The sequence below is a fragment of the Rhopalosiphum maidis genome, chromosome 3 (assembly GCF_003676215.2).
Source record: "Rhopalosiphum maidis isolate BTI-1 chromosome 3, ASM367621v3, whole genome shotgun sequence".
Lineage (NCBI taxonomy): Eukaryota > Metazoa > Arthropoda > Insecta > Hemiptera > Aphididae > Rhopalosiphum > Rhopalosiphum maidis.
Window position 1 is genome coordinate 53,000,584 of NC_040879.1, and position 288,358 is coordinate 53,288,941.

Here is a 288,358-nt window from a genome sequence, read left to right on the forward strand (position 1 = left end):
GACTTCGTACTTACCTACAAAATACATTGAAAAGGGTAAAAAAAATGTATATTAGTCGACTAGCTATATTTTAGAAAAGAGGAAAGATTTTTATTTTTAAGTAGATTAGTAGATAATATACCTAATAGTATATTAACTATATTATTCGTAATATTGGTTCTTATGTTATTAATATATATACATATATTACACAATATTATTATTAGTTCTTAATTAATAATAGGTACAAATTTATTTACTACTAAAAACGTATATAATTTAAAATTAGGATTAATTAACAATACCTATATTAGTATGTTTTAATTCATAATAAAACGGTTGTAGATACAAGCCATTAGGAACCTATTCTTAAACTTTATAAGTACAATTCCAGAATTATTTCCTATGAAACTGCTATTTTTTATATTTTTAAATAAAACATGAATTTTATTATATAATAGGTATATATTAATATGTATTGAATAATATAGTACGATTTTCGAGACCTACAGTAAATTCACATAAATAGATAACGATATTTTATTTATATATCATAATATTATAAAGTAGATATAAACAGTGGCGGATTTTCAAAAGTTTATTTTTTTTTTTTTGGGGGGGGTCCTAAAAAATAACATGTATTTCAAATGTATTATTTTTATTTTTACAAAAACAAATTATTATATTATATTGTGTTTATGTTTATTTACTCGTATATAAGTACCATATTGTATGTGGACTTAAAGGCTAAAATGCAAAATTAACAAAATAAAATCTAGTCTTCTTATATGTATATATCAGTGTCCGGGGGTGTCCAGACCCCTTGGACCCCCCCCCCCCGTAAATCTGCGACTGGCATATAAATTAATGATCAAGGTACCGGTGCGTATATCATTATTGGAATTCATAATAGAATATTGTGTATAAACTTCATCTCTATTGACTATTCTAAAATAATTAACAGGTAATATTGAATACCTTCATATTATATAATTGGTAATAATAATAACAACTTATCATAAATTCAATAATCATGTTATATTACATTATACTCCTAACTTGGAAAATAAATAAATTTATTCTATGTTTATAGTAGGGGGATGTATTATAAATTGACTCAAATAAAATACTGAATTGTAAATAAACGGTATATCCTGCATTGGGATATACATAGGTATATTATACATATTATATGCTACATAATTTTACGACGTGAGAAAATGCCATCTGCAATACTTTCTTACAAAACAATTAACTATAACTATATAGGTATTGTAGTTGTAGCTATAGCTATATGTTTAATTATTTTTAGAGGAAAAACTAAACATTTTGAAAATAAAGTTTGTGCTTATTAATTTATAGTTAAATTATTAATACATTTTATTTCATAATTTAGTAATTAAAATTAGGTATTCAACTTTATTTTTTGTATAATATTTTGATACACACTCTATTCCCGAATCATGAGCAACACGGAAATAACCAATGCAAGAAATAAAGTGATAGATTTTTTAGCGATTAGTTTGAAAAAAATAATGACACTATAGCAACTAGAGCCCGGCCAACTGGAAATATAGTTAAAAATATATAGATTATAGAGTCTATAATATAGACAATTAAAAAGTTAATACTATGGTAGTGGTAAGACCACTCACAATCTTGTAAATAAATAATTAATAAATAACTTTTAATTAACGAATATCACTATGCATGGAATGAGGTGAATTGGGTGTTACTTTCGAAGCCTGAATGTTCACTATAGGACAATAATCTCTGTGCAGTTCCCTATATATGCTCAACTTGGTTCGAAAATTATTTGAGAAGATACTGTCATGTGAAAAAATTGCACACATTTTCGGAATTAGCATAGGTTTTGATTAAAAGCCAATTGGTACGGGTTCAGAATGGGCACATTCACAATGAACACACTGAGTAGACTAAAAGTAAATAGTAATATTATCAACAGAAAACGAATGGGCTCGGTACGTAACAGAACAGTCGGATTTATGAATGCGATTAATTTAGCGACGTGGAGCAAAATAATTCTAGCAGGTGTTGAATTTTGGTATTCTAAGATTGTATAAGCTTATTTTTTTTTCAAGCAAATAATAATAGTTTAAGTTCATGAAATGGAACGTCTAGAGTAATCTATGTAAATTCCAAAAAAAGTTCTACAAGTTAACCTAGCTATTATCTACAGCGGGCTACGTCGGCTACGAATTGGTGGTAGTTTCAACTACAAGGATAACTTAGATAACTGCATAGTGCATACTAGAATAGTATAGAAGTGGCTTTTACAATAGTAACTTGTAAGAGACTGGATAGTTGACCAATAGGCAACAAGGCAACTATGCGGGTACACAGTTTAAAATTTGCAATTCACTAGATTATGTTAGGTCGTACTTAAGCAATATTAATATATTATTATTGCTAAACGTAAAGTACCTTGAAGTCTAAAACGACGTAGAAATGAAAATTGCATGTCCTACTTAGATTTGGAGGAAACAAAATCGTTTAGCAATATCATTATATATATATAAAAAATCCAGATTCAGATCTGAATAAATCAGAACCGGGATTGTAAATTATAGCGTACTATAAGTTATAATGAATGTACTAGATTACTATAGAGTGTATCAAGTTAACAAATGACAAACACATTTTTTTAAGGGGGGGGGGGCTTTTCTCAACACCTAACTTGACAATTGTTTTGGATTAGGTATATTAGGTATTCCGATAGTTGCAGCTTGAATTTTCGACCCAAGCACGTAGTCAGTACAGTATTACGGTAGTACCCGACTTCGCAGTTCTGCAATTGCCTAGAACAGAGAAGCCTTCCATAAGTTTTTTTTAAAGGAAAACAACTATGGAAAATTTTTGGCTAGGTACGTGTCTGTTTCGATCGTTGCAATGGTAGTGGTGCGCACAGTACCTATACACTTAAAATACCTACACATTATTTTATTTTACTCATAATTTGATGATACCTATAGTAACAAGATCTAAAAATAAATATGATCAAATGATAAATTATAACTATAAGTTAGGTCAAGTATAGGTATTGTAGCCTGTAGGTCGATGTATGACCGCAGAGGCGTAGACTGCAGTATTATTTGAGTATCAAACTTGAGTTTTCTTTTTCTTTTGAGTGTCAGTGTATTTAGAAAACAATTACTAATCAGTACCTAATCATATCTAATTAATAACTATAATAACTATCTGATTAAAATGTAGGTATCGTGTTAGATGTCAAGTGCCTACCATATATACCTATAGATGTGGAACTAGGTATATAATAACGTATAACTCGTATAAGATTAAAAAAATATCAATAATTATGTGCGGTCGTTTCGACCGTAGCGATGGGTTAAAAATAAACGTTCGGTTATACCTGCACTATTGTGTAACGATTTCAGCTAGACCGTCTTACGACCGGCTACCGGTGACCGGTCACGAAAACGGAAGCGCCCGGCCGTACATCAACGACACGGCGTCGACGCCCGGCTACCGGTCACGGGCGCGCAGTGACGGTATAAATACTACAGTAGCACCGACATGACATCAGCAAAATGTTGTACGGCAGATAGCAAGTTGCCGACTGTGCCGCCGTCGCAAAACGTTAACGGTTTTTTATCTGCCGTGTTGGACCACATTGCCGCTATCAGGCGATAGGCATGAGCCACGCGCGCTAATCCGACTGATAACAGCTCGCGCCCCGCCGGCCGACAATGCGCCATCTCGGCCGCCCGCCGTGGGGGCGATGACAACAGCTGCTGCCGGTCGCCGCCGCCGCCGATTCAGTTCGGTCGCCCGTGCTCCCGCCACGCCGCGCACTCGTCGCAACATCGCCGCGCGCAATCGACGTCCACTGCCACTGCTGCATCGGCCCAGCGCGCGCGTTTCCAGTTTCCAGGCGGCCGCCGGTTTTATTTCCCTCGTCGTTTTTCCATCGCGGTTTAGTCCCGAACGACGAGCAGTCGCGCGCCGTTCGCAGTCCGCGTTCCACCGTTCCCACCTCCCGGCGCGTGCGTTTCGTTACGATACGATACGATTTGAATTTTCCATTCCGAGCGACATTCGGGTGTTTGGCTAACGCTGACGCTGAAATTGCATACGAGAAAAATTTCATTGAACACTTTTCACTACCACTTCTTCGACCTTCGTCGTCGCGTTCGATTCGTAACCGCAATGTACGTTGCACCACCGCCCGAGCTCACTGTCCGCACACACAGTTAAACCCTTAGTTCGTACCTATACGTTCGTTCGTTTTAACATTTATTTTTTTTTTACTCTAATCGTCGAATAGCCCTTAGCGCTTGTCCGAACCGTCAGATAGCAACGATAGCAATGATGGCTGCGTGCAGCCCGAAAAGAACGTTAGCGTTTATTGTGTTGTTGGTGTTGTGCGAAGGATTAGTCGTGTCGGCATCGTACGGTGGTTCGTTTGTAAGTTTAGTGGAAGTTGTCAATCACACTAAGTTCACCCAAGATGAAACCAACGATTTGTACGTCAATTTGACGGTTGGCATGTTTGGACAAGGACTCAACGAAAACATTAAAATCAGACCCACCTCTAGAGTTGCGTTACGTGGTTCTGAATGTTACAAAAACCATCCGATGAAAAACATTGATTCTGAAAATCATATTTTTAAGCAGGTAAGCTTACTTGTATATACATCAATCACTTGTGGCTATGTACTTTAGTTTGCAGAATATTATTTATATAATAGATATATTAACTTTACTAATTCTGCATAGACTTAAAATTTTTAATATGTACCCATATTTTAAGTTAAAAGTATTGCCTTATAACATTTGAAAAATTGATGCAGGTGTTATATATTTAAGTAAAGTCTTCACAGGTTGTTAAATACTTGAATAATTTGTTAGGTATTGAATTCTTGGTTTGTTGATTAGCTAAGTAGTAGTTATTGTAAATTTATAATTAAAAATTATTAGAAATGTTAATATTATAGTATGTCAGTATAAATATAAAATTGAACTAAACACTGTTAGACAGATACCTGCAATTATTATGCAGATATTCATAATCTATTTGTGAAATGAAATAAACTTATTATTTTTAGTTATCTTATATTTCTATGCAACACTAATAATTTGATAATTGAATGTAGGTAGGTAACCTTACTTGATTTAATACAGTAACTCATTAGCTGCCAATTTGTTTACATATTCTCAAACTACAGTTAATATTTACTTGATATGTACCTATCACTGTTCAATATAAAATATGAACCTAAATGTACACTTAGTTAATTTTTATTTATTTTAGGTCATAGAGGAAAAATTCTATTTTATATTGAAAAAAAACCATAGGTATTTTTTGAAATTATAATTAGTATGTAGTACTTATGTTTATAGTGTGGTAGATGCAATTGTATGAGACAGTTATTAGCGTTGGGTATAAGTTTATATTAGTTGCATTGTGTGTATCCAACTATAATTCTACTATAAATATGAAACAATTAATTTCAAAATTCACTATAACATGCATTTTCATATTTATACATCAGTTACTGGTTATAAAAATTGCACCTACATTTTAATTAAACATATTCATAAAATTTACTTTTAAGTTTTTAACCACTAAAAAAAAAAAAATGTATATTCCTAAAATAAACCAGAATTCAGTTAGAAAGTAAATGATTATGAAATAATTATATATATTTAAAATTAAATTAAAATAAAAAAATAATATTTTGGTATGTATTGTCATTTAATATGGTGCAGATAGTTATCTAATTGTGTTTTATGTAATGTAAGCAATAATTATAGTTAGTGGTTACTAGATAAAAATACCTCATTTAAAATTTATTTTATGGATATTTTCCTTATGTTGTGAGTACTTAAATGGTTTCATTAAACGTTGCATATAGGTATTTTGACAAGTAAAAACATTTAGTAGGGTATACTTTATACATTATAATGTAATAAAATTATATAATAACTTATAACTTGTGTTATACCAAATTAAATAATTAAATATATGGTACTTTTATGTTATACGAGACTACCATGATTTTTGACAACATCACAATCCTGTTATTTAAGATTACCAAAATGGTACTTTCCTGTTATACGAGACTACGGCTATTTTTGTGACTACCACCCAAGACTACTTCCTTTATCGGGACCACCACAATTAGCTGTACGATATCCATGTGCTGCGTTCTAGCGTAACAATTCACAATTGTTATATTATCTATTATATTATTATATATATATATATACAGGGTGATTCAAAATTTATGATACAAAAGTTTTTTATGTAGAAACATCTAAAATGATTATACGACACTAATGTTATTACATTTTTTTTTATACATAATTCGTAAATGTGGCCATCATTATTAATTATTTTATTTGTGGATTTACCATTTTTTACCACTATTATTTTTGTATTTATTATAATTTTTATTTTCTTATTTTTAGTGACCATACGCCATATATGTAGAGCATGTGTTGTGTAAAATACATTACAAATGATTACTGGGTATTTAAATCCTTTTTTTATACATATAATTTGAATATAGCCATCCCAACAATACTTACTGATTAAAAAAATATCAAAGAATTAAATATGCAGGTGCATTATACAAATATAAATATTAAATAAAACTAAGGTAGTCTATGATAATAGGAAAGTGTGCAAATTTTGGTAGTCTTAGATAACAGGATTGTGGTGTTTCACAAAACAACTGCGGTAGTTTTATATAATGGAGATAGTCTTGAGAGGTAGTCGCGAAAATAGTCGTAGTCTTGTATAACAAGAAAGTACCAAATATATTTTTTAATGTAATTTACTATGATCGTAAAAAACACTTTTTTTTAAATTTCGGAACATAACTATATACTATATTCACAGATTAAAATTAGGTATATTGATTTTGAATAGAATAGGTTTGATAAAATTACTAAGGATTAAATTATAGTTTTTTTTTTTAAATGGGTGTATATTATGTTTATTAAATTAAATATTTAAATTTTTTAATAGGTACTTATGCGTTTATATTTTGGTGTATGTAGTTATTCATACTGGGATGTGCTCGAGGATATATTGATACCTACTTAGGAAAATATTAAATTCTGGTGATGTAGACGTGCACTTACATACCCTGTGGAATAAGTCAAATACATGTGAAATGGTATGTGAACAGTCATCAGAGGTTCAAAATAATACATTTTTTGGGGGAAAAAACAAAATATGTAGGAATACAATCAATGTTCATGGCTTAATTATGTGACAAGAATTATTAAATTATATCCTTTACATAAAATACATTATTATAATAATTAATGATTTTATTTTTCCATAGGTATAACCTATTTTTTTTTATAAGAAATGCTAATTATTATATTGGTAGTAATACTTTAAGGTATTTATTATATGAGCATTTATTTAGTGTCATTTAGATTTTTATGAAACAGATTTCATCAGCTGTAAACCCTCCAACAAAAGTTTGAGCATGCATGCGGCATGCCCTATTGCAGACAATGAAAGTTGAAAAACAGTAAATTTTGTTATTTGTTCAATTTTACTTTTAATAATCTTTGAATATGTTTTATTATCATTGTAAAACTTATTATTTTTTCGCTTCATTCATTGTTTATTTTTTAGAAGAATATTAAATTTTTACTATTAATACTGTACACATTTAACATTTTTACACATATTTAATACTATAGTAAGCATATACATTTATTTTTAATTATTAAGTAAAAATAAATAAGTAAATTAGTAATGATTTGATTGCTATAAACTTTTAACAAACAAATCATATTATAAATTGATACTTTTCAATCTGTACAGTATATGTACAAATCATGGAATGTGTATTACTTTGACAATAATAATACGTATCAGGGAACAACAATTATTAACTAATATTTAAGTTTTTTTTGGTCCTCAAAATGTTTTTCCATATTATCTGAACTGCCATAGAATTGAATTGTCGACTCCGGCTATATACTATACAGGAATGTTATACTATAAGTAAGCTTTTTGAGTGTTAGTATACATCAAAGTATACATTTTATGCAATTTTCAACATAATATATTTTACCTTAAATTTTACATAGTGAAGAATAAGATAAAGAAGGAGTAGAAGATACTGAGTTAATTTTAGATGTTGTTGACTAACATAATTGTTCAAAATGATTATGTAAACATGTTAATTTAATTAAAAGTAATACTGTTATTATTACCAAATAATACTATAAAAATGTCAAGTCTTATGACTATTTGATACTTATTATATTTTAGATAAGTGTAAAAATTGTTTATATTATTAGCTAAGTTGCTGAGTTGATGGAAAAACAATTAAATAGACAGAAATATAGAGAAGATACCAGTAATTTAAGAATAATACCTTATTATCAGTAATATATAATTATTAATATAATTATTTAGACATTTTTTTGTTGGAAATTATATGTGCCTCACAAATTATATCACTGTTTTACCTTTTGTTATTGCTATGGACTATAGTTATAACAATATAGGTATATACTATAAAATATAACTTTTAGGTATAATTATATAAGTATATTATGAATACTATATGAATTAAAAATTCTATCATTAGAACTCAGGAGTATGTAAGTCGTATGACAACGATTACAATATATAGGATTTGTTTGTGTATCATTGGTTATTTCAGGTATTATAGTAGTGATGGTTTGTTGTCATTAATTATGGTAGTACATGAAACTTGTAATTTGCTATTTGCTACTAAGAATATTGATGTTATATATGCTCTTCTGCCCCCACTCAAAGCTTAACAATGTTCCTGATTGTAATTGTTAAACAAACACATTCCTAGATTTGCTAGAAATATATAGAATTTAATTCTCAATAAAGGTAGATATGAGATGATATAATGTAGTTATAAGATATAATAACAGATCAGTTTTTAAAGAGTTTTCAAATTAGTCTCTATTGGTTTTATTTTTAATTGTTGAAAAGTTTATTCTTTAGTACTTTTTAAAAATTGCAATTTAACAATTTAGTTAGTTTTATATATTTTATTAAATACATAAATATAATAAATTATACATTTAATAAACACAAATATTTATGTGGTAAACATAGTAGTATAGTAGTAGTAGTTGTTTTTATATAAATTTCTCTATTAAAATATGTATTTATTTAGATCTTAATGATTTGTTTTATGAAATTTAATGTTTTATTTTAGTTGAAAAATAAATAAATTAGGTTTATTTAGGTTTATCCAATAACTACCTAATAAATAACTAATTAACAACTAATTTACTTGAGATACTTTTAATAGTTGTTTTAAATTAAAATAATAGTAGGCACTTTCCTACTCACTGTATTATGTCGTAAATTATTTTTAAAGAACGACATATTACATAATATATATATTTAAATTTTTATTGTATAGTATAATAGTATTAATAGTATTATAGATACTTTTGTTGGTCTAAAATACTAAATATCTATTTAAATATTCCAAATTTTATTAAACGTTACAATTCATTTTAAATATTGACAGTATTTAGTCTAACTATTTAGGTAATAATTTTTCAATTTTACAAGTCTGATAATTTTGGTACCGCGATATAAATAATAATTATAAAAAAGATTCTTTTTAAATAAAATCGTTGTTATTAATTTTTAGGGTTAGTTATGTTAGTCAAATAATGTATTACTTTTCTCTTAAAAAATGATCAACGAAAGACTGAAGTGTCATAGTATTGTTTGCCTCTTGAAAATATAGGCATACTGGATTAAATATATTAGAGAGTATCATCTCGTCCTTAGAATCGGATCTAATCCTTTACAAGTATAATACACTCATATTGGTACTAATGTATATTAAACTTCTATTATTGAAACACCTGACAAGATAAGTTACTTTTTGAAACTAAAGTATATTTTTTTTACCTACCAATGATTTGTACATAATAAAAATCTTCATGTAATTTGTTGGATGCATATTGATTTATTGTACATTGTACATTGTGTATTCATATTACTTTGTATTGACTATTTATTTATGCTTTTAACGAATCGCTATTGTTTAATTTTCAATAATTTTATGTTACTAAATCATGTATACTTTACTTTTTCCTTTTTCCTAATTTATTCACTTACCTGTTAATTTTTATAATAATTTATTACTTGTATATCGTCATTTTTATCAGTAAATAATAAATATATACAAACAACATACTATCATCTTTAATTATGTTGTTATTAAATAAGCATTCGATTTTAGTTATACCTAATATTGTAATTTCTGTACAAAATTTAATGAGATTTCAAATATTTGTTTATTATTTTTATTTATTTATACACGATGTAAAGTAATTTGTACATAATATGCAATTTGTAGAAATATCTTTTTTATTTTCTACGGCTAATAGATAATACCTACGTGGCGTTTTCAACCATAAAATTACTTTATGTTAATTTACTCGTTGCCGTGATTTAGTCATAGCAGATACTATAATCTTAGCGCCACTACTCTGAAAATATATAATATACCTGCAATCTTATTATACTCTCTAGTTTTGTAGAATTCATAATACGTGACATGAAAAAAAAACTAATCATATTATATATAGTCTAATATTAAATTCGCTGGACTAGTGTTATAGTTCTATTTCACTATTGTATAAGAATACATATACATATAAAATAGCATACTAGTTGGCGTCAGCTAATAGTATCATTTAATTTGTCAAAAATTGGAAAATAGATTAAGAGCATGTTAGCGCACTACTTTATGCTCTTTATCTCTCTAATCTACGTACAACAAATTTGCGTTATCTGCAGGATCAATCTTATGTTGATTTATTTAGTATTGGAATGAATTAAATTATTATTCAACTTAAATATAAGAATATAATTTGTCTGTGTGTGAGCTTTATTATTATTTTTGTTTTGCGAGGTTAGAAAGAGAGAGAGCGAAAGCAAATAGTGCGCTGATATATTTATTTAAAATAGTATGATATCTTATTAAAAACTATATAAATTAGGTACTGTTTAGTAATTTTTTTACTATAAAAAAATCTAAATACCAACACCTAAATATTAGTAAGATTCACTAGTAATATAAATTATTATACCACTAAATATTTGATATATACTTTGGCGACTGTCAATGGCACCATCTAAAAATAACAGAGAAAATTGTTAAATGCCAAAATATATGGAATAGTGATATTATATTATAAATTACTTTTAGAAACTTGTTTACTAAAAAAATGTACTATGTAGGAACCAAATAATATATTGTATCTATTTCAAAATAAGTGGCAACTATTTTTGTTATAAACAATTACTGTGTTCGGTGATAATTTATAGTAAATTTGTGCAATATATTTAACAATATTTAAATGAAAAGTTTAAAATCGTTGTTTTAAATTTGTTACAAATTAAACTAAGTTTTTGAAAGTAGAAAGTACCTATTGAGATAAAGTACTTAAAATACTGTATTGATTGATTTCTAATTATAAACTTTAAAATAGGCGCTTTGTATGATTTAATGAAATATGAATGATGAAAAGATTGTCGTTTAGTGTTATGTATACACACTATATAAGTTTATTCCACGCCATTGCTTATTTATATCATATTTATATTTTAAAATTGTATTATAATTCATGACATTTTATTTAAATAAAATATCTGATTTTGAATCAGTCCCGTATCTATTATCTATTTATTCAAACCATGACTATTAATAATATATTTTCTTAAACAATATTATATTATATGTATTACTTTTTCGTTTATTAATAATAATAATTATTAATTATTTTCATTTATTTTATCGACTCTTTATTATTTAAATATTGTATCTTAAAATAAGATAAACCAGATTATGTGTTTTGTGATACACATTTAAGTAATTATTACTTAGTTTTATAAAATTTAAGTTAATGGACCATCTGAATAAATATATTTTTTTAATAGTTTATTTCTCCAGCCTATAACAAATTTGTGTATTATTATGTGTTTGGGGGTTTTGTGTAGCTCAAGTATTTTTACGTATGATGTTTATTGCTATTTTTCTTTAGTACTCATGCAGTTATTTGATTTATACGTATAATCGAAGAAATATTGTGATATCAATACCAGAAATTGTCATAAATAATTTATTATATTTGTATCAATATTGGTGTCACAGTATATATCTTATTATATTGGTGATTAGTCATAGTGGTAATGTTGTAATCTGATTGGTTTGACTTGTGTATGTGAATTCGTCCATTAAGACGTCAATATATACTTTACCGTGTGCCCGTATTAACTAACATACCAATAACGAGTTTCTTGTCAGGATACTTGGACGCAGCCGGGTGGAAAATATTGTTAGTGAGCTCCCGTGTTACAAATCAATACTTGTCAACGCATCTATGGCAACATTATCGTAGTCTGTATTATTCCCATTGCCTTTTTTTCTGGGCCTATGTTTTCCTATCCTATCAAGGCCGTAAATGGAAATTAATTTCTGGGGGGGGTAAGCTAAAAAAATTGTGTTTTTATTAAAACAGATCGAAATAGTTATTTTGCTACTATATAATACAACACGAAAAAATTTCGGGGGGATTTGATTGAACCCCCAAACCCTCCCCCCTCCTAGGTACGGCCTTGTATCCTATTTTACTGTTAATAATTAACAAATCATTATTAGGGAGGGAAATTAATTCGAAATTAGAATCTATAGTATTGTCTTAACAACAAAAATATTACCACAATTATTACTATTAATTTTTTGCTATAGTACCTAATTGTTAAACACAGAATAATTGATATTTATCAGCCATTAGCTTTTTATTTATATTTAATCAATATAATATGAAGTATGAACTAATTGTATTCAATTGTAATAAACACAATTTATTGAAAACAAAACGTATTTAATGTCTTAATACGTTATTTAAATTAAAATTTTCAATTGTTTTTAATGAGTATTAAGTTTCAATTAATATAGTAATAAAAGCCAAAATTGGTTAGGTATGGTAATATATTAAAATTGCTTTTATCTTATTAGCTACTTTCCGTCTTCATAATCGATCATAGGGAAACAGTAATTTAATATTAATTTAGAGTTATGATGACTTTTAATAATTTATTGTAAATATATATTTATTCCCTTAATAATAATAATAAAAAAACGTTTAGTAAAATATGCTCATTTATAACCACTACATTAAATTATTTAATTAGAATACTTAATCGTATATTTATAAAATTTAGTAAAAATATACTATAAACCAATTTTTTCCAACTTTTTTTACTCGTGGAACCTTTGCAGGAGCTTGAACGTTTTGTGGAACCCCGTATAATTTTTTTAGCTTTTCTATGTTCAAATCATAATTCAAATCAAAATTATTATTAACTAATATATTTTCTCAAATTTCTCACGGAACCCTTGGTATCGGCTGACGGAATCCTTAGGTTCCGCGGAACACCAGTTGGGATACACTGCTATAAATTATTATTCTTTGTAGTCTTTTACTACAGTTTAATATTACCTTTTATGATTTTCATTATTCATTTTTGAAATTAATGTATAAATAAGTTATTTTTCTTATCATATTAATTAAAAATCATTCTATATTTATCAAATAAAATCCCTAATAAAAATTATTTCGTGAGTTTTGTTTAACAAATTACATACTTAAGGTCAAACTTGTTTAAATACAGATGTAAAATGTATCTCAAACTATTATAGTGCTAGTAAACCTTCCTTTAAAAAATATAGTTTAAAAACCCATCATTCGTTAACAATAGATTAAAATCTAATAAAAATATTTGTTAGTTCAGTTATTTGGTATAAATATGATTTATATTCATACAGACAATATTATATTCGTTTAGTCTGGGCACTCTAAAAATGCGTATTTTTATTTTTAATTAAATGTTCTAGTATAAAATGAATAAAAAATAAAATAAGATTATGCTTATGTATTTTGTATAAGAAATTAAAATGTTATCAAGATTCATCTAAGAATAAATTTCAACTTATACAGTTTAAAAAAATGTATATTACGTAGTGTAAACTTGTAATAAAAATATTGTGAAGTTAAATTTATTTAAATACATTTAAAACGAAATAAGATTTTAAAATAACGGTACCTAGCTATTATATTAGTTCATTATATACAAATCTAATTTAATGAAATTGGTTTTTTATTTATTTATTTTTTAGAAAAATTAGTAATTAGAAATTAGATTATGTATATCTGTTAAATATTTGTCTTATACAAACATACAACATTTTTTTAAGTTTCATTATATTATAGTACACCAGTCTGATGATTAAGTTCATTATTTGAATCTTACTTAAAATTTATTTACCCATCAAGTTTTATATACAAATTAATTAGAAATATTTTATTTGTATAGTATATCATGTATTGCTATTTAATTAAAGTAATAACATAGCATGAAAATGTAATTTACTCTTACAATTGATATTTACCTATAGTTATTGATAAGAACTTTGAAGATATTTTAATAAACCTATTTTATTTTTTATTAGCGCATACCAATTAAGTCTCATACTTGAACGAGGAAAAAATAATATACTTATTCAGTCCTTCAGTATATAAAAAAAAAATGTCAACTGATGTTTTTAATTTTTTGGGTTATATTAAATTGTTAAATATTGAATTACTATATTAATTGAATCTTATCGAATACAATTTTATCATAACTGAGGCAAACATAATTGGGGAGAATTTTTACTAAAAATATCTCAAGTTAGGAAAACGGAAAAAAATTTAAAGTTTAACTATGGGACTTAGATAGTTTTAAAACCTGATGTGTACACAATATTTTTTTTTTTTTTTTAAGGGGGGTTAAGGTTGTATATTTTCATACTTACGTATCAGAAATCACTTTTACTCACTTTTACTTTATAAAAACATAGGTACTTTTAATTTTTTTGAAATTTGTGGAGGGGGATTGATTCCTAAGCTTCTTTTTCTATTGAAGATATGCCTGGTTAAAATATATGGTCTCAATTAGTACCTGTTATATTTTAAGTTGAACGAGACTCAATTAGTATATTGCACCTAAAAAAATACACGATTCAATTAGTTATAAATGTTTTTTTTTTTTTGACTCAATTCGCTTGTCAGTTTTATTAGGTACCAGTAATTTTAAAGACTGTACATTTTTGGTTACATTTTGAAGTTTAACTTTTTATTTTAGAGTAAAATGTAAAATGTCGACATAAATTAAATAATAATCTATTTATTCTTAGAAATGTTTTATACATGATATGTATTAAAACTTGGATATTTAGTTTAGTTTTATGAGCACTAGAAAATTAGTTAAATAATAAATGAACTCCAGTGCTACAGTCATACAGTGTAATACAATCATTGTGTAAACTGAATCTTACGTAATTTATAAATTCTTGTAAATTACATGTGTTTATCTGTTTTAAGTAGTGACTATAGGATTTTGTTTAAAATTCATATCTATAGTTAAAAAAAGGGTTTGCGTATTTTATTAAGAGTTTTAATTTATGTTTTAAAGTATTAATTTTTTATAAAAATATAATTTATCTTTTGTAACTTAATACTTTTTTGTTACAATGAATTATTTAAAAATATTTTTCAAGTTTATTCATATAATTAATAATAAAAATCAATCAACACGACACATAGTGTACTAATATATCTAATTATTATACAAGTTACAAGTAGATACATTTAATATTACTGATGTATGATAAAATATATTCAAGAAAAATACTGCAAATTAAATGGTTAATACAAAGAGTAAATAAATGATAAAATTCAGTAATACAAAGTTTATGTATCATTATATTATATTTTATCACCGAGTTTTATTCCTATTAAGAATTCAAGTAGTTTAAGTTATTTATGGGTTCTGGGTATAGAGCGCAAACTAAAGCGCTTGGAGATTCTCAATTCATACCTCTCCCTTTTACACGCCTTACAACATTAGATTTGTATGGATTTGTTTTGTAGAATTGATACAGTAAATAATGAAATGCTTAATGTTTTTATAAAGAATATTAAATGTTTTTTTTAAGAAATTTATATTTTTATTTTAATTAGTATATAATTATGTTAAGTTTTTTAAGTATTAAGAAATAAATTTTCTATGTATTTGGAAAATTTCTACTACAATCTATTATAAACACGTTGTCTATCTCATTCATAATTTTGTGTGTGTAGGATGTAAGTATACGCGTCTATTTGTTAAACAATTTTTTATCTTATTAGTCATTATTACATACATTACGCTCATACATACTACATACATAATATATATATATATATATATAGTATCGCATCTTATTTGTACTAGTTAGTTACGTATTCTAACTCATTTTTACCATCTATTTTTTCTTATTCCTATTGTATCTATGTATACTTAAAAAAATAAAAATCATTATATTACCATATTAATAATAATTTGCAAAATAAATTGGAAAAAGTTATTAATTACTGTTTTACTACTATTGTTTTGTCACTGTCTTGAATGAGTACAATATTATACTATTATACTAAACTTACATTTGGGTTCGATTTGATAAATATAAAATGTTGTTGTTGTTACTATTACTATTTTTAATCTTGAAAATAAAATTACTACCCATGTTCTATCGTTAACTTTTTTTTCTGATACTTGTATCGCAACGTGAGGTTCATTTTTAATCTGTACCTATATTATAGTATTTAATAAAATGTAAAATATACTTCAGCTTGGTTTATAATCAAAGATATCTTTCACATTTATTAGATAATTTTTAAAATATTGGAATACCTGTTTATTGGTTTCTGATAATACAAACAATATTATCTATATTTATGGCATATTGTTTCTTAAAACTATCAGTTAATTTACGTTAATTTTTATATACAAATAGGAGAATGTTTTGCATCTATTACCCTTATTTCATCAATAATTCTTTTTTATACTTTCATGTATTAACCCACAAGCCATTACGGTGATTATATTCGTTGTTAAACAAGGTGTGCTTTCCGAATTAACAGGCCTTTAATTTCTTGTTACGAGTGAAATCAAACTTCCAGTATTTTAAAATTATGTTTTGTTTTTCAGTTGTGGACAAACGGTACATACTTGTTGATGAGTATCACGTTTAAGTTTGATCGAGACTTGACCACACGGAATGTATACTTGTGCACATATGAACCGCGAAAACCACCTAATGGACTTGCCTCGTCGCTATGGAGCGTATTCAGTGGTTCGGACGACGACAGTGATGGTCGATGGGTGAACCAGGGTGATTCGGTAGCGATCAGATCCGATGAAATGGCACAGTCTACGGAAAATTCATTGGATTTGTCACCAAGCAGGTAAGAAACTTTGAAATACTGAGAGAATTTAACTTAAAAATTCAGTTAGTGAAGTTATACTTATGGTTATTTTTGTTTTGGTTGGGTAGTTAACTTAAATGAGTATTGTGTTTGGCTTTTAGTAAATATTACGTCTTGCTTTCAACCGCTTCTAATATAGTACTGTCTGGCTTCTCAAAACAATATATTTTCAGTTCATAAATTATACGAAATGTTTAATCGAATGATGATTTAATACCTTGCGAGAAGAAATTTAAAATATTGATATGTTATCGTTCAAAAAATGTATCTTGCCCGTGGTAACAGTTAAGACAGTGTAGGACAGTCGTTGCGGTGCCTGCACTTTGTACTGGCGGCCGTTGTGTACCGTGTTAACTTCATCAATTATTCGAACAAAAATTACTCAACAATTTCTGCAAGCCTTGAAGTTCAAAGTATTTACGTTTAAAAAAAAAAAAAATATTTTTCTCATAACATACCGAAATAATAAATATACAGTCGGAAATCTGAAAAACAACTAGGCACCTCTTATAGTTTTGTATACTTAATAAATTTGAATATTAATATAACTTAATTTTTAATTTATTATTTATATCAGTTTTTTTCATATATTGTCATATTGTATAAGAGTATGATTACCTTCATTTTGTATATTTACTGTATGATTATTTTAATAAATCAATTGTCAAAATCTACCTTTTATTAATATTTTAGACAATTATTTTTGTTTTGCGTATTATAAATATACAATTTTTTTTTTTTAAATACTTAATCTCTAATAATAAGTTTTGAAGCATTAAGTATTATCGTTCCATTTGTATAATTTAGTAGTAATTTAAACCGCCATTGTTAGTCTCAAATTCATAGAATGAATATTTTATAATTTTGGCATGTTATTTTTTTATAATGGGCTGTCAGATTTTTGAGAATCGTTTTATGATTATATGTCTATAAAATGCTCTTATTAAAAATATTATCAATTTTAACAAACTAACAATATTTTAAATTATTTTATTTAAAAATTAATGTCAATTAGTTAATTATTTTTCTATATTCTGTACAGTATTTTACGTTTTTAAACTTACAGTATGGTAAATAACGGTTAATATTAGTTAAAATTACATAAATTACATACTTACCGGTAAGTCAAGCGGCCGCTTGAATAAAATGCCTTTCGTGTGTTTTATATGAAGCTGTAAGTTAAAATGTTTAAGATTTAAAACAATTTTTTGACTTTCAAAGGATAAATAGAAATAAATGATCAGTGAATTATATATACTTTGATATAGTTACTACTTATATTTGATTTTATATTGAAATTTCAGCTGTCTAACTGATTTAATATTCGTTAATTACATTCTTTACTTGATTTTAAATATTATAATATATAAAATACTATTAATATCTAATTTATACGATCTATTTTAATTATTAGTCTTGGTATTAATTAACACAATGTCATCAAAAATAAAACTATTTTGAGTATTCACTTTTATACTAGTAAGCTCTTTCTTCATTGATTTAAAATGTAATTTATTAATAAAACATGAAATACTTAGGTACCTAATAGTCATAGTTAACTATTTCATTATCAATAACATAAAATAATTCTTTTAATTGCACAGAATATACATTTTTAACAAAAACTGTTTTATTGATAAGAGTTGCTATAATTGCCTTATTTGTGGAATAAATTCGAAGGGATAACATTTTGTTTAATAATAGTAATTTGGTTGCATTCAATCATTGCATTTAGTATCAACTAAGTTTTTTCATTAATATTTAGCATTAATGGCAAATTAATTGTCTCATCAGTTTCAATCATCATCTTTGAACCATTATGAGTGTCTTAAGCAATTGGTTTGTCTTTGACTATCTTACACTTCTATTTTCATTATCTCGTTGAATCGCATTTAAAGCAGGATCCTGGAAATTTTATTAGTTTTGGATAATTACTAATTAAATGTGAGACCAAAGGGCCTTAACAGTTGAAATAACTTATTTTTTTTTTTTTTTTAAATACCAGCACGTTTTACCTATGTAGTATTGTACAGTTCATACGTTATATAATTAATTGTTTAAAATTTTTTAATCAATTTACTTACTAAACAGTGGAGTTAATTAGTTCAAATAACTAAATCCATGGTTAGGTGATAAACTGATAATGATGTATTATTAACATTTTAAATTGTTGTTAGTTTAGTATCTAACCATGGTTTAACAATGAGTTTATTAAAAATCTTTGGGCGGTCGTGAATTTTATCTATAGGTACAGTTATTGTCAACGTTAGTGCATATTATTTAATTTTTTCTGCTCAGTTTCTGCTATCAAATTTTCTTTTTGTTTATCTGTCCATACTTTAAAATGTCTTCAAATATATTATAATCTATAATTATAGTTATGTAGTGTTATAAAATAAATAAGTAATTATGCCTTGTGAATAAAAACCTTTGAGTGATTTTATTTGAATTTCTTCAAATGATGAATCTAAATCGTTACATAATCATAACTTATCATAAAATCAATTAGTATTGTAGTCTGTTTTTAATAGTAAGTTTTCTATATTTTAATAGTGTCTAATATATGATACAAATTTAGTGCAGTTTGTGACACCTGTTTATTGCATAAGTTGTTACTACAAAATATCTTTTAAGATTTAAATTGATGATTTTTAAACTTAGTTGATAGATTACTTAAATTTCCTTAAACCGACTAAATTTTAATTGAATTAGATATAATTTTGGTGCTTTATATGATGAAAGTGGAATCTCAAAAATTATAGAATTGTAATTATTATTGATTTATAGTTACAGTAATATTTTACTATTATTTGTATAAATGCATATTGGTACAATAGTTTTTAATTTTAATTTTTTTTTGTTTATATAATGTTTTGATTATTTTAAATTTTATTAAGAGGATATCTGCACACTATTTGTTTTATTTCTAATAACGTAGACAATTTGCATTCAGTAGAACCAATTTTATTTGTTGTTAGTTTTAGTATTATAATGTCTTACTGGTTTATAGTGTATATGTAGTTAATTTTATACTTAGAATAATCCGTTTTACTCTATATTAATTTAATGTTAGAGTGGATTAGCTTTAAATTAAATTAAATGATAGCTACGTTATTTATTTATCCACGTTTTTATATTTTATTAATTGAACTATTTATGATAATTTTAAAATTGTAAATTTTAATGTCGTTATCGTAATGCAGTTAAGAAAACGGGAATCATGTAGTTTATGTAGTGATTCAGTATATCTATTACACATTCAATAATGGAATTTATTTGTTGTATGATATATTTTAACGTACGATTTTTTACGTACCTATCAATAAATCTAGTGACGCGTTTAGAATTCTGAAATTAGATTTAAATTACTTGTAGTGTATATTTTATAAAAATGTTATTATATTTATATTAAATATAACAAGAATTTTGATAAGTCCATTCTAATTATTTTGTTTGAAATGTACTTTAATTTTTAACTAAATTTTGCAGATTTTATATGATTTGAATTTTTTTCTTACAGACAGAGAAGACAACAAGGGTCAACATTAAAAAATGTTACCCCATTAGCCACAGCTTACATATCTCCAGTAAACTTTTATGGTTTACGAGTGGAATACTCAGATGCAGCGATAGACTACGATCATCGAGGAGTACCACAGTTACTGGTTCAACGAAATGCGTCATTTCGGTTGTTTGGTAGTGACTGGACTGACAAAACAATATTTGTTCTTACGGAAAAAGTTGGCGATAAAGGTGGTCCGTGTGAATTTCCCGTTGGAGAAGTTCAAGAAGTATGTATTATAATTTTTTTTTAACTTCACTATTTTACTTTCTTAAAACCAGTTTTTAATAAAATACTTATACATTTTTTATTGGAATTTTTAGATAACTCTTTTACCAAACGACCCAAATACAGCTATTATAAATATAATTTTACCGCAAGCCAGTAAAGCAGGTACGATATTTTACTTTTGTTCAAAAGAGAGCGATAAGACCGGCGCAGTTTGGACGCACATGGGTAAAGAATATTACAAACAAATGGGAGTGTACGAAAAAATGCTACCTTTCTGGCTACAGGTCGCTATAATTCTCACGTGTCTGTCATTCTCATCTCTTTTCTCTGGTCTAAATTTGGGTCTGATGTCGTTGAATCGAATGGACTTGAAGATCATTTGCAATACGGGTACAGAGGCAGAGCGAAAATACTGCCAAAGCTATCTTGCCTGTGCGTATTCACGGTAACTACTTGTTATGTAGTATTCTGTTGGGTAACGTCATGGTCAACTCAATATTTACCATTCTGTTGGATGACTTGACGTCTGGTTTGGTGGCCGTCATTACTTCTACATTGGCCATTGTAATATTCGGTGAAATTACTCCGCAAGCTGTTTGTTCACGTCACGGATTAGCTATTGGTGCCAAAACCATTTATGTCACGAAAACCGTAATGGTGCTTACTACTCCGCTGTCTTGGCCCATCAGTAAGGCTTTAGATTGGGCTCTCGGTGAGGAAATTGGTAGCACTTATAACAGGGAACGTCTCAAAGAATTAGTCAAGGTTAGTGATACTTTTACTATAATACGTTTAAATCGCGCATATAGTTTTAAATCTCAATTTTATAAAGATTTAGGTAGTTACACAAACTAACTTTATGTGCAGAAATAAGATAAAAATAACTTGCCCGGTATTTTTTTTTTCATCTCAGTTTATAAGTATACTTACAGATCAATAAAATATCTATCGTACTTTTTTTAATTAGTTTTTAATTTAAAATATTTAATTCAATTTCTAAAAAAAAACACAAGTATATATATATATATATGAATTTTAGTTGTTTATGCTTTAGAAAAATAGTCATATAATTACGTTATTTTTCATTGTTTAAATTTTGATTTATTTCATTGGTAAGACTAAACAATGAAATCAATTGTCTTAAAGAATTTACTCCAGCTGTCTTATTCAGTTCAATTTTAATTATTATTTAATTAATGGTGATACATTTTACAGTTTATGTACTATATATTGAAAAAGGTAAACTTAAATTATTCGTTATAATGGTTTTTATCATTCAAAAAAGGATATCGAATAAAAACTAAAATTATTTCGATAAAGAATGTTAAACCTACTAATCGGTTTATTTTATTATTTTAAGTTGTTGATTAAATACAATAGTTTATACCTCTACCTAGTATATTACTTCATGAACATTTTATCAAAATGTTAATAAAATTTTGTTCTGTAAGTGTGATATTATAGGTAAGTGTTAGTACGGTAATGTAAATACATTTCATTTTCCCATATTATTATATATAAATATATAATAGGTATATATTTAATACAAATACAGTAGGTATGTGGAAAATTAGAACACAAAACAACAATTTTATTATTATACTTTGATTTTTCTTTCATCAATATAAAATTAACATGATATTAATTAACTTTTTTTCAAATAAAGTTTTAAACACTCGTATATACAAAACAAATTTTTAATAATTAACTACTGACCTTTTTAAATTATCAATAATTGCTTAATCATCTTTTTACTGGTAATCAACAATATTTAAAGATGAAGCTTGAAAAGCATTTTAGAAAATACGTACGAGGTTTTAATTGTTAATTATTTGAAACATGCATGCTAATAGCTTATGTGATACTAACTTAATTGTACGTCAAACGAAATTTATTGTGACATAATATACATCAACAAAAAATATACACGAACTGAAAATTCATAATACATGGCATTTTGTATGGATTTCAGTTTTGATAACATTAATTTATTTAACAATCAGATTATTATTGAAGATAAAGTATTAATTAAAAAAAAATATTTCAGCTTATAATACTACTTAATACAAAAAATGAATTAATAATGCATGAACAATTATAAACTTAATACCTTTATATAACTATACAAGTATATATACTTATAATCGTTGTAATGAAAAATGTTAGTTTGGAGTTTACTGTCCGGTTTGCATTTATAGAAATCATAAAGTAAAGTACATGAACTAAACTAAAGAATATTTCATTTTTAATAGCTAATACCTATCTAAGGTGTTTATTCGTTTCAAATTGTTATTTATATTTAAATGCTTATTATGTGAATAATAATAATAATATTAAAACAGTTGAATTTGCATCTGTTGTGTAGTAAGTTTATAATAAAATTCGTCATTGAGTAGGTTACTGTAATATAGCTGTGCTACATTTGTATTCCGCGATAAATCACTGTACCTATAGGAAATAGGTATATAATTATCGCGATAAAAATGATGATGTAGAGAGGAAAAAATCTGGTAAATCAGTATCTATAAAAACATCGCGTAACTGATATAACTTAAAACCTATTAAATATTTTGAAAAATTCAAAACTACACGATACAATTTTTCTAGTATTTTGTATTGTTGCAGCTTACTAGCTTACTAGCTGCAACTTAATAATTTATAAATTATAAATTATAATGTTGAAGTTTTTATAAAGTATTAATAAAAATTAGGTAAGTCATACCTTAAAAATTTAGTACAAGGTATCTTGTAAGCTATTTTTAAAGGAGTAAAAAGTAAGAAAATATTAAAAATCAACAGTCATAATATTTTTATGAGCGGGGTTGAAGCTCAAATAATGTTGAAATTATTTATTTTAATGTAAAATCATGGTTTTCCTCAATCTATGTTTTTATTTTGTTAATGTCACTTTTGACTGCCCAATAAAGTATGTACAAATTAGGATGAAAATTTCATTCAGTAATCACCATCGATGATAAAGATTAAGTTAAATTGTCAACTGTAAAACGTAATAGTAGAAATACACATAAATAAATATGAATCAAGAAAAAAAAATACATTATGAAATATTTTTATTGCTTATTCCGCTAAAGCCATGGATATTAGGTCTAGTTGAAAGGATTATAATACCTATCTCTTTAGAACGATCCTAGTAGCTTTTAAAATAATAAATTAAAATGTATTTAAACGAATGTCAATCAAACAATATGTTTTGAACAAATATATATCATAAGTATCGGTAAAATTATCTTATTCCATACACAGTGGATAAACTTTAAATTATATCATAAAATCTTATGAAGTTATGAACAATGTTTACCTATTTACCTGATTTTAAATATGTATGTAATTTAAAATGTTAATAATTAACATCGTTAAATTTAATATAAATTAAGGAAATCGCTCCGGTATATATAAAGAGACAATTTAAAATGTTAGAGTTTGTTTTTTAGTTTAAAATGCAAATCAATTTGAAATTAAGTATTATAATAATATAACCTGTGAAAATAATGATCATAAATGCACTATTATATTATTTTTTTTGTTACGCTTTGAGATGTATAACCGTTACTTGTAAATAAAGAAATATCTTACTAATAGTTCAGCAGCGCTTCTTACGCCAATAACTTTTTATTTCGTAGTAAAAATTGTGAATGATCTCAAGGATCTATAATTATTTTATGTATGTTTTTACTTGAATATACCATTTCATGATTTTTTTATTGTCAGGTCATTTGTAACGTATTAATAAGTATAATATATTATATTATTATTATTTCATACACATATAAGGGTAAAGTGACATATTACATGTGTAAAATAATAAAATGTTAATGAGTTAACAGAAAGGCTTCTTATATATCAACAGTATCGTGTATGGTTAAAAGTTTTATTTCATAAATAGTTGGCTTCGTTTGATGAGTATATCTAAATATTATCGTTTATACTTTCATTTACTGTTATATAATTATTTGATTACAAGTTGCTATCCATTTGTTTCATTTTTATGTATATAGTTATTTTGTTTTACTTTTAGTTTTTGGTGGGATTAACTTTTATATTATTTAATGTAAACCAAGTTGGAAAAATTTTAATGTCAACATTTATTCGAATCATAAAACATCTTGTTATAATATTGGATTAAAAAATGTTTTATTACTATATTTTAAAAACATAAGCTTTGTTGTAGAATAGAGAAAAGAATAATTTAAAAATATTCAAATTAAAATAATGTCATTTTTATTGACTTTGGATAATTTCTGATGTATTATTACGTAGGTAATTGTTAGTTCAAAAATCATATTTTAGGTGCGTCTTTATAACAGAAAATATCTGAACATAACTGTATTTCTGGTTGGTTTACGTTTTCTTAATTCTACGTGTGTTGAATTATTGAATGTATACAATTAAATGTATGTTGTAAAAAACCTCAATATGATCTTAATGCCTTAATATATATTATATTAGGCACTTTAATATGTTTAAAAATATAAAACTCCGAACTTTTTAACTTAAAATTTTAAGTAAAAATCATTATATTCGAAGAATGACAAATCATATTAAGGTCTTATAAAGTAAATAGTAGATTATAGAACATAACTTATTTTTATTTAATGAACAATATTATATTAAATTAAATTAATTTTTGTAAAAAATAATAATCAATATATTTAATTTAAAGATTAAACTTATTTAAATAATATTCAGCTTTTAAATTATTATAATTGAAAAAAACATTTGGTAATAAATAAAGTATATTATATTATATTTTGGTAAATTAATTTTTATTATGAATTTATATTTATTTAATTTACTAATTGGCTAATATCTTATGAACTGAGTTATGTATTCTTAGTAGTTCAATTTTCCAATTCATAACCTAGCTATAGAACAATACAGTTTATATAACTAATTGTGTAATGTAATTTTTTGTTATCCGGGCATAGACCAGATGCGTCTATAAAAACATTTGCATTTTAGGTTCTGCAGTGTATCAATAAATTACTTTCTTTATATCACGCGGTCAGTAAACCAATTTTTAGTTTTAACTTCAGTTATAAAAAATATCTTTTTATCTAATCCTATTCCAATTATTCCATCAAAATTGTACCTATTATTAAACATTATACATAAACTATTTGTACTTAAATAGTTGAAAATTAAAAACATATATTATATTGGTTAATTTATTAGTAAGTGACTGGTTAAGTACATTTTGTTTTTTAAAAAAAAAGTTGATTCAGAGTGAATATTATACAGTATTGTAAGATCGACAATTTTATGAAAGATTATATTGCAATCGACGTACACATGGTTGAAATCAAATTTTTACTTTCTTAAATTATTTACCGGCCTAAATGGTTCATTGTATTACATAATACTTTTTAATATGAGGTTACCTAATGATAATACTATTAGAATATTAGATAGGTACTTTTAAATATAAAATTGTCATTTATTTTTATTATATTTATTATACCTATGAGTGTAAATTATAGTATGTTTTTATTATTTAAGTAAATATTTTAAGTAAAGTAACTTAAATTGTATTGAATATAATAAATACTATGTTTACATATAATTTTAAATCTAAATTACCAATATTTATCATATCTATCGTAATTGGTCTAACAATCCTGAAAATTATCGAGTGCAATTGGTATATTAAAAGGTCATTTTAAGCGCAATTGATAAAACTCCCCCTATTATTATTTAATTTAAAATCTTTAGAAAAAAAAATATATTTTATAAACATTTTTAGAATATTAAAATAATTTAAACCTAGTTTTATTAATTTAAATAGGTATTACTACAATCACTAGAAAATAATTCTATTCTTTTATTTATAGGAATTTATTACATACAATATACATACTTGTATGTTTATTCTAATATTTTCAAAAAAAAAAATAATTTTGGTTTAAAATTTGTGTCAAAAAAAATCGTTAACCTATAAGTTATTTTAAAATATTTGTTATTTTTATTTAAAAATAAAAATAATTTACAGGTGGCTTAGAATATGCTCGCATTTATTTGCCTGCATTATTTGTCTTTGATAATATTTCTAATCAAGTGAACGTTCTTTACAGTTGACTTCGTTCACTATTGTATACTTAATTAAAATATTTTTAATAAAATATCACTACATGTTTCAACAGAAAAATGTACTTAATATAATCATAATCATTTATTGTTTTATATATAATTATATCCGAAATTATGTTAGGTATAATAATAGTACTTATATGTTACGCTTACAATAGAAGTTAAATCTTTAAGTACCTAATTATGATAATAATCTATATTAATTGTTCAACATAAAATATATAAATTAATAATTTTTATTAATATGTATTAATTAATAACATTTTCAAATTATCATAGGTATTTAGAATACCTATACCTTATTCTTCATCTACACTTAAGTAAAATAATATATGGCGTTAACTTTTAAGTATGTATATATTATATACAGTGTTTCGTACATTTTTTGATTAAACAATATATTTACATCAATTATATATATATAACTTTTTAATTGTATTTATGATCGTAAGGGACTTGTATTTTTAATTTGTTAGTTAAATTGAAAATGTTCTGCAACGTATACGAATTACAAATGAATACATATATAGTCATTTTAATGTTTATTATTCTGATTTAACCTTAATAAAAAATTGACATTTATAAACAATACTGTGAAATTATTAAATTAAATTTTTTTATATATTTTTTAGCCTTTTCTTTATTACCAATGTATTTTTACAATTTTAATATAATTCTAAATTAATTATTAAAAAAAAAATATATATAAGACCAATAGATCATTTATTTCTTACAGTTAGTATCTGATTGATAAAAATTAATATAATTTTATAGTAAAATATATTTTATGCTTTTTCTCAATATTTTTCTATCAATATCCTCTGTTTATCTGTAAAAATAATTTTATAATTTATTTATCGATTATTCAATATTAAAAATAAAAAGTTTATTTTATTCTGTATTAAACTTTTTCCTATCTATAAATATTTATAATATAAATAAATCTGTATATTTTTAAAGCGATGATGAATCCAAGCTATTTAACAATGAAACTACGTTCGCACTTGATGATTGCAAAACCAATCGTATGTGGATTTGTAGCTAGTTGAGCGTACACCGAGTGGCAGTTGTTTTTAAAGACGATTGAAACAAACGCGCGCGCATACACATACATACATACAGCGTACAAGATCAATGAATCGTCATTGCATGCACCACTATGTTGTTTCAAGGTCGCATAACTTATCGGTTTACGGTACAAAGATACCTACTACAGTCGGACTGCTAAATTTTCCTTTCAGATTTTAGTAATTTTTTAGTACTTGGTCGCTAGAAGTATAATAATTATTGCTTATCAAGTACTTTACTAATGAATTATTTTTGTTATTATTCTGTTGACCATTTCAACAATATCAACATCAAAAAGTTAGAATATCAAATTTTATTGCTATTTTTTATAGATTTCATTATTAATATAATAGAATATTATAATTAAAGATTAGATCGTTTAATTTTAACTAAGAAATACTTTTAACAACAATCATTGTTTTCAATGATGACATTAGGTCGGAATTTTTTAATAAAAATTATTTATAATAATGGAATGCCACAATACTAATGATTATTTTAAACTGATGTTGAATTTAATTATGATTGAAACCTTTCAAGATCCAATTCCATCATACAATTTGAATAATATATAAATCTGTAAAATTGATAGTTATTATTTATTATTTTAAATTACAAATTGTAATCAACATAGATTAGATTTTAAAATGATTTTTCTTGGAAACATAAATACTTTATTAAATCAACTATTTTCATTATTTAAATATTTTATGGTAAAATATTAACTACGTATTTAATAAATTTATGTATTCTGGATTAAATAAAAATTATAAAAACCAAATACCTTTTATAAAATATAAAAGTCCAGATTATTGGTTTTTGTTATAATTTTTAATTATAACAATTTTCGAGTTCAAATTAGAATTATTTTTAAATTAAAACATTTTAGTCATCGTTTGAAATGTTATAATAGTTTCTTATTTTGTTTTAAGATATTTAAGTTATTGAATAACAGTTCTTAAAGTTTTTTAATCTTAAATCTCTTTTTAAGTAAACACTAAACCTCATCAAACATTTTTTAATAAACTGCTAAAATAGTTATTATTTGATATATTAATACAGTTACTTTGATTTATTTGGCTAAGTCATGATTTTCACATTTATGACTCACAAATTACTGATATTTTGATGTATAATTATCATTTCTGAAATAAAGTTAATTAAGATTCTTGTTTTCCTCGTAAAAATGAATTACTTTTATTTGCTTTGTATAACTGAAGTTATTAATTTATTGCAGGGATTCTTAACCTTTTATAAACACTGTACCCCTTTTTATCAATATTTTTTTTGGGGTACCCCTTCTTAGTTACTAAACTAAAATATACATAAAAAAATTTAAAGACTTACATACATGTTGGCCAGACTTGTACCCTTTAAAAAATTTCGAGTACACCCAAGGGGTACGCATACCACAGTTTGGGAAACACTGATTTATTGGGTTATAATTATCAATTAAATTATGCTGTCATTTTTTAAAAATTTTGAACTGTATATCTATACCTAAAATATAATTATTTAATAAATTAATAAGTATTAAAATTTTGATATTCTTAACAAATTAATACGTTTTACAGTTATGAGTTATTTTGTGTCTAACCTTTAAGAACAGTAAATATGCGTAATATCAATAAAATTGAAAGTGATTTATTGGTAGAAAATTGGATTTTGGTGTTACTTTATGGGACCAAAATCAAAACATGTTCAATACTGTTCTACATAATCTTAAAATTATCTTTTATTGACATTTCGGCTATTGGTGTGATTTTTATATAGACTTTTGTATAATTATATATTTTCGATGATTCACAATTATCGTTTGTAAGTTAAAAACTTCATAAGTTACTCTTACAGCAATTTAAAAATATAAAAAATTAAATAGATATTTAATAATCCATTTTTTTTAACAAAATTGGATATTTAAATGATAAAATATTCTTAGAAAAAGATACTGTCACATCATCTGTGCTTAGAAACTTCAATGATTTATCTTTGTATATTTAAATTTAACTTATCCATTACAGTGATTTAGTCAATGACGAAATATATTTAAAACCTATACTGTATCGCAGAGCAGTTATTTCGTTAATATTTTTATAATTTAAGAAATAATTTTAATAGATACAGGATATTTATACTTATACATATACTTATAACTATACATTTTAGTTTATTAAAAGAAAATCATTGTCATTTTATATAATGTACGTATATCTTTTTTTCATATGGTCTAATGAAATTTCAAAATAGCCTGCTTGAAACCTTGCACACCCCTGTTTTTACAAAATAAACCTGAAATTATACCCCTTATTGTATTCCAAAGATAATCTTGTTATAGTAAAAAAAGCTTTATTCCCTAATAAAATTCAATAGAGTTATTATTAATAAAATCGTAACATTTTATCTAACTAATTGAGCTAATGGGCTTATACGATTATAAATAAAATCATTTAATAACTCGTATATTTATTTTACTTCAATAATTGTAAAATTATTATAAATACAATTGCAGAAAAAAAGTTTAGCTGGGATCAGTAATTATCTTCCCACTTTGTCATTCATGTTCATTATTTTATTCAGTCGTTACATTTATTACCCGTACTTAATACTGTATTAAATGTTAAACTAAGTGGGTTTTAAGAATAATCGTTGCAATGCTCAATAATTATAAATAAAAAAAGGTGGGCAAATGGGCACCGCTTTGCTGCACCGTAGGTGTCGAGCGAGTCACTGTTATGGATCCGTTAAATTTGAATTCAATTATATATCATTGTATACAAAAAATATTTCTTAGTAAAACAAGTTTGTCAGCTTGTATCACTAAACGTATATTTCATGCTATAATTTTTTTATATTGTTATTAAAATAATTTATGATGTATTTTAGTATTGATATTACGGTTTAATTTTTTTCTAAAAACATTGCATTTATAATATTATTTATAATTAGCTACTAAAATTATTTATTTTTTATACCATATTATTAATATAATAATATGATGTTAAATATTATTGTTATTAGCCTTTAAGTTAATACCACTTTACCGTATCTTCACCTTACTCAAATTTGTTATCCAAAACCACTTTCAAATTTAAAAATCGAAGCATTTTTTTAACTACTTATCGTGTATAATATATATCCATACATATAAAAAACACTCATTATTGTAAAATTAATACATTATAGTGACCTTAACTACTCGTACTACGCTTATAAAAACTTCTGAGAACGTTTGTCAGTCTTATTGTTGGATTTGCGGATGTTGATTGAACAAAAACAGAGTGAACAATAATTGTTGAATAAATATTTAATTATTTTATGAATATGTATAATATGATAAAATACTTTTGCAAAATTTATGGACAGAGTGAAATTACTCTGCCCGAGGAATTAGTTAATTGAAATACTAGTAGACTTTGCCATGTAAGTAATAAGTGGCAATGTTAGGATGCGGCCCAACAACTTATTTAAGTTCAGTTATCTGGAATGTTAAATCAATTATAATTCTATAGCGTATCAAGATCTGTAGATGATACTATAGTTGAGTTTCGGCTATACGGATACATGGTAGAGACTTAAAATGGTAGATCAAAGAAGCCAGTAATTTGTCGTTGTAAAATACCTTTTGGTTCCTCTATTATTTACTGTACATATACTATTAAAAATATTATGATATGCGATCTTCCTTGCTTTGAAAATAGTATGATATAAATAAAATGATATAACGACGTCTATGTTCACCAAAAACACATTGGTGATAAATAATAGTAAAATATAGTTATACAGTATATAGTAAAGTAGCTGTGGTTTACTACAACATACATTGCTCCTTTTAAATTCTAAAAAGTGTGAAAAGATATAAGTTAGGCTTATATTTCCTAACCTAATCATTACAAATTAGACAATAAAAATTTATCGAACGTAACTACTTATAATAACGGTAATGATATGCAAGTAGTATTATATTTTTAAGGCACTGAAACACCATAAACGTTTATAAAATTTAAAAATATATAAGTACTAAAAAATGTAATTAAAATAAAAACCATCATTACAAAATCAAGACAAAAAAATTCGTTGCCTTACGAGTACTTGGTACCTATAATATGAATTGGTTGATAATACCGATTGGAATAAATCGCTTTATGACTCCATTTTGAAATACATTTTAATATGATTACAATTTCCATTTTAAATGCCTTGGTAGGTACATCTTAATAACGTACAAATTTCAATACGGAAATATTTACTACATTTCTAATTTTTTGTTTTTTTTTTCTTTAATGAATACAGAATACCGTTATAAATAACATTTAACATGTTTAATTTATAAAATTAGAATATCATAAAGAATGATATACAAATTTTATATCTGATAATATACAATATAGGTATCCGTTAAATGCATTTTTAAGAAGCATAATAAAACAATTTATGATCCTCTTTTATAGCATTGTTTTTTAGTTCATATACTTATGCACATATCATAGTGGTTATGAAATATGTGTATTTCTATTGATAAAATTAATGTAATGCATTAATATACATATTATATTGTATAAATGTAACTTTCAATAATCTAAGATTGCATAATTCTCCAAATATTCTATACTTACTGTATTTTATAGTAATATTTATTTAATCAATGAAAATATTTAATGTAATATAATTCAATGTTTGTCGTTACTATTCGTAATCAGTTTCTTTGATTTTTGAATAATAAACTGCAGATAAAAAAGGTCGTCATCGTTTAGTCTACTTGGTATAATCAGAGTTTAGTATAACATCCAACTATTAAGTATTATAATTTATACTCATAATTTAAATACTAAACGCGTTCAACTCTACAAAGTACAAACAAAAAAAAACCACCATTCAATGTTTATTGAGATTTAAAATTCTTGAATTTAAAGTAAGATAACTATCATACGTCTTACCAGTTATGATACATCAAAATGTAAACTATTCTTACACTATTAATTTCCATTATACTCTTTTAATAGACTTTTTGGATACTACTGCAGGCAACACACTTTAAATGTATTATAAAAACGTCTTATATTATTTAATGTTTTATTAATTACACATAGATAAGTAAGAATAGCAACCATATATAATTGAGTGGCTATAAGTAAGCCTCTTGAAATACGGATAATACCTACCTAAAAACACACTTCCAATTACCACTCCGAAGAGTATATGCAAAGAAAAGTTTACGTTAAATCTTGTGCATAATTGCCATATAAGATATACTCGTATGTTATATACATAAACCATAAAGAATATATATATATATGTGGGTTTATTACGTGGTATTACGATAAGCGTCCGTGGGCTTGTATATGTTATATATAGTATTATATAGTATATAGATTGTAAATTTGTAACGCTGTGAACTAGTCGAATAAGCTTAAAGATATGAGTATAAGTATTGTAAAATTGTATCGAATACGTTAGTTAATATTTCGTTTTAATCTAAAAATAATGTTTTTGATTTATCAATCCATTTTTTTTTCAAAAACTGTGTTAAAATGTTTACCGCAACAAATATAGGGCTTTCATGGGTAAAATCAATAGGAAGAAACAATGCCGATATACCTATGTATTTCCTCAACAATCTATAGCTTAAGTATATGCCAATGACCAAACATTACGAAATTTATGGATTTAAGTGTGCGCAGACATTTAACATGTAGTAGTTAATTGTTATAGATAATAATATATAAGTATTAAAGTTTAAATTTAAGTCTTGTTCTGATCAACTGCAGTTTTTAAACTTAACCTATAAACGCTGTAAAATATTACATAAAAAAATGACCATATTTACAATTATGTTTTATGGATTTTATAATACTACGTTTAACTATTAGTATCTAGTTTTACTTCCGTACCAATATAATATAATACGATATATTATTATTTATAAGTGGTATATTTTTTCATAACAAATTGTTTTATATATCGTACAACTACTAACCTAACCGTATAACATTTGTATTATTTATTATACGTTAGATATACGCCTTATTGACGTCTAATATATATTATCTATTTAATAATGTGTACTAATATAAAAAAAATCATAGAGTAGTCGAAAATCTTCACTGACTACACATTTTGAGAAAGATTAAAACAATATATATTGTAGTATTTATTATTATTTTTCTGTTATACCACCTGCAGATGACTAATTGATTTTATGTTCGCACTGAGTATTTGTGGTTTCTATGTTATTTTATACAAATTATGTATGTTTATATAGAGATTTTTGCACTTATAATGAGTAAATTCACCAACTATCACATTTAAAAAGAAAATATTTTAAGCATAATTTAACTTAACGTGATACTGCAATACTAGTTGTACTCCACATACAGCGTTAGACATATTCATAAGAGGTTGTAGTCTATAGTTTAGATGACATTATATAATATAATAATGATATAATAATAATACATATGCGTGTAGATAAATTAGGTATGTATATATAATATGTAGGTAAACGAGTAGAATTATCAATGTTATTTGTATTAAACTTAAATAATTTATTTTTTATCTATAGCGATGCTTTTTTTAAGACATTTGGATGTTAAATTAAAATTAAAAATTATGTTATACTCGTAAAATCATTTTCGTATTACAATAGTATAATTATATTTAGGTGTATCGTGTATGATAATAATAGTAGTCAGCATATCAATAGTTTATATGATTCGTGTGTTAACAATAAAGAATCTGACTGCAAATTGTACCGACACTGATATCCAAAAAAATGGCTATCACAAAATATCATTGAAAATATTTTAATGTTTCCTTATCCTCATCAATAATATTTCTTATAGGTATTTATATAATAATAACATAAATCTTAACTTAACTTACTATAATATTATCAAACCATTATATTATTATGATAAAAATTAAATTACAGTTAAAAACGAGGTTTATTTTGAGAGAGAGTGATACCTTCTCTTTGCTATTGAGTACCAATATATTAAAAATTATAATTATTTAATTATAGAAATGAGTTGATAACTGATAAGAGAATAAAAGTAAAGTAATCAAATAAAAACGTATATTTTTTATTCAATTAATTAACTGAAAATAACTTCACTTTAATTTCGATATGCTGCCATTTTGGCCTCACATATGTAATGATACAGTTCCCTATCAAATAATTTTTGACATAAAATAGTTTTTTTATTTAAACATTTTCAAAATATAATATATATATTATCATTCGTTTTTTATTACATAATCTATAAAAAATATTTTTACAATAAGTGTAGTTGTAGACTGTATGTGTATCTTAGTATATACTCGAATAAAAAGACCTTCCAATGAAAGCACTTCGGTGTGAAATAAATATTAATTTATTATTTAAAATTTAAAATTTAAAATGATTTTCACTTAGCATATTCATTTGTATATACACGAAAGTAAAATATATGTATTGAGTATTCATATATTTTTAAATATCTTAATGTACTTACTCTTTATTTTTACTTTATACCTTTATAGAAATGTATTTTTCAACGTATTGTTTAAATTCTCTAGAAAAGTATAGTCCGATTCCTGTTATATTGTCACTTCGATTTTGCCACTTGAATGGCTATGTTCTTTTAACGATGATGCTGAAAATATGTCATTTAACTATACTTGTGATTCGCCGTGCTATTTCCTTCAAACGACCAAAATGTGATAATCGATATGTTTATTTTTTTATTTTTATTAATTGTTTAAAATATTCTTTTAGTTTATTATTTAATAATTAAACATTTAAACCTAATAATTTTATTATTAATTTATATACCTTTAATTAAAGATAATAAAATAATACGTGATAAACTATTAAATAATATTATCGATTACATATTATTTTTTGTATAATGTGTACATATTTACAATATGATAAACTTTTGGTACTTTCATACATTATTGTGTTAGACAATCTGGACTCTGTCCATTTATTTTCTAGAAATCAATATAAAGGCGTGTTCCTGTTAGGTGTATTAAAACACAATAAACTGTACAGTTTAAAACTATACATTACATAATAAGAGGTCGAGATATTCTCCGACCAACTCTTTTATGATTTCATCGCCAATTCTATAATAATTATAAAATCATGTTAATAAACATGTTCACAAATTTAAAATCTAGTTGTGTATTTATATATGGTACTAAAACCATAACTTGGTTTTTTGTTATCATCTTCTCGTATTTTCTTTATCACTTAAACACTGTAGACTGAGTTGAATAAATACAAAACTATTTGGATATTTATTAAATTGAACAGCTAAATGTAAGATTTTGCTTGTTTTTTTTAAAAATATTTATAATAAAGAAAGCTATATATTAAATTAGGTACTTTAATTTTAATTGTAAAAATTACTTTCTAAATTAATTGATTAAAATAGCTTCCGAGCATTAACGTTCTCTGATCGTTTTGAAATAAATTTATGGGATCGTGTATTGATGATTAATACCATTATTTACTCGCACGACTTGCCATTTCTAAAAGAATTATTTTGGCTATAAATTTTAAAGATGTCCTATGCTAAGTTGGCACTTGTCCTTCAATGAAATGTAGTTTTACTATTGTTAATTATTATTTTCACTAATATCATATACAAATTTAACTAGAAAACAATTCAATTCAATGTTAAAAAAATGGTGAACTTTTTATTTACAAATATATTAGATTCTTAATAGAAAAACTGATAATATTATAATGTGAACTTATAAAATATAAAGGACATTATTTGTATAGTTTTTTTTTCAAAAATCTATTTATGTCTGTAAAAAAACTTCAGTAAAATTAGAAATTGAAAGAAAATGGTATTGTAATATAACATTTTGAAACATTGCTAAATAGTTTTTAAGGAAATCATTAAAAAAAAACAGCTTGTAATATTAAAGAAATATGTGAGTGAATTCGTTTTTGTACCAATCTTAAAAACAAATATAAAAAAACTAAACAAATTCTGCTCAGCATTGTTACCCTTTATATAATAGATTTTTTTTTTCACAATTATTGTTTATTTTTACGATTTAAAGTATTATATACAGGCATGAAATAAAATGGAGTTTTGCTAAATGTATTATTATTTATAAATTTAAAAATAATCCAATTTATATTTTGAACTAAAAATAATTTTATTAAAATTTAAAAAATGTTTTATTTATCCTACATGAAATAATAATAATAATAATAATAATACAATATATTTACTTAAAAATTAATATTTAAATCGTTGATATTGAACTATGAAAATGAATATGTATTGTATATGCATATAATAATATTATATTTAACCAAGACATTTTATATTTTTTAAATGGTATAATTGTATAATTACAATCTTCATAAAATACTAATATGAGTATGTTTTATATTTTTTGGTATTTTTCTTTTTTTTAGTTATGTTTTGTTCTGGGTTTATAATTGTTTATTAGCAGTCATTATATTACTTGTTTCTTAAAATATAATATTTTAATTATAATCAAATAAAACAAAGTAGATATCTACAATAATATGTCTGCCTTGATGACTGCAGAAGTTATTATATTATTGTATCCATAGATTAAATTAATATTTACGGTTAAAAAAAATTTCTACGATTTCATTGTTAATGATTATTGATATAATTTTGTTAAATTCTAATTCCGTATCAGTTTAACTATAAACGAAAATAAAACCGTTTTTATATTTCGTGTTTTTTTTTTAATACTTCAAAGCGCCATTTATAATATTCAACAATAGTACCTTTAGTACACTTTTTTTAGAACTACATAGTTATTTGATGTGTAATAGTGAATCGGTTCTTACTTATTTATTTTTACAGCCGTTTTATGTCGAACAAAAAAAAAACCACTAAATACAATAAACATAAAAATCAAACTATATATTTGTACGATTTTTAAAATAAGTCTAGTGAATTACCTAGTTATAAATAAACCAAGTACAATAATATCAATACAAATATATTTTTTGTAAATCTATTATACTAATATGCTTATTTGTATTCAAAAACCATAATTTATTACTATATATGCATGTAATATATATTCTACTATATGACTAAATATAGTATGTGTGAATATCTAAAGTAAATTATGTTTTTCACAATTCTCGTAAAAATGAACTCTAGTGACATATGCAGTAATATTTTATTTTACTCTATATTTATTATTACCTATATAAAGTTATGTACTTATATAAACGAATTGAATTCGATTTGGTTGTCGGTTAAATTATTCAATGTGTTCGGTGTAGTATCTTTATGTAGTATCTAAATAAAAATCATTGGTCGCGATTTAGATCACTAATCACCAACAGTCAACGGCGTATAATACATAATACGATACGTTATTATGATACGTATCACGTGTACATACTACATACTACATACTCTTTTTTGCGCTTGTTATTGACTTATTGTAAACACAGATTTTCTTATCTCCGTTGAATTCGTGTGTGTTTATATCCACTATATATTATATAAACTTATGTGACAATGGAACGTACTGTCTTGTATGGCTGCATGTTACTATCCCAGTATCCCACGCTAGGCCGGTGAGAGCAGAAAAAAATGCCCGGTCAACAAAACGTTGATAATCAGTATGTGACATTTCATTATATTCTTAGAGTGTCATAATTTATTGTTTTTGTGTAAGGTATTAAAATGTGGCTTTCCTAAATATACTGTTTATATTGACAGGTCTTATTAGTTTTTTGTGCGCATGTTACACAATTTATCGTTTAATTTTATTAAGTATAAATTATTTTTGTCCACTTATATGTGGTCGTTTTTTATTTTTTTTTATTTTACTTGTATTTTAAGAACTACAACAATTATCATTGGCATCACTTTATAGATTCGGTCTGTTGTGTCATCTTCTAATCTTGAGCATATAATTTGTTTGAAAAAATGAAATATATTATTACATAAAATGTTCCAGTCTGTGTGTGTTTTTGTATAATTTACTTCTTTATTTTGATACATGTTCAAATAAGTTATGGTTGCGCCACTAGTTGACATAGGTTATATTACTGCCATATATATATATATATATATATATGATAACTTACATTTTTTCAAGAACCATTTATCGAAACAAATGTGATATATACAATAGAAACTTTATGGTATTATCATTAATGACTAATTAACAATTAGTCATGCATTGATGCATTTCATTCAATGGCTATAGGATTAGAAAGATATTATACAAAATCTGCGGTTAATTATTAGATTACCTCGTCTGTCTCATCCATCACACATAACAATATTATTATGTGTACCTTAGTGTAAATCGCGATCTGTAGCACTCTGATTGTGACCGCTGGCTCTGACTTAAAATTAAAATATTACATATATATATATAGACTTCAACTAGATGAATTTGTACTTGTATATCTTCATTCTTATTCGACAAATAAATTATTTTTTTGTCTTGAGTGTTTAGAAAAATGTCTCGTGCTTTGGGAAATTTGTTTGTCCCGTTCTTCTGATTATCTAATTGTATAATAATAATATTATGTATAGCTCCGTCGTGTGTATCACATTGATCGGTCCTATTCCGATATTGTACACATCATCTACTATTATAATATATACATTATACATATTACATCGTAATTTTGATTGACAAGCTAGTCGCGTCGCAATTAAGCAACAATCCGGGTGTGTAAATCCGTCGCGGTCTACCGGTTATATATTTCTGCGGCAGCGTAGGTATTATAATATATTTATACGATCCATTATATTTAGGTATATAACCATCATCGTCACCGCTGTCTCGGTATTTGTCCTCTTCCGCTCGTTTCGTTCACCGCTGCGTAACGAGTATTGCTAATATTATATGGTAATTATTCCGGTCGCGCGCGATACCGTTCCCGCTCAACTACGTAGTACGTACCTATAATATTATACACAACGCGTGCACGTCATATAGGAATATTATACTCCCACTGACATATAGTGACGTCCGAATAAACGGTTGGAGAGTATATATATAGGTATAACCGTCATGATTACGCCGTGGACCGAAAGATTTGTCGCGGTGAACATTATATATTGTAGTGTGACTCAGGTATAAATAATTATCGTGTTGGTTATTTGCGTCTACCGCTTGTTGTATTATTATGATCGACGTGGTGTGCAGCTATACTATGTTATGTTATACAGTTTACTAAATTATAATATAGTAACAAAATTCATCGATGCTGTACGCACGGCAGACGCGATACGTTTGCTGCATTGCAAGAAGAAGAGATCTTCTTCAAATTCCAGATAGAATTTTAAAACTGATAATATTATTTTTATCATTAGAATATTTCTTGAATCACGATTATTTACAAATGCGTCTGTGATGTTGATCCGCACGGTGGAAACCAATAACGCGACTCGTTTGTGCGTGACAAAAATGCTAATGCTATTTCTCGTTTATTGCACGCATTAATATCAACTTGGATAAAGTCTAATCGATGAAAACTACACGTTTATAATATACCGGTAATGACGCGTTCTGGTTTTGCTTTATACAGCTAAAATTCAGTCATCAAACAGCGCAACTTGTAGTTGTATTTAATCGCAATAATAATGTTCAAGCTTCGGCAGTTTTTTGAAAAGTGCCTGGAAATCGTTTTTATATTATATAACAATATTGTTGGTTTAACGTAATGTATAAGTGCAAAATGTATGTAAAATAATATGTTGTGTGCATTTAAATTATGTACACTAGTTGGTTTTTTCACGCAAACGAGTCACAGAAAAGTCATATATATGTATGCAAACGGGGAAAGAATAGGTGGTATGTCACAAGTTGGACAATATATTATTATCCATCTTAGTTCGAGGGTTGTGCGTGTTTGTTTGTTTGGGCGTCGCGCGTGAGAATGGTACGTGCAGTCATTTTGATTTTTATCGATACCCTAACCGGGTAGTGGGTCTAAATCTTTGTTGACTTTTTATTTTGTTATTTTTCTTGTTGTAATTAACTATAGTTGATTAGATTATGCCGTCGTAAATCCAATTCCAAATCGTCTCTTTTTCTGTTTATGTTATGATTTTTTTTTCGTGGATCTTACACAATAACGATATTAAACATATTCAAATGACAAAACTATAATTATCCAAGTGTTTTTTAGTGTCTAAAGAGTATGGACAACAGATAGCAAATTCGTGGCACGCGTGACGTAACGTTGGAAAAATTTGCCACCTCTATAGTATACGTAAACTATAAAAATAGTGACTAATTTTCTGAATTATAAATAGTCTTAACACAAACACCGTATTGATATGGTAACAATTAACTGATTATATCAAATTGTATCATATCTATTATCTGAAGCATATACATATAATGCGTGTATATATATACATATTTATATTAATGCAGCGTAGACTCGTAGTTTATAAAGTTATTTGCTACAGTACTTAGGGGGTAAGTTTTCAATAAAAGTCTACAAATTGCTTATGTCGATCAATAAATAACTGTAAGATCTAACCAAAATTGATTGCTAATTGAAGAAAATAAATTATTTATTTCAAAATGTCAACTTGTGATTATATCCCAATACTACGTACCTATGTTACTTTAAAAATAAAATAATAAATATGCATATTATTCTCGCATTGAATTCGTTTCGACATAAGCTATAACATGAAAAATATAAATTGTTTTCAACTAATATATTACGAATCTACCGTAGAGACGCGTATTAGCATAAGTGCAAACAACATTAGACATAAGTTTCAATTTCAGTTAAATGCGAAATCTAAATTGACATTTTCTTATGTAACCATGGCAATGTCAATGTCACAGCTGTAGCTTTAGATTTAAACATAATAATATATTCCTGCTATAAAAGTATTGGAAAGGACTAAGGAGTTATTATTTAAAGAGCACTGACTAAATTGGTCGAGTACACAGACGCTCCATACCAATAATATTATATCATTTAACTATTGCTCCATACTTAATCTTTTCGGTATACCTATCAAATACCTAACGAATTACGTTCATTGTTGGTTGTTATTTTATAACGCACTTACTTATTCATAATTTTGCTTAGTTATCTAAAATTTCTTAACACCTTCAACAACCTATTCTCTATAGTCAACATTACATCTACAAAGGTCATCAAATAGATGACTAATTCTGTAATGGAAGCGGGTTTCGTTATTGAATATTATATTTGTGATTTTGTTTTCTTTATTTGTATTAATAAAATAATTGTCGAGCTTTCATAGTCACTGACTAAACGACTAAACGCTAATATTAAAAAAAAACGCACTAATGACTTATAAATGTTTGTCAATATATAGAATAACGTGTCATATAATTACGATATTTATTAAAACGATCGAGTGATTAACTTTATTCGATTATTCAAACTAATTTAGATATTTTGAAGACTCGTAAACAGGTACCAACAAACCCATTTTCGTTAACCTCAAATGCTTAAAATTATACAACTATAAAGGTAATCAAATTTCATGACATTTTCAAGTATCGGTATTTGACGTTTTGTTTGTTTCAAAAACTTTTGGAAACTAATTTAACAACTTATTGTTATTTCAAGACGTCAAGTAAAATGTATTAAACAAAACTAAGTTAAGTACCTATATCATGATTCATTAAATTTCTCTATTATTAATTATTAATTTAAACCGTCTGTATCAGATATTATGAAATATTACCATAATTATGTACAAAGTAAACTTGTTAAAAAAAATTGAATTCTTCAAAATAAATATAAAGACAATTTAAAATTTAAGATGCTTATAGTTATAGTTATACTTATAAGTAGTATAAGTATACTCGTTAGTACATAAAGTTTTTTAATTTCATGTGTGAAATTTACAAATTTAATTATTTATTAAAAATAAGCTGTGCTTAAATAGTCTATTGAAAACAGCTCAAGTGCTCACATTAATATAATAATTTATTAAATTATGGGAATTTAAAATGAAGGGTATAGGTACTTATACATTCATGTTAATAATATTATACTTATTTGTGATCGCTAGGGTGTGCAGACAATGATATTGCTTATACAATGTAATTTATGTGGTGGAACACGAAGTACTGAAAAACAAAAAAAAATCCACCATGGGCCATTAAAGTTATTTTTGTACAACAAAAAATAAATCAATTTAGTTTTTCTATGTTATAATTTGATACTTTTGAAATATGATTTGAAACCTTCGTGTAATAACGTTAAATAATATAAAGTGAACATCTTTTTTTCACATTTAATTTTTCGATGTGATTTAAGGTGAAAAAAATACCAACAAAGACCAAAACGTATAATATTATAAGCTATGTTTACAAACTGGCCTTATTCCATTACAAAGGACAAAATACTTACATTGTACAAGGTTTTAAAATCAATCACCGTTTCTTTGAAGTTTTGACTTAAAAATAACACCATAGGTTTAACCTACGGTCTACCTTTTAATGACAATCCGCAATTATTATGCTTAGATATATTCGTAGCCGGTACCCAAATACGAAACAATTCCTATCATTTATCAGTAGCAGCTCACTGTTTTTTATGTCATTATTTTGATACCTAACAACTATTTATATAAGTATTATATCTACAGTCATGGGTATTGGGCTTGCGTTGTGTATAAACAAAACAAATTATCAATTGATGTAATCATCAATCCAAGTTTCGTTTACCTGTGAATGTACACAGCTGATAGTCAACGCCTTTGGGATAACTATGCAAAAGGACGAGCTTAGTATGAAAGATGTTATTTATATGAAAAAAAAAAATCATTTCTATACGAGACAAAATGTGTTTCTATACTGCCTTACACCCCTTTTTAATATATATTAACCACATTTGACGATCTTGACTTATTTTAATATTATTATAATATAACTACAATTGTGCTTTACGTATACATTTATAAAATATAATACATTATTTTTAATGGGTTTAATCGCCCTTCCACCATTATTATTATGCATGCAAAATCTATTTAAATATAATATTTTGCGGTAAGCATTAACTGTTGTATGAATTTCAAAGCTATTTAAATATACAACACAGACGCGCGTTCCATTATATATTATTATTGTACGTGAGTCGTGAATTACAAATTGTCTTCACATTTCGCATTCGCATTATTTGTATTATACGCATAATAATAATAAAATGTAACGTGATGGATTGGTTGTAATACAACATCATCCGTTAAAGTGCTTACTTATCGTAGCTATTTATTTTGCTGTGTTTTGTCTAGAGAAAATTTATATCGTAATAATAATGTTTTCGGTCCTTTTTTATATTTTTCTAATCGATTCCGTGGAACTGACTGCTTGAAATACGAGAACACCACTTAATTCGAGCACATTATTTTGACCTGAAAAATTAATTTCGTCCTCATGACCTTCAGTTGTTCAACGAGATTGATCGGTAGATCGTCATGAATCAACGCCGAATATAATATTAAATGTGATTCGTAGTAATAGTAGTAGTAGTAGTAGTATAGTTTATTTTGATTTTTATAAATATTAAATATTATACATATTATTAAATAAAATTATTTGAATCTAAAAAGGTAAGAACCAAGAGTCTAACACATCTAATAAGTAATACCTTTATAAAGTAATTATGTTATAATGTAAAAATAATAGAACAATTAAAAATACATATTCATTAATTACACCTAAGCATACCTAATACATAATTAAATCGTATATTATATAACATATTTTTTTTAGTTGTTATCACCATTATGCATCCGATATTATTCTTAATATATAAATTAAAACTAAGAAAATGGTTTTTATTAATTCATAGGTAAAATAAGATAATATATATTAAGTAATTAATATCGATATTGAACGGGTTTCGTTTACTTAATTCTATTTTTTACATTAAATAATTTTAATAATATTTTTGTTGGTTTCTCGAGTATTATACTTGTTATTAAAGTCGGGTCATTGAATTTAATGTCAAATATCGGTCAATTCGTGGTTATTCAAATTGTATTTTGATTTCGATTGTTACCACTAGTGTTATTAATGACGTACATATTTTTTTATGGTATTTCACGATATAATCCCCACCGGATTTAGTAATAAGTTCGATACAGACTACACTGTATGCACACAAAATACATCACCAGCTATTAATATACCTACACAGATCACGGCGGCGGTGAAAAATGTGTTTTTACATCGAGTGGCGCAGCACGTACGTAGTAGTTAGTGACGACTACGACAACAACGATAAGTAACTATCGTAACATTAGTGTGTGTATGTGTAAGTTAAGCGAATTGTCGATGGCAAAAAATGTGTCGAAAAGAAAATCTAATCGAGATTTCGAAACTTACATGATATAAGATGTACCCGTTACAATCACCTAAAATAATTTCGACTGTGTGACATTGGCTTATGGCTAGCGAGATATCTCCTCTTCTTCTGACTTAAATGAATGCGTTTAACCACCCTTCCAATTGACATTTAAATAACCAAGCCTTTCTAAAAAAAAAAAACTTGTCATGTTTTTAACGTGTATTATAATAATTATATAAATGATGTATAAAATATAATTTTTATTTAATTAATAGTTTTTATATATATTTGGTTATTGACTATTTATGTTTGATAGCGATCCATGATAATCTAAAATATGATTAGGTAATTCTTTATGTTATAAAAAAAGAGTTAAAAATGTACATATAATGTAATTTTTCTTCAGTATTTACTTCTAATATACAATTATATACAATTATATACAATTATTGAATATAAAATGTGCTTACTACTTCTGTGGAATAGAAAATATGTACGATGTACATACTGTACATATTAACTATTTTAATGTTTAAATTTGATTTTCGAGAATAATTTTTCAATGACGTCAGAGACTCAGAGGTGGGGGCTTTTGACTTAACTGCTTATTTTAAACTTTGTTTTCTAGTACTCTAGCTCATTTATAACTACTAAATCCTAGTTACGCTCATGCTTTATAATAGTCGTGATACGTATATACAATAATGTGCTTGCAGTTCCGAATCTTGTGCTTGACAGTGATCAAAAGAGGGGTTTTGTTCTGTACAGGAATCCCTCGTTATCCGCGGAGTTTAGGTTACAGAAAAATTGCATTGATAACGAAACCATAAATTAAAGTAAAAAAAAGAAGGTTATAAGTTTTATTTTTAATAAATGAGTTAATCTTTGTTTATTATATATTTATTAATTATTTATAATGTATACAATAATTATACACAATATACACATTCATGCATATTAAGAAAGATGAAAAAACTTGTAATTTGACTTAAGTGGAAAGTTGTTAGCTGCTAAGTGGTCTGCAGAGGCAGACTCGGCAATAATCTTGACTTTGTGAAGGTTACACCAATTTTTGAATTTCTCAAGCCAGCCCTTATTTACGAGGAACGGCGTGTACTGGTCTCCTATTTAAATATTTATACTTAATCATATAGCAAAAATTATCTTAATATATCGATAAAATTTAGGGATTATTAATTTAAGGATATTTCTGACTCAACTGCTGATAAAAAAAATCCACGGATAACGAGGAATGATGACTGAATATTAGTATATTATATCACTAATAACTACAGATATCAGTCGCTGGTTTACGATATTACCATTTAATAATTAACTCATCAATAGTCAATACCACCACCGCCGCCGTCACCGTACCTTAAATCGTATATAGGCTTGCGCAGGTCATATACATACGCAGTGCTTTTCTTCCAGAAATAGCAAAGATCAAATGATAGAAAATCATTGTCCTCAAATTTAAAAAAAAAAAAGATTGAAGGAGAATAAACGTACATAATATGATCAATAGAGCGGAGAGAAAGCTTGGTGGTGTGAAAAAAGCTGCAGTGTTTCATTTTGAAATCAAACATTTTGTAAAACATTTGGGTGTAGAAATATTTTTTACCAAAAGTTCAAAACTCTTAAAATAACGTTTAGGGGTGGCGTTGTGGTTGCGTTCTGCATACCATGAAAAGAGTGGTGTGCGCACGCCTGTATGCGCCTTGAATGCAGTTGATTTATTATAAATCCATATAGGTATGAATAACTCGACGGCGTGCGCTTGCGATCTATCGACGGCGACGGTTGAGTGAGGACGACAATAATATAAAGATATATAATAGTTATAGACGGAACAACTCCCCTTTCTTTTTGGATCACTTTTCGGGTTTCCCTCGACTCCTCCCGCCCGCTGCTATTTGATACATCACACATGTTGTTATTATATAACGACTACATGACGGCGCATATATGATGATAAGTAAGTAGGTAGGTTTGGCGCGCGTCTCCCCTCTATAAAAGCCCACGTCCCTTCACACGTCCACGCCTGTGGGACTACCCGAACACAATAAATGTCGTTAAACTTTTCAACTGCTGTACACACCATATTATAATAGATAGTGTCCCGTTTACAATACATATTAGGTATACGCGAATGAAACGTTATCCAATATAGTCTGATAGCGTTACCAATAATACATTATTATAATTTATAGTGTTGTCGGTCGGTTAGAGTCGCACAGACCTACAAATAATAAGCAAACTCAAAATCCAAAATTTATGTGGGATTCATGGGTCTTTTCATAGAATATTCTGCCGCGCGATTAGGTTTGGTTCTTATATGGCCTATATTAGCATTTATTATTTTTTTTAAATATGTGTACACTCGTCGGTGTACGTATTGATAATATTATACTCTAATTCCACAAAGATGGCGGCAAATTAAATTGCATGTTTCGATAGTACATCTCAGTTGTCAATATTCTATCTATGTCCGTGATCATTCGGAACTATATACCTATCGACGATGTGACGATCGTACAATAGGGGAAGCACGGTTTTGTGATCAATTTATATCTATAGGGTCGACAACGATGGTGATGATTATGACGTAGATAATAATTATATTATTTCGACACGGCTAAAATAGAAAAACATAAATATGTAACGGAAACGGTGCCCTCGCGGTCGGCGAGCTTGTATGACGTCGTCGGTCGTTGAAGACGGCGAAAAAAAGGGCACCCACCACAGCCGTGTGTCTAGTGCACGCGTGTATTGTGTGTGTGTGTGTGTGTTATGTATAATATTATTGTTATGCCGTTGTGCCGTAATGTCGGCCTCTTCGGGCGCGCTCGTTTAGATGGGCCGAGGGGGAGGAAATCGGACTCTGTGGCGGCGGCGGCGGCGGCGGCGGTGGCGGTGCATGCGACGCCGCCTACGACGGCACCGAGCCGCGGCGGAACGCGCGCCGAAATAACCTTCGATATAGGTCAATACCGCGCGGCGCGTGCGCGCTGTCACTTTTTACGCCGTCGCCGCCGATGCGCCACCCTCCCCGCCGTCGCCTACTGTATATACGTATAACATAATACCTCACCGATCGTCGTCGTGCACACACGCGCACGCGCGGGCGATTTGCTCTCGTGTCCGACAGTCGTCCGTACGCGTGTGTGCGTATGCCGATTTTCGCGGTCGTTGTCGTTATATTGTAATATTAAATTATACCTAGGTATATACCTACGCCAGAAGGAAGGTCTTATATGATATACCTTTGCCGTGTCACCCCCATTCTACCCCGTCACAACGGTCCTTGGTCGCGGCGTCTCCACGTGCCCGCCGCCGCCGCCGCCGTCGTTGCGGTCGTCGCCCGACAGGCCCATTAGGTCAACCCGTATAGTACACAATATTATATAGTCTCCGTACTCTTCTTGCGAAGCATATTTTTAAATTTAATACTAACCATTTCCAAGTTATTATGGGGCTTATGTTATGACTTATTTACCGTGTTTAAAGGGATCCATGTACAGTTTATTGCATTATTCCGCACCTATATTCGTTGCAATAAATATCAAAATGGTTTTATTATTTTAAATACTTTCAATATACATTGATTGCGCCTTTAACATAATCAATACATACATGCATACGCAGTCAATAATATTATATTGATAAGATAAAATTGACCATAATATGTAGTTGTGTTTGGGTCCTTTATAGTGAGCGTTGTGCTTTATGCACGATAGCCAAATTAAAGTGGTCAATACGGTGGAATAATCTGAATACTAAAACATCTAAGTATATATTGTATACAGAACAAATTTGGTGGTCAAACAAGTAGGTATTAAACCTGATTCCTAAAAACTAAAACTAATTTAAAATACTAACGAAATTACCAGAAACTAGTAGGAGGTACTTTGCATTTAAACTAACAGCTTAGATGTACATATGATTATTATTATTTTACATTTCGAACACCAACTTCAAAATAACTAAGACTTTTCCAGCTGATAAACATTAATAATAAATACGTTGAACCTGATAATGTTTAACCATTCAATATAACTCACATATAGTCATATTTTCTTTTGGGTTCTTGACATCGTATACCAGGACAATGTATTTATGAATAACTGGAGCTAATTATCATTTTACATTACATACTCAAAATATTCGGGAGTATATTCTTCTATCGTGTAATAGTTATGAATCTATTTATGTGATTTTTCCACTACACAATCTAACGCCCGACTATAATGCAGAGACATTACTATTTATAGTGTCTGCGTATTATTGTGCTTATAGAATTAAATGAAATTCTACAACTCAATTATTATCTGTACATGCATTTTATATTACACCAAATAATGCTAAGGAACACAGAATTCTCATCATATTTTGAATTTTTCTTAATAAATGATGTGCTTTACTTAATTTTAAACACATGTACTTATGTATATTTTTAAAATTAAATTACAGAATTTAAATTTATTCAAACCATTCGCGTTAAATCTCAAATCATGTTTAAATGTTTTTATTTTCATATTTATTTAAAATATTAACCTTTAACAATAAATATAGTTTATTTTATATAATTTATTCGTGCAATACACAACATTTGACTTGCTATCATATGAAAAGTAGTCGTCGTTATTGCTATTTTACGATCCGTCGACTGATACTGATTATGTTAAGGTAAGCGAAATGTATGAGTGTGTGTAAAACGTGAATGTCTTTTTTAGCAGTTTTTCGTATACACCTACATATTACGGAACATCGAAACTTGATTAGATTTAAAATTGTTTTTTTTCGTCTCATAGTTAAATTTCCCTATAATTTTAGAAAAGATAGCGAGTTGTTCCGCATGCCCTACTATATTTAATATAATATACATACATATACATAAACCTGCAGCAGCCACAATATAATCGTATACAATATAAATATTTAAACAATATGTATTACGTTCGTCTTTGACTTCCCAAGTGTATACCTATTACATCTATAACATTACGTATATTAATGAAGTGCATATATTCTAATCTTTATTCGACTTTCATAAAGGTAATTATATGGTGTACTCAACGCGCCAATTGCCGAATTGTTTTCCTTGTACAACGTATGCGCCAGCTTACGTTTACCGTGTAAAAATATAATACAAACGTACACCGACCGCGTTATACAACATAATATTTTTATGTGTATTATTATAGTAGTTCCGTGTACTACGTATATACCGTACTTAAATATTATTGTCCGTGTGTGTAAATGTATAAAGTATTGCTATGTGTATCGATTTAAAAGGCTGCGAGCTATAACGAAGAGAATGAGTGTGCGTATTCTTACTTATTTATATATAAAAATATATAACAATAACTGCAACTCTGCTTAGGTACGAAACAGCAGGCGTTACTACTTCTATAAAGACTGTTTAACGGATGATTTCATCATATTAATATACAGCGTCGTGGGTGTTAATATATATATACTTATGAATAAATCCGTTTTAGATTACAATACAATATATATACGGGCTTGTTTATTATTTACCAAAATTCCAATTGATCCGTGCCGGTTTATAGTTTGAAATTATACAATATAAATCTATAGGTACCATCTTATTCATATTTCTATTAATTTTATATTATTTAGGTACCTGTATCCTAAAACGACCGAACTTGCTATAAATATTCAGATGTGTGGGTTAGTCTGCGTTTTGCTTGATGGCCGATCTTTTTGATTATATGAGTATTTGTTAACATTGAGATACGAAGTCTATACTCATTGCGTATTTATTTATTTTTCAATTTAGTGATCCAAATTTCCATTAATAAAAAATAGTGATAGTTATAAATATAAAAATTGATAAATATTAAATTAAAATATTATGTTTGAAATTTTAAAGTTTAAGATTATTGGTATCATAATTGAAATATCAATATCAAAGATTAAATTATTATTCATTTCTTCGGTAATAAATGTAATAACTGTATTACGAATGATTTTATGACAATAGTATTATATTATATTTCACTAGTAAATCGATTAAATACAACATGAAAAAAACGTTCATAATAATATGTTTGTTCGTTTTTCACTTGTATAAATTATGTCTTCAACGTAATAAAAATGCTAGTAAAATGACCTAATACCACGATAGAAGGATATGTAATTTTATAGAAAACACTATATATTTATAATATAATACTGGTATCGCCTATTTCTTACACCTAAAATTTAACCACTATATAGTTTTAGGTATGAATCATAATATTTTGTTTTCACCGTAAGTGCCTTTCGTTGTATTGATTTATTACGATTTGAATAAATTCAATAAAATATAACTGCGTGCGTATAAATAGCCAACTGTTTCGAACGCGTTAGGTTAGGTTTATTAAAATTCAGTAATATAAAATTATTGTATTACTTAACGGACGAATTTATAACATTTATTTGATTCTAAACAGTCGTATAATTCATTAGGCATATTATACCATATTATATAATAAGATTCATCAATTATTAACATAGCGTCGCTCTGCATTATCATTATTTAATTCCTCTTGCATTTATTAATTATTCTTTTCTGGTCTCGATTGGTAAATTGCGTTTCTACTGTTTCGAGAACCCTATTTGCTTTATATAGTATCCAAAACTTATACCTAGATAAAGTAATACAATTTACAATAAGAGTTTGTTAATTATATATGGGACGCACAGCTATAAGAAAAAATTCTGCAGTATATTTATTATATAGTTACCTACCTAATCTAGTTACTCGAGTTGACACCCGAACCTATACGGTTTTTCTCTCGTTAATCCGAATAATCCGAGCTTTGGTGTATACGGCAGACAGATTAAATTTCACAAAACAATACAAATAAATAAACATACTTTTTACTTTAGCACTTTTTCATTTCATTTTTTTTATATATATATATTTCACTATGTTGTTTCGGTTTTAGCTTATGCTATTACTACGATTTCGTATTTAAATTTTTTGAAATCAAGTGCGTGATTCATTCACTACTTAAACATAACATAGCATAACATGTATAGAAATAAAATGTATACTATATTTGTGTACCAGATATTAACTTATATATTATATATGTTTTAATTATTGAAAAATAGGGCTTTTGTGTTTTTGTCAAAGAAATAATTTATAAGCGTAGTTGTTTGGCTTTTTTTTAAAAATATTTTCTTTTAACGGTGTATTGTAGTAACGTTATTTTTACACATATTTTAAAGTTAATAATTTCCTTTGTTATTTCTTTTTTATCAATTTTCCATTTTGTTTGAAAATCAAATATATCTGAGTTTTTCTCTTGGTCGTTTTTTGTCAAGTTATTATGAAAAGACTTTAAATAGTTTTACATTATCATAACAATAATAACAATATTATTGTTAGGTACTTGCTAGCATGCTAGCTGTTAGAATTAGAAAAAAATGCTTTATAATATTTGTTGACAATTATAGAATTCCAAATTCAACACTAACAAATAGATTGCTTTTTAACATACAATATACACGTTTAACGTATATATTAAAATTACTTAAATTTTTATATACTATTTATTAATTAACTATTAAGTATTTAAGTACATATATAAATCATATAATTAAGTCAGCGAGAATAATATGGTCCATTGGATTAATGATGTGTTTAAAATCTATATTACGACTGTTTTAGTGCGCAATCACACTTATAGTAGTTTATGATTTATAATTAAGTTATGCGTAAAGTAACTAACTAAGATTTTTTTAGTCAGAATTTCTGAAAACGAAATTCATTCATCCGTCAATCAATTATTTTAAACAAAAACGCATTCTTTCTTGATATAGCATATTAGTATTTTCCGTAAAAACTAATCAATAACCGTATATTTAGAATTTTGTATCAAAATACTAAACTTATCAATTACCAATCATTATACTAACACAGAATCATTTTGTGATACTAAGAACAAATTTTGTTTTAAAAAAAAACTTCATTTTATTTTATTACCGTACAGAAACTGTACAGCATTTATATGTAAATGTGTTAGCGAGTAACATATATTTATTATAGCTATGCATACAGAGTACGTCACGTTATTGTGTCCATAGCAATAGACGTATTAAATCAATAATGAAAGTTTTTACGTTTTTTTTCTATTAAATAATAATTGTATTTATTTATTTATTTATTAATTTATTAATTTATTAATTTATTAATTAATCGATTCATTTATTTATGGCCTGATGATGCCTTGTTAAAGAAAACTTAATTGAATATTTTAAAATGTTAATCTCTATCTCTATCACATACAATTTAATATAATAGTTCTCAAACACGTACAAAATTTAAAACAGTTTTTGATTTTTTATGATTGGCTTTTATATTTAAAGTTTTATATAAATGTAGCAAATTTTTATTATTTCTGTTGTTATTTTTCTTTCTTAATGTCATAAAATAATATGCTCTTTATTTAATTATTTTCTACAATTTGTTTTAATTTGTGATAACTTGGTTTCCCTGCAGTTAAAATATAGTTTTTCGAATGTAAATATTTTTAACAATGATTTATTACGTTGCTATATAGGACCATTTTTGACCTATGTAGAATGACTAAAGGTTACATCGCCCTTGTTAATTTATAACGATAACAAAAATGATCCCTATATCATCCATCCCTTGTGAATTTATGAAACCCAAATTTGTACGCAATTGTATACAAATCAATATATTAATGTCGACTTTTTGTTTATAAAAAAATATGATACATTTAAAATAGCTTGACATAGTTGTATTTATTATCTATAAATTAATTACTATAACTAATTTATAATGATCTATATTCTGTACGCTATGGTATCAAATTAACTACCTCATTAATACGTCTATCACGTGATATTTTTGTATGTAAAAATGTGACTATTATTCTAATATACTATAGGTAGTTAATAAATTTGAAATTTAAAATATTAATATTATGATTTATACAGTAGAAATGTGTATATTTTCGTATATTTAAAAGTTAATATCTTAAAGCAATCTATACACACATATGCGTAATAATAAACATATGCTAAACATGATATATTTTTTTTTCCGTGTTTTTGTTATTTTTTCAGTCAATAGAAAAACAAAATAAATCATAAACTTCAACTAATTAATATCTGATTTTACACCAAATAGTGACACACTAATTACGTACTCTCTAGTAGGTATATCGACTCATTATATACTCGTTGGTTATTGACCATATTTCCTTAGTATTACAATATTATTACAAATAACGATAATTTTTAAATGATTATTTTTTTTTGTTACCTAACTAATTAACTATCATTAAAATAATATAATATGTGATTATGTATTCACTTAGTGTGTTTTTAATATTCACTATTATAAAATTACTCGTGTGTTCTTACGAAGTTTGAACCTTGTAGTAGTAGAACGTAAAGTTTAAAAATAATGGCGCTTAATTTAAACGAGAAAAGTGGCCAAAAGATCGATTTTCAAACTTATAAATAATTTAGGTTAAAACTTAATGGCCAATGAAATTGAGGTAAACGTTATTACTTATTACAAATAATATACGTACTACACCTATAATTATACTCTATAGTGATATAAAATGTAATTAACTTTCTTTCTTTTTGAATAAATAAAAATAAAAATATATTATGAGTAATTTTGAGAAACCATTCAAGTTGTATTACTTGATTGATTGCCTTTCAAGTAGTCAGGTTCAGTTATACAATATATATAGTTTATTTTTATTTTTAAAAATAGCAATTATTTTGATTAATTTATGTAAATAATTTAAAATTTATAAAGTATTTTTGTTCACCGAGTCCATTGAAGTAATAGTATATTTTACTTGTAAAATATAAACTAACAGTTATTTATCAAATAAGGTTTTGATATATATTTAAATTATTGTAATTTATCATCGTATAAATTCATAATATAATAATTATTGTTATAGACCATTTTCAACTTTAAAAGTAAGTTGCTATTCATATATATATACTGTAAAATTTAGTCATGTATTTAATATTTGTGTTTTTAAACATTTTATTTTTGATACACACGATGTATTACTTAAGTTTAATTTATTGAATTAAGTTTAATTTTCTACAAATATAAAGAATATAATTATTTCATGTTTTCATTTTCATTTTTATTATTTATATTCAAATAAAACTATTTTTATCGTTTGACCTACTTAAATACTTAAATGTGTTTTTGGATATAAGAGATGTCCGTATATTTTTATACCTTGTCCAGCGTAAAATAGGCGTGAATATAGTATAGTGAATAATTTAAGTTGAAAATTAAACCTGACTTATAGTTAAATTCACAAAACACTAATTTTTATGAATTTTATCATATTTTATAAATCTTAAGATAATGATTTTATTTTCACAAATAAAAATGGTCAGTAGATTAAGAATAATATTTTTGATAAATTATTTGAGTAAACTATGTAGGTATCAATTTTAATTTTGTAATTTGATATATTTTTAATACAAGCTATAATATGCGCGGTTATCTACCTGAGTAGATAATATAGGCTATTTTTATAAAAATATTTACCTACTAAATGAAATGACACAAGCAGTTTAAAATTAAGCTTTAGTAGTTAATTATTTTGGGATAAACATTTGCAAGAAATAATCGATAATTTTTTTCAAATAATAAGCAAGTAAACATATTCATATATTACTTAATTTTTATAAAAACTATTTTAACTTAATTTTTACATATTAATGTTAAAAAAGCTTTGGAATTTACTATTGGAGTGTTTTGATAATACATTTAAAAATATAGATACATTTTTGAGTTCCGTCAATAGTCTTTAGCGAAACCAGTATAACCTGACTTCTTTCAATATCTCTATTTCTCCACATCATGTGCTTGAGCTTGATAAAAAAAAAAAAACTGTAGAAATCGATTACTTTTTTCTTCTCAAACTCCTATTCACAGAAAAATATATCTAATCATTTATCTAAAACATTTTTGAAAAACTATTTCTTTTTTTCAATATCTAAAATGAATATGTGCTATCTGTACAACAATAAAAAGGTTTTTCTTATTCTATATTCAAGGATAAAAATCAAAATCAATGTTTTTAAAGCTACCATAAAAAAAATTTCTGTATATACCTCTACTTGACTTTTGATGTAATTTTACGGAATTAGTTTTTCTCCCTTGTAATCTTTTCATGGTATCAGAAACCCATAATATGTTTTCATTCAGACGTTTTAAAAAATAAAAATAAATTAAATATCCTACGCATACATTCTTTATACTAATTCGATTTTCCAACATATTTTGGTATATTGATTTATATAAATTTCCCGTCTTGAAATATGTTACGAAAATCGCACCTACAGTCTTCTATTGATAGATGACACCGAATAGCTGATGGATAAATAGTGATAAAAGCCTTTGGGCTTTTGAATTAAATCAATTTTACTTTTCTCAATGTGTCGTGTAAAATTGTGTCAAGTAAATAATAAGTACCAATGTAACGATCTTGAAGAAAATAACAACTATTATTTGTCGTTTGTATTATTATAGATGGCGTGTACGTTATACGATTAAAATACAAATTATTGATTAAAATATGCCATATTTAATGCTAACTACGTAATTTTAACTATAAATTATTATTTCAATCATTTTTCCACTTTAAAAAGGGCATATAATCACTATAATGTCTTGTTTGCTTTGAACATTTTGAACAGTAACAGTAACTGTTACTAGTTATAATTAAACTGAAACATTTTGAATTAATATTTATACTCGTGTCTAATATATATCAATACAATGCACGTTATTTAGTGCATTCGTGGATAATTTTATAATTTTTATTTTAACAGAAAATTTGAATATTAAATTTTTTATTTATAGCTCATAGAATAAGGAAAATAATTTATTGAGAAGTTAATATGTGAGTAGGTACTCAAATAAATATAATAATTGCTCTTATTCAGATAGTGAATTCCTTTAGGGATTCTGTTGTAATGAAAACAAAATATATACTAAAAACAGTAAAAACATCATATACACCATATCTGTATAATAATATTGAAACTATACTAAATAAATATATAATTGGGATGTATTTTATACTCTAAGAATGGCAAAACGTGCTTAAACTCAACATAACACTGCACTAAGTATACATGTTGAATTTTTAAAACATTAAATTTCATACGACTTCTATGCAATTCAGTTGTATTATTGTTCTCTTAGATTTTATGAAATTGAATAATATTTTGTTTCGCGTTGCAGCATAATTACATTCCGTACAATGCTTTATAACTGGCTATACCAAGCGCGTACTTGCAATATATATTATTTACAGTTTTGTCATACACATATGTTTTACAACTTTCCGATAGCATATCTTATCTTAAGTTTCTCCGTATACGGCCATATGTAAGTCTTATATAACAATAACATCACTTTGACTAAATTCTTAAAACCGTCAAAATCTTCAACAAAAAAGTTTACCATTGATAAAATTCTGTTATAAATACATATCTATATAAAACGCTCTCCTCCATATAATTTATCAAATCCATAAGTATAGGTAAAAATAAAGAAAACTGGACAGGACACAGCAGTTACCCGAGCCAATCATCTTGGTTCGCTTAACTTAGAGCAGTATGTGTGTTATGATATATAATATATAAACTTAAAAGTAATAATAAATCATCCCATTTGAGAACGGTTCTTGACGTTTGTTGACATTTCTTCAATATTTTTCAACTTTTGTCGATAGTATTTCCTAACACTTGTTTAAAGTATTGAAAAAAATTGAAAAATATCCTTTTAAAAGTACTATTTATATAAATACGATTCTCCTCCCAAAATGTACTTAGAGAAAAATGTAATAAAATAATTTTAGTAAAACTAATTATGCCTTACTAAACTTTGACTCTAAAAAAATATAACTACGTTTTTTTTAACACTATCCTTCTTTCTTCAGACTCCTACAATCTCCAAAATATATTTTTACTTTTAAAGATTATACATTTTCATTAAATAATAATAATAATATTTAATAAAAAAATATATAAATTTACTTATAATGTTCTATAGATCAGATTTCAATCATCAACTGATAGATATCGAGGTAATTTAATCAATAAACATCGAGTACATTTATTATTTTTTGGTTCCCTAAAATATATTCCTATGGTTAAGAAATTGAATAAAAATTGAAACAAATAAATGTTTTTAAAATATATGTACTTATAGAAAATGGATTTTTTATTTCACTAGAAAAACACTTTAAATTATAAATCATTCTACAAATAAGAATATTATATATTTTACGTAGGAAAAATATTGGGGAGAATATATGTGAATACTGGTTGCCTAAGTGAGAAATCAAATATTTCTAAAAATAATAATTTAATTAAGTCATTTTAGAATAATTGTAACTAAGATTCAAGTCCGTAAGAATACATACACTTTCATCCTTGCAATTTTGTTTAAATTTATATTTAAAAATTCAAATAAAATGTAAATGGTCGTACAATTTATTAATATATTTATTATGACTTGTTTTATTCATTTAAATGGTTATTTTAAATTAGTAATTTTATCATGTTATACCTATAGGTACTACGATTTGTATTTTATTATAATAAAAAATAATAATAAGTCTACAATAAACAGCTCTAAACATTGGCTCACTACCAATTTTTTGGCTTTGGTTTATGTGTTTATACTTTTCTTAATATGTTCGATCTTTGTAATTACTAGGTATTGCGTTATTACAGTATACGTTGTATACATCCCTACCTGCAGCTTCCAATATATTTTTGGCAATATCTGTATGTGTATTACATTGTTTAACGAAAAAAAATTAACCATCCCTCTAGTTAATGATTTAAAATAACCTGACCCGCTTATAATAAACGGTTTCATTACTTTTTCCATTTAAAATGTCTAAAACATGCATTTTTACAAATATAAAATGCACGCGTTAACAAAAAATAGTGGCGGTATCAAGGTCATGGAAATATATATTATAATTAATATAGGAGTACAGATGAAATTAAAATTTTACACGACTAATACTGAAGTAAAATTATAATCAAAGTTTTTAAAAGAAAAATGTATCTAAAAGTATTAACATATTGCTCTTTGTTTTGCTTTATCAATTTCGTGGATATTTTTAATTAATAATTAATAATTAATTAGTAATTATATTGTTATATTTTAACTTAAACGTTTAGTAAATAAGCTTAATTATAAACATACAATCAATATTGAAATAAAAATAAAATAATAAAAATACCATACCTTAAATTCTTTTTCATATAAGTACAGTTTAATACTTAGTTTATTATTGTTATTAGATTTCTATCGTTTAATGCAATTTTATAATGGAAAAATAGTTTTTATTTGCGGTCTAGTACGATCCATTTATCCATACATTGAATTATTTTATTATATTATATAATATCGTGCTTTTGATGAATATTTTGTTTAATATTTTAATTAAGTTTGCTTAATTAACTAAAAATTAACTTTTTTTTATAAAGTAAATTGCAGAGTATCTAAATGTATTACTTTATTTGAGATCATTAATCATTCATTTTTAGGGTTAACATAAAAACTATTGTATATAGTTTGAAAAAAACTGCTTAAAAAAATTTGGTTTATTATAAGTTATAACTTATAACAGAATAGATAATGTAAATATTTTATTATCATAGTTATTTATCTTGGGCTTAAAAAAAAAATATTTGAGATGATTAATATGTGTGAAAAAATGTATAAAAAGATTAAAAATAAATCAATGCACTATGTTTGCGCAAAAAACCTAATAAGTATTAACATAATTTAATATTGTAATATATATTACATATTATATTTATATAGGTGTCCTTTAGTGTTTGCGTTTTATGAGTGATGAGAAATAAAAATTTCTGTATTACGCTTATATTAATATTATATCCTACCAGCTATCACTGAATAAAAACTCAAATTTTCTATGTATAAAATATGAAAAGTTTATTTCACCTTTATTATGTTTATATATAATATGTTAAAATATATAAAACACGCAACTGGATATACATTACACGAATACACACTTAGAGTGCTTAATGTACTAATTATTAGTTTAAATAGTAAATAGTAGTCATTATTTAAACTTATTAATAAATTGAAAAAAACTATTGTTGATATAAAACATCACGTGTGTAAAATAAATTATGTTTCACTTGAATGCATAAATTCGATGCATTTGGTGATTGATATAATATATATTGTGTACAAAAAATATATGACATTTTTACTGTAATTTATTTATTTAATCAATATTAATTAAAAGTGTATTATTATTGTTAATTTTTTTTTATGTAAATAAAACAGTAATGTACATTACCTAGAAATTAAAATACTCATACAATTTGACCTACTATCAATTATTGGTATTTCGTTGGTAACATTATATTGAGTATACAAGTATACAGTACTTGTAAGGTATTAAACTCATATTTAACTTTTATACACTGCGTATACTTATTCCATGAAAACTGAGTAATTTAAAATATTTAGTTTATAAAATTTGCATAACCAATATTAACACAACAATACTGTAGAATATTTTTTCAATATTTCAATCATTACTTTTATAAAGTGCTAAAAAAGTTTTTATATACATATGTCATAGTTTTATAATATTACGAATATCAATTTTAACATTATTCTAATTTCATGTTTATAATTATTGATTCTGGTTATTTAAATTTTTAAATTACTTTGATGATATATTATATAATATATCTATATATTTATGTGTCTGTTCAGTATGTATAATGATACTATATGTTACATATGTTTAGAGATAGCTTTTACACTATAAACTATTAATCAAAGTAATCATCGCCCACTTTAAAATGTATTAAACGCATGGAATTTTATCAATATATTATGTTTATTTTCAGCTTTTAAATTTAGCTGTACCCAATGCAATTTAGTTTTGTTTCTAGGCTTATAATATTACTGTTTGTTCAAAAATTGTATTATATACAATCTAAACATAAAATAAGTACCTATAAAATTTATTCTTTCTTGAACTCATATAATCATAAAGAATTATGATTTGTATATAGTTGACGAAAAATTGATTTTGTGACAGTTTTTGTCTTAGAGCAATTCTGTTTTCGTGCCAAAACATATATTTATATAAATTATTTAAATATAGAATTGCTCCCAACACATGTATTAATGAAATTATCCCGAAGAAAATGAAGGTTTTTCTCAATTTAGTTATTTGTATCTTGTATTTATTAACTCAAGTATATTTACCTTCTTTTTTAAAAATCAATAAAATCATATTAACAATAGTAATGTTAATGTTTAGAATATATAATTAGGTACAATATTTTTATTTACCAAAAATATTATGACTGATACATAGCATATCTATAAATTATACCCATACTGGTTAAATATAATAAAACAAAATATATTTATTTAATTATCTATTATTATACAGATACCAGAGATACCTACATAATAAAATTTGTTAAATTATTTGTACCTCTTTATAATTTATAAGTGGGTGGGTACCTATACGTCCTACCATTAAACTTAAAGTTTATTTGGATGGATTTTCATTATCGCTGAATGTGGACAACAAGTATTAAATGCGGTTACTAAAAGTCGACCCTGTAAATGGCTTCAGTATCATTATTTTCTATGACTAAACAGCAAATCCATTTAAAGATGAGTATCATGACAGATGGAAGCGAGAGTGCTAGGAGGGTAACCAAAGCTTTAACCAAAAAATACACATTAGATTATATTATGTAATATGTTATTGTATGCCAATGAAAATTGTATTTAGTTTATATTATCCTATTTATATTTAATTATATTGTAAGGTTTAACTGATCGATACCATGGAATTTATTGCTATGTAAATACAATATGTACCGCGATAAATTTTTTTTTTTAAACATTTTCGTATCAATTAGTTGAAATGCGTTGATATAAATCATTTCTGTACAAATATACGAACAATTTGTTTTAACAATGCATTGAAACTAACGAAGTTTTGGTACATAACGTTTACCGATATCGCTCATTAAATATTTGTTTAAATATCTTACATACCAAAAGTTCTAGAAATTTGCAGAGAAGTCAATATTATATTAGATAAAAATTATTATATTTCAAATTATATCTCTATTTGAAACAGATTTTTTTGAATTATAAAATAAAAAAAACCTTTCAATTTACTCAACTGAATCGAAACTGAAAAAAAATCGAAAATATTTGTTAATTATTATCATCTCTCCGCGTGACAACATATGATGTCTGCAAACACGTGTCGCCTTCACATGTTGAAAAAGGTGAAATGTGAAATTTGATTTTTATAATAATATCGTCTAAATCATACATCGTACTTACGTCATGATGTAATATTATATTCACGTTCGAGAGACTAAAATTCCTACCTATAGTACATTATAATTAGAAACTTAGTTTGCAGACGGATGGTTTATAGGTGGGGCGGTGTGTGTTGTGCAAAAAAACGGCTGAGCCCTTCCTACTTACTTCCATATAAACACTTTGTTTGTGCGATCTGATGCATATGTCTGACTTTTTATTTAGTTCACGGTGCACAAAAAAATAACAGAAAATATGTTATATATTATGTTTATATATATATATATATATAAACATAATATAGGTAGGCATATAAAAAGTAATTCACCATGCATGCTCACTCCCATATTCTCCTTTTTTATTGAACTTTTTAAATATACTTCTATAGTTCTATGCCATTTTATATTCAAATATTTAGATTTTTTATATCATTTAAAAATGACCGATATACCAGATCATTTTTTCAAATGATAATATTACCTACCCTTTTTCTTTACATTTTTTATCAGATATATATATTTTTTTTTAATTCTTATTGTACGAGTACTTATCTAAATCGATATTTGAAAGACATATGGAACTATAAAGGCTAGTATTTTTTTTCCTAATTATTTTGAAACATCTTGAACATTTTTTTTCTTTAGACTTTTACTTGAGTTTTAGCATACCAACTAAATCCAATTTACTACCAGAAACCACCCTCAAAGTTGAAGATTGAAGTATTTTTAATGCTGATTACAAACACATATACCATTATATTATGAAATATTATAAAATCAATAGAATTTATCGCTCCATTAAGATTAAAATTATATGAATACCAAAAAGTTGAAATTTTGTAGATTTAATAGTGTGGTTGTGTGAAAGAGTATGGAGTGTACTGTTAAAATACTTGTCTTAAAAAGATGATTCGGCACAACTGTTAAGATACAAAATCAGAATTAAACAGAATGCACGATAAAATTTGTAATTTAATTTATATTGTATAACTGTAAGTCAGTTGTATATCGAATTGTGAACTAGCGGGTTCTGCAATACGGGTATGCCCGTATAAAGAATAAAGGGGTCCGGAAATCTATTTTACTCACTGACCTTTCTTTTTACTCTCAAGATTTTAATTGCCTACTAGATATAATTAATTTTTAGTAAATAACCTGTTTTATAAACTTACGTGGTAATATATGTTTCGCAGTTTATATATGAATCGATAAATATTACTCACTGAGTTTATTTAGTGCCCAAAATGTTAAAAAATGCATAAGAAAATATAAAAAAAAACTAGTAGAAATAATTATGTTAAAAGTAATAATTCCTTAAAACTATTTTTAATCGATACCTAATAATATTTAGTACTTATAAATAAATTAAATAAAAAACCGGTATTTCTCACAAGCGATTTATGTCATGTAAGTTGTCTATAAAAGAAAAATGTACACATGATCATAGTTTAGTTAGCTGAGTCTCGCATTGCGCATGGCCACAAAGTTAAAGAAATACTAATTTGCTTAAAATAAAGGTAAATGTGTTACAGGTTGTCATACCATATTAATAGTTGGCTATTTTTCATTTTAATAAAACCTCAGATGTCCACGCCTTAGTAGTTTTTTTTAAACAATGACCTAACCACGTGTCAATCTAAGTTTTCCGATATTTTTAATCTGGATAAATATTTTAACCAAATTATGAGATTCAACCTTAATTATTTATAGTTAATTGTAAAATTGAATATAAAATATAACAATATGATAACTTTATTTTGAACTTTTAAAGTTTAGGTTTAATAAATGTATCATGTAGGTATATTACAATAATTTCTATGTACATATACAGAAACTTGAAATGTGAAAATTGAAATGAATAAATTTACGGAAAATATCTTTGTAAGCTTTCCAACTCATCCATCTTACCTTAATAATGACACAAAAACCACAATGTCGTAAAAATTCTCAAGAAAGGTTTAGTGACAAGATAATAAATTACCTTTGAAGTCTTAAAAACTTCTAAAGTTGTATAATAGGCGTGTAGCTGTGAAGGTAAATATTTTATATGCTATAGTTATTTATTATATTTTTGATGTTTACCTTTTAAATATTTAACTATAGAAATATAAAACACAATAGAATAAATATAAGTAATTTAAAATTAATTACCTTATTTACATGTAGGAGAGTAATAATTATAACTTATTTATAAAGTTGAAATATTTAAGATAGGCTCGAAAATACCCAATATCTTGTTTATGTCTGCAATGACGATACTTTTGAAACAGAAAAAATTCTTCAATCTTCAAAATAAATATAGTGGTTTCTGATAGAAAATTTAATCCATTTAGTACTTTGTGGATTCAAAATTATTCTCAGTTATTTTCTATGTATTTGGAAAAAATCAAAAACAACGGCAAATAGACATATTTACGCAACATCTGTTTCAACAAAATTAATTTAATTTTTTTTTTTTTGTAATTCAAAAAGGAATAACCTTTGCAGATACATGAAACATTTTACCAATACGTATATATTATAATTATATAAATACAATAGATTCATTTTTTAAATGTTCATACTAATTGTAAGTTATTTACTTAAACAAGTCAAATATAGTATATTAATACATATTTTATATAACATATTATTAAATTTAATTAAAAAATGTATGCTAATCGGACCCAGCATCTTCGGTGAACAGTGGTTCATCTTTGAATTTAAATTTAACACATCTATTACTGCAGTGACTTATTCAACGACGAATTACAATCAAAAACCTCACTACTTAGCATAATTTATACTATAATACTGTATAGTTTTTCAAAATCGTTTTACAATGTAAAAAAATGTATTACTCTAATAATTTATCAAATATTAAGTAATAAAGTATAAAAAGTATGTTATAGATAATACACTAATATCTGAGTTTATACCTATAATATATAATTTAATATTTTGAAAGTAAATATTCATCTGATAAATATTTGTATAAACATTTTATATATGTATTAATGATTTACTTAATTCACTGTACGTCTGTACTAATTAATAGTTTATAATCGAAATGATGTGCAATAAAAATAAAATAAAATGTATAATGTAAATAATATCACATGAATGAATTTGAATAAATATGTGTAGTGTATTAGTGTAATACTAACTAGGTAATCTGTACTAGTACCGATTAAAAAAAAACTGTGATGGATTCGTTACAGTAAAAATAAAATAAAACCTGATATATATATATATTTATAGCGTTGTTGTTGGTTTTTACTTGTTGGATATTTATTAGGTGAACAAACATCGAGTTACCACGAGGTATAACGGTGTGCGATGTATGGCCAAAACAAAAGAAGCTCTTTGTTGAATATACCATATTATGCACCTATCTTGATTGAAAAAAATAAGCCAAGTAAAATGAAACTCACAATCTCTTAAATTTAGATCAGAATGCACAAAAATGACTAATAATATTTTATAACAATTAATCTATTATTCACCCGGCCTGCAACTACTACTTTTTTTTATTTTGTGATGAGTAGGTATATAATTATCAATTCCATTACTTATTAAAAGAAATGTATTCGACACTGCTAATCATATAATATATAAGTTTTGCGCTATTAGTTATCATAATGCATCCGACAATCCGCGACATCGAAAGACTCCGGATCTCTTGTCCCGGTATCTCACGCGTACGTTCACATATCAAAGTGATGATTTTTTTTTTTTATTAAATAAAGATTTTTTGGTTCAATGATTTTACACATAAACAGTACGAAGAAACCACGAACATTGCAGTTTGTGACATCTTCTAGTTTATTTTTTCATTTTAAAATCTGTCAAGTTCGTTTTTACCGTTGTCCGAGCTCTGACCGTGTCTATCGCTCGCCGCACGTAGGCAGATCTGTGTCCGTTACCATCGGCAACGGACCCGCCAAACTAGCTGTATTCTATAGGTATGAGGTAATACCTTTGTACATTTAATTCATCGTGTTATTGTACGTGAATATTTTCCTACGGTAAATAGAATCAATACACCGCAAAATATATTATGTGCATCATATTATATACAAATCGTCGTGGTGCCGAATGTGTATAGGTTACTGATTTCTGGGAGCAAAAGGCAATCGTGTTGAATCGAATTGCTTTTTGAGCGATCTGCACACTCCGCCGATACTGCCCTGAGTGTTGAAAGCGAGGGAAGTAGCTGAAAACATATACATTTTTATAATATAGAAAATCCATAACGCACAACATATGATGGTGATCATGTTGGTGTTAATGAAAGTATACATTTTGCTACAGTTATAAATGCATAACTATAATTATATATAGTTAAATCTTTTTTTATTCGTTTGATTTCGTACGCATGTAGGCACTACACATAACTTATTTATATACTTAGCGCTATTTGTGGAATTTAAAAACTCACTATCTATGTATTCTTTACTGGCAACTGCTTTAAGTTGATTTGTTATGTAACTCAAGAAACAAGTTAATTTATATGACAATATAATACGACTACAGTAATATTATATAAACTTGATCTGCACAAAAATAATAAGGCCAAGGGTATACCGGTACATGTATACACAATATGTTCATAATAATATAATTTTTAATATTATTATACGTAGTATGCGTACCACACACACTTATTCACCTAGAAAGCTCATCCTTTTTTTTCAATAATGCAGTTATTCAACATTTTTTTTAAATATATTTAAATGTCATGTTTTAAAATTTTTGTTTTTATTTTTATAATGAAGGGCAATTCTATTTTTCTATTGAAAATAATTTGACGGAAATTTGTTTGAAAATGTTGACTGTCAGAATCAAATTTTAACGAGTAATTTTTGAGTTATTTAATTTTATGTACCTACTAAGGATAATAGGCCCATGATAATATGGGTTTAAAATATTAGGGCTATAGTGAGTAGAAAATTTTAATAATTAATATCTGCAATCTATCAATATTTATTATTTGTAAAAATGGTCTAAGTATAATGAATTGTGCATTGAATATTACAACTATTTTATATATTTTTTAAACCATTTTTAAGGACTATTATCCTGAGTATAAACATTTTATAATAACTGAAAAAACTACTCATTCAAATTTTAAATTATACGTATATCATCACTCTGTTTAATAGTAGTGTGCGTATTTAATACGGACATGTATATATTATCTTAATGTATAACTTAACATAATCATAATATACCACCCCTATAATACTACGCGCACAACGACTGGTCTTCTGGGACGAGCTTTTCCCGGCGCGTCAATATTGTTGTTGTATAGCTACAGCAGACAAGTGGCGTCTATAAATGACATTCTCAAGTGACACGCGTTCGTTTACAACGAAAAATTTTGCTCGTTATACGATAATAATATTATGATAGCCTCATTTAAGAATAATACATAAATATTTAACACCGACTGGCCATCTACGCGTATTATACATATTTATTATATAATATGGATAACGCCCTTATACTACGGGTGTTGTACGTCGACGCGCGCTCGACATAATTTTTGTAGCGTATAATATTTTAATATGATACTGAAAAGTAAAAAGTACAAATGTATAATTGAGTTTATATCGCATTATCCGTTGTCTACGTCGACTCAGGGACGACTGCGAGCAACTACTTCCCGCCATCCGTCATTAAAATAATAACGCGCAAGTTTTCATTCTTTTCCGCTCTGTTGTTCTCTATCAGCTCTTTTTTCCGTGACGAGTCGCCGCATCGTTTGCACGCTTTCCCATAGCCGCCCATAACCGCTCGGTGACGCACTTGCAAAACTCGAATCGCGTTCTAAAATGATAATGGCTAATAGTCGTGATGGCAGTAATAATCGTATATTCAGTAGCGGTAATGGTCGCGGGGTTAAACGGGCGACCCCCCCTCCCCCCGGGGGGTCGGCGTGTGTATGCGTTTTTTAGCGAGCACCCCTAATAGTCGGAGGCAGCACGCGAACGATATTATACACAAGACGAGACGGCCCTACGGTGAAATTATAAACGTTTCTCTGTATTTGCACGACAAAAGCAAATTCCTGCAGGGTGGGAGAAAACGAGGGAACCGTTTCGAGCCGATTATAATATTTTATCATGCGCCCGTTAGCCGCCGTGTTGTACATTATATAAGGTACGCGTTCAAATTATTATCAACTGCAGTTATTATACGATATTATCGTCCGCCGAACGTACCTATTCTCGTGTATTATTTCATTTGAATAACTCATTCATTAGTGCACTTTATATTTCTGTAAACGGGTCATCATTAATTACCAATTGTCGCCGTAGTGCGTTACACTTTTTTAAACTCTGTTGATGCTCCGGCAAGCCGAAGGTAAGCCGGTAATCATAATTATATTATGTTTTGTATGCGATTTTTGGTAAAAATCCTTTATTACAAACATAGACGTGCGCAGACTTGAATTTCGGGGAGTGCCTACAATATTTTTGGTACCTTTTCTTAATATTATTCTTTGAATCTAGTGTCTACTTGTAAAATAGTTTCAAATTATATTTATGATTTATGTATAATATATCTATAGCTGTAATGTCATAATAAGTTTTTCCATAAAAATTAAAATATTTTAGAATCTACCACATATTTCGAAAAAAAATATATTTTATTTTGGCAACGTCAGTTTTAATACGAGCCCCTTTGTCTGGGATTTCAATTTTAGTGCCTCAATTATAAAATGTCGGAGAAGAGAATGCCCTGAAACACCCAGCACTCCACCCCCACCACCATATATACACGCCTATGATAACAAATGTATGTGATCTATAACCTATGTGGTAACTTACCTCGTAATGTATGTTGTTTTTGAGGGTCGAAGACACTTCAACAAAAACATGATGATAACAGGCGTCAATTTTTCTCAAATCGTCGGGCTTGTTATGGGTCGTAGAATTCTACACTTTTTAAATTTAAATTTATAATATTATAGACATATTTGTATGAGAGTTTGTGGATCGACGAAATTTCGTTGGTAATATAGTTTACAATACATCGTACAAACGAACCATAACGGCCCGTTAATAGGTGGAAAGGTTTGTTCGGCTTGTATTGTATGCAAAAAAAATTGCACCAGGCGTAGTCATGCGTTTATTTTAGTCAATACAACATCACTATTCCTATTCTTTAAATATTATTTTTGTGTAATTGTTCTTTTAAAATTTCACTAAGAAACTGATTTTTTTTTAATTAAACAACACTGTTTTGTTTAAATAATATATTAATGTATTAATATACTATAGAGATTAATTTTTAAATATTTCACTGTATGTATTTTCCGCTAAATAATTAAATAATCGCAAAATCACGTTCTACCTATGATTTATATATTTTCTCGACAATATTAATTGATTTTAAAAATCCTATTATAATAGGATATTCGTATAAGGGTAAAATTCAACCTTAAATATTTTACCTCCTTCTTAATTTTTATTTATACATTCGTGATTTTGTTTGTGATTCTCCGATAAATTTTTTTCCAATAATTTATTAATTCACATTGAGTACACATAAAACGTACACCAGTTAAACCGCAATGGTCAATAACGGTTTGGTGTAAATAGCCATCAAGTACCGTCACGTGATTTAAGAAAAAATGTCACTATATCCCGCAAAAACTTATAGATATATTTATAATTGAATTACAAACTGTCTTAGAAGCAGCTATGTATAGGAATGTGTAGAGATTGATTAAAAGTTTGTGCAATTTAATGGTACCACTATACAGTTCACGTGATAACATCTCTACAGTTTTTTTCAAACTATACCACTGTCCGTGAACAATGGACATTGTGATGGTATTTTCGATTAGTTACCGAAATAATCTCATTCATCTTAATCTTTTGGAGTTTGATTCGATTTTACATTGAAACCTTTATCTATACTACTGGATGAATTTTTTGTCGTTTATCAATGATTACAAAACATCTACTGACATTTGAAATGCAAAGGTTTTGTACTGTGTGATTTTAATCTCACTCATAGTCGACAAAACATCAACTTGAATTGAACGTCGACTCCTGCAGGTGACCAGATACTTAACTTGTCGATCATCAGTTCCCGTAAACACTATGTATAATATTGCAATTGGTGATTTCGTATTCTTCAAAAGAAATAATAATAATATACATTTTTTTTATTTATAAAATCACTTTTAAGTATAATATACACATTTTTAACACGTATGTATAATAAGTATATTATTATATTGGAAATTATTTTTAAGCCAACGTACAAACTAAAATAAAAAAAAAATACCAAGTTTGTCGATTTATTAATATCATATTAATATTGTACAATAGAAATTGGTTTTTTATCATTAATAATACTGTTACACAAACGTAATGATAACCGTACGGTCGTTTATGTTATGTTACTTATTATGTCATTCGTCTGAGTTGAATTTTTTTTTTAAAACTCGACATCGCTTAATTAATACTGAATTATCATTGGCTAGAAAAGATAATGTTCACAAGAAAAATAATAACAATTTTAATTCGTTTTACCATGACTCGCTTTCGTGTCACCATTCTACAGTAGCCAGCAAGGATATAAAGCTGTCTATTTAAATTTTACTTTAAATTATTCCAATAGATTGAAACACATAGAACACGTATAGGATTTATTACAATTAATTTGTATAGTCGACTTATATATACAAAAAAAAAAATAATACAATAATGGAATTTATGAAAATACTTAACGAATTTGACAATCGAAATCCTGCGTATGTGTTTACAACACTTGAGGTCAACTGCAGAAGAAGTAAACCGACACTCCGCCGAGTTATTGATCTTGCTGTATTTTAACCGTTCAATGATTACTGCGTGTCGTACGCATGCTAAGAAACGTATACTTTCACGGTGATACAAAAAATCATTAACTAGACCTAACACACTTATTGTGTGTGTGTGTGTATTCTGCCAACCAATAAAAATCGTTTTGTTGAGAAAAATAAATAACTTTGTTTGCGGCCGTTTTTATTGTGTACACGGTTTAATGAATAATTATAGGTATCGCTGAAAGAATTAAAAATTATTTATGAATAATAACACAATATAAAATAAAGTGGTACTTATAAACTCAACAAGGAAAATTATTTCTTTAAAATTATAATAAATCATATAATATTATTATTATAATATATAAGTACACTCATACCTATATAGTTTCAAATACTTCTTTAAAAGTTTAGCTTGCAAAATATGTCTTTTTAGATACATTATTTAGATATACATTAAATAAGTAACAAAAATATATATTTATCAACGCGATATTCTGAATTAATTATTTTGTTATTCAATATTGTGATAAATTTTTTACTGATAGCTGTATTTATGTGTTGTGTGTTAATATCAAAATTATTTGTGCCTATACACCGTTTTTATAAATGTATTTTTTTATATTCTCTAGATGACCGGTGATGAATACAACGATTTGGAAAAAGACGAAGTTAATATTATTTCTGGAGCTCTCGAACTTCATCGTAAAAAAGTCGGTGATGTAATGACCAAATTGGAGGACGTATACATGCTGTCATATGATACAATATTGGACTTTGAAACTGTCTCAGAAATCATGAAATCTGGTATGTAAATATTTTATTATGAAACTAATTTTGTATATAATACGTACCTATGTATGGGCGCCCTTTGGAGGTGACATGACGGGGCACTTGCCCCTTAAAAGATAATAAAACTTATAATTTAATAAATACTACCATGGTATTACCTAATAACTTAAATAGCATAAAATACATTTTTTTCTTTATTTAATTTTATTTTTTAGGAATTTATTGACATTTTAATTAACTATATGACAAATACGTTATATAAAAACATGAATTATTAATTATATATTTATATGATGTTAACATTAAATTAAACCTTTATTTAGCTAATATTTTAGAATTTTTTTTTATTTTGCCCCTCCCCTAAAATTTTACTTTTGGGAGGCCGTGTATATATAATATTTATAATTTTTGTGTTCTTATTCTAACAAATTTGTACGTATCACTATAATTACTAATTCGGCATATATTCAGTATAAAATATTTGATTTTATATAATAAAACTAAATTTGTTTGATAAAAAAAAAAAATGTATATGATGCGCTGTTCCTCTAAAAAGTAGTATATCCATTTAAATTAATAGGAATCAATTTCGTTGTACATGATTAGTTTTTTTTATTATTGAATAAAATTGTATAATAAATAATAGTTAAAAGATAATAAAAACAAAACTTTTAGAGAAAATTATACACATATAGTTACCATTGAATAAATAATGATAATAACAATTAATTTTTAATTATTTGTTTATTAAATAATCACAATTAAACAATAACTTTTATTCATTTTAATATTATAACAGCATATATCCGTATAACTCGAATAAGCTGTTTAATATATTTGTACGCTGTAAGGTATATCCCGGAATAACTACTAAACTACTAAAACATTAAAAAAAAAAAAAAAAATACAACTATAATATACAAGTTAAAAAATAAAACAACTAACCGTAGCTATATGATATTATTTTATGTTTAAATTACGATTAAAAAGTTTGTAGAAAGGTTTAATGATGCATAATATAATACGCTGTCTACCAATTATGTAGAAAAAAATATACTGCAATGCAATACTCTTGTGTATTATTGTAATATGTTTTGTATAAACACTGCAGTAGTATATCAATATTAACTTATGTATTATGTTTAAATGAACAATTGTTTGAAAGTGTACAGGTCAAACGTTTTGATTTCAGAAATCTTTTGTACTTAATCTTATCAATAAATAACAATATTGTATTTTATTGTCAAACATAAAATTACTTAAATAATGTTATTGCTGTATCTAGCTGAATGCATACCACAAATGCTACAACAGACGTTCGTCATGAAAAAAATAAATGATAATAAAAACCATAGGAACCTACAAAATATATATAAATCGATTTTTGGCAATCGTGTAAATACGTATAACGTCCGCCATGCGGTTCACATATTATATGATCTATATTTATATTCTCCCCGAGCCATGGTGACTACTGCTGCTGTTGTTGCAGGTGCACAACATTTGAAAGATTTTTCGACTTTATACTCTCATATAAATATTTCTGGTATCAATGGTCCCGTCGTATTAAGTGGGTAGCGGATAACGAGTAAAAAGTTGAAAAAAAAAAAATTAAAATTAAATCCGTTTTGAGAAGTCCACGGGCATTGGGCCAACGGGGAACTGCCGCCACCGCCCAAGTCCCAACTATAAATATAACGCCGCCGCCGTATCGGCGACGTCGAGCATGTATAACTAATGTGAGATTTTTTTTATGGTTTTTTTTTTTTGCTAATTGACCGAAGGGTTGTGCTCGATTTTAAAACACTTTTATACTGTACAAAACATATAGTAATATACCGGTATACTGTATGTGAAATATCGAATTAAACACGTTTCTCATCAAATCACATTTTAGAAATGACCTTTAAAAAATATAGTCCCATAGGTATCCTAAAATCTTTCAGCTCACGTTTTTGCTTGGTCGCTCTATTTCACACACGCAAACAATAATAAAAGTGAAAACACACTTTTACCCCATTTTACGACTTAGATATTACGTGCTTTATTCGTGGACATTTTCAACTAACAATTCGGTCCCCTTTTAATAATTGGTTCTATTTTTTATTTTTATTTTTTTTACTACATTGTGTTGATTTTATTTTTATCAGGATACTCGAGGATACCCGTGTACGAGGGCAACCGTCAGAATATTGTCACCATGTTGTATATCAAGGACTTGGCGCTGGTCGATCCCGACGACAACACATTGCTTAAAACGCTGTGCCAATTCTACCAGAATCCGTGTTATTTTGTATTTGAAGACACCACACTCGACGTACTATTTAAGCAGTTCAAAGAAGGTAAATAATTGTGCATTGCCGCACTGGTAATTACGGTCATAAATGAATGGAAATTGAGGATGAACCAGTTTGATATATTTTAGCATAGAATTTCTAAATGAATTTCCAATGTACCTAATTACCCTATTTAAATTTGAGACAAAGTATAACAAATTAACTATTAGGTAGTTGGTTCGAAATTCTAAATGTACTTTCAACATTTTCAAAGAGATGCAAATTTTCTTTTTGAGGATACAATAATTAATTACCACTTGTAAATGAGGCTATTAAGTCTTAGAAAATAATGTAATAAATCAAAAATACAATAATAAAAATATATTAAAAGTATAAAGAATGTTTTTATAGAAGTAAAAATAACAGATATTTCACAAATTACGAAATTATTATAGTTTGGTTTTTTTTTTTAAATAATCACTTCGTAGATATTCCAACTGTGACAGACGTTGAGTTAATTTATAATTACCACTTATAAACACGCACAGCTGTTCCTTATCGTATAATGGTTTTGGCAAACTTATCAAGATTTGCATTTATATTATGGTTCCATATAGTAAATACTTTTTTTTAATTCGTGTCTAATTAAAATATATAGGACGATTAATGTAAATGTATATGCTAAAATAAAATAAAGATACTATATAAAACATAATTTTACTAAATACATACAAATATCGTACATAAAAAAAGTTTATAGAAACCAAATATTTTATACCAGTTTATTTCAAATTCCTCGTGTATGGTAGAGTATAAATTTTCATAAAGGAATAATATGATATAATATATACATAATTATTATTTAAACTATATAGTCTGTTATGGGATTATTTTTTACTGAGTATTAGGATATATATATATATATATATTAGCCTTAATGGGTCGTTGCCATGCACAATACAGCTTTAAATACTCGTAATATGATGAGGTAAAAAAAATTATGATACTATTTAGATACCTATTTTTTTTTTTTTTTAATTATTGCAAATTAACTATAGTTTATACTGAGCATAATAAATATTATTTTCACATATTTTAAATTTAAATAACCAACAGCTATTGTTTAACGCAATGAATTGGTCTATGAACTCTAAAAACAACCGAGCGCAACTGGTCTATCGATCTTAAATATTTTGCGCACACTTGGTATATGAAAAGGTTATTTTAAGCGTACGGTTTGGTTAACTCACAATCAAACAATAGTTCTCATCCACATGTGACAGTAATTGGTCGAAAATTCTGTACCCATTATTGTTTTGAATAATATGGTGAACCATCTTTAGTCAAAGATAATCCTAAGTGCTTATACTGTTGGTCTCTTTAGTACTCAGATTAATGAGGTACCTACCTCAAGTTAACATGTAGATACTTGAATGCCAAATGTACCGTACTCAATGCTTTATGAAACTTAAATACAAATGCTATAGTAATAACAATAGTAAATCCCAAACCCTTCAACATTCAAAAGGCATACCGCCTACATCTAAAAGAGTTTTATCTATTTTTTTATTTTTTGTAGAAAATACTATTCTATTTTATAAATTGTCATTAAATATTAAACTTTTCCAAGTTTTATACTACAGCGAGAAAAATCGTGCTCGTTACGCGTCTATAATATATTCATTTAAATGTATTTTTTATCAAATGTTTATTTTTTACCGTTTTTAAAATAATAATTTAACTTTTGACAGTAATGTATTTAAACTTATAAAAATTCTATCTTAACTTATTCCCTGAAATTCCCATATTTAACTATATTTACTGAAAATCAATATTAATAAAATGTCAATCTAACAGTAATATATTTTAACGTCAAAAAGTTTTGAATCTTTTGTTCTAAATGACATAATAATAGTTTCTGAATATATCAATAATATACTATTGAATTAAAATCTTGACAGTTTATAAGTCTACGTATAAAAATGAAAAGTAAATAATTTTATTTTAAATTGAATGAATAATTTAAATCACGTGTTTTCTGTTTATCTGAACAAGTAGTATAGCTTTAGTAGCTTTTTTAAGACATACATTTATTCACAATAATAATTAAAATAAGTGAAATAAAAAGCACAAGTAATATAGAAAAGTCAATAAGTTTTTTTTTTTTTGTCCACTTTATAAGGAGTTTATGAATATAATAAAACATTACATATTTTGTAATATTTTAATTTAAAAATAAAGTCGCTTAGAACTATTATACTAGTGTTTGAAATAAGATTAACATAATTTAGTTGATTCAATTTAAATAACATAATCTTTATTTTTGTTTTATACTTTCAAATGAACAGGTATTAAAGGTCATATGGCGTTTGTTCATCGTGTGAATAATGAAGGCGAAGGCGATCCGTTCTATGAAACCGTTGGCATAATAACACTGGAAGATGTAATTGAAGAATTGATTCAGGCTGAGATCATGGATGAAACTGATGTTTACAGTATGTAGCATGTCGGGTACCTCATTAATATAAAATATGTTACTAACACTAGTTTTTTGTTCGTATTAATTTCAGCCGATAACCGTTCGAAACAACGTCGACAACAGCGTTCACTTAGAGCTCAAGACTTTACAGCATTTGCCGAACGTAGTGAAAACCAGCGTATCCATATTTCTCCACAACTTACTTTGGCCACATTCCAATTTTTGTCATCAAGTATGTACATATAAACTTATATATACATAATTTGTGCTTAATTTTAATCTCAATATCTCACCATAGGTATTTGTCTCAGTTAATCACTTTTCTTTTAATAATTAGTGTTTTTCAAATATGATTTTGAATAATTATGATACTGCGCTAGAGAAATAAAATTATTATGGCAAGTATTCTAGTTTTGGGTTTAACAAAAAAAAAAATTTTTCTTGTTTTTCGTGTTTTTCATTTTACTTATAACTGTAAGAAAATATATATAGAATTAATTTATGTTAATATTTTAAAGTTGAATTACTTGTTTCCTTTGAATACTTATATTCAAATAGTTAGGCTAATTTTAAAATGTATTATATGTTGTTGACTTGGTCATATGAGAGAACAATTACGGCGAGCACTGTGTATAGTGTATGACGTCTGTAAATATCATAAAGCTGCTTTACAAGTATATTGAAATATAATTATTTTTCATTTTATGATTTTTCTCAAAAAGGTGTTGAAGCTTTCAAAACAGATGTTGTATCCGAAACTATTTTAATGCGCTTACTCAAACAGGACGTGATATTCCATATAAAAATGAAAGATAAAGAAAGATTTAAGTCTGATCCAGCCAGTATCATTTACCAGCAGGGCAAACCAGTTGATTACTTTGTGCTCATATTAGAAGGACGTGTCGAAGTCACTGTTGGCCGTGAAAATCTCGTGTTCGAGAGCGGTCCATTCACATACTTTGGATCTCAAGCTTTACACCAGAACATCGGAATCGGTGAGTTAGATTATACAAAGAGATTCATGAAGCATGCTAATTTTATTATTTAGTTATGTATGCATACATAAAAATTCTGATGCTTACATTTTTAACCATGCTTAAAACATATATATTACTATACATTTAAAAATAGTTAGGTTTTTATAATTACTTTAAATTATAAGCATACTATGATAATGTTTTTTTTTTTACTTCCCTTTGTACCTACTAAGATTGTTAAGCCTATGACTTTTACCTATTGATACTTATTAATTATTATGTACTGTCAACATTCGAATAAGCATTTTTTATTAGCTTGTCATATTTGATAATTAATCAAGGATCCTAGAATTTATAAAAAATGTAGCTTATTCAGTTTAGAATTTGTTTTAAAATTTCTTGAAAGTACTTGAATGAGTATTAAAAATTAATATTACGGATTAATTAAAATATATTTTATATTTTATGTATTTCTAACCATAAACCATCTTTATTACAGTTTTAAAAAATCTAAAGAATTCTTAATTGATTCGAATGTTTATTATGTAGGGCTAAAACCTAAGTATTTAAAAATATGATCTTTAGTTTAACTTACAAAATCTAAAAATTAGGATTGTATAAATTAATACAGCTAAAGGATAAAATGGAAATAAGTATGATGGTCGATGAATCGCAATCGTTTAGATGTATACTTAAAAACGTTCAACGGTCTTCTTCGACATAGGCACTTTTTTAATCATTACTGTATTACAGGTGAGTCACCACCATCTGGAGCCAATCCGACAATGGCCAATTCTACTGTGAACAACATGGGCAGTATACAGTCGGTCAACATTGATGCTATGTTACGTTACACTTTTGTGCCTGATTACTCGGTGCGTGCCGTTACTGAAGTGATGTATTTGCGCGTGAAACGTTCATTCTACATGGCAGCAAAACGCGCCACACTCATGGAACGTTCTAAGAAAATGTCAAACGCCGGTGAATTCGATGAAGAAGTAGACAAGGTGATTAAATTCAAAATCCATTACAATTATATGCGAAAATTTAGTCTAAAACTAGAGAGTGCTACAATTATTTACCCCTAGGCGGACTAGTTACCTCCAGACCAACTACTCAATATCTTAAGCACAATTTTATATTGTCTATCACTGTGTATTCGTTTAATTTGAAAAAAAAATTATTCGTTTTTTAAATTTTTCATTAATTATATTGAACATATTTTATTTAATTAAAATAAAAAAGTAGGTTGCCGCCAGTAATGATGTATACTAACACAAAGTCGCAAGACGTATTAACTAGGAACTTGACAGAGCTATAATATGGTAATCTCCACAGTTCACAATGTCAAACTAGTCGTTATTTCTTAGGTGCAAATAATTTTTGTCAGTTTTATCACGACTAATCGAGTTATTCTATTACTTATCAGTTATTACTACGGTAAAGAAATTATTTCTAAAAAATATAAACTGACATTTTCCCACAAATAAAAGAATATTTTTTCAAACAATAATTTTTAATATTATATTATATTATATTAAATTTATTTTAATTCAAAATAAACGAATAGCGGTGGTGCTAAATACCCCATAGCTCGTTATGAACCAATGTAATGATATTTCAAATAAATCTCTTTGGTATTAAGTATTTTAAGTAATCTGGGCTTAATATTATTAAGTTTATTAATTTGTAACAAATGCAATAAATTTAAAATATAATATGTACTTATAACAGTCTTATTATATTCTATGTATTTAATGTAAAAATAAAACTTAATATTATTTTCATAATGATAGTAAAAAATTGATTATTTTAAGTACTACACCAAAACATAAGTATAGATACTATTATTATTCAATAAATGTAAATTTTAGGATACTCACACTCCATTTTATTGGTATTTTAATTTTAATGTTTTAATTGTATAGAATTAATTTTATTAACTACTGAGATACCTATCCCATAAATTATTTTAATAAATTTTTTGTCATCTTATATTTTATTTAAAAATAGTCTCTTCCCTAATTAAATAGTTCAACTATTAGCATATATAATTTACTTAAAAATAACACTGATAATATGTTTTAATGTACTACATATTTGATTTCATAAAATTGCTTTACATATTATTACAATTAATAACACTGTATTTATTTTTTTTGTTAAAGCTGTTCCATACTTATGGAGACGAAGATCGGAAGAGTATTCAAGGTTCTCCTGACGTCACTAGGAATGCATCTCAGGTAAAGCGCAACGAGCTATTTTGAACTTCATATTTACAAAGAGTTCTCTATATACAATTTTACACAGAAAAAATTATTAAAATGCAGTTTCTGTAATTTTAATACTTATGGTGTAAACGCGTTTCAGCCCAACATCTCAGATTTCGCACTTCGTATTTAGGTGGATTTGTTCGCTGCCACAAGACCGCGAACACTAATACTGCTAGAAACTAGTCTGTAAACCAAAACATTATATTTTCCTTTCCTAATCCTTTGATGGTGAGTGGGAGACTGAAATGAAAAAAAAAAGTAAAATAATGTACTATGATATATGATTTTGCCGTCACTATACGAAAAGCACGCTTTGAAATATTATTCCACGTTGATATAATATTATCAAGTTCATTTTCAATCGGCTGCCATCGAAACGATTTTTTTCATTCATCACGAATAAATAGATAATATGCCTAGCTCATAGAGTTATTACGACTGATTTGTTTTTTAAAACTACCCTAGAGTGTCACATTAAAATATAATATGTATTTATACGTGTTAAACCATACTTATACCCGCATGGATAATGGGTATATTAGTACCGATTTATGTACATTTGTACATACATATATACATACATACATACATACATACATACATACATACATACATACATACATACATACATACATACATACATACATATAAACATACATACATTCATTTGTATAAACATATTTACGTACAGACATACTACTTACTTGCATAGTACATACTATACATACATGTATACGTACTTTACGATGATATTTTCTTCACAGATAAATCACCGTAAAAGTTCGCTCGCCCCCCTCAAGTCCGAAGGGCGTTCGAGTAATACAAAAAGAAACAGCAACGAGCTGTTTATATGAGGTAGTAGGAGTGAGCGAGTGTTACAAAATAATGCCCAAAGTTGTTCACTAACTGATTTTCGATTTTAACCTTGATTTTATTACTAGTTAGTTTCTAACATTGACTGACAGTAACTACCAATATAACTTGGTTCAATACATTACATGTTTATTTGAAGTTACTTTACATAAACAATACATAAATATTAATAATAATACATGCTTTTTAACATTTGTTTGCAAATTGTTCTTCAAGGATTTGTTTACATCAATACCAACACGTTAAATCCTTGTAGAACTACCTAATTTAGACTTTGAATTTTTACGCACACCTGCTACATTTACAAATAAAAAATTATTAACACCCATCAAACAAACACTCATATCCTTTGTGAAATTATTTGAAATACACAACATTACTGATTCATAAGCAAACTATATTTGTATGATAAAATTGTATCATGTCATAAAACAAGCATATATTATAATAATTACCTATAATAATTGATAAGTTGAAGATTTTAAAACAAATTGCCAATTAATAAAAATGCTATACAAATTCATAATATGACATTGTACAACAGTCTATGAGATGTATAATTTAATTTTGCTTCGAATTAATACTTCAAAAATAGGTTGTGCATATTTGTCAAGTGTGTTTTTAGTCGTTTTACTTTAAATATAACATATTATTATATTCAAATATAATACGATATTATAGCCTTGAAACTCCACAATTTTTCAATCAATATATATTGTTGATTTTCAAAAAAAAAATCTCGTTTATTTTCATACCCCATACACGCATTACACGATAATATATATTTACAGATATTATATGATGTATAACACACGCATTATTATTGTACTTTGAGCTTAAAAATATATAAGAATTATTAATTTTGAAATATATAATATAAATAATTCAAATACATACATATAATATAGTTGCTGATTGTTGTCTAATAAAATGTTTATGACTTTCAGACAACAGTACAGCCATCAACAATTTCGGCCAACGCAGCATCTCTTAACAACGGAGAACCTATTCAACCCGTAGCTGTAGCATTCTCACGAACACCTCAGGGTAACTCCGACGCATCGGCTGAAGAAAAAATCACACTTTTGGGCACAAACACGTTGTCCGCTGCTACAAAATCGGACGCTACTGATCCATCATCTTAGGTCTATCGATAATGATGTTAATTTTTAGTCTGTTCTTTTATAATTGTCATTTTTTTTTCTTTTTTTGCTTTACACAGTTTCAAATAGATTGGAACGACAGCGTTTAATTAGGGACATACATTACGCATAAGCACGTAGCAGATATTATTTAAATTTAAACATTTTTTTTCTATTGTTATGTGTTAAGTATAATTTTTGACTTAAGTAGTTCTAGTCCAGCATTATTGTGTTCAGTAAGTGTCCAAATAATCCCAGCAGAATCTATCTGAACAATATGTATACATTTTAATTTATCTACGCTCTCTTTATGCTCGTATTGGATAAACATAATGTTTAGCTGTCATAATGGCTGCACACTGAGGACTCGACTCCCATTTTATCGTTCTAGTGACTAACTACTTCAACCAGCTTTTATTTTATTGTACTTTTTTTTTTACGATTTATAATATAATTGCTTTATTTATTTCATATTATTATTTATAAATATATACATATTACACACACATACACACACACACACACACACACACACATATATATATATATATATATATATAGATTATACATAATATGTAATTAAGCTTTGTGTCCCGGTGACGCGGAAATCCGTTTTGTATATATGCAAAAGCGAATCTCCAAGGCTTTTCGTGTCTCTTAAAATTTCAACCGATTAACAAGCCGAGAGAGTGATCTCAGAGGTATGTGAGTCCTCGTATTTTTTGATATTAAGTTGTATTAAGAAATCGACGAATCTATACAATATCGGTATTGTTCTTTGTTTTCTCTCTTTTTTTCGATGAAATTAATAATATTTTCCTTCAATAATCGAATAAACAAAACAATCAAGTTTATATTAAAATATAAAATGAAATCTTATAAATAATTAACAATTTCCTCACACAAAACGACATCACTATTAAATCGTTTACCTTTAAAATACATTCTTCGACTATGTTGTTAATTTTTTTATTCATTTGAATATTACATTTTACATATTGCATATTGCTATATTCTACAAGTTTTTTAATTGACTTTAAAATTAACACAGTAACATGGCGTTTTATAATTCTTAGGAATGCGCTCAAATTAAAGTCTAAGTAATTATAGGTTATAATAATAATCGGAACAACGTTTGGTGATTCGTTACATAATATTTAGCTTCAGAGTTAACTAGTCCTTTTTTAAGCTTACGGTTCATGTTATATTATGATATGATATATTATAGTGATGTTCGTTAAAAAAAAAAATGAATAGTTGGAACAAAATAATTAGTTAATATGGAAGGGGAGAAATATAATGTTGAGAGTTTATATACATATATTTATATTTAATAATAATTATTGATAATATTATGATTATTAATGTTTGTATACTAAATTTTTCGTAATATTTATCTGTTGCGTGTAAGTAATTGTATAAGATTAGATACCCTATATGATATAATTAAGCTGAATAATAATTTTAGAGCTATTCGACAGTAATCGACTGATGGTCATCGAAATTCGCCTAACTGAAATACCTACTCAACAAGAGTCCGAACATATAATATCAATTATTTAATTATCATAGTACGGTTCTGCGCAATGCGCGCGACTAAAATAATGACAACATTATAATATTATTACATATTATATAATACAGTGCGTATTGGTACGAACGTACATTGAGGTGCAAGCCGTATATAATTTAAACGTGGTGCTCGATTATTATCAAACGTATTATATATGATATTATTATCATCATTTTTTTTTCGCCCGCCTAAAACGTCAACCGCAACGTATTTCAAACATAGCCTATACCAAAAAAAAAAAAAAACAATCTATATCCACCTGCGTCTTAAAGTGGTATGTTCAAGCAGCGTAGATATTATAATCATAAGACCATACCGAAGTGTCAACAAAATATCTATAACGATATATAAATCAAAAGATTTGAATAATTTTCCAACTAATTGTTTGTGAACGAGAATGATACGACCCCGTGGCGATTATTGGTCGATTTTAGGATTCCTCTTCGCGATATACATACTATTCACAATAAGTAAACGTACTTATTTGCGCTCGTTCAGTGAAAAAACTTTTCTGTTGTACACACAAAAAAAAAAATTGCCTACCATTATAATTTCACTGTTTCTACTTTAGTCGTACACGTTTTTCTTGTTTATTTATTTATTTATTTTTTTTTTTTTTGGTGCATTGTATATGTAAATTTATATACATGATAAATGTACAATTGCGTTATAAATTATATTATTTTACTGACACCAATAATTATCATTTCGCGTGGTCATCATTTATGATCAAAATTATAATATTATTATTATTATTTATAATTAAATATTATTATTTGTGTTTAAGTATTCGTTGTTAAATTGTTTAATTTACCGAAAAGTATATTCATACACATAAAACATTTTCGTGTAAACCGCCATTACTATTTTAATATTAAATATTTAAGTAGGTACCTGTCTTTACAATATATAACGATATAATTATATTTTAATTTAATTTCGAAGATATTATTGTTGAGCATATAACTATACATATATGTGCATAGCTTATAGTTTTTTAATAATCTAATTTTCTGTAATAAGAAAATATTGTTTTTATTTAGTTTATTTATACTATTTTTATCATTATTATTTTTTAGAATAGTTTTTCGCTATACTGTATCTACTAATAATGTGTACAATGTTTGTGCGATTGAATTATGGGAGAAATATGGATATTTCTATTATCGCGTTCAGTCTGTTAAAAAGCTATATTGCTGTTGGGTTTAGATTAGGCATTATTAAAATAAATATAAACTAATTTTAAGGTAAAAAAATTAACTAAATTATATAATAATAATAATAATAATAATAATAATAATCGTTTTTCAGCCAAGTGCTAGTTGTAATATTATTAGTGATAATCGAGTAAAAGTGTTTATTTGACATTGCCGAATCACAATAGTTGTATAGACTAATCTAGTAATAATTAAAATATTCAACACTTAATCTTCTATTTTATGTATAGGGTCATAATAAAAAAAAAACATGCCATTATAGCTGATGTTAATAAGCAAAAATATATTATTTTTAATTGATTTAGTTTAAAAAAATTCAAAATTATATTAACACTGGCTGTGCTGCTCTCGATGTTCAGATATACGTTCAATTCTAAATTACCTATTAAATTAAATTGTGTTTAATGGTTTCAGTTATAGCTAGGTATTGTTTATATAATCTGCACAGCCAGTTTCGATTTCGGGGACTATATATTATATACAAGTAGCTTTAATATATTAACATAAAACATGTATACACTAGCATGGAGATAAATCAAATTAGAGCAATCTTTGTATAGTACTTAAAAATATTATAGTATCCATACAGTTATACATTATTTTTAATATGTTAAAGATGATACAAATAACTTCTTTTTTTAATATTATTATTATAATTATTAAAAACCTATTCTGTTATCCAGTATATGTAATATTATGTTATACATTTATTATTATGATTATAGATAAATAGAAAATTGACTTTAATGTACATTTGTGGTATTTATTTTTCATATTTATTAATTATTTATTTCAAGAATTTTTGATTTACAGCTTTCCTTAAAAAAAAATCAAAATCTGTGTTGATCACAAAATACAGTTAGTAGATACATTTTAACTAGTGAATCAGTGAATGATTTCTGTATCTAATAATTTACTACATTATTATACCAATATCATAACATTTCATAACCTTATGTCTTATATTTTTAATGGTTGGTAGAGAGTTGTAATACTCTATGTAAAACATAATCAAAGTATTATATCTTATTTGTCAAGCACCTATGAACTTATTAGTACTTATTTCTCATAAGTTATTAGCTAATAAAAATGTACTTAATTTCTTTGTTTATACCATTGTCTATCTTACGTGTGCGTAACATATATAGGTAAAAAATCTAAAAACGAATTATTACTAAATTTTTTTTGAATTAATATTAAAACAAATTTTCATATTATCAAATATGTCTATTATTGATGATCTGTTTTCATAGATTTAGAAAATAGAATTATTTCAGTATGCAAAACATATTTTAAAATAAAAATATGTAAACTCTTCACCGCGCATAGTATACGTATTATATTTTTCTTAATAAATTCGATACTATGTAAATGTTCACTATATACTATACATAAACTGCATGTAATAAGAATCCGACAAGTATACCTACGTAATTTTTCCACGTTACGCCATATTGCGAAGGTAAGACAGAGATAATATATTATGTGAATGTTGGTGTATCGTCTCCTGTTAAACATGACAAACACTGTATGCAAACATATACCTATATACACGTAATTTTGGATCAACAGTTAAATTTTGAAGAATATTACAATTCTCATAATTGAAAATTGAAAATAAGAAATACAATTAATATATTGTTTCGAGAATAAGACTTCGCACCTTTATAAGCAATATAAAATTATAGCACCCTTACTCCTTAGTAGGTAATTAATCTCTAGCAGTGGTTATGCCAGAGAGTTATAGGATACTTTATTCCTACCTAGGAATCGTATTATATTATAATTAGTATAGTCACTAAATAATTAGCATAATAATATAAGCTGTGCTTGACTCAAGGGTGACGTAGGGAACTGAGTACTTATTAAAGTCAATTTTAGAACACCAGATGGTTATTATAGTAAAATATTCAAATTGTGGCAGTGCAGTTACAGCGGTCAAATGGCTATCTATTATGCTACTCGTACTCATGGGTGTCGCGAAAGGGGTGCACTTGCACCCCCTGTCATTTCAAAAATAAATAAATAAATAAATAATAAGAAAAAGTGAATGGTATTGAAAATATTTAATTTTGCATAATCATCTGTATTAAATCTATTATAATACTTATTTTCCATATTTTTCTATTCTAGCCTGCATTACTTTGTAGCTGTTGAAAATACTAAAATAACTTTTTATCGTCATATAATTTGAAAAAATATTTCTACGTATTTAACTTAAATAATTTAAGCATTATTTAAAAAAAAATAGCGTACATTATGCACGATGCACCTCTCTGACAAAATTCCTGGTGGCGCCTATGCTCGTACTATTGCTACTGACAGAATGTTTAAAAATATGATATGTTACATTAGCTTACTTATAATCAAGTTCTAAGTATTTCTACCTACATATCTAATTTGATTAAATAAAATACCTAGCACAACTAATTATACGTATGTATGAGTGTATAACACGATAGAGTGTAAAGATATATTGAGTATAAAATCATAACTAATCAGTAATCACGAAGACACGAACGATAAAACTATGAAAGACAAGAAAAAAATGTTTAATTACAATAAATCAATAAATGTATTTTGTTAATCCTGTTGAAATACATTTCTTACGATATCAGCATTATCAGCTTAGTTCTACATAGTTCTCGACTTTATTGCTATAGTTTTTAGGACTGTTTTTGGATATTTTATAATGTAAATGTACATAATTAAATTTATACTTATAACAGGTAAAAGATAAATTGCTGCAAAAAAAAACATTTGAATTACGTATACAAAAATGTATGAAATATTTTTAAATTTGTGGTAATATGTATGTTTAAGTGTACCTACATATTATACAGAATGTGACAAAGCCTCTGTGTCATCTATTAGAAAACTATTTATTAGGTAGCAAGAGAAGCAAATTTTTCTTGTATTTTAAGTAAGTATTCTTTATTTATTTTAATCGTTTGTAAATTGTATTTTACTCACTCAGTGTTGACACTTCTTACAGAACGATTTGTAATTTTTCATAGATGAAAGTGAAATAATTGTTCAATATTATACCTTTTTCTCTTGTGTAACGTGGCACATTTATACATTTTATTTATTAGATTATATCTAACTATATCTCACCTATTTAATTTTATTAATTATGCTAAAAGTTTCCTCCGATGAAAATTATTGACACCCGAATTTCCTTAACCCCCCCCCCCGACCAATAACTAAATGCACCACTTCGGCCACGCCTAAAATGTATACGTATAATTACTTAAATATTTTATATTTTGAGCAGAGTGATGATAATGTATTGCTATTAAAATGATTTGTGTTTTTTTCTTTTTTGTGTGTGTGTTTGTCATCGCCTTTTGGGACAGCAAAATGGCTTTGATTTTCAAGTTTAAGGGCATAAATAAAAATGTTTTTATTATTTCTATAATTTTAACAAATTTGCAAAAATTAACTAATTATTTTATGGTTAAAAATGCGTTAAGATTTGAAACTTTAATGAGTGCGTACAAGATTTGTTATAAATTTTCTATCTATAACAAAAAGATTACCGAAAAGTTTGATAAATTATTAATGATGATTTCAAGTTCAAATTTTTACAATGCGAAATCACAAATTGTCGAATAATAAATTACCTAATAACTATTTCTCTTCCTACTACTTTAAATTTGAATGACACAATGAATGTGTTGAATTTACAATGATTTGAACATATTTTTGGCGCAGAAAAAAATTGGGGTGGTTTTTGGTAGCAAATTAAATCTAATTGGTACTTTAGAGAGTCAAAAGAAAAAGTTTCTTAAAATAAATGTTATACTTGAAAAAACAAAAAATTAAACTAAAGAAAATCGGAGATTTTACATGTATCCAATTTTTGACAACATAATTTTATGTTTTTTTTTGTATAACTCAAAAACGAATAACTAAATTTTCAACAAATGTTACACCATCATACAACTCATATAATAAAATTTCCAATATTTTTTCGTTTGTTAAAAATGCTTAAAAATGTATTTTAAAGATAATTTTGCTTTTGCATTCAAAATGAAAATATATCCAAAATCTAATTGAACATTTTTTATAATCGTTTAAAGTTAGAATTTTAAGAAATTTCATAAACATGGCGAAAATTAACAAAAATGTTTGTAGCTAAAAATATATTAAGCGTTTTATATTTTTTTTAACTTATATTTAAATGAAGTTCTACCAGAAAACCAAATAAATTTTGTGTGACCATTTGAAATTCTAATTTTTACGACATTGGATATTCACCCCTAAAATAATTATTTCTCCTCAAATAATTTTGAATATTTTATTTAATTTTTTTCTATAGCAAATTGTTGATAAAAATTGTTGTTTGGTCGAAATTCTTGAAAATTCAATACAAGATCCCATAAAAGTTCTTCTTATATTTACACAAAATATTTATAATATGTATGGACACAATATTTTTATACATTCATTTGAAGTTAGAATTTTGAAAAACTTCGTCAAAAACAAAATAAAGTTCAAACAATCTTGTAATTAAAAATTCATAAAAAATTTTCGTTTTATATCAAAGTTTTGAAAATTTAATATATGATTCCCCATGAGTAATTTATACTGAAACCATAAAACCTAATAAATATAGTAAACTAAAAATCATATAAAATATACTTATAATGATATAGACTGGTAGAACGTATTATTGTCATTTAAAAATAAAAAACCTTATATAGATTGAAATTTTCTACTATTTTTTTAATTGTCAATAATTTTTTTTTATATTCATTTTAAGTTCAAATTTTGATAAAATTCGTCATAATCGTAAATATTTACAATTTATTTTGTAGTTAGAATAATTATTCTATTAATAACTAAAAAAATTACAAAATTAATTATTAATAAATGAATAACACGATGATAATATTATTTTGTTATTAATTAAAAACATTATTCGTGAATCGTGAATACCTACTATATCTTATACACATATTATGAATGTTACTATTCTCACTTTGGTTTATTTTAAGATATTACCTATTTATACCATGTATCCACACTGTTTATGGTAAGGTGGTATTCACTTAAAAACGTATAACAATAATATAATACATAGGTATAATGTATTATTAAAATAATTAAAACTATTAATAAATTATTTTCAATAATAAATGTGACATAAAAAAAAAAAAAAATTAATTTAACCTACCGTAATACTAATAAATAATAGGTAGTAAAATAAATTATTTTAATAGAAACATCAAAAAACATATCATGAAAATGTATTTATTGTGATCTAGGTTGATAAACCGTCTCCGCTCAGAATCGTTTTTCATATATAATGACTTATCATTGAATTCAAATTTAACACACACACACACATTACGCATTACAGTGGCCCACTCGACATATCCGACACTTACTGTACACTCCACATCACAGCGGTATTCACTTGTCTACCTATTTTTATATTCATGTCACAAGTTTAAAGTTTTAAATAAAACGATATAATATTTAAAATATTATGTTAGTTGTATAAACTATATTAATTTATATAATACCCACCTGCCACGACTTTTGGTGCTATGGTTACAGCTATTTCAATCACTTCAGCTGTCAAACTGGGTACGATAATATAAATATACATATATATTATTTTTTAAGGTCAAGAAGACACTAAAACCTTTCAGTAGTCAATCATCACCACTACAAGAACGCCTCTGCTATTTATATATTATTCATATAGAATTATAAAAACAGTAGTATTTAAGTACTCGCCTATAATTATATAAAACAAAACTAAAATACGAAAACCCACAGTGCTAGCCGTACTAAGTAACGTTTAGTATTTTTTACTTTATTTTTTTTTATTAACAACTTTAAAAAATATTGATTGAAAATTAACATTGAAATTAATTATTCAAGAACTGAAAATGCATCAATTATTTTTCAATAGGGAATTTATTGACATTTAATTATTTGAGTGTGGTTGACAACTATTTTTATGACACAATCATAGCGGTTTGATTCAATTTCTTGATATCTCATCACCATTACCGTTTTAAGTGCCAAAAAAAGTTTTCTATTTTGCTATCAGATATTGGGTACTTAGTCAGCGATTCGAATTCAATTATGATTATATTATAACGGTTACAAAATCGTTTTCACCAAGAATTTGAATGATCGTGTAATTTAAAATATTATATATTTAGGCGTGGCTTGTATATAGATACTGCAATAGATTCAAAATAGTCGGAATTGGAAAACTTGCCGCATTTAATGGTATTTAATATTTTCAATCATCCCCAGATGTTCTATAAAATCTAAAAATAAAAGTACACGCGAGAGTGCTATTTAAATGTGTATACTGTACATAGTGAGTGATTATTAGAGCGTATTGTGACTGTATGGATGAAAAAATAGCATAGCGTTCCCACACTTGTCAAAAATATGCCATGGAAATATTAATTATTCTATTTTTGTAAAATATCAATTTTTTTTAAATTATATTATTGAACCTACTTTCTAATAAAATTTCTGAAAATATATTTGAATTTTTCGTAAATTTTTCTTAAAAAGATTTGATTTTGATGGGTCCGAGTTTAATTTCAAAAAAGTAGAAAATGAATTTTCATGTCATCTTCTTATCCATTTCAAAAATGTTTCCGAAAAAAAAATTCGGTCCTCCGGAGTTCGTTGTAATGGGATTTTACTGTATATCGAAATATTGTACTTAATAGCACAGAAAAAGAGTTGTTGTCACCGATTAAACATTTTTATTATTACTATATTATCGTCGTTACTCATAACTTCTACTACTAGGTAAGTACAAATAATTACAAATTAAACTATACACTTATTTGTATGTATTATATTATATATTTTTGTGAATGGCATCAGTGCCCATGTAAAAGACCTTAGTACTGTCAAATGCAAAAAAACAAAATTAACATATTAGGTACGAACCATTTTAAGTACCCAAATAGCCTATCTAGAACGCCGTGTAATAATAATAGTTAAAAATATGATAATTTATTTAAAATACTAATAAAATAGTCGGTAAGTATACATAGCACTTCAGTAAATGGTATAATATTGTGTTCTTTAAAAAAATGTTACTCATGCTACTCATTATATTAATATAATGTATATCGTACATCCGTACATTTACAACACAAAACTATTATTTAATATTTGATTATAGAATGTGAATTTGAAGAGTAAAGTTACTTTAGCTTATTTCATGATAATGAGATTATAAGATTAAATGAAGAATTTGCTAAAACAATCAGACAACTCCTTTTTTTTTATTAATATTACAGAACATAAAAAAATATTTTTTATTATTAAAAATTTACGATACCTAAAGACTTTTTCTAAACCAATATAATCTATTTATGATATAATAAATGATAAAAAATAATGATACACCTTAATTTTGTTTCTAACTATACTCAAACTACAAATTTATAACTGCTTGGGGTTATCTAGTTATGAGGGCTGACGTTGGAGTTTTCAGGGTCATATAAAAATTAATATTGTAGGCCCTTTTATTTAATTCATCTAATACTCCTACCATATTTTAAAATTAAAGATTTTTTACTCAATAACAAGCATATTATTAATTAGTATAACCCATTCAGTTCATTTGTACGGTACGGCTACCGAATTCCAAGATGAATTGAATAAATAATAGAAACTTGAACTGTTTCAAAAATTGTTTCGTAGTCAACCTTTAAAATTTGAACCATTTTTAAATTAAAAAGTAATTTTATAAGTATGTGCATATAAATACATTTGCACAGAGCTTAAAATAGACTTTTTGAATTTAGGGTTTAAAATCTTAGACTTATATTTAATATAATATAATATTATATTATCGATAACTATGCATATAATTACGTAGATATTATTATATGTATCAACAAATTAATACTATTATAAAATATTTTATAATATTTTTAACTTATTTATAAACCTGTGTATACATTTTGTGATAATTAAAAATATATATTTGTGTTACATTGAACTATAAAAAAAAAGATCTAAAACAAAACCACATTTTTATAAAATCATAATAATCAATCGCTTCGTTGAGAATCTAATATTTTAAAATGTATCTCTCATCATTATGTACATTTCCATTTGAATATTTCATGTTATTAAATCAAACAAATTAAAAATACTCATGTAAAAACTAAAGCTAAATGTATGCCTCTGTTTGTTGATATATGATATAGTCGATATGTGATTAACAGTTCAGCTGGTGATGGGCTGTTAAGATAAGCGCAGTCACTGCCAAGAGGCAAGACGTATAAAATAAAACAATAATAACGACAAATTGGTAACAAAAATTGATTTTGACAAATAATAATAAGTATAATTTAAGGATCTCTCAATTTATTTGAGTAAAATTTGTAAGTAAGTGTCAGAATATGTGATTATAGGTTATACATGTTACATTAACAAAAAAAATTTATACGTAATTTGTATTTTTGATTCGTATTTAAAAAATTTAAATATTTATTATTAAAGTTTACAATACATTCATTTTAAGCTACGAAAATAATATTAGTCGGATATTCAACAATAACTCATACTAAAAAAGAAGTACCTAATTAGGAAAATGGAACATTTCAATTTTTTGAGAAGTTCAAAAAAAAAAACAAAAATGCGGGGAAATTAACTTCAAGTAAATTTGACAACAAATTCAAATCTGTTTTTAAAGTTCTTATTGGTTAACTAGATCCTTCGATTTAATCTGCATGTTGGGATGAAAACACGTCTAGATTCTTATACTTCACGTGAGTTAGACTAAGATAGAAAACCCTCGCTTTCAATTTTCTTAAGTAGTTAAGTATAACTGTATAAGACTTAACTATAGTTAATAACTAATAATATAATAACAAATGGTATTTAAGCATGAACATCTTTATATTGTATACAGTATACATTATATTATACTTTTATAAGGATTAAGACTAAATTGTTAAAACTAAAGAAACGATATAATGATTATTAAGTATAGGTACTGAAAATATAAAATGATTTTTTTCAATAGAATTCTAAATGAAAAATATTGTTTTATTATACTTTTTCCGAAACATTCAAAATTATTTATAAACACATTTTTTATTTTTTTTGAAATATTTAAAATTAAACTTTATCCTTATTATTATGATATTAAAATTCGATTTTTAATACATTCACGTATGTTCATGAATGTATGAATATATAATATTTTTATTCATTTCCTCATACATAAAAAATAATTAGTACACGTCAGACACGTAGTGTATTCAAGAATGGCCTTGAACCCACGTTGGGGAGCCAAGTCTTAAGTGAGTCTTGTGTTAACCTTTTTAGTTTTACACATAAGTATATGTATCGTAATGAAATCAAAATATAACTGATTTTCAATCAAATTAAACAAATAAATCAATAATTTCAGATAATTAATGTTTATTCATTATTTATTGTCCAATTTTATAATATTATAACACATTTGACCTATATATACTAATCTGTAGGTACTCAAAGCAATATATCTAAGTAACTTACTCTAATCTAAATAGTAAATAAAAACTTGAAACATGATGATAAAAAAAAATAAGATACATTTATGGTAAATATATAGTCGGTTGTTATTAAACAAGTATCTCGTGCATTTCAATATAGTTGTGAATACATTTTTTTAGCAATATAGTTAGATTTAATAGTATATAGTGCATGCGTTTTATATATATATATATATATATTAAATACATTTTACTCACTTGTAAAATTAATGAAGTTTTCATAGATAAAAACCAGCAAGGAACTCCCTATGCTGTATATGGCGGGTTTCGAGTGTATACTTATCGGATAACTCATCAGTCATCATTATGTACATAGTACATATCTGTAATGGATGTGTGTTAAATTTGAGCTCAATTTTCAATAATAAATCATTTTATACGAAAACCCATTTTGAGTTGATACTGCAGTGTTTCAGCCATTATTTATTATAAGTATTATAATTTATTTTGCTATTAGTGAGACTACGGCCGAGAATAAGGTTGATGAACTAATTTTTGGCTAAAAAATCGCATATAATATTATTATTATTATATTATATTTCCTAAAATTGTATGTCATACATTATAAACGAAGACAAGATCTAGGAATTAAAAAGTCTTTTCTTAATCACTGCCTAAATAATAATTACTAAATAAATCATTATTACACTTAGTAATATAGGCCGATAGACGTTTTCGCTCATATGTATAATGATTTATCAATGAATTAAACTTTTAACATACACTTATAACTTACTCAAGGAATAGATACATTCGAAATCTACTGTACATTAGAATATTTAACTATTTTCTCCTTTTGATTTTTAAATATCAACATTCATTTTTAATTTTATAATCTGAGGAAGAATCAAATGTCAAATATTAAACGAATAATATTGAACATTTTTTTATGAATAACCATTTAAATATTTTATGAATCTATGCATGCAATACATTATTTTATTTGGTGTTCCAGCGTCCATAAATATATTAAATAATATAGACGATGTATGCTCAGATAATCATATATAGTCACATGTTAATTTGGTATATCAAAATAACGATATACTTTACATATTATTTACTTTAAATTTTAGAACCGGGATAAATTAATTTATAAGCCATGAATTAAAACATCATATATACGATTTACCTTATTTTTATTAGCAATATTACTATTAGGTACTTAGATAGTAATAATAATGTGATGAACGATAAACCGCACGAATATAAATTTAGTTAAATACTGATCAATTTATATTTTATACAAGTAAAAATGAACTTTATATAAATTCTAGTGAAATTAAATTTAATAAATCTTGCAAACGTTTGGAGTTATATTAAACTTGGCCTATGATACCTAAACCTTATACATAAATCATACGATATCTTATCTAACTCAATAGGAAAATAATTTAGATATTTCATTTAGTCAACTATTTGATAGTTCAAAATATTAACAATATAAAGTCAATAATAATATTATGCTTGATTACATATACATAAAACACTCATTAAAATAGGAGCGTAGTATATTTTAGAAATAACTATAGTAGCAAAATAATAATGCAAGGTATAACCATCTTTAAATTGTTATATATTTCATATACTCATATCTCAGATAAAAATGTAAATACTATAAAATACTGATTTAGTTATGTCTTATTATTACATAGATGTGAATTCTCTCTAATGTGGGATCATTAGGATCGGATACTGACTGTTTTCATCTTTGTCATATACACACGAAACATAGAAATGTATAGACGTATTTTTTGACAAATTTACCAATTGTTCTAATGGAATGATAATAAATTTGAAAGCAGATTTGAATTTTTTATTAATTATATACTTGAGATCGATTTTTGATTTTATCGCTAAAAATCCAAAAAAAGTATAAACAAAAAAATTGTCATATTTCAATTTTTGAAGAAGTTATAAAAAAAAAATAATAATGTAGAGAAATCAGTCTCGAGTAGACTTAACAAAAAAAATTCAAATTTGTTTTAAGATTTCTTATCGTTTCATTGGATCAATCGAAAAACGTGTCTAGATTTCTATATTCGTGTGTGTTAAACAAAGACAAAAACGGTCGGTATCAAATCCCTTTCAAGCAAACAATACAAAATTAGTTCTGCTGAACGCAATTTTGCTATTATATACGTTGTAAGAATGAGATAATAATAACACATGCAATCGCTTAATAAAATATATAAATAAGAGCAATTAGTGATACAGGCCCTTTGTGCCCTCTTAAATATGCCCCTACACTAAAATATAATAAATTACATATTTCCGTTGTCTACATATTTTACTAAGTGTTCATAATTTCTTATCACTTTCTATTAAAAATAAATGTTATACCTACTACAAAGCGTGCTTACTGACCAAGCGTTAATATTTAATTTGGTGTAATAATAAAATCAATATATTGGTAGTCTACGTAGAAAGTTGTAATACAAAAACTGTAATAAATATTAATAGCATTTTGGAAAAATCGAAACAAAAAGGGCGTAGGTAGGATTAGTAATTTCATTATTTTTTATTTTCATTGTAAAGCATATTATAAATAAAAATGTCAAATGTGCATGTGTTCGACAAACATATATATTTATATATAATAGTTCATCGATGCATCATCAAAAAAAATAAAGTAAAAATTGTATAAAAACATATATTACTTATTATATTATTATACTATATATATATATATATATATTTATTGTATAAATTGTACCTTTAAAATTGTATTTTATTAATTATTTTAGACAATTTTGAATTCTGATTGCTATAATGAGTATTGCTAGTAGGAATACATTATATAGTTAGTATAGTTTGTGAATATTTTTGTGTAAGTTAAACTGATAATGTGCATGGACTATACATCGAATAAATATAATCAACATTTTAAGTATCAACTTATACAAATTATAAAGTTTAAAATAATTGAACAGTTTATAACTTTAAAGTATTTTAGACTTAAAAGTTAATTAAATGTTTGAAATAACTTAGTTAAGATAAATGTATTTCACATAATTTTACCTACTGGACAGCCGTGCCACTCAGTGACAAATTCTTCCGAAATGTCAACACTAAACAATGTTAAAATAAACAAGTATAGGTACACCAACAATAGTTAGCTGGAATTAAATTTGAAATAATTCGTATTGTATTAACATTTAAAAGTTTATGTATATACAAGATTAACTCGAGTTAATAAAAGAACAAAAATAACTATAAAGTTTAAAAATGTAATTATTTCGTTCATTCTCGGCCTGGTTACATTGTCAATTATCGTGAAGGGCGTCGACCCATATATGCCACTTAATAATTGTGTAATATGTTCGCTGTATTGACAATGACAATAATTCACGTACAACAAACATAATATAAATTCTAAAAATATGAATTTAAAAAGAAATTGGATGTAAACAATTTATACTTAAAACATTTAAAGTATATACCATCAACCCACCGAATTATTCAATAATAAATAATATATATATATTATATACTACTTACCATATATTATTTTTCATCAACCTTGTACATAGTATTATTTTATTACTACCGTCTACCATTCGTTTCCTTTCTGTTATATTAAACAATAAACAACCTAATCCCGAAAATCCTACCGGTATATTTAGGTATCATACGCGTTTATAATATATAAATATTTAATGCTCAGCAGTCAGTAAAATACTATAATACTATGCGTATGTATATTGTATATGTATCTATACGACTATAAATAATACAGCACGGTCGCACCACTCCGCGCGTATACCTAATATATATGGGTATGAAAATACATAAATATATGAAATAACAACCAGGTATCTACTTAAAACCCACCACTCTTCCATAAATTCAGCTATGTTGTATAATAGGTAAACAGTATTATTATAATACGAATAATATAATATAATGATTCCGATGATTATTCCACAACGTGCGCACACGCCGCATCGCAGCCGGTCACAGATTTCACACTCCTCGTCATCCACGCGCGGTTACCACACAACGAAACATCGTTATCATAACATTATATTTTTGTATAGCACAACAAACATTAGTTTTCTATTATTATGTAAAAACTAGTTTTTTTGTTCCACACTTCCACTTGTATAATGCATAGTAGGTATACCTCGTTCTGATATCGTATATCTAGGTGTATTATGCATCGGTTTTTCGTCTAAATTTGATTCTATGTTCACTATATGGTATATGGTATCAGTGGCGAGCGTCTACACGTTGAAGGGTCATATTAGCCCCAGTAAACTAAAAAAATTGAAAAAAATAGTTTTATTCTCCCCCCCCCTCATCATGAGGAAATCTTTAATTCACGGTGTATACCGAGCGTGATATATATCGGGTAATCCATTTAACGTAAGACATTCATTATTTCAAAAACTATCAACGGTTTGAGAAATATTTTTATTCATACTTAAGACTTTTAAAAAACAATTTTTTACTAAAAAAATTAGTTATATTACTTTATTGCTGTCGTTTTAAATTATTTTAAATTTATTTTTAATGAAAATATGCATCTTTAATTCCTTATTCCAAAGCAGAATATTTATTGGTTACATAGGTTTTGATACATACGTTTTGGACAAATAGTTTATGAGTTCAATTTATAAAGTTTAAATAACCGCGTGTGTTGTAGTGTTACAATTTACAACTTTACAAGGGTACCACGCAAAATGTTGATCCTCTACTCCATTTATCTACCTACTTACATATATGGTTAATAAACGCAGGGCTGGATCTAGCGTATTTTTTATACCCAGGGCAAAGTATAAAATTTAGCGCCCTCTTATAATTTACCCCCCTCTGTTATGCCACTGTTATACTTATGTTACTCTAGTTACTTTATCTAAAAAATGGGAAAAGAAAAAATCTTAGACACTTGATTAGGAAAAATGAATATTCAATAAAATAAAAATTGTTGCTTGACTACAAAATAATCCTTATAATAAACGGAGGTATTCATGGCCAAAGTAAAATGAAGATTTTAATTTGTATTATGATACTCATTATATAATGAATAAATACTGTTAATATATATATATATATATTCACTTATTATTTGGTAATTTGGCGCCCCCTTCCCGACCAAGACTTCCGGGGCAAGTGGTTCACCCCCTCCTTTATCCGCCCCTGTAATAAAGTAATAATCTACTTATCTTAAATTAATTTTTTTAACGACATATCATTAAGCGTGTAAAATAAATATTTTCAAAAATGTTAAGGTTTTCTTAAACAGTTATATAATACTGTATTATTACGTCAAAGGTCAAACGGATCATACCAAACACCCCCCGTATATATATATATATATATATATGATCGTATTATATTATATAATATCAAAATAAATATACGTTTAATGTACAACCCAAACACGTAGCGCAGTCGTACAACATATAACATCGTCGTACTTATAATATTACAATATATAGTGTATATTATTATTCGAGGACAGAGAAACGTAATACATATTAATATGATTATTGCAGGGTATTGTACACACACAAGACGTGGTCTTTCCGACTCCATCTCGATTAGGTATAGCCGGCTACCCATCAGCAGCAGTACCTACAACTCGTGTTACAACAATAATAATAATATAATGTCATACATTGCACACACCCATCCAATCCGCCGTATACACGACGTCGACGACGGTAGCGATGTGCATTCATTCATTCATGAATATTGTTATTATTATTATTATTATTACTGTTATTTGACGATTATATTCTTTGTCCGTTGTCGTCGTTGACGACGGCGGAAACCGCATACGCGCGCGCGCGCGCGTGTGTGTGTGTGTGTACTGTTGTAGCGTTCGGCTGTCGTATCCCCGGCAATCCTGTCGCCAGCCGGTCAGGCGGCGAGGTTAGCCGCGTACTCGCTTTTACCCACCCCCTCCCCCAAACGCTACCCGCCCCTTGTTGGAACACCCGGACACCCGTCATCGCCGCCGACACTGTTTCGGGATACGGGTAACGGTCAACGGACCCGACGGTCGGGAAGCAAAAACCAACAGGAGGCGCGGCGGCGGCGTCGTCGACGTCGGTTTTTGGAGTGGCGTGTGTGCGGCAGCGGCGGTGATGCAACAGCAAATGGTTCGGCGGCGGCAGCAGTACGTAGGCGGCGTGGCGGCGGTGTTCGTAGGCGGCGAGGGGAGTGAGAGGGTAGCGCTGCAACCGACCGGCCGGGCCGCCGCCGCCGCCCAAGATTAATAAAACGTTCACACTCGCGCTGGCTCGTGTGCGTGCGCCTGCTACTGCCGAACCGCCGCCGCCGCCGCCGTATTGTTGATAACGCGAGAGTCGCGGTCCGTGTTTATTATGTGTGCGGCGTGATTAGCTGTTGGTCTCCCGTCGTTTCCCGCAGCCGTCCGGCACACCACGCACAACAACAAAAATATAATAATACCCGTACCGTGCGTACACCGCGGTCTGTCGTCCGTCTCTTGTTCCGATTTTTCGCCCTCGCAGTGTCTGCGACCTTTACTGTTCGTCCAGAAGTCGAGAAAGTCTCGGCGTTTCTTCTTCTTCTTCTCGTTTTTTGTTTTTTTAAATTTTTCTTTTCGTAACAATTTTTTTTTTACTACTATCGTGTCCACCCCCTCACCCCTAGCCACTTGGACTCGCTGATGTACAGCCACAACGTCGGCCGCCCGCTGTAAGTACCCTCCTCGCACGTACGCCGTGTGTTCATATGCACTGTAACGTCGTGTAAAGACAGCGACCGACGAGACGACCGACAGCCGCCAGACAGGCGGTGTGCACACGGTTAGACTTCTCTGCCAGTAGGCCGTCGTTCGGACTATGGCCGAGAAATGTGTCAAGGCACCTGCCGCCGGCAACCGGCCGGTACCGATGAAACTGTTTGCCACCTGGGAAGTTGACCGCACACCGTCCAACTGTGTACCAAGGTAATCAAAGCACATATTCTATTTGAGGTATATTCTATAAGTATATATAATATTAACAATCTGCAATGTCTGCACACTCGTAGGTATAAAAATATCAATTAGTTTGGCTCTTATATGGAAAAAACATATTGTTGTATTGGTTGGTACTTTGCTGTTTTTGAATTGTTTTTTTATGTAACTGATTGTCTATCATATGATATGCTTTCTAAAGTGCAAAATGTTATTCATTTCTACTTTACATAGAATCTTTTGTTGAAATGTCAACAGTTAGAAGTATGATTTAAATGTATTACAACAATATCTACCTCAAATTTACCCATAACTATTTGTTAAAAATATACAAGATACCTTCTTTGCATAATATTATAAATTTATAACTTATACTTGTAAATTATTATTAAGTAACAGGTTTTTATCTGTTTTTTGCTGTTAATCCATTATGATAAGTTTATTATATTTTAAGATCCTTAGTGGTTCGTGTTGTAACTTATTATATTAGAATTTGATAGATAGATATAACTTGTTAATGATAATACAATTTTTAATAAATAATCTTTTGTGTTGAACCATTACACTAATGCTGGTGGTTGCATAAAAAATTAATTATGAATCAATAATGGATTTAAAGTCCCTTAAATATGATTTAATGGCTCGTAATCAATTCTTTAAATTTTAGTGAATTGTTTTATTTATCAAATTTTTTATACGATAAGTTATGAATTTAATTTTGACATAATCTAAATTATTATTAGTTAATTATTCAAAATAAATTCATCGCATATAATAAGTACTTAACATTTGATGATAAATTTGAATAGAATTTATAAGTATTAAATACTGTGATATACCTACCTAATAAAAGAATCATTATTTTAATGATATTATTGTTTTATTTTAATGTTAGTTAACTTCATTAATTTCAAATTACTTTTAGACTTAAATATTTTATCACAAAATTAGTTAGGTAGGTAATAAATAATATAAGACTAACTATTTGAGTACTTTGTTTTTGACTGGTCAATTAAGTTGTATATAACATTAATAATTTTATAAATGGGTAATTTATTTTCAATAAAAAATACATTACTAAAAATATTTCATTAATGTCTGTACATGTCTGAAATTATTGTGGTTTTTTTCAATGTATGGAATTAATAACAGTTATTATATTATAATATAGGTAATAAATATTATCTATTTTTCTGTGTTCAATAATGTAGGTAATTTCAAATAAATATATTATGTTTATTAATTGTCATTATCTAGTTCATTGTTGCATTACTCTATGAACTACAATATTTTATCCATTTAAACAATACCTTTAGAATTAATCACAAAAACAATGTTATTATTTTAAAACAAATTTAAAAAATTTAATTTAATGTGATAAAATGAGATCCCGTTGTATTTATTTTTATTCTATGTTTAATGGAAACATTTTATTTTAATTTATATTAGGTATTGTTTTAATATTTAAAATACATAAATTAAATTAATTTTAAAAAAAATTGATTGGTTTTATTTCTAAAATAGAAGAACCTATACCACTTAAGATAATAGATACTTCCGTAGACACCTAATTACTTATAATTTTGGTAATATTGTTTCACTGTTTTGTTAGTTTTATTTGTAAAATTTGTTGCATTAATAAAATTAAATAGTAAGTTTTGCACACTATTGATTTTATTTAATATTTTGTTTAGCTTAAATTTAAATTAATTACACTTTTGATACTATTTTAATAGATTAAATAAAAATATATGAACTATGATATTGATAATTAATTGTGTATTTAATTAACTATTTTGTACACATTTAATTAAAATATATTTATTAATTTTTTTTAAGGTAGTTATACCGTTAGGTATGATAAAAAAATATAAAACTATTAAAATACTAATTTTACTATCTATATTATAAAATATGTTAGATATATATTTATGTGAATTTATCATTGTTAGGGATGTGATAAATGATTATATTGTAAGTTATGCATATTATGTATGACCTTTCAATGAATAATTATAGAAACTGCTATTGATATAAAATGATGTATGGTATTAAAAATAAAAGTTAATGCTATTATAGTATCATGACACATAACCAATTGCCTATAAACCAATAATAATTTATGGTAATGCTCTACTTTTATCAAATTCAACGCATAGAAGTAATATAAAAATATAATCATGAAACATTTTCATTGGTATCTATAGTACCTATATATTTTATATAATACTGTATGGATTAATTTTTGGAATTTTCATAAAATTACTTAATATCTAGAAGCCCTTTTTTATAATTATGTTTGAAAAAATATATTATACAATCACAAAAAATAAATTAGACTTTTAAGTCAAAAAATGTATTTATTGGTTTTAAAATATTTTTAAATGTTTATAGTAATTTTAAAATCAGTTAAGATGGCATGTATGAATTTTTAAGTAAATGTTTATATTATTAATAGTTTCCCTTATGTAAACTTTTAAAAAATTATTTAAATTTATCATTATATAAGCACTACAATACTACAAGGTAAACAATGTAAGAAGTCTCTAACACTTTGTTACCGGTCTGATATTTTTATGTGTTTAAAAAGATTTGCATATTTGATATTTTAAATTTATAAATTGTTATTAAAATAATTTTATATCATTATATAACATTTTTTTTCTTGATAAAAAGAATTGGTGAATATTATTGTAAAATTAAAAAATGAATAGTGTTTTTCAGTTTTACTAAAAAACAAAAATGATTTTATTATTGTGTAATCCATCATTTGTTTATCAGGCATTGTAAATCTGTGTCTATTGAAATTAATATAAAATATCTTATTTGTATAGTAAAACTTTTCAATTGTTTTTTAAGCTTTTGAATTAATTGTATTGTATCTAAATCAATAAATAAATTATTAACAAACTAATATAATATATAATATATATATTATAAAATTAGTATAAAATGGAATTAAAGGAGATAATATAAATATAAAAAGTAATAATAAATAAATAAAAAAATATTAAAATATTATGTTGATGCCATAACATACATTAAACTGTAGGTAGAACATAATTTATATTTCTTTCAACCATGTAAAATTTTAAGTGTAGAAATATGGCTGAATGCCAGAAGAGGCATGTTTTTGTTTTTGTTATTGTAAATTTGTTTGATTTTGTTTTAATTTTATACACATTGTTTTATTTTTAGTTCAGTAACTTTTAGCTAAATGTTAATAGAAAGTCTAAAACGTTTTCACTCGTTTCAATAGTTGTTGATATTATTCTTGCTTTTATTGATGATTTGAAAAATATCAACAGCGTGGAAATATGTATTTCAGTATAATAATGCATACAAATCTTATGTAACTACATCAAAATAAAACTATTAAGTAAAACTAAATTCCAATTCTATTGACATATTCTAGAGATTTGGGTATACTTTTATATTGGACTAAAAATAATAGTTTTTTAATAGTGTTTGTATAAATAAACAACATATTTTTGTTTATAACTATAGGTATGTCTGTACAGTGTACATATCAATTTAAATATTTATCTATTTTTTCAAATATTTATGAAGGTAAACACTTTATTCCTGAAATTCGAATGCTACATTATAGAATATTTCTCTCTTTTACTCCGGAAGTCTGGGCATTTTCCCCCTAAGATAAAAAACGGGTGTATCACAGTTAGAGTGGATGTTTTTAAAGTTAATAGTAATGATAAACGATTCTAAAAAGAGTTTCTTATTTAAAAACGGTTAAGATATATTGTGTAAAATTATTATTAGAATAAAATTATTTTTTTAAATAAATGTCTGCAAGTATAAGAATATTATAAATTCTAAACAAATTTTAAATGATTATGATTTTGGTTTTATAATGACGTTTTGATTTTCAGTTGTCATTTTATCAGAAAAATGGAGCGCTCTATAAGTTTCAAGCACAGGTAACCCTATAACTATCGAGTTTAACGCTATCTCGAAAAGGTCATTTTCCCATGTTTTCGATATCTTATCTAAACGTAAAATAATGAATTATAAATTTAAAACTGTTTCGAATAATTGATAGCAGCTCAGAAATTGTTGTTTAAAGCTATTATTTCTATTTAAAATCGTATATTTTACTTTTAAGTATATAATAATATTAAACCGAGTTGTTTGAAAATTCAACAATATCAAAGGGAAATTCCGATTATCGCGCTCCATTTTTTTTTTTTGTGTTTAATCGTTTAATGTGTTTAAACTTAGATTTTCATTACTCATAACTATTAATTTATTCATAAATCATAATCTATATGATTATCATAAGTGATCATAACTCGATATTTACCTTAAAAATAAATTTAGTTGTTAAAAATGTAAAAAATATTATAGAAAATAGTATGTTAACAAGTACCTACCTAACATAAATAAAATTAATATTCCCTATAAACTAAATTATATCATGATATAATTTGTGTCAAATACAATGTTTCACAATTCGTTTTCCTTGTAACAACCTCCTACAAAACAATTGAATTAGGATACGTGGTTTGGGCACTATAGGAGTCTGTCCGTGACATTTTCATAACATTTCCCGCGGGAAAACCCTTTTAACACAACAATTGTTTATAGAACATGTACTTTGATAAAGACAAACTAAGGGTTAAAATTATAATCTATAGCTATGATAATGTTTTTAATATTTTAAATTGTAACAATTAGTTATAATTTTATAAATACAAAAACGGGATGTATTACATAAATTCACTTTAAATAATTTATATACAAGAAAAATGACTTCTTAATTCACAAATCAGAAAGTTAATTTTTATTTTATGTTAGTTGAAAAATGATACTTTTCAACTTTTGTCTTTATATGGCTTAGCATATGGTATGCATTAAACAAATTATTTTTAGGGTATCCCTTTATTATAAGTTAGATTCAAATGAATGAATTTTACTTTTATTACGAACCCATAAAACGGCATTCTTGATCCGTAGATAAAACAAAAAAATTGTACGGATTGATATCGTCGTATAGTCATTATACCTACATACTAACTATTAATTCATCGTAACATTGTCCTTGAACAATCAGTGTCGTCCGAGCTTTTTAGTTTTATCACCTTGTATTATCATTAGTCAATGAATTAGCACTGTTAACAACAAAATTGTTTTATTTTTATATACTTTAAATTAACTGGCCTTGTATCGATTTATGATGATCTAGCTATCTCTATTAAACACGTATTACAATATGCCGACATTCCGTGCATTTTTATCATATAATATTTTATTGTATATCAATCAAATATTGAAACAATGATTTTGTTCCTAAAATTCAAATATTTAGAATCAAACATTAATTACGTATTATTACAAGTTTTTATTATTTAAAAAGTATTATATTATATAATGACTACAAAAATTATTTTTCGTCCTATACTTCATCTCATTTGTTCAGTTTCTCATTAGTTTACCTTCTAAAAGTTTTGAAAAATGTGTACATCAATTCATTGCCTGAAACATGTGTGTATTTTACAATTTTCATTCCTTGTGTCGTATTGTATACAAATTATACTTTGTTAAAACATATTATACTAGAAAAATTACAGTGTTTAATTAATAAAAAAAACTGTTAACAATTGAAATTTTGAACGTTTTCTTTTAATTAGTTATTGCTTACAGTTTTAATTATAAATTATAAACTACTATCCTACATCAAGATAAGTTCCTAATGTTATTCTAATGTTATTGTATCATTGGCTATATACTGTTTTCAAATATTTCATTAATAATTTTCTTCTTAACAATTCGAATTATCAAACTTCTCTTAGTTGTTCAAATAGTACTTATACTATTTGTTTATTTCTCAAACGAAATAATAACATATTAATTGATCCTAAATAGACTTAGAATATGTAATACTTTTTAAAAATACATATAATATTTAGTCAGGTTGGCATGGTGTGATTGAAAAATGGACTTTTAGATTTATTTATATTTAGCACTGTACTACTGTAGTTAAGAGGGTGCCACACCCGCATGTGTAGTCATTACAAACGTACATTACAAATTTGCATTCATCAGTTAACGTTTTATGTTGTTAGACGTTAGTTGTTATTACTTATTAGAGTTATTTAAATAAATTGATCTATTATCAAACTTAAAGGTAAGAATATTGATTGTTACCGTTTTAAATTTGAAGTAAGATATTTTGTATGTATAAAATACTTGTTTCTCTTTAAAATAAAAATGTTCGAAATCAAAATTAATTATACGTCTAGTGACTAGTGTCAACACAGATTTGAGTCGTGGTCAGCGTGTCAATAGTCATCGACCACCGTACTGTTTCACGGTCTGACGTTTCAGGGAAAACATTGTACCTTCCTTTACCTTAAGATTGATAAACGGCCAATCAACTTAAATTTATTAGGCCCAACATCACAAAATTGGTATTACTGAACGTAACTTTGCTACGTTTTTAAGACTGAAACACGCTTTCGGCGGGACAAGATACGTCCTTTTAATAAAGTTGCAATAAAATGTTTTTATTTAATCTGTTTTAATATTTAACTCGTTAAATATTTCAAATTGCAATAAATAAAAATAAGAAGTAGTGTATAATAAAATTATGTATTAAAAAATAAAATAATAATGCGATGGTTCTTAATATGTAAATGCATAATATTAATGTCGATTTTGAATTTTTACTTTTCTATACAGTAATTTATATCATAAATTTGAAATTTCTAAAAATAAACAAAATTACGTATTCAAATTTTACCAGTTAAAATGTAAGCTCCTTACACATGTTGGTTTTTACCCACAAAAAATTGTACTTTTAAACTTTCCAAAATGACTGCTTCAAAGTAGATATTATTGACTTTTCAAAAATATATTTTTTACATCCTAAAGATTGATCCCCTATAGTCCAATAAGTGTAAAATTTATAGCTATACATACCTAACGTTTATTACTAAAAAAAAAACATTAATATGTCAACCAACAATAAATTATAATTTAATAATAACTTAAGCATAAACAATGTATTATAAAATTATAAAATATTTTTTTTTCTATTATATTAATTATGTATGTATGTATGTAAGCAAATATCGTGTATTATAGGCATACTGTTTTTGTATAACCATGTATATTTTATTATAATAGAATATATAATATTTATGGAAAAAAAATCCTTAAAAGTTTTAATCATACTATTCTATTGATCACGCGTATTAAGTTTACTTATTTACGTTAATTTTTTGGTAGTACTTTATTTGCTCATTTATTTGAATATAATTAGTGATTATTTACATTCTAATATATTTATAACCAAAGTTTATTTATTTTAATTATTCTAGGACTATTTATTCTTAAAGTGGACGTACCTACACTAAAAATAAATATATTAAGAAAAAAGAAAACATAAATTGTTTAGTTTGTATTATGAAGCAATATATTTTAACTCATATCTCAATAGATATACCAATATTATATATTATTATGCTTAATGTTTATATTTCCAATAGTATAGGTATATTATAATATATTTACAAGTTATAAAAGTTTGAAAATTAATTTTTATTTCTATAAAAAGCACTCAAGACAGCTTTTAATGATATGATAAAAAAAATCATTTCATTCGTTATTAGTTTAAAGTTCATTCATGAAAAGTTTCTGCTACATATAATTAAATTATATTTCGTGATTTCAATATGAAAATAATTTACGAGCGTTTGTATCATAATTTTATATATTTATATAAAAAATATAAAAATTATATCGGTTATTATGGTGTCTTTCTATAATAGAATTAAAATATATATTTATATCCATTTTATTTTATTTTTTAAAGATTTTACATCATCCATTCAATACGTTCGTTATAGGCCGGTTTACTGCATTGTTAGTTTCCGACCACAATCGATCTCGTATTAATCAATATCATCTAGTGGAAATTTGGTTGCGAACGATTTGTCACAGTATAGTGATACGGTTTAACTTAATTTCCCAATAGAACACTTTCACTATATTTCGTTCCTACTATTTCACATATAATATAACTATATATACTTCAGCGACACTGTAATAGTATTGTATGGTTCCGGGTACGATTTTTACACGTTATTGAATGAAAGTGTGTTTAACTATTTTTTCTTTTCGTTGTGTCATTCAAATGGGTTCATAAAAATTTAGAATTTCAGGCTGAACGATAGTTCATTCGATGGTTGCCATGGTATAATTTAATTCGTTTTAATATATCGACGCATATAATAGTTTTTAATACGTCGCTACACTAAAAATGCTGGTCAATTCCTTTAATAAATGAATGAGTACATAATAACATTGAAAATATAAAAACGAATGGTAAAAAAAAATAATATTGAGAAGTGTTAAACAATTTTGAATAAACATATTTTTAACAGAGTTTTCAAATAAATAATTTGTTAAATTATATAATTTATATATTATGTATAATAAGTTTAATGTTTATTGTTATTTTAAGCGGTACTCAAATGTTCAATACATATTTTAATTAATTTCTTAAAAATTAAATAAAGAAAAAATGCTTTATAAATACTAATATAGATGTACATTATTTATTAAATAATTTTGACTATACCTATATTACGTTTTAGTTTTACTTGATTTTTAAATTATCAATTCATCAAAGACAACATTGTATTTTATTTTACATAGATGTATTATTAACTTATTGAATTATCTAATTTAAAAATGATGGCAATATTTTTTTAGAAATGGCTTCTTTAAATAATGACACTATGTATTCTCATTAGTCATTTGTCACAAAATAAAAAAATTGATATTTAATTAAAGTTCTATTCTAGGATATGAAGGTTGCGTAAAATCATAAATTTGCTGAAAATCAACGTACAAATGGTTATTTTCTTTAATAACTATTAACAAAATGAAATCACTGCTCTTTGTAAGTTATATACCTTCTATTTTTTTACTGGTACACCTGTGTTAGGCACTAAACATTGGTCAGATTAATGTAGTTTTTATTGACTCGCATAGCTTTTTGTGGCTATGGCAACCTTTTTGAAACACAAGACAATGATACATAACTTTACATACGTACACGTGTTTTTTCTATTCTCGTCTTATTACGCAACATCACGTTATGAAAAAATAGGCAGACGACGTCAGAGTTAATATCGATATTGATTTTAGGATCAACAGGCTAAATACGGACTAAATATTATAGTAAACACGCACGTTCGATGTTATGTACTTATGCGATGTGTACTGTATACACGTAGTATAATATATTTTTATTCCAGATACTTTGTCCTCTATTATTGTGTCACACTATAAGTCCTTGGTTAGGCCGTGCACTCCTTAAATTATTACTCTATCCTTTTTTAGTATGCAGCTGTATAAATTAAATCATCTAATTAAGTTTTTCAACATTATATTTAAAAAAAACTGTTTGTTTCATATTAACAAATACAATGATCACTGATTAGTGTTTACTGACTTTTCATGAGATTTAAAATAGTGACTGTGTTGTTGTTGTTGTTGATGTTAATTAAGCAATATTTAGAGCGTATTAAAAAAAAAAATTGTTTTATTAATTTTTGTTTTTAGTATTAACTAGTAACAATGGCCCAAGCCCAAGTGCCCAACTCAAATTTTTTTATAAAATAATATATAAACTTCTATGGTATGTATTTCAATATTTGTAAATGATAAAAATTAGTTCTATCATTGCAATAATCATGGAACATCAAACATTTTACTGAATAATAGTTGAAACTATTTTAATTATTTCTATTGTACGAACATTATTCTTATAGGTACTGGGATTATTTTTATACCAATAGTTAACATGTAAAATAGATAATATAATATTCTAATAAACATTATATTATAAAAACAAATGGATAATATAAATAAATGTATATAGGTATAAAGCCATTCTTGATTATTTTTTGGATAAAAGCCAATGTTTAACTATCTTCACTTGTAATAAAACTAAAATAATTCGAGGTTGCTTTGTAATATATTTTCAATTTTAAGTAAAATATATAAAAATTGTTATCGATAAATAGGAATAAGGTCCAATATTTTTCGTGTATAATGATTTACCTATCATTGTTTTTTAATATATTTAAACCCCATTCCCCAAATAACTCCTGCATTACATATTTTTGGTGGTTTACTTATAGTTTAATCGTAATTCACGTTTAAAATATTTACAATATTGAGTGTATGCTTTTTGAATTTTAACCAAACTTCATGTTAAGTATGTTTGTTATTCTTAAGTAAATGTAGGTGTATTGAATTATTATTTAAAAAAAACATTTCACAACACTTCTGCGTATACGTCGTAGTTGTCGTACCTATATAATTTATTACACAAACAACTAAATCTGTTATCAAAACTATATTTGTTGTTTACTGTTCTTGAATAAGGTGTGGCTTGAAACCCGATTTGGATAACGGATACCTTAATACTTACATCATCCATATAATCGTCAATACGTCGCTTGTAGACTTAATATAATTAATTAATAACAAATAAATTACTATTTTTTTCATTTATAATAAGAGTATAAAACTGTGTAATTTGATTATGATCAATTATTTTCAAAATATTGGCATAAAATTATTGTAAAATAATAATTCTTATATTTTCTTTTAGTTATAACTTGTAAATAACTTTATATATACAATTTAAAATGATATTGAATCCTAATAAGGCGATAATTTAAATTCTTTACTATATCAAAAATTAAAATTATTCATAGTTTTGATTTTTTTCTACTATAGATACATTTTATGTATTTCCATTTCGATGTAATATATCATGATTTAAAATCATAATAAGTTTTGTTTTATGTATTTGTATCGATATAAATAATTAAGTATTTTACAACTTTTTAGTCACAAGAATAAAAATTTTCATTTATACATAGCTTATATTTTTTTTTAATAATATAATAAATAGTACCTAATAGTGCTTGCTCTATAATTATCTGATGTAGATATACTATACATTAATTTATATTGTCATACATAAATATTAAATATACCTAGTTAATTATAATATCTATACAATTTTACATACAAAATTATTACGGTATTTTTTAAAACAATATTTTACTAATGAATATAGTTTTTATTGTTTTTACTTAGGTGCCTAATTTTCAAAATCAATAAGTTTATATTCGTTATACTTTTCATTTGTAATTATAAAGGCATACATTTTAAAACATTCATTTACAAGGTTAACAAATTATTACGTATTATACTAATCGTCTTTTTCAATAGATATGTGGCTTTTGTTTTGAAATTATAAAACTTATAACTTATATAACTATTTTAAATTGAGGTTTTAGTGTAATATACTTACAATAGCTATCAGCAATGTGCTGACAAAAAATGTACCTTAACATATTGACTATATTTTATTGAATTGACTTGTAAAATTATTGTTTGAAATTATCTCTGCATCTTTTTTTTTTGTAAACCATTTAATAATCATTATTAAAGAATATGTACTAGGCACTTAAATATTATACTTCAGGATTTTTTTTATGATATAATGGTTATAATTTATGTATTAAACATTTATGCTTAGGTTACCTAAATTTGGTATATACATTATTTGTTCTAAATTTATACTTAAAGAATAAAATTTGGAAATATATATATATATATATATATTTTAACTTTACCGTGATTATTTTAGACGTTTAAAAAATAATATTATAACTTATAATTAACATTTGGGTTATGAATTATTATCCATTCCATGATGTAATTCAATTAAGTATATTTATTTATCTGTTGTAATTAATAATTGTAGAAATTGAAATTTACGATTAGTCGTAATAATTGGTATCCTATACAAATTATATTCTATATTTTTGTATAATAATTATATAAAGTAATTTTTCCTTCAAAAATGTTCTATATAGTTTAAAATATACTTTAGACTTTTAGATAATAAATAATTGGTTATATTAACCCTATAAATTTATAATTTACATAGTTGCAATAACGTATCTAAATAAAATATAAATATTAAATACTCAATGTACTGCCTATAGATTTAAAATAAGTTTCATTATCCGTTTTAGCTATATCATATATAATATCTACCGACTACCGTTGAAAATATTTATCTGAGAATTTTCATGAATACAAAAATCAAATTTTAAATAATTATAGTTAATTTGTTAAAATTATTTAAAATAATAATTTATGAGCTGAGTAATCAACCAATATTTGACCAACACTTACTAACAAGTTTCATTCCAGTCCGCTTATTATAAAATTGATTTTTATTTAGGTATTTCAATTTTTTGAAAAATTTAATTCTACTTTGATGTATAAATATTCAAAATATATGCTATCATTCAAAAAAGTAAAAACTCAAACATTTATAATGACAAATAATGTTTTATCTTTTAATAATACAATTTCAAATTATGTAAAAAATATTTTCAAGAAAAAAATAGTGTTTTAATTTTAATTTTAGCGAATAATTTATATTTTGTAAATATTTCTTAAAACAAATGCATCACAAATATATATATAGTTGAATCAGTTTAAAGTTAAGTAACGATTTTTTTTTTTAACTATAAATTAAAATGGATGCTATACGGTCATTAATAATTGTTGCTAATATTGATATTTTAAACACAATAATTACTATCAGTACATAATTAGTGAACAAATAATAATGGCTATTGATATATGAGTAATTGATACAAATTTTAAATAAATTGTTCACATGTTCAGCAATTTTTAATTTTAGTTATTGAAATTTCAGTGCACGTTAACTGTACATTGTATTTTTACATTATTAAATGTGTTATTGCAATAATTATATTTTAAGATTTTAAAGGATAATAAAATAAGTTGTATTGTTATTTAATACTCTTGGGTAATTAGGATTTTGGTTTAAAAGTTATTCCGTTTTGGGTAAAGATTTTTCTCCATTTTAATTTTTAATGCATAAATGTCGAGATTCGTGAATTAATTACTTGGTAATAGGTATAATTGGTAATAATTATTTATAATTGCTTTATCGAGTTGAAATATTCTTTTTTTACAACTTTTTCAGCCGTGATGATTGTTTACACTATTATTGCCCTTAAACGTACGTAAAATACCTTGGAGCTAAAAATACACTTTATAAATTAAATTATGAATCCCACTTTAATAGAATTCTCAAGACGAGTAGTATCTTAACACAGTCTATATACTTATTTAAGTTACTTAACAATTAGTCTTAGATAATATTCAAAAAACAATTTATATAAATCTAAAACAATAATAATTTTTTGAACGTATCTCATTGAGTTAACTACCTATTTAGCTATCTTTATTATTTATTTATTTATTTATATTGCTTTATTATTTTGATTTAAACGGGCCTTATAGTAATAAAGCTAACTGTAATGTGTTAGCTGCTCGTACTTATATGTGTATAAATGATTATCATCACTTTTCACGATGTTAATATCATGATGTTTACTATAAATAATATGATTAAATATTTTTTTGAATAAACATAATACATTTATTTATTATTATTATTTGTAATCAAAATTGCATCGGTACAGTTTTTGAGCATCTCGTTTATTTTTTAACATTTTAATTAATGAGTTTACGATAAAACAAAGTATGTTTAAATTTTATTACAATCAAGAAAATATAATCGATTTTCTCAATGTTTAAAATTATAATTTTATGGCATTTATCCCCGGCGACCTTTATTAATATGTAATAACTAATCCATCTTTTACTATTAACTCATTATGATTACCTACTCTCACATTACTACTGGACACATCAACTATATATTTATAAATGTTATAATAATTGGTTTAGGAGTAGTCTTATGTTGCTTATTAAATTTATTTTTACTTTTATTATGTCGAATATTGATAGATAATAAAAATTGAATTATTTATACAAATACTGCTGATTACTGTATGTCTAAATAGGATCGCATTTATGATTGGATAAGAAAGACGTTAAAAGGTCAGCCTAAAATATATAATATTATATTGATATGTCTATATCTATGTCTTCACTTTCTTAAAAGTACTATTACATAATACTTATATATCCACTTAATCCTCATTACACGATAAGCTCAAATGACCCATCTATTTATTAATATCTATGAAATAACATAACATACATTCTGTGCACACTTCAAAAGATTACATTCGTATTTGCTCATTGATTAACTTAAGAGGACGTCATACCCACGTGTGTTGTGTCCGTCTTTATAATACAACTTAGCAATTTTTGATCAAAATAATCAATTTTACTTTGTTATTTTTATTATTAACAAGTAATTATGTGCATTTTGGAATAGAGCCCAAGATACGAAACAATGATCATTTTAAAGCTATATTTTTTATGTACATTTTAAAATTATCATAACTTGTTTTTAAATTAAAATATCATTAAAAGCCTTCGAGATGTCCTAGATAATATGCTTATCTATAAATTTAATCATATGTTGATTAACTATACAGGGATAGGCAACTGGTGGCCCGCCTACCTTTTTTTATTTATTTCGTGTTACATTTTCAAATTATTTTATTCAATTTTAGCGCTCATCTGTATTTTATTTTATTATTTTTATTTTACATTAAAAAATGTCCTTGTAAAGTTGTAATTATAAAAAATAAATGTTAAATGCAAATGTATTGACTTTTTTTTTTGCTTTCTATACTTTCTGGCTCACTGGATTTTAAAGTTCCTAAAATTGGCCCTCTTGTAACTCTGAGTTGCCCATTCCTGAACAAGAATATTAAAACAACAGAGTTAAATATATTATTTTAAACAAAATTTTATCGTATGTTAAAGTTGTAACATTACAAGTTTGTAACGGAGACCAACGCAAGTATATTGCGTCCTCCAGAACGAATATTTTTAACGTAAGTAGTAAATTATTTAATAGACTTACTAATTACGTATTGTGTGAGACTTTCGAGTACTTTAAACCAATCAATTTCTATATGCAATTATTAATTTGTTTATTAAACAATTATGTTGTTAGAAATTATAAAAATATTATTATGATTGAAACGTTAAATTTTATTATTTTTTGTATTTATTTATTCTTACTAATAACACCGAAGTCATTATTTACGAAATTAGTCACTTATTTCAATTTTAAACGATAGGAACTATATATTTCCATGTCTGTCATTATTTATAATGACAAATTGACTGGACTTCTATTTTAGTTATCTTATTGACGATGAATGATGATTTTATGATTACATAAATCCTAAGTATTTAATACAATAAAACATTATTCATCTGTTATTTGAAGTATTGTTTTCCATTGTCTTGTATTTTTATATTACAAAGTCAGATAACATTGTATTAATAATTTATTTATTTATTATAGAAATCCGGGGACTTATAAGATATTATAATATGATATACATTACATAATAATAATTGCACGTTATAATTTTACAGAAAAAAATTGAATTAGAGACTTTAAAACATATATCTAAAAAAAATGTAATTTATATCATGTGCCTTATTATACATATTATCCACACTGATATCCTATTTTAATTTCTAATATTTCAAATTTATTGTCATTAGAAATAGGTTACAATTTACTTTAAATTTATCATTAAGTTAACAACAGTAAATATTTCGTCAGTAGTTCATTTTACAATTTATCAATATTGAACTTAAACTCACGTGCTATATATTATGTATAGTATATTAGTCATTGGGAATAACATAGAAGATAGTGGTATATTTTAAAATACATAAAATAATTATATGATTTGTATATTTTCAATTAATTTGCATTTTTATGTGCAATTCATTATTTTATTTGTGTCCAATAGATTGTATTATATGTTAGCCGTAGATTTTTAGCTTTAAGTTGTATACTTCAATCGTACTTTAAAACTATTAATAAGAATAGATATTCATTCAATTATTTATGTATAATGTATATATTTAAGTAATTCATATGTTAGTGATTATTGTTTATGTAATTATTTATTTATATCCCAATATACATAAGTCACTCAATATACCATTCTAAACAAATTCTTGATTTTGTTTAATTATTTATAGGTTTACATGGCTGGATCTAATATTTGTAACAAACGAAGATAACGCCCATTTCCATTGAAATAACTGAGGTTTAACTTAAAAATTGGATTACCTTTTATATAAAATACCCTTAAAAAAAATAAATTATTTCGCTCGATGTTACATTTCATAAATTCATACCTACTTTAATATTTATAAGTATTTAATTAATTTAAAATTATAATATATGTAGTTAGTTTGAGATATTTTTCGATGTTTTTTTTATTACTTAATTACCTAATACCTATACCTATACGTTAAAATATAATAAAACTAAATCCTTGATTTAATATTAAAAATTATCTATATTTAAATAAATATTGGTGTGGTGAAAATTATTAGGGCAATAAATTAGATTTTAAAAGCTTGTTGATTTTTGTTAAAGTTTTAGCTAGTATTATTATAAATTGCTAAGATTAATATCGAAAAATGTAACGAAAGTTATATTTTATAGTTATTTTTCGAAAATTGTATTTTGTCTTAACACTTAATTTATTTTCAATGATGAAAAAATGACTCTACATATTTTAATTTTATTTGGTTTGCTACTTATCAATCTATGTCTGAAAAATGTATCAATATGTAAAATTTACTCCCAAAAAATGAAAAAAATATTACACCCAAGTACGAACCTCAACCGTTTCTCCACCATAGATCCTATATTGATATAATACTGTTACTGTATACAATTATTTGAAACAAAAAATTCACAACAATTTAATTATGTTTTAGGGTATGTTCAATGAATTTAACAAAACTGGTACTAACCAAACCACTGGGATCGGATATGTCGTCTTCGTTAACTATAGCTGTAAAAATGCAAGTACGTATTATAAATTTAATAAACTATTTTAAATAAAAATACATAACTCAATAAATATTTATTTATTAAATCTAATTGTATAAAATTAAGGGATCAAAGAGAACCTTACGAACAAACGAACTGCCCCTGACTGTAAATGGATCTCTCGAAATAGAATTGCAGTTAAACTTCTGTCTTCAGGTATTTAATTACTGTTAGGTACTAAACATTAGGGAATCACTACAAGTCTTAATATGTATTTATTCCGCAGTATCCGCACTTTTTGAAACGAGACGTTAACAAATTACACGTAATGCTTCAACGGCGAAAGAAGTACAAAAACCGTACTATACTTGGCTTTAAAACATTGGCCGAAGGAGTTATTAATATGTCGCTTGTAATTATATCAATTAATAACATTTAGATGCACATTAATATGTGTACACTTCCTACATTTCTAACGTACTATTTTTATTCAGGTACTACAAAGACCTCTTGATCTCGAATTAGAACTTTTAAGTGATCCCAAAGATCCAAAGTCTCTTATCGGCCGTGTATATATCATGTGTTTAAATAGTCAACCTGTGGATCATGAAGATGCTACTAAACCTGTCATTGGTAATTAATTAAATAAAAATATTTGCAATAAAAAAATGTAATTGGTTCGATACAATAATAAAATGTACAGGTATAAATATTGAATGAGTTATTTCAAATTGTGTATAGGAAGGGGTCAAGATTATTCTGATGAAGACGAAGAGTTTAGCAGCGGAGAAGAAGCATCTGATTCTGAACCAACTTTGGAAGATAGACGAAGGAAAAAAAATATCGCGACTGGAAATGCAAGAGTAATTTAAATTATTATATTTTTTTTTTGTAATCGTGATTTTAATAATGAATTAAAATATTAAAATGCAATGTAATATTGTTCTATTTTATTAACAGCAAAGAAATCTGAAACAAAAATTTATTGCACTTTTAAAAAGGTTCAGAGTAAATGAAGATTTGCATTCATTAGAAAATGATAGGGAGACTATAAGTCAAAAACTGTCAGGTATATTTGATAAATAAATTGTTATCATTTATTTCTGTTAATGCAATGTGTGTGGATTACTATTGTCTTAGGCGGTGACATGGATCCAGCAGATATTGAAGATCTTTTTGAGGAACTAGAAGATTTGAGTGATTCTGGGCCCGACTTGGATACATTATCTATTTTATCTACACCAAAACCGTCACTTCGACCATTCTTTTCAAGCTCTCGTACAAATATGATACATGAAGGCATCTCAGGTTTGTAATATAAATTATAATACCAAAGAGTATCTCAAAACACGGTGTATCCATTGTACATGTTAATATATGTGCATTTTACATTATTATATTTTTAATTTTAAACTAAGAATAAGCCAATTTTTTTTTTTTTAATCGACAGTAATTGTATTTTTAAATATAAGAAAATATGAGCAATATTTATATTTTATTGTTTCAATCAAGTCTATTTGTTTTATTATTCATAGAAGTCTATTTACTATTTATATAGGGATGGCCCAAAACAAATATTTGTTAAGTTTATGGAGTAGAATGATTTATCTATTTACATAACATAATTTTATTTTGTATGTCTACATAATATAACTAAAATATTTAATATTTATCATATTAAATGTTTGTGTTTGTTGTTATAATATGTATAGACACTCAATGATATAAAATTTGTTATTTATAACTGTATTTAGTAAAACACAATTAAAAAATAATTACTTCTACAATTGATATGATATCTAGGTTTAAATCAGTTCAGTTGTCCTTATAATATGATAATACAAAATATGTTTTTCAAATATTTGATATTTATACATATTATTAAATAATTTACATTGTATATAAAGTTTTTCTAACATAGTCATATAATAATTTATTTTAAAAAAAAGGTATTGAATCTGCTATTAAATACAAAACATCGAGTTTTGAGGTACTTAAGTCATAAAGTTTTATCTAATATTTAAAACTAAGGCCTTTGGCTCCTTCTAAAATTTGAATAAAACATTTTTAGATGAGAAATTTATGATAATTAAATGATATTGCTTGAAAATCGGGTTTTGTAGATAACAAATTAAATATTTTAACAACACATAGTAAAGGAAATTTGGATCTGCCAAATTAACCATGTGTTTATAATATTTAATTATTATTCTGAAAAATTAGCATGTGAATGATTCTTCTGTTTGTTCGCTATGAACTCGATATATTTTAGCATATTTTGCTAATGACAATGTGTTAATAAACAACACTATGTCATTATATCTAATATTTTTATATATTGAATTAAGTATGTTGATGTGTCATATAATATACATATTCGATTAATTTGTTATTAATAAGACATTTAATATGACCGCAACATTTTGACGTGAAGCTCTAGCGGTATGCTTTGCCAAAAGTTTGAATGATTTGCGCTTGTTTATCGTTAGCGACTACGAAAACAACTTGTATTACAAATGTTGCCTTATATAACAAGCTTTCAGCTCTTTACGCGCGCTAAGGTATAACAAAAACACAATTTGTAGTAGTTTAGAAATAAAATGTGCTCTATATTACACTATTTACATTTTACACATCTTTAAACATCACAAGTTTAGGGAATACACCGGTATTACATTTTTCTTAATCTTTACATTATATATAATATTAATATATATATATATATATGTATAGTACATAGATATATTTATATATATTTAATACTGTATATAATACTTGTATAGTTGTTGTTTTTGTTGTTATATTATTATTTATTGCTATTACCTGTATTTTTTTTATAAATTATATATTAGATTTAATATGTGTATACAGTTCCGTTTATAGGTCAATATTACATAATATATTATATTTTTTTATATGGATATATAATAGTGATGGACCAATCTTACTTTCCATATTTATAATTTTCTTGAATTTGGCATTTATAGCTAGAATCATTTTGTAATAATAAAAATATGTCTTACAATTATTTATGATACAAAAATATTTTAATTACAATATTAGCTTAAGTGCGTTTAAATAATCTCAACTTTTCTACAAACATTTTTGATGATCTTCATTTCTAACTAATTATAACATTTAAAATTGAAATAAATAACTTGATTTAAAAAAATATGTATGTAAATCATAAAAAAAAAAAAAGAAAATAATGCAAAAAGTTTTGCATTAGGTTGTGTCCATCGCTGATTATTCTTATTTATTTATATTGTATCGTATTGTAACATAATTTTGTTTTTTTATCCATATATTGTTTAAAAATATTATTCACTATTTTTTATTTTTTCACCCTGTCACTAGGACGGCATTCCCATAAGAAAAGTCACACCACAAGTTTTCCGCCCTACAACAGAACCAAAGGTTAGCACTATGAAAATTCCCGATCAAAATGCAGTTATAAGCACAAAGTATCTTCTTTTGTTGTATTTTCTTTATATCCAATGCACTTAATATTACTAACAATTTCTATACTATTCTCTTAAAACAAAATTTTAACAATAAAATTCCCATTTTTAATAGTAATTTACACATTACAATAATTATTATATGATAAAATAAATATGTGTTGTTCTTTTTACTTTAAGTTTGTACATATTTAATGTCATTACTTATTAGTAATTAGTATTATTTGCATGTGCATGATAAATACATTTTAAGAGTGATTATTTTAACACAATATTCATAATCTCAGGTAATATTGTGTTTTTTATGAAGTAAGTAATATTTATTTTATGTTATGAGACTATATTTTTTTTATCTTGGTATTTTTGTTTTTTTTTTTAATTAAAATATTTATATTAATTTTCAGTTCAGTTAAAATGATAAAATATTTATAAATATAAAACACCCTTATATAACATTAGACCATTATTAGTCGTCTATTTAGATATATTTTTAGTAAAAAAATGTCTACTTTAAAAACGACTAAAAAAAATTAAACAACGCCTAACCATACATTTTTATTTGTAAATATTAGTTTAAAGTTTCTAATTATTATTAACATTATATATAAATTTGTGTTGCAATATTATAATACGTGTATTTCTAACCTTTCTATATAATAATTATAGTTTATTTTCAAAGTTAACCATTAATCTGAACCTCCCTATTTAAATTACTAGATGTCTAGAACTATTTCATGTAGTTTTATTACGTTTTCCTTTTGAAATCAAAAGTTCATCTGAACATTTCCATGTATCAAACTATTTTTCACAAATCATTTAAACAGAGGATATTATTATATTATGTTCAATGATACTTTACTTTTGCAAAAACTAAAATTACATAGATTTATAAGTATATTCACAATAATTTTGGTATAAAATCAATTGCTTTTGCCTTAATTCTATACGAGTTCTCCCCCTCCTTTACTACAGAACATAAAGCAACAAAGCTTTATCCACCCCTAATTCGTTTTATCATCTTATTATAATACATATTACAAACATAAATCAACCATATCTGCATGACTTAATCTATTATCTCTATTATCCTTTAATCATTGTGCCCTTCCATTCGTTTCACTTCTCTCGATGCTGAAACGCTGAATTCACCTCTTATTTACGCCCTAACCATCACAATGATGTTTTTCTCGCTAATACACCGCCAGACATTCAGTTCTATTCATTATTGCTATCATCAAGTGTATTTTAGTTTATATAATTCTTAAGCATATTTTCATCACATAAAACGCTATAGCTATCTTCCGCTTTACGCGACTAGACTTTATTTTTACATTTCTACTGAATATAAACATTCTCTAATAATGTATTGTCTTGTCACAGTGTTAAGCAAATGACAAAATTTGTTAATCCATTCACTGCGCGTTTTCATTATTTGCTACACGGTAATTTTGTGAAATTAAAGCTATCGGTGTCCCGATGACCAGGGAATATTAAATCTATATTCAAATAAAAATCCACTTTCGGAAATATAGTAAAATACTGTCCCTGATAAAGGATCCCTAATGGCTAATATACGAAGTACCTATCCTGTTGGCTGTGAGGTGTGAAGAAAGATTTTATTAAAATTTGTGGGATTTTTTACACCGTGCATGTTCATTTTTTTTTTAAATTAACGATAAATAGCTGATAAATAAATGTTCGTTTATTAATTGTATGCATTAAAAAAAAAAATTAAAAGCATATATATATTATAATATCAAAGTTTTAAATTATTTAATAGTTGTACCTTATGCATTACCACTATTTCTACTTTTCTGGGAACACGATTTTAATTCACATTGAAAATCGTAAATGAATGTGTTAATTGAATAATAAATGAATATTATATCGAACGCACACACAAACAGAAACAATTACCCGGACCTTGTAACAGTTCGAAATTCGGTCTATAGTTTTTTTTTCTTAGAACAGTTTGTCAGCGCGATAATAATAATAATAATATAAGCTATACGCACGAACAATAAATTCTAATTAAATCACACACATATTATTGTCGCGTATAAATGCGTTTATTTCGCACTTAATCTGTATGAATAAATTAAAATTGCATAACATGAACGTCAGAATTATTGTATAAATGAATTCCGATCATAAAAAATTTTAATTAACTCACGAGTGTCAAACACTTAAGTGCGGAAGACAAACTTTCGCAGGCATAGAACTTCATAACAATAATCACCAAAAAATTATGAAGGGAAATTTGCCGGGGCATCGATGCCAGTTTAAAATTAAATATCCCGCAAAAATACGAGTATGATGTCTATGAACCTAAATAAGTTTTAATTCCAACCGTTATTCTGCAATCGTTCGTCGTGTTTATTGCTTATGAAATTTTTATTCCATTTCGATTAATTGTATTGTTGTCTAAGAGTTGACACAAACACAATAATATTCGTATATTACCTAATATAATGTATATTATTAAAAACAAATAATAGACCTTTTTAATCTAAAGAAAGGAGTTAAACTGTTTTTGTACACTAAAAATGTAATTTAAATATAATATAATTCATAATATTCCTTTTTTAAAAAAAAAAATTTCACTAATTTTCGTAAAAATAAATAGGAAGATGTCGTTACAGTTCGTTTGTCAATCTTTTAACGCAACTTTATACGATAGGACGTTGATGTTAATCCGCAATGTATATAATATATAGGTATGTACTTTTGTTTATGTTTATTATATTTTTTTATTTATTCGACGGTAAAATAAACATTTATTATGGTAAAATAAAATTGTCAATTCTTCATAACATGCAGTGTCACAATAACCTACCCTATCCACCGTTGCATATAAGAATAATGTTACCATACTCGTTACATTATATTATATAACTACACTTGCAGTTAAAATACAACCCGGGAATTTTTCCATTTAAAATAATACCTATATTTTTAGTCTTAAAAACGGTAGTGGGTATAATACGAATTACTTTGTATTTAAAATTAGCTTTTATTTTTATTTAACTTATAACAATGTTTTTGATATTGTAATATGATAAATTTGTTTGTTATCTTTAACTGCTATAATTATTTTTAGTTTGCATGTTCAATTTTCTTCACGCTCAATTTATTTTTATCATGATTTAGCTAACAATTTGCCAAATTAATAAAAAAACATTGGCTGGGGAAAATATGTTATGTGTATGCTTACAAAACCCAAACGTATTAGAACAAACCGATTCTCAAAAAAAAAAAAAAATTATAATATACATATATATTTATATATATATATATATATTTAATGATATAGGTGTGCCAACCGTAGAGCGTAACATTGAAAGATTTAGTGACGAAAGTTCGAAAAAAGCGGATTCTGATTCATATTTGGACACTTGGACGGATAGTGACCCTACTCCGATGAATTCGTCACCTCCAAAAATTGGCAACAATGACGACAAAAAGGTATACTTGAGAACTGGCAATCACTACGTTTTAATGCTAACGGTAAACATGGTTTTATAGGAAACTTCTGGCACGGTGGAAAAGGAAAAAGAAAAGAAATCGAGAATTTTCACGAGGGACCGCACTTCGTCGTCGAACAAATACAAGAAGTCTCCAATGCCGAAGCAAACGAATGACAACGATCGCACAAACGCAACTTCCTGTGGTACTGGAGGTTCGGGAGACAATGTAGTCTCAATGGTTGAGGTATATGTCACTGTCTTCATAAATTTAATCAAATTTCTAGGCAAATAATTGAATGGTTCGGGTTTAATTTGTATATAAATTTACTATTTGTCCATGTATTTAACTAAACATCCATTTTAGTAGATTTTTGATTTGACAAATGGGAAATCTTCTAATTATGTTATGATAAAAATAAGTATATCACATATTATATCTAAGTACTATAATATTGTAACTATGTTTTGTTCGGAGAAGAAAATAACAATTGTGTTACACACTTTGTTCTAATTTTTATCAAACACCGAATATTTGATAACAAAATTTCACATAAAATATATAACTACAACTTTTATAATTTAAAAGACTGTATACTCTCCTAAAACAAATTTATATGCATATACAATTATTGTATTAAATTTATGTTCAATTATCAAGGTTTGGTGAAATGTCAATATCTCACAGTAAAGTGATAATTTCATGGGCATTATTTATGTTCTAAGAAATACCACTAGACCATTACTTACAGCAATAATCAATATGTAAATTAATTCATTATTAAAAAATTAATTTTAAAATAAATTGTTCTCCATATAATCCCAACAAAATATTACGATAAAATTATAGTAGTTATATTTATTCTAGAATTCTAGATTAATATTAAATGAAACTGAAATTGTTGTATAATATAAATTGTATGTATACTAACTTATTAAACAATGTATTTACACAAATAGCCTAGAAAAGCATTGATGGAACAACTGTCTAAAGTATTACCGCCGGAGGATAAAATGCCTGAAGTATTATGTTTAATACATTACGCAGATCCATTGGGTTGTCAGCTTGCATCTAAACTACAGAATTACCATTTCAAAGTTATCACACCTGCTGGATTAGCCGACGTGCGTGCTACTTTTGTGTGCATTGTTAACAAGATACAGAAATAGTAAGTAAAAAAAAAAAAAACACAAACATACAAAATAATGACTCCTTAGAACCACTGACATTTAGTTATGTATTAAATATTATTTTGTGATACATTGTTTAACTTTGTGTTTTAACAATAATAACTGTAATAATTATACATAAAATTATTTGTTTTATAATTATTTTAGCTGTAATTCAAACCCCAAACCTCCGAATCAAATGAAAATATTGCTTGCTGGTTCTGATAGTTTTATAAACTATGTATTACGGCAATATGTAGAACAGTTATCATTTAAACCACCCGACTGGATGAATTATATTAAATTCTTTATTATACCATTAGGTAATAATAATAAATAATAAACAAATTTGTGTGTATATATATATTATAAATAACATTAACAAAATTATAATATGCAGGAATTAACACTCTCTCAAGATACTTGGGTACAGTCGACAGTTATTATGGTACTACATTTCTGTTCAAAGAGGACTACTGGAAAGAACAATTGGAATGTGGTGATGGAACAGATATAATAGTCAAAATCCAAAATTATATCATGGAAGCATCTAATACAATTCAGTTGCAGATTGCTGAAGCAATGCTATCATATAAAGAAAAGAGGTATACTAATAAAAATGAAAATTAGACACAAACTATAGGCATGTATAATACATATTTAATTTTACAGTTCTGATGATGAAGCATTACAAACATTCATACCATTTGTCAATGTAAGTCTACATTCAATTTATTTTAGAAAATTGGATAAGATTAGTATAGTACTCTGATCTTATCAACCAATAATAATTTAAATAATATTTAAACTATTTGAAAGTACTTTATATATAAAAAAATATTATTATAAATAATTTATCTACCTTAATATTTATTAATTTATATTGAACTTCAAATTATGAAGTTCGATAAGTTTTATATTCTAATTATTTTCCTCTTTTATAAAAATAATTTTTGATTTTAACTTATTACATTTTGTTTTGCTTTGTAAACTTATTATAACCATACCATTTTGTAGGATGTGCGAATCTGCTCTGGGGATACAGCATCAGGATCTAATGATACAGATGATCAATGTTCAATCGTCATTGATCGTAAGTCCATTTTAGACAAGACAACACCACCCAATTCGCCCAATATTGGTATGCAATATTTGCCTCCGCCCACAAAGCAAGTCAATTGGTAAATACTATATAACCTTAAATATTTTTTGTACTCTAACAATTTTGTCTCCAATAGGGAATTATGCGAGCCTCTAGAATTACAACTTGACTATTGGTTAGTGCCTAACACTAACAAAGAAGTAACTACTCGAGGCAGTGAACCAAGCAGTAAGCGAGTGGATACCAAATTTACATTAAAGACTGGTTTTAAGAGCTTACATATCTCAAGACTGTTTTTGACCAATGAAGAACCTTTAGCATTTTTCACTGTGAGCTATATTAAGGAGAAAAAACAAAAAAGTAAGCTAGCATTATACCCACAGCTATGCAAATTTTTTCAGTATTAATAATATTGACATAATAATGTATCTGTATCATTTTAGCCTTAAGGATTAATTAATCGTTTGATTTAATAACTTTAGTTTTGTGAACTAGACTTATATTATTTACATTTTATTTCATGCATGAGAAATAAAATATTAAATCAAATTTTATGTCTACCAAACCATATCTTTTCTACAGCTATAATTGTTTGTATAAATTTAGTTATGCGACTGGGAAAAAAGAAAGAAAAGGAAAAAGACTTAGATCCCAAGAATCAAGTAATTGACAGTGTATTAAGATTAATCTGCTCACCAAAAACTCAACATTTTCCTCTCACAAGTAATTCACTTTTACAAGTTACTTACTTGTCTATGGTATCTATTTTATTTTTGAATTTCTAGTAACCATTGATGGATATGAATGGAGTGGTGTGAAGTTTTTCCAATTGTCATCACAATGGCAAACACACATCAAACATTTTCCAGTTGCAGTTTATTCATTGGATTATCAACCAGCAAGTCTACCGCACTTAAATCATGGACTTTAAACTACCACAAATATCTAAAACTGGTAATTATATTATTGTTTGTATTCAATATACAAACTAGTATTAGCTAGTATGAAATTTATTTTGTGTAATTTGGTAAATTAATTAATGTGTTAAAATGAAAATAAATCTGTACCCGTATGTGTTGTCTCTATCATTATATAACTAACTTAGTTAATCATGGTATATAGATTATAGATACTGTAGAGCCTCGATAGTTCGGACCCCTAATAATCCAATGAACGCAGTAATTTGGACAGCATATAAATCCATTTGTTCATAATACAATGAACTTATGTAGTTGAACAATTTTTATGAAAAGGGGCACAAGTCATTTTTTTTTTTTTACATTAATTTTGTATGAAATTTTTCACCCGATTGAATGGTAGCATTGTAGTGGTTGCACGAGGATTTGGTATCACAGTATTTTAAAATGCGATATGGCACCATTGAACTCTATATGATATAGAGTTCAATGTATGGCACAAGCATGAACATTAAATCTCTAATGTTCATGGGCACAAGTCAAAATTAACTATATTTTTTTTGTAATCAAAAGGGCACAAGTCAGTATATGAAAAAGGTCACAAGTCATATATTGTAGGTGGAATTGGTCACAAATCATTAATAACTGATTAATAATGTAATTCTTTAATAAAAGTAAGTTGAAAAAACGTAGAAAATTATAAATAAAACATAAACAAAAAAATAATTTAGATTAAGTAGAGAATAAACATTTTGGAATATTTTATGCCTCTCCTGACAACCAAGGAAAAATGACTTGTGTCCCTTCTCATAAAAACCATCCAGTTTATTCATAATTCCCGGAACCCAATTAATCTATAAAATATTCTTATCGACATAAAAATTTTTTGAATTTTTCCCAACTATTGAGGTTTTACTGTATATACATATATATATATATATCGTGTTCAAATGATCTTTAGTTTTATTGAACAGTCATCTGGGTTCTAAGAAATGTGCCATGTAATGTAGTCTTTATTTTTCAATTATATTAAACAATACATTAAAAAAAATAAAATATTAGTTCAAAAAAAATTACTTTATGGACCACTACAAACCAATACATAATATATAATTAATCTAATCAAAAATATGTTATTTTTTTTGTTTCAGTTTTCTTATACCTAACTATAAAATTTAAAAAAAAAACAAAACAACCTTACATAAAGTACAGTGGTAAAATATTATTATCTTTATCAATAGGTATTTTCATTTATTTTATAAAGTGAATTATATATTATTCTTAAATATATAAAGAACCATTAAACCCTCGTAATTATTGTAAACCCTATATCCAATGTTTTTATTATTGTAACCAAAGACTACACGTTTTATTATTATAATTATTGTACCTAATTATCTTACTACTATTTATGTGTGATTTTATAAGTTTAACTACCAAGACTTTTTTTATGAAAACAATTTTTATAATGTAATATTACTATTAAATCATTTAAAACGTTTGTAATAACGCTTGATAATTTAATTCAATATTATTATTGAAATATCAATATCAATAGACTTAAGGAATATAACTATAATTATTTTATTCTTATTATATTGCTATAGCTATTATAATTACTATCATATTACTATTATTATTATTAGCATTTTATTATTATTAGTATTAGATTTTTATTATTATTACCTGCCGAGTAGATATAAATACATCACAATAACCAATGCCAGTATCTTACATGACCAATGGTTGGGAGACACTTTTCCTCAGCATTATTATAGAGCCCCAACTACTACAATTTGGATCAAACAGATAGCAGAATTGTAAAGAACAATATTATCGAATCGAATCTCATGAACATATTAACTGCCTTATTTAACCAACGAGGCTTTGTTTTATTTCTTTTTTTCTTAGTTCGTAAACAATAATACACTACCATTTAAGGGTTAAAATCAAACTACAAAATAAATGTTATTATTGACTATTGTAATTAAAAATAAATGTGTGTGATACCATTCAATTAATTTCAATACTTTCTCTTGAAGCGCAATGACTAATGTATTGTGTTTATTTTTTAATACAATTATTTGTATGATTTGAACCCTAAAACAGTAATAATATCATAAATTTAAATATATTACAGGTATATAAGAGTAGTAAATTTACATAAGTGTCATCATTTATAACTGGACATTTTTGTCATACATTAAATGTATGTGTTGGTTAACTTATATTAATCATTAATGAATGATATGACATAATAGTACACAGAAGAGTAAAATATTTATTAGCTTCTCTAAACTTAAGGACTTTTTTGTACATAATTTCATAAAAATATGTTAGATGTTTAAACGCTTGTTTACATTGTTTATATTAGTTCTATATATTATAAAAGTAAGAAAAAACTATAGCAGCGTTTCCTACTATGCATTCAGAGCACCACGGTCTTCGGCTCATGATAAATAATTTATTGTTATCAATGAGTATTCTTTTGTTCTGTTTTTCATGGAATTTACAGCAGGGCACCGCGGCTGAATTTAGTCTATAAAAGGCACCTCGGAAAAAATAGTTTGGGAACCGCTGAATTATAGTAATAGATGATGGAATTATATTTTTTAATTAACTAAATAATTAAATAACAGTTACGCAGAAAAATATTTTTCACATTAGAGTGGCAAAAAATATAATAACCACAATTATTGGTGTATCATGATGTTTTTAAATTATGTTTAATAATCATTTTTTTTCTATAACCCTACAACTATTTATTTCTATATATTATATAAATCAATTATATAAATTTAATGCATAAAGTTGACATATTTTATTTAACTTCAACTAGAACAAACATTTTTTGTATATTTTTATGATAAAAATTGTATCAACCAACACTTACAACATTCAATATTTATTAATAACTGAAATACCCTAACTCTAAAAAATTACTATAAAAAAGTAAATAAATAAAACACATAACTGGAAGCTTAGGACATTATATTACTATTATTTATTAATACATTTAATTTGAACATGTGACTATTGTTTGGATTATTGACTAATATAGTGATATAGTACACATGCAGATTTTGCTGTCATCATCATAAAAAAAATGAAAAAATGTATATTAAAGAATGGCAACTTTACTGTTTTACTGTTATCAAAAGTGCTTACCTAGCCATACAATTAGTTTTATTCAATTCATAAGTCAAATTAAACTTTGAAATACCACACACTCATGACCAGCACTCTACAGTCTACATTGTCTACAACATACCTTTGTTATACCCTTGTAAAATTAAAACTCATGTTACAAATTGGAATGAATAACCAACAAAATTATTAATTAGCAATAACAAAAGTTTCTCAATATTAGTCAAAAACTCAAAACCAAGCTTGTATATTTTATAATTTATCAAAACAATACTGTTTTTATATCAAAAATATTTAATAAAAGACAACATGTATGTGAATATAAATATTAATAATTTTTTAAGTTTAATTCTGGTACAAACGGCAGTCCCAAAACACTTTATAAAAACACCGGAACAATATATTCAAAAACCAGTACAGTTGTGGCCAAACCGAGATGCATGGCAACCATAGATTAAATATTAGTTGAGAAAATTTTGTTAAAATTAATATTATTTTTAAATAAATAATAAATAACAAAAAAATATATGTACATGAAAACTTGACATAACCTAAGCTTTATCTCAACATGAATGGATTATAATATAGTTGATACTCGAGTCTAATTTTAAATACAATTATCTTAAGATTCTTCTACCTCAAAAGATGAAATTATTAAGCTAATACTACACCACAGGTACTCTTAAAGTACATTTAAACCAATTTAATTAATTGGGTATAATAACTAAATGATTAAAAATTTTTGAAATTTTTAAAATCAATATAGTATAAATATAAACCAACATCAAAAACGTATAATTATGAAGAATGAATAAGTAATTAAGTAAATAGAAACAACCAATGTATTTAAAAACACCAGTGTCAATAATTGGTAAGTTCTTTACTCTAATTAAATCAACAATAATTCAAATTAATTTATTAATAAAAATAAATGAATCATAAATTGTAATAGTTAAACATAAAATTGTAAAAAATAACTACTTTTTACCACTACCATTGAATGACACAGTTTGAGTATAATATAATAAATTTTAACCAATAATTTAGGTAATGTATTTTAGTTTATAACACAATATCAAGATTAAATGGTAAAATGGTAAAATGAATACAGTACAATAATTATTACAAATGTTTTATTTTAATAATAAGAAAAATTACAGAATACCTACTCTTAACTTTTAATATTGTTGATTATTATCAATTAATTAATTTTCTGATTTTTTCGATTTCATATAGTCAAGTATAATGTTTTCTTTAACTGTTTTGAAATGACTTTCGTAAATTTTAATGGTAGATTCATCGAAGTAAGTATTGTATTTCTTCCATAACTTTCTTTTAGTGGGATCCTTTTTACTATTGTCTGGAGCTAAATTACACATTAAACCTATAATCATTGTAAATAATAATAAATAAATATAAATGTAACAATAGAAGTTCATTATATACGCTGCATAATAGGTAATTTATATTAATTTGTACAGGTCAAACATAAATAAAGTCTACAATTTGTAATAAGACTCGATACTGTATTCAAGATTTTAATTGCATGCATTTTAAAATTAAAATAATTCAAATTCAAATTTATGCTAACATTTTTAATTACATGAAGGTGTTGCAAATATTTATAGCTATATTTGGTTCGGTTCAATCAAGGGAGAGTAGAACATAACTAACTAATAAATTACCTGCTTTATGCGCCATAGACACCAATTTAGACATTCTCTTTTGTTGAGTTTTGCAGAGACCAGTAATTCGTTGAGGCATCATACAACCGTCGGGTCGTACAAATTGGCTAAGAATCAATACATCCTACAACAAGATTAATAATCTAGAATCGTCTTTAACACTTAAATTATATAATAGTATACCGTGTGTTTGACGTTTAAACCAAGATTGCACAATGAACAGCATTCGCTGTTGTTCTGGATAACGTGATCTTTCCTAGGAGACGGTATATATGATCCTTCAATAATCAACTTGCTGCCAACTTTGTTTGCATGGACTAGACGTTTCAACAAGAGCAACACATTAAACACACAAACACCATTGGTACATTGGTTGTAACACTATTGTACTCACTCTCTTTCAGCTTCATTGGTGCCGTTACATGCAAACCACTGCTAGGCACGAACAATTTTGTGGATACTTTGCTCGCGCCAAATAAAATACCTGACATTGGTGTTTTGAACATTTTGTTGCTTATGAAATATATTTGAAACGTGAACAGTTTTCTAACGAAGTAATTGAAACTATCTAGATCCCTTCAGTCTCCACGGGAGTTCCGACAGCATAAAAACACGATTTTACTGATTAAGTTGGATTTTACACTGATAATAGAGTGATTAGAACTGATACCGCGAATCTCGGCGTGACAGATCGGATAGCAGCTGATAAAAGCTGTGGTAGAAGTGGTCAATAAGTCTGTTGAATTTTTGTTCTTATGAGTTATGAATTTTGTTGTTACTTAAACAATTAATATTTGTCTTGAATTTTTGGCAAAATTTTCGAGAAGAAAATTCAAAAAGTAATAATCATACCCGAGTCTTAAAACGAATCGAAACGTTTCGCTGGTTTTAAACCGATACACATCGTTACACTCAAATTTATTCCTTGAAATCTTGATAGCGTTTCTTCGGTAGCCGGCGATTTCGTTGGTAACGTCATGTACGTCCGTGTCCGTATATCAACTTTTGGGTTCTCACTTTCGTAACGTTTCTAAAAACAAATATAAACCCAACAGACAACACCAACATTGTGGACTACAAAAAGCGTACTCTTGTCTCCCGACGACATACGTCTGCGACGTATAATTCACTGGTTTTGTGACTCGTTGTTAATTTGAGTTTGGCTTAATATAATATATCAGTATCGTTCCTAATTGATATTAATTTTAGTCTACGATAGTCTTGAGAAAAACCATCATGAAATTGGTCAAGTAAGTAAAATAGTATTGAATAGGTAATAGGTAATCGATACATTTTTCTCTATTGTGTACCTAATCAGTTTGTTTATTGTTAATTTGCTCAAATCGTTAAATTGTATGTTTACTATTTTTACATTTTGCATTATTAAATATGCCAAGTTCATAATGATAAGTGAATAAACAAACTGGTTAGCTGAGCTAAAGCGCAAAACTGTATTATTTGAATAAAAATCTTAGTTGCCTTCATAAATTTGTTAAAGCGTAAATACTAAGACATTTAAAATTTTAAAAAATACAATTCTCAAAATATGTGACTGGATATTATTATTACTGTTTCTTTGATATGTACCTATAGTCTGTCCAGCGAGAGAACGCACCGATTCTGCACAACCTCTTTGCTATCAAAACTGGTTCGCTTATGGCTGGGTATCATTGGGAAATGCGCAGAAAAATGGATTTTGGTCGGTTTTGTGGCGCGTTCTCTCGATTGACAGAGTTTACATTATTAAAATTAGAAAAAATATTCTTAGTAAAAATAAATATACTTTTTCAAGATGTTCTTGGCTCTCAGTGTTGGGTAGTAATGTAATGCAAATTACAAATTACTGTAATGAAATTACTTTTTCAGTAACATGGTAGTAATTTCTGCGCAGAGTAATGCATTATTTACGTCATTAAAATGTAGTAGAATAATTTATAACAAACGTAAAGAGATTATAATATTTGAGAAAAATTACAAATCAATTAGTTAATTTATTTTTGATTCCAAAATAATATTATTTAACATTTCTATCTATATACAGGCATATGGCATATAATATATTATATTTTATACATCTTGTTTATTTATAAAATTAACAATGTATAACATCAATGTTATACCTATAATATTTGTATAGGTATATTATATATACCATTTTTTATGGTAAAAAAAATTGATACTTTTTATCAATATATAAGAAAAAAGTAATGTAACATGATAAAAATAATGTAAGGTAACGCTAATGTAATTTAATCAAAAATATTTAATGTAAGAAGTAACATAATTTTTTACATTACTTTTTAAAAGTAATTTATCCAATACTGTTGTCTCAACTGTAGAGTAAAAATCAATCATTAAAAATATTTTCTGTGATACTTTACTTATTAATGTTAAAGTACTAGATAGTATGCAGTGTTATTTAACTATTGAGGTATTTGATAACCTATATTCAATAATATTAGTAATTGCTTAGAATTTTAACAATGACTTGCTATTTCTGCACATAGTAGAACAAATTATTTGAGATTATACTATCTTCCACTTTATTATTAAAGTAACACCATAGGCACACAAGCACAATGCACATGAAGTATGCAGAATACATAACTTCGTGGTCTATAGAGAGACACTTCTTTTAAAGAATATAATATAAACAAAGTCCCAAAATAACACTTTTTAGAAAGAAAAAGTTTGATGGTACAATTTGTGTTCATGAATTCATTATGTAATAGGTTATGAAATTTTATCTATTTCAATAAACAAATGTTTATAAAATTATGGTCTTGTATGTTGAAAAAACTATTATTATTTTTAAAGAGCTTATTTTGTCATACCTATGTTACATACCCATAAATTGTTTACAAAAACTATTTAAAAAAGAAAACTGAAGATACTTATAGCTTTAAAAAAATCATGATATAGATAAGAATGCTTGCCATTTCATAGTATTTGAATGGATAAAATAATCGATAATATCAGATAAAATATTAAAAGCTATTTCCGAATTATTATTGGGTCAGGATGAAGCCTATAATAATACTTTTATTCGACATCAAACCTTTCAAAACACTCTTATTTGGGTCTCAATTAAAAAATACCTATAAATATTTAACCAAAAACCATTTAAAGAGTTAAATGTTTTGAATATTAAAAACCTATGTTTTAAAATAAGTATTAAATATATAAAAACATTATAATTTATCCATTATTTTTAAATTTAGTAAAAAAAAAAAAATGACAATCAAAAGATTTTTGATTTTATGAGGATTCAAGTTTGTAAGTCACACGATAGTTAAAGAGTATTATTATTATCTTAGTTTGGTCATCAAGTAGTTATTATTTCTACTTATTTTTTTTATTAGAAATGATTAACTTAGTAAATTTATTTGTGATAAAGATAGGATTTTACATAAGTTTATTTTAGTAAGGGATTTCACTGATTACTGAATAGTAATCTTAAGAGGACTTCCAATAATAACAAAAAATCTTAAAAAAATTTTATTAATGATATTGAAAAAAATAATGTTGATATAAAAATATAAATTTAAAATAGTTAACTTCATAGATTAAATAAAACAGTTAAGATTGGAGATAAAAGTTTATAAAAATTACTTATCTAAATTAATTATTCAACTTATTTAGTAAATTATTATAAATTAAATATATATATTATATATATTGAATATTTTTGAAAATGCATAGGATACTATGTATAGTTTAAATACTATTGTCTAATTCTTATACCAAAATAAAAGAATATATGTATATACAAGATTTATCATTAATTCATAAACATAAAACATTTTATAAACAATTATTTATCTTATATCTAATTAACAGGTTTTTGATGAAATTAAGTCATGAAACGGTAACATTAGAACTGAAAAATGGCACCAGTGTTCACGGAACCATTACAGGTAAACAATAAATTGATTAAAATACAATGAAATTATAATTTATATTTTTTTTTTTTTACTAATTAATCCGCAAAAGGTAGTTTGAAACATGTTTTTTGTATGTGTGGCAAGGATTTGTCACTAAAATCCCGGGAGCTAGCAACACCGGCCGATACGTACACTCAGAGCGTTTTCGCAATTGAATGTACTATTGCACCACACCAAGCCACAGTTTATATTTTATTTAATTGCTATAGTTAGAAAAAATTGAACTTATATGCATTTATGCCTATATCAAAAGAGAAATCACCAGAGGCAACTAAAAATACATAGATAACTGAGCATTGATTTTCTGATTAACTGAATTAAAGTATCCCTATATTAATATACATGAATGACAAAGTATGAGTTTAATATATTAATACATTTTAACCAGTAAATAAGGTCATTCTAAGGAAATGCATTTAGATCAATTTTAACACAATGTCGTAATTAAATAATAAATAGTAATAATTAATACAATAATGAAGTATAATGTATATTATTAATATTTTATTTTAATAATAAGAAGAAAACAAAACAATCAAGCTGAGTTTAACAGCCAGAAAGTAAAACTTCGATTATAAATTTATTGATGTTAAAATTTATTCGTTAAATTGGCAAAATATACCTTATAAAATGATTTTTATCAGTCAAAAAGTTCCTACTAGCATTATTAGGCCTAAAAACAATGTTATTTACATTATGCTTTACTGGTATCCATCCAAATGGAAAAGAGTTATTTTAACATAATTTATAAAATGTACATGTTTTTATTTTCTATGATGTAGAAATATATTTATAAAGACCTTATGGTTGTTTGAATCATAAACAAACTACTTTTATATTAATCTATTTTATTTTTATATTTTTACACTTAATATAATTAGTATAAAACAAAGTTAGTAATAAATATTATATTATCTAAATATTTTCTTGTACCTATTACTTAGTATTTTAGTATATTCCAGAAACTATTTAAATATTTAATATTTTAGGAGTTGATGTTGCCATGAACACTCATTTGAAAACAGTGAAAATGACTATGAAAAATAATCAGCCAGTGCTTTATGAAACACTTAGCGTTCGTGGCAACAATATACGGTACTTCATTTTACCTGATTCACTAACCCTAGAAACACTACTAGTTGATGATGTACCTAAATCAAGGGTAAATCGTAGTGGGCGAGGAATTCATGGAGGTTTGTAACATACATTTTTTTATTATTAAAATAATTCTAATAGCCATTTAACTATATTATAAATATATGAATGATTATTTATTGTTTTGTTGTTTTAGGACCTGGGAGAAGTCGTGGACGTGGAGGTCCAAGAGGACGAGGAAGTCGTGGAGGACCTCGCGGAGGTGGAAGTCGTGGACGTGGTGGACCACCTCGACGTTAATAATATAATTCATGTTCCTAATATATAAGAAAATATTTGAAATATATTATTTTACATATTTGAAATTTGTAGTGTATATTTAGCTGATTTTGTGTGTATAAAACCAGAGTTGGGCACAATATTATTTATATAATTATTCGAATAATTTGAAAATATTATTTGAATAAAAATTAATTTGAAATTTGAAATTTGAATGATTTTCAAACATAATGCTAATATAAAATACAAGTATATTTAAATTCATTGTATTCTAGTTCTTTTTTTAGATAGTTCTATATTTGTTTAATTTATACTATTTTTTCTTATTCCAAATAAAAGAAGATTTACAATTGTGAACTTAGAATACAATACCAACTATTGTTTTTTAATAAGTAAATGTTTTAATTACTAAAGAACTAATTATTAAAGAAAATTATTCAAATCAAATATTATCTAAAAAAAATGTATTTGAATGACGCCCTACTCTGTGTAAAACTATGCTCTACTTATATTTATTAGAAAAAAATCTTTTTCCAGCTTTTATTTTCCTTCAATTTTCCTATTTTCCTCAGAAAACAAATCATTATATTATACAATATACATACATGCTGTTATAGTACAAAAATATAAAAATAATTTTATTAGACATTAATAAATTATAATATGTAATTCTGGAACAACCTGAACCAGTAAAGCTGATATTCAGCTTGCAAATAGCAATATATAATTGAAATATCATTAAAAGGTATGATTCATTAATGAATCAATTTGTTTCTAGAAATGTTTAGCCTTCAACTGTTAAAATAATTAATATTTTAATAGCTATTTTATAGTTTCTGTTCAAACAGTATACCTTAATTCTTTCCTATATTCTCTATTATCATAGATCAAGACATCGCACACCCAGAAGAAGAACGACACAACTCAATATTCGTACAATTTGAGTTGAGTGTATATTCTAAAAATTCATATTTTACTGATCTAATTGCTAAAACGACCGAAATCAAATTCGTATTAGTATTTGTTTGAGGCGTAGTTACGACGTTTTACACTTTTATATCCAATAAATTATTTTTAGTGAACACCGGCTTAACTCAGATAAGCCGTTTTATCTATTGCACTTTAAAACCAATTATATATAGTTGGGTCGTTCTACTACATCGAATAATATTTTAGATTAACACTAAGCTTAGTACATACACAAGAATATTATTATTAAGATTTAAAGTTGAAATTTGTTAGTAGGTAGGTATGGAGAATACTATATTATTCTCAGTGATCGTCGTTCTGTCAAACTGTCCGATCGTTATTACGCGTGTTATACGTAATTGGCCGTTTATATTATAAAAGTGTGTTTTATTTTTAATTATAATGGAAAGTGCAAGTTCTGATGATTTTTTTTAAAGATAGTGGCATTGACTGGACCCTGTTAAATGAAATTGAATATGATTCAATATTAGCGTTAGATAGCGATGAAGAAAATGTACCACCAATTGAAAAAAATCAAGAATCGGATGTTAATATTGTTCCGGCCACTTCTTCTTCTTCTTCTTCAGATTTGGAAGAAGTTAACACACCGACTAAAAAACGTAAGCACTTGACCAAAAAATGTCATGATAAGGTTACATTCTTAATAAAATTTGAATTTTTGTTACCTACAGTATTTAATGTTGTATAATAAATGTTTGAAGAATAAAGTTTTTACAGATGACGTAAGCTATTTAAGTTGATTAAGCTACGCTACTATGATATTTTCTACAGTGGATCTTTTATTTTTTTAATAGTAAACATCAACTTTTTCTTTTTAAGTTGTATCTATTATTTCATTTTTAACTTTTAATCATTTTTGTTTGATTAGTGTTGCAAGTTTAATTATACAATTTATAGGTAGAAACTGTTTGATTTCAAATGGTGATAATAGTTTAACTACTTAATTAGTGTTGGAGAAGCATGAAATCTTGAAGTACTAATCAGTAATCGATGATCAATTTAGATAGTTAAAAAGGCAATAATAATTTTGTAACTGTTTTGTATGATTTATTATGAGTATATAACGTGGTCGTGGCGGAACGTACGTGTATGCCGTGTATACTAAATTTGGCAGAACCCTTCACAAATTCATTGTCTTATACTTTTCAATACATACATTAAGTTTAAACCCACACTACGCTACTGATGTGACGTATAGATCATCTTTCTCTCATCCACTGATTATATTAAGTGAATTCATCAAAATTCAAAATTTCTAGATTGCCTACGCCCTACAATACAAGTAAATTGTGATTGGACATATATTCTTAGTTATTCTTAGTTAAGTATGTAATTATTAATTATTACGTTTTATTGAAAAAAGCGAGTCATTAAAATATATACATCCAATTAAAAAGATATTTTGAATTTTAATCATATGAGCTGTAAACAGATAAAAAAAAAATATTTTTCTAAAACTTAAAAACTAAGTGGACAAACTTTTCTATAACGCATGCGCCACCGTACTCTTTGAATATTGTATCTGCCCAATACCTACCATAATACGTTTTTCTGAATTTTTTTTGGCGTCACTGCAGTTCATAACAACATTGAACAACGTGATATAAATTATAAATTGTACAAGTCCTCTTAGTTTTAGTCATGAGTTTATGGCGTTATGTTTGCTATTCAACTCAAACATTTGGACAGTAGTTTTACTCATTGTACACTATCTAAAGTCACGGCATTAGAGACTGGAGATTCAGAAGTTGATTTAACACATAATAACGATGTCATTTACCATTGTAATTAACCATCAAATATTATCTCAAAAAGTGAGTTGGTATGTAAAATCAGTATGGTGCAAACTGCAGTGCAAGGTTTATATTATAGTTAAATTAGTAGAAAGCAGATTATCAATAAAACTTGGGTGGAAAGATGCAGAGTATTTGTTTTGGATTGAAACAATATTAATAAAGATTAAAGGTAGGTTAATTATCATGTTTTAATAATCTGGTATAAATAAAGAACTAAAGTGGATTTTTTTTTTTTATTGAAACACCTAGGTACATGATTTATTTATGCTAGTTTTGTTTAAGATAACTTAAAACTAAATTCATGAAATGTATTTGTTTGATTTTGTTAATATATCTGAAACTTTTCTTTTTTATATTATTATTTATTATTTTTAATTTTTGATTTTTTTTATATAAATTGTTCGGAACTCGTGTCATAATATGATATCTTTATTATTCTTTGTTATTATGTTACACAGTATACAAATTGTATTTATGTTTTTAGAGAAATAGTTTACTTGCTGCACTGAAATCATAAGACAAGATTTTTAATACTCATCAAACAGTTTCTCAGGATTCAGAGAATGATTGGTTGATATTATTTCTGAAAACATTATAATATTTAAATGTTCGTACCGTATTAGTTTATTAATATATAAAATAGGTACTGTTTATTGGTATTTTAACCATTATAATTCTCCTGATATCTATATTATCTAATGAAAACAGTTGTTTACTAAAATTTTCAAAACCTTTCATATCATTCATGCTTTTGAATACATTGAACACATTGTCACTAGTACCACATTATATTTTTAAAAAAATTTCAATTTTAATTGTTCTTAATTTGTATGTACTTGAGTCTTAAATACTTAATACATACGTTTATCGTACGTTAATCGATCGTTCAAATAGTTAATTTTATTCCATAGTATATGATTTACAACTATTCAGCATTCATTGTTAGATACGATTTATTTAATTATACTAAGTTTAGGAGAGATTTAAACTTTACATTGAGAATAATATAATTTATCATATTGGTAAATTGTAATTACAAAAAACTTTTTTTTTTAATTATCTAATTATTCTCATAAACTTTAGGATATGTTTATACATTATTCGAGCATTCTCCAAATGTCCTTAATCTTAAATGATAACACATAAATTCTGTTCAAATGTATTTAATTGTAATGTAGGTTTTTTAATAAAATATTGCATGTGTTGATTATCACTTTTTAAAATATTTTACTAATGGTATTTATGTTTTTAGGTTACTGATTTACTTTACTAGGTACTTGAAATCAAATAAAGTGAAAAATTATACTCATCAGACAGATTTCTCAGGATTCTGACAAATATTAATTTATGACATTTCTAAAAACATAATACGTAACATAATACAAATGCATTGAAGACATTAGTTTATAGTTATATAACAGGGCGGCCAAACGGTCGATCGTGTTAGAATTTATTTTTAGACTACGCACACACGAAAATTTATCATGTTGGTTAGGTTTTTTATAAAAAGGTGAAAGGTAAAGTATATTTTTAGTAGATCGCGGCCAAAAAAGTTTGGCCGCCCCTATTATATAAAATAGTTACTGTTTATCAGGATGTTAACAATTAGGGTTTTCTTTTGATTTGTATTTTACTTATTGATAAAGCTAAATTTGTTTATAAATTTAAATAACAAATTCATAAAATGTTATTGTTGAATTGTTATAACTATTTTCGAATCATTTAATACATTTTTTTTTTCATGTTGATAGTTGTCAGTGATGATAATAGTTATTTACTACGATTTTCTAAACTTTTTATATTTATCATGTTTTTAAATACAAAATACTATGATTTTTGTTTTATATTAAGACAAGAAAATAAATCACATTTCGATTTATATAATATAGTATGGATATCATTAACAATACAGCATTACTATGATAAAATTTGGGAATATTTTCAGGAAAATTTACGTCCATATTTCTCGAAATCCACTTTATTAAATGCTTGAGCGAACCCCTTCCTTTCTTTAATTAGCACGTCGGACAAATCCTTTTGACCGTATATGATTTTTGCGATGACATACATTAAATTATATTCTTCTTCATACTCATCGGGCGGTGAAATGTTTGATAAAACATATACCATGACCTTTCCGCTTATATCGGACACGCACAAATGGTTACCGTCTGGTGAGAATTCTATGCCGGTACACTTTTGATTTGGATTTGGCATTTTTTGTACAAATATTGGATCATATTTTGTCACAGTTAAGTCCCAAATGTGTATACGGTTATCTGTAAAGCCCAACATATTGCTCAATTTTCATTGCGCAAATATTATATGCTAACGACTAAACGCTTATAGGTATTATGCTTTATTAATATACTTATTGTCTAGTGACTAGGGAGGAACCAGACCAAATTTAAATTAACTACCAAGAAAGAAGTTCATAAATATAGGCAGTTTTGTCCCACTGTCCTTGTATTCTCAACAATAACATAACATTTGTTATATAAATTTAAATTTGCTTTGGTTCTTTTGTAGTTTCATAGTAGTATTTAGTTAACAATTTATCTAAATATAAGAAACAGTCGGATAAATATCATCGAATCATTAGTGGACATAATATTATTATATCTTATTAACCTTGTTCGAAAACTAATCAAGACTATCTAGTTTTTGGCTGTTTATTATCAGTAAGGTTGGGATTTTTTTTTGTAATTATAATAGAAAAATAATTTTTATATAAAAATGTGTGTCATTTAATATTTAAAACATTTTAGGATTAAAATATTTTTACCAGCTAGTAGCTAGTTGTGGATTGTATAATATTTAAACTCAGAGAACGGTTTAATGAAATGAAATGTGTTTCTGATCGTTTCACATTTTTAAGCCGGAAATCAATTTTGAACTATGATCAGTTTTCTGTAATTAAATCTACTTATGATTTCATTCAATTTTATAAAAATGATAAAAATTCCGATTTCACAAGGCGAATTGTCAGGCCCGGCGCCAAGGAGGGGGGCTATAGCCCCCCTACAGAAAATATGTACGATATAATAAGGTCAAAAAACATTATCAATTAAAGAATAAATTGAAATAATAAAGTTTGAACAAATAACATCTTAGGTCTTTTTATTATGAATTAACGTACTAGTGTTTTCTAATAAGGAAAAAATGTACAACAATTTCAACAAAATATGTAAAATAAGAAAAAATCTTTTATTTATTTATTATTACCTTTATTGAGTACTAATAACTGGATGGAAAATAAACAAAGGTATCCTAAATCATTGTATTAAATTTGATTCAAACAAATTCATCTGTTCATTACTAAACACAATTACTTTAATTTATATTTATGAAATATAAGTAAAAAAAAAACATAATCATTCATTCACAAAGATATGTAATATTAAAGTAATAAAAAATTGTTAAAAACCTTGTATAAACAAATGTTTTGTTGAAACAAAAAAATTAATAAATAAAATAAAAAAAAAAGTAATAAAGAAATTATCATTTTTGTACATCATTATTAATATAGTTGTTGAAGGTCTGTGATTAAACATTTCTTACATAAAGTACCACATAAAAAATATTTGACATTATTCTTAAAACAATTTTAACTATTCAAAAGTTTGTGCATATTATCTATTTAGAGCATAACATATAAACACTTGTGTACTATATAGCTAATAGCTATAATATGTTATATAATGCGAAAATATTTATATTTTATTTAAATAACCTCAATGCTAATGCTGTGCTTGCGAATTGTATGCCTAAAACCAAGATAATATATATCTATAGAGATTAAGTTATATCTTAATCCGTGCCTAAAACAAACATTTTATCTCAAAATCTAAAAACTATTAAAGATCTATGATGTGTAATTATTATTGAAATGGATTTGTTTTTAAGCTACACAGACATATTATCAGCATGACTTATATTTTTAATTTAACCAATAATAGCTGCATATCTGCAGTACGCAGCTTTTCAAAGCTTAAATTAATAAAAATTATCTTCGAAATTCTTCTGGTCAAGATCGAATGAAAAATATAAGTGTTTTGAATATTGAAAATAAATGGACCGCCGAACTCAATATGGATAAGATAATAATAGACTTTGCCAACGTAACAGCCAGAAAAAAACTTTTTGAAATAATTTTAATTTTTATGTAATAACCACTTTACTTATAATGTTTTAACTTTTAATTACAAACTTATATTTTAAGTTTAATAAGTTATTTTATCATAAGTACTTAAAACTACTTATGATTAATAAATTATTATATTTTGCTAAAATAACTTAAAGAAAAATAATAGAAGTGTTTTTTTTTATATTATTAGTTATTTTATTCTGTTTAATACTTTAATTATTAATTTTATTATAAATGCTATAATATAATGAAGTCTACAAAATATCATTCATGTGTTTAATCTAGATAACATTATTAAAATTGGTTTTGGTAAAAAGTTTCAAATTAATAATATAATAATTGTATATTTAGTAGTAAATTGGACATTGTAACTTGAATTATTAACTTACTATTTGAGACGTTTGAGTGAATTTTTTTTAATATATAGTATAAAAACATAAATTTTTTAATATATTTTTAATATTCAACTAATAAAGTAATTAACATGATTGATAAGGTTAGAAAGGTTTATAGTTATAAAATAAAAACTTTTGGTTTATATTGCCCAAGCTTTACTGGGCAATTCTATACAGTCCAGGTAATGTATAATTTTGCCTACATTGCCCGTCATAATCGGGCAGTACCGATCATAACCAGTGAGCGTATAATTAGTATTTCGGTCTAATAAAATCTGACGAATTATATTGTACGTTTAATTTTGTATTTAGTGTACAGAACTTAACCTGTGTTCTTGCTTCTCACACGTCATCAATTATGGTGGTTAACGATAATCAATAATAATAATAATAATAATAATAATAATAATGTATTTAAATCTGAGATTTAGATATTTTAATATTTATATAATTCATTCATTGTTATTTTATTTTAATGTATAGAAAAATAATCTGCTTATAAATACGCAACTAAAAATATATGCTATTATTCAAAAAAAGAAAAACACATCATAAAAAAAAAATTGAACGGTAAAAATTAATTTTTAATTACTTCTATTACCTATGTAAAAAAATTTTCCAAAAACGTTAATATTTATTGATAAAATGTGTATTTATCTGTTTATTTATCACCTCGCTTACGCATATAGTATATTATATAGATATATTTTATTATTAATTAAACTTTTATCACTGTATCTGGCTAATGTTATTGTACGTTACCGATTATAGATGCTATAGTTGTCGAACTTGTTTTGCTCCAAATAGCTTTTTCGATTTGTTTCCCGGTACTTAAAGATATTACTGGTTCATGAAAAAAATCACCAATCCAAATGTTTATGTTACAGTCACAACCAGTTGTTAAATATACGTCTTGGGAAAAAGGCGATTTTTCCAAGGATTTTATTATTCCAAAATGAGAAACTATTTTTTTTGGATGAGTCGTTAAATCGTCATATGTAAACGAGTAGACGAGACCGTCCGCAGTGCCCACCAAATCCGCGTTTTGATTAAGTTCGATGAATTTAGTTACGCAAAACCCCGGTGTATACGTTTTGCTTTTGTCTAAATTATTATCTGGACGGTCGCTATGAGATAGTTTCATAATTAATTGTTCCTCAAACTTACAGCGTAAAAAATAATAACGTGAAATACAACCAATCTTATTGCACGCCATCTATACAAATCAAATATAAGTCGAATTAATAAGCACAATACTATTATGCGGACACGCACAACTAATTATCATTGTATTTTATAATACTAACTAGACATTCAGATTTGATTTCATATGGTATCTTTTTGTTTTCAATATTGGTGGTCCAAAATAGCTCTGAAATTCTGGTGGTTTCTAACGATAGCTCCGTGGACGTTTGAAACAATGTGTGGAGTGATTTTTTAGAGATATCGATTATCAATATTTTTCCACAATCGAATCCAATAGCAAGATAATTCGGTGTTACGGTGGAGAACTTTAAGCATGTGATAGCCGATATGTTGAATTCGTAGAATCTATTAAAAAGTATTGAGCACGCACCTTTTGATGTAAGAGAGGCACAGTAGAACTGAGTTAAGGTCTAAATTTAGCTCTTAAGTTTAGGTACTTATTTTTTAGATGTTTTAGATGTTTTACCCGTTCATATATTTTTTTAAATAGAACGACTATAAAATATAGAAATGGCATGTAAATTTGTTAAATGAAGTAAAAAATGGTATAAATCTAGTTTAGCGCCTACGTAGTTTTCTAAATTATTTTCTACCACATTGATGGGGTTTTTTACGCTGTGGACGATGGTGCATCAGAATTGAGCGGTCAAATTTAGCTTTTGAGTTATAACACTGATATTGTAAATATGTTAAATAACTCAATAGCGCACTGTTATCAGTAAGTACATTATCTAGGTATTGATAATTATTCTTTTTTTTTTAATTTTTAAATATTATATTCCGTGTATAATAGGTAAATAAAGCATTGTGCGAATGCGTAAAACAGGTATATTCGCGAACTTCACGAGGCAGTAATTTAAAAAAACAAATGATTTTCGTCAATTTGTTTTTGGGACCATCATTCTTAAAAAGTTGATTTACCAAAGTTAACTATAGGCTTACTTGGGGTGGTGTTGCATAGCAAATCAAGGGATATTTTCGTTTTTAAATGTACGAGCGAGCGCAAAAAAAATTCGCGTTAGTGCTAGGTTATAATAAAGTGCATAAAATAATTTTTTGAATGATATAATAGACTCTGCTCATCAAGAATCGCAAGGTCTGAACTTACCATTGCACCACACTTGAAGTATATCGTTAAAAACATAGTGGGTATTTAAGGATTAAAATGTAAAACGAAAATTTTGATCAGCTGTAACTTAAAAACTATTAATTTCCGCCAATTTTTGTTTTGCACTATCATTCTTAAAACGTTGATTTACCTAGGTTTGTAAAAAAAAATTCAAAAATTCGCGTGGGTGCTAAACTAGAGTTGTTCCAAAATATTCATCAATAGAGTAGTGTAGGTAATAAAATGTTGAAAAAGTCAAAATAAATTGTTACTCATCATTTTCACCGTTATTTTTTTCTAAAATCGAGCACAGTGTATAATTATATTGTTTCAACGGTGTAAAAAAAAAAAAAAAAAACAATACATTACCACTTATGTTACATATTTTTCACCTTTCCGGAGTATGCTGATTTTTCGTACTCCACACAGCCACAGATGCATATTGCTTACTGGTGTAATCGGTGTATATCAGCTTGCTGTAGACGACGGCCAGCAACTGTTTCTCGGTCTCGTTCCACTGCATGTACCTGACGGCTATGCCCTTGTCCGCGTCGCCGAGCAACGTCAGTGTAAAACAGTACGTAAGTTCGAAACTATTTTGGTGCCCCGGCAATTCGTCACTGCGACTCGTCTTTTCCATATCGTTCGACCAGAATAGTTTAACGTCCAACGAGTTTTGGGCCAATATCCGTTCCAAAAACATTATCTGCACGGAATGGGATTCCTCCGTCTCGTAGTCGGTTTCCAGTCGGTCCACGTGTGCGTCATGCGGATTTTCCGCGTCACCCGACACTCCGACAATGGCCCGTGGCGTGATCACGTTTTGTTTTGCGTCCGTTTCGTCGTAAGCATCTATTATGTTGAAATTGTGGACCTGAGTACCGGCCGCAAGCGTGGCGGCATTCGATGTTTGACATTCCACGCTTTCGCGTTCCATGAGAGTATTGATTGTTTGCGATATGTTGTCGGTTTTGACGCGCGATTTTGATAGATTATTTAGATATACTTCTTTTGATTTCTGCAATCTTTCGTAATCTCCATCTCTGAAAAAACAAAAACAAAATTCGATCATAATAAGTTTTTAATTAACGTTATTGGATGACGAAATGATTGGATAGTTTTGTTGTTGTTATAAAAAAAATATAAATAAGTGTTTATTGATAAGTTAAAAATAAGTTTATTTAATTCTCATAAACCATACAGGTATACCTAGAATTTATAGCCTATATTTTATGACTATACAATAGTACTTTAATGCTTAACTGCTGTTAGTTACAACTTTCAATACATAAAATTATATGCTATAAGTTCTTGGCATTGTACCCACAGACATAGGCGTACGCAGACCTAAATTTCGGGAGGTGCCTACAATTTTTTCGGGCCCTTTTCTTAACAATGCATATACGGATATACATATTTTAATAAATTATAATACACGAATAAACATTACTTACATTATATCACATATCAATCAGTGGTATTACTAGTACCAACTACCAAGTAATATAATATTTCATTAGATATAGTTGAATTTAAAATCTATTTTTAAGATAATTGCAATATTATTTTTACTTTTGTAGTCAATAACATCTAGCTGTTATAATCATAATAAGTTTTAAGTTTTATCATGCAAATTTAAAATATTTTATGTTGTATTATTTTTTTTATCTCGAAACATAATTTTTTTTTTATGACATATTTTAGAAAAAATTACAATTTTTATTCTAGTAACATTAGTTAAAATACGGACCAATATAATATATGCTATTGAACTTAAATTTTAGAGCCCCAAATACATGTCGGGGGGTGCCCAGGCATACCCGAAACCCCTCGTGCACACACCTATGCCCACAGAGATAAATGTACCATTATGGTTTATTTTTAAATATTTCAATTAATTCAACCGAATAATTATTGTAACTGAGATTTATTATTATTACATTTTCTATATTATTTTAAATTAAAACATAATTACCAGAAAGTAGGTTTTTTACACTCTTGTAAAATTATTCTATTCTATAATTTTCTAGTTAACGCATAATTTAGTGATATTTTCTAAAAACTTCGTCGTAAAATTCAAACAAAAACCTAACTAGTAACTAATTATGGTTACATTTTTATAGCCTTACCCTTTTACGGTAACACTGCTTGGAATATTTAAGATATTAAATGGTGGACTTTCAATAAGTTCAATCTCATAATGGTCATTACTCATTTTATTTTTTGGAAATAGAATACTTGGTCCAACGTCGTATTTGTTTTCTTTCGAGCTTTCTTCATTGTGATGATATTGCCGTTTGGTAAATATGTTGTGAAGTAAATTGTCGAGGGATTTAATGGTGAGGCGACGAAAAATATTGAGGTGTTCTTCTTGCTCTTGTTCGTGTTCTACGTGATTAGTAGTTCGTAGCTTTGTTACAATTGATTTATCTAACGATTCATCATTATATTGTATAGTTTTATATTTAATATGAGTTGGTTCCTGAGGCGTTACATTTGTGTCCCCTAGATAAAACTCGTATCTATTAAGCTGTGAATTTTCGATCGAAGAAATATTTGAACCATTTTCAATTGATGTAAACACAAATTTTAAGGTCATTTCTTTATTATTGGGTTCATTTTGTTTTGATTTTTTCTTATCCATCTATCAGTATCACAAATTAATATTATTGACTGTTAATTATAAAAATAAAGAAATATGTATATTTATGTTATTAAACAGTGCTACTAACTACATTAACACTATTCGTTCATAAATAGTACTCACTCATATACACTTGCATTGTCATCATAATCATAATTAATTGAATACAAAAAATACGTAGGTAGCTTAAAAATTATAATATATAACATAAACTTAAATAATGTAAAAACGATGTGTAAAAATAAGTAAAATTATGTAAAGCAAAGGTAATATTATTCATAATAACCTAACCATAGTACCTTGTACCAGTTGTACCTTGTAAGAAAATTGGATTATTTATTTTGTTCACACTTATAATTTTAATGATTTAATTAAAGCAGTACTTAAATAACTGTCTAGCATAACTTAACCAATTAAGCACTTTTTGCATACTCGTATGCGATTCTTGTTAACAGAAATAAAATAAAATCTATGATTAAACTAATAAGAAAAAGTTAAAAAGTAAAACCCTGTTTCTCGGTAAATTATAGGTATTCTTATTCGGTAATTTTTTGAGTTATTATTATTTTTACTGTGGTTAATTTCATCGTGTTTTTATCATGTATAATAAATTTGGTTAATGGTTTAATTGAGCTAACACGAGTCGCTACATAATGCAAACATCGTTTACTACGACAAAAAACTCAGGTCACACAAGCATACATCATAAGAGTATAAAAAATAATACTACTATTATCGTCTGTTTTTTTTTTTTTATAGAAAGGTAGGTACGTAAAATATTTTTAAAAAAATTATAAAAACCTTATTTTTGCAGTAATGTTAAATAAAAAATAAATTTTAATTTATATAACTTATACAGGCTCGGACTGGCTGGGATGTTGGGATGCTACAGCATCCCTCGCCTTAAAATATATTTGTCCCCATCAGTATAAATGTGTCTTAATTACACTACTTAAAATGAATGTGAATATTAAAAGTGAAAGTTACGATGCTTACTAGTTGCGGTCAAAATCAAAAATTACGTACTAATTGCGGTCACTGTTTGCACTTTTATAACTCAATAGTGGGATAAAATTACAAAAATTAATAAAAATTTCTTAAATATATTGTATTTTTGTATTTAAAAAACAACAGTAATCGACTTCAGTTGAAGTTTAGTATTATAAATGTATAATAATTATCATATCATCTTTTATGAAACAAACTACGGTGATGGTTGATAATCATTTAAGATTACTATACAGTATATTTTATAGTATAAACTTACATAACATGGTATTTAATAGCTCTAAAGTCAACTTCAATATAAAAACATGGAACTTATACATACAAAAAACAAAAACAATCTCCAGATTGGACTACTTAAAAACCGTGAGCTTCAAATTTAAAATTAAATTGTTTAGGTATACTATCATTATAATATTATATTAATTAATACTAATATATAATTTCAATTCTAAATTTTTTAACTCATTTTTTTATCACTGTAAAGCTCAGTCTTTGCTGTGACCGCAACTTAGATATTAGGTGCCTACATTGCAGTAACTGCAAAAAAAGTTAAAGTTGTAGGTAGATCTATTATTTATAAAATATTAAGAACAATCATAAATAATACAATATATAAATAGGTTAATTAGTTTGAGCAGTTTTTTTTTATATGTTACTTTATTAATTTATTATTAACATAATGTAACATTGAGTTTTTTTTTTGGGAGGGTGACAATAAATTTGCCCAAAATTTTTTTGTTATTTGCCTTTTAAATTATATAACATCCCTTGGCCTTTTTTACTAGTCCGCGCCATAACTTATAAAACAGAGAGTACAATAAATCCAAGCATAACAATTCGTATAATTCTCTATGCACTGTTTGACACTAAGTTCATAGACAGTCTATATATCATAACCTATATCATAGTCATATCGTAAGTAATACTATAGTAATACTGTAGTATAATAATACTCGAATTTGAAACACTAATATAAATAACAGCTAATAATATATTATTTTTAATATTACCGATTTGGTGATTTTCAATATTACTAATGTATAAAATATACTCGGACAATATAGGACGAGCGAGCTACACGCGTGCACGTATCTGCATGTATGGTGATAATCTACGATAATGCCAGGATCAAGTCATTGGCCATTCGCGAATGATCGATTGCCCTATGCAAACGCTTTTGATGTTAATCTTCGTCGTTCGAACAGTGACTTTATTCCGGCATTTATTCTTGTGCGGTTGAAAAATAAATGAATACACTTCGGTTGTTGTGGTTATCGGCGGTTCAATTAATATTGAACGAGTGTATAAAGTGAACAAACAAAATTCAATATTCAATTCATTAAATGTTAATAGTTTTACTGTACATTACTTAACCTAACATAATCGGTGTAATAATCGCTAGGTGCTCTCACCATTTGGTCGCTGCAATACTTCTTTTACGACGAAGGCGCCGTGTGTCTTCACTGTTACGTTGAAGGTTAGGGTTTAAAATAAAGTTAACTAAATTGTAAATTATAAATTTATAAAATAACTGTTATATTAAAATCGACTTGTAAAAGTATAAACGAAATTTCAAATTATGAACTTTCACATCATTCAAGTCGATTGACTTCGTAAGTAATTTACCAGAGAATATGTATTATTCTATCACAAGGAGGTACTACTCGTATAGGCGGCAATGTGGCCGTAACAAAGTCCACGACCCATATAAGTACCTTAAGAAACTGGAATGACTGTTTAACAATCTCTGAAGCTCTCTGTAACAGGGTCTCCTTATTATATGGGACAAGCTGTGACTAAGAAGATGATTGACGGATTTTGTTGTTATGCTAGCTCGATACTAGCCAATGAGGTGGTGTGACGTTGTTGTGAAGTTGAACTTTAGAACCACGTTTTTGTATAAAAACACGGGTTTACTATACCGGTAACGGTTATTACTTAAAACATATTAATTAAACAGTTATGTGTTACTAGTCTAGCTATGATGTATATTCACTAAGATTAGAAATTAACGGCTGACAAAGTTTTGGAGAAATTAATAAAAATAAAAGTGTGAGCAAGTGGGTATCGCTTTGCTCATCTGCTGTATATACAGTAGAGATGGAGAGTAGCTAGGTCACTATAATGGATATGTTAAATTTGAATGCAATGACAGGTATCATTGTACACTTTTTTGTAAGTATATCCAAGGGCCCCAGACAAAATTCCAAAAACCGTCACTTCTGAGAAATGCACTATTATATATCGTGTTAATAAACAATACTTATACTCTGTATCTACAAATAATTATTTGTAAATAAAATATCCTAATAAACGCATTCTGTGTCACTATTTAATTATCAACACAGTCCAAAAGTAATATAAGTAATATAATACTTTATTATATAAATGTATTGTGTGAAATAGATTTTTATATTTTAATTTTTAAATAAGTTTTAGAAAATGTGAGAAATGTACTATAACTATTCATTGAAACATACTTTGATCTACAAGTGAATTAATATATGATTGTTTAATGTGTTTATATATTATAATTGAAGTCGTAGTTGTTTATGTAGGAGTGTTTATTGTTTTACATATACCTATAGTGCTTTAACTATAAAGTAAAAGTACAAATTTCCAGTAGTTCTCAAAAGCGTTAGAAAAATCCCTAAAAAAGTGACGAAAAATGGGAATTTTTACGTATAATCAGTTTTTGACATAATCGATTTTGTTATTTTGCTGTAACTCGAAAACGAACCATTGCAAATACTTGAAATTTTCACAAAATGTTAATATTAGCATAATATATTTATGATTAAATGTTGACAATTTTTAAGCTATTTATAGATTACAGACAATTGAAATTTTCGATTTTTCTAATTTTTTTTTTTTTGAAATGACTATAAAAAAAATTGGCTATCCAAAAAATCTTTAAAATTTAATACAAGGTTTATTATAAGTTTTACTTATCGTAATAAAAAAAAAATAAAAATCATTAGTCACAATTTTTGTTTACAAGCATTTAAGTTCAAATGTTTACAAAATATATCAAAATCGAGAAAATTTGCAAGGAATTTTGAAGTTGAAAATTCGTAAAATGTTTGTGATTTATACCTAAGGTTAAAAACCCCAACACAAGGTTATCCATAAGTTTCCCTTCAAGTAACTGTAAAAAAAAATTCCAGCGTCAATATAAAAAAACATTTAGGAGGTATGAAATTTAATTTTTTACGAAATCGCGTAAACGACGTATTACAATTTAAAATATATAGGTACCTAATAATATAATATATCCTACTAATTATCATAGACTGACAAATCATTTCCGTCCAGAATCAAATTTAATACATCTATTATATTGACCTACTCTCCATCTCTACTATACAGCAGAGCGATACCCGCTTGCCCACTTTTTTTGATTTGTGTCACTGTAGAAGTATAGAAGTTTTTTATAACTATCCCCAATTTTATTCCTTGTTTTTTTAAAGCATAGTAAAATAATTTCATTGATTAAAATATTAACTAGTTAAGTTATATTAACTATAATAATATTATTTAAAAATTATTTTAATTAAATTATTCATTACTATTGTTATATAGCTGTTTCAAATATTGGATTGAAAAGCCAATGTATATGCAAATCAGGGTAGAGTACCCGTGAGTGGGTTGATTGGGTCCAATGTTCGTTTCATATCTATATATTATTACCTATATCTGCCAGAACTTGTTGGTTTTTGTATTGATATTGTCAATCATTTTGTTGTTCTTTAGAATTATCTCTGCCCGATGCATCACTTTATACACCAATGGATCCACTACTGTACCCACACACGGACAATAGGATATTTTCTGCGTTGGTGTGCATTTTGGTTGGTATTCTGAGTACACTATTTGGTACTTATTCGAATCGTTAAGATCAAACTGAAGTCGCTTGCCATTTTTCTTTAAAGTTTCTTCGATTAAAGAACGGATTTTTTCCGTGTTCCTACCCGCTTGAGCATAACGTTCTATTATCGACTGAAACTCTTCAAAGCTCAGCGGGTTGTTATTTTCCTTTGCCCACCTGCTGACTGAATACCACCTTGAGAACTTCTGACCATTCAATCCACACATATTTGCTGCTTTTTCCAAAAGAAATATATTTAGTTTCATTCCTTCCTTCTTCCATTCCGGGATAGATTTCAAGTCAGTTGTTGATCCAAAATAAGGTACTAATGTGTTATATACCTCACGTAACCGAATTGCCATTTCGGCATGTATTAAATATGTTTTTTTTGCGTTTCTTAGGGCCCCATCGTCATTGCTGTCATCAATGAAAACGTCTTGTTGTCGGGGTAAATGTCTTATGCATTTACACACCATTTTATGGTGTATTTACCAATTCTATTATATAGATTAGTTTTGATTATGATTAGTAGTATTTATTAAAATATAATATTTTGACACTATCAGAAAACAATACACGTTTCCGTAACTATAGAAAACTAACCACAGATACAAGAATTGGCATGGTAAGCACTAAATATAGTTCCTGCACATGACGATCATCGGGACGGTACACAGATTACATTTTAAGGCGAAGTTTAAAATTTAAATGGTTCTACATGTATCGATTATATAGGAAAACTACTTAAAATTGTTTGGTGCCCACTCAGATTATTTTGGGTAAATATATGTAATGGTACGCAATAAATTTATTATAATATTATCAATTTTATTTTTGTTTTAAAATTTTAAAAATACCCACTTATTTTATAATGTTTAATGTATATCTAATATTATCTATTACCTATTATATAATAATTATAAACAAACACAAACACAACAATTATTCAATAGTGTTATAAGTTACAGTGATGGAGCCACGGTGGCCATGCCCCTCTCGTTGGCCGTATTTATTATTTTTTGTTTTACAGATTATACATGGGTATACATGAACGCATACTACAATAGGTCTTATAAAATTTTAGACAGTGTATGCCCCCTCCCCTAAAAAGAATCTGGATACGCCACTGATAAGTTATAACTGTTAGAAGGTGTCCGTCATACATTATTTTGCTTTCAAAAAATTTCAGGATTCCATTCCCCTTTCCCCATTACTTGTTTTATAAAAATTCTTAAAAAAAAATTGAAAAAATAGTAAATAATTTGAGTGCTTAAAATGTATAATTTGAATACTTAAATTACCTACTAACATAGGTGGAATTAGACATTTTCATTAGACTGGGCCACTCCAATATTTTATTTAGACCTTGATGAGTCTATAATCTATATACTCTATACCGGTCTCACGTACTGGCAGTGTCTGACAACCATTATAAAAGAATGAGGTAGATTTTAGTTGTAAAAAACGCGAAGTTCAATAATAAATAATGTTTTGTATGATTTATTTTTATTACAAATGGATATTTGTTTGTTGTTCTTATCGTTCAGACGTCTAATATCTTACTTCTTTAAATTCACTAATATCTTGTATATATATATATATATATATTGATAGTCTATATACTATATTCTGATATTTATTATTCAATCGCTATAGTCGAAACACGTGAATGTATATTGTAATTACAGAAATAAAGCTGTTTCATCGTATATAATATATACATTTAATATGAACTTCCAGACTTAGGTTAGAGTAGGTTAGGTTCCTTTTTGGTTTTTCCTTGCAGTTTATTGAAAATATTATCAAAAATATTCTTAATGCTTATTAAACTGAAATTATTCAATATCCCATAAAATAACAATCTAACTCAATATTTTTAAACCCATAAAAATATGATTTCACTCTTAGTTTTTCAAAATAAAATTAAATAATCCAACGTGAAATTTAAGTAAAATACAAATAATTATTAAATGAGGGAACAAGTCGATGGGATTGAGTACATGGGGATGAGTTTTGTACAGTGTAATATTTATGTCACAAAATTTAATTTAAGGGACACGATATATTAAATTATAGTGGGACAACGGTAAACACCGTCCACCATGAGTCAAAATATTAAGGTAGGTATATCTTAATTCGTGGTCGCCACATGGTATAAAATAGAAAATGTTTACATGAAATATGTTGATTTTTTTCATGAAATTGTGGCTTTGGCATAAAAAAAATGACAAGGATTACGGATGTGTGAATGTTAAGAACGGTTTTGTAAAAGCTCGAAAATGTCCGACTGGGCACGGCGTTGTAGTCGAAGTACAGCCGATCGGTAGCTGCGGGGCGTAACCAACGCGCTTACAGGAGCGCAGACTCGGGGGAAACATATTGTGGCATCGGACGGTTACACCCCATCACCATATCGATTTTATGATAATCAATACTAACACGGTAACACCCAAATGGTCCAGTAGAAGTTGAAACACAGAAGAAATAACTAAAAATTATTACTGACTTACCGTAATTAGTGCTGTTTTTTTAATTGTTTAAAACAAAAGTATAACTATCACTATGGAGAAGAAGTGCAGTGTAATTGGTTGCAAAACCCTAATGGACAAAACCGATGTCAAATTACACAGGTAACTACAAGAAATCTACAGCCCATTACAACAACCACTCAATTATTTAAAGTTGTACATCCGAAACCAGTACACATTATAATACATTTGTCAAAAGTTTAAATTTTTGTTTATGTAAATAATACTAAAAGATTTTAAAATAATTAATTCAAATAAAAAATGAATATGATCTCCATTAAAATTATGCATTTTAATCAATTAGGTGTCCGTATATTTTTATATTTTATATTGTTACCTTACACGAACACACACACACTCACGACAACTTAATATGTTAATGTGAATGTACCCACATTATTATGGATGCTGGAATTCACCAACATACAATATAGATTCGTACACATCATAAATTGGTGAATGTTAATAATAAATAAAAAAATATGGGAATTAACAATATGTTTTTAAATGTTTTAATGAATGTTTACTTTCAGGGTTGGTTAATACTAACATGAATATTTTTAACAAATATTGATAGTATTATATTATATAATACTATGTTTAATGATATTTTATTCAATTATTATTTATAAAAATGATGAGAATGATATTATAAATATGTTTTAATTAACAATTACCTATACTTTTTTATGGTGAGCTTCATTTTTCAATTACATAATGGTCATAGCTCATAATGTATAGGGTAAAATAAAATAAATCATAAATTGACCAATACCTAATTTGCCTTATTTGTCATAATCCTTGTAGTCCTATAATTCAGTAGGTATTACTTAAGCAAAAAAATTATATATTTTCTTGTGATGTATATCAAAGAAAGTAAGATTAACAATAATTAGAATACCTACTTATAATTAACTCATTTGTTTAATTATATGTACACAGTGTGCAATAACATAAATTCCATCACAAATATATGTATTTGTTTTTTTATATGTTAGGTAGAATATGCATGAATATGCATTTCATCAATTATAATAGTAATAAATATCTAAAATAAAGACTAATGAAAAATTGTCCTATGAAGGTCTATGGTGTCTTGACACCATATAAGAAATTTTACTAACCATATAAGTTAGTAGACTCACATTGTCTGTTTCTAGAATTTAAATATCTAACCAATAATTTTATAAACACAATACAATTTGACTAGGGTATGACATATTTTATGATACCTTACGCTTATACAGTAATATTTTCAATAAAGTTATTATAGTAGGATTTATTCTCTAATTGTATGGAAAGTTTTATTTAGCTATGTTTGGAAACTTTAGAAATATTGTTTAAAACTTAAACAGTTTATAGGTTATTGCATAAATAATTATTGGCAAACAAAGTTTTTTTTATAATTCCATTTACATTTATAATTTACATTTTATTTTTATTTTTATATAATTCTTGCAGTAGTTTTTTTTTTTTAAACAGGTGAGTAGATAATTTTTTTTTTATTTCAATAACATACGAGTTGATTTAGTTTCTAAGCAACACGATTTACATTTATTTATAGTATATTTTATGATAATGTGTACATTACTACATATCCTAAAATTATTATTATGACATTTAATGAAATTTGTTAGAATTGAAGAGTACATAATCTGTAAACAGTTATAAAAATGATAAAGTGTGTGGTTTTTATCTATCATTCAACTATTAAAATTTAAATCAAAAGTGTGTGTTTTTCAATATAACTACAAATTAATTTGTTCTTATATTTTTTTTATAGATTTCCTTTAATGAATTCAGAAACACTGTCTTTATGGAAAACAGCTACCGGTCAGTCAATAGAATGGGAACCTACTCAATACAGTGGATTATGTGGCAATCATTTTGAAAAAACTGAATATATAACTAATGATGGGAAAGGAGCTTTAAAACCAACAGCAGTCCCAACGATTAAATATTGTGCAGATTTTATGGTATATTCTTTGAAACCCCATTAATGTGAAAAAATTTTTATAAAAATAATAAACTTTTAGGGGTACAGCAAAAAAAAGTCACTAAATGCATGTATTGATGCAGAGCAAATGGATAAAAGTGTAAAAGACAAGCCAGTGGTAATTAATACTTAATTAAATTTTTATTTTTTTATTTTTTTGCTTTTATAAATGTCTTTTAAACTTTTTTATGAAATAAATTATGTTTTAAAATTGTATTAACGATTTATGATAATAAAATTTCAGAACATTAAATGCCAACCAACAAAGGATTCATATTTAAAAAAAATGAAGACTTTGAAAAATAAAAAACAAAGAAGTACTAAGGACTATGATTTAAAATTGATAAACCAAAAAATCCGTTTAGTCAAAAATGTAAAAAATATAACGTCTTTGTTGCTAGAACCACTATTATTTTCTGTTTATATAGATGATGAAATGAAAAAATTAAAGAAACATAAAGAGGTTTATTCTACTGCAAAATCTCAGATTAAACATGTATTAAAGTATGAAATGCTTCAGGTCTTAGGAATTAAAAATTAGTCTATTTTAATCATGTTTTAACATTTTTAATTTAATAAGTAGTTAGAAAATTCATATTATTTATTAAGTGTTTGCTTTAATAGTTTTAGGTAGTTTTCATCCATAGAAAATGTCAATTGTTCTATAAACTAATGTGATTACATTTTTATTTATCTCCAGGAATTGTTGTATGTGTTTTCGTATATTTAAATAGCAATTGATTAATAGCAGATACATTACAATCACCTTTATTTCCAATGTTTTATATATTTTTATTGTGTGTATACCTATGACTTAAGCATTTTGTTTTTGTATTATGGTAAGTTTAGTTAGTTACAATAAAGTGTTAAAAATAGTAGTTTTCCTATTAAAGATATTTTTTAGGTCACTATTGCATTAAAATATATTTTTAGGGCATTTATTATAGGCCTATAGGTCTGATTAATTATATTATTTAAACATTTATAAAATATTTATACTAATATAACATTTTATTGTATACAAAAAAATAATAGCTGTATAATTTTTTTTCTTCTAATAATATGTTAGCCTTGTTTATTTCCAATAGCTTATAAAAATGTGCTTATAGCTATAAATTTAATTTTACAACATTATTATGAATATATACATAACCTTTTAATAAATAATATATTATTTTCATTTATAAAATTAATAAAGACTATAAATTCAAAACATTTAAATTACTGATTTTTTACTGAAAATAATCAAAAAAAAATTTATTTTCTAACTGTTAAGAAGAAATGCTTGTTATCTCCATCTTACATATATTCAATATAGTTAATTTGTAAGAACCAATTTTGTGTTAGCTATAATTTAAGGTATATAATATAGTCTATCAATAACTGAGTTATGGTTCCATTTGAATGCAAAAGTAGATAAGCTATTGAAAAAAATTAATTTGAATTGGTTGAGTTATGTTAACATTCAGAAAATTTAGTTTCAACACAAACACACACACACACATATATATAATACCTAACTATATCACTTAAAATAGCTTGTTGTTGAAGTTTGGATTTTTAAAAATTTTAAAAATTATAATAATTTTCTTAAGATATAGGTACATAAAATACATACATACAATTAGTAGTGATATGCACAAAGTAGGTATAAAAAAACTGATTTTATACATCTGGTAAAAAATATATAGATAAAATTTAAAATATTAATATATATATACTTAACATTTGTCAATAAATACTTGGCTAAGTATAAAAAGATTAATTATAAAATATGAGGAAAGAACTTGTGATGATCCATAATTGATGGATGAGATTAATAGTTAATTTTGGTCAATGTCAGACAATTTTATAAGTTCATTAACAGATAAAGATACAATAAGACATTTTTTAAGTTCATAAACAGTTCTTAATGATATTTAAAGAAAACACAAACTTTGTAAGTTAATTTTAATTTGTTTTTGTTAATAATTATTTGTTGATTAACTCCTATTACAATCTCCATTAGCCAACCAAAAACCAACATCAAATGTTCAAAATACATGCCCTTCTAAGCAAAATATAAAAAAGCCGGTTAAAGAAGATCGTCAAAAGACAAATATAATTAAAAGGTAGATTTATTGAAAATTATATAATATATTTTTTTATTATGTACCTACTTTGCATTTAGGAAAAAGTCAAAAACATCTTTGGTATGTAAATAAAATAAAATAAATATGTTTAATAGTACTAAGTTTTAGTATAGTTTAATAAATTTTGATTAATTAGTAGGTAGAATATACCATTTTACAATAGATAGCATACTACATAAGTATCAAAGGGTTTAATATTATTAAATCGTTTTTGTTGATAACATACTCATTCAATTTTTAATTTGTTGCATGCTTAAAAAATCTGCACTTGCGTCCAAAATTTATTGAAATCATGATAGTAATTTGAAGTAATTTATATATGTTAAGAAAAGTCTTTTTTTCTATGGTTTATATTAAGCATAATATAATTGAAAATATTAACCATGTTAATTATTAATATAATTAACCATTTTACAGCTAATCTAAAACAAAATATTTCAAAATATAAATGCTAAATTAATGATTGTGGATAATCAAAACACACACTTCTTATTTATATTGAATATCTATATGAGAACTAACAATTATAACTTTTATTTTTTGCGGTGTTAATTTTGAGTTTTAGGATGCTAAAGATCTCCTATATTTTTTTCTTAGTAAATTACTATTAAATAAAATAAATTATCTTTTTTTTCCTTAACTTTATTAATTTATTTGTTCCTTATTTTTCTTGACAATTGACGTGTCTTTTCTCTGTACCACTATGCTCTACTCATTATACCACTAATTTCCCCTAAATAAAGATAATGTGGATTGCCAATACAGAACCATCTGTTCCCACAACTTTTTTATACATTTTATTTTTTTTCTTGATAATATAGATACATTTGTTAATATTGCAATTATTAAGTAACTGGTCTATCTATTAGTATTTTTAAAAATTAATAAATTAATATTTAAAATGTACTTTTTATACCTTAAAATACATTGGTTATATTTACAGAAACAGGAATCAAAATGAAAAAATAAAAAATATTTCAACATTTATACAGATGAAAGACTTAATCGACAAAAAGTGTTTTTAAAAGGTAAAAATATTATCTTTATAAATTTTAATATAAATTACATTTTGTTCTTGTTGAGATCGTTACAAGCGTCATTGTCAACCATCTAGACATGGTTTAGTAAATAACTGTTTGAACTGTGGCCGAGTTGTTCGTAAACAAGAAGGATCTGGTTCATGTGCTATATGTGGTAAATTGATATGAATTAATTTAATTTGTCAAAATTTGTTTTGAAATAAAAACATTTTTAAATGTTTAATAGGTATGTTCAAATGATGAAATCTTTTGTTGAATTGCAATAATGATAAATCTAAAGAGTTGTATAACCAATTAATTGAACAAACTGTTACATCGGCCATTGAAAATAAAGCTCTTGAGCATCATAATAAGTATTACAGTTTGATCGTATCAGGTTAGAAACAAAAAAATAAAATCACCTTAGAATTAACTAAAAATATTACGATTATTTTTCAAATAATATAGATAGTATATGGTACCTATAGTATTCTGGGAACATAACCCCCCACACTAGGACATTGTTAGGTTAATAAAAATTTATTGCAATAAATTTCTTTAACATATTCTGCAACACCTGTAAATATGTTTATGGCATTATATGTTAGAGTAATGTTAATTTTTAGAAGATTTGACATAATTATTTGATTCTAGTGATGTTGAAATAACAATCCGGTAATTTCAAATATATATTATTTATTTACAAATTTTTTTTATAAATATTGTATTCATAAATTAAGTATTAAGTTTTAGAGTAACAACTAACCTATTACATTATACTATTATAGTATAGGTCAATACCTAAATATTATACTAGTATTAATTACTATCAGACATTATTTTTAGGAACAAAACATTTTAATTAAATGTATGTTAATATAATTAATTGAACATAAATGGTTGTTAACTTCAACATGAATTAAATTTGTTACTAAGGACTTGTCGATGATGATGGAACCGCTATGGTATATGGACCTGTTGCACCAAGTATTGTATGTGGTAGTCCTAACATTTCGTTAGTTTCTTTTAATTTTCTCTGGTCCCTAATTTTTAACATTTCTTCTTTAAGTTTATTCAATATAGCAAAATTGGGTTGATTCGCTGTAGCTTTACTTTGGAGCTGGGTGATTTCTTGCTCTTCTTGTTTCTTTACTTTAGAATTCTTAATGCTCCGATTACCATAAAGCCGTAACAACGATCCCCAATTATCAATGTGTGGATGCAATAAACCCAGTATTACTTGAGCAGCTTTTTGTTTTCCGTCTCTTTTATTTTTACAAGTAACAGTAGCTGTGTGTTTACCGACAATCATTGTGCATTGGTTTAACTTTCTACGACGATTGTTTAATTTATATTCAATACCTATTTCACATTCACCGAAATTCCTTTGTAAACACACTAATAACATAGCATATGGACTAGGTTCTGTGGTCTTGGCACAGAATTCAATAACTCTAGGGTCAGTAACTTTAATTTGATTAAATATTACTGGATCACATTTATTTTTGATATCTATTTTAGTTTTCATTTCTGGTATGAGTATATCTAAGGTGGCTTGGGCAGCATTAACTTTTGCTTGTCTCTTACTATTACCAACACCAACACCATATTGGACATCATTAAGCATTACAGTAGCAGAATAAGGTGTTTCTGTATTTTCAAGTTCTTTAAATTCATACCAAGGTTGGGTTTTCAATGCTTGTTGTAAATATTCATGTAATATGCTTACATAACTTTTACCATCGGGATTCATTATCCATTCATGACGACGATTCCATTGTTTATCGTGATCCTCAGTTTGAACTGGAAATGATATCAGTTTAGTACTATCTGGAAGTGAAGGTCTTTCTTTGATATTGTTTAGTATGCCATTAGAAATTTCTGTTTTTATATTTTCTTCTTTCAGCTTTTTACTAGGAGATTCTACTTTTTTAATCTTAAACCTGAAACCAAAATATAATAAAAATTCATTACATAAAAATAAAATAGTTAAATCAATTAATGGATATTAACTTACTTAAATAGTGATTGACAATATTCCCGCAAATCTGCATGTGTTAAAGATTCTTTAGTAATATTTTCTTGTGCAGTCTCGACTTTGGCATTTGGTATAATCATATCTCCAAGTTTACTAACCTTAAAATTAGGTTCATTTTTTATAATTTCTTTATTCTTAAGACCTTTTTGATACTGTAAGCAACTAATTGCTGACAAAGGGGCTAAATGAGATTTGGGATCACCTGGTCCTAAAAAATAGGGTCTTGATAATGTTACAACTCTACTTTTCTTATGTAAATAAATAGGCATGCCACTTTTATGAATTACTTCAATCCAATTTTCAGGCAATATATCAAAATGGTTTTTACATACTTCTTCTAACACAGTTTTTTCATATTCTTTGAAATCATCTGGAGTAACAGTTTTCTTTTTATGTTCATTACTGGTTTTATTTTTGGCTCTATACGCTTTGTCTAGTAAATCATATACTTCATCATTATCTATACCTATGGACGTACATGTTTCAGTAATTCTTTTTTCATTATTAATATAATTATTGGCATCACCGCTAACATCTTTAACGGATTCATCATCTGTTTTTTTATTAACACTAGTCTTAGAATCTGTTTCATCTATTACATATTTTTCTAATTCAAATTCACTATCAGAAATAGGTACATAATCTTCACTTTCACTATCTTCATATTTATTAATATTATAATCTTCATCATCAGATATGTCAGAAAATACAGTCTGATTTTTGTTTAAACTTTGGTCTTCAAGATAATTGTCTATTTCAATCTTATTGTAATTTTGACTATTTTTATTAATTGAACTATCTCCATCAATATCTCTATCAAATAATTGTTCATTTATAAATGATAGTTTAGTTTTTTTTCTAGGACAATCTTCTAAAATATCATCAGAATTAGAGCTAACTTGACAATCTGATGACAACATATTCAAAATTCTAATCTGAAACAAAAATTAACAAGATCCATTAAATATATATATAGGTTTATGTTTACTAGGTACAATACTTTATATTACTAAGTTTAATATCATATTTTATGTGTATTGGTTATACTGTTATATTCTTGTGAGCTTGAGGTAAAATCAAAGTGTACATAATAAGATAGTTAAATAGTTTAATAAATACTACTGTTGTAATTAGTAAATAAAGGTACCTAGTTATTATATAATTTCATAATAAATTGAAATAAATTATTTTAATAAAAATATATATATACGTACGTAGAAAAATTTTAGACTAGTAAACAGTATCCAATATATCGGATAAAGATTCGAAAATGAACTGTAGCCTGCCAAATGCCGAGTGCGGAAATGCTGACTGTTGCTCTACTGCACGACTAGATAAGTAGTGAGTAATGACTACTGATAAATAATAATAAAATACTATTATCCTGATTACTTCGTGACGTGTAGACAACAGCAAGCTGACTATATAATTTGTTAGAAATATTATATAATCCAAAGAAACTAATCCATATAGAAAAAAAATAGTTAATAGTATACTTATTAGTATCATCGAACATAGTGTTCTAAGTTAGTACTAGCGGCTGGTGTGCCTCCATCCCGCGCATTGTAGAGCCGTCTTTGTTTGCCGAGTTTCTAACCGTAGTTACCGTATTATCTATTCCGTACTTTTGTTTATTATAGACTGTAGATACCGTTGAAATGTTAATAAAATTATGTGGGAACTTTGGCAACACTGTACTCATGTGACGCCTTTTTCTACACACGTTAAAAATATTTATCTATATTATAAAATATAATTTTTCTTGTTGACTTATTAATTTTTTGATATCTTAGTTGTTTTTATAATATACAATAAATATTAACTTAAAAAGTACACAGGCGGTTTTGTATATCCTTTCATTCAAACCCGGACAATTATTTTGTCAGTGGAGGCGAAACGGCGGACTATCATAGTATCATACTAATAAATCCTGATAAGAAAAAAAAGTAGATTTCCATACATTAGTAGTTTTAGATAGAAAGCCTATATAATTATATAATTAATTATATAGGCTCTCTAGTTATAGATATTCTGTGATTAAACTATTTAAAATCATTTTTTGGGTACTATGACTATTTCCCGATAATTCATTATTTCAACTCGATATTTTCGAAGTCCATAAAAATATTAAAAATACGATTTGACATGTTATCTAATAAAGTTTAACTTGAAATTGTTCTATGTCTAAAATCATTATTAAATTGTATGACTTGAAATTAAATGTGTTTATATACTTATCTATAGCATTAAGTAACTCAGACGTGTCACGTCTGAATATGGCTTACCTTAGACTTTTCAATATAATAACTGGACCCATTCAACGATAGATCGTTGGTAGTCAACTGACTGTGATTCTAAACGACCACATTCTTAAAAGAACTATACCTATATATGTTATCTCTTTCTTAATAACGTAAATCATAGCAAATTTGTGTTCAGCAGAACACATTTTGTGATGTTAGCTTTAATATTAGAGTAAATTTAACTATAATCAAATTTAAAGGTAAGAGTATCATATAGACAATATCTTGATATTATCATTTTAAAGTGAGTAATGATCATTTTAAAGTTGTAATATTTTACATAGCTACAACTCACTTTAAAACTATAATATCAATAAAAGCATATGACATTGTCTAGATAATATTCTTACTTTTAAATTTGATAATAGGTAAATTTACTCTAGTATTAAAGCTAACATTACAAAAAATGTTCTCCTGAACACAAATTTGCTATGATGTACGTTAAGTTAATAAGACAAAGACAACATGTGTGGGTATAACATCTTCTTAACTGTATTGAATGATGTGCCAACATCCATCCCTAGCAATCTTCTAGACTACAATTATGTGCAGCTACGTTATCTAGTTATAACTTTCTTTTTATTACACTGTTCTCGCAGCATCAAGGAGATGGATATCTATATAAAATAATTAATTATTTTATAATATAGATCATAGGCGCAACTAGAGCTCTATTTCTGGGTAGGCTAAATTGATATCAGTGAACTGTGAGGGCTTTGCCCTTACACCACTAATATTGATTATTAACACTAACATAAAAAACTGAATGGGCTAAAAGCACCCAAGCCCCCCCCCTAGTTGCGCCTTTAATATTGATACAAAAGTATAAGGAATAAGTCATTGTTTGTATTGTTGTCAATATTGGCCTTTATGATTCTATGACGTAGGTATTCTAATTGTGAATACCACATTTACCATCCCAATAATATATTGTACATTTGTTTACCTATTATGTATTGGACATAAATATATATATATACATAATATCAAAGCACAAAAATAGCACTTTTTTTCAAATACTAAGTGACAAAATAAGTAATCGGCAGTACAATAAAGGACTATTGTTCTACAGTACCTTAGGTAAAAATAGATAATCTTTATAAATTATAAAAAATCAGTTTAAAGTAACTAAAAATATAAAATTAATAAAAAAAAAACGTGAATGCCTAAAAATAGTTTAAAATTAGTTTAAATAGATATGATTGAGTAAAGAAAATAATAATTTAATTAATAGTAAAATATTTGAAATTTTTAAGGTTAATACTTATTGAATTACAACAATAAAACTAAAATTGATTGATAAAATATTGTAAACGTGAATATCCAATTTTGTCAACATTTAAACTTTAAACACATAAAAATATTTGTCAATTAATAAATTATTTTTTTAAGCATATGAAACATTACATATCCAAATTTTGATTTTCATGTTTAGTAAACAATAATACAAAAACTTAAGGCTATACATTGTATTCACTTACAAAATTAAGTAATAATAACTTTATTAAATTATTTTTTCCTTTATAAAATGTCATTTGTAATCAACGATAATAGTTGTCAAGTAGAAAAATTTATGTACCAATATAAAAAGTAATTTCACACATACTGACAATGAATTAATTTTGAAATGCAATAACAAAAAGCAATTTTGGAAAATCATCATACCAATGACATCAAATGTATTTTGTAACTTAGTCAATAAGAGGTGCAACAATTGGTAAAATACATTTGTATCACATATGCAAACCCACCAAATTTATTTTAAAAAGTATAAATTAATAACTTAAACATAAGACAATATTATTACAAACAAAAATGCAAATATTTATAATCTGTTAAATGTTATATACAATAAAAAAAAATAACAATTAGTAAATTTTACTTTGTAAAAAAATAATAAAAGGTACTTGTAACAAACTAAGAGACATACAAAACATAAAATACATCTGTAAAATAATAATTAGTAGATAAATAACTATTTAAAATATAAAATATATTTTTTTAAATAAATAAATCAGATGTTATCAATGTAGAAAACTCTTAACAAATTTATTAAAATAAATATTTAATATTTTTCTGAAATATTTTATGAAAATTACAAATTAAAACTACCAAGTCGTTTTATTTTTATTTTTCCAATAATTTTATTTATTTTTATAGTCAATAGGTTTAATTTTCAATAACAAAATGTAATTTATAAACCTAATAAAATAACTGTACCCTTGAATTTTGAAGTATGTAAGTTGCAAGTATGATAGTTTATTTTATTTTTCAAAATATACTTAATTAGTTTATTATACATTAAATTGAACATTTCTTTAGTTAACACATATAGTCAAATTATAAAGTTTATTATCACGTTAATGTAAAATTTCATAAATACATTTTGTTCTCACATAAATTAATGCTAACAAATGTTAAAGCTACAATTATTAAGTAGTTATTTTATTTTCAAATATATTGTTGTATTTGTATTAATAATCAATAAAGGAAAAATATATTATAAATAATTTACTCAAATAAATGTATGGTTAGGAGAAAATAAAGCATCTAAATAAAATAAAAACCTATTTCAAAAATATAATCGATTGAATTATATTTAAAAGAGTTGTGGCATGTTTAAATTTATTTTAAGCTAAAATTAATATTTTATTCAAAAAAATGCTCTAATGTGTTGTTTTTGTCTTACAAATATACAACATACCAAATTTGAATTTAGTAGAAGCTATTTTGTTTTATTAGCCTTAATATTTATTTTTACCTATAGGCTATAATCAAACTTAAAGTTTAGAATATTATCTTACGTTGGTTTTTATGATATTTTATTTTTTTGGCGAGTTATGAATTTATGATCATTTGATATTTCTATACTTTAGTATTTATTTCGTACATACTTACTTGTAATTCGATAAAAGTGACTATAGAATATTCCGGAATATTCAATGGTTGTGGTGACTGGTTACAGGTGTACATAGAATGATCCTGAAAATTAAATAATTAGATCGATATTAGTAGGAGAGAGTGGGCCCTTAGATCATATACAAATTGTATTATATTGTATATTATATATGATCTAAATGTGGGCCAATATTAGAAAAATGTAACATATAACTTACCATCTTAATCCATCTTTATCATTTAATAACAAAAGAAGTTTAACAACAAGGGTAACAACATTTTTAGAAAAAGATTACTATACTTGTAAGTTCAATCATATTACCTAGGCAATTTACTGTATTTATATATTGTATTCTTACTAGTTATTAACAATATTTACACTAGGCAACCTCTGGTAGTTTATAGAGGATGCGTGTGTAATATTTCTGCAATAAACGTATAGGTGTCGCCACTATATTCGCTTGAATCATAAAGTAATTATTCTATGGCTTGAAATTCAAGCCTTGAATATTATTATTTCCTGAAAATTCTAATATATTAAATTATCTAAATTAATAAACATGAATTATTTATCAATATTAAACTTTGGTTTATTATTGGCATATCACGGTTCATACCTTTATAATATGTTTTTTCATAGAAGTTCATATTTCGTTTTATAATTAAAATATTAAGTCCTATTTGATGATCTAGGACTAGATAATATCATATTCTTAACTTAAAATATATTATAATTAATTAAAATAGATTATTTTTATTACAAAATTTGACATTGTATGCGTTAGTGAGCCAAAACATGAGGTCAAACACGTTCTCTTAGTAAATTATTTAATTAATATAGTTAAAATTATATATTGATTGTAGATTGTAGTATAGGTACTTATCTATAATAGGTACTACTTAGTACTTTGCATATTTGTTATTTTATCAGAAATCAGCTATGTTACCGATACTCAGGATTGTCTTAACAATTATTATCTGAAAAGTATATTACTATTATAATAGTATCTAGCTATAGGTAAAATTTAATAATAATATAACAAAACAATAAACATTATTTTAATAGATATGTATATAATAATATATTATTCTATGTTACTTTATACTAATTAAATCGTAATTAATTTCATACATTTCCTAACTTTTTGCCCACAAAAAAAACATGTCAGTTAGTAATATTTAAAAAATTAATTATATAATATGGCAGTGGCGTAGCCAGGATTTTTTTCGAGGAGGGCTGATCTATTTTTTTAAAATATTTTTCATATTTTTTTGAACTAATTTTATAAAATTTAATAAAATATAAAAATTAATACCTATTTATAAATCCTATTTCTATATATTGCTAATCAAATTTATTTAATTTATTTAATTTAGGCTCATAAATTATACCCATTGATTTTATAGTATTAGGTGAAAATGTAAAATGTAATTTTTGGTGTTCTCTTTAATTATAATTGATTATCGCGTTTAATTGAAGAAATGTTAAATGATTCAGGTGCAGAATCATATGCACATACTTATAATATGTTTATCATAATCATAGGTACCTATACAAAATTATTTAAATTTAATCAATTAATTATTAAGCTAAATCGTATCTTAGAGAAAGTGTTACAACTTTTTGAAACTTTTTGAAGCCAAAGCCTTAAAGACTCGAAATTATATTTTTGTATGCATTATTATAATCCAAACGGTATATTTATCTATGTTCATTTTTTTGAATTTTTGGTTCTTAAATACTAAATGCAATATTTTTTTAATCGTATTATCTGGTAATACGTCTGAAATAGATTTGGAACGTTTATCAAGTAGAACTTTTACCACACGGAAAAACAATATTACCACAATATTTTACCATATTTACTACTGGAAATAAATAATCAATAATTACTATCATTAAGCGTAATAAAGGTGTCTATAAAAAATGATAAATGTCACTGTGTCAGATTGATATTTTTGTATCCATTTAAGATTTTTTTGTAGTTTAATGATTGTATTTTTAAAACTTAATAGCAAAATAAGTATTTTTAATAAAATACTGCCATATTGTGCTCTATAGTGCTCGACGATCGTTATCGAAAGATTTATAATTACTAATTACTAATTAGTATCTATGATTTCCAGTAATATCTCCCGTGGTAGTTTTGTCCATGAGCGATAAGATAGGCTAACAAAACAATACGAATTTAAAATCAATAAAATGGAATTTAATAATTTGCAATGACTTTCATAGACCATGAAAATATTTTAACTTCAAATCCATTTAAAAAAATTGTGACCTTGTATTTTTATAATTTTTATACAAATATGTAAGAAAAACTTAATATGTGAAATTTTATATTAAATTTTCAATAATTTTGACCCGGCAAATATTTTTTATCGACATTTATTGAAAAAAACTAAAAAATCTAAAATTTCTAATGCATGCCAATAAATTAATAAATTAGCTTAAAAAGAGCATATTTGTATTATCGTTTTCCATATTTGACCGTATTTGTTGGTAGTTCATTTTACGTTATAATATAGGTATTTTGTTTTACTAACCGACAGACGACCACCGGAAAAATATCGATTACGAAACCTGATTTAGGTCCGTCAGTTTGTTATCCTATCCGGGATTTGTGAATTGGATTCCAAATTACCTTTATCGATTAATTGGGTCCCGTAAATAAATATTGTTATTAGACCAAGTATGTACCAGGAAAAAAAATATGTATTTTTTAATATCTCTAATAGTTTTTATTTAAAGTAAAATAAATAATAGATATACAGTCAAATTCACGTATAACGATGCTGTATATAACGATATTCGGGGTAAAACGATGATCCGGATATAGCGATGTTATTTTAAAACGAAAATTGGTTTTTATAATTACCTATAGCGATTAATAATATTATATTGTGTAGTATATTGTGTTGTAAATTTGATTTCATCCAAATCGATAATTCTTAATCTTATCTGTAACAGATAATGTGTTTTGTACGACCGTATTGTATACAGCATACGTTTCTTAGTCATTTAGTTGCCGTTTTGATTGCTATCCGTTTAGACACGTTCCGAATAAGTTAAAAATGTCAAATAAAAGAAGACGCTGTTTCACTATTGCCGAAAAAGTGAAAATAATTGAGCGTTTAGAAAGTGGTGTTTCTAATAAAAATCTTTGCCAAGAGCTAGGAATCAGCCAATCAACACTATCTACCATATGGAAATCAAAAGACCAAATAAAAAGCTTTTTTCAAAAAGACGTGACATCTAATAAAAGATTAAAATGTAGCCAACATCAAGACGTTGATCAGGCTCTCTTTGAATGGTTTAAAATACAACGATCTAAAAATATTCCAATAAGTGGTCCGATACTTCAAAAAAAAGCGACCGAATTCGGGAAGCGTTTTAATAAAATTGATTTTCAATGTTCTTCTTCTTGGATTACCCGTTTTCGTCAAAGACACAATATCGTTTTTGGAAAAATAAGTGGAGAATCGTCAAGCGTTCCTGTTGGTGTTTCGGAAAATTGGCTGGAACACGTTTGGCCTGATTTGCGTAAAAATTATGCAGATTGTGACATTTATAATGCTGATAAAACTGGATTGTATTACTCTATGTAATAATTAAAACTAACTAAACTCATTCGACGTTCGTTGTGAAATCGTTATTTTACTCGTGAATATCCAAGTTCGTTAAAATGTAGATAAATCTCAGAAATTCATAAAAAATATTTATACTATTTTAATCAGATTTTATTTATATATATATTATAAGCAAAATGTATATGGAACTTTGTATTACTTTTTAGATTTTGAATGAAGTGATGAATGTATTGATTTTACAACGATGTGTGTTTTTTTATTTTTGTGTCTGTCATCACATTTTGAAGTAGTAAAAATGCTTTAATTTTTTACTTCAGCCCCTCTTTGAAAAGGAAAATTCATCTAGTTGGTACTTTGGGGGGAAGGGTCAACAGTAAAAAATTTCCAGTAGTTTTTAAAAGCGTCGGCAAAAACCCTGAAAAAATAACAGAAAAACGGGAATTTTCACGCGTAACCTGTACTTTTTGACAAAATCGATTTTTTGATTTTGCTGTAACTTAAAATCGAATCATTGTAAATACTAGAAATTTTCACTAAATTTTAATGATAGCGATATCTATTTAGGATTAAATTTTCAAAATATTTAGAATTTTTTTTAACTATTTATAAACCATTGAAATTTTCGATTTTTCTAAATTTTTTTTCTTTAAATGCCGATTTAAATGCGTTCCAAAAAATCTTTAAAATTTAATACAAGATTTATTATAAGTTGTACTTATTGTAGCAAAAAAAATCAAAAATCGTTCGTCACAATTTTTGTTTATAATCATTTAAAGTTCAATGTTTACGAAATATATCAAAATCGCGAAAATTTGCAAAGAATTTTGAAGTTGAAAATTCATAAAATTGTTGTGATTTATACCTAAGGTTAAAAAACTCAATACAAGGTTATCCATAAGTTTTTCTTTAAGTAACTGTAAAAAAAATTCCAGCGTCAATGCCGTCAATATGGAAAAAATTTTATGTGCGTATGAAATTAATTTTTTTACGAAATCGATTAAAATAACGATATATTATAATTTAAATATAGGTAATTATACAATATATCCTACTAATTATCCTAGACTTACAAAGTTACAAATCATCTCCGTTCAGAATCGTTTTTCGTATACAATGATACCTGTCATTGCATTCAAATTTAACACATCCATTATAGTGACCTATACTCATCTTCATATCTACTATACAGCAGAGCAATATCCACTTGCTGGCCTTTTTTTTTATAAATATTAAAAAATGTATTTAAAAAATAATTTTCAGCTACAACATAATTTACAAGTTTTTGAATTTTCGTCGGGTTTTTTCAAATAAAAAATGTTTATTAATTATTTTAAATTAGTCTATATTATTATGTTATAAACATTTCATTGAGTATAGTACAAGTGTAATATTTCAAAATGTTACGACCAATATTATTTCATGATAATAATGAAATAACAAAAATTAGTTGAGGATAAATTATTTGAATATCTATATGCCGTCAAAATTTGAAGTTAAATCATTCATAAAAAATCATTTTTATTTGATACTAAATTTTTTTCATTTTTACAAAATAAATTTTTGAGGAATCTTGAATACAATTTTTAAATATTATTTAATAAAATTATTAATTTTATGCTACGAAATAGTTTAATAATTTCCATGATTTTATGAATTTAATCTTTCAATAATGAGAAAAAAAACTGAAAATTTTCGATATTTTTTTTTACTATAATACAAAAATTACGAGGAACATATTACATTTTAATTTTTACTTACAAACAAAAATTTTTTCATAGAAATAAAAATCAAAAAAAATAAATAAATAATTGGAATTTCGAAAATTTAAAATATTTATAGCCTATAGAGGTATACAAAAATAGCCAAAATGTATTTATTAACCTAACCTACACATTCACCCACAAATTTAATTTTATTGTAAAATTAATAAATAGTTCTATTATTCTAAAAATCTAATATTTTAAGTATAAATTGTTATAAAATATTATATTAAATTTTTACTTTCTATACATGTATTTTTAATATTTTTGATGGTAAATCAGTGGTATTCTATACAAATGTATCAATTAATATTTTGTTCATAAACGTGATAAATTATCATAGTATAAAGTCGATGACACGTAGCTAATAATAAATAATCATCTTTAATTCTTAGATTAGGATGTGTAATTTACTTATTGAACCATATGATAACTTTTATGTTATTATATAGTTCAATGAATTTATTAATAACTCAAACAATATTAATCCTAGAGTGCAGCACATTGTAACGTTTTTGTTTACTATTTTAGCCAAATTTAACCTGGCAAAATACGCAGTTTTGAAAAACCTTTATTTAAAAAAAAATAATTATTTATAAAATTAATATTCAAAAAATGAGTTAAATTTAAAGCATTGAATGTTATAATAGATCATTTTTGTATTAACATAGAAAAACTTACATTTATGATGAAAAAAAATAGTGAATTAAATAAGTATTTTTAATTAACCAAATTGTATTTTATTGTTAATATTAAAACTGACTAAGAAAATATACTTTCCTGAATACATATTGTACTATAACATTGTTTAAATATCTTATTGACCTAATATAATCAAAATATTATGCATGTTACTATATTTAATTCAATATTATTAGTTTTATAGCCTACATAGGTATTAAGTATAGATTTTATAATTTGTAAAATTAAAATAAAGTTTGCAAATTATCATGTAGTTAAATTTTTTTAAATTTTTAAATTTTTTAAAACTTGTCATCACTAGTTATTTAATACAATATAGGTTACTAAGTAATTATTCTTATTAAGCCCCAAAGGTCTGAAAAATATGTCGTCACAATTTTGACGGAATGGAATATTTGAAGTTAAACTAATGTTATTTTAATTTTTAGTTATTTTGTTATCGTTAAAATAAATTATTCGTGGGAATTTAAAATTTTATGTATAACGTATATAATTGTATTTTACAATACACAATGCCATTTTCAAGTTATTTAGATTTATTTTAAGCTATTGACCATTTATACCATAAACCTAATATTCATATCGTTCTATGGTAAATCGGTGTATTCAATAATGAATAAAAAGTTAATAACAATAGTAATATTATTTACCTTCTATTATAGTACCTACTGGCTACTATTATAAAAAATAATATTGTTATAAATTCAATGTTTTCGATAAAAATAATTCTTTTTTCCATAAAAGTAAAATACCGTTAGAAAATAATATTAAAAATAAATTACTATAATTTGGTTTAGTAGCAACTAGAAAATATATAAATAAATAATAAAATATACTAAGTATTACAAGGCTGACATAATACTCCTCCATTCAAAATCGGTTTTCATGTACAATAATAGTTAATACATTTTTGAAAATATTCTAAAAATTGATAATTTTGATAATTAAAGGGTTAAAAAGGTAATAAAAGTTTCTTTATAAGTTTTTCGTCTTACTGTTAAAATGTTTTGAAAAATTATATACACATCATATTTTTATAGACATTTCAAGTTCATATGTTGATAAAATTAAATATTTAAATGACAATTAAAAACGTTTATTATTTTATCGTAATTCAAAAAAATATTGTATGTACAAGAAACTAAAAACTTTTTGTCATTACGTTAATCATTTTTTTTTTTTTTTATTATTATTAAAATATATATTTACAATCTGTATCATTTGTACAATAAGCAAATGTGATAAATAGCAGAGACTAACATAATTAAATGACATGGTTTACATAAGGAGGGAGACTATCCATTGACAGAACCTTTCAGAGCATAATAACACCATCGTTTTTTGAGACGGAATGGAGAAAACGTTAATTATTATAACGGTTAATAATTATTTACTTTACTGTCTACAATGAAATTTAAAAATTTTTTAGACTACTCTTAAGTTATTATAATATCACAGATATATTCACGGCGTTTTACGCTAGGTATATAGGTATTGATTTATAAGTTAATAACAAATGCATATATTATATACTTACTATTATAATTTATAATAGTTAACAGTAAATATTATATTAACGAGATACAGAAACCAGAAGGGATGCTTTTTTTACTCTTATAGGTACGTGTCTAATTCTTGATTTTGCTTGGTATAAATAAGTGTTTAGGTTAGTACTAAGTATAAGTTATACTATGTTGGATCTGTATTTCTGTGCGTATATATAAGACTGAGAATTTAAATTATTATTTTAACGTTAGGTAATGTAGAAAGTTTAAAGTTTGTCTAAGTAACACAGACTTGGACAAGCAGTTTTAAATTTTTTTTCAAATAACACTAAATTTAATTCTCTATTCCTAATAGTAGTTACGCTGGATCGAATCAAGACTTTTTAGATAATATAGGGGGAGTTAAAATATATATTTATAGGAACATTTTAAATGTTTAACCATCGCAGACTTGTATTTTTTTAAATAACGATTTAATTTAAATTTAAAAATAACTATTTTTAATACCATACTTGAGTAGGCCATTTTTAAATATCTATTTTCACTTCATAACTTTAGCTTTAAAATTCAAAAGTAACTGCCGTTTCTAATTTAAAAATAAACCTATAGTTTTTGATTAACTAAAATATTTAAATTTTATTTAAATGAATTTGTTCATATATATACATATTTTTTGTAGTTAATTAGGTAGTTGGTATAATTTTTTTTTTTTTTTTGTAAACTGCTGTGCTAATACATTAGATACATCTTACTAAAATAATAATTAATATCTATCTTATTTAAGTATTGTTTTTGTATAATAATAACAATTATTTGAGTTAGAGGCTGATATACAAATTGTTCGATTATCAACATTTTAATAGATAAATAAACTTATTTGTGATAAATTTTAATTGTTTTTCATTCATTAAATTTTGATTTTAAATTTCTAACTACCTATGTAGTGTAAATAAAATAAAAATAGGCCTAATTAAATATGGCGTAAAAATAGATGTTGCTATTTATAAAAATACAAATCTTACTCATGTGTATTCTGAGAGAGTTAATAATTTGAATTGCTCCTAAATTGCTTATCAAAAAAGCTCCAATCAAATCCAAAGCAATCTGTCTGAAAAATGATAATATTGTGTATTATTATGTTTACCTTAGACTTTAAAGTATTCTTATTATCTTTATCTATATTACTATAATATTAGCACAAATCTATGCGTGCGTCCACAGAAACAGGTTAGGTACACTTTATTACTCAGTAGGTTTAACTCTATAGTTGCATATTTATCAATTATGTTTGCGGGATATTAAACTAAACTATTGGATCATACATTTCTTCAACTTATAACTGTTTTAAGTTAGACCTATGTGTTTAAAGTAAGCGTAAGGCACAACACAACTTTTTTAATGACGATCCCTATTTTAAATAACATTTTCGAATTGATTGATGTTTTCCCATAGTTTATGTACTATTTATTAACTGCTACTTTTATTTTATTATTTTATTTTATAAGACCTACCTACCTATTTTTTGCTATCAGAAAGCAAAATTGTAAATTTATAATTTTTTACCTGATCATCGTTTTGTTTTACACCATTGGAATATTTTTTGACAATACTTGAATACAAGTTAAAAAAAATAAAGTTACGCATGCATGTAATTTCTGGAATGAAAATCAAAACAACTGGCAGCAACTATAATATAATCGTGAATATTTATATCAAATTGGGCATGCACTTTACACAACAGACAAGGGGCCTTCAAACAATTTATTTTTGCTTAAATTTTTCAGTTTCCTATTAGGTTATTCATATTTATTAACAACTTCTTGACAATTCAAAATAATAATAAAAAAAAGCTAAAAATGCTAAAATAAAGCTTCTGACAAGATATAGATAATGTTACCTCTTCTTTATAATATTGTTTTGATAAGTTAATACCATAATTAATTAATAAAATGCGTTATAATGAATATAATGAATGGAATATACGGATAGAGACTTTAATTATGTTATTACAAGTAATAAGCTCGATTTAAGACGAAAGAAAAAAATTATATTGGTCGTTCCTCTTAACAGTAACTACTCGTATAGTAAACACTATCGACGTTTCGTAAAAATTTTAAGTTTTTTATACATTTTCTTTATTGAAAACTTTAAAAATACACGCAATAATTATAACATGTTTAAAGTTTAATAATATTATTATAGTTATCACTTTATTAGTTTTTGTACATGTTTAAAATATTATACTGGTCTTGTTCCCGCTTTTCAGCTCACTACCTAGTACCTACCAATATTCGCGCGGAGGTTAATAATAATGCATTATTTCTGCATAGATTATACATACATTTCCTCGAAAGACTATTTCGAAAAATAACTCTGTTACAACGTTTCGAAATAATAATAACGCGTATAATGACGATTGACGAGTGTCTGATACTAGAATGATCACCCTGTATATCGGCAAAATGTGATGGTATGTGACGGCCAGTTTGAATCTTGCATGGAAGAGGTAATAATTAATGGCGAAACCTAACCGCGGTTGAATATTCAATATTTGCATCGATCATTTTTTTTCGCGTGCTAATATGCATAACTGCAGTATGACGAACGTCAACGGATAGGTGGTATAATAATAATCGTTGTTTTAGCAAATGCAGTGTACATAATATTTCATTCGTTTATCGTTACACATCCGCCCGCGACAGATGTGCGATTCGTTCGCTCCTCGGCAATACAATGTTATGATATTATATTAATATACTATGTATATAGTGTCACAAGTTTTCCGTGTACAGGCTACCGTTGACCGAGTTTTTTGTGAACAGATACCTACAATAATGAGCAACGAACGATATCGCTACTGTAAGTAACAATAATAATATATACATATCTACTTGTGATATCGTTATGTGCAGTGTCATTTCCGGACGCGTCGTATACACATTACGCATCCGTGTGATGGTTACCCGCTCGATCCGAAAACGTCATTATATCGTTTTAACTTAGATTCATAATTCATATGTAGGTATTTGTAGATAATTTTTCAATACATTATACATTGGGTATCTGTAATCTGTGTTTACTGTTGTATGCTAGAGTACTAACGACAAGATTTATAGTGCGATTCGAATACATCGTCATGATGCGTCGCGAAGTAATTTTGCATGTATACCTATAATAATCGATCAATATACACGCGGTCGTGTCTCACGTATATTTATGACGAAATCTCACCGCAAATGACTGCCATTCAATAGTCTGGAATTTACTAAAAAAATTATGAAGTATGTATCTATATTTTGTCTACGTATATAAATAGTATTTATTAAGTACCGTATTTACCTATAATATATCGTTAAATATGTCTTCGGTAATAAGCCATTGAGTCCGATAAGTGATAATTTTTATAATTTGATTAGATAAAGTCATAGAAAATAGAGCCATATGACATTAAATTGATATTGAATAATTCAAGAAGTATCGAGCCCGTATGCAGTTAGGGAGGTTAGAGGTTCAAATCACCTCAGATATTTTTAAAGGAGAAACAAACTAGCTATAAACGTTATGATGTATTTTTAATTCATATATTATAAATATTTTAACCCCCCCTCCCCTCGAAAATTAACCCCGAAAACGTACTTAAGTTGTATAGTGACGATATCGTTGAATCAAATCGAGACAACATCTTATTTTATATAGTATTTATATAGGATTTAAAATACCATAATTTTATTTCGTTTTTTATATCTAAACAAATCTGAGAAAAAACTTTTACTTTAGATTTTTAAGTTATGTTAGTATAGAAAGTTTAAATTTTTTATTTATAATTTGAATAGAAAATAGCAACTTGATTTAGTAAAGAATTAGTTTATTTATTTAGCTGTTTATTTTTTTTTATATACAACTTTTATGACTAAGCACAATGAGAAAATTTCATTTAAGTAAAAACATAAAAACAAGAAGATAGAAAAGTGGGTACCACTCTGCTGTACATTAGGTATTGAGTGGGTTACTATTATCAATGTGTTAAATTTGAATTCAATTATTTATTATTGTATATGAAAAATGATTTTGAGTGGAAACGATCAGTCAGCCTATATCACTAAATATATTTCTTGATAACATTTTTGAAATTGGTATTAAAGTAAATATTTTATTATTTATATTTTGGTTGGTTGATTAAGTTGTCGGAAATATTGTATTTACCTATTATATTATTAATATTTAATTATTATTATAATGTATATTATTATTATTATTATATTATACTGCATGTTATTATGTGGTATAAATTAATAAATCTATACATATTTTTAAAATTGTGTTGCGTATAGTAATATTATTTATATAATAATATTCTAGGTAAAAGTTTTTAGTCAATACGAATGATGATTTTGAATTACAGTCGAGTTGCAATAACTCGAAATTGAAGGGAATTAAAAATTCGCTTCAAGATATATATATATATATATTATTCAAAATATCTAACTTAAATTTATATTAATTTTTATATGATTAGTTAATAGTAATAACTTATTACTATATAATATGTATGTAATGTACGAGTATGTTAGGATACAGTCGAGTCACAATAACTTGAACCTCAATAACTTGAAAAACTTGGCAACTTGAATTTTTTTTTATTCCCCTAAAATTATAAATTATATATAAATTAATATAAATTTGAGTTAGAGATTTCGAATAATACATATCTCAAAACGAATTTTTAACTCTTTTCAATTTCAAGTTATTGCGACTCGACTGTATAACTAAATAATAATTAACATAATTATTCATTGTTTAAATGTGTAATTTTGTTAATGTTTAAACTTAAAATCTATATAAAAAAAATGTTTGGTTTCAGCCTTCTATACGATTTTAAACCATAACTATAAAAATTGATGGTTTTATAAATATATATATATATATTATTATTATTATTATTACTATAAAATAGTTTGATAGTTTGTAAATAATCGTTATTTGTATGTTTAAACTTCAAATACAATCGATTTTGTTAAAAATAAATTTTTCTTCAAAATTCACATTTTTCCTTAACTTTAAGTTTGTTTTATTTGACAATTTTTAAAAATACTAGACATTTTTAATTTTGAACTCTCTAAAGTACTAATTGTAATGTCCAATTTTCTATCAGAAATTACCTACAAAGTTGAAAATCAAATCTTTTTACAACTTTTTATCGTGTATATATGTTATTGTGAATGTCCTCAATTAGTGAGTGCTGACAATCACCTAGTGAATGTCGACATACACCTACTAAATTGACGAATGTTGAAAAATTAAAACAATATAGACATGTACCAGTGGATGTTGACATTTACATTAGGATTTTGGTCAACGTTGACATACACAACACGATTTTGGTTAAAGTTGACATAGGTTACGTATTCGCACATAATATTATAGTATAGTACTATAGACTATAGAGTATAGAACTATAGACAATAATATAAAATAAAAATGATATGTTTAGTTATAAATAATAAATATTAACAATTAATTTTATTAATTAAAACAACGGTGAAAATTGTTCTACTTATTGCAACATGACAAACTGTCATGACATTTTGAACTGCATAAAATGCCAAAATTTCTACAACTACACTTTTTTGTGGTACACTTTGTTTTGCAATTACATCTATAGGTAGGTACTAGAACTTTAGATAAGATCAGATTAAATAATATTGGCATTACCAACATTCACCAATATCGTTATATAAATGTCGACATTCGCTAGTAAATGTTTACAAACAGTAAAAATTTAATTAATATGCCAACATTCACCAATGACTTTGGGGTATGACGACATTAGCCGGTGACTGTCAGCACTCACCAATTGCGGACATTCGCAGTAACATATACAAATAAACAAAAAATACACATATCATCGTAATTATCGCTCCAATCAAAATCTAAAATACACAGTAAAAATTATACATAATATTCTATTATCTAATCGAAGAAATAAGAGTAATTGGTAAGAAAATAATAGAAAGGGGTTAACCGATGAGAAGACTTTACTAACAAAATATATTTATTATATTAATGTATTTTTTATTCATTTATAAAAACAATAATTCTTACAAAAAAAAAAAAATAAATGATGCTATTTAAATGTATGACATTGTTAATTTTATATAATGAGTAAATAATTTAAGAAATATACTCGTGTCAGCAAATTCTCAAATATCATAATATTTTTTAAAAAGTTATTACGTTCCAAATTAATTTAATCAAAAAGACAAAAAGTATTGATATTTTTTAAAAATTTTAAAAAATAAACTACTCGAATTAGATAAATATTTTTATCATAAAAATTGTTTTTATAATCAGATTCACAAATTGGCTATTTTAAATTTATCCAAAAAATTTAAATCAAATTTTAAAAGTTTTTTTATTTTTAGTAGTAAAAAATAAGCATAAAAAAAAATTAAATTATACATGTAGCGCTAGGGTATCTTAATGATAAATGAAAAAAAAAATTAAAAATATTAATTTGAACAACACAGGGTGTATTTATTACACTCTGTATATATTTATAATCTATGGGATTTACTTAAATAAAAAAAAAAAATTAAAGTAACTACGTCACCATACAAAATTAATTAACTGTAAGCCACAGGAAAAACATTAACTTGTTTAATTAGGAGTTATTTGAAAATAAGTATATCGTTTTGTAATTTAGTCAAACGTCACTTAACTTTTGTCATAACTTTAACTTTCTGACGCGTTAATGTCCAGTCCTGGATATATAAGTATACATAATATTTAGTCGTATTTTAAATTTCTGTATTATTAATTAGTTCAATGAATAGTGAACAACCTTCATAAAAATGGTCTGTTTGATGTACAACATAAATATTTTTGTTTCAACACAAAGAAATATTATGTACCTTTATAAAAAAAAATGAATTATACTTATTTTTATTTCAAAAGATGTTATGTAAATTATTTTGTTTGTTCGTATATGTACGTTTATGCGGATATAATATTATAAATTTTAATAATTTTTCCTATTATTATTTGTATATTTATTATTTAAAATAATAAAATATTAATATAATATTTTATATTTTATTATCATAAATTATAAATGTAATAATATAATACCTAATAAATACCAATAATTTATGAATAATACATATCATTTATAATCTGTTGTTTTGTCCATTTTTATTTTATAAAGAATTCGACTAAATTTATAGTTTCACATGTACTTAATGTATGATATTCTTAAATATTATATATATTAAAATAAATTATAATAGAACGGTATTCATTGAGCGTTTTACATTCCTACGCACTTATTTATTCTATATATTGTATATCATATAATAATAATATGTATATTTTGCAAATAATTAAAATAATATTTATACATAAATACTTTCTTAAATTAAAACAATATTATTTTAGATTCCGAGCGGAATGATTAATGTATTGATTTTAGAATGCGGGATAGTCGAATTCCACTTTTTAGTTTTTACCAAAATTGAAAAGTCAAACTGCACTCGGATTAAAAGTAGATAATATTTAAATTGCACTTAAGTTAAAAAAAGAGGTAATAGTCGAACTACAGTCGAGTAAAAAATAGGTATAATGATCAGTTGCATGTATAGAAATTAATTTCAGGAGGGGCTGAAAAAAATTTCCATTTTTAAATTTTAATAAATTATATAATTTAAACCAACCATATATTTCGGCGGGAGTTTGAACCCCTAAAACCCCCTATTTACGCAACTCATAATGATTGAGCTACAATCGGGTTAAAAACAGATGTTCAAAAAATAATGTTAATTATTATTTTTATACTTTTTAATTTTATATAATTTAATGTATAATATTACAAGTATATATATTATTTAATGAAATAATTTTTTATAGAAATTTTGAGAAAATGTATAATGACATAATATTAAATAAAATTGTACTGCTTTTTGAACCCGAATGCAATTCAAACATTACCTACTTTTAATCCTAATGCAGTTCGACTATTACCTTTTTTTAATCAAAGTTCAATTGAACTAAAATGAGTGCAATTCGATCTTACTTTTACAATGTGTATGTTTGTGTATGTGTACATTTTATGATAATAAGTTGATAAAATGCTTTAATTTTCACTTTGAGTATGGTATTTGGATAGAAAATTGTACTTTGAAAGTTTGAAGATGTTAAAATTTAAAAACGTGCATTTTTCAAAATAATAGGAAAATAAACAAAAAATTAATGCAAAATCAAAAGCATTACGCAAATCCAGTATTGGTATTATTAAAATGATTGTTTTGTACCATATTTACTAAAATGTAAACAATCTCTAATGTTCTAAATCGTATTTTATCATATACAATGTGTTTAATTGAATTCAAATTTAACAATATCCATTATAGTGATTCACTCAATAACGTGTTCCATTCAACATCTTTAGGGTATGTAGAATGGTATCTACTTATACCTTGTTGTTTATTCAATTTACTGTCATTGAAAATATTTATTTATATTTAAAAACTTGAAATGCCTGCCCAAAGTTTAAAGTATTATTATAATTAATATATTAATATCGGTTATAACTTATAATATATGCATTAGATATTCCAATACTGTCAGTTTGTCTCCATGTTTCTGACATAAGTTATATTTTATAAGTAGATATGTATTATAGTATATTATTATACCAATTTAACATTATGATTGTTCTTTATAATAATTAATATAGTAAGTAGTAATGATAATATTGATGTTTTACATAAAAATTTAAAAAAATGGTTATTATTTAGTAATTTTTATAATAGTAAAACACTTACAAAAAATTATTGTAATAATATAATTCGACGCGCCAGTATTAAATGATTTATTAGTAAATAGAATGTGTTTGAACACTGGTCAGAGAGTAATGAGAAAGCAATATTAGGATATAAATTTAACCATATATAGGTGTCTTTTATAGTTAATAGATTATAATGTAGTGTTATGTTTGGTTTTAGGCGTTTTAGGTATACATAATAATATAATATACTTAAACCAATATCCAATGTCAAACTATAATTGTTTAATAAAAATCAACGCCTTTATAAGTTGTATGCATAACATATATATATATATATATATATATTATATGCACATCATCTAGTCCCTTTTTGACGACGGAGAATATCGCCCTATAGCAAATAATTCTCTAGTGTAATAGTGTGTCCTTAGATCATATACAATGGATGGAGCCATTCCCATATCGGCTGTATAAAAAATTTGAAGCATATATTATAATCACCGAGTCTCTGACATTGATGTTTAATGTACGCATGCGTAAGACTAATCGTCGCATATTTAGTTGTATATGAATCAGCAATCAATAACTAAATATGCGACGGCATGCCTTGCGCATGCGCACATCAAACATCAATGTCAGAGACTCGTCGCTTATGATATTATGTGCTTAAATATATCGTGGCATAGTTCCATCCATAGTAAATTATGATCTAGATCTAAGATTGTGTCATAATATTTTTTTCTCGAACGTTTTATTTTATATCGTCAAATTTGATAGGCCTTTTTGCGTATACCATGAACATTAGAGAAATTCTCTAATGTTCATGGCATATACATATAATACAGTGTTCACATTAACAGCCAAAACGGGAATTATAACGGGGTGTAGTGGTAGAATCACTGTAGCAACTCTATCGTTGGCGATGGTCATTTCGGAACGAACAATATCGATTATCGCGCTCAATTTTTATAAATCGATATTATCAGCTCAATTATTATTATTATTATTATTGTCTTTTTATTATTTATTCATGTTATGACGTCTTATGACCGTTAAAATAGGTATTTTTTTAACCTCTGTGTTACAAATTACAATAACCAATATCAATAATATAACTAATATCACTGTTCGACTGATCATAACATGTGTCATGTGAATATACTTTTGATTTTTTGATTTCGACAGAAAGAAATAACTGAACGATGTAACTTACTAATACGATTTTCACGTACCTAAATGGGTAAATACCCGGTAAATGTATTTTTGGTAAATTCTCTTGTTATTTACCCGGTATTTTGAGTAATTACTTCAAACAACAATTATTTAATAACATTTCGATAACAAAATATAAAATGCATAATAAACAAATAAAATTTTTATTAAGTTTATATATTTATACATATACATATATATATATAATACCCAATTTTTCAAAGGTAAACTATGATTGAGTAATTTCTTACCGGTTGGTTATTTACCTACAGCCCATCACTACACATACTTAAGTGTCACATATCTATGGGCACTTTATGTAATTTTACCTGTGTTTCGGATGTACCTATACGATATTGTTGATATTACTTATATAGTTATATTATAGGCAATTTAATTAAACGAAGGTACCTTTACAAGTATACAACTCTACAGAAGTCTAGTTTTCTGATATACTTATTATATATATTTAATTTTATTTACCGTAATTATGACAGATTCTATACTGTGTCCATCCATTATGGTAGTTTAATTAAAAGGAACTTAAAGAAAATCGAATAGAAGAGTTAAAATGAAATTGTATTAACGTGTTGTATAGAATATAGACACATCAATTGCATTTTTAATTTAACTTAATATTAATTAGTAATTAAGCTATACATAGACATTATGCTCAAGTCAACGAATGTGCTAGCAGGTTGTATTAGTTTTCGGGTTAGGTTCAAATCTCGATAAAATATAATTTAATATTTTTTAGTTGAACGTCGGCGATAAATCTTGTCTTCATAATCATATACCCATAAGTTTTAATATATTGTACCTATATAATATTAAATAATAAGACCTACCTATATCTCGCTATTGCCTACTATATTATAAAGTGTTCATAATGTATATAGATATACCAAGGATATATATCTATCATATCAAATCAAAAAAAATAATTTGTATGAGATTCGTGGTCTATACGAGCAAATAAACGATACGTACAACTAATCTATCGTAATTGTTGATCTTTGTAGTGCGTCATCATTGTATGTTGTCGTTTAACAACGGAACGATCGCAACGGGTCGGCCATTTTGAAAGTTCCTAATCATTCACGACAAAAATAATTCTTGTTTTCTGACATTGAAATTTTGAAATTACATAGAGTGCTGTAAAAATAATAAAACAGTTTAGTTTAAACAAAAAATATAACTCTTTATTTTACTTTATTTTTTGTAAACATTTCCTAAGTTTTGGTGACAAACTATTTTTATTGTAGTTTTTAATTGCCTTTTAATGCGAGTGATTTTCATACGTAAATATACCCATACCGTTAAGTCCTGTAAAAATTCATTAAAATTGCAAAATGGAGATAAGTTATTTAGGTAAGCTATATAGTATATATAAATATATAGGTAGATGTATGTTACATGCCTATATTTCTCTATTAAATATACATCTATAGATTATAATTTATTGGTATCTTGCAGGATATATAATTATAATAAACAGTTTATTGATTATTTGATGTTTACTATACCTTTAGTTAGGTACAAGATACATAGGTAAACGGACAGTTTGTATTATCTATTGTTTGAGTTGCATATCGCGAACACTTTCTACGGTGATAATAAATTGATAGAAATCGATCGCGGACGTTTTGTACGGTATGTACGTATGTACTCGTAAATGGTGGTGTTTTTATTTTGCATGTTTTTGTATATTTTGGATAAAATGCATATTATTGCACATATTGAATAAAATGAATATTATTGCGAAAAATGCATGTTTTATAGTATATTTCGTAATTAATAAAAAATTAAATTAAATTAATTTTATTTCTAAATTATTAAATTTCTCAATTATATTATTTTAAGGCAAACAACCAATCACTGATTATTTCAATAAATAAATATTTTTTAAGTAACTATATTTTTGTGTTTATCTTATAACAATTTAAATGCATATTTTTGCATATTTTGGTAAATAAAATGCATATTTTACAATTGTTTATTGCATACAAATCCTAGCCCTGATTATTATTATTATTTATGTATGTTTACATTGTTAACTACCTGTGTTTTGTAATAACAAATTATGTCTAATATTTCATGTCTCAACATTTTTTTTTACCTGAAATAGTACAAACTGTCCGCCATGTAAATTTTATTACTTTCTGAAGTAGTACAAGCTGTCAGCGGTTTTCATTTTTTCCGGGTGACCGTACAGTGTCCTACAACCGGTATACATGACAATTTTTTTTATCATTTTTAGGGAAGAAGGAAGTAATTTAGTACTTAAATATAAAAAAAAATTTCAGATTTAATTACAAGTGTATTAGTAAGATTATTAATTACGTTACTCGTTACATTAAATATTTTTATTTAAATTATACATTCACGTTAAATTACTTTTTCTTTTAAAAAGTAGAGTGTACACATAACGTTACTCTTTTCTTATTTCTTGATAAAATGTATCAATATTTTTTTTATCAGAAAAAAGTTATATATTTTACTATATAAATTGTATAGGTATATAATATTAATAAATTATATTATACACCGTATGACTGTATATAGATAGAAATGTCAAATAATAATATTATTTCGGAATCATAAATTAATTAATTAATTTGTAATTTTTCGGGAATACTGTAATCCCTTTATATTTATGTTATAAATTATTTTAGTTCATGTTAATAACGTAAAAAAAATGTGTTACTCTGCGCAGAAATTACGTTTAAAAAATAATTTTGTTACATTAACGTTAATTTGAATAAAATAAAATTAAATGACTACTACATTACTGAAAAAGTAATTTCATTACAGTAATTTGTAATTTGCGTTACAATACTACCTAACACTGCTGCCTATACCTTATACATATTTTTCGATTCTGTTTCGAAACACCATTATTATGATACAATGAAGATTATTATTATTAATATAATAATTTATTTTCTATTTATTAATTTGTATTTTATTTTGTATTTACACATTACATAACATTATCAGAATATACATTAGGTATATAATTATATTTATTTAATGGTTCGCAGTGTAATATACTAATATTATCTATTAAAATATATTGCGTACTTATATATAAAGATATATTATATTATTTGCATGATTATTATATAAAATAGCTTATGTCATATCGTTTGCTAATTGATAAGATTGGATGTAGTATTTGATGAGATATAGAGCTATTTTTTTATTACAAACACTGATATACATATATTAAATATAGTTATTAAACTTGTAAAATATAAATTTAGATTCTCACTAAACACTATACGACAGATAGATTTAAATATTTTCAACATGTTACCTACATTACCTATTAAATTAAATTTTTTTTCTCTTGGTAATAACGAATTAAATACATGGAATACGACAAAGCACGACACGGCACTTGGTGTATTAGTCGTAGTGTGAACGCCGCTTGAAATATTGTCAGTTGTATTACTTTCACCAAACGTAACGGCGTATCGTCGTTGTGCATTGTTTGGTCTTCCGCCATTTTGAAATAAAATTAAAAAAAATAAATATTAGGTAGGTTTATAGTTCTATTCTATCTATGTAATATATTCGTTTTACATTAAACAAATGTGATATTTCTATAAGTTTCGTAACACTGAGTTAAGATAGTAAAATATTCTATAGCTAAATCCATGGTAAATATTTTATATGTTTTTTTTATCATTCAATATTATTGAAAAATACTAAAACAGCTCACAAATATATTAGCTGTCATATTTTACAATCTATAGTATATATTTATCAAACTTATACTCGTATAGGTAACCTAACCTATTATAAGTATCTGGCTAATTATGCGTGTTTGTATAATATTGATATTATATAATAGATAGGTACTTAAGCAGGTATATGTAATAATTACAAGTAATAAAATAATAATAAAATTGTCCTACATATGATGTACTTATATTATATACCTAAACATTAACAATATTATGACTGACATATTATAATCCAATAGGTAGGTATACTAATAAATAATTAATAGTCAGGTATAGATACAGGGCTAGTATTTAGGGGTATTGTAATAATAAATAGCAAAGAACAAAAAAAAAAATATACATACATATAATAATGCAGTCAAAACAACTTATTTATAAATTAAAAAAAAAATTTATTATTAAATACCTTATTTTAATCTCTTCTTCATTCTCCTGCATAAAACGATTTTTTAAATTATTTATCGTAATATATTTAAATGTTTAATAACATATACTAGTACAGTATTAAAAAGTAAATTATTGTTAACATTTAATAATTCAAATTTGATTTTGTACAAACGTACAGGTTTTACTTGTATTAGTATATTTCATAAATATACTTGAACAATAGAATTCCAACATTTTATATTATTTAAATTATAATATTTAAATGAGTTATCGAATATATTATGTACTTCCTGTATTATTATATCTAGTACCTACCCATATATACAACATTGGTGTAACTACTACAAGGGCAACAAAATTAGTTGCCTCAGGGCGTAAACATAATTTGGTGGCTTACAGTACTGTTTTAGTAAAAAATAATACAGTTTTTATAATTTTAGAGGTGAAAAAAATATTTTTCCTGGGAGTGCTTTTATATGTATAGCTAAGCCATTGATAAACGACAATAAACGGAAATACTATATGTATATTACATACATTTACTGTTATATTATAATATATTTATGGTTTTAATACTATCGAGAAGTACTGAGTCATATAGGTATACGCTCTAGGATTTGGGGTCATATTTTTCATTTCAACATAAACGACGATGTGCACCGGAAATACTTGTTAAATATATCCAGGCTGTCGTTGCCATGCAACCACGCGCATGCGCATCGTGTCCGCAGCTCACTTCGGCGGATGTAGTGAATATTATTTAGATATATCTTGTATTATATAATATACCATATACCTTTAAACCTATTTATATATATATATATTTTATGTATATATATGAAAAGGGTATATTGATTTATGTTCAGTGGGTCCCTAACAACCGCCGCCGATGCTATTTTATTAGCTTTTCATAATTATTACATTATAATGTACATCATAACGCTGCACGTCGTCGCCAACATTTACAACTACTATTTAAATTTACACTTTATGTAGGTACCCATATGTATTATTTCGTTATCCACGGAATGTCAAGATTTTATTAAAAACTGGTACTTGCTTTTCCTGTTTTAAAGTACCTATAGGTATACATTCATGTTTGATTTCTAACCAATTAATCGATTTATTCATATAGACTACTTATCTACGATTGATAAACTATATACTAAAAATATGTAAAATATTAAAATTGAGATCAAACAAACGGAATTTTTTAATTTAAAATTATTATTAAAACAAATTAATGTTTTTCTCTGCTCTCCATTTTCTTCCCAAAAATAAAAATAAGAAAGATTCTTCTATCTTAAAATGTTGAAATAAATGTATTTAAAGTAATGAATATATTCTACGGTCCAACAAGGAAGACTTCTTAGTTAAAATATTTATAATAATATAAATATAGTAAAAGTTCAAAGTAACTATATCAATAAATTTAAAACGTTGATAAGAAATTTAAGAACTATTAAGTTAATTATTCTATAATTATTATTGTTATAATATAATCAAAAACTAAAAAAAATGTTTCCTTAGTCTATTTTTCTTATTGCCACTGATAGATATAAGTATAATATATAAATTGTATTAAAAATATATATAGATACAGCGCGCACTCAAACCATATTATATATTTTGTATATTAAACTCGTGTTTAATAATTGTGTACTGCGAAGAACGTTTTTAACTGCCACTTACAAGCCCTTATATGACGTTTTCATTTTAAGTTTTCCTTGTCTAAAAATGCATTTAACTGACGATTGACAAATTAAGGTTTTAATATAGAAGGAGTTATTGTATTGTAAACGTATCAAACTATTTTTTTTTAAAACTTCTAAGATGGAAACTTCGTGCATTAACATGTTTGTACTCAATGATCCTCGCACACTCTAGGCTAATAAATATCTGAATATTTAATAAACGTATTTAAAAATATACATAAAAGAATGCTTATTTACTGTAAAGTACTTAAGTACTATTTGTTTTCTCTTTCTGAGATTGTAACCTTTGTGCAACATGGCAAATTTACTATTCTACTCGAAAGTTAGACAAAATAACCATAATCTAAATAATAGTCATAATTATGTTTAAAATATTTTATTACTTATTAATTGGATACGCATAAATTCAACTTATCTATAAGCTACATTTGTATAATAATTAATACGTATTAGTTTTGTCTTAAAGATTGACGGAGGAACCTGTATAAGATTTTTAAATGACACGAAAACAAACCTTTTTATTTTGATTTGAAACAAGTCAAATGACGCGTTAAGTTTTAGCTTTCTAAAATATGGGTGTATTTCAAATAGTTTGAATCGGGAAATAGTGTTTGATGCGGGGACTGCACTCGAAGGACGATATGCTATAACATTGTATGATCTTGACTATCCGACTACTCGCTATACATCGGAATGCACTATGCGTCGTATATTTTGAGGTCGAAAACGAGTTTCTAGTTCCATAGTGTTTTATACACACCACACACACAATACTATCCCATACATCTATTATACATTTCGGGGGGAATTCTTTTGTCGATTATACGTGTTCGCCGCAGTGCTTATATGTATACGTTGCAGCACACAATGAAAATATTATTCCAAATCCCCAGCTATATGAATTCGTCAGTTCGGCTTACACACAACACCTGGCAGAGGGGCCCAACGTCCTCACGCCTGTATATACATACACACACATACACAAAGTAAATAATAAATGTATATAATATATAGCACATACATACATATATACATACAAAATACCTACTACGTTATGTATAGCATGAACTGTGGGAAACACATGTCGAGTATTGTCGACCCCACGCCGACGCCAAACCATCTGCTCGACCCCTCTGTTATAACGCTTCCCCCAGCCACATCACCAAAACGTCGCTACTTCGACAACAACGGCCTACGACCGATGTGTGTGTGTGTGTGTGTGTGTGTGTGTGTGTGTGTGTGTGTGTGTGTGTGTGTGTGTGTGTGTGTGTGTGTTTGTGAGTGCGGGCGCGCGCGCGTGTGACTGCGTGTGACCGTATAGCAATGGTGGCCCGCGAACGTCCGCTCTCGTAAACAAAACTGCCGACATCAACTGCGCAGAAGCGACGAGCCTGCTGTTGTTGACCTGCCGGCGGCGCTGCGCGTGCACGAACAAAGACCTTGGAGAGCGTCGCGCGTGGCTGGGCTCAAGAAACGAGCGCTGTTGCCACCGCCGCACTATCTCCGTCCCACCGCATTACCAAAGCCCCGCCGCGCCGGCGCGCCGCTATAGACTTTCTCCCTAAATCGACGGCCAAATATATAAGTAGAGTATAATTTTTAACATAATATTAATTTACAAATAGGTACGTAACACAGATCACAGGTACCTATTCAAATATTTGAATATGTTTTATGCACATTCTTACCAATGAATTATTATAATTCTTATACTGCAACACTAGGTAATTGTATATATTACTATTGTAAATGGATTTATTCCGTAAATAAATAACATACATTTCCTTGAAATATTATTAGATACCTAATAAATATATTAAATGTATACTATATAATACGGTATTCAATTTTAATATATATTTTATTGATTTTTGAGGTCTCTGTATATAGTGACTATTATAATAATTTAATTATTTTGTATTGTGTCAGAGATATTTTTTGAAGTAAAAAAAATATTTTTGGTGCGTAGTTTTCTCTTATCGATCGGTATACATCTCGTTATTAGTATTAATATATACTATATACAAACGAATTATACACTCACTATTTATTGTATATTTTATTATGTAAACTGATTGATTGAGTGAATGTATAATATATTTTCAGAGAAATAAAAAAACGTAGTAAAATCGGCGATCTATTCATGTAAAATATTATTTAATTATGTAAATTGAAACCTAAACATATGCATTCAAAATTGGCTTATTGTTTTAACAAAAGTCGTTTAAAAAGCAATACACATGGACGTGAACTAAAGTTATTATTTATTATATAAATCAGTGGTATTTATTCATTTTGTAATGAATAGTTATGTAATATATTTAAATATTATAGAGTTAATTACTGTACTAATTAAGTACTTTTGATAACATTTTTTAATCTTATTTCTTTTAAATTTTATTTAGACGTAAAATAACACACTTACCATGATAAACAACGAGTAGTACTATAGAAATTACTTTTATCTGGGTTTATTGTAAGGCAAATAATATAAATGTAGCGCTTTTATAATATTATGTAATGTATATTCTACTAACTACTGTTTAATTTATATGTCTATACAGTATACACTATACACTATAGTCCATATACTAAAGTCATATATTTTATACATAATATGAGATATTGAGATCTATGAACTAAGGGTAATGGTTAATCATTTTCATATTAAGTAATCTACATTGTACTATATTGTATTTTATATGCATGGGCGAGTGAAATATTTTTTACGCAAAAATGTATAGTCTGAAAGACACTATTAATTCACAAGAGAGATATAGAGTCGAATTTAATAGTTTTGTTATTTATCAATAAGCACCATTTTAAAATGGATTGGATATACTTTGCACCTATAATTATTAAATTAGCTCAAATATGTGCCACTTGTAGTTAATTAGTTCTTATTTCCTTATGATATTAATATATCAAGTAGCCATTTTATAAATATATGATTATTAAATTGGGTCACGGGGGGGGGGGGGAAGCTAAGTTCTTCATCGAATAATCCATAGTCATAAGTTTTCACTAACTGAAAATAATAGGACCTACAGCATCCCGAGTTTTTTTTTTATTAAAATTGTCCCCATGACCCATGTGTTTATTCCTGGGTGGCCGATGTAATAGCTAGGAGGACACACATAATATATTATATTTATAAAATATAATGACTATCATAATATACCTACGAGTGTGTTAGATACAAAAAGGTTGTTGACCTCGATCTTCGGAGTATATAGCACAGATACAAATGATATAATGTACATGTAATGTGTATACGGTCATATTATTTATACGTATCTGCCTAGTAAATAGTAAGTAGCCGTTATACGTGCGATGTATAGCATTCGAAGGAATATTTTCATATAATTTTTTCTCGTACAAACTATGTTCAATATACAAGCTTTACTAAAATTTTTGGCCTTTAGCGGCGATAAAAACAGTTGGGCCAAAATTCCGTTGTATTTGACGTCTCTCAAGACTATATAGCGATGTAGCCTCGAGCCATTTATATACTTACGCACGGACAAATGTAAACTGGCCCGTAGTTACCTTTTTTGTTGTAAACTTGGCCCGGAAATTTTGGGTAATAAAATAGGTAGTAAACTTGACCCGATAATTTTGACACTTACAAAATATAAAAATAAGGAAATATCGGTGAGTGAATACGTCGAACACAACACATAGCTTTTAACTTAAAAAATAGATTTATATAATAACCTTACATTATTACACTACAATCTTACAAAAATTAATTTTACCAGTGGCATCATTTGGGCAGGGGGACATTTGCCCTAGTCTAACATTGATATCAACATTAAGTCAGCACATTTAAAAATTATAAGAAGTCTTATTTTTAACTACTATGGCCATTGTCATAAATCATAATATGGAATATCAATTTTTGATATGTTATAAATAAAGATTTATTGTTAATCTTTTTGTTGTATTTTTAAAGGAGTATATTATATTATTAATCAAGATGTTTAGTATTTACGTTATGTGACTATAAATACTGCTAACTACTTGTAAATCAGTATTAAAAGGTAGTAAGTAACTATTACCTATTTATTATTTATCTACACATAACTCAATTATTCTATTTGACTTTAATATATATATATATATATATATTTATGACTCTAATTTTAATAAATATTTGACAAAATTTCTTATATTTAATACTTTAAAATCCTGTGCGTGACGTTTATATATCTGAAAATTTACTTCCCTCCCCTCTCACCTGCTATGGCACTATCCTATGTGAATCTGCGTGGAAAAAATGTTGAGTCGGCAAATCAGTGAGTAGTTGCCCTAATCAAACAAAAACTGAAATGTCCGCTGCATTTTACTTATATTTTTTTACTGAATACTCAAATTAGATCCAACATTGAAACATTGTATCTACATTTTTACAAGCTTTTATATTTTTATAAATTTTTTACCATGAATAATAATATTAAAATGAAAATAATTTTTGGAGAACAATGAGAGTCGCCTCCTCGTGTGTCCTCCGAGTAAGTCTAAATGGTTTTCAAAAATATTATAAAATAATTATACGTTTATTTTTATTAAGGCCCACTTTACACGTCAAACATTTTTACCTGAAAAAAAACCCGGGGCGAGTTAACAACTAAATACTTTTTACCTGAAAAAAAAACATGGACCGAGTTTACAATCACGCACGGTGTACACATCCTAAAGACGCCGTAATAGTTAAGAGGACGTTGTCCTGCATGTATTGTCTTTATCTTACACACGTATGACATAGCAAATTTTTGATCACAGTTTCAATAGTGTGCTGTTAGTTTTAATACTATTAGTGTGTAAGACGAAAACACATAAACGGGTAAGATGTCTCCTTAACAAGACACACGTGTATAGATAGGCAGAATTGTAAGCTTAAATATAGTTATGAGTGTTACGACAATACGTCGTTTCCTATTTTACTCGTTATAACAAAATATAGGTACAACACTAAAATATATTAGTGTATTATATTTTCTATCTTTGACTTACGCGCTACAGCAAATATACAACACATACATGCATTTACTTAAAATCGTTTTACATAATTTTGAGGAACTTTGAGTAAAATCATAAAAAATAATATTTTTTATAAATGTAAATGCATATATTATTATTTATTCTTTTGAAACAAAAATGAAATAAAATATAACTAATATCATTCTCTATAATTTTCGTAGTAGGTGATTTTATTCAATGATTAATAAGATTACTTAAGTATAAAGTTATAATAATTTACTTAATAATGTTAAAACCATCAAAATCTGAATTAGCATGTAGTATGTACGCGTTTTATCTATGTTGTGCTAACCCACGTGTTGGAGAGAAAAACGAATAATGCGTTGACGTCCTCTAAGTTTATATTGGTAGTAAATTATATCTATTTAGTATTATAAATCTAGAACTAATGTCAAAAGCTACAATATTATTTGTTTAGTAGGAAATGTAAGATTAACATGTCAGCTGAACTCGAAAGCTTTTAATAAAATTATGCTGAAATTACACTTATTGAATAGGTAGTTCTTAAAAATGGTGTTTTTTTACAAAAATAAATTGTTGATTATATTGTAGATATATGTAAATGTGTTAAGTGTTTACTGTTTATTTACTTATTATTCAAGTAATAATTTTATAATAAATATTTTCTTTATACTGTTGTAGTATTTTGCTATGTTTTTATTTGTTTGATATGTGTAGTGTTTTTAATCAAAAGTAATTTGTATGTAAATTATTTATTAGTTTATAAGCCATGTATTATAAAATATGCTTATGCTTATCAGTTATTATACGTGGCCATGAATTAAAATAGTTTCATTACTGTTCAATTGTGAAATAATAAAAAACTGATCAATATATTATATAATATATATATATATATATATATTATGTTGTATATACAGGATGATTCGAAATTTATGTTACAGTTATTTTATCATATAAATTCCATAACACAAAAAAATGTTTATTATAAAAGTATTTTTATTTAGAAATATCTAATATGATTAATAAATTGTGTACTTTTTTATATTTCTTATGTGAAGAAATTGTTTAGAGTATTTTACATAAAAATCAAGATTGGATAAAGGTTAACTTGATTTAATATTTTTTTAATATTTTATATTCCTTTATTAAACAATATTGTCTCAAGGCGAATGCTACACATTTCTTAATTATATTTTACTTTAGACCCCCCTTCCAAGTTAGTTTTAGTTCAAATTGTCCACCAGAATCCATCGTAAAATTGAAAACTAAAGCATTATAACTGCTTTAAAAGGTGGCACAAGAATAAAAATAAAATACATACATTATTGTAAAATCATTACATTAATCACTTGGGTTAGATTTTTAAAGTTTATCTCATCTGATTGCAAATCAGTATTTTATTATACTATTATGTATAACTGCAGAATTTTATAAAATATATTTTTTTTCTTAATACGATTTTAATAAGAATTCCTTATTTTATATTTTTAACTGTAGTAACAATATAATCTATTAATTTTCAAATCATTAAGATGCGTCCTAATATCTAAAGGTCATAGCATAATACCTACTCTAAAGACACTTCTATATTTTAATAGTTTAATTGTATAATTAATTATTAACTAAAAATTACTATTTATATGTTTATTTCAACATTTTTTATATTATCAATGCATTATATGATATAAAATATTATGAATAATCATTAATTCAATTTTTTTAATTCAAAAAATAATATTATTTTTCATTAGAAGTAGGCACTAATTAGTATTTATATGTAACAGTAATGACGCAATATAGTATTTTAAATAATCAGATAATTCTCCGTTCAAATACTATATGTAGTATAAACATATAAATTATGAGTAGATAAAAGTTTATTTAGGTATTTTCAATATAGTACAAACTACAAACTACCTATATGATTTTAGCTAAGTACGAGAAAATGTCCCATATATTATATTCATAATTATTAATTTATTTAATTTCTTAACTCTCCAATGATTTTATTTCTTAATATAGACGTATTTTTTTATTAATAAAGGAGTATCAACTATATTTCTCTATACAAATATACAGAAATTTCGACAACTATGTGTTTTTTCTTTTATAAAATAAGTTATTTACAATTACTGACAATATTATTATTTATATCTATATAGTAAATGTTGTCCTACTTATGGAATATATGTACACTTCATAATTTATAATAATTATATACGTAGATAATCTTAAATATAATAGTGTACTAATTGTTACCTAATCTAAGTTGTAGAACAGACTGAGGTAATTATAATGAATTGAGATTTTTATTTCAAACTCGAACTGTATTATTAATAATAATATATTACTATATTTTTAAAATGCTGTTTTATAACTCTAATAAATTAAAAGTTAAAATATGTGCTTATCTAAGTTATTTATACTGAAGATGCGAATCAAAAGGAAAACATCTTACATATATTAAAAATGGATAATTAATACTCATTTAATAATTGTATAGCATTGTATTGTCCTACAAATATTATTGATAAGCACACAAAACGTAGTTTTGAAAATAATTAGTATTATTAAAATATTGTTAAGAAAGTTTGCTATATAGTGCAAAAAATTAGTATACAAAAAACGAATAATATAATTAAAAATTAAAATAACAGCCTAATATTATTTAACTGGACTTAGTTATTTATAAATATATTTTATTTAATTATTAATGAAATAAATGTATACTTAAATATAAATGTGCTAATATTATACGATAGGGGAGCCATATATCTAGTTTTTGAATCGGTGTGATTAGGTATAAGAACCAAATAACTATACATTAAAAAGTTATTTTCAACAGTATTCACACTTGTGGTTAATTACTTAATTTAACTATACACTTATTTAGTAATGTTATAGGAAAACGTTGAACTATAAAATATAATAATAATTAATATCAACCACATACGAAATAATTGGTTTAATGATGTATACCTACTTACAAATTATGGGCAGTAAAATAGCATAATGATATGCATGATAATTGATTAATAATTATAATTAATAGTAATAATATTATGTATAACAAACAATGACAATGGAATCGTATTTTATAAACATTATTAAATATTGTATATAAACGACGATTCATAATCGACTATGCTATATAATTTAATTAAAAGCCATAGAGAAATAACAACTCATATTTATTTTATGGTAATATGGTGAACAAAAATAAGTAAATGTTATATGTGATATTTAAACTCTGGTTGGTTGGTTCATTTATCTACTCATTTTTATTTCCTGTGTTCATCTAAATTATTTTATTATTTTATTCGACTCTTATTATTATTAATCTCTCTGTTCGTTTTTTTTTTTATCTAAATCGTACACATTGCGCAATATAGTTGTTGATTTTTTTCATGACTACTGACTCGTAATAATAATATGTAAATTTTATTACGATATAATATTTATTACCTATACATATATGTCCAAATATATACTGTATGAGTATCATGGCCCGTTAGTAATTATCGTACCCAAATCCTCTTTTCTTAATACTATTACAATATGTCATCAGGTCGGTCGTTGATTGCGATTCACGACTATTCGAACAGTGTAACTTCAAAATAAATTGTTATATACATATTACTGTCATGACGTTGAAAAACAACACACCAACCACTGACAGTTTGACGGAATTTGGCTTTTGGTCCCGGCACTGCGTGGCAGGCGGGATGTCAGCCGCTGTGTCTAAAACCGTCTCGGCTCCCCTGGATCGCATCAGAATGCATATGCAGGTAGGTGTGTTTGCGCCGACGCATTCAATGATTAAAAAATAATACCACATCTGTGAAAATCTATATTTATTAAAATAAACACGATGGAACTTTAAAAAAAATATATCTTTCACATACTACCACAGGAAACAATCACAGGAGGTAAGATCAGGGCTTATAGGACTATAGGAGGCCAGTGAGGAAGAGTTTTAATACGAGCTGCCTGGCGGCCGATCTATTGTTGTGTAGGTGCTTTTTGTTCAAATAGGCATTAACTGATAAATATTCACACAGTGTGAACAACAACTCTCAGTAACATTAATACAATTTTTAGTCACATAAACATACTACAGATAGTCCTTAGCACTTTGTTTCTTCTTTGCAGAGATTTCGATTATCAAAGATGTGGTATTTTTTTTGTTTGAATCATTGTCTATATTGTAATATAATATAATACTATTACATTATACTATTATTAATAATAATATTTTTATAATTGTATTTAATAAAAAAAAAGAGCATATTCGTTGAAATCCAATCCCTAATTATTATTATTATTATCATTGTCCTTTTGGTGGCCTGCTATTTACTAAATAATACGCCGTCATCCGAATGCTAGTTCTATAAAAACAAAATAAAAAAATGTTTTTAAAAAACTAGAATGACGTTTATAAAACGATACTCCCAGTCATCGTCCGAAATTAATATAGATAGCACGCGGCTACATGCTGGTAATTAATTATACCTAAGCCTAATAGCTTTTACATGTAAATATTTACGGTGGATACATCAAAATATCAGATGGGCGTGTTTACGATTTTATCGTGATCTTCGATGGTGCAAAACGATAATAAATAACAGATTGTTATGTGATGGCTGAATCGAATAGTTTTAAATATGTCCCACCAGTCGTTATTTCTACGGAAAACGAATAGGTGACTATATATTATTCAAATAATTATTTCAAAAACTATATCGCTTGTCTTTTATATATACTACGACACCGGTTTGGTTAATGGTTGGTTATGATTTATGAATTATAATCCTTACAATACCTACAGCTATTCAAGTAATGTTATAAAATATATAAAAATTAAAAACCTGTGGATAACGGGGACGTGCACGATGAATATAGTAGTATGTTTATAATATACAAAGTAGTGAATACTGGAATTGCCAAATTTTTATAATATGTATATGAGTTGGCGTAAATGAATGTAGTGATGATATCTGATGTCGTTGTGCGTGTACATTGTATACATGTGTGTGCGTAGAATAAACATTAACTAGAGTCGAAAATATTACCATGACTTTTTAAGTAAAAATACCACATGAATTTAATTGAATTTGCCATCATCTACAGTTTAAAGCGCTAATAAAAATTACATATAGGGCAATATAGAGTATAGACACTGCATACAGCGCGTAAATATTTTATGTACAAAATACTAATTTTACTATATTTGTTTATTGTGATATGAATTTTCTCGGGTTTACATAGGTAATGCAACTTATAACTTCTGAGATATAATATAATACCTAATACCTCAATATGGACATAAAAAATTAAAAACGTCAAAACTTAATTTACAGCTGTAGATTTTACTTGTTCCCTACTTAAATGATAATATGTTTAATAACGTAATTCGTTAGTCGCTAATACAATATTGACGTTTTGATAACAACATGAAAATTTGTAAGTAATCGAACTTATTACTAATTATTTCTTGCTTTAAATATTAATAGTTTTATTAACACGCCTACATTATTTACACCTAATTAATTAAAAGAAATAATTTTTAAAGCAACAACTAAGAATAGTTAGCACAATATTTTATTTAAAAAACTAAAATGTATAGAGAATAGAATAAATTATTAATATTTCGAAAGAAGTTTTAAAATAATATATGATTTAAATAATTAGGTACGCAGTATTAATTAAAATTGAACAAAATAAAATATGTATTTTTTTTAATTGTCACAATTGCATACAAAATATTTTAATTGTCTTAGAAAATCACAAACAGAGCAAGTAAAATAATTTGTCGATTATTTTTAATCGTAGAAATGAAAATTGAATTTTAGTTGTCCTTCACACGACGCACGTGTAGAGGTCATAGGATTTTTATACTTAATTAGGTATTCATATTGCGCTTAAAAACCATCTACAAATCGAGCTATCTCAAGCAAGTCAGAATGATAACCCATTTTATCAGGAGCACATAGTATATTTAATAGCTATTAAAATGATGTAATTTTTTAATTAAAACTTAAAAGAAAAATTCTGAGTACCATCGATGATTAGATAGTATAATAAGAATAACAGACCGGAGTTTCGTAATGTCCAATGTTCATATTTTATAGTGCTGATTAAAGTCACGTGTCCGAACAATTTAATTCGTTAAACGCGTCTTGAGCAATAGGGCAAAAGGTTAAATTATTTTATTTCCACTAGGCACTAAGTACAATAACGTAAAATATACCTATATATTTTTTTAAACTTAAAATACAAGGTTATTAGTTAACTAGCATTATTCACATTTTAAATCATATATTTATGAAAATATTTTTTTTACTTTGTTAATATTTAAAAATAGTTTGAATGTTTTATAATATATATTTTTTGGTATACCTACAAGTATACGGAATTTATTTTTGGTATCTGTATAATGAGAGTTACTTGTTTCTGCCAAAAGTATACCTACCTTTACTTTTTCCACTATATGAAAGAATAAATCGTTATAAAATGTATATTATATTTAGAATTTTCTATTATGTAAAAAAATATATACATAGAAGATTAATAAAATAAATTAAGTAATAATAATTCCCCGCTTATAAGCTTGAAATAATAAAAATAATATGGTATTTATGTGAAATAACAATAAAAATATAATTTGTTTTATACAAACCATCATTATTTTTTTAGTTATTTCTTACATTATTATTTTCTCATTATACACGGCTCAATGGCTCACAAAAAAAAAAAAAAATATTATATTTATAAAATTTCAAAGAATTTCATTAAAGTTTGAATTTATAATAACAAAATAATTATGTATTTATTTTTTAATTATGGTAATCTATAGTAAAAACTAAGAAGTTAGAGCATACTAATACAACTATTATGAGAAAACTTGTATTTAATTTTTAATATTTTTAACAAAAATTTGATAGTACATAAATCGAAAATGTATTAATTTAATATATTATAATTTTTATCTTTTGATTTATCAAAACAATTGTACTTTAGCTACCTAGCGATTTTTCCGATTTTTTTTTTAAACATGTATTTTAACGTGTATTTCGTGTATTTCCGATGTTTGCGATTTTACATTTTTACGATTGCGCACTACTTTGTACTTTGTTGCCACGCAACGCGTCTATAACGAATTTTTTAATTTATTTTTCGATGACTAGATAATACAACGTTTTAAAACTTATACTTAGTTTTGAAATTATGACATTAAAATACATATAATTTTTATAGTTCTTATTGATTTAATTAAACTAGTAGATATTTACTTAAAATATTTGGTAAACAAATATAAATTAAATCGTAATTCTCTACATTCTGCCATTATGTATATTTCTAGTACTCTCGCGTTCAAAAGATTTAACTTAGCGATCCCTTCGGGGCCTTAAAGGGGGAGCATACCTGCAGGTATACTTTCAGGCAGCCAGTAACCCAACAGGTAATCCTTAACTACCAGTAAATAAAAAAAGTAGTCATCCCCTACGACCACTAGTCCCAACAACAGCTGTTGTAAACCCGGGCAATGAATCGTGTTATGATTTCACTTCATCATTTATAATTCCTTAAAATATGGAAAAAAATTGAAAATTTCGCGCAGTGGCGTATGTGCATACGTAAAAACGTAAAATCGCCAACTCGGGAAGGATATAACTTCCAAAATAATGATTTGCACAATTTTTTTTGCGACATCGTTAGTAACTCATTGAAATACATTTCTTTTCAAAACAAAATAAAAATGCGTGGTAGCTAAACTGTAGTTGTGTCGATTTATACTTCCCTAATACCACCGATTGTTATAGTAGTTACAATCAATATTTTTTAATACTCTTCTACAAGTTTTTTTTCTTAAGACTTGAGTGGAAAAGGGAATTTTATTTATGGTTTGGCAGAAAAGTGAATCTGTAAAAAAGGGAAAGGTACTTTTTGCAGACACCCTCGTAAAGTTTGGGAACGTCAATGTTTAGAGGAAATATTATTATTACCTGGTATTAATGATTACTATTTTTCATTAATTTTCTTTGGATGTATCGAATGCGAAATAATACCAATACGTCAAAGCGCACAATCTGATAGAAAGCGAGTTTCCTAATTGCGTCCCGAAATTACCTTTTTTTAATGTTCTGATTGTGTCCCAAGAAAAAAAGGTCATATTTTTTACATAGCCCTAGTGCGCCCTAGTTCATTTAAAGGCGGTATCCAATTATTATCGAAGTTAAATTGAAATGTAATTTCCCCAATATTTCCTGTACTTCACAATCATATAACTGTTAAAATTAAACACCTATTTTTTGTATCTAATACAAAATTTCAACATAAACACTAAAAATCTTGAAAATTAAAAATTTATTTATTGATCAATTGATTACTGGTTAAAGTAACTGGTTATAAATTTATAATATATTTTTAACAGTATTTGGAATTTTATGAAACGTTATTATTACGCAAGTAAAGTCACTTATTGAATTTGAAGAAAAAAAATTATTTATTTATTTAATTATATGGTATATTCAATATAATTTGTTGAAATAACTACGAATGCACTCAGGATATCCCCGTGAAAAGTTTACAACTTTTAAATTTATAAATGTTAAATGTATTGTACCTATATATATATACATAAATTACCTATTTACGATATATTCAGTAATGAATTATTGCCCATTAAAATAATTTAAGACGTAATCAAGGAGTAAATAACCTATAAGCGCACTTTTAGTTTATATTAAATAATTAATTGGATTTTTTAAATCGAATTTTCTCTTCGTAAATACTCTGAAATTAAAAAAAAAAAACGTAGAATTTGCTCAATGTGGAATAATACTTGATCAGGTATTTCAAATTTACAAATTCTATACCACAATTTACTATTTTCATTTTTCATATCATGGTCCGTGGAATAAAATATTCATATTATATGGTTTTATATTTTGTTCAAATATTTAGATAAAAACTAATTCTAATGCGCATTATAACTTGATATAAAAACGCAATAATAGGTTTTATACACGCACAGCGCACAGAAAAAAATATTGTTTCGTTTTTTCTACACCGATCAGAAACGATTATGTAATACAGTTAACACGCGTATGAGTATATAATTACTTATTATATTATTATCATGTTTTATTCAACTTATTATAGTCAATCGAAATAGTTAGGTACCCACCGAATACGTTAAACCGTCGCATATGTAATATACCTACTTTATAATAAACAGCATTAGTTATAAGTCGTAGCCCGTAGGTAGGTACCGTAAAAAAAAAAAAATAATAATTTTAATACCATGATACAATTTGGGGAGTGCTGCTGCCTGCTACTATGGCGTCGAAATTGAATTCATAATATGGTTAGGGGTATCCTGGGGCGGTATTGTTGCATTCGAACGGATTATATACAGGTATTATGATTTTGAAAGCGTTTTTACCGGGACGAAAGAAAAAAAACCAAGACCGTGATGATAAAAATTGTGAGAACGTGATTCTCTGCTACATCGCGCGCGATACGAATATTATATATACACGATATATAGAGGATAATAGAAAAGCGACAGGCACGTATATATATACATACATAATGAATATAGCAGTTGCAGTGGGATGGGACTCGTCCTTTGTGTACACGTCATATATGTTGCCTATATATAATATATTATATTCGAATACATTTTTTTTTCGTGTTTTTGTAACGTGCGCGGGAACAAAACGCACGATACAATATATTATTATTATATTATATACTATGTGACCAATGTGTATAATGTAATACGACTGCATCGCTGCAGCCGCCATTATATTATATTGTATAGACTCCATTATTGTTATATATTACCGTGTTCTGTATAACTATACATCCGTTTATATAGTATCACGTAGGATAAGAAACACATGGCTTGAGATTAAATCATTGGATCTGCTGTGCGATTTTTTTTGTATCACGCGATTCTTGTCATTAATTTTTTTGGACGTCATTTCACTTGGTTGACCAATGGTTTACTAAATCAATGGCAGGGCCAAAAAATAATAATAATCTATATATAATATAAGTATACCTACAAATTGCAGAACTAATGAGCTATACAAAAATGTATCATTTAATATTATTTTCGCATATAGACCATATCCAATGAATCGCATCGAAAAAAAAATACAAATTACGGTTTACATTTATGGAGTTGATAGATTAAATCTTAAAAAATGAAATTTTTTTTCTCTAAAATACTCATTTTCATAAATAAATTATCCATAATAATTTGATGTGATGCGTTGGTGCGTTATTGTTATTTAACTCAGGTTATATAATTTTGATCAGTAAAATTTTAGATTTTCGTTCTCATACTCTGCAACATTGCAAATGACAAACAAAAATATAATTTATTTATTTATGTAAGAGTTTTAAACGCCAACCTACCTGTTGTTTTTAATTTTATATTTTTAAGTGGAACATATTTTTTAACGTTTAAATTTTTATAAATATAATATATTTCCTACTTATATTTTATACAAACATTATGATTTTTTTTTTATAATATATATTATTTCTATATGATAATTTTATTATTTTATAAAAAATAATAGCATAATAGTAAAGTAGGCATATGTATTGAAATTTCAAACTTATAACCAAATTGTTTATAACTTTGTATTTAGGTACGTTAAATTTTTGAAAAATATTCTACTATAAAATAACCAACTGAATACTAGTCAAAAAATTATAAGATTTAATAAATATTCTTAAACAATAATAGCTGTTCATTTGAATAAAAATACTTTCTAGTATATATAAGTATCTAGTATAAGATATCGCGTGTGTTTAACAGATGATGTTGAATAAGGGGATATTATTACAATGTATATTTGACTTTTCTATAAATGAAATAAAGGAAAAAAAACATATTTAGTTTTCGTCATTACATCAAGCTGTATGAGACTAAAATTAGAGGGATATCACTTAAACCCAAAATTAAAGACAAGAAATAATTTTTGCCATAGGCTGAACGTTAGTTTTTTTTATTCTTAAATTCAGTTTATAGCTGTATGAAAATATTTAATGTGTACACTACATTTATTTATAAATCACGAAAATAATATATTATATAAAATTGATTAAGAGTCGATCTTACAATGTGCGGTTTAAGTTAACCGACACTTAACCGGACATTATAAGAATGGCCCTAAATACAATTATATACGAATAGAATGTATAACAGCAAAAATCATAAATATAGATGTAATTAATTTATATTTATTTGCATGTAAATATGCGATACCTATAACTAAAACAAAAAATAGATAACAATCATAACACAGATAAACGTAGAATAAATAAGTACTCAATTAGTTTTTTTGTTAGTGGTGTTTATCATTTAACACTTGTATGTACTCTTAAAAGAGTAAAATTAGGGAACTGAGATAATTTTCGATATTGCGTAGAATAAGGTAGCAAGAAATTGCAGACTCGAGATGAAAAAGTGAAAAGAAAATCGATTGACAACTTATTGTTTAAAAGTGGTGTTTGCAAGCCTGCAAGTGGTCGATTTTCGTTTATTGAGGGTGGTTTGTATACAATACATTCACTTTTATTATACTATCTCTCTCCTTCACACAGACTCGCACCACACAATAGGTAGGTACGTACATAATATACGCGCATGGACTGGTCCATTGAACCATTTATTTGGGGTAAGGAATCTTCTACGAATAAAGATAGATTTACCCAACGGTTGCCATGGTAATTTAATATTTTGGACCACCGCCGCCATGCCAGAGGCATCCGGGATAGCTACATCGATCGTTCCCGCATAAAACCACTCCGTTCATCGCGCCGCCAAACACAAACAATAATATAACGTCTTACCGAAGACTAGTTATAATGTTGATATAGAATAATTAATACTATACACTGTTAGTTTGTATTATTAGGTCACTGGTCACTCTACAAAAAAATAATATAGTAGAAATACTACAAAAATACATATTTATCTATTACCTACGTTTTTACAAGATTCGTCGTTAATATTACATAAATTGTCCAACAATAGATTTATAATATAATACCTATAGGTGATGGATAATATACAGTATAGTAATTTTACGTATTTATACTTATCTGATATCATATTATAAATATAACCGTTTTAATATTGTTGACAATATGAATAATGCAAATTAGTTATATTATAAAAACGATTTCTAAGTTGAAAATATTACAATCCCCCATGGCCTTAAAACCTTTTTTAAATACGTATTTAAATAATTACATATGGTTATTATAACTAATACTACAATATAAAGTGGAATTTTTAATAAATATTCATGTTTTGCTTTTCAAAGTACAATATTAATATAATAAAAAAATTAATTTATGGAGTTTAAAAAAAATATATAATATACAAACAATAAATTTGAAATTAAACATTCTGCCCTCAATTCGCATTTATAAACTGATAAACATTGTATTCAGTATTCTTAACTTTATATGACATTCGTCTATTTCAGTTATAATATATATTAATTAAGGACAAATAAAGAAAATTAGATACACATGCATAACGTAATTATTTCATGATGATGTAATATGATCCCGGCCAATTGACATTTGATATGATTGATATTTTACATTGTCGTAGCAACTATTATTAATTAACGTGAATATATTTAAAATAATGTCATTTTATTATGTCCTTTTTACAATAATGAATGGCCAATATTATGCTGTTAAAAACAATGTACAGTAGAATCCTCTCATTTGGGACACTACATAAAGGGCACAACCGCTTAATAGGGACAGATTGCACAGTCTCAAACGAATGTATCGGTTTATTAGTTATTCAGTTAATCAGGACAGTCGGATAATGGGGACAAATAGGTCACCGTCAAATGTGGATTCTACTGTATATGCAAAAGTGAATTTTGATGTGTGTTATTATGACTATAATTTGTGTAATGAAAATGTATGTTTTTTATGTAATTAAATTTGTGATACTTTCTATTAATAATAATTTTTTTTTATAGTTTACGTGTTTTTTTCAATTTTATAATTTTCTTAAATTGTTCATGTACGCTTTAATTTATCTTCAATAAGACAATAGATATATTTTTCTTAATTTATATATTATTTTTCTTACAGCTATTTTTATTTTTAAATTAATAAAGTTTTGCTTCTAAATGTGTTTAAAATTTTCAGATAAATTACGTAAATTATGTGCCCAAACATATTAAGCCTAATTAGCTAATACTAATAGAATAAAAAGTGCTTATCAGCGGCGGATCCAGATATTTTTTTAAGGGGGCACTACATTATTTATATTTTCAGCGAATTGATTATAAATTATATATTAAATTAGTATACGAGTAAAATATATAAAAAAAAAAATTTGACATCAACTGATGTTCAACTATTATATAGGTCTTTATTTAATTTGAAAAATGGTCTGTTATCCATTGATAGGGGGCACGTGTGCCTGTGTCCCCTCTGAATCTGCCATTGATAGTAAATAATATAATAGTTTCGGAAATAAACCTAAAATATTTATTATTTATGCATTATGAATAGAACAAAACACCTTTATCTTAATTTGAATTCCAAAACAATTGAAGTATTCATGTAAAAAAATATATGTTGAGACTTTGAGGGGGATATATCGTTATTCATTATATTTTATATTATATAACCTATAATAGGAATTACTTGTTTTCTTTGTCTTGGCAGATTTTATTTATGTTAATGGGTTCGGGGTGTAATATTATACATTTTATTTCATACATTGTCTTGCTGTTATATTTAATTTATTATTTCAATTAATACTACAATAGACCTACCAATTTTATTTCTACCACAGTTATACAGGGAGCATATGATTAGCGTCTCATAAAATAAGTATACATGAATTGCGTCCCACTATATGGGATAAATGGTAGAATTTTTTCATTTTCAGGGGTTCTCCATGGTATATGACGTATAAGGTGTCTTTGACTTTGATATTATTTTTTGATTTACAAGTAATGTATTACATAATTATAAATTATGATAATGAATGGATTTTTTCCGATTTCTGATTGTTCAGCAATAATAAGCAAGGTATTGTTTAACACCATCATAATAAATAAAAACTCGGCCTCTATAGTCTATACTCTATACTTATCTATTGTATTATATTTATGTGCCTATGTCCTATATATGATATTAATTTAGTTTTGAAATGTTATGGATTTACTAGTGCATATAAAGTACTTGATTGGATACGTTATTATAAATGATAACTAATAAGTATACATCAACAAATTATAAATTTGTTATTAATTTAATAATTAGTTATTATTAAGAGTCCTTGATTAAAATGTGCGAATTGTATCTTTAATCTTTTATGGCGCAATTTGTGTTTACTTTTTTTCGAGACGTTACGTTATGACTTTATGAGTTACTCATGTGCTAATATTAGATGATAGGGTACTATTAGGCCCATACGGCCATACGATTATAGTATCCGTTATAATACTTAAAACTAATAAGAATGTATAAAAATAATGAATATTATAATGGTTATCAGTTGATTTACGTGTAATTACTGATAACTATATACTGTTCAAAATAAATTGCATGTGTCGTATCATATAAAGTTTATTACTTGTCCTACAGTATATCCTTCGAAGTTTCGGGTCATACATTTAAAAAATAAACGGCAATTATAAATATTGATAAGCATACTTGTTATAGAAACATTTTAATATTTATACTAGCTCATATTATTATGATATCCATATTCTGTAAGTATACCTATATTGGCTATTAAGTTTGATATTATAACCTTTACTACGATAAAATGACACAGTTTATAAAATATGAACGTATAAATTATTCAAAACAGTAATACAATATAGGAATAATATTAATATTCATGCATATATAAATTATTGTCATTGATGATAAAATATATTAACATCAACTTACACGTATTCACGTATTATCTATATAATAATATTCAAATAAAATGTGCATACAATATTGACGTTAGGTACCACAATACTATATGGAGAGTATGAATAAGTATACGTAGAAAGTACAACGGAATATTTCCAAATATTTTTATAAATATTAAATTATTATTATTTATATAATATATTTATGGGTACAAAATATTTGAGATGTATTACATTAAAATTTACTTTATTATAGACGTTTTATTATATTAATTAAACGCATAATACATTTTTATCAATATTTATATAAAAAAAAATATAAATTTATAAAAAGTAATAAAATATTTTTAAAATTTCATTATGAATATTTAAAAATGATAATATAAATATTTGATGAAAAGTTATTTTTTTTATAGTACGACAAAACAAAATCGATTGTGTTGAATATTGGTTATGATTTTTCATGATTTTTTTGAAAAGTAATGGGAACTTTTTACAATCCTCCGAAAGTCCGAAGTACTCCTAAACATCAATTTTTCTACCAAAAACCATTTCTATAGTGGAAATTTTAAGAATTTTTATTGCCTCAAAAATGGCATAAAAAAAGTATTTGAAATATTTGAATATTAGTATATTTGAACTTATACTAGTTGTATTCTGTGGTAAAGTAAAACTTGAATTTGTTTTAACTATAAAGCATTATATATACTTTAAACATGTATAATCAATATACTACAATAAAATTCGTTATGCAATATTAAACATTGTGCATCAGTAATTACTTTCTCGAATAGTATTTTTTTTCTTTCATCGATCGCGGGTTATTTGGGCTGTTTTCCCGGTACGACGGTACCTATTATAATACCATAACTAATTTTTCTTTGGTTCTTCAATATAGGAGAATATATAATTATATAATAGTGACTTCGTGATAACAATGATAAAAAAATAAAATTACAAATAATAATATTTTCGTGACAGGTGATAGACTTTTGGAAATGTTGAGATCCATTAGTACAAAAAAAAAATAGTAGGTACGAATGGCTCCACATTAATCATTTTATATATAATTTTGTATAATACTGTAGTGTATCAATGTACACTCACATATATATATATATATATATATATTCACCATGGGTAAACATTTAATTTATCCGTCCTCGAATAAGTGTATTCATTAGTATCAGTGATAGTCTTAAATACGGTACATTTCATTAATTGCAATTTTATGCAATCAATCAGCATAATATAAACGATTTATTTGCATAAGATAACTCGATGTGCATATTACTTTTATAAACATATAAGTCATAACTCGTGACTCATCAGCTCATGATTGCAGATACAAAATACATTTGATAAAAAAATTGAGTTTTATTCATAAATATTTCACATTTATCTAAACCAATGCAAAAACATGTAATCAAGCTTCAGGGTAACACCTAGGTCGAATAATTTATTTATTAGTATTTTATTTCATCTTGAACAAACTCGTAGATAATATCAATAATATCATAATATATCTATATCTATTTATTTAGGTGTAAATAATAAATGTATACTAAATACATTAATACTATGGGTAGGTATATATTATTAATTTATCATTAACATCGCGGAAATATGAGTTTAAATTTATAATAACAGAAATTCTCCAATTACGTTCGTATACTATATAGTGTGTATCTATAATATTATAATTATATAATAATATATTAAACTGATGATTTTTTAAAGATTACCGACGTCGGTGGTTTTCGAGCTGCAGCCCGACACGTGTACAACAGACAGGGATTACGCGGATTTTGGCGTGGTAACGGGTTGAGCGTGCTAAAGTCATCACCCGAGTTCGCCATCAAGTTTAGCGTATACGACTACACAAAACGTCAGCTGAAAGCATCCCGGAACGATGGCCACTTGGATGCCCGTGACAGGTTCGTGGCCGGGGCGGTGGCCGGTGTGTTTGGCCAGACATTCCTGTACCCGCTCGATGCACGTAACTCAACTTATTACGTATTATCTACCCGTGTATTTTAAAAAGTAGCAAAATCACACAATTATGAATATCATAATTTAAATTTAAAGTAACAACAAATTCTTTTAATATTATAAAATGAGCAGATCCATTTGAACAAAAATGGAATCCTTTCTTATTATTTATTTTGGGCTGAAACTGCTCATAAAAAAAGTGACAGAAAGATTTGAAAGGAAAACAGATCTTTTTTTTTAAAGTCTATGACAAAATTTTAAGTGTTAAAAAGCAACTCATAGATTAATAGATATACAATTTTTTAATTTTTAAAGTTTATTGTACATTTATGCTATTTTATTTCCGTATAAAAATAATAAAATTTATATATTACAACAAAATAAATTTATATATTACAACAAAATAAATTTATATTTTTACAATTCAAAATATTTCAATATACAATTCCGTCAAAATTTTAACAAAATGTTCATAAAAAAAATTTGAATATGTATTTTTTAAACATTAAGGTTTCTGTAAGAAATACTAATTGATACCTTGTATCATATTTTAAAGTCTTATCTTTTAAAATTCTAAATTCTATACATTTTTAACTACAAAATAATTTGCCAATTTTCGTGGTTTTAGTGAATTTAATACAATTTTAATTCTTTTGAAAAATATATAATAAAATAATTATTTTTAATATTTTTAAATAATTTTCATAAGAACAATTAATATGGAATCTTGCATTACATTCTCAAGCTTATTGACCGAGTCTAAACATTTTTATTAACACTTGAAAAATAAAATAAAAACAATTTTAAAATTTCAAGTACCTATACAATTAGTCCACTATTTTTAAAATGATATTATATATAGGATTTAATAAATTAACTCCTTATGGAATGTTTCAATTTCTAATTTCGTCTTTAAATTAAAAAAAAAAACTGATTTTTTAAACAACTGTTTTTGCGTGATAATATTCCCCTTTTTACTTTTTTTTTATTTCCTTATTTTTTGGATAGTAAGAAATTATTAGTTATCATCCACCAAAGAACCTACTAGATCCAAATTTTTATCAAAAGCTTCTTTCAAAGTTGTAAATCGATGCATTGTTGTTTAAAAGGAGATGACAGACACACAAGACTCAGATCATATAACAACTAATATATTTTTTGCTACACTAAATATTTATAATATGTATTTGTTGAAATTTATTATAAATTAATCGGGAATTAACGCTCTCGAATAATTGTACTTGAATGAATACATTGAGAACAACTGGGACAAGTGTTCATTTTTTATGATAATATTATATAGGTATACACAATAAAAATGATAATATTCTTACTGAAAATGTTAGTATTACGTTAAATTTTATAAGTATGGTATAAATATTGTATAAATGGTATAAATTAAAATATATGAGGTTTTTATTACATCATGTTCTAGGTAAAAACTTAAATAATAAAGATTTAACAAATTTAAATCTAGTTATCACATTAATAGTATATTTTATCATTTGTTCCTTTAAATGTTGTTCTTTATCGAGCATAATTTTTTTTTTTTTTGTGCTTCATAATTCTATATTCCTCTCCGACTGTTCTTATTCTAATAGTTCGTTGGTAAAATTAAAAATATTAGGACGAGAGCTGTAAAATCGTCTGGTTTGGCATATGATTCGCCACTATTTGTTATACGAACTGTGATACCTGCCAATTCAGACCAAATATTCAAAGGAAATGTAGCATCAGGTGGGATAATATTATTGGCTACTTTATAATCGCAAAATATCTGTATTTTCTTGTTATTTGGTTGTATGGCTATTAAATCTTCTACAAAACATTCGCCATTTGTCAACTTCTTCAAATGTTAGAAATAGAAAACAAAAAAAAAAATTTTAAAAATTGTTTTTTTCTATGTTTAAACTATTGTAGAAATATATAAAATTTTAAGTGTAAATTTTTTAAACCTAGCTGCGCCAATGGTTCATAGCCGGGATCCAACTTACCTACTATATCTATTTATACCCAGGACACAACTTACCACTTATAAAATATAAACAAATTATCGCGAACCCAATTTACCTAGCCCCCATACGCGTCTATCGATTGTTTTCTCACTTTGACCCACGGACTACATGGCAAATGTAAGTTCAGTAGAACCAGTTTTGTTTTGTTAATGGTTATAAGAGAGTGAATTGATTTATTATTACATTTAAAATTAAGAACATAATACATTAATATCTGCATTTGCACTTTGACTTTTTACGATATTTCAATTTTTCTGCAATATATTTCTTAATTAAAGTATCTTACATATACATAAACAAATAATATAAAGCCAACTTATAAACACAGATATTGTTCTTCACTTTAAGTCTAATAATAATTAAAATCGTTAAATCATTCAAATGCTTAAGATGACAACATAAAAATAATTTTGTAGAACGCAAATTTGGTATATTACTATTTACTACATATTATTATAGACTTTTGGATCAGAAAGATAATACAAAAAAGTGCATTTTTGTCCGTTTTGTCGGCATGTAACATTGTTGTTCATTTTAAACCTGTAATTAGGAAACAAAATTCTGAATAAACGAATAAGTAATTAATAATTATTGAGTAAATTGTTATAAAATATTACTAATATAGTAATAAATAATAATAATATAACTAATTTTAAAATATATACATTTGTAAATAGTGATATATATTTAATTTATAACAATAAATAATAATACATAGTTATATTGTATCGATTATATTAAAAACTTACAGAACTAAAAAATAATAATCTTATTATTCTTATTATTCACATATAATATCATGATTAACGACAGATATATAATTAATATAATTTAGTTATTTATCAATTATAATAGAAACTTCAGAGTTAAGCTCGCACATTTTTATTATCTTTGTTGCATTTTTCGGAAGTCCATAAAGTATTAAAATAATTTAAAAATGTTGTTTTAAATATTTAGTGTATATTTTTATTATAAAATTTTATGGTTTTTTCATTCTTTTAAAATTATTTACTTTTAACGTAAGGAATAGAAAAAATGTGTGTCTTAAATGACAGTATATACCTTATTTTTACATCTACGTGAATAATAGAGATGTATATACTCGTACATAACTATTTCTCTCCTTTATAATAATAATCAATAAAGACACGACTGCGCTTTAAGCATTTGTGCGATGTACGCTGCCAGTTGTCATATAGTGTTGTAGTGTTTGTAGTGTATACTTTAATATTTTTGTTATCTACCCTCTAAATAAAGTAAAAAAAAATTGAAGAATATTAAATAATATTTTTAAAAATTAAATTTATGTGAATAGCTAACACTTAAATTATGAGAACATTATCTGTTCTCATAAAATAATTTTATAATATGGGCTTAACATGAAAATTTAACCATAATGGCAAAATGTAGCAATTTAAATCTAGTTTAACTTGATTTTTGCAATATGTATATATTATTATATATTACTAATTTGTTACTAGTTGTTAGTTAGACAAAGATAGAAAATGTAGCAGATATAACAAGATTTTGAAAAAAGGTGGGGAGGGATATTAAAGTAATATTTTAAATGTTATCAATTTATATTTTGTTGAGCTTTAGTATACTCCAGTAGTCCAGTCCACAATGAAAGTAAACTGTGTCCTGAACAAAACTGTTTGACACTTTAAACACACATTTACAAGTCGTAGATATTGACAATGTTTGTGTTGGACCAGAATATAGTGGTGTTTTGTATACTCAAAAAAGCTATTAGCTCCATTCTATTTTTTCCTATGCCATGCGTAATACCGGCTAATAATGTGCGGCACCTATATATAATACTATAATTATATTTATGTATCTATACTCTATATTTTTTTATAACGTGATTTTATCTGTGATTTAGAGTTTGATTTCAGATTAGTTTCTATTAACCTTGTTGTTTGTATAATTTTTTTTTAAAAAGAACTGAAGGTTAATTTTTTATTTAATGATGTCTTCATTATAAAAACACATTATAAATATTATATAATATACATATCTTTGTCCGTTAAATCATGAGCTATGGCATACATATTATGATAATACTCTATGAAAAATATTGTCGAATAGACATCGTCTATACCTATATCTATTAGAATTGTATCATCCAATATTATATATTATTACCATAGCAGTTAAAAATTAAACGAACTACAAAGTCTCTAGATAAACTCACGTCGTTATCGTTATGTCGAAGGTCATTTTTTAACTTATATGTTACGTACACGTAGTTACAGCGTGTCTTATAACGGGCGCGATAAATATATTTTTATCGTTCTCATTTTTTTTTTTTTTTGTATGTATACATTTTGACTTGCATGGTAATTAGCTTTTATTTTTCGTACAACATTAGGCCTTCTATACTGCAAGCATGAATTAGGTATTAATATACAACTTACCTTATCTGCTATAAAGAAGTGTGCACGAATACAGTAATTATGTATCATTACAGCATTATATTACACCATACCTATTATATTATATCAAGGGTCTCCAACCTTTTTTTACAGCGGGCCAAATCTGAGATATATTTTTCATTGCACGCCAACATTTTTTGAGGAATAAGGAAATAAAATGCAATTGTAAAAAAGATAAAATTCAATATTAAATACCCACTATATTACAGTAGTGTACTTACGCGGTTATAAAAACTCGTTGATTACAAGTTCGAAAGCATTATTGTTATTTCGGAGTCGATCGTTAAGTATTATATCTGACCAACTCTGCACAAATGTGTGAATACACCGTAAGTCAAATAAATGTGATTGACAGGTTTTTCTATTTTTAGCTGGTATTAGTATATAAGTATTATTATAAGTTAGATATTATGAATAATATCAAATTAAAAAAAATATAGTAAATTAGTTTTAGTTAACTAACTAAATTAATTAAAAACGATGAAAACTTTTATATTATTTTCAAAACATAAATTAGATTAGTGGGCCGTACACATAGGTTGGAGCTAGACACCTGTATTATATTACAAATGGTATGAATGTGTACTGTACACTGTACACCCTCCATAATAACATGATAATAATTAAAAATATATTATACGATTTTCCTTATTTGTTTGATAAATTTATATAAATTATGTATAACATGCATACAGCCAAAATAGGTACCCAACATACGAATTGGTTCCCGCAAGCTTTCATAATAATACAATTTTATTGTTAAATTAACTTTTCACGTTATTGTGAAACATTATATTCAATTTCCATTTTTTACAAACTTAGGATTGTATAGAATTATTATAGATATATAAAATATTACATATACTTCAAACACTAACTAGAATACCTAGGTTTGGTTAAAAATGTTGCTTAGTATAATATATCTATACTGCTTTCGTATAGTGGTCAATAATAATATTTTTCTTAACATCAATAATAGTAATTAAGTGAAACTAAGCAATTTCTACTAGATTCAACTAGTATATATTTTGTAACAGTTGTATACTGATAAGTAATTTTTCGGGAACCAATTCGTACACTTTATTTGACCCAGGATCCAATTCCGTATTACTCACTGCTGAGTGCCTATAGTATTGGGAGTAGTTATAATTATGGTGAGTTACTTAGTTATAGGTTAAGTTGTTAAGTATAGTATTTAAGTACCTCTAAAATCTTAATCTCTATAGAATAATGAATAAATACATACCTACTACCTAAACAAAAACTAGAAAAAAGCATTTGCACCTTGCGTGGATTATAATAAACGTACAATTTAAAATAAAATTATGTACATACATAATATTTGCGTATTGAACCTATTTTTATATAGTCTCCAGTAAAGTAAAATTCAAGTGTTTAGTCGGACATAAAAAAAAAATTATATGTAATTGTTGTTAATATTGTTTTAATGAATGGCTATATATAAAATTTATTAATGACAGAATTAAATAGTGTATATTTTTACTGAACATATTTTTTTAACAAATCGCAAACAAATTTTGCCATATTTACTCTCTGAAAAATTGTGAATTCCATTGAAATTATTAAAAAACAATTATTTTACTCGTATATAACCGTATTATATATAATATTAAACGTAGATCTTATAATTTGTAACAACCACATACGATTACAATGTTTTTTAATATTTGTAAATAATTACATTTTAAGCTATTTTTATCTATTGTACTTGATGAAAACCAATGCTCATTGTTGAAGCTGATTCTATAATTTTATTTAATATTAGTTATTTACCTTTTGATAATAAATAGGCTTTAGCACAAAGCTTTGTATGCGCTGTACTGAGTGTACTGGTATAGCGATTCATAAATAATATATTATTTTACGAGAAATAAAATTAATGTATAGAGATCCAATTACCGGATTCAGTAGCTAAAAATCATATAAAATATTCACCCAATGATAACCTATGATAATGGTCCAATACCGTATACCTTTTTTAAAAAAAAAGGTTCATTAGGGTCTAATCTCGACGTCTATATTTACCTATATACAAAAAATACAAAAAATATAATATACATTTTTATTTTATTAAAAACGACTCATTGTATTTTATTCAATTCAAAAAAAGAAGTTATAAAAAGAAATATAATGGAAACTCGTTTTCATTAGGAATAATGGTTTCAATTTTTTTCTTCTCGAGCAATTTTAAATTTATTTAATTGTATTTATAAATTGTATTACTAAAGCTATAGTATATGGATTCACAGAATTACATTTTTATTATATAGATATCTGAAAATAAAGAAAACAACATTATACATAACATTTAATTAAAAACTTTTATGGATTTTTATTTTTTATTTTGTTCAAAAATTATTAAAGTAAACAGCCTTTATTTGACTTGTTGCAACATTATATTTGTTGTAAAGACATTTTCATTACTTTTTTTGACATTTTTAGTTAAATTATTCAATTTCTTCTGTTGATTTAAGAAAATATTTTTCATTTTTCAATTACTTTTCCCCAAACTTCCAATTTGTACATTATAGTTCTCCAAACACTGTTTGTAATTTTTATAAATACCTTTTTAATTTAAAATAAATATTATGGATATAAGTTAGAAAAATTTCATCAGAAAAAATTTTTCAATAACATTTTATTTCATAGATAATAAAGTATTTTATATAAATACCTCTATATGTATAGGTTTTTAATTATTGTATAATAAAATTAAACTAAATTTAGTAATAAAAAAAAATAATATTTTTATTAATTAACGTCAATATTTTATTTCATAGATAATAAAGTATTTTATATAAATACCTCTATATGTATAGGTTTTTAATTATTGTATAATAAAATTAAACTAAATTTAGTAATAAAAAAAAATAATATTTTTATTAATTAACGTCAATATTTTTCATATAAAATTATACATTTTAAATTATTGTAGTAATATTTATAGTTTTCTGTAATAATTATATAATTGCATGTCAAGCTTTTTAAAAAAATATAAATGTTTAAATGCTTTTAAATTTATATCATTATAATACTATACAAAACAGCCGTAAGTCAAAATATAACACGATTACGACAACATTATACTGGTATTATACTAATTGGAAGAAAAATTAACAATTTTAGTTAATTATATATTGAGTGCGAGCACAAAACCTTGAAATTTTAAAACATCAAAACAAACAAAAAATAAGTAATCATTTACCAAGCTGAATTTTTAATGATTTTTGAATTTAACCAATAAACGTTAAATGTTAGATAACTAGATCAGGAAATATATAATCACTTTTTAGTTTTAATGAACTGTCCGGACACTATAAAATAAATGGAATAAATTATAATCAACGTTCACATCAATCTCGAAAAGTTAAATTTTAATATTACTAACAACAAAAAATCATTAAATGTCATGATAAACAAAGCTTGGAAAAGTTAATTAATTATGTTATTTAAATTTATTTTGAGCGTAAAAAAAATAGGTTGTATTTTTTTTTATTATACCTATATAAAAAATAATTTATATTCATGATTTGATGAACCGAAAACTGATTTTTAAAATATTTTGGGGAGGTAACTTTGCTGTATGAAATATAAAACCAATTAAAATAATAATAATAATAATAATATTTTTTTCCCATAGACTGTAAAAACACGTCTGATCGTGGGCAAATACACGAATACCATGGACGTGGTGGTCAAGACTTACAAAAACGGAGGCGCGTCTGCATTTTTTAAAGGTTTCTGGCCTAGTACATTAAGTATTTTCTTGTTTACTGGCATTGAGCTTATGACTTACGAACATATCAAGGAAAATTATTCCCATTACTGTGAAAAAGACGACTGCCTGAGGTTGATTGTTAACTTTTACTCGGCATTTATCTCCAGCACTGTGGGTGTCGTGATATGTTATCCAATATCTACTGTTATCACTAGACTTCAAATTGATGACGGTTAGTACAATAATAATAATAAAATACTATAATCTGAAGACTACGATAAAATACGTTAATATAGTTAATACGTTTTGTAAATACCATTATAGCATGTATTCACTGAATAGGGAACATTTAATTTCCTGGTCGGATTGTATTGCAGAATTTAAATGTAACATTATAAGTAGATATACTAAAAATATAAAATATATAATATATATATTTAAAAAAATTTCAATTTCAGTTTCCTCATACTCAGTACAATATATTATTTAATCAAAAACATACCACCTATTTTTTATGTCGTACTTGGGTTGACCGATTTTAAAATTAATTTAGACTATAACGGGGATACATAATGCTACACAACTATTTAGCTCTAAAAATCATAGTTTGACAAATAATGTTCATATCACTAAAAATCATAATTTTTTTTTAAAATATTAAAATTTTGATTATAAATAGTTTGATTATATCTTGTTATTAAATTATTATTATTATTATTATTATTACTTTAAAATTGTTCCAATTAAATTATCTTAATAAAATAGTCAATAATATTTAAATAATAAATTCTAACACAATATTATATTATGTAAAAAAAAAAATACCTAAATGCATTAAAAAGTACCTAACTAATGGGTATTATTTGAATTTAAATATGTTATAAATAAAAAAAAAATATATATATTTATAATTAAATTTTAAACTGTTCTCATTCATTATTCTGATTTTAAAGTCATCTGTGTGTTTGAGTGACAATGAATTAAAAAAATTGGCCTATTCATTACTAAATATGATATCACAATAATAATAATAATATAGGTGCTGTTAATTAAAACAAATATGACAAGCTAAATACGTATGTGCGTAATCGTCGGTATAGTGTAAAAACTTTTCAAGTTTGTATGACTTTAATCCAATATAATCGTTATAATCTGTCTTAGAAATTTAATAACCGAGCATACTAATTATGTATCAAAAAAAAAAAAAAAAACTTAAAAATATAATAGAATTTCTGAAAAATTTTACTGATTATGTACTTATCACTATATAAGCACATAATCAAACGCACAATAAAGCTATATATATCCTATATATTATATAGGTACCCTATACACATAGGCGTGCACAGACCTGAAATTCGGGGCCGCTTTCTTAATTTGGGCCCTCTCTTTACAAGACATGTACATATTTTAATAAATTACAATGCACGAATAAATATTACTTAGGTACATTATATAACATATTAATCAGTGGTATTACTAGTACCAATAGTAATACAATATTTCATCAGATAGTTGGATCTAAAATCTATTATTTTTTTTTTTGCAAGATAATTGCAATAATTATTTATTATTTTTACTTTTGTAGTCAATAACATCTAGCTGTTATAATTATAATACGTTTTATCACGCAAATTTAAAATATCTAATGTTGTATTATTTTTTTTTACGACATATTTTAGAAAAAATACTACTTTTATTCTAGTAACATTAGTTAAAATATAGGCACATATATTATATGCTATAGCCGCTATATGACTTAAATTTTAGGACTCCAATTATATGTCGGGGGGTGCCCAGGCACGCCTATGCCTATATACATAGTTGTCATATTTCCTCCAAACGATTGTCATTTAAAACGTCATCTGTTATACGAATGCCAGAGTACAGTACACTTATCACATCACATTACGTACATTAAATTGACACTTTACAATTTTATATTTTTACTGCGAATAATTCATTCGATGATAAATATGACAATAGTGGAAGTCAAATCATTTCTAATAGTTAACTATTTTTAATTCAAATGTTTTATGACTGTGACAAAAAAACTCCAATAAATACCTATATAAATTGTTGAGTACGTGTAAATTCTATTGGTACGTTTTATTTTTCTGAAAATTTTTTATTTTTATTTTTGTATACGGGATTTATCCTTTTACATTTGAGACAATTTAATTAGTATCATTGACACAGTATAGATATGATATACAATTAGTAAACAATAGAAATAATAATTTAGAATAGGTAATAAGTACTTACATAATTTATGTACAGATTTATTATTTATATTATATTATACATTTTTTTTTTTTACACAAAAATAAAGTTAATAAAAAATATATTTATAATTATAATTATTAACTATCAATAATAAACAGCTAGTTAATACTAAAAAAATAATTACTTACTTGAATAAAATTTAAAATAAGGATTGATAATAATTAGATGCAGCTTTAACAAAAAAAGCAATTTTAGTATAAAATATTTTCAAAATCATGTATAATATCTTATTAGTTTGGTTTTATTATTATATATATATAATATATATATATTGTATTTACAAGAGACTACATAAATAGAATGCATCTTTTTCTATTAACTATAGATAATTAAAACCACTCACCTAAAAATAATAAAAAGGAAACTAAAAATTGCAACTCTTCTTCACATGCACTCTGTAGCACTTTGGTCTACTGAACATGTTGTGAACACGAGAAAGTGTAGTTTAACATTTGCAACGTTGTCGACTAAAATAATTACAATGCACAGTGAATCATAAATGACTGAAATATTACCCCATAGCACGCGCATTAGCCCTTCTCTTCTGTATTGGCACATACGTATTATTATAGTGTTTCGAGTTGAAGGACGAACGTAAATACATATTATATTATCATGTACACCGTATGTGTCATAACAATGTCATGTAGTCCTAGACTATATAAATATATTATTATGTATAGATAATATTGGAGTTGGAATTTATGAGTGAAATAAATTAGGAGAGACAAATTACACATCATCCAAGTGTTTTTTCATCTAATTTGAATTTTTTTCTAAACTTGTAGACAATTGACATATTGGTATAGAATAATAAGTTAATTTTCTCTATCTATACACTAACGACTTAATACTTATACTGTATAAGTTTATGTATAAGTTATACATAAAGTGTAAATATATTATAGATATCAGCATAAGGTTTTTTTGTGTAGCATCTAACGTATATTACCTACCGTAAGTACATACATTATAAACACACGACGTCGACTTAATAATATATGATTATAAAAAGTCGTTATAACATATTATTTTTATTATAATACAGTTCCAGAAAATCAAACTATGTAGTTCTTACTACCTGGGTATGAACATAAATAAAATTCAAACGGTTCAGATGCGTCAGATATTATCTCAAAACAGTCAAAACTAATTTTCTACGATAACCTTTTTTCCATCTCGTTATTTTAACCTGTATTAACAGCATTAGCTTTATACAGCGATGACTTCAGTGAATTATATTCGTATTATACATTAATTTCGATAAACCTGTAGACGTATTCTATACGTTACGTTAATGGTGTTTTTAAGTTATCATGTTATTTTAGTTGTAGTATAAATTAACGAGTCGGTCGTAATATTATATTCCAGGTATTTCCTATCTAATAGGCTGGGTACGGCTTACGGCATATATTTCTTTCTCCGATTACGTAATATTAAAAAATAAAAAAATAATATATTTCCAATTACGTGTTTCGCCTCACCCAAATCACTGTACCGCGAGAACCGACTCATGGGATTAACGAGTTGTCGAATTATCTAAAAAAATGGGTTTTTACGACGACGTTTTTGTCATCCTGTTATTTTAACATACCCGCAGTATTTTATATTTATTATTTAAATTTTTTCGTAGGCACTCTTCGTTTATGTTGTTGGATTTGAAAATTAAACTAATGCGCATATATTATTTAGGCTTGAGAGTGTAGGTACACTTTTACTTGTACCACCATAAATATTATATCGAAGTGCACTGACCGACTGAATGGTCTGTAATATCTATATATATATATATTATATTGCATCACGCCATATCTACTTTTCTCTATAACTTCGGATCAATTAATTTGACTTGACTTTATTTAAAATATATGCTTTATTTAACACATGCAATCCATTATAATACGTATATCCATAATATACCATATTATATTGTATTTTTATTATTTATTTATTTATATATATTTTTTTTTTTACTGCGTTATTATTTTTTATTATAGGTCGACCAAAAACTATTTTTTCAGCTTACCTACTCTCTCTCTCTCTCTCTCTCTCTCACTCCGGTTCTTTTCTTTTTTTATATCGTCAGTCGGCTAATAGTTTTTTTTTCATACTCCACGAGAGACTTACAATCGTATACTTTTGTATTTTATTAAATTACATTATAAACATAACCTCATCTATGCCTTAGATCATAGTTCTGCGAAAACCTGAGCAGCAAACAGCCACGTTTCAGTGATACTTCATCTATATTTTACTAATTATTTTTCAATCAATAAATATATTAGGACATTAGTTACATTTAGATTTAATATAAAGATCTCATTCGAACGGTCATTTAAGTGTACTGCGCTCGTTAAATTTCACGCTCGACACGAATAGATAAAATGTTGGTCTATGATAAATATTACGATTTAAAAATGTTCATACAGGTACTTATTATATTATATAAATATTTTTTACTCGAATTTGTATTTATTGCCTGTAGGAAGTATCTTTAACGAGGCCCAAACCAAATTATCGTGCATAGTTCATAGCATGACATATTTTTATATTTATTTAGTTGATTTTTTTTTTTTTTGTTCATAAGAAAATAGTAATAGACTAGGTATAAAAAAGATAACTAGATACTTCATACAATTTTACTACTTATTTCTATACAATTATACAAAACATTATAACAGATTTAAACAGGAAAACATAAGTGAATAATTGTTTTAGTAAAAGCTTTAATTTTACTCATCCTTGTAATTTTGCATTAATTCTAATAACCGCAACCAAACTAATCAATCTAAAATATGTAGGTATATAAAAACAAATATTATCAATAAAAAGAAGTCTGCAAAATATTATGGTATTTTAAAAGTACAAAATTGGTACATAAATAATCATAACTTATTAGTTATTAGTTATTACATTAAATGCATTTCAGTTACCGATTAGGTATGTTAAAACAGTAGATTCTCATATTATTTTGATTTTTGACAAATGTGTAAATACTCTAACATAAACTTCAAAAACTATAAAAACAATTTAATATTGATATTGTTCGATTTTAAATAATTATGGTTAATGTTAGTTTTATTTTGTTTTATCTATACTCATTTTAGTACTCGATTTACATGTAATTCCTAAAATTTACTCGGATGAGTTCAGAGGGCCGCAGAATTTACAATTACCCCCGACATCGTCACAATGTAGATCAATACCCCCATATGGTGCCACTGTAGTCCATCGTGGTTACCCAAAAATCTAATTAGATGACAAGTATAATTGTAGTTAGGCAATCGCATTTGTTGTTTTGTACACGAGCTTATTATTGGGGTTATCTGGTAAGCACCGGAAACCGAATAGTTTTATAATATTTGACATTCGACATCATATTTTTTCGTTATCTCTATAGTCTATGTATTTTTTTAATGATTAACATTTTGACCCTGTAGTTAAAATGTTCTGTTATACCATTATGTTATCTTGGTTTATGTAACACGTAGGTACATAATTGTATTTATTACAAAAACTGTGATTATTTCATAAAAAGTGTTCATTATTACGAATCGCAGTAAAATTTATTAACATGTCGAATTCGTTTTTATCGCGTCCTTTCTTAACATATAATATTTTTTTCCCCTTATTAAATATTACGAAATATAGATTGGTATAATTTATGTTCAATTAAAATATTATGCTAGTTGTAACAATGAATTACAACACAAATCAATGTAGGTAAAACTGTTGGTATAGGTATATATTATATGAAAATTCAAACAAGTTATTGAAATCCGGATTGTTAAAATATTTATATTTATACGTATAAAGTTACTGTATTATGTTAATATGAATATAACATACTTACCAATTACTCTTGGCAATGAAAATAATATACTAGGCAAGCATATAGTTATGTCCAAAGCTTCCACGTATTATTGACGGTGATAAGTATAGGTATAACTAAATGGGTATGGAATAGTATACCCACGTTATAGTATTATAATGAACACTGTTTGTTCACAAAGGCTGAACAATTTAAGGACCTTATAATAGTTGAAAATTAAAATAGAGCATTGTGCAAATCAAAAATAATATATTATTAAGCGGGACACTTGAATATTGTCCAATAATATACTCGTAATAATTGATTACACTTCTTAAATTTATTAATAACAAGTCATCAAGAACAAGATCAACATGTAAATGTGAATGTGTAAAAAATATACTATTGAAACATTTGAAACTTTTAAACCATTCTGAAAATTTTATCATCTCAAAATTTTATTTTCATTAGCATCGTGATTTTTAATTTATTTTTTAGTTTTCAGAATATTTTTGTAGTATAATAACGGGCGCTAGCTCGCGGTACACGTGTTTGATAACACTAGTTAGTACTTATGTGGTATTAAATAATTTACAATTTTTCTCGAAACTAGAAAAAGTATTAAAAGTCACGATGCTAATGAAAATAAAATATTAAAAGGTCAACATTTTCAGAAAAATATACTACATAATGGTTATTTTCGATTTTTTTAAATAATTGATACAACAAATTGTTTTTAACTTTTTTACCATAACATTAAATTAAATTAAAATAATATGAAACACTTTTAATGCTTGCTCCTGAGAGTAGTTACATAAAAAAACAAAATTATGATTTCTGTAGATATTGCTAATGATAAATCCTCATGGGACACCTTGGCACCTAGTATATACATAATATATGTATATTTATTTTATATTAGTATTTTTTTATGTTCATAATATTAATGGCTGCATACTACTAAAAAAAATATATTTTTCTGGTAGTAAATTCGATGATAACTTGCGTCCCGTTTTAGGGACACAACTCGACCATATTATTCTTCCTACCGACTACCTGGTATAATAGCTATGACCGAATCGTGTCCATATGACCATATAGATATTATGTGTTTCAATAATATTTTTAGTGTTATGATTTCTGTGTAAATTTTCCATTTTATAAATAACATTTGCACACTTAATACAAAAGATAATATTATTGCCTGTTATTAGTGTGATAAAATTGTAAATGTCCCATGGCAATGCCCGATTGCCGCTAAACAATTTCCAAGCCATATTTATAACACTTAATGCTTGGTTTTTCAAACCAATAACATTTAATAGGTATCTGGTTTGATAGATAATCATATATTATATTATAATTGATCAGTTTAACACAAAGTATTTTGCACAGTGCTGCATACATTTCTTAGTACATGTTATACAGCATACGTTGAGTATTCGATTTAAAATGGAAAAGATGTTTAATTCCAAATAATTGTGAGCGACAAAAGAATTTTTTATAATTTATAAAATTATAACTAATAAAATATCATAAGAATCTTTACTCTAGCTGTAGTTTTAATAATTTAACAAATTGATACAATAATATATAGGTACTATATAGTATACGTACATTATTTTGTTTTTTTCGAAAATTGTACCCATGACCCATGTCCCCCTCATTAGCACGAATTTGCCCAGCGACAAGCTTGTTTATTATAGCCCTTGTTGTATATTATTATTGTCACTACACGTAGATAGTAATATATTAATATTATATGGTCATAATGATCAACATCCGTTTCTAATACATAAAAAAAACAAAACAAAAACTTTCCTTCGTGTCAGAATTTAAATTAGGTATTCATATTTCCGTTCGAAATTTTTATATTTATATTCTTAGTATGAATTATATATTTATAGATATGTATGTATTGCATAAGTCATAAGGTGTACATTATGCTCATATTGTATAGAATTCCACTCACCACTTCACGCGTCTTATAAATATTTTCAAAACATGATTTTTTTAAATTATTGTTCTGTTGATGTGAGACCAATATTGAACATTTTATTATAATACATTTTTTATGAGTAATATTGGTTTACTCTAACTTAAAACAAAATCGTCTGTTTGTGCGTTACTAAAAAATTTGATTATATCAAATCGTATCAGAAAAAATGTATATAAATATTTTAGTTCTCATCAGATATTCACGTAGTATACATGTACATATTATTATAAATATTAAGCAACAGGCTGGTATAGAAGAGTGTCTATGTAATATGAAAGCAGGCGGGAATTACAAGGTCAAACATAATAGTGAGAACGAGATATTTTGTACACTAAACAATATACATATAGTGCGTTGACGACTGAATTGTTCTCGAAGAAGGGAATCGTGTTGTGAAGGACTATGGCATAATATTAAATGTTTATATAACAGTCCGTACACATATGTTTATATACAGGGTGCTTTATTTTTAATCATAAGAATATTATATGCAACGATTCTACATTTTAATTTGCTCACTGTATACTGCAGTCTGCAGAGCAATACATATTGAACAAATAACCGCGATAATCAATCATTATATATTTTTTTTTGTGAATTTTGTGTTATTGGTATACACTCGCGTACAGGAATTTATTGCAATAATAATATTATTATCATTTATTACCACATATTAGGTATTTTATTTCAGTACGTTACGCGCAATTGAATATTATATACGAGTACTAAGCTGCGATCGTATAAAATTGTCAGTGTTTTTGTGAGTTTGAGGTCAAACCTAGTTATAACGATATTATTATTTATTGTAATATGCGTGTTAGCCGTTAGGCAGCTGTGTCAGGCGAAATCAGATCGGAGAGAGTTAAGCTAGTTGTCGGACCTTCGTCGTCATTCCACCATAAAATATTCTCCACTCCCACTCTCGGCTTCGTCTTCGTATAACCAACGCGTGAAATCCGTTTTGGATGGCTATGGAAAAGGCCAAAGGGAACGACGATGCGTACTCGTCACGATAAAATATTATTATGCGCGCCTCGGCCGCTACAAAATCTACAATAACAAACTATGGATAGTATATTGTACGCTTACTACATTTCAAAACGAAATACCGCGTTCTGGAAAAACGTTCGTCCCACGTACCTATCAATTCGATTTTCATCTATAAATTTGAACAAAATAACTATACATTATAATATGATATAATAGAGGTTATTATAGAGAAATTCATATTTATAATAATAATAATAATATGACGTTTCCCTTTAATTTTTATTTACCGCTTCATGCCGGTGAAAATATAGTTATATCATACAGGGTGATTCTTTTATCATTACACATCCAATTTTCGTCAAGTATTGAATTTTTTTCATTTTTTTTTTTTAAATATTTTGTATCATGATTTTCTCAAACTGTATAAGATTTTTATATTTTTTACCCTTTTATTTAATTATGAAACAACTATCAACTTTTGAATTTCAAATGGCAACTTACATTTAAGCCCAACTAGCTTATGACATTTTAATTATACTTAGGTTACCATTTGAAAATCAAAAGTTGCTAGTGGTTTCATTATTAAATAAAAGGGTAAAAAAAAAATAAAAATTTCATACAGTTTGAAAAAATAATGATACAAAATATTTTGAAAAAAAAATGAAAAAAGTCAATACTTGACGAAATAACGAGTGTATAATGATAAAAGAATCATTCTGTATATAACTACAAATGTTTAATAAAAAAAACAAGTTATGTACAAGACCACATATTTATTTACTCACTATTAAAAAAAAAAAAAGTCGATTGTATCAGATCTATAGTATTTTTACCACGGAATGCTTTTAAACGATAAAGTTAAAAAATAAAAATAGTATAAAAATTATATTTTATATTAAAGCTCACTCATGTGCAATAAATTAATAGACCTGATTAAATAGGGAAAGGGATGTTCCAGGGATCCATTAATTTAAATTAAAGGAATCACATCGTTGTCAACTTAAAATGTATTGTATTAAGAGATCATTTGTACTTTTATAGTGTAAAATATGTACTATATATATTATGTATATGCCATAATTAGTGAGTCATACTGCCCATACTATCATACATCGTTACCAGCATTCCGTTTTTTTCGACTATCGTCTGTATTTTAGAACATTTATTTTAATTTTGCCTTGAGAGATGATGAGTGTCAGAAAACAAAAAAAAATTACTATTATTGTAAATATATTTTAAAGGTTGATTTACCAAGAATGCTCATCCCAATTATTTTTAATGTAAAGTGAAAGAGAAATTTAAATAACTAACGAGTTACTACTTATGTGGTTAACAATTTGCATACGAAAAAGAGTATCTAGTTTAAATTTAAAAAATATTATTTGGTATTTCTATAAAACACTTATTAAATAGTATACAAAATCTAAGTATCTAATATGAAATAGAACCATTGTAATTTAAATTTAAACGTTCAAAACACAAGAATTTGTATATAAATTAATTATTAAAGGAAAAATAAATGTAAGTATGCTTGGCGATCACTATATATTTTTTATCATGAATATATAATGTTAGCCAAAATTAGTCAAAACGAATTTAATTAGATGTTTAATTACATGCAATAATACACCAAAATTTGTAAATACAATAATATAAGTATTTAAATATATCAAACAAATAATAAATATACAAGTTATGTATGTATATATATATTAAATATGTATTAAAGTATTATATGAAACAAAAAATAGATACCAAAATGGAAGAAATAAGTGAAGAAAACATTGAAACAATATGGCGTTTTTAAAGCTTCTAAAAATTACGGAATCTATCAAAATTGTTATAGTGATTAAAAGTATTAAAGATTAGAAATATTAGAAGTATTAGAATTAAAAGTATTATATTATAAGAAATATATTTTTATTAATTCAATTTTTTAGTTAATAGGTACCTAAACATAGGCGTATACATATGCTGTTATTTTTATTCTTGTAATTTTTAATGTTTAAATTATCTTTTTTAATTAAAAATAAAATGAGGTAATATTATTACATTTTATTATATAAAAATCGGTATAATATGTATAAGTTTTAATTCTATTTTGCCTATTATACATAAGTAATATTTTAGAAAAGTACAGTCAACTCGCAGTATAACGAATTTCAAGGAACCTAGGAAAAAATTTGGTTCATCGAAAGTTCATTGTATTATATTATTCATTGAAATTCGTTGTATCAAGAGCATAAGCCAACATAATTCATTGTAATAAGATTTAAAAGAAAATTCAAAATTTAAATCAACGCATTACAAATATATATTAGTTTTAATTTAATAATGCAATGCATATTTACATAGATTCATATAAATATATATACATACATAGTTAGATAAATAGTAGGTATAGTAAAAATTAATACAGGTATACTAGGTATACTTTATTGTCTTTATTAATAATAAGTACATATTTATTGTGTATTACGTATACGTATTATTTATTTATTTTTTTTAAATCAGTTTTTTTGTGTGTAGCTGTTTGCCCTTACCCGATCAATAGCGTTGTCCAAATTTAAAATGTTACAATACAAATTACACTTTCGTCGATGTCATCATATTTCTGTAAATAATTGACGACAACGTGGGAGTCATTATTTATCGACATGAGTTTTATTTTATCGTGTGATAACTGCCGAAAATAACTTCGTAATAACAAGTTATTTATTTTTAATTTATATTTATCATAATGCATAGACTCATAGTCACTATATACACTAGCAGTCGTGTATCTTAAATTAATAAAAATTAAAATATTTGTAAAATTGTGTGAGTTTTGGCCAAAAAATCAAAGGGACATACATTTAATTTTTTGTTATATCGTGAGATTTTTAAGGGAACGACAGGTTTCTTGCGTTATATTATATAGAGATGATCGTAATATCGAGTTTCGTTATGTCGCGAGTTGACTGTATTACCAAAATTAATAACAATATATTAAACTATTAAATTATATTAAGTATTTAAAAAAGATGAAGTTTTAAAATTTAACGTACATTTTAAGTGTAATAAAAATAATATTATCGATTAATTTTACATAATATATATTATTTCTATACAGCCAGTAATTATAAAACTGTACGTTAATATTATAATTATAACGTTCAAACAGGGATAAATTCACAAAAGAACTGTTTTTAATTCTACAAGGGACCCACAACCGTCAATATTATATCGTGTGCCTAGGCCGCTATAGGATTTAATCCGTTATTGTTATTGTCAATGGCCCACCACGCGCTGACACGACGTTATGTTCGTGAAACATAATTTCCCTGGAAATAAATAAAACCAATCAATAAATCGTATTGTAAATTATTATTATTATCGTCGTGTGTGTGTGCAGGACGCTCGAGCGGAACGATGAAAAAGGTGTCGGAAAAATGTGGCCAGCGGCGGCCTTTTTCGGCCAACTTCCTATGCAACGGTCTACTGCTTTACAGAGGCATCGGCGGCAGTATCGTGAAAATGTTACCCACCACTTCCATTGGCTACGTGATCTACGAAGAGTTGTGCAAGTCGTTCGGCGTACGGATGTCGTGAAACATATTACATTTCCACGTATGTACCTAAATATATATATATATTTAATACATCGCCACACTATATAATAAATATTAATAATAATAATTACATTTCAGACGGGATAGAAGCGGTGATACCACACCAACCGCACGCACTTTCACGCTTCTGCGAACATTATTACACGTTTGTCATTATTTCGAATCGATACATTGGTAAGAAGTGCTTATACATACATATTTTATAATGTATTAACCACACGATCGTTTTATGATATAAATCCGTCCAGTTGATGAACATTTTGATTTCAGCACGTAAAAGACAAAATAAATAAATAAATATGCCATTCATACTATACATTCCTAGTAGAGCAGTAGGTTATATACAATAATGTGTTGGTGTGTGTTTTGTGTTTCATTATATTCTCAAGCAGTGAAAATTCTCTGATTTTAAGTTTCAATGAAATAGAAATAACTAGTAGTAAATTAGATTTGGTTTGTATATAGGTAAAGGAATCTAAGGCAATTCCCAATAATATCTAATAATATTGGGGGAAAAAAAAAATTAAAGTTAATATTTTCACAAAGTTCAGCAAAATCACAAAAATGTACACACGTCATCATCTTTACCTAAAGGCTAAACTTGTAAATGTAATAGAATATTCGTTGCACATATTAATTTTTTACTTGAATTAAAAAAAAATTTATTTTAAATTTAAAATCTTAAGAGGGCATTATTACCCGTATGTGTTGGTTTTGTCTTATTAACGTAAGTATATCATAAATTCATAATAAATTTACGATCAGCAGAACACATTTTATGTAGTTGACTTTAATGTCGGAATCAATAATTTACCTATTATCAAACTCAAAAGTAAGAATATTATCTAAGATATGTCATATATTTTTATTGGTATTATAATTTTAAAGTGAATTATGACTTATGAACATTTTAAAGTTGTATTATTTTAAATGGATATGACTCACTTTAAAATGATAATATCAATAAAAGCATGTGACAATATGTCCTAGATAATATTATTATCTTTAATTTTGATAATATATAGGTAAATAATTATATTGACTCTAATATTAAAGATGACAGGTAACAACATAAAAAGTGTTCTGCTTGTTTTTCCCGCATATGTATTGTCTTAGTGAATTAAGAGCATTTTAAAATATTTAATATTTTTCATATTAAAAATTAAAATATCGTAAAATACCAAAGACAGAACACAGATAATGTTCTTACCTAAAAGTTTTGATAACAATATAGGTCAATTCACTCTAATATCAAAACTAAAAGCACATTATTGAAACTGGTGAACAAAAATTTACTATATCGTACGTGCGTAAAATGGATACAACACATGCGGATGCGACGTCCTCTTAAGTTACAATAGGTACTTATTTATGAGGGTTATTGGATTTTAAGTCACCCTCGTACCACTTCTAAACTGCTACGTATCAATATATTAATATTGTATTTTAAAGTGTAACGTGCTTTCGTAGGTACATAATAGATACACTTTCACACACATATCTTATATTCATGTATTATGTAAAAAATATAACTGAATATTGTTTTGTTGCAGTTTTTTCGCATCGGAGCATTCTTTACTGCAATGTTCATATATATATATATATATATATGTATAGTAAATATATCAATATTAAATATTTTGAACATCGCGTGGATTAAACCTGCAGATAATCACATATACACAAACTTTGTATTTTATACTAAGATATCTGCGTATGCTGTATTTTATCCAACTCAGTTAAAAGCTGTTATAATATGTTTAATATATTATTGTAGATTCTTGAAATCGTAAACATATGTATGATATGTTTAAAAAAGAAAATATAATATTTGTTTATATAGTTATGCTTAATGCCTACATGATGAACTATCATATTTTGAATTTCTTATACTTATTTCTCAAAATGTGTTTAACAAATAACGATGCATTTATACAAGCAGGCCATAATATTGGATAAATCGATTATATTATTTATTAATGAATCTGCTATTGATAGTGAATCGTGTCATGATATTTTGAAACGATTTCAAGAAATTATTTTCTTATTTGTTTTGGATTCTGACTAGAGCGATGAGTATATTGGTTTTAAAACGATGTGTTTTAAATTAATTTCGAGGGGTTATTATATTATTATGTTAATTTTCGAGGCAGATTCGCAAAGTGTACAGCGTGTACCATACCAAAAATAATCCCTTACTTCTCCTCTATATACGCCGTTGGTTTAGTTATACATATGTACTTACACATTGTATAATAAAAAAAATGTTACGATCTTCAACTTTGTGTTTTCTGGTAGAAAATTGGATCTAGATGAAATCTATTTTGTTATTTTTTTTGCAATCCAAAAATGAATAACTGTGTAGTCTGTAAACCAGAATTCTTAACCAAATATTAATATCAGCATTTTCTATAGATAAGGTTTCAATATATTATGCCTCTTTTTGTGATGTCTATAACATTTAAAATTTGAAATGTTTTAATTTATACATGATAAATACTAATACTAATACTGTAATATTTGTACAAATATGCTGCTCATAAATTTTTTTTAGCATAGTTAAAAAAATGTTGAAAATACAGTTACAATTTTTATTTTTACTATAAGCGTTTAAAAGTTAAAATTTTTATCACTATTACGAAAACAAATGAATTATTTTGTAGTGAAAGATTTTTATGTTTTTTACTGGGAAAAAAAAAGTTAAAAATTTACATTAATTTTTATGAACAATTTTAGTATTTTATATATTATTAAAAAAAATACTTTATTTGACTGTTTATTCAATTGTTGATAAAACGCGAAAATTTGAGAACTATTTTGTGGTTTATGATTTATAACATTTTAAATTTTAATAGCTAAGACATATATACACACATGTTATATAATAATATGATATACTGATACATAAATCATTTTTAATATTATATATTTTAATTATATTTTTTCTGTGTCTTAACCTTAAGTATTTTTTTAATAGTTTCGGAGTGATTTATTTTTAACTATTTTTAAAGATTTTGAACCAATTACACATATTTTTATGCGAATAGATTTTGAAGACCAATATTTTTAAATAGGTACCTTAAATTAATCGATAATATGTTCATATGTTCAATCACAGTATAATGTTAAACTATTGAATAATATAATATTATGTAGACGTTATAATATGAAAATGCCCTTATTAAATCTATTCGCTTATTTCCAAATAAATTAAAAACGATGTAAAGTTATTATTGAGATCCACTGCAGTGTTATCGTACAAAATGCATTCCACTTGTATACGAAGCAAATAATACGTATAATACTCAAACCGTCGACCTCGATTACTCAGACGTCGTATAAAGGAGAATGTAGTACAAAACTGCAGTTGAAAACAAAACATCGATTCATTGTCAGACGCTCTTTGTGGCTATAGCCATCAGGTATATAGTACATAATTATATATATATATATATACCTACACTATATAGGTACCTACATAATATTATACCGTTAAAAACTCACAACGCCGTGACGCAACTGCGTGAACAACAAAATAAGCAACTTAAACAATATATATTAATGTATAACAAATTCATGTATTTCGTTTTATGAAAAACGAAACACAAAAAAAAAACAGAAAATAATATACGTAATTATATAACATACTATAAGATTTTTTTAGGCTGTAGCAACAAGTAAATGTTTCAGAGGTCAATTATTAATATTAAGATAAACATAATAAATTAATAAACTATTAATTTACGTACTGATGAATGATGATCTATTTAATGTATGACACTCATCAATTCAAAAACTATTAACGCTTTTGTAAACGTTTTTTTTACATAATATTATTATATTATATATCAGTCTAGAAAAAAAAAAATAATGATTCATATATTGAAATACTACAAATCATATTTTGAAGCAGAATATAAAATTTAAAAAGTGATAAGTGGTCACTAATCTACTAGAATTTAATTATTTTAGGTACATTCCCATAAATTTCGTAACAATATTTATTTTTTATTTCAATAAATATTGTAAAGTAAATAATAATATCAATATAAATAAATCTTCATCCAGTTTGTTTTATAGCTAAATTGTAAACTTTATAGAAATTACTCTGTATTTTGTCATTATTTATATATTGTCTATAATATTTCTCCATTATAAATGTATAATATAATGTGTAGATTCTAAGAAAATAATTTTATATACCTTCAACTCAAGCTTTGCTTATAGAACGTAGATAAACCAAAATATTTAAAGAATAAGTACTTATAAATTGAAATTATATTCTTTTAATGAAAAAAAAAAATGAATTTAAAAAACGATTGATTAGAATTATTTGATTGTATGACGTGAAATTTTAAAATGGAATGTCTGATGGCCCGAAACTGTATAAATCGTATAATATTATATTATACCCTATAAACTCTATAGCGTGTAATATTATAGTTACCTTTTACATTTTACGAACAGTAATATTATTGTGGATGGTTCAGCGATCCACGAGCGACCGGTTGACCTTCTAAAGCGACGGAATATATAACTATATAAGTAATATTTGTGGGTAATGCAGCACAACAGGTTAAAGAATTTCAACGGTAACCGCCAGAAAACTTGTTTTTGAACATTGTCGAAAGCAGTGAGAGACTATAGAGAGAAAGAGAGAGAGTACGATAGAGTGAGAGAGAGAGTGAGTGAATGAGAGAGAAAGAGAGACGCTCGACTACGTGATATAATAATATGGTTGTTATTATTAAGCGCGTGGCGTGTTGTGGATGTGCTCATTGTGCTCAGTTGTTATACTAGGTAAAAAAAAATATATATATAAATGTAAATTACATAGACGCACGGACCGAACAAAACGAAATCCTCAGATCGGTATAGGGATCTATATATATTCTATATATAATATTAATAGCATGACATGGATTCTTTCGTTTTTGAATAAAGTAATACAAAATAAATTATTAAAAGTAAAAAATTCCCAATACTTATCATAACTACTTGAAAAAACAAGACATTTATTTCGTATAGCTAGACTGTTAGATCAATTATGCTTTTTTAGTAAAATAGGTAAAATAAGTAAAACAAAAAACGGAAAAAATATTTTTTTTTAAATTTTTCCTTGGATAGTCCTTTAAAAATTCTACCTAGTCTATTTTGGAATTTTCTATGTATGATTAAGTTTTCAAAAGCTACCTATATCTACTATTTTAATTGTATATAAAATAAATTATAAAATGTCATTAGAAAAATAATAATACCATATAAAAAGTAATAAGTAATGTCAGTAATAGATGACACGTCATCACACCATCTTCGCTATAAATCGTTTTTCTTATTCGTAAATAATAATATAGGAATTATGGGTAAATCAATTGCGCCGAAAATCGCTGTTAAAAGAAAAATTATAGAATAGAAAAAAAGGTATACTTAAATTGCACCGATCGATTTTGATAACTACGAATTTAATTTTACGTGTTGGATTCCCTATTTATTATATTTTTTTAGAAAAGTAAAAATTGACATTCAAGGTATTTCAATTCAATGACATTTAGTACAATACAAGTTGCGACCACCGTACAATTCGATAAATTCCGGTAGTAATGAATTATAAATTACATAAAAAAATAAGTTTAACATTATAGAAATCAAACTAACAAAGAAAGTTTTTGTATTTTATTTTTTTTTAACTTAATTTTTATTGGCACACAATTGATGTATACCTTTTTAGCTTTTAGCGGTGAAATATAATTGCGCCCGCCTTATCTTGTTACAAACGAAAAAACCCGATTTAACTGAGTTTGAAAGTATACTTTATTAATAGATCAATAGATGACATTATAAACATTTGTCATATTTTTTTCATAGATATATTTAACTTATAAACTATTATAATTATACAATTTTAGTAATATAAAATATTAGTCATTATTTTATAACTATACATAAAGGAAAATACATTTATGAAAAAAACTATGATAATTGTTTATAGAATTTATGTCAATAAGGGCAATATCTATATCAGGGGGCACCAACTAGCGGACCGCAAACAATAGTATTCCAAATTCGGAGCCATTGACGAATACCGATAATTATCAATTTATGATTAAATTAAAATTGAATAGGTCCATAAAACAACTTAATTATACTCAATGAATGGCCGAAGGGGTACACTCAAAACCTATTATACAGCAGTGTGACTTCAAGTACTTAAGAATAATTTAAAAGGACCCTAAGTGTATTAAATTCGAAGTTTTAGTATTTACAACTAAAAATATAATGTATTTTTGTCAAGACATAAAGTATATATTTTCGTCATTTTGACAAATTTTCTTAAAACAATGATAAAAAAAATATTGTTGTATGGATTTGTGATATTTCTCCATTTTTTGAATAAACTTTTTGAGATGCAAACAAATAAGAATCATATACGTTATAATTAAAAACAAAAACTTTAAAAGAATCAACAAATTCTATCAATTTCAACATCTATAAATATAACAAAAAAAGTCAAAATATTGTGTATGTTAAATTATAGATAATATCAACTCGATCCAATTTGGTACAAGAAACTATTACTCTCAAAATTGAAGATCGAGTAATTTTTAAGTTTTCTACACACGCTTACATTATTTAAAGCCAATACATCCATTTCATTTAGAATCTAAAATGCTTAATGAAATTTAACAACATATTACTATACAGTTCTATATTTACGTAATTACATAAAATAGAATTCTGAAAAACGTTATGCCGTTATTTAATAACTGTATTAGGCCTGTAGAAATATGATATCAAATAATAATAATAAATAATAATAATGGGTATAATAACATATATATATATATAAATGTGTGTGTGTGTGTGTGTGTGAATGTTATGAGATTAGGTATAAAAAAAACATAAATTAGTTTATTAAAGCCAATCACAAAAAATATTAAGGTCCAACCTCTGATTTTTAATCAACAATTAAGTAGATAATATTTTTATCGTTCCAAACGCTCAGTATTTAAATAGAGGTATTCTAGCATTTTATTCACAGTTTTCACAAATAGTTGTAATAGCACTACTGGTACTGATTATTTCCAAATCTTTTTTACACAGTTGTAAATTTCTATTCAACATCATGAAATCTTCGGTAAGTACTATTCGATAATACGAAATTACTTATGAATATTTAAAAAATTATAAGTTCTTAAAATTAATAACAGTCAACAATTCTTTTTTATATATTTTAATATTCTGTTTTCTAGCAATTGAACAATTTATCGATATATTCTGTTTAAATTTACTGTCTTGAAGACTTCATTAGTAACAGAATAATACAGAATATGTCCGATTATATTATATATATTAAAGCTTTTCAATTATTTTAACATTTAAGTTTAAAATAACAATATTAAAAATTAATGAGTTATCATGTTAATATAAAACAAAGTTGCTTTCAACTAAGTTACATAATGATTTACTTTTTTTATGCTTTTAAATGAATTTCTATGAATTAACACGTAAACTGTTTTCCGTAATTTGTAGTTACTAATTACTTATCGATTATTTAATTTTTAGTTGAGTTAAGTTAAATTGTTCGTATTATAAACCTCATATTAAAATAGAAAATACATAATTTTTTTTAAATATTATAAATTATAAGAATGTCTTGTAAATACTAAATTGTTGAGTGCCAAAGTGTTGAATTTAGAATTTCTAGATTTTAATAGGAAAGATATATCACTCAAACGCATAATTTATCTCCAAATAATAACAATACCTAATGAACCAGTAAAATTCTTAAAGAGAATAGATGTAGAGTAGCCAACGATCTCTTAAAAATTTAACTAAATAGTAACTGATAAAAAGAATTATATCGATGGTTTTTGTTATTTTTTCTGATAATTATTCTTTGATGTGTTACCTATGTTTATTAATTATCAATTATGATTATTTAAATAAAAAATTATTCGACTAATTTTCAGTAATTTTATCTTAGTTAACATAATATGGTTGGTAATTTGGTAGTCAAAACATTTACGTATTAAAAAAAAAATAGTTGAGATTGTATTTTAAGTTCACGTTTGTACTTAAATCGTCTTTTATTTGGAATATATAGAAAAATATTATAAACAAAACAAATATAGAATTACCCAAAGAAGAAAATAAAAAGTAAAGAATTTTAATATATTTATATTATGTATTAGCATTATGTTTGAATATTATTCAAATACATTTTTATTAGGATAATTAAAAAACAGTCATTCGAATAATTATCTAGATAATATTTTGCTCAACACTGATTATGTGAAAGAGAGTATAATATTAGTTATTTTTTAAAAAAAAACAGATTTAAAAATACATTGGATACATGCTATACTAATTATTTTAATGAAATATAAATTTATATTTATATAAAATGTTGATGAAGTATTCAGTTATAAAAAAAATATCTGAAATTAATGTTATTTATGTTACTTTTTTTCTATTTAACTTTTAAAAGTACAAATTTCAGAAGATCATAAAAATAAAATGAACGTTTTATTATTTAGTTGTAAAAAAAAAAAAAAATAGGATACCTACTTGTCTAATTTAGTAAAATAGTTATTTTTATATAACGTTTTAATCAAATGATTGATAAAATTCAATTCTATTGATTAACACTTAAATATTAACATCTAATTATCTTTATAAATGAGACAACAATTTAATAAGTGTTGTTCATATTCATCAGATCAATACAGCACCAATATTTAAAGATGCTTAAAAAAATAATATTTTCATTACTAAATACAATATTATATTAAAATAATTGAATTAAATTTTTATAATTTTTCTTAGGTTGTATTGTGTTTGTTGGGACTTGTTATAATACAACAATGTATGAGTGTTCACATTCATTACCGAGGAGAAAAAACCATTAAAGAAAATGACGAAGACTACGATGTTCACATTAGTCATGAAGGAGGTGACCACGCAGGCCACAAACACGTCGATTGTGATCACCCAATCCATAAGGAAGAAGATCACGCCGATCATAAGCATCAATTTGCAAAAAACGTAGGTTATAGTCCTGAAGAAGATCGTCTCGCTCGCATTCGCCATCAATTGAGACATCACACAGAGCATACCCACGAATAAGGACAATATCCCACGATCTATAAATAATTATTATTCTAAATTTCTAGCCATTTATAACAAATACGGTAGTTCATTACTGCTAAATTTATATTTCATAAAAATAATTAGTATAATTAGTATAGCATTATATAGCATTGTCCAATGTATTTTAAATCAATTTTTTTGGTATAATTAAAATTATGTAGCATTACAGATTAAGTTAAGAATGCCTACTCAAAATGTTTATTTAATAAATTCACTTCGTTACAATTTTTAATAAAAATTTAATTCAGCTAATAATTATATGTACCTATGAGTTAATATATTGTCCTCCATTGTCAGAAATATACTTTAATAATATACAAATTAATAATTCAATTATTAAAATGGATTGAATAAAATATAATATTTTAAAAGTAATACAGAAATATTGTCAGCATAAATAATTATTGATTAATATAAAATTATAAACATATTCTATAAATATTAATTAATATGCTGTTGCCCTTATATCTTTAGTATGAATTAGTGAAATATTCAAGATAGATTATATTTAGAACTTTGTTGAGAATAAGACATCGGAGAAATAAAAAAAATAAATCCAACTGAAAAATCTATTACAGTGACTTCAGAATCTCGATGACGAGATACACTAGAAACCTATTACTATAAACAACACGACGACTTTACCGGATTTATATTATTTTACAAATTCTAAATTGTATTGCATGCAATAAATTATTATATGTGTTTATTATGATGATTTTTTTAGAATAAATTATTAACATAATCTAAATAAATGTTATTTTTGAAAATATCGCCCTATAGGCCTTTTTGACGTTGTACAAAGAACACGATTATATTATCTAAATAATAAAGGTACTTACTAATCCGTGAATATTTAAATTCTTTTATTTATTATTCCAAATTGTCCAAATCGTGTTGGTTGCGATACCATTTAACACGTAGGTCAATACTCGATGGTAAAATTAACCTCGTCAGTCGTCGGAAATGGCAACGTCGGAAATAGCACGTAGGTAACCGATTCATTATGTGTGTGGGAGACTGTGAACTGCGCTATACGTCAACAATTGACTGCAGTTACTGCTGTTTGTTATTACCGTTAACCGTCCCAGGTTACTGAGTGTGATAATTTTTTTCATTTTTCGTACTTTACACTAGGATTGCTATAAATTGCGGCCTATATAGTTTTATTCATATTTATTAAATTTAGTCTAGCGGTATTTTCGCAAAACCAATATTTTCCATCCCATCTTCAGACTCTAGAAATGGAAATATAATTGTTTTGATATATTGGTATGGTTAAAAATATTGGTTTTGCTTATAATTAAAAAAAGTTGTTAAGCAATTGGTAAAAATGTATATTATGATAAATTGTTAATTGGGTGGGCTTCATATGTTCTTACTCGTTATAATAATATAACGTTTGTACATTTGTTGAATATAAAATATTTGCTTTATTATAATTAGGGTTTTAAAATTTCATGGAATTTATTTTATTGCAATGAAAAATAAAATATAAATTATTATATCTTAAAGTTTATAATCATGTCAACTTGCAAGTGAAAATTTTTAAAAGTTGGTTTATTGCGTGACACAAAAAATATGAATAATAAATAATAATAATAATAAGTTATTATACTTTATAATTAATAACCAATAAGGATCCAATTAATAATACAAGTGATAAATTTTAAGGCTCGGAAGTTGTTGTATTTACTTTATTTTTGGACTGTTTGATTTATTGCTTAGTGCCTTAGTTAGCTAAAAATATCTTCCTAGACATCACGAAAAAAAATATCAAACATTTAAAGTGCATAGTTTTGCATATTTATTATCAATATTTTCTATGTATAATCAATATATTATTTATAATTCTATTCAGCTAGGTATAACCAAACACGTTTAAAAGAAGAAAAATATTTTTCAAATTTAGAACCCTAATTATACTATTATTTCTTATGTCCATCATGTGAAGTGTTATGAATATGTCAAAAATAATATAAATAATATAATAATATAAAAATGTTCAGTGTTTTTAATTTAAACAATAAAAAGACAGAGTAAATAATCAGTCTAAAGAAGATGAAAATATTGATGACCCTGAAGCCCCTTGTCAAATTTCATCTTGTGAACTGAATAGAAATATTAATACAGCGGAAATACCAGGTTTATTGTTACAATTAGGTGCTATTTGGTAAAATCTTATAATAAACGAGTTTTAAATCGAAATTTCATATTGAAAGAGATGTTCGCAATAAGCCAAGAAAGTTACTTCTGCAGAAACACTGAAAAAATATTCCACTTATAATCGTAAAATAATACTATGTGAATTAATACAATATTTATTATTTATTTTTTGTAAATATAAATAATCAATAGGTATAGTTAATGTAAATATATAAATAATATGTTGAATCAGATAGATTTGATTATATGTTATGGCTGAAATTCAAAATAATAATTTATGACGCATCAAGTGTATACTTATATTAACAGATAAAATATGTAGATTTTTTAATCTGTATAATAGACATTCATGATATTATAATTTAATGAAAAAAGTAAGTATGTTACTGTATATATAGGTATTAGATACTAAAATATTGGCGTGTGTATGTGTTTAAGACGCATTTAAAAATACATATTGAGATGGTATTTAATGGTAGGCCTCACGGGGTACGGGTTTGTATGTCTTCAGCACACCCAATATTTGGGCTCATTTTTTCTTATAATATACTTTTATTCTAACTAGATTACCTGATTTCGTTCTAGTTATAGTTAAAACACGTGGGTACCTACTACTACTTAATAATCATCAAAATGAGAGAAAATAAGACATTTATGTTTTAAATTTTTTATATAATTGATCAAATATCAACACTAAACTTTTTTTTTGTAATAAAAGAATAATTACAACCTATACATAATTTTACACAGATTTTGATAAAATAAAATTATAAATTTCAAATTTAGTCATAAACTAATATTTAAACAGCGATTAAAAATGTTTAAATGCCTATTAATAAAATAGGTTGTGTTTAAGATAATATGTTAAGCGTACCTAGCTATAATTACTAGATTAGATAATAACATGTATAAAAATCGTGTATTATTAAAATTTCAACTTTCAAATTAAAGGAGAAATATTTAATCGTTTTAATTAAAAACTCGAAACACTTTATTATTTCGTTCAAAGTTTAAAATCTTTAATGGACTTGGATTTATCATCAGTGGCGCCAAAGTGCTGTTTAAAAAATACTATAACATCGTACATCCAAGGGCCCCTTTGGAGCTTGGGCCCAAATTTTTTTTTTCAATGTAACAATTAAACGCAAAACAAACAACTCACATATTTAGTGTAAAACCATTTTTTTTTTCAATTTTTAGTCGAAAAAATATTTAAATGTATTTTTAGTAACCCTTGGTGGGCCCCCAGCTATAAAATCTACTATGACATATGTCATAGATAAATTAGGTGATCGACGCCACTGTTTATCATCAAGATTTTTTTTCTACGTCTATTTTTTCTCCACGCGATGTGGCGTTGTCAACTATCGTTGAAACGCGGCATGTCGACATGCTATTTAAACGTAAATTGTTCCATTGTCTTCGCTTATGACGGAAACCGGCATTCACCGTGACAGGCCCACGATCTGCGCAGTTATACACCGTGTCGGCGGCGTGCTGTAAGAACAATCGTCAGAATCAAAAGCGTAAAACCGTCATAATAATTGTCGTTCACGAACCAACCCGAAAACTGCGATGGCACCGAATCGCTCTATTAAATAATAATATCGCACTATTATTATATAATAGTACCTTTTTCTTTATATTTTTTTTTTTTTTTTACTTTTTGACGGAATCGCAGATGCGCGGAAACAGCTTTCGCGTTATTTTCGCATCACTGCGCCATCACTTATTTTATTGTTATGCGACATCGCTATAATAACACCGAGTGCTTTAAGTTTAAACGCGGTTTCACTGTTTCAGGAGAGGCACGTAAAATGTCATTATTTTAAAACATTTTATGGTTTAACGCCTGCGATATAGTCTTCTTTTCATGTTTCCACCATTCCACCTGTTACTCGCTACCACTGCACACTGTCTCGTTCTGTGTCTAATTAACATCTGCAAGTTTCCGCGATCGTCATCGCTCTCTGATCAAATTAAAATGTCCTATAAAACATCCTTTCTGCACAACAGATCCTGCAGGATGTCACTCGCGCTGCTACAGCCATTTTAATACTATTTGTAATTAATATTTCTATAGTTTCGAATGGAAAGCTCTAAGTCGATAAATGCCTTTAATATGTATAACCTTTTTATTACACTATTTTCTCTGTTGTAGAAATATTATAAGTTTATTATTTATTGTGTTGATTTTAAAATTTGTTTTCTCTGTATTTTTACTTATTGAGAATAAATTATGTCAAAAACATAATCGTATTTTGATATACTTACCTAGTTCTATAAATTTTGAATATTGACAGAAATTTTACATTGTGACCAGTTTATTTTTTTGCCAATTATTAGTAACTATATTTTAATGTATTTGTTACGTGTTATCAAGCAGGTACGACAAATTAAAAATAAATACTTATAAGTATGTTCGTCAAGTCAACAATAATACATTTTCATGTTTATGTCATAAATTTTTTTATCAGAATACAATTTTTCGTGTGTGTGTCCCTATAGTCTTTTAACGCTCGATTTAAATAATTATTATTTATTAGTTATTTTATTATTTATACCGCTTTTCATTTTTGCACTTCGCACCTACTTATTATATTGTTATACACCGTCATTTAAGAGTTTGGGTAAAGGTATACAAATAGTGCAGGTGGCCAAACGACGACGAAAGCCCGGCGGTTACCTTGGAAACATGTACACCTATTCGTTGCTACGAGAGAGGTTGAAGCGCCGGATCAATACATTTTGCTCTGATAAGTATGGTACGACGCGAACAACATCACGGCTTTGCAAAGATTTTCTACCATTAAATAATATTATGCTATTTGTATCTGCTTCGGAGGCATTTTTTTGATAATATTCTATTATTGTTATTTGTTCAAACATTTTTCGCTTATGCTTTAATAGGATACACAGGCATTGCAAACGTCAAATAACACAAAAACAAATGTATTTTGCACGGATGAAAAAATAAAAAATACAAACCGTTATAAGTTAAGTTTTTCAAAGATTTCTCTATAATAAGCGTTTCCACTTAAAAAATTATTTAGGAATCGCAGGCGTGATAACGTCGATACGCTTGTTGCTTGTTCCTCGGGAATTTAGATACAATTTTCAGTAACATCCATAATATATTATATCGTAATGATAGGTATTAACTATCATATTTATTTGAGGGGGATATTACATGATATATATATTTATAGATATATTATATAAATACATACAGTTATATTCATAAATATTGCATTATGCCTTTATATGCAGTTGTGTACATGATTCACATAACCAGTAAAACCATTATCATTTCAGATATTTTTTGTGATTTTGAAAAGAATATAGCTTTTAATATACTTCTTTCTAAATATCAAATATTCTTTTTTTGATTTCATTTTATACAATTATTAAATCAGTGTTCCTTCTTATATGGAATATTGAAAAGAGCCGAATATTATTTACAGGTCGCATAATTATTTTTATAAACTATATATAGTAATTGATATAATAATAATCAATTTAAACATATTTTTTCCATAAAAATCGTTAAGTTTACGAGCATAATGTAAAACAAAAATGCTATTGAATAATCGTGTATTTTAGATATTTGATTTTTAATTTAATTTTATATCGATGTTATTGAACCGAACCTCTGTTCTTTCAAAAGATAATAAATTAAAGGTAAGTAAATTGACACCACTATGCTGTAAAAAGTGTCAGTGCACAGTAGGTGTCGAATGGGTTACTGTTGTTTGTAATTGTAACAAATGTTTGAATTCAATGATATAAGTAGGTATATTTCATGATTTCGGTAATTGATTTTATACTATAGTATTACGGTAGATTGATTTAATTTCCGAGTAAAACATTGCATTTATAAATATTATTTATATTTAATTATTACAATAATACATATTTATATAATAAATAAAAACCAATTATACCACGGATCTTTCAAATTTACTACCATGGATATATTATTATATTTATACTTTACAAAGCTAAATAAATCAAAAACTATTTATTAGAATTTCGAACACATTTACAGGAACAAAGATACTCCGTATTTCTACGATTACGACTCTCTGATTCAATTTAGCGCAAAAGCACCTATTGTAATATATTTTATAAAGATGAGTATTTCCTGTGAATTGGCCGGATAGATTTTTAATATTTACAATTTTGAATAAATTATTATTGGTTAAAAAATAATCGAAATTATTTTAAATTAAAACATGCTCATATTTATAAAAATGTAAATATTAAAAATCTATCCGGTCAATGCACAGGAAATACTCTTCTTTATAAAATATATTATAATAGGTGCTTTTGCCCTAAACTGAACTAGAGAGTCGTAATCGTGGAAATACGGAGTATCTTCGTTCCTACATATTGTGGGTGGTAGACAGAGAAAACAAATGCTGGTGTAGCGGCCCCTTAACAAAGCGTAACATTTTTCTGTACTTAATCGTTAAAAATATACTTCTCTGTAAAAATGTATATGTTATTTTCGCGGACCCGTGTTACGTAATACCAGTGTACCACGGCTCCGCGTACTTTCCCACCCCAACCGCCGTGTGAAAGCTGACGAGAAGGCACGGACAACCGGCGCAACGACCACCACGACAACGATTGGATGGGAAAATTCGCTTTTCCTCGAGTTTCATGACCTTTACCCGTCGCCGTCGCCGTCACCGGTCCATACACCATCGTCAATACGACTGTTGTACCGTAACTGTTAATCATAAATCCATAACCCCTAACCGCTCGGAAAATTCAACGCGGCGGAATCGCGATAGCGTGCAGAAGCGACCCATTTATTACTACATAAACGGCCTCATCTGGTACCCGTATTATTTTTATTATTACTACCCGTCGTGCGGTGACGTACACCAACAACGTGTTGACCGGCCGCAATTAATGTAAAATTCGTTTTCGTTGGTAATTTACTAATTAATTACAAAGTACCGCCGCCGCGGAGGTAATATTGTACTGCTTAATTGTTGAGGTGGATAGTCGCACAACCACTCACCACTCTCCAGTTTACGCTTGTATTAATACGTCCGGTGATCGGCGAGGGGGGGTCGGCCAGCCGCGATCGCTACTCTGCATCTTCTATAGCGCTCTTTGCAGGCGATGATATAAATTTGAATACTATTGAACTCGTATAATCGATGGATTGTCAATGTAAATTCAATACGGAATAGCATTATGTGTATTATTATATGTACATAATAGGACATGTATCATGTATCGATACGATTTTATTTGGCTGCGGCGTTACCTAACAGTTGCAGGTTGCGCAGTGTTTTTTTAATTTTAAACGAGCATAATTTCAGATCTCAACGCGATTGTGTATTTCTAACGGCATTATATAGGTTACCTAACAATATTGACCGACATACAATTTTAAATTCAAATTTTATGAACACTAATTATATGGCGGAAGAGTGATGTTTATCAGCTGCCTTTAGTGGCCGCGGTGTTCACTTTTTCAGCATCTAAGAAACACACCAATTGTCCTCAAACTGTTATATACACGGTTACAATACTAACCCGTAAAAAGACGAGGTAACCATTAAAAAAAGTGAAAAAAAAAATATACCAAGTAATTTGCCTAATTGTCGTAGCACGTTATCTATTTCTACTATTGTCATTCTTAATCATACACAAATACGTCTAAAATTACACATTATAGTAAAATGCCTTTGTTTTTTATTAGATGAACTATTTATTATTATTTTTTGGAAAAATGACATTGTGTACTACTTATTATTATAAATATTGTCACATGATTTTGTTGCACTTAATACAATATTTAATTCACCCAATTTAGGAATTAGTGTTATTATTATGTATATAATATGTGTAGCTTTGATGGAGAACAACAGGTGCATTTAGGAGTAGTTGATTTGGAGAAATTGGTATAAAAAAAAGTATTTTTGAGGGCAACAGGTACCTTCCTAAATGGACAAGACCATACCTGAGGAGGTGTTCAAGGATTTCGACCCACTCCGTTGTTATATTTGTATTATTATTACCTTTTATTTACAGTTTAAAACCGGCAGTGTCGCGGGAACAGCTTTCGCAATACTCCCGGGACGCCGTCATCGTTTATTTGTCATCAAAAATACATAATACACGATATAAATACATTTAAAAATTTAAAATTCGGTATTAGCCACACGGGAGGGGAGTAGATGGGACACCTCTTATACTTTATCCTCTTACAGTTACAGTTCATATTATATTTTTGCGCTGGATCACTTCATGACGTCTTCTCGGACGATCGAAGTCCGCCGCCCTGGAATGCTCGTACTCATCACGCCTTCGTGGGCCGACTGGAGTCCGCCGCAATGCTCGTTCGTCATCGTTCGTCAAGCGATGCAGTGATCGTCATCCCTCCCGATATCGTAATTACCTAAGTTCAGTAAATATACAATATACATATGTTATATTATTGTTACAACAATCGTTGACTAACATGTAATATAATTCTAATATAGTAATAAATAATAAATCATTAAATTAAAATTGAAATTCCAAAGAAAATGCGCGTACCAACTACCAACTTAAAAGTTGAATTTTCGTTAATAAGTAATAAAATTCCAAATTATTTTTGTTCTGTTCTCTTTATTTGTTTTTTAAATTTGGTCACCCTATGTCCTTCACTGTACTATAAGAATGTTTTACAGGTTACGAAACAACAAATTATTACCTGATCTACAGACCTTTTAATGCATACACCTACTACACCTATATTTTATAACTTTTGATGTTACACATTACTGCACTGCATTGTTCACACGACACTTATCTATTAAAATATATTAACGATCATTTTACTTAATCTAACCCAAGTTACTATAAACTATTATTATAATTTATATTTTGTCTATCAATATATATCAGTCAACATCGAAATGTGACTCTCGCGGGCTTCGGAAATTTTAATTCTAAACGGGTTACAGGTATAGTAGTAATAATATATTATTATGAATAAAAATACTTATATTATACTATTATAAATTATCCATCATTAAATTATATTATATTTATGTATATCGCGTTGTAACTTCTGATGGGATGGGAATTATTCTGTAAATTTACAGGTAGAAACCTATACATTATTTAGTTTGAATTAAAATAGGCAAATTCCATAGGTAGATACTAATTTTTATCTATAAAATATAATTTTAATAATTATTAAAAATGCAAAAATACATTTTATTGAAATTATATTTATATTAATCATCATAAAAAAATTTTAAAAGTCTGATACATTTTTATTCACGCCTATAAAATATAATATTTTATAAATAGTTCTAGTTTCCATATAGGTATATAAATTGGTAATTAAATAACTATTTTAAATTGGGAAGGGAAAAGTGTGTGATTCTAATCGAGTTTAATTTTAAATTATAGAACATTTATCGTATCGTATGATCTATTATATAATTATATAGTAATTTAAGTAATTAAAGTAATTTATTTTAATATTAGTGTTATTGTACAAAATATAAATATGTGATCATAACTTAAAATTAGTCTAAATGTTGTATAAATGTAAATAGGCACATATAAGATATACGAGATATAGGTATACATATTCAGCAGAGTTGTTTTGAACGAATATACATCACCATCGATCCGTTGACAAATATAGCTTATCGTTGCGTATCAGGCCGTGCTAGGTTCAATGAACTTAAAAAAAGAGTTCACACATATTAAGATAATAAACTAAACTCAATTCAAGCTATCAAAAAAAAAAAAAAAAACCACACAAACAACCAACCTTATAATAAGATGCGATATTAAAACCATTACGTGCTATCGTAATTGATTTATTTATAAAATAAATGCCAATCAGATTTTACAGCTGTAATAACATAGTAAAAAACTGTAACAATAGTAGAAACAAAAAAACTAGAATATAAACAAAATAGTGTATTGTTGAGAGTTTGAGACGCATAAAACAATAATAGCAAGAGAAAAGTATTAGAGTAGACATAGTAAAGTATATATACTAAAAAAACTAAAATAAAGAACAAAATACAATTATAATAAATAGAACATATATATGTTTAGAGGTTATAGGATCTAAGCGTGTGATGCAATGGGTGATTATGACCATATGCTCAAACAATGCTCAATAATGTCAAATTTCTATAGGTGTCCCGTCATGAACAAGAATAAATATTAAATAATATTACAAATGTATAATTCAGATTCCACGGGCTCTACCTTCAAAACAGTTATGTAAATGGTAATCCCTCCCCAACCAAAAAAAAACCACTTAGTCAACTACATATATATATATATATATATATATATATATAAAGGAAGCTAATCAGAAAAAAGTTATAAATAATTGTCTGAAAGTACGTGATATAAAATGAAAACAGTTAATATTTGGTGCAATTTTTTGAATTTAAAAATGTATTAATCAAAATTTAGTTTTAAATATAATAAACTATTCTGAAAATTTAAAAACTGATTTTATAATAATTTTAGGCAAGTAGCTTTTTCGTCTGTATCATAATAATAATTCAATAATAAAGATACTAATAATAAGTATATAAATACCTGCTTATTATTATATTTTTGTCATCGATTAATTATTTGTTTTGATAAAACGTCGGGTATTCGTCAGTGATCGTGTAAAGTATTTTTCAAACAAACCGTATAAGACAGTGTAGAGCGTGTATAATAAGGCGTGTACCTGAGAACTATAAACGCTATGATTTTTGCTAAAATTCAAAACGATATAATATTACGTGCGAACGAAAAATAATTATTATATTAGATTTGGTTCTTTGACCACAGTTTTCCTGATGCGCGTAGTAAGCGTATCGCATCACTTCCTCAACCGACAGAGTAGTCGCTATGGAAACGCAAAAAAATCGATCGTGTGAAACGGAACCATCGCCACGCACCGCCGGATTTTTGGGCGTGTTCCGTGACAGTTTATTTTCGGCGTGTAATAGGCGTGTGATAATATTTTTATTTCACCTAGGATGGAAACGTTCTTGCTTGCGTGGCGAATGGTTCTAATCGTACAAAACGCATAAAAAAAAGCTAAAAAGATTTTTTTACGATTCGTTCGTCATCGCACTTGCAATGTCGTGGAGTTGTACTAAATACTTAAATAACTTTTGTGTTTCATTGTGTTATCTGAATAGTATCCAAAAAAAATTTTTTATTATATATTACGTACCTAGATATAATAAGTTTATATGTATATCAATTGTCTCGTGAGCTCAAAATGTAGGTTTATCGTTATTACATTTTAAGTTCTAGTAAATCAATAAAGTCACAGTTGTAATGTCATTAAAAAAAAAAACCAAAAATGTTCATAATATATTATTACCTTTATTTTAAAAAAATTATCAAATTGGTACGTAATTTGAAAATAAGGTCTTTATATCATTGTATATAGGTACTAAAATATTATACAATATCAGAATTTGACTATAAAAAGACATAAAATTTTCGATGAACATCATCCTGCATAAAAAAAAAACGTAATTTGAAGAATATTATACCATATAAGATACTTTGCTTACACTAGTAAACTACTTATAATTGTGATCAAATAACCCCACCTCTTTCCTTTAAATTCAGTTAAATAGAAGTTAACTGTTCTTTAAAGTTTCTTAGATATTTTCGAAGATTACATTATCGGAGGATAATTAAAAAAAAGAACCACTTAAACGGGTCGCTATACAATACAAAAATTCCACAATTGAACCTCTTATTTCGATATTTTTTTTTGAAATTAAATCTTAAAATTATTAATTATTTTAAATTATTTTTTGTTCTTCACTTGACATACACTCCGTATTTGAAAATAGCAATGCATTAACGAAGTAAGTATACCTCTCCAGTACAACTGTTTTGTACGAATATACACCACCGAGTCGTTGACGAATATAGCTTATCGTTGTGTATCGCACACCGTGCGCGTGCGAGGTTCAACGAACTCGATAACAAAATAATTATTATTTGACGGACAAATAATAAACATGTCCAATCGGCCGTACCTAATAAATAAAATAGAAATATGTAAATTATTTTTGATAACATCGGCATAACTGTTATGCAATCTATTATTCCAACTAATGGAACTAATTCATTCGTTTTTCTATTCAGTACCTATTTTTCTTTTTTCTTTTTATTATACAAATCTTAAAAATGAATGTAAATAATTTGATTAAATATTTATGTATTTAATACGTATGTTTAGGAAAAACTACAACATAAATATTTACATATTTTGATTTTTCTATTACATCGAAATCCACGGCTAGTGATAAATTATTACTATCATGATAAGTACCAAACCCGATGTAAAACTGTAAATGTATGGCTACAACGAGCGTAAGAGCGCTGCATAACTAACGACAATATTATTATATTATATTGATCGAAAATAGCAAAAAGAAAAAACTAGATAGTAAGTACTGAGTAGATAATACAATACTGAATACACTAACGTCGCATTGAGATTCGGGGATGACGTGACACACGTGTCGCTAGTGTTTTGTACGACGTATAATAATATTATTTACGGTTCTTTATTTATGGCATTACACCACGGCAATACGCCAGTACATACTCCTCACCGCACCGCCACTCCGAATATACCGACGACACACCGTCGTCACTGCCACTCACTTAGCCACCGTAGAACGCGCAGTGGATAAAATAATAATAATATTATAATGTGGTGTTCTGTACGTTGAAAATGTTCACTCGTTAGCTGTAACACCGTTCGATCGACCGCGTTATAAGTGTAACGGCCGGGTAAATGGCCGTACAACTTTCGCGGTCTATGCCTACTGATACCTACCTAGTGTGAACAATTCGATCCATTCGATAGGCATATTACCCTGACGGGGTAGATTTTTCACTCGTTTTGAATGGCGGCGAGTCGCATCGAGTGTGTAGGTTAAATGATTAAAATGTATTACAGCACACATATGGTCAGAGATGTACTTAGGGCACATCCTCGGTCGTAATAAATGTATCCCCCTCCGTGCACACACACACTAATCTGAAAATAAATCTAAATACATCGATATTAGGAAAACAAGCGACAACAACAAATACGTTAAATATTGTCGCGTGCATCACTATTAAATATGTATTGAAGTCAAGAGTAATAAAACATTTTAATGGAATAAATTATAAAAGAAAAATAATTTATCCATATCCAATCAAGCCACATCATGCGGCAATACAGATACGTAACGTCGTAATTTTTGATTACACGCCATCGTAATTCAATCTGTTACGGTTACATCTGAGACAATGGTCGAAATCGATAGAGTTTGAACGTCCATTGGTCGTTTTGACTCGTACACATTACGATTTATAAATTTTAGAGCTGAAAAACGCCTCTCTGCTGAACGATGCAGTATGGAACAACCGGAGACGTCAGTTCACTACTCGTTTTCTCTCTATCACTTACACGCGGAAACATGGCGTATTCGCGTTCAATAGAATCGACCTTGCAGCGCGTGTGGATAAGTGTAATTGAGTTAAACTTAAAATGTAAAACATTAGTTGTACACGTTCATTGGCTTTTCGATCAACATTAAAGCGATGTATATCCTGTATAATTAGATTACAACTTAGGGGGGGGAGGGCTAGGGGGCGTAGCCGTGGTCCTCGATATTATTTTGGGTCTCGGGGCCCCTGTCGATGATTAAACATTAAAGGAGCACTGTGAAATTGTATGGTATTATTGCTTTTGTATTTACACGATGTGTATCAGTAAACATTAATATTTTTATTTGTACTGAAATTATATTGTTATAATTATTTATAACTGTCTATAAATAATTAATAATTATCAATTATGTTTAAATGTCATACAAGTGTTAAAAATTAATTTATGTTCACTAATACAATTATGTTATTTTAATGTTCACTGTTGTCTTTTTTAAATTATATTCGACAAATACTAAAGGACCCTAAAATTATACTGCTCTGGGCCCATATTTCCCAAGTTGGGCCTTATATGTATAACAACGTATACTATATGAACATTTTATATCGAAAAAATACTTAACATATTATATAAATATACGTATATAAGTACCCAACGACTTGCGCGATACACAAATCGATATATCGGGAAATGTGAAAAACGTTGTGATTTATACAAACAACCGACTCATTTATCGATATATATATATATGTAATTGAACATGAAAAATTGTATTTATTGCAATTACGTTTATCAATTATTATTACCAGACCGCGTTATACAAGTCGACGGCGCTGTGTTTTGTCGATGTGTGTCCGTATTACGCGCTGTCCCGCATAGTATATAGCGCTATATACACAGGCCAGTTCCATACTACAATACAACACACACTTGAAATACAGTCGACAATAATATCATAAAACAAAAATGTGCCCACGACCTCTACACCTCCCCCCCCCCAAACTTATTACGTCACTGATGTAGTCGTGAATCGCGGTCATTCCGTCTTTTTTCTATTTTCTCTTCTCGACTGCCGCCCGGCAAACCACGATTCCGAGAGAGTGCGCTGCGAACGCGGTTATTACTATTATCGACAACAATTATTATTACTATTATTACTGCCACGATCGGTGAAACTGTTGTTGTTGTTGTTGTTGTTGTTGTTGTTGTTGTTGTTGTTGTTGTTGCTGCTGCTGCTGCTTGCTGCTCCGTTGATGTTGATGTTGATATTGACGTTGACGTTGTTGGCGTTGACATTGGCGTTGCCGCTGTTGTGCCGCCGCGAGAATACCCCCAAAATGATATTGGGTTACTAGGAGCCCATGCGGTAGAATTACGTTATCGCGGTCCGGAGAGGTCGGTGCTCGGCGACGGCCCGCACGCCGCCAGAAAACGACGGCGGCGCCCGTCTACTACGGCTAGGCTCCTGGTACCTTGTACGAGCTAATATCGTCGATTGACCCCGGAGAAATCAACCGCCCGGTTGGCGTTGCATCAACTACGTTGAATATTATAAAAATATTATAATACGTATTATAATATCGAAATATTATTGTTGAAATATCAACGACGTTGGCTGCAGCAGTCGATTTTTCTGGGGTCAGACGACGACATTAGCTCGGATTAGGTACCAGGGATCTAGTCGGAGCAGACGAGCGCAGCGCGCCGCCGTAATTTTCTGGCGGCGAACCTACCGCTGAACCAGGCCCGAGCTCGCCGCGCCCCGCGGTGACGACACGACGGTGTAACAATACATACGACGACGTAATGCACCTGTGATCCGAACCGAGTGGCGGCGCTTGATTGAATAAATAACAGTAACATTTTGCACGGATCGACAGACGGAGACACCGATAACTGGTGTTGACGACGAAGGCCACAGTGAAGAATAATGTACAACAACAACAAAAATACCGTCATATTTCAATGACAATCGGCGCATGGTCAAAAGAAAGGCAGTTAAATGCTTTGTGTGGTGCAGTGAATACCATGTTACGTATTTTTGTTAAAATGGTTTTTGTTTCGATGAAGTCAATCGTTTTTTTTTTTTTTACTTTTACGTGAAATTACGACCGTAATATATGCGACTCGTTACACGTTAATTGTATTTTGTTGTTCAGGCATTTACCACTGAATACAGCACAATGATGGGCACACGTAGCAGACGATGGTCCGTCTACGAAAGAAAAATAGTGAAAAAATCACCACCTCGTCTGCGTTTTAAATCTTGGTATAAGACTTCTACTAACACGGAATCCTAAAATTTTTTTTTTTTTCAGGTATTTCGTCGTAAGTTGCGACTATGAATAATACAATATACTATATGATAAATTAACTGGAGATGGATTTTCAAGTGTTCTGAAGAATATAACAAGTATCATTACGGACGACAGCATAGAAATAAAAAAAAACTCGTGTGTGTGTTACCAGTACGCGCGCGGGAAGTTAAACTTCTTTTGAACGCTACTCACTGAGTGAGTGAAAAAGAAAGTAAGGCATGGATAGAATGGGGTAATGAGGATAATAAAGAAAGAAAAGAAACAATGTAAATTATATTTTTTATATTTTTTTTATTCTAATGATTGATTATCATTTTGCTCAATTGGTATAGTAGTTATGATTGGCATATGATAACTAAAATAGGAAACGTACATTTGTGACTGAACATTATCGATATATCGCGTAAAAATTGCATCGATTGTTGTGCATGATTTAGTAGTCGATATTGTTGGATCATTATTCAATTGCAAACTGAATTTGTCTCGCAATAAAGTTACGAGAGGTGCTGAATCAGAAGATGCAAAATTAACATTGAAATACCCACCCATGACCATTGCACATGCATCTTCGTCACCACCATAAAGAGCTGCACCTTCATGGCTATACACTAAAAATGCTTTATGAATAAATTTGATGATATCAGTCATTTTCTGATTTGGGGAGATGTAGATTGCAACCATTATTATAATATTTTTATTTGATAACAAGCATTCAGCAATGCAATATTATATATATATATATTATGTTATATTATATATACGCGGGCCGCCGCCGCCACCGCCACTTCAACCCACCCGCCAATCGCAAGTCGCAACTGCGCGTGTATGGTATTATTATTATCATCGTCGTCGTCGTCGAAACCGCATCAGCTGTCACCGTCCAACATTATAATTTATAATACATAATATTATTATTATTATGTGATATTATGTATATGACGTACTGATACGCTTCGCACCGCCGCCCCGACGACCGTATGAAATCATCTCGGACGATCATTCCGTTTTTATCGAAATATTTATCTCATTAATATTATTGTTGAGTATTCTTTGTTTAATAACCCAACCAAAAATACTGTTGCTTAATGACACAACCCATGTTTACAAAATACAGCTACGCACAACGACATGTCCGTGTTTGCGTTCGTACGGCCGCCCGTTCGTACGCCGCCCGTTCGTACGGTCGCCCGTTCGCTTTTTTTTTCCTCACTACCCTGCGTAAAGAAGTTTAACTTCAACAAAGTATTCAAAATAGAATAAATATAATATTTAGAAAAAAAAATATTTTAAGATATTATTGTAATCGAAATTTCACATATTAGCTCATCGTAAAATCTTAGAATTATAGTTCTGCAGGATTTTCGCCTCCCAAAACAATAAAAGATAGATAACTTATGAGATTTACAAAATATATAAAATTGTATTCAAATTGTTTACATAAAAATTATTTGATATTTAGGATAATATATAGTGAACAAACAGAAATAAGATTTAGTGCTGTAATATAGTTTCATTATTTAATTATTGTTCGCAATACTAGTAATGAACTATTTTTAAACACATTAGAAATGTAGTAATATGATTTTTGAATTACAATCGGTAACGTATTTAAAGGGGGCTAGACCCTAGAGCTGGCAATCGCCCCGGGCGGCATCAGATTTTTACATAACCCATCTTTTGTTAACGAACAGTAATATAATATACATTGGTTAGTATATTTTTTTTATCGATAAGATAAAGATTGTATCACTTGATATTTACTGAGTTGAGAAAAAAAAACTGCAAATAACCGGGTAAATGAAAATTATTCATTCTTCTTTAATATAATCGAATCACAACAAAAACGCTTCGATCAAACTACGTGTAAAAAACGCCTAAGTAAATAAAAACAGTTCTTTAAGCCCTATAAAGATGTGATATCATAAATAAAAGCTAAGTAAATTGATTTAAAGTATACGCTTATTTTGTTTCAATAATTTATTTACTCGGCAAGATATTATTTTGAGTGCCTATTGTCCATTTTAATATTTTAAATTATTATGAACTTCTAATGCCCTTTGTTTATTGTGTTTGCGTGATTACGTGTACCATTTCATATAAAGCATACTATTTCTCATTCTTGCCATGTAAATAAATTGTTGAAAAAAATAAGTGTACTTTAAATCAATTTACTTAGCATTTATTTATGATATCACATCTTTATAGACAATATATTGCTTCTTTAAGCACTGTTTTTTTTTCGGCGCATCTCAAACGGCTCCCGTCCATTGTTTGTTTATTCCAAAACGGCTCCCGTCGAAAAAGGTTTTTCGAACGAGTAAATTCCTAAGCGGCTCTCATCGAAAAAAATTTACAAACAGGTAATTTCGGTATACTAATTTGAGCTTTTTTAAGTCTCTGGTATAAGTAAACGAATTGTATGAAAAAAAAAACAGGAGCTCATTGCGCAAATAATCGATGAGTTTTCATTTAACAAAATAACATGTATTGAGCTTATAAAAAAATTGTGCCAAAACAATTTACCAATGGTTTAAATTTTTAATTTAAAAAATATAATAAATATTTAATAATAATATTCGTATAATAATATTATTATTATTATTATTATTGTACGAGTATATATATTTTTATATATATCAACAACCCGCAAACCAAAGGCGATAGTCGATAACGAAATTGAACAATCAAACAAATAATAAATACCCGAATGTGAAATAGCAATAATGAAATGCATCGTAATGGTGTGGGGGGAGGGCAGTCCGTACCGCAACGCGAGATGCAACCACGGTGATTCCAGTGTTCATTATAATTTCTCGTTAAAAAGTTTGCACGTTTCATTTAATAACTTAATTTCTAACTGTATGATTTCAATGGTTTTTGCAAAAGAACCACCTGTACAATTTTTTTGATTTTTTAAAATTTATTAGGTATTCATTCAGTAGATAATTAGTTAGGTCCGGTTAAAAAAAACACCAAAATTTACACGGATCGAGATAATAAACACCGTCGAGTCACCGCTATATTTTTTTTACTTAGCTCACGCCACGACTGTAATTTGTAAAGTTAGAGAAAAAGCTGAACGGACGTTATATTACCCGCATGTGTTGTCCTTGTCGTACATATACGTATAATATGGACAATTTTCGTTCAGCGGAATATTCACTGTGTGTTTTTAACTTTAATACTACAGTAAATTTACCTATTACCTATTAAATTTAAAGGTAAGAATATTATGTAAGAAATTTCATATGCTTTTATTGATATTATAATTTTAAAGAGATTTATGAACATTTTAAAGTTATAATTTTTCTATATAAATAGCTATAATTCACTTTAAAATGATAATATCAATAGTAAAGGACATATGTCTAGGATAATATTCTTACCTTTAAGTTTATAGGTAAATTCACTCCAATATTAAAGCTAACAATATAAAATTTGTTCTGCTGAATGCAAATTTGCTATAATGTACGTTAGTAAGACACATACACTACACACGAGTATAACGTCCGCTTGTAATTAGTAGATATGATAATTAAACCTACTTTATAAAGATGATTTAATATTTAAAGTTTAAAATCTGCTTTTTTTTTTTTACTAACTTTTGTCCAACTCCTTGTAGAAGCATCTAAGCGAGTCATTTTAATTTTTATGTACAAAGCGTAAGTGTAATTGCAGTTTAAATAAATTGCAATACCTATGTTAAATATGAAATCAGTGAATCTAGATAAACAAACAGATTATTCGTTTTTTACGTTGATATTATAACTATCAATAATAAACCATTTAATGTTTTAGTCACTCATATGTTATAAATTCTAATATAGAAGAGTAATTTTATCCAAAGACTAAAAATTGTTAAATGGAAATGTTTAATTAAATAATCAAATTTCCACCAAGGATTACAGAGGGAGGTGGGAGTGGAAAAACATTAGCATCCGGACGCCAAATTTCTGAATACATTTCTGATTACAATAAAATAATTAAAATCATTATTATTTATTGTTGTATAAAACAATAGCTAACTAAGAAAAAAATTTGAACTTTAAAAAAAAAAGCAAACTGTTTATAAAAAAGTCGTAACTATGTTTTTTGTTATTCGAGTTTTTTTATTTATGTAAGATTAACTCATGTTCATGAGAATTCTTGAATTAAATTGTTAATATTTTTACTCAATAACAGAAATATTATCAACAGTTATTGAAAATAAAAATATTAAAACTTTTATAATTTGAATTGTTTATAAATAATACAAAAATAACCTAAAATATTAATGTCTGGTATAAACTTTAAATAAAGTAGAAATTACAGAAAATTGTTATTTGTCGATTTCTTTTTATAATGTAAAATATAACAATTTCAATAATCAATGTTTGATAATCACCAAATAATTAAAAATTATAACAGTGATTCGAAAAACAGATTCATAACAAATAAATTAACAATAAGTAAAGAACAAAAAAAGCAAGATTATGTAATAAACTTTATTCTATAATTTATGTATCTAAAAACATTAACCTATTAGTAATTTTAGTTACAATTTGTGTATCTATATTATATACCTGAATGAACCAAGATTGTAGTTTTTGTAGTTTAGTACAGAAACAAGTCATCAGTTTGCAGGAGATAAAATATTTGGTATTAACACAGCTTTTCATTGTACGCAAATAACTTACCAGTTTTTAGGTTCGTGATTAGACAAAGTGTTCTAAGCCTTATAAAAAGATAAGGGTAAATATCATACAAATAAAAATATTTTAAATTTTTTAGTAAAAAATTCCAAGTATATTTACTAATAAAATATACTAGCTGATACTATGTACATACAGATTTAATCAAGCATTCATCATATATTCATATACTCGGGTACATAATTCGATTACCAAGTATTCAAGTCAATAACACTATTACCTACTGGTCATTATCATAATTCGTAGATGTCAACTGAAGTAGTAAGGTCCTATTATAATCATTCTAGAACACTATTATTATTTGGGCTAGGATTTTTATACACTTGCATGTTTTTCTTTTAGTTCAAATTGATTTATTATCAGATATGTTTATAATTTGACTTATTCTTGATTAAATAGAACCATTTTTTTTATAAATATATTAAAATAATATTTCATATATAGATTTTTGCGAATCTTGTGATTTTTATAAATTATTTATTTAAGGAACATATATCTATAATAATTGGGTTATTTGTCGAATTATCGTAATTATGATAGGTACTACCATATCATGATTTAAAATAAATAGTATACTATCTTAAATCATGGGTTCTACCCATCTAATCTTATCTTGATTGGACGACCGATAGGATTACTTAAATATTACGAGGTGGTTCAGAAGTTTTTTCCATTATTACGACGTGTGATGCGAAAAGGTACGGACGACATTTATACTTAATATAGTTTGAGTGGTTTTAATAACAGTACAAGTTTAAAGTGAAAGTGCCGAGTGCCGTTACGTCAATTTATTGAATAATTTTTCAGCGAAGTTTTTGAAACAGATTATTATTGTGATCAAGGCTGTGCCAGTAATAAAACATTTTCAGGTACTATGACTTTTAAATACAAGCAACTAAGCAAGCATACAAAAAATAATAACTTAAGAGCTAAATTTAAACAGTCCTTTATTAAAAATACATTAAAAAACCAAAATAAACAAGCAGCCTTTCCTCTAGATTTATGTAAAGCAGTGTTAGTAAATAAAATAAATATTTTACAAATCATTTATTGCATATAAAACCTATGACCTAGTTATTATTATTATTATTATTATTAAGTACCGTACACGACTGATGTGTAAATAATACATAGTACATTAGTACACAAACCTGTGGCTTGATCACGGGAAAGGGGTTGAGATTAGTATATAGTTGAAGGTTTCATAATATCGTCTTTTTAAATTTTTACAAGTACACCGATCGATACTACATTTTCATGCAGTAACCGATACACCGACTTTAAGTACTGCCATGCGCATACCGCATCAGTGAAACGCGAAGAGGTCGTGGAGCAGGCGTAGCGACGGTTCTAGCCTATTGGTCACGAGCCCGATTTTATCGATTCCGACGGACATTTATTTATGTACTATGTAGGTAGATCCCGCTGACTTATAATACAATAATATAACGGATAAACAAAATGATTTAACTCAAATACTTATTGCCAGAGTTGGGCAAAATATTATCTAGATAATTATCGAGTGATTTTTTTTTTTTAATTATTCGAGTAATTCAAAAACAGTATTATTCGAATAAAAAATTATTAGAATGATTTGTTTTATAATTATTCGAATAAAAATGTAATTGAATAATTTTTAAACATACCTAATGCTAATAAAAAATACGGGCACGATACGATTGCGCGCGGTTCTTAAGTATTTTTTTAGGCGAACGATTGTGCGCACTATATTATTTTTACTTTTAAGCAACGTTGCCAAACATAATATATGTCTATGGTAAATCTGTTTACTATTTCCAAAGGAATAATCAAACCAAAATCGGAGGAAGAATAAATTACAGAAAATTGAAAATTTGACAGTTGAACACAAACATTAAACGCGTATACCTATAAATAATAAAACACCAGAAAATTTACTTAAGTATTTGGCCATAGTTGGAAATAGGTATCGGGGCTTTAAAATTTAATTTAAATATTATGTTAAATGTAATTTGTCCACTTTTTTGAATTATTAACTTTTTTTATTTTGTGTTATTTACGTAAATTTAACGATAATTTTTTTCTTTTATGACGGTATAATAACTTTTTTTTTAATATTATATCATTCTTAGTTTCTGAATAAATGTATTTAAATATTAAAAATAATTATGATATAACTTAATTTTTGTTAGTATTTTTAGGTTTGTATAGGAGTCGATTGTCGGTATTTTTTTTGTAATGGCTAATATTCAGTTTTTAATATGGCAATATTTTACTTTTTATATTCTAATTATTCAGCTTAGTAATCAAAATATCAATCGGCTTCTATACAAGCACAGATTAACTTATCTTTTACAATATCGATCATAGGTGTTTTTACTCTGAAACCATCCAATAAGCCATATTATTGGAAATACGAAAATGAATTGCCATAGAATTTTTTCATACAATTGATACCCCTTGATAAAAAATTTGGCAACGTCGTCTCCAATTTCACGTGCAATCCTTTCGTACGCCTTTGAACAGTTAAAATCATGTTCTTTGTTATTCTGGCACTGCGCGCAATCGTACTCCACAGAAAAACACAATTATTAGTATATTCGAAATTTTTACTCTTTAATATCTTCTTTAAATAAATAGTTCTATATTTGTTTCATTTATAATATTTTTCTATTTATTTCAAATAAAAGAAAATTTACAATCATGAACTAATAAAACAATGCTAAATATCGTTTTTTATTACGTAAATGTTTTAATTACCAATATATCAACCATATGATAATACTAAGATAAAATTACTGAAAATTATTATTTTTTATTCGAATAATAGATTTTTATTTTTACTAACTTTATTCGAGTTTAGTCCTCTTAATATAATGTACGAAATACTTTGAATTTTTAAATTCAATCACGTGAAACAGAAATGTACTAGGATAGTAGGATGTGCTTTAATGAATTGTGTAATTGTATGTTAAGAATGAAACGATTCCGGATTCGCAACTATTAGTTATTTGTTTTGCTAATATTGAAGACGAAGTCCATATTTTTGGATTAAATTTAAATGTTTCAATAATTTAATAATTATAACATACAATAAGTGTTCAACTCGCGGCCCAAGGAGCCTTTTTTTGCACCTCCTTCTCTCCTAGAATACTTACTTATATTTTACAAAAATAGTCACAAATTCACGATAATATTATAACAAACCCTTAATAACAATCAAATATCAGTATTTAATAATATAATAAAATAAGAGCCCGCTGAATTAATATATTATATTAAAGTTTGACAGAGTCGATATGCCGAATTAATAGCAGCCGCAATCGATAAATTAAAAATTTCTTTACGTACCATAGGTTGAGGACCGCTGCACTACATAATACAACTTTTATTGTTTATTTAATACATAGCATATTTCTAATGAAATACAATTACTAATAATAGTATTAAAAACAATATCAAATATAATGACATATTATTATATTTGAAATTTTTTTCATAGTACTATAAATTTAAAGAAATCATTTTTATTTTGCACGTTCAGCACTCTTTTCCTTAGGAGTACCTACATATTTTGTAATATTTGAATTTTAAGTAGATACATAATGTCACACAAAATGTGTCATACAGAATATAGATATTATAGAATATTTAATAAGAATTTTCTAGAAATTGGAAATAAATAGTTTTAAATAATTAAATATAAATTATTAAATAATCCATCTACAGTATGTTTTCACAATTATTATATACATATGTTATTATATAAATTATTATTTATATGTTGTGATGAAAAACATAAAATTCGTCGATCGATAAGAAATACTCTATTCATATTGTGTGTTTTTGTCTGATGATTTTAATTTTGTTGCAAAATATCGTTTATATTGATTTCTGATTTTATTTAGATAACAAAAATTATCTTTCATTTATTCAATTTTAATTTTTAAAATATTACCTTCATATTTTTATGATTCCAATATTTCTAAATTATTTTCAATATTTTAAAATTCGGTTTGATCTATAGTGATATATCTAATAATTAATAACATATTGCTGAAAACATTTAAATAATTATAATTTTGATTCAACGTTTTACACATAACATATTATTGTAGCCATTTATGGAGAAGTATTTTTTTTCTAAAAAAATATGATACATAAATTGTAGGACATTTTAATACATATTATACAGAATTCGAGGTGTTAGGTGTATCACATTTATTATCTTATAATATTATTATATTATAAAATTCCAATTTTCAATGTAAATATATACTTTGCGATACCCTCTGTATAACTGTTACTTGCTTTGTAGTATGATACAAAATTTCTCTTTATGGAATACAATGTCGTGAACTATAACGGAAAAAATGTTTTTCCAAGTATTTTTTATTGTGTAAAAATAAAATGTCTGTGCTTAAAACGATTGCTAATCGAACGAGCGGATTGTTTATCGCACCAGAAATCAGTATAGTTATATAATAAATCAAATTATGAACTACGAAGTACCAATTACTTTCGTTATTATTTATAACAGTTATAACTTATTAATTTCTTACCAATGATTATTATTAATATATTTATATTTTATATACCTGTTATTGTGGAAATCTAATATATTTTTAAATTTTAAATTGATCCGTCTATGATATGAATAACCGATTTAATTATTTTTAATTTCGATAAACATATCAATATTATTACAAGCAAACATTCTCAATTTCATTATAAATTTTAAATATAACAACAAACATTTTTCGTTATTTAAAAGATTTTGAATTTTTGATGATATTTATCGATATTTAAAGCCGATTTCAAACTCTGCTTTATAGTCATCAGATATGGCAACTTTTGTTACTCAAAAAATAAATCTAAAAATATTATACAATGATCTACATATCCCTCTCCCTCGTTGACCGCAATAGCGTATTGTATTGATACAAAAGTTATTAATATTTTAATAAAATGTAATTATTTAATACAATATATTTAGTCTGAAATGTATATATAGCATTAAAAATAATAACATGGTTAATATTTCGTCATGAATATAATATTATTTAGTTTTTTGTCATAATTTGTTGTCTTAGGTAGTCGTGGCGTATTCAATAGGTAAGGTTTACACTGTTTACAGTGGCGGCTCTAAGGTTTGATTTTGGAATGGGGCCATAAACATCATATAATTGTTTTTTTTTTTGTTATTAGTTTATTATAAGTTTTATTATAAGTATTATAATTCATAAATTCCCGTCATATTGAAATAATAATTACCTCATGTTATAGTATAGTATATACTTATAGAAATAGAATAAAAAGTTTAGATAGATTCGTAGAATTGCTACAGTAGCAATAAGCAAAAAAATAAAAATAATAATCAAAAAAGTTAATAATATGATGATTATTTAAATAATACGTTCCATTTTCCATTATAATTCAATTATTTCAACTTTTACAAAGGCGTATATTAAGGCGAATTTTCGTGAGGTGGACATAAAATACTTGATCTATCTCTAATATCCCCGCCCTCGTAATTAACGGAATTGTGAGCCCTTAGATCACATAAAATCACCATTGTATAATGCGACGCGTATACTACTTACGTCCGAGATAATTATAAGTAGGTGATTTGCGGCCCACCAAAAAAAGTACAAAAAGGGTCATAACCTATTTGTGCCAAAGAACATTTTTTTAAACAGCCTAGTTGTGTCCCAGCACAGCTTATTTGCGACCGACCAAAATTAATTTATCAATGTAGAAAATCACCAATTATTTTATTAAAATAATGTTGGCTGAAATTTTAGCGAAACGTTTTTTTAAATATATAAAAGTGGAATTTGTTTTTTCTCTGAATTTTTTCATTTCTATATTTAAATAGTAATTTGGTATATTTTTTTGTTCTTTGTATTTTTTTTTTGGGGTATATTTATGCTATTAATTTACATATATAATAAGTATATATAGTTTGCTAAAATGTAGTCAATAATTTCTAAACAATCTGCCAGAATAATTGAAATGATTTCATAGGTAAATATTAAAATACATCATTTAGAATTTATGGAGATAATAATGGCATTCTGAAACAAATTCTTAAATATAAACCTATTTCTGATTTATTTTTTTGTTAATTTGCCAATCCAAAATTTTGTATTTTTCGCCACTTACAATATATTTTATTTGTTTTATAATTAGGTCATTGATTAAATTAATATTTATTAAACAGGGTGACATAACATTGATATAATATTTATGGACACAACTGGGTCACGGCAATTAGACAGGTATAATTTTACCTATTGAATTTACTATCTAAAAAATATACATTTTTTTGGGACACAAGTAGTATGTAGTCGTAAAATGATGTACAGTTACAAGTATTGAATCTATTTGAACATGATAGTCGTCAAACACAGTAACGATATGAAATCAACTAAATTATAAAATAGAGAATTTTATAATAAAGAACCTGAGAAATCTATCGGAAAAACACGTACGGTACTAGCGTACCACATAAATAAATAATTATATCTAATATAATATAACTTACTTAAATACTATGAATATAATATATTTTAATATTTCTTAAGACGACTAACGAAAATTTACAATTAAACAATATAGTGTATACTAATATATAATTATATTATACTATATTACTATAATAATAAAATACATTACCGTCAGTAATTGGGCCACATTTTATCTACCTACCTGTTCGGTGTACCTAATATATTTAATTTTGCTTTCATTTTATTACCCACCCCGGGTACCTAGACCACCTGGTATGATTATTTATCGGTGTCGGCACTGATGCGGTCGGGACATTTGCGATTCGTACCTTATTCGTGCCGTATGCGGTCAGTTTATTTCTATCTACCTGTATATTATATATACTAATTTGATTCTATACAATATAGAATATATTATAAAAATATGTTGTCATCATAAACTGAAAGTGTTTAAAAGCGTATTATTATTGGATATACTGATTTGTTGCTATTTGGTTGGTTTATGTATTATGGGTATCATTAAACCTATATATTATGTATTTACTTATATGTGTTGGAAGAATTAAATTGAAATTATGTCATGTCAACTATATTGTTAGATATCATTGATATCCACCGATAACATTTACCTTCACTAAAAACTTTCCTTAGTATATAATATACACCTTTGTACAGTTCGGTGCAGTGTTTTAAAATGAATGTTTCTTTCGAAATGTTGGAAACTACTAAAGGTAATGATTTATTAGAACACGGTGGTTATTAATATAGAAAGTATCGAATCAATAATGCATATATAACAACCTGGTTATGTTTAAATGAAAATAAAAGCTTGAACATCATAGCCAATATTCAAAAGCTAGAATAAGTAATATAATAATAATAATAATAATTAAAAATGACTGGCAGTGCTAAACCTGAAAAAGTGTGAATGGAAGTTTAAATATTATATTCCAAACTGCGCGATCTACTAAAAATATACTTCACCTTTGAGGATCGATTTCCATTCATCGATAATGTTGTTAACTACCACCATGATTAATTTTCGTGTGCATAGCTTAAAAATAAATTCTTGCATGATGATCGATTTTGAAATTGTTTGCGATCGACCGTTTTGCCGCCCCTGCCATACTGTATTGTGTTCAGAATCAATTTAATATATATATATATAAATAAAAATATTAATATACATATAAATATATTCCTTTAATTTAATATTTAAGTAAATAGAAATATACTGACCGCAAACGGCACGAAAAAGGACCCGACCGCAAATGTCTTGACCGATCCTTATTTCTTATAGTATCCATTTTAGCATACTGTATCGATTTAAAAATGTAACTATAAATAATTGGAGTCCCAGAGTCAGTATCAAGTAAGTGTTGGGGCCCCTATTTATTTACACATATGCTATCATATTTTTTTGATTTTCCAATTAAAAAAAAAAACAATATATTTTATTGTTGAAGTTTATTTAATTTACACAATTTTACATTATATATGTAGTATTGTAGTATGTTTTACAGTACATTAATTTACTCATACTAATAAAATAAACTTTAATATAACTGATTCATTTTGCGATAATGAACCCGGCCTATTCTCTTATATGAAATATGATCTTGTGTACTTTTTTTAGTTTCTATCACAGTATGACGTGAATTTTAAAACATTTACGAAAGTTGAGGGCCCCTAAGCATTGCCTTGCCTTGGCATCCTTAAAAACTGATATGAGAAATACTATTGAAAATAGTTGCTTAAACAGGTTACCTTTGTTTATTTATGATGCCTGGATCATAAACAGTATGTTAAATTGCATAAGTCTAAGATCTAATTAAAAAAATTATAAACTGACAACCTCGTAAAATGAAACTATTATTAAGAATTTAAATAGTTTTTTTTTTTTTGAATTACAATATACATTAAAAAAAAGATTTTTGCTAAGTAATACATACTATAGATACTGTGTTATAATACTTAAAGTTTAATATGTTATGTACTCGAATTTTTAACAAGATTATTGTTATTAATTACTTTAATACAGTAATTGTACACACTCGAAGTTCAGTAATAAATAAGCCAACAGAACTTAAACTATTTATTGTTTTCTATTAGTTTATTAATATGAACAAAAATTTAATTTATAATAAACATAGGTATATTATTATTTTTATTGATCTATTTAATACATTTGTCTAAAAAAACCATAATATTAAAAAAGAACAAAATTTTAAAATTAGTTACCCACCTCCTTAAAAAAAATATTCGAATGCCTTATGGGGCGAGTTGGTAAATATTTTTCGGATAACGTGCCAAAATTGTAATCAGTTATAAAAAATATATTTTATAAGCAATTTTTTTTAGGACGATAAGGGTGTTAAAAATGTTTAGTGAACTCATTTTTTAAATCACTGATAAAAAGTTAAGTACACTCAAGTATACATCGATTTCGGCAGCTACTGTTCATAACATTTATATATCGATTTCGACATTTTGTTGATCTTAAAGTTCTTAAAATTGATAGAAAACAGTCATTAGATTTAAACTACATTAATATTTTGAATTAATTTATTTTAATCCAATGTATTTATTTTATGTTTTTAGTATAGAAAATATGGTGAAAGTCAAAATCAATCAAAGTCAATTGGCTATTATCAGCTTATGTAGCCGGTGGAATCGACAGAAAATCGGCATAATACGCATCTTTTAACTACCTGCATCATAGGTAAGTATACTGTCTGTGGACGGATCAAAGAACCGCTTTGAGCAACGTGTGGACTCGCCGAAAAAAGGTATTTAGATTTATTTTAATTAACAAACAGAGTATAGACTATAAAACATCGAGCAACACAGCATATTAATATACATATTAGTGGTGTAAAACCTGTGAGTCACAAAACCCAAAAACTTTGCAAACATTTTGCAGTGATGGCCAATAATTAACTATGGAAATAAAAAAAGCCATTACACTATACATATTTGTTTTTATCGTGTAAAATTATTAATTTATATAAATAAATAATTTTGAAAGTGAATCAAAAAAGTTTAAGCACTACTGCGGTATATAATGTATATGCCACAGCCTACTGAGAATTCCCGTGGAATCTGGTTATAGTGTCCACGCATTATCACCTACCAGTAACGTAGGTATATCATATTATGACCTTAAATTAACTCTCTGTAATTTTTTTTAAGTAGCTGAGTAAGTAGGTAGGTATATATAAAGAAATAATATGTCTCATGCAATACGAGTTGTCGCATATTTGTATTATGGTTGTCTACAGCATTTCTAGTAAGAAATATCGTTAGTCGGGTACCGGTCACGGTCATCTTGGACATGTATAATTACCGACGTTCTAATGTTATTTCTATATAGGCGTAAACACTGTAAGTCAATTTTATAATAACATTAATCCAGTGGAGTTCTAAACCTTTTTTATAACATTCAACACCGATTATCGAGGTCATACACAATTATGCAAACAATACGGATTTTCATCGTGAGATCACAGGATAAAGTTTAGGTATAATAAAATAATCTATTCAAATCCATAAAACCATATAAGTAAAAATTCTAATCTATAAACGAATGGTTCATTATACGCGTTAAAATAAGGACAATTTTCGAACAGAACTTTTAAGCTAGTTTTTTAAAAATATTTTTCAAGCACTATCTTCTACTAATTATTTTTATTAGGAAAGTAGCCTATTGTTTTAAATAAAATATATATTTTTATCGAACATTTTTTTCTATAATTTTCCTATTGCATTTTTCTATTGAATGGTTCGAATAGGATATTCAAATATTTCAAATTAAATTTAATGAATTAAAATACTTATTTTTATTATATGATATTGAATAAAAAATATGAATTTGATAAGAAAAAAAAACATAAACTAATATTGTTACAATTAATTAATTAAAATTATTTTAATCACTATATTTATTCACTATTTATCAAACATATTTATTTTAACGCTCATAAGAAGTCGTTATTTATTAGAATAAAAAAAAATAATCATAAGGAAAATTAATTGGAGCACAGACTGCCGAGTGATAGGCGGGGATACTTAACACTAGGTACCTAATCTGTGCAGTCCGCGTCATTGTTATTCAATCGTCGGCCGTCCGTTAGTCATAAGTCATTACTCTTAGTTCATCATAATAATAATTCCGCTATTAGTTTCGAACGACGACGTTTGGTAAACCTGGCATTCTGTATAACGTGTATAAAAATGTCCTACAATTTATATTTTGTATATCATATAAGAAAAATAATAATATCGCATAATCACATTTAATATTATAAAGTTGGATATAGTACACCTCGTTCCCAATTACTTCCAATATAACTACTTACTACTGTTTATTGTGTGCCTATAAGTTTGGTATTACTGTTTAGTTGAGATAAAGAAGTGTTGAAAAATGTTTGTTTTTGGTTATTTAATACGTATTATATTACATGTTTTATAATTTATGAATGGTTAAAAAATAAAATACCATAATACACTGTTTGGAATCCTGTGATATATACATGTATAAATCAAATGATATAACACACATATCGTACGGTGTAACCGCATGTTTTATCAAATAATTAATAACACATGACGAATGATTGAGTTCAGAACGAAGAGCATGAATATTGTACTATTTAAATTAAATTTAACCATTCAAGTATAGTCACAAGTCTCTTCTTGAAAAAGCCGAAATACGGATATGGATACAAGTCGGCAAGCATACTAAATCATGTTAGAATACTTCAAAAGTCACCAAGATTTTAATTCTGACATATCATGGATACGTCTAATAGATAGTTGTTTGAAATACGTTATACGGATAAATTTATAAATAATAATTTAAAACGAATTATGAATTAATTTTTAGTTTTTACTACTTTTTAGTCAATGAAAAATAAGTTACAGAATTTGTTGTGCATTTTACACATATATAAATTGAATTTGCATTTCAAAAAAAAAGTAATTATATGGTTGTATTATATATACAAAATATTTTCAAATTAAAGACTGCTATACTATCAAAGTTATTATTAATGTGTAATTAAAAATACGTTGATCATAATTGCCAATTAAAAAAAAACAAAGAAATAATTTGTTTATATGCTTAGAAAGTACAAACTCGTTTTAACAAATTATACAAATTAACAAAAAATTATGGAGTCGTGGCCTGTTACAAATGAGAACGCATCAATTATTTACTAACTGTGGTGTAAGTAACGTTACACTGACGCCCTTGCGGGAAAATTGATTTTCCCTAGGAAATATTTTAGTACAAATTTTGAACTCGGCAGTAACAGTTGGTATAGAATGAAGTATAATTAATGGTAAAAAAATCCAAGAAATCCTTTTTTTATGATTATTTATTTTTTATTTACCTTACCATATCATTTAAATAGTAATATTGATTTTTATTCAAGAAATATTAAGGTATACATTTTACACTATTATTACACATACAAATTATTACCTAACCAATCGGTTATCAAACTGTGGTACGCGTACTACTAGTGGCACGCGAAAGATTACATGGTGATACGCGGAGGGCCGTTTTTGGATAATAAACCCATTCAATTATTTAATTCATATCTTATTTTAAAAAAACTAATAAATTAAAAATAATTATACTATAGTTGTAGTATTTTACTGCTTTATTATTTAAAATAAATGTATTTAACAATACAATTTGGAATTTGGATCGTTCTATTTTTAATCATTAGTGGTACGCGACTGATAGATAATATACTTAAGTGGTGCGTAAAAAAAAAGTTTGAGAACCGCTGACCTAACCAATAAGACGTATAGGTAACGTAAGTGTATGCAACTTTGTCAGTGAAAAATATTAATTCGTTAATTTTACAATGCGTGTATAATTTTTGAGCTTCTGTTAAGGAAATTGCGAAAAATTACCAAACAGCATAGAACAAAGGTATATGACTGACAACATATAATAAAAACTTCAATATAATGATGTGAACGGAACACTGTTAATTGCATCAATATTTTGTGGGGGATTTAGAAAATAATACCGAATTCAAATACCCAAGGATTGTTTACATGTTTTATATGATATGATACCTAGTACCAATTGGCTATTACAATTTGCAAAAACGTTTTGATTTTTCATTATATGTATATACAAATCGATGGAATTTGTTAACGTTACAGTTAAGCACACTCGTTATGTATACGTTGATTCGGGCTCATGTATTTATAAACATAGGTAGTGTAATACTATAATAATGGCTAATGCCAAGGTGACCCACTGACGCTGTTTTTACGACACGATGATATGTTATTTAAAACTTACTGCAAATCAATAACTGTTAAGTGTTTTTCTACTTGAATATATTGTATATTAATATTCAAAGCTATGTAGAATCGGTGTAAATTAATCAATATGTCTACAATATAAAATTAAAGGCCTTAAACGAATGACCTTTATGGGCTGTGGCCTTACATAAATCCACAGTTGTCAACCACAGTGTATTTGTCAAAAGATTCTGAAAGATCCGTAGAGCCATGGGCTGCTCTGTATTACTTATTTTTTACTTTTCAACGCATAAATGTTGAATATAGTTGACCGTAGGCTTACGAAAACCTATTGTTTATGTATATATATATATATATATATATATGTATTATATAATATAATTGTTGTCATTGGCAACGAACATAAATTCGGCTGTGCATAAAAAAAACAAATTTAAAAATTATAATCTAGTTTTTAAAAAAAAATATGAATTTTGTCGTTGATTAAATATTTTATAAATGGTTTGAATAAAAAAAAAATCATATGTCTCCTAAACGGTTTGCATAATGCAGTTATACAATACATTTTTATAAATCTGAATGAGTTAAAATTTAGTTTTAAACTTTTAAGATAATTAAGTGCAACACTACTGTCAACCTCAACTGAACAGTGAATACCAAACTAAATAGTATATTTTAAATTTTTAATTATTATTTAAATTTAATTTTTAACGGGTCTACAATAGCCAATAACTATAATAAGTTGTTATGTTTAACATCCTGATAAAAAAATCATTTTTTTTATTTATTTCAAGTTGCTATCAAGTATAGGTAATTGGGTACTTACTACTTAGTAGTCTTGGTCGCCATCCTGCAGGTTTTTCATCACACTATCCAGTCTTCCGTAGAATATAACACAGAAATCATGTGTTTTTTTTCATTCGTAAACGTTCAATAGTACCACGTACTCCGTGTAGGTAAAAAATTTATCTTTAATATTTATGATTTACAAACAGTGCCTACGATCGCCAATAATTACAGGTCAACTTAGTGTTGTTTTGTTGGAGCAATAATAAAGCACAATACTTGTTAATCTGCTATGGAAGAATTATCTAGAACAATCGTCAACTCCATCTTGTCCGTAGTAGGTTTAAACCTGACCACTAACGAAGTAAGTTTGCTCGCCTGCGCGATATGGAAATATTGTTTCTTAAATCGCTAAAACGTAAGCGGATCAATGATCGTATCTACACAGGTATACGCTATATTAGTGGTTCCTAATAATTAGTATGAAGCCACAGATTAAAAATATTGATCCGGGGGACTACGTTGATATATTATTCTCCCGTGACACCGCGTCATACACCTGCAGGGACCGCGGCTCAGTCGCATTGTCAAACGCACATACCGCGCTTCCTTACATTGATCCGCCATTAATTGGAAACCACTGCACCGTGTATTACTGCGAAGAGTCAGTGATATAAATTTGTGCAGAAAATGATAAAATTCGGAGAATCTTATGCTTATTATTTACTGCCGACCATCAGGAATAATCGCGTATAATACTTACCTACGCGTGCAATATTTTTTTTTTTTTGGTTTTTATAGATGCAGCAACTAGTTTGACCGTGAAGGCTGTAGCGCTGTAGCATACTCTGCTAGTTTGTACATGCGGTTTTTTTTTTATTTCACATGCTGTAGTTGGTATATATTATATACTGCTGTATGTCTGCATATAATATATTATTAAATTATATTGTATACATTATATATTTATAACTTTTTTTTTATTTTGGTGGGGATGTGGTGATAACCGACACCCTGAAATGGCACATGGGAACGACGGGAAATATTTGTAGGATATTGAATATTATTAAAAACAGTTAGAACTCGATAAGAAATCTGTATTCAAACACATATATTAGATCGAAACATTATTATAGACACACTTATAGCACATAATAAATTATGATTTTATCATTATTTATTAAATTACAGTTAAATTCAGACAATAATAATATAGTAACTCGATTAAATAATTATGATATAAGAGTAAAACCAAATAGAATTACATATAATAGAGAACTGATACATTTTTTTCTTAGCACTTATAATTTTATGTAAATATAATAAAAATCATCAAGTGCCTACAAGATTATATCAAATAATGATTAGGAACTCAATTTGATGTCGGTGTGCTTTGAGCAATAATTAGCTGAATAAGCATTTTATGAATCTGATTCTTACAGAAACCACCTCACAACAAATCGAACTCAGCAAACAAAAGTACAATATAGTAGATATAATATATATTATTTTATCAGTCTTAACACTTAGGCATAAAACGTACCCAAATGACGTCTTTAATGTGGACTAAAATTTAATTGTTTTGGAAAAATGCGTCCACTGAACCAGATTACAAAAATACATTTACAATCCGAATGTATTAATACTTATTTAATTAAATATCACACCACGCACATAAAAACATATAGACAAAAATACAACAAGTGTGCTGGTATTAAAGAACATCATTTAACATAAACAGGTACTAAAATATTATAAGTACGTTATAAGTAAATTGTTTAAAACGATATAATATGAATCGTAACAAAAAACAAAATAATTAATACATAATTCATCATTCTATGTTTCAAGATCTATTGACATAAATAACATATTATAGCAGTTGATACAACGGAAAAATATAAATTATATATCTGATATTAAAATTAAAAAAAAAAAACAAAACACTTTTTTGACTAATCAAATAACATAAATAAACAATAAAAGGTAATAAAATGTATAAAGCACCATAGGTGGAGCCTATCAATAATTTCTGACATTATTTCATAAAGAATAATTGTATGAAATTGACTAACAATATGATTGTAATTCTTAAATTACAGAAGAATTAGGTATGATTCATTTAGATTTTCAAATTAAATAACCATTATTTCTAAACAATTTAACAGTTTATGTAACATTTGTAATAATAACAATTTTAAACTCATTTTAAATTATTTTAATTTAACCTAATCTTAATTTATAATCAAATTGTTGAAAAAAAAATTTAAATAATAAATAATTCTTACTACCTACTTTTTGTACTATATGTAATATTATTTTATATACAATTCAAGATAATATATAATAGACAATAATATAAATGCAACCCATTATTAAAAAAAAAAAAAAAAATATATATGACCTATAAAAATGTATGAAATAAATTTTTACATCTTATATGAATATTAAAATTCATATCAACAAAACTAAAAATGTTTAAAAAAATCACACATTTTATGAATTGTAGTGTTCAAAATTAAAACAATTAATTTGACAAATATTATAATAAATATGGTAAAAGTGAAGTTTAACATTTCATTGAAAATAAAAGTTATTAATTATGAACAAAAGCGTACTGATATATTTTAGTTAGTAATCTTTAACTTAACTATTTTTTACAATTTGTTTTTTGATATACAAGACAGCACTCAATTGTAAGGCGGCAATAGTACCCCAGCATTGTCAAAACCATATTCGTCACTAACTGCCGCCGTATTAAGCTCATCGAGACTGATTTCATCGCTCACAGCATAATTAACAAGTTGATCACATGAGGATATCAGTGAAACTTCTTCCGTGTTCTTATCTTGTTGAAACTGTAAGTTTATTCCTAACATATCATTAACCGAATGAGTTTCAAGTGGAATATTATCGTCGAATAAATTAGTCATTGGAAAATCATCAAATGGATTAGATTCATTGAACTGCAGTGGATTACAATTAGAATCATCGATATTTATCAAGTCAGTGTTAAATGGATTATTTTCATCAACATCAATATTTTCAAATAAATTATTAGACGCGCCATCATCATTTTCACTTAATAATTTTGTAAAATCGTGAATAAAATCGTTAGAACATTGGGCATTTAAAGAATTTGAATCACTCACTTGAACATTATTCAATTCATCTAACACATTAGATGTGGAAGTATCACTAGTAATAGATGTTATTCCAGCATTATCGGTGTCCATAGCATTCGTTTGAACATTTATATTTGGTTCAATGTTTTCTTCTTCAATACACTTAGTATTAACATCTTTATAATCACTGCGATCTTTGTCAACACTTGAATTTTCATATCTTGAACTAGACGAACACTTAGGAGAATTTTTCGCATCAAGATATGATTCGTACGCTTTTGCGAAGCATGGATCATGGTACAATATGATTAACGCGTTATTAATTGCCATTTCAACTTTTGTGTTTGTACATTCGCCAACAGTATTGATATGAAAAGAAATATTTTTCAAGATACTTAAAGCCAATTTATAAAATTTGTCACCTTGAAGGTATTCTTCACAAAACCATCTTACATATATTTCAACAAATTTTGAACAATGTACAGTATTGCTTTCTTCTATTGGTAATGTAACGCCAGCTTGTAGGAGTTTGGATTTGAACTTTTTCGAGTCATTACACTCTATCCAAGATTGGAGGATAGAATCATCCGATTTTAAAATTGTAATCATACTCTGACATATTTCTTCATTAGAACTGTTTTTATCAATACAAAATGATGTTTTTGTTAAATTTAAATGTTCAGTGTTTAATTTTTCTGGCACATCAGTTGAAAATTCATCAATATTAACTGATGATGACGGAGTTGGACAATTTTCATATTCCAATGATAGCTTAGTATTAAAACCATCTTTTCCTATTTGATCATTAGATAATTTTTCAAAAAGAGATTCTTTGTTCAGTACGATTTTTAAACCAGATTTGTGTAAGAAAACTTTTACTTTATCACAAAATTTAGTAATTATATCTTTAACAAAACTGAATAAAATGTTAATAGTTGGACTACTCTGTGAAATAATATTATTAACAATATCTTTACCTAATGGCCAAATTAAAAAGTTTTCTACTCCATTAAATGTAAAAAATTGTTGCAACAGACCAGCTTCAATTTTTATTGATCTTAAAAGTTTATCAATTTCGCATATTTTATCGTTTTTCAATCCCAAACGGTCCAAGTGAAGTTCGTCAGAAAGTGCCATTCTAAAACTCCCAAAGTATACGATAATTTGAAACAATCTCGTTCTTGTAGATTGTTTATACCTTTTCCAATTTATTTTATCAGGATCAAATTTTGAATTTATAATCCTTACCAACGTTTTTTTTTCTGCTTTGGTTATTTTCATTGAATGTGTCAATAATTTTTTTTTGAATATTTTATTGATTTTCGTATAATTTGAACTTATACTTTTCTCTTCTAAAGTATTTATAGCTGTTCCTTCTCCATTCTCTTCTCCTTCTCCTATTCCTCCTTCTCCGTCAGCATCAGCATTATCACCACCACCGCCACCGCCGCCGCCACCACCACCACCATCGTCATCATCATCATCATCATCATCTTCGTCGTCGTCGTCGTCGTCATCGTCGTCATCGTCGTCGTCATCTTCTTCTTTTTCTTCTTCTTCTTCTTCTTCTTCTTTTTCTTCTTCAACTTGTTCCTCTTCCTTTTCTGGTACTTCTTCTACTGAGTTATTTATAGAAGTTTCACCCTCTATAGCATCAATACAAGTTGCTTGTTCTAAATTCACTATGGGGATTACTTTTTCTAATTTTTCAGAAGCATTTACTTCTGAATAATTTGTAACATATTTTCTCTCCAAATTATCGGTAGAAATGTCCCTATCTTCTTGATTGTTCGTGACTGTTATTTCTTGTTCTAAACTATCAGTGGACGTTTTAACTTCTTCTAAACAATGACTCGGAGTTTCCTTTTCATTTTCAATATTATAGTCTTCGTTGGATGTACATTCTAAATGAACTTCTTTCTCTATTTCTTCGATAGATACATTTTTTGAATTATCTTCAGTAGTTTCCGCTTCGTTATTTTCATCATTGAAAATAAAGTAATTACGAGATCGAACTTCGCCAACCCATTCAATTAAATCTTCTGGAAGTTTTTCAGTCTTGTCATTATAGTTGTTGAAGTTATTGTCAATGGAGGTTGATAAGAAACCAGTAAAAGAAGGAAGCATGTACAAATCATTTAATACATTCTCTGGTTTAATATTACAATCATCTAAATGTAAATCAAAGTCATCATCATTAAACTTATTATGATTTATAGAAAACCTAATGTGATTTATTTCAGTGCCGCTTTGAAAACATTCATAATTATAACTTTCATTTGCACATTTATCTAAATCTGATTTATCTATACTTTCTCCAGGTTCAAGTATACTTTCATAAGCAAATTGTACATCGGATAGTTGAAAAAAATTTAGTCTACCACTTTTTGTTATTTGTTTGTAATCATTAACAACTTCCATAAATGTTTTTCTATTGGTCGTACCTTCATGATAGAGTTTTAAACGCAGTATTTCATTATCAGGGTGTATACAATTAGACAATAATGTTCTTCTCATATCTTTACTATAATTTCTGCGATACATCTTTTTCATAAGCCCCCTATGAATTAGTCTGCAAAACTTTTTCACTAGGATTGTACAGAAGGTATTAATTATATAAAAACATCTAATTATTTGTGGTTTCTTAGCATACCTTGTTAAACATCCATTGCGAATTATTAATCTTCTTAAGCTCATGTTATTTATAGTTGTATTACGTTTTGAATGTTTAATTAATGAACGTCTGAGTCGTTTGTATTCTTTTAAGATAAATAAATCCAATTTACCCTTAGAAAACTGTACGTCAGGTCCCCAAAATTGAATGAATTTTTGATAACATAAATCAAATAAAAAATTTTTGAGTTCTTTGGACGTTCGAATACATTTTTCACGTCCTCTTAAGTCATTTGAGCACAAACGATGTAAAGATTCATTATACATTAAATCTAATAGCGTCGTGAGTTTATTTAAAGACGGCACTCTAAGAAAATCCAAAACAACCCCTGGATTCAATCTTGAATATTTGAATGAAGTGTTATAAATGTTACTATAATTGAGCCTTCTAGATTTAAATAACTCATTGTTTGATTGGCTAGTAAGACGTTCGATATCAAATGGTCCTATGTAATTACTAAGTCGTTCTTGAATAGTTTCATTTTTTGTTCGTTTGGGGTATCTTTGGTTCAGACCAAATGTAGGTTCCTCTGGTGGTTTTCTGGCATACTCCTTCAATACATCCATATTAATTTGGGGGCCCAAATATACAGAACATGGTTTAATAAAAATATTATCATTGTTTGTTTGTGTAATTGTTTTTGTATCTTTATTGGAATGTTCTTCACGGTTACAAAAGATGTTCCACTCTTCACTATTCAATTTAGACAACATTTTAATGTTTATGATAATATTTAAACGTAAAAAAGATATCACTGTCATACATAAAAGTTATTAATTATGAACAAAAGCGTACTGATATATTTTAGTTAGTAATCTTTAACTTAACTATTTTTTACAATTTGTTTTTTGATATACAAGACAGCACTCAATTGTAAGGCGGCAATAGTACCCCAGCATTGTCAAAACCATATTCGTCACTAACTGCCGCCGTATTAAGCTCATCGAGACTGATTTCATCGCTCACAGCATAATTAACAAGTTGATCACATGAGGATATCAGTGAAACTTCTTCCGTGTTCTTATCTTGTTGAAACTGTAAGTTTATTCCTAACATATCATTAACCGAATGAGTTTCAAGTGGAATATTATCGTCGAATAAATTAGTCATTGGAAAATCATCAAATGGATTAGATTCATTGAACTGCAGTGGATTACAATTAGAATCATCGATATTTATCAAGTCAGTGTTAAATGGATTATTTTCATCAACATCAATATTTTCAAATAAATTATTAGACGCGCCATCATCATTTTCACTTAATAATTTTGTAAAATCGTGAATAAAATCGTTAGAACATTGGGCATTTAAAGAATTTGAATCACTCACTTGAACATTATTCAATTCATCTAACACATTAGATGTGGAAGTATCACTAGTAATAGATGTTATTCCAGCATTATCGGTGTCCATAGCATTCGTTTGAACATTTATATTTGGTTCAATGTTTTCTTCTTCAATACACTTAGTATTAACATCTTTATAATCACTGCGATCTTTGTCAACACTTGAATTTTCATATCTTGAACTAGACGAACACTTAGGAGAATTTTTCGCATCAAGATATGATTCGTACGCTTTTGCGAAGCATGGATCATGGTACAATATGATTAACGCGTTATTAATTGCCATTTCAACTTTTGTGTTTGTACATTCGCCAACAGTATTGATATGAAAAGAAATATTTTTCAAGATACTTAAAGCCAATTTATAAAATTTGTCACCTTGAAGGTATTCTTCACAAAACCATCTTACATATATTTCAACAAATTTTGAACAATGTACAGTATTGCTTTCTTCT

At 26.3% G+C, this 288,358-nt stretch overlaps 10 protein-coding genes and 1 pseudogene across 13 annotated transcripts; 7 read left to right on the forward strand and 4 right to left on the reverse strand.

The window, feature by feature from the left end:
* The first annotated feature begins 3,823 nt into the window (after window positions 1-3,823).
* On the forward strand, window positions 3,824-84,531 carry LOC113556168 (metal transporter CNNM4). The gene is given in 13 exon segments (XM_026960958.2): window positions 3,824-4,635; window positions 17,081-17,337; window positions 20,879-21,149; window positions 21,244-21,564; window positions 21,566-21,916; window positions 72,498-72,672; window positions 74,808-74,999; window positions 77,282-77,428; window positions 77,504-77,644; window positions 78,135-78,407; window positions 79,143-79,396; window positions 80,558-80,632; window positions 82,483-84,531. Coding segments are annotated over 13 exon segments (2,964 nt in total). The 5' UTR covers window positions 3,824-4,326; the 3' UTR covers window positions 82,681-84,531.
* Window positions 84,532-101,288: 16,757 nt separating this feature from the next.
* Window positions 101,289-130,169, forward strand: LOC113556373 (phosphofurin acidic cluster sorting protein 2). Of its 2 annotated transcripts, XM_026961266.2 has the most exons (20): window positions 101,289-101,943; window positions 118,789-118,879; window positions 118,970-119,059; window positions 119,130-119,255; window positions 119,338-119,476; window positions 119,585-119,706; window positions 119,804-119,912; window positions 119,984-120,151; window positions 122,201-122,260; window positions 125,618-125,769; window positions 125,830-126,015; window positions 126,729-126,937; window positions 127,107-127,261; window positions 127,339-127,543; window positions 127,611-127,653; window positions 127,956-128,119; window positions 128,177-128,400; window positions 128,647-128,763; window positions 128,826-128,994; window positions 130,109-130,169. In XM_026961266.2, the coding sequence occupies exons 1-19, from the start codon at window positions 101,837-101,839 to the stop codon at window positions 128,969-128,971; spliced, it is 2,613 nt and encodes an 870-aa protein (XP_026817067.1). In that variant the 5' UTR covers window positions 101,289-101,836; the 3' UTR covers window positions 128,972-128,994; window positions 130,109-130,169. The 2 variants fall into 2 exon arrangements, with proteins under 2 accessions (XP_026817067.1, XP_026817068.1); XM_026961267.2 differs by lacking the exon at window positions 122,201-122,260 and having other exon boundaries at window positions 101,291-101,943.
* Window positions 130,170-133,220: 3,051 nt separating this feature from the next.
* LOC113556507 (28S ribosomal protein S18a, mitochondrial) lies at window positions 133,221-134,418 on the reverse strand. The gene is made up of 4 exons (XM_026961480.2): window positions 134,184-134,418; window positions 133,973-134,106; window positions 133,790-133,913; window positions 133,221-133,488 (listed from the first exon to the last, which is right to left on the reverse strand). Exons 1-4 carry the CDS (start codon window positions 134,293-134,295, stop codon window positions 133,310-133,312), a joined length of 549 nt encoding a protein of 182 aa, XP_026817281.1. The 5' UTR covers window positions 134,296-134,418; the 3' UTR covers window positions 133,221-133,309.
* A 117-nt stretch (window positions 134,419-134,535) lies between these two features.
* On the forward strand, window positions 134,536-139,193 carry LOC113556508 (small nuclear ribonucleoprotein Sm D1-like). The gene is made up of 4 exons (XM_026961482.2): window positions 134,536-135,039; window positions 137,630-137,706; window positions 138,723-138,926; window positions 139,025-139,193. Exons 1-4 carry the CDS (start codon window positions 135,026-135,028, stop codon window positions 139,126-139,128), a joined length of 399 nt encoding a protein of 132 aa, XP_026817283.1. The 5' UTR covers window positions 134,536-135,025; the 3' UTR covers window positions 139,129-139,193.
* An 8,388-nt stretch (window positions 139,194-147,581) lies between these two features.
* Window positions 147,582-151,393, reverse strand: LOC113557940 (annotated as a pseudogene).
* A 7,328-nt stretch (window positions 151,394-158,721) lies between these two features.
* Window positions 158,722-161,355, forward strand: LOC113558919 (THAP domain-containing protein 1 B-like). Of its 2 annotated transcripts, none has more exons than XM_026964501.1 (4): window positions 158,722-158,899; window positions 160,581-160,773; window positions 160,834-160,911; window positions 161,038-161,355. In XM_026964501.1, the coding sequence occupies exons 1-4, from the start codon at window positions 158,832-158,834 to the stop codon at window positions 161,332-161,334; spliced, it is 636 nt and encodes a 211-aa protein (XP_026820302.1). In that variant the 5' UTR covers window positions 158,722-158,831; the 3' UTR covers window positions 161,335-161,355. The 2 variants fall into 2 exon arrangements, with proteins under 2 accessions (XP_026820302.1, XP_026820303.1); XM_026964502.1 differs by lacking the exon at window positions 158,722-158,899 and adding an exon at window positions 159,173-159,252.
* Window positions 161,356-164,852: 3,497 nt separating this feature from the next.
* On the reverse strand, window positions 164,853-167,553 carry LOC113557080 (microprocessor complex subunit DGCR8-like). Of its 2 annotated transcripts, XM_026962381.1 has the most exons (4): window positions 167,479-167,553; window positions 167,197-167,403; window positions 165,962-166,917; window positions 164,853-165,887 (listed from the first exon to the last, which is right to left on the reverse strand). In XM_026962381.1, the coding sequence occupies exons 3-4, from the start codon at window positions 166,900-166,902 to the stop codon at window positions 164,876-164,878; spliced, it is 1,953 nt and encodes a 650-aa protein (XP_026818182.1). In that variant the 5' UTR covers window positions 166,903-166,917; window positions 167,197-167,403; window positions 167,479-167,553; the 3' UTR covers window positions 164,853-164,875. The 2 variants fall into 2 exon arrangements, with proteins under 2 accessions (XP_026818182.1, XP_026818181.1); XM_026962380.1 differs by having other exon boundaries at window positions 167,197-167,507.
* A 6,705-nt stretch (window positions 167,554-174,258) lies between these two features.
* On the forward strand, window positions 174,259-174,792 carry LOC113557939 (tigger transposable element-derived protein 4-like). The gene has a single exon (XM_026963478.2). The coding sequence runs from the start codon at window positions 174,259-174,261 to the stop codon at window positions 174,790-174,792; it is 534 nt and encodes a 177-aa protein (XP_026819279.1).
* A 6,416-nt stretch (window positions 174,793-181,208) lies between these two features.
* On the forward strand, window positions 181,209-238,983 carry LOC113557938 (calcium-binding mitochondrial carrier protein SCaMC-1-like). The gene is made up of 6 exons (XM_026963477.1): window positions 181,209-181,247; window positions 216,276-216,530; window positions 224,642-224,951; window positions 237,200-237,414; window positions 237,495-237,590; window positions 238,970-238,983. Exons 1-4 carry the CDS (start codon window positions 181,209-181,211, stop codon window positions 237,394-237,396), a joined length of 801 nt encoding a protein of 266 aa, XP_026819278.1. The 3' UTR covers window positions 237,397-237,414; window positions 237,495-237,590; window positions 238,970-238,983.
* A 5,486-nt stretch (window positions 238,984-244,469) lies between these two features.
* On the forward strand, window positions 244,470-246,779 carry LOC113558782. Its single transcript, XM_026964319.1, has 2 exons — window positions 244,470-244,551; window positions 246,243-246,779. Exons 1-2 carry the CDS (start codon window positions 244,540-244,542, stop codon window positions 246,540-246,542), a joined length of 312 nt encoding a protein of 103 aa, XP_026820120.1. The 5' UTR covers window positions 244,470-244,539; the 3' UTR covers window positions 246,543-246,779.
* A 36,669-nt stretch (window positions 246,780-283,448) lies between these two features.
* On the reverse strand, window positions 283,449-287,270 carry LOC114253680. The gene is made up of 2 exons (XM_028188662.1): window positions 285,624-287,270; window positions 283,449-285,266 (listed from the first exon to the last, which is right to left on the reverse strand). Exons 1-2 carry the CDS (start codon window positions 287,268-287,270, stop codon window positions 283,449-283,451), a joined length of 3,465 nt encoding a protein of 1,154 aa, XP_028044463.1.
* Window positions 287,271-288,358: the final 1,088 nt, after the last annotated feature.

Bases quoted from the DNA above. Each gene is read 5' to 3' on its own strand.
- LOC113557939 (XM_026963478.2), top strand. From the start codon at position 174,259: ATGTCAAATAAAAGAAGACGCTGTTTCACTATTGCCGAAAAAGTGAAA.
- LOC114253680 (XM_028188662.1), bottom strand. From the start codon at position 287,270: ATGTTGTCTAAATTGAATAGTGAAGAGTGGAACATCTTTTGTAACCGT. The intron at 285,267-285,623 runs GTTACAAATTAT...GAAGGAGAAGAG, and splicing joins ATAATTTGGAGAGAAAATAT to AATGGAGAAGGAACAGCTAT.
- LOC113557938 (XM_026963477.1), top strand. From the start codon at position 181,209: ATGGTATGTGACGGCCAGTTTGAATCTTGCATGGAAGAG. The intron at 181,248-216,275 runs GTAATAATTAAT...GATTTTTTAAAG, and splicing joins TTGAATCTTGCATGGAAGAG to ATTACCGACGTCGGTGGTTT. The intron at 224,952-237,199 runs GTTAGTACAATA...GTGTGTGTGCAG, and splicing joins TAGACTTCAAATTGATGACG to GACGCTCGAGCGGAACGATG.
- LOC113556373 (XM_026961266.2), top strand. From the start codon at position 101,837: ATGGCCGAGAAATGTGTCAAGGCACCTGCCGCCGGCAACCGGCCGGTA. The intron at 126,938-127,106 runs GTAAGTAAAAAA...TAATTATTTTAG, and splicing joins GTTAACAAGATACAGAAATA to CTGTAATTCAAACCCCAAAC. The intron at 127,654-127,955 runs GTAAGTCTACAT...ACCATTTTGTAG, and splicing joins CATTCATACCATTTGTCAAT to GATGTGCGAATCTGCTCTGG.
- LOC113557080 (XM_026962381.1), bottom strand. From the start codon at position 166,902: ATGTTGTCATCAGATTGTCAAGTTAGCTCTAATTCTGATGATATTTTA. The intron at 165,888-165,961 runs GTAAGTTAATAT...TTTTGGTTTCAG, and splicing joins TATTGTCAATCACTATTTAA to GTTTAAGATTAAAAAAGTAG.
- LOC113556508 (XM_026961482.2), top strand. The intron at 137,707-138,722 runs GTAAACAATAAA...TTAATATTTTAG, and splicing joins TGTTCACGGAACCATTACAG to GAGTTGATGTTGCCATGAAC. The intron at 138,927-139,024 runs GTTTGTAACATA...TTGTTGTTTTAG, and splicing joins TGGGCGAGGAATTCATGGAG to GACCTGGGAGAAGTCGTGGA.
- LOC113556507 (XM_026961480.2), bottom strand. From the start codon at position 134,295: ATGTTCAAAACACCAATGTCAGGTATTTTATTTGGCGCGAGCAAAGTA. The intron at 134,107-134,183 runs GTGAGTACAATA...TGAAACGTCTAG, and splicing joins ACCAATGAAGCTGAAAGAGA to TCCATGCAAACAAAGTTGGC. The intron at 133,489-133,789 runs GTAATTTATTAG...CAATGATTATAG, and splicing joins GTCTATGGCGCATAAAGCAG to GTTTAATGTGTAATTTAGCT.
- LOC113558919 (XM_026964501.1), top strand. From the start codon at position 158,832: ATGGAGAAGAAGTGCAGTGTAATTGGTTGCAAAACCCTAATGGACAAA. The intron at 160,774-160,833 runs GTATATTCTTTG...ATAAACTTTTAG, and splicing joins AATATTGTGCAGATTTTATG to GGGTACAGCAAAAAAAAGTC. The intron at 160,912-161,037 runs GTAATTAATACT...ATAAAATTTCAG, and splicing joins GTGTAAAAGACAAGCCAGTG to AACATTAAATGCCAACCAAC.